Source organism: Lissotriton helveticus, chromosome 3_1 (assembly GCF_964261635.1).
Source record: "Lissotriton helveticus chromosome 3_1, aLisHel1.1, whole genome shotgun sequence".
In the NCBI taxonomy this organism is placed as follows: Eukaryota; Metazoa; Chordata; class Amphibia; order Caudata; family Salamandridae; genus Lissotriton; species Lissotriton helveticus.
In genome coordinates, this window is record NC_136061.1 from 1,932,646,585 (window position 1) to 1,932,934,942 (window position 288,358).

The 288,358-nt window shown below is 46.1% G+C and overlaps 1 protein-coding gene across 9 annotated transcripts; it reads left to right on the forward strand.

The window, feature by feature from the left end:
- The first annotated feature begins 54,191 nt into the window (after positions 1 to 54,191).
- MORF4L1 (mortality factor 4 like 1) lies at positions 54,192 to 209,715 on the forward strand. 9 transcript variants are annotated; one of them, XM_078682976.1, is made up of 13 exons: positions 54,192 to 54,418; positions 69,243 to 69,342; positions 70,945 to 70,991; positions 71,712 to 71,779; positions 74,788 to 74,874; positions 75,746 to 75,823; positions 94,424 to 94,449; positions 95,328 to 95,416; positions 98,866 to 98,967; positions 129,974 to 130,062; positions 153,904 to 154,076; positions 193,528 to 193,612; positions 208,991 to 209,715. In XM_078682976.1, exons 6-13 carry the CDS (start codon positions 75,768 to 75,770, stop codon positions 209,073 to 209,075), a joined length of 705 nt encoding a protein of 234 aa, XP_078539102.1. In that variant the 5' UTR covers positions 54,192 to 54,418; positions 69,243 to 69,342; positions 70,945 to 70,991; positions 71,712 to 71,779; positions 74,788 to 74,874; positions 75,746 to 75,767; the 3' UTR covers positions 209,076 to 209,715. The 9 variants fall into 9 exon arrangements, with proteins under 9 accessions (XP_078539102.1, XP_078539099.1, XP_078539100.1 ...); XM_078682977.1 differs by lacking the exon at positions 54,192 to 54,418 and adding an exon at positions 54,559 to 54,630; XM_078682970.1 differs by lacking the exon at positions 54,192 to 54,418 and adding an exon at positions 61,062 to 61,184.
- The last annotated feature ends 78,643 nt before the right edge of the window (positions 209,716 to 288,358 follow it).

Consider the following 288,358-nt stretch of genomic DNA (forward strand, 5'->3'; position numbering starts at 1 on the left):
GGTACAAACTGAACCTTTCTAAAACACAGCTTATTTTGGACTTTAAATCACCCTCTTCGATGATAGGTGTGGCAGAGACAGCAATATATCTTGGCATACATCTGAGCAGTCATGTGTAAAATGTCATTGCACTTAACTATGAACCTCTTCTGAAAACAGTAATTGTGAAACTGCGGGAATGGCATAGTCTTCCCTTGAGTATTCTACGCTGATGCACTATTATTAAAATGAATATATTGACAAAGTTTCTTTACCTGTCCCATAAATACCACTGTGAGTTCCCGACTCGTTCTTTAAATGCCTTGAATGGGCAGTTAGTCATTTTATATGGGGCTATAGGAGGGCTAGGAGCGCTATCCATTTCTTGAAATAACCCTATATACAGGGTGGATTCAAGTTACCGGATTTTAAGCTATATTTTTGGGCATCATGCATTGGCCAAATTCAAAGCTCATTGACTGAAAGCAAATCCGTGCTGACTTCACTCTGGTATTAATTAGCATTAGGTTCTGGTATTACATACTAGTTGCATGGATTACTGGACCCTAACTACTTGAAGAGGGTTAGGTTTAAGGTAATTAGAGATATAGTTCATTCTTATAATCCATCATTACCTGACATATTTCACGTTAACGTTGGGCATCTCTGGGGTCAACTGGTTGTATATAACTTGGGGCATTTGGTATGATATTCAGGGGTTCTGGACATTCATTACACTACGGGATGTATATGGGATCCTGCAAAGCTACTTCTTTAAATATCTACAGGTGAGAGACTAGATCCAAAATAAGCTCGAATTTAGTAATGATCGAGGAAATCCGAAATCCTCACCTGTTATTACCAGCCCGCTTGGGAGACAACTTCCATCAATATAAGCACGGTGTAACAGAAATACATGTTTTATGCTCTAGACGATACAATACAACTTGCTTTAAAATAGAGTCTCCGCCTTGTAACTGTAATTACGGCAGCAGAGATGCAAGATGCACTAGCATTGTTAGATCAGGCAATTAACTTAGTCAGCCTTAAATTACAGCAATTTAAGACAATTTGTGTGCTATAACATGCACAAAATCATATTTCGAAGTGGCCAGCGGTTGGAGCCACGGCATTCACATTGCCCAAAGTGTTGCCTTTATGCGGCCTATATATTGTACATATGCTTGTTGACTGTCCTGAGCTTAAAGGGTATTGGGATAGTTTATTTAAACTAATTTCAGCACACTTGGGATTTGAAATTAATTTGCGTTATAAGGAAATTATGTTGGGTTATAAACCTGGGTTGGGTCCCAGCTTCAATTTGCTTGTTCTGATTATAATAGTCAGTGCTCGTCTATGTATTGCCAGGGTATTGGTAGAACCCAAGTCACCCACATTATTTGAATTCTGGGAAATGTTGCATCAAATTTATGAATGTAAGATTGCAGTTTCAAAGGCAAGGGCTCCCCAGTCAACCAAAAGAGTTGAAAAGATATGGTTACACTGGCATTGCTCTTAGCTGGCTTTCTCTTGTATGAATTAATTTTACCACAACTCGAGATTTCGGTCTCCTCTTTCTCCCTTCTCTATCTTATTTCTCTGTTTTTGTTGTTTTTACAATTTATTGTATTGACTGTTTTGACTCTTGGTGAAATCAAATACAAATTATTTTAAAAAAAGCAATGTGTGACATGTATCAAACATATGCACACTATCCGCATTACATCTTAACATCTGGGTCATTGTGAGTTTATGCAACAATTCCATTAGTGCAACCTAATAGGAGTATAATATAACATATGAACTGTGTTGTTGTAATAACACATTTGTGGCACATGAATATATATAGCCCAATTCAAAACTACACAAAATAGCATTAGGCATGACATTAATGTTCATGCTTCTAGACCATTTTTGTGATAATATATCGTTGTGATCAATTATCTGAACATTGAATAACATATAGTACAATATACAATTAGATAGGGATCCCATCCATCAATATGAGCTTGGGGATTGTGGACATTGATCAATTGGTAGAGCTGCGCAATTTAGAACAGGAATGTTGGACAGTGTTTCTTACATGTAAAGTCAGACCTTGATTGGATTGGAGATTGCTACAAGATTGAATGTCGATAGGTAGATAAATAAAGATAGCGACTTGCATATCAAATCAACCTTTATCCCTAACTTACCAGATGACAATATAGATGCCTTACAAATGGTGGTGGCAGATGATTTAAGAACAATACAGAAATATAAAGCTGTCTGTAAGTAGAATGACAAAGAGAATAATGTTATTAAATGTATTTTCATTGACAAATCAATTGTACTGAAACCATCCGATAAGGGGGGTAATGTTGTTCTTTTTGGACAAACAAACGTACATTGATGAAGCCAAGAGCTAGTTAAGGGACATGGGATGTCATGTTAAAATCAGTAGGGAGGCATATCATTGTATAATACAAAGGTACAAGAAGAAACATTTGGATTAGAAAGATAAAAGATTGATAGGAACACCCTACTTTGCCCACTATCTATTTCCTACCTAAGATACATAAGAAAATGAACAAATCCTCAGAGAGGCCATTTGTTTCCTCTAATGACAGCTTGCTAGAGAACTGTTCCATTTACATTGATCACTCCATTTCCCCATTTGCTCAAGGCTTGGTCTCATATAAGGGAAACAATGGATTTCTTGGCAAAGATTGGGGATATTTCGTGGTGTGAAACTTATTGCTTGATAACCATTGACATCATTTCTTTGTATGCTTCAATTGAACATCACTCTTAAAAGCGTATAATCACTACTTGAGAATGAGGTTAATTCATTATTATGAACAAACTAAAATGTTGATTGACATGTTCCAATTCTGTTTGACCAACAATATTTTTGTGTTCCAAGATGAGATATATAGACAGACATGGGGAACATGTATGAACACCTGCTTTGCCCCTAGCTTTGCAAATGTATTTATGATCTGGTGGGAGGAGCTGGTGGTCTAGTCTGAGGACAGGTTGTGGTATGCCAAGGACATAGTATTGTGGCTTTCGTATATCACCAACATTTTTGTTAGCTGGAATGGTGGTGTGTAAGCAAAGTCAAAGACTTTATACAAGAGTTAAACAAAGAATGATTTGAGTTTAAAGTTGCAAGCTGAGCTAGACAGACATTTTGTAACATTCTTGAATGTCACTGTGAAGGTCATAGACAGGGTTGGACTGGGAACCACAACCGGCCCTGGCAAAGTGCTCGGCCGGCCCCCCCTCCCCACTCGAGGAGGGGGGGGATTGGAGGTACCGCCGAGCTCTTTGCCGGGGCCGGTTTTCGCCCGATTTTGGTACATGGTCGATTTTGCACGGCCCTGTAACAAAAATGGCCCCCAGGGCCCAAAAATCGGTCCCCACCCGTGCGGCGCACCGGGGTATTGCCCGGTGCCCGCTATGGCCAGTCCGGCCCTGGTCATAGATGCTGCTCTAACAACAAGACTATTTCGGTAGCTAACAGCAGGAAATAGTTTGTTACATGCTAAGACTTGTCATCCTAGTAACACCAAATGGAATCTCCCATACAGAGATTCCATTTGGTTTAAAATAGAGTCTGCGCCTTGTAACTGTAGTTACGGCAGCCGAGATGCAAGATGCATTGTTATATCAGGCAATTAACTCAGTCAGCCTTAAATTACAGCAATTTAAGACAATTTGTGTGCTATAACATGCACAAAATCATATTTCGAAGTGGCCAATGGTTGGCGCCACGGGCATTCACATTGCCCCAAGTGTTGCCTTTATGCGGCCGATATAGTACATATGCTGGTTGACTGTCCTGAGCTTAAAGGGTATTGGGATAGTTTATTTAAACTGATTTCAGCACACTTGGGTTTTGAAATTAATTTGCGTTATAAGCAAATTATGTTGGGTTATAAACCTGGGTTGGGTCCCAGCTTCAGTTTGCTTGTTCTGATTATAATAGTCAGTGCTCGTCTATGTATTGCCAGGGTATGGATAGAACCCAAGTCACCCACATTATTTGAATTCTGGGAAATGTTGCATCAAATTAATGAATGTGAGATTGCAGTTTCAAAGGCAAGGGCTCCCCAATCAACAAAAAAGTTGAAAAGATATGGTTACACTGGAATTGCTCGTATCTGGCTTTCTCTTGTATGAATTAATTTTGCCACAACTCGAGATTTCTGTCTCCTCTTTCTCCCTACTCTATCTCATTTCTCTGTTTCTGTTGTTTTTACAATTTAATTGTATTGACTGTTCTGACGCTTGGTGAAATCAAATAAAAATAATTTTTAAAAAAGCAATGTGTGACATGTATCAAACATATGCACACTATCCGCATTACATCTTAACATCTGGGTCATTGTGAGTTTATGCAGCAATTCCATTAGTGCAGCCTAATAGGAGTATAATATAACATATGAACTGTGTTGTTGTAATAACACATTCGTCACAATTGTAGCTTGAATGAGGATTTTGAATGTTAGCAGGAGGCCATCTTAATGAGATTTAGAGATAGAGGCTATCCAGCACATGTAATAATGGAAGCAAAACGAAAAATGAAGCAAATTAAAAGAGAAGAACTGTTGATCCCTAAAATTAGAAGGAAGGACTCACTATTGGTCAGACTTATCACCAAATACAGCTCACAGGCAGCTAATTTGAAAAATAGTTTACGAAGGGATTGGGGACCACTCCATTCAGATACTAAGGGGTCTATTATAATGTCGCTCGCATGGCGGTGGCGATCCGCCCGACAATACCGTCCGCCGCTGTTCCGCCCTGTCATCGAGTTGACCGGGCGGAAAAGGGTTGAATATGGTGGCGGTTTCCTCAGTTGGTGGCCCGTTGCGGGCCCCCAGGATGTTGGTGGGGTGGCACATGGGAGGTTCCATCATTTGCATGTATGACGTGGCAGGCACCGCGCGGTGCCTGCCACATTGTGCATGCAAAAGCACAGTGTGCAGCCCCAGCATTGTGGCGGGTGGTGCTGTGTGCACTGCCCGCCACAATGATGTGGACGAGGGATGCCACGCCACCGTGGCGGTGGCATCCTAATTGCTGGTGCAGGACCGCCGCACCACTGGCGGCCGGTCCCAGCACCGCTAGGGCATCCACCCGCCATCCTAATAGGCCCCTAAGTTATCAGAGGTTATTGGGCCCCTACTAACTGTAACAAAAAAAAGAGCAAGTATACTTAAGGGTACCTTGGTACAGAGCTATCTCACTCTTGAGAAAGTTAGAGTATCCATGTCTGACTTTAAAGGCTTTAGAATATGTAGATCTTGTAAGGCTTATAGAAATGGAAGAGACAATGAACATTAGGTGGTACCTGATACTAAAGAAAGTCAAAAGATAAGAGACATTAATCACTTGCAAAAATATCATAAGTAGTTTACCTTCTGGAATGTCCTTGTTGAAAATAGTATATAGGAAGCAGGGTATTTTCAGCTAAGAAAAGAATCTTAAATCATAAAAGATATATACAACACAGAGACAAGAAGTATCCTGTGGCTGGACACTTTCCACTGGTTCATGGTTCCAGTTGTGAAGAATTATTTTAGAGGAGAAAACTATAAGCACAGATTAAGACAACTGGAGTCCTGGTATATAATAGATCTAGGTACCTGCGGAAAGAAATGTTTGAACACTGAAGGACAGTGTACTTGAAATGATTTTAATTTCATTGACTGCAGGAAGAGGTGTGGTGCAGCGGCGCAGCGGCCAGAGCGGCTGACTCCGGAGCGCGAAGAACATGGTTCGATCGCCGGCAGCAGCTCAGCTTAGCATCATGTTACTCTGGGAAATAGCTCACTTAATCTCCCTGATGGCTCCCTGCGCCTTGAAACATTAAGGTGTGATATGTTCGCGCTCTACAAATATGGATTAAATATGGATTATTTTATGCATAATCAGGTGATGTTTGTACAGCAATTAATGCATATGGATTCCGGTTTTTTTTAAATAATCTTTTTTTCTTTTTTTCAGATTCATTACAATTTTGGATATTTACTTCTGTGAATGAAATTAAGAAACCACTAGTGCTAAATAACAACAGAAACAGAATTGAGTGAAGTTTATTCAGAGGGATTACCCATTGAGTATGCCGAAAAAAGTATATTCTGTATCATTATGTTTCCCAAGTATATATATAACTTTTTCTTTTACCTGATTATAAGAAATGTACTTGATGACCAATCAGTATGATCAGCCTATTGGGGTTTAATGTTATTTTGACCACTGCATTACAATTACAAGTATTGATGAAGTTTTGTAACCAATTGACTCTTTATTGACCTTTTTTGAAAATCTTTATGGTTTGAGGTGGGGACCTCAGTGACACGATCAGCGGCATCAGCAGCATTGTCTCTTATTTAACATGTGTTTGAAAGTAGGGGCCACTTGCCAGGAAATTAATTCACGCAGGAAGCATGTTCTTTGTGAAACGATACTCTGATTCAGGACAAGCCACTTGGCGTTGACATGTTTTGCTTTTGTTCATTTAATTTGTCCATTCTGACTAATGTTGGCATCATTTGCATTCTAATTGTTGTGTTTAAATGTTATGCATTTAAGCCATTTGACTGCATCATATTGTTGTTATGTATATATATATGACTTTGAATACTCATTGGACATATTGCAGTAAATCGTTTACACTGTTGCTTTAAAAACCGAGTCACTTTGAGTTTGGAAAAATCCACAATGTTTACTACATATGTGAAATTTGTGCTGCTAACATTATGAATTGATTGCATAATTATTTGTGTCTTTTTGATGAATGGAATGTCACAACAAATGTTGTTTGTAACAGACTGACAGTGAAATATACAATGTGCATTGCTATTCGGTAACAGACATAGTATGTCTTCTATGTCTTTCATGCTGTCAAACTGTTTTTTAGAGGTGATTGGGCCCTCATGTAACCATTATTTGGCCTTGATGAAGACCTGGCTGGGTCGAAACATGTAGGCGATTAAACTTTGCATGTTGAAATATTTGTGGGAGTGTGAGTTTTCTGTGCTGACGGAACGTGACATGGTATTTATGGAATATATCTATAAATATATATTTCCTTGAAGTGGAGAGAAGTGTATGTATGTGTAAATATATATGTAAATATATATATATATATATATATATATATATCTCCAAAGATGCCCCGTAATTGGCTAAAAGACTTATTTTAATATGCTGTCATTGAGGCAGAAATCACGGAACCCACTGGAGGGTGAGAATTATTTTGCACATACTTTAAATCCCAGCATGCAGCACCAGCGCAAATCAAGAGAGAAACCCACCTGAGGGTAAACCCACCTGGGGGTAATGAACTATTTAAAATGCAGAGGGAAAGAGAGGGTGTGTGAAGCATTCGTGAACTGCCAGCATGCCTTTGAGAAAGGAGCAAGCTGCTCTGAAACGCGTCAGGCCACAAGATTTATTGGGATGAAAAATGCCGGTTTTTAGGTCTCGGCCTATTCCCATTCCGCAGGAATGGAATAGGACGAGTCTATAGCAGTGAAACCAAGACTTAAACTAAGGTCACCCAAAAAGAGGTTTTCCACGAGTGCATGTGCACATGCACGAGCCTCCTAGGCAATCTGCTTCTCCGCCCCCCTGCTGTTTCTGGCTTGCTCTTCAAAGGCTCCCCATACCATTTGCTCCTGCCTCCCCGCCCACTGCTTCACACTTCACGCGCATTTCTGCCCAGCCCCCCTCCCAGCGCTGCCTTGTTTTTTTTTTCGGTCTCAGTATCCAGCTGTCTTTTGCAAAGTCCTACCTATCTGATTGCCTCTTCTATGCCTCACACTCTGCCATGCCTCATACTTTACAGTCAATTTCATGTTGTTCCTTCGTAGATATTTAATGTTATAGCTGTTTTCCTTTACGTTTTCCAAATCACTCTTCAAAGTGTTTGTGCCATCATTCAATTTATGGCGATTTTCTCCCTCTTGCAGGCTAGATTTAAGGAAAGCATGATGACATCAGTAAGACAGGATTTGGAGGAAGTAATGCAATGTTGACAACTTTTTGGTGATTTTATTTTTTCCTAAAGTTACATGCTAAACACATTGCTCAGGTAACATGATAAACACATTGCTCAGGTAACGTATGTGCGCGCATGCGGGAGTGCGACCGCACGTGCGCGTGATTTAAGTGGTTTACAATATTAAACATGCTGAGCAACTTGGAAAGCAGAATTGCTAAAGCGCGAGACGGATCACTTAGCCTCGGGCCTCCATGGCACACTTGTATATGTGTGCATCAGTAATGCAGGCGATGCTCTTGCAGAGGCTTCCCTGACAAATAGCCCCAGGCAAGGCAATTTTTTTTAACAAGGATGAAACCTGAAAGCCGCCGCTTGGCTTGCGCGTGCTACCAGCTCCCACCATCAGGCAGAAATGTATAGCAATTTAGAACGGAAGCCGTTTTAAGCATATCTCTGTCACACTCATTTAGTTCAGGGTGAAGGTACATAATAAGGTTAATGAGAAAAGAAATAACACAAATTTGTTTTCCAACTTGGAGCAGAACTAAATCATGGCGAGTGGGAAACAGATGTTCTGGACTCCTGCCGAGGAGCTGTTGATTACCTATTAATGAGAGGTTTCTTCTGCAGTGCGCTGGTGTAACACTACAGGCTGCATTCAGCGTGAAGCCTCCATGCATGTGAATCACTGGGCTGATCACATCCCCCCAGTGCCCAGAGGGCTGTCATGCACCAGTGCTCTCTTATCTGGCTATGTTAATGAGACTGGATGTTTCCCTGTAAGTAAATATGTACAGTATTTAATTAAACTCACACGCTGAGATTAGTTGTCTGTTTTGATTTGTATGCAGTTTCTGCTTCCAGCGAGAGCCTCTTGTCGCAGCTGACTCCAGGCCTTGGCATGCAGCTGAAACAAGTCAGGAGGCACTGACAGCAGTACCACAATGGCACCGACTTCAGTTAACACTTTGTGCATGCCTGCAGACTGAATGTATAATAGCTACAATATTAACAGTCATAACATTGGCATTCTTGCTATTGCGTCTACAGCTCATGTCAAGTTAATGATATGGAAAGGAACTCATGTCGGATGTGGGTGTGCATGTTTGTCGTGCTTACAGAACTCAGTGATACCATCCCTTTCAAACTTCATTGCTCTCACTCTCCATCTGACACACGCACTAACCAGGCAGCCCACCCCCTCCCTCTACCACATCAAAGGCAGCCCAGCCTCCTTCCCCCAGCGTGCGCTCTGCCTCAGGCCAGCATCTCTCCTCCCATAATTATTCACTGCAGGGCCTGCGTCTCATCACCCTTCCTCCCAGTCCCCACAAGCAGGCTTCTCCAGTGGCTGCATGCAAATCTGAGCCCCAACCTCTCTGACATCGCATCTCTCTTTCCATTTGTCTTCCCCAGCCTCTATCTTTCTTTCTGACTATTTTTTTTCCTTTCTAGTAGCAGCTCTGCCTTTCTCCTTCTCTCTCTGATGTATTAGGTTCGCACCTATCTGCAAATCTTTACTGCTTGTTTTTTTTTTCGTCTATCTTTTTTCTCTCTCCTTCGATTGGCCTCTGCCCGCCTGCGCCCCTGTGCCTTTCAGCCTCGTGGGGGTTATCTAAGCAGCTGTCAGTTTCCACTGCTTCCACTTCGCTGCAGCTATCGGTGTGTATTTGTCAGGCACTCGGTTCCTGTTGCTTTCTGTTTGTGGTCCACCGCTGACTGACGATCACTCTCTGCCCCTGTGCTGATATGCCTGCCAGTATCTTCCTCAGTTTATTGGCGTCGGTCTTTCCTCTACTCCTTCTGTCCTGGCATTTAATTTCACTTCTGAGACATATTTTGGGTAAACAGGGCTCTGTGACACCCTCAGCCTCATACTTAAACTACCACTGAATGTGCTCACCCCTCAGCCTGGCCGCCATGTTAGCCCTCACTCTACCGCCCTCACTCTACCGCCCTCATTCTACCGCCCTCACTCTACCGCCCTCACTCTACCACTCTACTGCCCTCACTCGACCGTCCTCTACCACCCTCACTCTACCACCCTCACTCTACCACTCTACCGCCCTCACTCTACCACTCTATCGCCCTCATTCTACCACTCGACCGCCCTCACACTCCAAATACCACTCAGTGCCACATAATTACACGCCACATAATTACACTGCACTCAATGCAACGCACTCCAAATACCACTCAGTGCCACATAATTATAAGCCACATAATTACACTGCACTCAATGCAACATAGACTCCAAATACCACTCAGTGCCACATAATTACACAGCACTCAATGCAACATACACTCCAAATACCACTCAGTGCCACATAATTACACACCACATAATTACACTGCACTCAATGCAACATACATTCTAAATACCACTCAGTGACACATAATTTCATGCCACATAATTACACTGCACTCAATGCAACATACACTCCAAATACCACTCAATGCCACATAATTACACACCACATAATTACACTGCACTCAATGCAACATACACTCCAAATACCACTCAGTGCCACATAATTACAAGCCACATAATTACACTGCACTCAATGCAACACACACTCCAAATACCACTCCGTGACACATAATTTCATGCCACATAATTATACTGCACTCAATTCAACATACACCCCAAATACAACTAGGTGCCACATGATTACACGCAACATAATTACACTCTACTCAATGCCACATAAATACACTTAATCTGTCGAGCGAACTATCGCCCTCACTCTGTCTATCTATCTATCACACTCTATCCACTCTCCCCTCCCTCTCTCAAATCCCACTCTCTCCTCACTCACTCCTCTCTCCCCTCTCCTCACTCACCCCTCTCCTCTCCCCATCTCCCCTTTCACCACTCAACACTCTACCCTCTCACCACTCACCACTACACTCCCTCTCCAATCCCTCTCTCTCTCCTCACTCACCTCTCTCTCGCCTCTCTCCCCTCTCCCCTCTCCTCACTCACCCCTCTCCTCACTCTCTCCAGGCCTGACTCTCTCCTCCCCTCTCACCACTCTCCCCACCACTCTCCCCTCTCAACACCACTCTCCTCACCACTCTCCCCTCTCCTAATTGCATTTTTTCACGGCCGCCAGGCCGTGACACCACATCAAAGGGCTTCTCCTCCCCTAATTATTTTTTTACGGCCGGCCATCCGTACTTTAAGTTTCACGCCCGCCATACAACATACAACCACACATACAACCACACGCACAACCACACTGTCAGTGCACAGTTTCACCAGGCACAGACACCATCAGTCGTCAGTGCATGCTTTCACCGGGCACAAACACCACCAGCTGTCAGTGCACACTTTCACCGGGCACAAACACCACCAGCCGTCAGTGCACGCTTCCCCCAGGCACACACCACCAGCCGTCAGTGCACGCTTTCACCAGGCACACACACCACCACCAGCCATCAGTGCACGCTTTCACCAGCCACACACACACACCACCAGCCATCAGTGCACGCTTTCACCAGCCACACACACACCACCAGCCATCAGTGCACGCTTTCGCAGGGCACAAACACCACCAGCTGTTAGTGCACACTTCCACCAGGCACACACCACCAGACGTCAGTGCACGCTTTCACCAGGCACACACACACCACCAGCCATCAGTGCACGCTTTCACCAGTCACACACACACCACCAGCGTCAGTGCACGCTTTCACCAGGCACACACACCACCAGTCGTCAGTGCACGCTTCCACCAGGCACACACCACCTGCCGGCAGTGCACACTTCCACCACAGCACCACCACAGCACCACTCAGCACCACTACAGCATCACTCAGGGGCACCACAACATCACTATGCGCTACAACAGCATCACTGAACGCCACAGCATCACTTGTCCCCAAAACAACATCACTCAACGCCACCACAGCATCAATCTGTGCAACCATTCAACAACAACTGGTTCAAATATTTTCTGTCAATGTTTCAAGCTTTATTACAAATGTCATAAAAAGATGTTAAATGTTTTCAATTCTGTTCTTGTTAAAACATTGTGATTTGTCAGATCAATACATGTAAGACAGGGGAAAACTAAACATGTACCTTTACTAATGCTATAGATGTAACATTTGCTAACTTTATAACTATTGGCATTTCTAATAACAAAATAATACTTTAAAATTTTGAAAAACAAACAAAAATTATTATTTTTTTACATTTTACACACCAAAAGCTCAAACTTTTCTATTGCGAGACCTATTGCATTGCAAATGCTTGTTGAAATTAAAGTTCATGCTGAACACATCTACTGTGAGTGCGTCTTCAATTACGGGGCATCTTTGGAGATATATATATATTTATATATATAATTTAATGGTGGAAGTAAGTGGCTTACATAGGATTTCTATTACATTTATCATACCCAAATGTAATCTTGTTTGCAAGTATTTGAAAAATTCACTTGTGACCAAATGATAGTCGTTATGAAGCATGTCACATGTATGGGTGGAATTTGATTTATACAGTACTCCCAAATGTGTGACACCACTCTGACCCCTAATATGACAAATATCATTAACAAAATATTGGGTATTTAAGAATCCAGTAGAATTTGACCCCAAACATAATTTGTATATATTAATTGATCATCTGTACCAGTGTTTATCAATGATGATATTCCCTTACTATAGCAACCCAGCAATAAAATAGAAAATCTGGGAATGCTGAGCCACATTGGATTTTGAGAAAATAATATCTCAATGTACTTTTTATATTCCTAAAATGAATGCTGCTATAGCAGATTCCAGTTGTTTAAAATATGTATGAGAAACATATATACGAATAGAGCAAAATAAATATAAATATTAGGGCCAATGCTACATTTGCCAATTAACAAAATCAGAGGCCTATGCCAGTGACGCATAAGGGCCATGGAATGCTTTAATATTTGAGGAAATATAAATACAGAGATACTTTTCCACTATGTAAGGTTTAGATTTTGGATGAGGGGTCAATTAATTAATAGGTATCTCAGTCTTTGGGGTGTTAAGGGCATATCCAAAGACCGTTCCAAATTGTGCAGCTTTAGCTTCAACAGCTGGTATAGCTTCTTCAACATGCAGTGAGATGATGGCCATATCATCAACATATGCAGCAATTTTTAGCTGATAAGAATTAGGCCTCACTGGTGATATCTTAGAATTTGCCTTCAATCTTAATATGTATAGTTCTATATGTAAAGCAAACAATAGTGTTGATAACGGACATCCCTACCATATATTACTTTACATTTAAATACCAGCGAACACTTTATCCATGATTGTAATTCTTACAGTGGGATTAGAATATAATGTTTTCACCGTTGACATATATATTCTGGTCAAACACATCATGGCTAATAACACCCACCAATATTGCCTGGACATGCAATCAAGCGCCTTTCGAGTGTCAAGGAGGATCATATCAGTACGTACTGATGTTATATTGGCAGCATCAACCCCACCAGTAGAAGACCTGATCAAAATATGTAGATCAGTGAAATCAGGCTCCCCACGGGACCCAGCATCACCTAAGCGGCTGGGGGACAGCTTGACGACACTAGAACCATACATTAGGCATCTGTTGGATGTCTCCTTCAGGTCCAGCACTATGCCTAGGGAATGGAAACAAGCTGTGGTGCTCCCCCTCCGCAAGAAGCCTAATATCAGCTTCGAAAAGCTGGAGAATCTGCGTCCCATCTCTCTTCTACCCTACTTCTCTAAAGTGGCGGAGAAGGTGGCCAATTTGCAGTTAATGCAATTTGTGGAAGATACCAATCTTCTACATCCCACCCAGTTTGGGTTCTGGCCTCGACACTCGACGGAGTCAGCGCTCCTCATGGCATCCGAAACCATCAGGCAGGGTGCCGACGAGGGCCATACTATGGCCTTGATCCTTCTGGACCTTAGCGCTGCGTTCGACACTGTAGCACATTCCATCTTGCTACAGTGTCTGAACAAAGGAGGGGTAGGAGGTGCAGCGCTAAAATGGATCCAGTCGTTTCTATCTGGCCGAGGTTTCCAAGTCAGGCAGGGTGACTGCTACTCCGAGCGAGTAGCCTTGGACCAGTGGGTGCCGCAGGGCTCGTCCCTGAGTCCAACTCTTTTCAATCTGTACGTTGCCTGGTTGCCACCATAGTGGAGAGTCACGGTTTGCGCATGGTGTCGTACGCCGACGACACACAGCTGGTCATCTCCCTATCGCGTGCACCCGGTCTTGCGGCAGACATGCAAGACCTAGCTGCCTGGATGTCTGCCAACTGCCTTAAGCTCAACGGAGGCAAGACTGAGGTGGTGGGGGGAGACTGAGCGGCTTGGACGTCGGCGTGGTGGCCACCTTGCCTGGGACCAGCACCAATTCCCTGCCAGGAGGCGAGGAATCTAGGTGTCTGGTTCGATTCCAACCTAACTTTCGGACCCCAGGTCAATCGGGTGGTTGGTACCTGTTTCGGGATCCTCAAGACCCTCAGGAAGGTTCTGGAGCTCCTTCCTATCAAAGCCCGCCAAATACTAGTGCATGCACTAGTCACGTCCAAGATGGACTATGGCAACCTGCTCTACCTGGGGACTCTCGAGAAGAATCTGAGCCGCCTGCAGGTTTTACAAAATGCCGCAGCCCGGTTGGTTCTCAGACTGCCCAGAAGATCAGCTTCTAAAGCCGCGCTCCAGGACCTGCACTGGCTTCCGGTGAGAAGCAGGGTGGCATTTAAAGCATTATGCACCTGTCATCGGATCGTCAACGGCAGGGCACCTCTTCCCCTACAGGGTCTGCTGACACAATACGAGCCCTCTCGTTCCCTCAGATCCTCTGGCTCGGGGCGCCTGTCCATTCCTAAGGTGTCCAAAGCAAGGATGGGCGGCAGATCCTTCAGGTATCTGGCTGCATCTAGCTGGAACAAACTTCCTGTGGCGTTGCGCCTGGAACCCTCAGAGCCCATTTTCAGAACCAAGCTAAAAACATTTCTATATGCCCGGTAGTGGGTTCCCACCTTAGTACCTTCTCCTGCTAGCGCTCGCATCATAGCGCGGGGACACGCCGTTGTGCGTCACCAAGCACTTTACAAGACCCCCTATTATTATTATTATTTATCAAACATAGTAATGACTCTATTAATATATAGTTTGATATCTTGCCTTGCTATAAAACCATGTTGTTTGTTAGAAATCAGATCCATTATTATACCAAAAGTTCAACTAGCTAGATCTTTATAATATATTTTAGCACCCACATTAACCCATGAAATGGGTCTGAATGATCCTCTCTGTTCTGGTTATTGATGTATATTTCCAAGTACTGTGAACCGGACTGCCTAGATGTAGACTGTCCATATACAAAGTAAGCATTTGATATAGAAACTCCTTATAAAATTCAGCTGGCATTGAGTTTCTCCTCATTAGCTTATTCATTCTACAATGCTTGTATAGCCAAAATAATCCCAGCACTTGTTACTGGCATTTCTAAAGACTGAGAATCTACTGGGCAGAATTGTTAGTCTCCTAAATTCAAATAACTATCAGTCCTCACATCTGCATAATTGCCCTTAGTGGTTGTACAGTTGCTGATAAAAATATCATATATTTGATATCTGTATAGAATGTTTTTCCTCAGTCTTGTACGCCAGTTTATGACCTACAGATATGGTTTATTCATTTGTGGAAGTGCAATATTGTAAGTATACCTGAGCATTTTTATCTCTCATCCATTAGATAATCTGATTCCCAACCTAAAGTGTATCCAAACAAATGTAAATGCTTGCCAACAAATGATTGCTAATAGCATAAAAGAGATCAGTTTCTTGTTGGGCAATTGTATCTGGTAAATAAACAAACCCTTCGATTTTCTTATTTCTTCTTAATATTATAATATATAATACTATAACTACTAGCACCATATATTGGGGCCTATATAGCATCATAGATGAAGATAAATGGATATTAAAGAAAATAAATTATTGTATAGTATTGAGATATACCTCCTGTTTCTTCATCTAATAATAATGTTCTGGCAAAAGCCCACCTGTAATTATTGTTGAAGCATTCAATGTCACGATTCGCTCCCTGTGTTCTCGTGTCCACCACCAGGGGGCAGAACTGTGGGACTCTCCAGTATTCTAATATGCTTCCTGACACTCCCCTGCATGCATATCTTGACTTCCAGCCATTTGGACACTATTTGGGAATTGACATCCATTCCCAATCCATGCCGGGTTTTGTGAAAGCCAGCCTGCTTAGACTTAAAGCCAGCCTACTCATGCCTGAAACTCCATTACCCAGAATTCCCTGCTCACTGCTTTGACTCCACCCTTGCAGGCCAAGGATGGGTGGAGGAATTCAGCTCACCTGTGGCTGGCTGCTGCTAGCCTGCTCACACCAGCTGCATGCGATTACTGTGAGCTCTTTTAAGCCCCAGCTCCCTTCAGGCAAAGGTTGGTCATTGTAGCTGTTTACCGGTGAGACCAATCCTTGTTTCCAGAGTTCCCTGAGCTTTTGCTATTCTTGTTTCCAGTGTTTCCTGAGCTTTAATTATGCCTTGTTCCTGACCTGCTGCTGTTTTCCCTGTTCCTGAATTAGCACTGCCTGCAGTGCTACCCTGACCCCATAGCCTTAATATTCTTTGTTCCTGAACTGCAGCAGTTTCCCTTCTCCTGAATTAGCACTGCTTGCAGTGCTACCTTGTTTCTTGAGTTCCCGAGCTATAGCCATTTCCTGTACCTGAATTAGCACTGCCTGCAGTGCTACCTTGTTTCCTGAGTTCCTGAGCTATAGTTATTCTTTGTTCCTGGGCTTAGCTATTTCTTGTTCCTGATTTGCACTGCTCGCAGTGCTCTCTTGACTCCTTGTTTCCTGAGCTGTAGCTATGTCCTGTTTCCTTGAACCAGTATTGCCTGCAGTGCTACCTTGACTCCTGAGCGCTAGTAATTTCCCTGTTCCTGAACTAGCATTGCCTGCAGTGCTACCTTGACTCCTGAAGCTTTGGTAGTTCCCTGTTCCTGAATCAGCACTGTCTGCAGTGCTGCCTTGACTCCTGAGCCTTAGCTCACTTCTTGTTCCTGCCCCAGCTCTGCCTTCTATGATACTTTGTTTTCTTGATTCCTTAACCTGCACTATTCTAGTATTCCCTTGTAGCCTCCCCTTCTGTATATCCGTTTCCAGTCCCTGCCTTGCTTCCCATTTCCTTGATTCCAGTTCTAGCTTGCTGCCTTTCTATTCTGCTGTCTTACTTCTGTTACCTTGTATGTTTGTTACCTGCTTTCTGCCAAGTGTGCCCTGTCATTTCCTTCCTTTCATGTTAAGCACTCCTCCTTGCTAGCTCCTGGTCTATTGTGCTTGTTTAGTTCTACCTCTTTGCTGTTACTGCCTTGCGCTTTCCTGTTTGATCGCCAGGATCCGCGGGCTCAGCTGACTACCTAGGTGGTGTTTCTTGTTCACTGTGAGTTTTGTCTTTGAGTTACATTTAGAACATCACTATAGGTATAAGCTCCACAGACCCTGCCTTTGCATGCATATCCTACATGTGGGTATTTGCAGTCAGTATCTGTAACGGCAATTGCGGGTAAGAAACTTACTGAGCTTCAGTCTTACCATGTGGAGCTCCTGAGTGCTTTACCCCACACCCCATTTATTGTTAATGTTGTATTATATATATATGTCTTGCACGTCCGTCCTGGGTGTAGTTAGTCTGATTGCTAAATTGCCTTGCGAGTGCCCTTCCTTTATGAGTCTTACCCATCTTGTTCACTTGTACAGGCTTCCCCTTTGGATCCCTTTTTCTCCTCCGACTCCCTGTATGATCCTGGGCAGCACTGTACTCCTCCTTTCTGTGTACGTCTTCTACCCAGTTCCCAGTCCTTGTCCAAGTCCCTGACTGTCTTCTCCACATAGTCCTGGACAGTCCCTGACATTCAACTATTGATAAAACTAATGGATTATAATTGGAACTAATTCTATACTCCCTCAAAGTATTACAAGATGATGATTGATTGGTACTAGTGGATCTTACTTCACTAGAACATAGAAAATAATCAATTCTATACTACTGACACTGTGGATATGAATAATATGTAAACCCAGCCCTGTTGATTTGGTAAGCAAGCCAAACATGAGTTAAACACTGAGCTCTTATCTGGTTCTTCAGTGCTGCTGTCACTTAGGGTTGCTTTCATGTGGTGAGGGGTTAGTAACCTCTAATACATGGTCTATCGTATAATTTAAATCACCAAAAATAATGTATGGTCATTGACAACTAGCAAGTTCTAGGGTGAGAAAATTAATTAAAAAACTGAAAATATGGTGTAGGGATGATTAGCTCACTCTAGTTGAGCAATTGCCCAGCTGCCACTATTATTTGTCAAAGTTCTAATTATATTAAAACTTCTAGCAGATGTACAGATAAATACACCTTGCAGGATTAATGTCTGGTATGTATGGACCAATGGACCCTTTTGCTTAAATCGGAACCTGATCTATATAGAATATATGTGTTTCTTGTTGGCTGACTATGGTAATTTGATGTACCTCCAACTCTCATTTAATAGCCTGTAACTTCTGCTGTCTGTTAAAATAATCATTAACATTCTAAGAATTCTTAATACTGCTCTGTAACAATATATAACTAAAAAAATGTTTCATGCTCCTTTATCATACTCATTAGTCTTAATTAATTCTACCTTCGCATGTTTTTCTTTTTCTGCCCTCTCCAATTATCATCCCCCAACCCATCACACCTTCCATACAGAAATCTCCTCCAACACCTATTGTATACTCCCTCCCCGTGCTATAGGAACTGGTTGAGTACAACCTTTCTTTTAATGGATGCCTTGGTAGGCATCCTGTAAGTAGAAAGCAGGTGTAGTTGTCTGGTCCTCTGCTGAAGTTCCTATCAACTTTATTGAAAAACTGTCCTATTTAGACTTTCTAGTGTCTTTCATTCTGGAGACATATTTCTGTACCTTGTCAACTTCATGAGCCAATGTAAATTGTATCATTGCCATAAATAAAAATATATATTTTATTGTTGTACAATCTGGGCCTGCCCCCTAGTGCTTTCATCTTGGGGATTACGATCCTGATCTACTATTTACACTGTGCAGTTTCAAAAGCCATACCTGGATAAATGCTAAATGTGAAACCAATCTTGTTTTTCAAATTGCGTACAGTTCTGGCTGTAGCAAGTATTTTTCCCTTTATTAAATAATCAAAAAGCCAGAACTTCGTGGGTCGAATACTATTGGGTTTTTGCTGAAAGGGAACTTAGTGAGCTTTAATTATTGTAAAATAGTGATTAACTTCATTTGCCAGAACAGCTTCATTAATCATGTCGTCGAGTCTTTTTTTTTTTTTTTATTATACCAGGCGTAAGAAAACAGGATACATTTACAATAATACAGTAATGTTACAAAATATAAAACAAATCAGATAATACAGCAGTACTAATAAATCACAGGTTTTTCAGATTCAAAGAATGATTCCAGGAAACAAAGAAGATAACATCAAAAAATAAGGTTGTAACGCAATGCAAATAAACCCAAAAAATCGTTTGTAGGTATTTCCAACGATCAACCAATACCACTGGGGATAATACAATTTTTCCATTCAGTTATTGGTCGCCAAAGTGTATCTCCACGTAGCTTAGATTGTATCCCTCTTGTTTCAAATATTGCAATTTCATATCTATAAACTGCCAAAAAGCGTGCTAGCCACATCTGGAAGCTTGGAGGATCTGCGTCTTTCCATCTTGCGGATAGAAGTATCCTAAATACAGCCATGCCAATAAAAACTAATCTTTCTTCAGTTTTCTTCAAATTTAAAGTATGGTCATGGCCAAGTAAAAATAAAGTTTCCGATTCTGGTATTTTGTGGCTAAAAATTTCTTCCCAAAAGGAGTTTATCATGTTTTTAACTAAGGTCAAATCAGGACAAGTGTAAAACATGTGGGTGAGAGTTGCCGGCCCTTGAGTGCACCTAGGACATAAGTCATTCTCGCGTTTACCCCATGCAAATAATTTAGCTGGGGTAAAATATAGGTCAAAAACAGTCTTGTAAAGTTGTGCTTTAAGATTACTCGCCATCAGTAGCTTTTGACTCATGTTTAATACTTTGTTGATATCTACATTCGGATTATTCAATTTTAGTGCCCACTTTCTTTCTGTTTTATCAAGATCATCATTCTTCATACTTAAAAGAATATTATATAAAGTTCCAATTCTAGTGTTTGATCTAGATATTGCATCCATAATTTCAAGTTTATATAAGCAAATTAATGATTCTTTAGCTTTTAGTGTAGCAAATATCTGTGCAAACTTCAGAAAATCTCCGTTAGGTAAATTGTATTTGGCTTTTAAAGCTAGGAAGGTTGTATCATAGTCATTTATTAGAAAGTCACCTATTGTCCTAATTCCTAGTTTTGCCCATTGTTTTAAAAAGCCAGCTAAATCCTGTCCCTGAATAGCATTAGAGTGCAAAAGTGGTGTATATCGATTAATTTTCTCAATTTGGGTATATTTAGCAATTTTATTCCAAGTTATCCAAGCATTCATCATAGTTTCTCCTTTAAAATCTTTATAATTTCTTGTCTCGGTCTTTCGCAGTAGTAAACCTTTTGCCTCCTGACCTACCAAAAGTTCATATATTGAGGGCATTTCAGCAGAGTCCTCTACATTCTCTACATTATATCCTTTAATCATAGGCGTAAGTTGTTTTATCTGTGCTGCCCAGTAATATAATATCATGTTGGGTATGGTAAGACCACCTTTATCAACAGGAAGAGATAATAACTCCAGAGATCTTCTAATCTTTCCATTCTGCCACACAAACTTAGATATAAGTGAGTTGATCAGCATTAATATTTCTTGTTTAATAGCTAATGGTATTGCTTGAAGCAGGTAGAGGCATCTAGGTAACGTATTCATTTTAACATAATTGACTCTCCCTATAATGGAAAGATGAAGGCTATTGACCCTTTCAAAATCCTTCTTAATTTTTTTTAATAATGGGTCAAAGTTGATTTTTGGGATTAGCTTAGTATTTGCACAAATTTCAATGCCCAGATATGTGGCTTTTTCAGTTCTTCGTGGGTCCATGCAAACTGTGTTAGCTGTGCTTATAATAATCGTCTTTCCCTTATTGAGAGAATATCCGGAATAAGGCCCAAATTCTGAAGTAATTTCCTCTATTTCACAGATAGCTTCTGTCGGTTCAGATGTGATAATCGCGATGTCATCAGCGTAAGCCAGCATTTTTGTTTCGAAGTGATGGCTAACAACGGGTTTAATATTAGTGCTTTCTAGTAGTTTCAAAATGAGAGGATTAATGTATAATGCAAATAGTAAGGGCGAGCATGGGCAGCCTTGTCTAGTACCTCTAGTTATGTTGATATATCCAGAAAAAAGTCCGGCCGCCAAGACTTTTGCTTTGGGACGGTGATACATTGATTTAATTGAATTAATAAATTTGGGGCCAAAATTATTCCGCATCATAACTTCCCAGAGAAAATTCCAGGTAACACGATCAAAAGCCTTCTCCGCATCAAGTAGGATCATCGACATTCGTTCCCCCCTGGCAGTCATGGCATCGAATAAGGCAATTGCCCTGCGGATGTGATCTGTAGTTCCCTTCCCAGGAATGAAGCCATGCTGCCAAGGGGAAGCGAGCTGTTCAATGACCCCACTGAGTCTGAGCGCTAAGATTTTTGCATATAATTTAGAGTCCGAATTGATAAGAGATATGGGACGATACGAGGTAAGCTGTTCAGGAGATTTTCCCTTTTTAGGAAAGACGATTATATTAGCTTCCTCCCAAGACATTGGAGGTATACCATTAAATTGTATCCCAAGAAACAAATCATGTAAAATAGGTGTTAATTGATGACTAAGTAGCTTAAATAAGTCAATCGGTATCTTATCGGGACCTGCTGCTTTGCCAGATGCCAGTAATGATAATGCGGCGCTGACTTCCGTGAGTGTGATTTCTTTTTCAAGATCCTCCTTTGTATCGTCATCTAATAATTTCGTGGCCTCGGGATTACTAAGAAAGTTATTTAAGTAAATTTTTGTATCCTCCTCAGAACTTATAGTATCCTCAGTATACAACTTCTGATAATACCTCTGAAACTGAGAATTAATTTTGGTTGCCTGAGTAAAGGTCTGCCCGTTTTCTACTATATTAACGATATCTCTCCTTGCAGTTTTTTGCCGTGTATTAAGTGCCAGTTGTCTGCCCACTTTCTCTCCACTTTCATATACTTGTTTTCTATGTGACTGATATGTCTGGGCAGCTTTCTGGCTGAGTTTGGAATTCAACTCTGATTTCAGTATTGCTACCTGCATCATCACATGGCTAGTATCTTGTCTTTGCCTAATTTTGAGGATATGTTCTTCCTCAGCTTTAGCTAAAGCTGCTATTTTTGTTTCATATTCTTTTTTTTTTCCCTATTCCTAATTTTAGATTGGTAACTAATAGTTTCCCCCCTTAAAGCAGCTTTATAAGTATCCCAAACAATGTTTCTTGATGCACTGAATCGATTCATATTGAAAAACTCCTCAGTCCAAACCTTGATATGATCAATGTATTCTTTGTTGCATAATAGTTTCCTATCAAAGGACCATGTTGTTTTTTTAATACAATTAGTATCATAATCAATTAGCAGTATTAAGGAATTATGATCTGATATTGTTTTTGGGAGTTTGTTTATACACGAAGAAGATGTTAAATCTTTAGAAATAAAGATGTAATCTATTCGTACATATTTTTGGTGGGGATGCGAGTAGTATGTATAGCCAGGGTCTATTGGATTGTTCTGCACCCAAATATCGGTTAGCCCAAGGCTGCTTATTAGGCTATTAATAGCGCGATAAACCTTCGGTTTCCGGCCTATATACTTAGGTTTAGTTGTATATGGTAACAAGGGTGGCATTAAGGAGATGTTAAAATCGCCACAAAAAATTAGCGGACCTTGCCACATGGCTAGTTCTGTTTCCAAAGTTTCAAAAATTATGGGGTCGTCCTGATTTGATCCGTAAACAGTGCATATCGTAATTCCATTTGCCAGTTTGGCGATTGCCCACCTTCCATGTGCATCAGATGAAAAACGTGTTCCTTGCCCATGACAATTCTTAACCAATATTGCAACCCCCCTAATATTTGTTGTTTGAGATGATGTCACTATTAGATTATACCCTTTAAATCTTAGTAGCGCTCTTTTACTCCAGGGGATATGAGTCTCTTGCAGGCACAGAATGTCTACAGGATATAGTTTAAGTAATTCCTCCAATCGTGACCGTTTATCTCTAGCCAATAGACCTCCTATATTCCAAGTTTGTATACTAAGCTTACCCATTGTTAATGTAGTGGTTTTGACTATTAACATTGCTCAAATAGTGCTCCATATGCATGTACTGCTGTATCTTTTCCACAATTGATTTTGTTCCTGTTATTACACCTGTTTTTTTCCATTTTCTGCTTCCCCCCCTTCTTCCTGCCCCCCCTCCCTCTTCGTTGTCCCTCCCTCTGACCCACCCACTTTCCCACCCCTTCTCCCTTTCCCCCCCCCTTGCAGAGGCATTCAGACTCAACCAGAGTCTGTGTGATGAGGTAGCTGCACTTCTACTGAGCTACCTTACCATAAATAAAGAAAGAGAATCACAGAAAAGAAAAAGAAAGGATTCTACATCACATATCATATCATATCATGACATATATCATAACTATATTCATCCTATCGTAGTACATCTCTAATCTATGCCTAGGCACACTAATCAGTCTTCAGTTAAATCGAACAAAACACATTCTTAAAGCATCAAGAGAAATGGTAGGAAATAAAAACATATCTGATCCTATCCTTCAGCTGCGCCCTCATAGTTCTTGTAGAATGTAAGTTATTATTGTGGTCATCATCAAAACTTATGTCCCAAATGAAGGAGATTCTATCTAAGATATTTCATCCAGATATGCTTTTGCTTTTATCTCCGACTGAAAAAACTTTGTATGACCTCGATGGACAATCTTAAGGCTAGCAGGGTTATTCAAAAACGCCAAAGCACCCTTCTCTTGAAAAGATTTGATCATCATTCGCAACCTCCAGCGTCTTTCAACGGTTGCATGACAAAAGTCAGGTCTTGAGAAGAAGGAAAATCCATTGCAAGTTATTTTGCGATCTGGTCTCGCTTTCTCTGCCACCGCTTGTCTAAGTAGAAAATTGCCAAAATATACTAAGATAGCACGTGGATATATACCTGGTTTCGGTGGTGGATTAAAGGGGACTCGATGAGCCCGTTGGATTTCAACTTCCCAGTTCCAGTTCTGTATTTCAGGCATAGCCTCATTGAAAAGTTTAATAATGAAAGCTCGCATATTCTCCCCCTCAGCTTTCTCTGGTACCCCCAGGATGCGAAGATTATTACGACGCTGCCTATTTTCAAAATTTTCAAGCTTCCATTTGATATCCGTCAATTCTGTTTCCTGAAGCTTAATTTTCTCATGATTTTCGGAAGAGTCTTTCTCTGCTGCCATCACCCTTAGTTCCATTTCATTTACTCGTTCACCAATATGTGTACATGTCTTAGATAGTTTTTTAACAACCCCCTGCATTTTACGCATAGCTGCGCGAGATCTTCTGCTATCCTGGGCCGTCTCTTCCCTATGGGCTGCTATAGCTTGTAGAATAGTTTCCACTGCGGTGGGGGTTAGCTCTGAGTTATCAGGTATGTCTGAGGTAGTGCCTTGATTATATTCAAGATGATCTTTAGCTATTTTCTTCTGTGTGGTTCTAGCACTACTTTTAGGCTTAGTCTTTACAGTATTAGGCTTCTGTCTCCCCTCACCATAACTGTCTTCTGAAGAATATATGTGTGTTTCTGATTCCTCGTCCTCATCCTCACACTCCGTGGATTCGAAACTCTCAGACCACTCCCCTACTACTTCTACTTCGACCTCTCCGGTTTCGTCAGAAAAGGAGTAGAACTCAGTGAGGTCTTTTTCCCCCTCTGGTTGTTGTCCAGTTTGTTCAGTTTGTAGTAAGACAATACTTGGTAGCGAGTCATTAACCCCCTCGCTTGTTGCAATTTGCTTAGAAATTACTGGTGACCCTGGTGCCTCCTCCGAGGCTGTTGAGTCTACTAAACCTGGGGTTGGTGCAGGTGTTCTAGGCTCATTCTGATTGGTGACCGACGTGGGTGGCGTTGCTTCTGATATAGGATTAGTCTGATCGTCTTGTACGCCCAATATATTGCCCCCAGGGCCCGAAAAAGACATTGCCCGGCCCTCCTCGAATTGCATCTCCTCATTCCCCACTCTCCCTGTTGGCACATCAGTTAGTCCAATTTTTAAGACCTCGACAGTTGTAGTGCTATTAATATTGGAGGTTCTCACATTTGGAACTTCAGCTGCAATCATTGAGTTATCAGGGACAATAAGGGGGTCAAACACCCTCTCCTCTAAGTCTAGAGTTTTATTTAATTGTTCCACAGTTAAGCTATTCTGTTCAGCATTCATTATGGGGGTAGATACAGGCTCAGGCTGTAGATTAATTTGATTTGGGGTTTTTTTAAGCAGTAAATCAAGCACAGTCCTCCCCCCTGCACTGCTTAACCTTCTTCGAGATGCTAAGACTTCCTGCCTTGAGGTGCCAATGGGGGGCGCAGTTGCAATTGCTTGCTTCTTAGCTCTTGCTGACGCTGCTTTTACCTGTAGTTGATCTTCACCGTCCATTAAACCTTCACGTTGTTGTCTCTCTGCTTCCTTGCGAAGTACCCTTGCTGCCTCCGCAATCCTGGCTCTAGTAGCAGCAGCCGAGGCGCTCTTTGGTGGCATTGCTGTTCTGTTTTCTCTCTTCGGCGCTTCCCTTCTCAGAATTTGCTCTGCTCGCCAAACAAACCCACAAACCGAGGAGCCAGCGTTTTGCCGCGCGATTTTTCGTGACTGAGACGCCCCGGTTAGCGCTGCTGATTGTGCTGATCCTGTTTCCTTGGAAACGCCGTGCGGGGAAGCCGGATTCCACCAAAGCGTAAGTGTATCCAAGCGTCGAAGGATTTTTAGAAGATTATAGCAGTATCGCATTGTCTCAGCCAAGGGATCTGCTGCTGTATCTCATGTCGGGAAAGAGATGTCAGTTGCAAAGGAGAGCCGCGAAGTCGTAGTCACTCGCATTCAGTGCTTCCCTGGTGCCGCTGGATGTCAGCGTGTCTCCCCGAAGATTCCGGGCTCCGGGCCAAACGATCAAAGTTTCTCTCTGTCACTCTTCGTATTTTATTTTATGAGCTTTCTGTGTTCTACATTTCACAGCGCCAAAGACGTAGTTTGCAAATTTCACTTTTCAAAAGTAGAATCCGCTCAAAAAGTCAGTCCGGTATTTCATTCCTTCGGAGCTCAGTAGAGTGCTGCAATCGGCCTAACGTTCAGGCCGCCATCTTGCCTCCCTCGTCGCTTCCACAGTATCATGTCGTTGAGTCTCATGGAGAGGGAGTTTGAGACCTTAAGTCCTTTTGGAATGCTGATATCCCTCAAATTGCTATGACGTGAGTAGTTTTCAAGATCTTCTTTTTTCAATTTAAGTTTATTCATAGCTATTGTAGTCTCATCATTTTGATTCTTACCTGTGGAAATGGTGTGGTTTACCTTTTCTCTTGATTTATCCAACTGTTTAGAGAAGGCAGCCATTTTATAGTTAGAATCGTTTAATTTATCATGTATATGGTGAATTTCCTTGCACAAATGAAGTTCACCATCTAATGTCTTGTGTGGTTTTAAATATTTGCCATAACAAAGAATTCTTGTCATGTGTTAATTAAATCTGATGACCAGCACATGCTCCATTATCTTTCCAGTTTTTTTCTTAAATACGTGGCCATTCATTAGATTCATCCGGTGACCTGGAACTAATCTTGAAACCTACAGACAACCCTTCAGTCTGAGAATCCAATGGTCAATCAAGTAATTTAAGTGAGGGGTAGACCTATCAGAAGTGGATAAAGCTGCTGGCTGTAGAGTTTTGAGAATAGAATCAGAAGTTTACTTTTGTGTGTATTCCTTCCTCCCTGCTAGTTTATGAAAATCATCACCCTCAGGATCAAGCAGTTCTATTGGTGAGAACATATTCTGGAGTATGTGGTGTTTTATATACCAGTTGTCTGTGTTACAGTTACTATGTATGGGAGCATTCTAGAATACATAGATGGGAATGTCATTCTCACCGAGGGAGTTAGTTACTGCACACGTTACTGCTTGCTCTCCAATAAACCCTTGAATAATACTACACTGTATCCTGTGTTATCCCTACAAATTAGTGAAGATTTATGGTACTTACCTGACTGTAGCAACGCAGTCCGGAGTATGAGATTATCAGCGCTGCACACGTGCACTTCTTCAATTATCTGGTTCGACAGTTCCTGGTAGAGGCCCTATGTCATTTCATCGGCATAAGGATCTATGAGGATTACATTATTTAATTATTACCTTGCGGGAGAATTTTGGGAAGTGTTGACTATTTTATAATGAGGGGAGAGCAAGCGGCTGTTATTATTTATGGTGCGTCCCGGCACAAGACTGCAGCAGCGCTAACCAAAGCGTGAGAGAGAGCGTGTGTGACAATTGCGTGCCGGGAATATTAAAGGGTGCGCACGTTAAATTCTGATGTAGCGCTGTCATGATGCAAGGAACCACTGAGGCAATGCAGTTCCTATTGCAGGCGCACGTAGTGTGTGCGAGTGGCTGACGTTGTGTTGCGGTTAATGTAGAGTTGTTAAGGGGAGCGAGAAACAATACTTCAAGGCTCCAGAGAGCATACCCAATGTGCAAAGGAAGAGCGTGTGTTAGACAGTAGGAGCGACTCTCCGCGAAAGAAATATCAGCATTTCGGCATACCCTGTGAATTGTGACATGCACACCTCAGCATCAGTATCAACCACGCATTGAAGGAAACGTCAGGCGTCAGTCTTAATGTGTCTGCATACATTTGGAATCGTGACACACACACTTCAGCACCAGTTCTAACAGCACATTATTAGCGTTGTTCAGGAGCAAGACTTCAAAATACGATGACAAGCACACCTGGAAATTGTGTTTACAGTGAGTCAGATGTAATTGTTTATCATGCGGTGATACGCACACCTCAATCATGTGTCACGCTAATTCCTTATTATATGCTCATAGCACTGTGACAATTACTGTACTGTGAAAGTAGTAGAAATACTTTTTAATAATTCACAATTCTGTATTTAAGGAGTGTGTGAAGCTGGCTCTGTATATACTATACCAAAATTAGTCCAGTGGAACCACAAAGGTAGGCAGAGGTAAAAGTAGATAGCACCTTACTCTCCATTTGTGGTAGTGTGGGCGAGCAGTAAGGCTTAATCAGAGGGTAGTGGTAAGCATTTGTTGTACACACACAATCAGCAAATGATGTCACACACTCAAAGACTGAACTGATATTATATAGTTGTATTTATTTTCTACAACCAAGCAAGCCTGGCACAGGTCAGTGTAAATGTTACTTTTCAATGCAGGTTGAACAATACAAGCAAGCTGAATGAAAATGTCTTTGTTACTAACCCTGGGCACTGAACTCCGCTCCGCTGGCGGAGTTTGCGGAATTTTGCATACTCCGCGTTCTGCAGAAACGCAAACTTTCTGCAAAACTCAGCCAGGATCCTCCCGCCTCCCACCACCGCAATAAATACATATTTTCAAAATTCAATCTTCAAATAATGTAAAATAAAACCGCACTTACCTTATCACGGCATCCCGGGCTGCCCTCCTCCTTGCTGTAATCGCCTACGTTGGTCATACGTAATGGTAGGACAGTGCATGCGCGCGCATGTGCAGTCCTACCATGGATTAGAGGAGGAGGGCAGCGCGGGACGCCTAGATAACGTAAGTGCGGTTTTATTTGACATTATTTGAAGATTGAATTTAGAAAATATTTATTGCTGGGGGTGGGAGGCACGTAGCGGAGCTCCACTGAGTTTTTGGCCAACTCTGTGGTGTCTGAAAATAAAAAGGAAAGCGTCCTCTGGGGTTTCTTTATAAACACTATTATACACAACCAACCGAGCTATATGCACACTACAACCATTTGAAAAAGTCACCCCAAACCTGGTGGTTACAATATACTGGCACAAAAAATCCACTAAAGGTCAATCAATGTTTGCGGTCTCCTGACACAATTTATTATCATTTTTTTTTAAACAGAGAAAAATACACTAAAAACTTTTGTATTCAGAGATAATCACAGGCATCATATTTCATAATGAACACAATAAATCACATAGGCAACAATTTTAAAACAAATTATAAATGAAAACAAGAGGGATAAAACCTTATAGTTATATTTGTCATTAGTGGCCACAACCAAGAAAGACAATCATATAAACATGCCCTGATCTCTTGTGGACCATCAACATCTAGGGCGATGTCCGTGCAGCTGGGTTTATGGCAACAAAAGGCGTCGGAGTGTTTCGAAAACTTTATCTTATTCCACCTTCTTTATCAAGACTCAAATTTATTAAACCTCCCGTTCTTTGTGAATTTTTCCGTGGAGACATAATGTCTCAATCTCTAGCATGGAATATCATGATAGAAGGACATTGTTGTCAGTAAAAACAGTCCAATAGAAACCCTCTAACTGAAACCGGGACGGATTGAGAGACCGCTGGATTAAAACAAACTAAAAGAGCTGAAATTGAATATGCTCTGAGGAGAAGCGGAAATAAGGAATAGGACTCCTATTAAGAAAAATTATTTCCGACAACAGATATACAGCAAAGGCTGGGAGACAAACTTGTTTTTAAATAAGAAATCTGAATCCATAGAATTGGGCAACGGAACCCTAAAGACTGGAAAGGGGGTCATGTCATAACGATATTTTTCGTCCCCAAAAAGTATTGCGCAACAAAATCTATTGAACGGTTTTTACTGACAACTATATCATGACATTCCATGCTAGAGATTGAGACATCGTGCCTATGATTATCTCTGAATACAAATGTTTTATCAGCTAGATTCATGAAGCAAAATTGCGATCGCAATAGCTGTGAATTAGCTATTGCGATCGCAATTCCAAATAAAGGGATTCATGATAGTAAAAAATCCAAAATAGCGAATTCGCAACATAAATTTAGCGAGTCCGCAAATAAATTCGCAGAATCCAGGAACAAGCCCATTTGCGAATCTGAAATACCGAAAAACCATGGATTCTGCGAATTAATTTGCGAATTCGCAAAATATTTGCAATCGGCATTCATGGAAAATCGCATTTTGCGACGCGCAATTTAAGGAGAACCCAAACCAGGTGGTAACCAGTAAGAAAAAAAAGATTTAAAAAAACGTTAGCAAATTACAAACAGGTGCAGGCCTGACCAAACACACTTAAGGACATGCAGCTGGAGCCTGAGGACTCTCACAATGCAGGACTCTACATGGTGGTCAGGCGGCGAAGGCTACAGCGAGCAGCACGGAACAGACGTAGGATCCAGGAGCGGATATTCCGTGAGCGGGTCACCCTTCTGGGCCAAACCAGGGAGCAAATTTACGCGAAGTACCGCTTAAATGGGGCAATGATCATCAAGCTGATCCAGGACCTAGACCCCCTGATGCAGCATCCAACAAGGAGTACCAATGCCGTTCCCACCCATGTGCAGGTATTGTGCAGTCTGCACCTACTGGCCTCCGGAAGCTTCCAGGGGATAGTCGCTGTCGCATGGGGGATATCCCAGCCCACCATGTCCCGCTGCCTAAGGAGTTTCCTGGAGGCCATGCTGACCCGGCTACATCTCATTCCCCACCAGCCAACAGGATTTGAATGACACCAAGCTGCAATTTTACAATGTAGCCCAATTCCCTCATATAATAGGATGCATTGACTGTACCCACATCCACATCTGCCCACCAGCACAAACGGAATACATTTATCGCAACCGCAAGTCATAACACTCCCTCAATATCCAGATGGTGGGCAATGCAAAGACAATAATCACGGACATAGTGGCACAGTACCCGGGGAGCACACATGACTCCTTCATAATCCGGCACAGTGGCATTCACACACGACTGGCCAGGGGAGACTTTGGTGAAGGACACCTACTGGGTAAGTATACATGCCCCACAATATTACACTGTGATAATGTAGCTGCGCCGCACAGGCACTCACCCTCTGCTCCTATCATTCTGGTGACAGCGGATACGCTCTCCGTGAGTACCTCCTCACACCATACCTCAACCCTGCAACACCACAGCAACGGCGTTACAATGCAGCACACATATGCACAAGAAATTGCATTGAGAGGACATTTGGCCTTTTGAAAAGCAGATTCCGCATACTGCACAAGACTGGTGGGCCATCAAATACGAGCCAGAGGTCTGCTGCCGCATCATGGCCGTGTGTGCAATCCTCCACAACATTGCAACCAAGCGCAGGATACCTGTTGACATCTCTGGCAGTGAGTCTGAAGGGGACAACCGACCACCTGCACATGTGCGTCACGCACGCGGCGAGAATCCTGCAGAAGGACACATGCGGCGCAACCAAATCTGTATGAACTATTTCTAGTGCACCCACTCCCCACACCCATTACCTAACTCATGCATGACAATATTAATAATGATATGAGTCAGATTAAGTTAGTCAGAATTTTTGTAATTGTTACAGCACAATAAACTTGGCATTCTGCTAACTGGTAAATGAATGACATATTGCGTCATATGTCTGTCCTTCAGGAGGGCATGCTTGTAGCAGCAGCATGGCCCCTCATGTCAATGATAATGTTCAATGCCGCCTCCGGGCAGATGCTCCCAGCCTCCTTTCCCCATCCTCCTCCTGATTAGGCCGTGAGGCAGCAGAGGGCCTGCTGCTGCGGCGGGGTGCTACCACCGGTGGAATGGACTGGCTGCTATGGCTGGATGTAGCCTCACTTGTGTCGTCAGCCCCCCCCGGCCATGGTCTGCAGCCTGCATGCCCTGGACTGCAGTAGACACATGCTCCAGAGCTCTTGCGACGTCCTGGCAGCACTGGACCATTTGGACCTGCATGGCCAAGGAGCGTCGCGAGAGCAGGGAGGTAGCGTTCCCTATTATGTAGTTCGACAGCGTGTACGCTGACAGGCAGGTCAGCAGTTGGCAGTGTCTGCGGCGATTGAGATCCCGCTGCCTGTTGATGGCCTGTGTGTTGGCCTCCATAGCAGCTGTCATCCTCTCCATGCGCTCTGACATTACTGCAACATTTTGGGCGGTCTTGTCCAGTTGCAGGTGTATAACCCCGAGATGACAGGCCTGCGTCTGATGCACATGTAGCATCCGGCGCTCGATGGAGAGCCCACCTGCTTGCACATTTTGTCCCCTACCAGCACGGGAATTGGTCGTGCGCTGACCCCTCACCAGTCGGCTGGACTGGCTCTTCACAGCCGCAGGGCGGCGGGTTGGTTGGCGAACTGGAGCTGGTGTTGCATGCCCCACTGGGGATTGTGTGACGGGCAGTGCTACTGCAGCGTGTGCTGGCACATGGGTGGCACTGGCCACAGGGGCAGGGGGTGTGATGACCGCTGGTGCGGCAGCTTGCACAGATGGTCCGGGCTGAGGGGATAGATTTGTGTCTCTCTGTGTCCTCCAAGATGTCCATGACCAGGCCATCGCTGTCTGTGCTGGGGACTTCTACGCCACCTGTGATGTAAAGTGGACGTTGATTAGTGACATGTTTCTTACACATTTATGCTTCCTACATGCATGCAGACTACCATTCCCTGAGTCGCTGCAGGATTGACTCTCAATAAACATGTCTGGCTTAATGGGGCAAGATGGTAATTGTGGTCAGACTACATGTCCCACAATGCAATGGCGCTTTAGTGGTGTGCTTTGGCTGCATGACTGGGGTTTGATATGGGAGGCTCTGGAGTCATGGACATTGTTAGGGGACAGGGGGTCGCAGTCGCATGGCACTTACCTGGTGTGTCTTGGGTGGGTCGGGAGGAGTCAAGCTGTGTCACACCCACGCATGATTTATGGTGTCCTCCACTCGGTCCTCCAGTGGTGTATTCGGTGGGACAGTGGGCTCCCCTCCACCTGTCGCCACACGCTCCCCCAGCCTCTCCGCTATCTTCTCCTTTGACCTCCCTCTGAGGTCATACCAGCGTTTTTTAAGTTCGTCCACGGAGCGCTGGGTCACCCCCACAGAGTTAACTTTAGCGCGGATGCGCAACCATAGCCACCTTTTATCAGCCTCGGGCACCCTTCTCGAATCTTTCCCGAAGAGCCGATTGTAGTCCTTGCAGACTCCTTCTATTAAAAATTCGAGCTCTTGCTCAGAAAATTTAATTTTTCTTTTCCTTCCACTGGCAGATCCAGCTGCAGCTTCCTCAGACATGCTTGCCACTGGGGTGTCTCCTGTAAAACTCCTGGAGGCACACATCAGGGGACCTCTGATGGTGATGCTTCCTGTTCAGGCTCTCACTGCTGAATGAGGGTGGAACCTGCCTTCTTCCTGGTTGTGATGTCATCACTGTGCTCAGGATGAGACTTCCCGTTTTGCGATCTCGCAGTTAGCGAGATCGCAATTTGCGATATCGCTAATAGCGAAATCGCAATTTCAATACGGGTATCGGCCGAATAAGCGATTATTTACCGATTTTCGGGGAGTCGCAATCGCCGATTGCGATTAGTTTTTTTTTTTACCGCAAATATTCATGAATGCCAATCTGCGATTTCTTAATTGCAATTCGCTTTTTCTCGCAATTTAGGAATCGCAGATTGGGACATTGATGAATCTAGCTGTTTGTGTATTTTTCTCTGGGTTTTTTATTATAATAAATTGTGTCAGGAGACCACAAACATTGATTGACCTTAAGTGGATTTTTTGTGCCAGTATATTGTAACCACCAGGTTGGCGGTGACTTTTTCGAATGGTTGTGGTGTGCATGTAGCTCGGTTGGTTGTGTATAATAGTGTTTATAAAGTACCCCCGAGGACACTTTCCTTTTTATTTTCAGGCTAATCCTAGTCATTTGGGTGACCAAGGGTTCCTCTCTTTTATTGAAACTCAGTGGTGCTCCGCATAGAGCATTTCCACCCGCTACGCCCAGGCTACTCAGTGTGATATGCCTAGATATCACACTGGGACATTTCCTAGAGAAGAGGTAAGTAAAACAGTTTTTTATTTGTGTTTTTTCAAGTTCTCATACAAAACCGACTCCACACTTTTTTTTGGACAAACAGTCAATGTATTCCTAAGGAGAAAAATTAAGTTAACGGTTTGCAGGTAAGTACTTGTTTGTGGGAGTTGGTATTTTGGAGTTAGAACCAGGGTTTCCGCAGGGTTAAGGATGCACTCTTAAAGCACCCTCAGTGGCACCAGCACTTCCGGGTGCAGCGTGGTGGGGCCCAATGTTATCCAATGGGGGAAAGAGGGCCTCCAGTTGGTGGCTGCTCACAAGCATGCCACAGGGTTGTGGGTGCAAAGCTCCTGGTGTTAGGCTCAGGGAAAAGCGGGATCCGAGTTAGCACCCAAAGTACAACTGCAGCGGCGCAAGGGTTGCTGGGTGCAGGGTGCTGTTTTAGTGTTCAGCGACAAAGACTGCAGCCTCAGGGAGGAAGATCTTCTGGAGGTGACCACCGGTTGGAGAGGTAAGTTGGGATGCTTTGACACTGTCGGTTGGGCCACCCAAGGCTGTGGGACATCGGGTGCAGGGGTGTCTTTCGGTGTCAGGTTTTCCTTACCAGCTTCGGTCGCGGTTGGGGGTATCCTCCAGAAAGAGACTGCAGGCTTCGCTTGGAGATTCGAGGCAGGTCAGAGAACACCATATCTCAGGTCCGGATTGGCCAGGAGACCTCCTCGTGGTGTTGGGCCACTCGAACTTGGGCCGTAGGTGTCAGGTGCAGACTTGTGTATTTGGCCAGAGTCTGTGGGTGAGCAGATCCGGTACTCACAGGAGACAAAGTCTTTGGTTTGGAAGGCAGGGCATGTGCTTCTGGTTCTTGAGCCTGCTGGCTGCAGGACATACCGGGATTTCGCTTTTGCAGTTTCGAGGTGGGAACAGGCCGGTAGGGCTAGGGCCAAGTCAGTGAATGTCCTCCCCTTTTTAGCTTTAGCACAGCTTCTTTGGTCCTTCATCTTCTTCTCTTCTTGGTCGGTTCTTGACTGAGGAGGCAAGGTTTAGGGGTGCCCCTAAGTACTAAATCTAGGGGTGTCCCATATAAGTAAAAGGTTGGGACCAATGGGTCCTTGGTGTGGGTACACCCCCTATTATGCTACCCTCCTGTGGGGGGGGGGAACATATGCCTCACTCTTGTTGGCTGGGTCCCCCATTTGCAAAATGGCGGGGACTGAGAGTTGCGCTTCACCTCGCCTCCCCCACCTGAAGGGTAGGGTTGGCAAAGGTGGGCACACCTCCCTTCCTCACTTGGTTATCCCACCAATACTCCCACCCAAACTGAAGGTCAGAACTGGTGGGGGGCAGTTGCTTTAAGCAGCAAATGCCTGGGGAAGCTCACAAAGGCGGCAAGCCTTTGAAGCTTCACCTTCGTGGACCCTGCCCATCTTGGGGGAGGAGGTTTGGCACCTCGTCCCAGGATGTGCATTGTTTCATACCCCCAAAAGCACCAGTCTCTCGACCCAGGGGTCCAGAAACAAGTCTGGTGTTGACAGCTGGCGAGCAGCCACTCAGCTTGGACACTAGTGTTAGGTCATTTTTCAGGAGGCATCTCTAAGATGCCCTCTGAGTGCCTTTTTCATTAAATCCCACACTTGCATCAGCTTCACCACTGGTATAGTGCACCCAGCTAGAGGGGTGGCTGACCTATACCAGGGCACTAAGTTGTAGACATGGCACACATCTGGGGATACTCTTCCCACTTAGTGCAACAGATGCAAAAGAAACAATTGATGGACGGAATGCTGGACAATGCAAACATTCACCCCCAGTCACAAGGATCTGGATTTAATCCATCCTTCTTTTGCTCACCACACCACCACAGTCTTGACCCCGTTCCTTGTGGGAAGAGTCCAGAGTTAACTGCCAAGCCAGGTCCTCCATGTACCGGAAACAAGCATCCTGGGACCAGTTTCAGGGCATCACCCTTCATCAGCCAGGCTAGCTTGAATCTAGTGGTGTAGAGAGCACGGGACCCACGACTGGGTATATACTTCCCACACAAGTGAAGTACCATTTTTATCAGGAGTCTTTGGGGAACTGCGGGGTTGGTGAAATTCTTTGGATCCACACAGATTCCAGAACATTACATCACAGAAATGTGGGGAAAATGTTTTTTTTTACACAGTTTGAGGTTTGCAAGGGGTTCTGGGTAACAGAACCTGGGAAAAGCCTCAAAAGTCACCCCATTCTGGAGTCCCCTTGGTGTCTAGTTTTAAAAGTGTAGAGGTTTGCTAGATTTCCCTGGGTGCCGGCCGAGCTAGGGTAAAATATCCACAGCTAAGCACTTTGAACAAAAAAAGGTCAGTTTTCACTGTAAAAATGTGGTGTGTCCATGTTGTTTTTTTGCCCATTTCGTGTCACGGGCACTAGGCCTACCAACACAAGTGAGGTACCATTTTTATTGGGAGACTTTGGGAAATGCGGGTTGGGTGAAATTTTGTTGATCCATGCAGGTTCCGGAACTTTCCATCACAGAAATGTGAGGAAATGTGGTTTTATTTTACACAGTGAGGTTTGCAAGGAATTCTGGGTAACAGAACCTGGTAAAAGCCTTAAAAGTCACCCTATTCTGGAGTCCCCATGGTGTCTAGTTTTAATTTTTTTTAGAGGTTTGCTAGGTTCCCCTGGGTGCCGGCAGAGCTAGGGTAAAATATCCACAGCTAAGCACTTTGTACAAAAAAGGTCAGTTTTCACTGTAAAAATGTGGTTTCTATGTTGCGTTTTTACCCGTTTCGTGTCATGGGCACTAGGCCTACCCACACACGTGAGGTACCATTTTTATTGGGAGACTTTGGGAAATGCGGGGTCGGTGAAATTTTGTTGATCCATGCAGATTCCGGAAGTTTCCATCGCAGAAATGTGAGGAAAATGTATTTTTATTTTACACAGTTTGCAAGGAATTCTAGGTAAGAGAACCTTGTGAGAGCCACTCAAGTCACCCCATTCTTGATTCCCCTGGGTGTCTTGTTTTCAAAAATGTAAAGGTTTGCTAGTATTCCCTATGTGCCAGCTGAGCTCGGGTTCAAAACTCACAGCTAGGCACTTTGCAAAAAAAAGAGCCTGTTTTCACTGTAAAAAATGGTGTGTCCACGTTGCATTTTGGGCCGTTTCTTGTCGCGGAGACTAGGCCAACCCACACATGTGAAGTACCATTTTTATCGGGAGACTTTGGGAAATGTGGGGTGGGTAGAAGTTTGTGGATCCATGCAGGCTCCACAACTTTCCATAACAGAAAAGTGAGGGAAATGTTGAGATTTGCAAAGGATTCTGGGTAACGCAACCTAGGAGAGCCACACAAGTCACCCCATCCTGTCTTCCCAAGAGTGTCTAGTTTTCAAAAATGTATTGGTTGGCAGGGCAGCGCTATTCAAGATGATGGCGCTGCCCCGTTTCCTCTGTCCTGGAAAATACACCGGCGATGGTCCCAGCACAATTCTTCAGACAAGTCTCTAATCAACTATCGGCCTGTTATGGGGGAACAAACCAGCGAGAGTGGCGCATTTAAAATTGATCAGGGATTGGTACAGTGGAGGGATAGCCCTCCCGGACCTGGAGCTGTACTACTGGGCAGCACAACTTAAGATAATTAACCGATGGTTATATGGCCCGCAGGACGACCCGGCGTTGATGGCGGATAGAAAGCAACTAGGCACAGCCACCCTTCTGGCCCCACTCTATGATAAAGGGTTACTTAGGAAACTGGTAGGGCCCACTAGACACACTGACACTGTGGCATAAAGCTCAAACACGACTGAAATGGGAGGGTGTGATCACACGCATGACACTGTTATGGGACTCCAAGGCCTTGGGTAGTCTACGACACAGCAAGGGATTTGACCAATGGGACACCATAGGGATTTCAACGGTTGGGGACCTATGGGCGGGAGGAGGAGTGGTACCGTTTGAAACACTCAGGGAACAATACGACATGAGGGTAACTGAAACTTACCGCTACATACAGATCCGCCACGCGTTGATGACAGCATTAGAACCTGATACTACGGTACCGGAGTCGGCTCCCCTGGAAGACCGACTATTGACAGACTACATAGAGAATAAAGCTACTTCCCTCACTTACCGTAAAATAATAAACAACTTACCAGACCCATTACAGAAACTGAAAGACACATGGGAGGAAGAGATTGGGGAGTTAGATGTAGATAGTTGGAATGCCGCACTAGCATCCCCCAGGGAGGCCGGAATATCGACAAGATTTAGACTGGTGCAGTTTAAGATACTGCACAGAGTCTACTATACACGTACTATGCTTCACAAAATACATAGAGCTGAACATCCGTACTGCCTGCACCGATGCGGAGCACAGGGCACCCTGTTCCATACTCTTTGGGAGTGCCCACAAATCATGCTATACTGGCAGAGAATAGCACGCACTATGGCTCAAACTCTACACCTACCCATTACACCGGACCCCAGGCTTTGCCTACTCAACATATGGGGCCCAAATGATTTGACGACATGGGGGAGGCGATGGGTGGGAGTCGGTATGATGTTGGCGAAGCGCGACATAGCGCAAAAGTGGGGAGCAGCGGAAACACCTACCCTGACCCAATGGTGTAAGAACATGGACATAACTATGGTGACGGAGAGGGCGGTGTATGAACAAAGGTCTAACCCACGCAAGTGGAATAAATTATGGCTACCCTGGAACACCTATAGGGGGATATATGCGCGCCGCTACCAGAGGAAACAGACATAGATAGTTCGGGAGAGGATGAAGATGAGGAATAAGGTGGGGGGGAAGAAGATAGGGTACAAACAATGGGTAAGCCACAACACTCTTGTTCACCGGAAGGGGCTACAGTTCATAAGAATCATAGCACGTTCAGCCTATACTACTGCTTAGCTAATAAACAATGTAATGATGAGTGTAAGAACTGATGCCAAGTATCCATGCAACAGCGTTTTTAGTTCTTAGTTATACTGACAGAAAATGTAAGTTGCAGTAATGATTGATTATGGCTGAATGTTGAAGCCACACTATTACATGTCGAGACATATAAAAATGGATATTGCACTGCAACAATAAAAATATTTTTTTAAAAAAAATAAAAAAAAATAGAAAAATGTATTGGTTAGCTAGGTTTCCCTAGGTGCCGGCTGAGTTAGGGTTCAAAATCTACAGCTAGACACTTGGCCTACCCACAAAAGTGAGGTAGAATTTTTCTTGTGAGACTTAGGGGAACACAGAATAGTAGAATAAATGTTATTACCATTGACTTTCTTTCCATTTCTGCCTTCCAAATGTAAGACAATTTGTAAAAAAAAAAAGAAGTCATTTTGAAAAATGAGCTTTTATTCACATGCCTGTATGGGTACCCACAATTTTGGAGATGTGCAAAAAACCACTGCTTATTAAACTCTACATTTTGTTCCAGTTTCGGAAATATATTGGTTTCCTTAGTACCTATTTTTTACTCTGTATATTTTACCGAATGAATTGCGATAATCCTGGTAGACAATAAAAAACCATTGCAAGACACAGCTCAGTTATTGCCTCTGGGTTCTTCGGGTTCTTGGTGAACCTACAAGTCCTATATATCCCCACAACCTGAATGGTCCGTGGATGTAATAGTACATTGCTTTAAAAAAATCTGTCATACTTAGAAAAAGTGACAGGTGAAAACTGCACATGTGGTGGGTTTTTTCAACTCAATTTCAATATTTTCTATTTTCAACTGTTAGTTTCAATTAAAAAAAAAACCTTGAAGGATTTACACAAATGACTCCTTGCTGATTTCAGAATGTTGTTTAGTTTTCAGAAATGTATAGCTTTCTGGGGTCCATTATTTGTTTCACACCTATTTCTACCACTAACTGGAAGGAGGTTGAAAGCACAACATATAGGAAAAATAGGCTACGTCCCTGTAAAATACCAAAACTGTATAGAAAATGTTGGTTTTCTGACAAAAGTCTACCTGTCCCTGAAAGCTGAGAGGATGGTGATTTCAGCCCCACAAAGCCTTTATTGATGCCTGTTGGGTTTCTCATGATGTTTTCTTCTCCTCGTGACTCTAGGAACGCTCAGTGCGTGGAGTTCCAGTTCTAGGGTCAGAGAATGTCAGTTAGATTTTCCGTTGTGCAGCTGAGCCTTTGGTACAGATGTCCGTTGCTCTGTCTTGGTGACAATAAATAAATCTCTAGAAAACTTACCTGAGACTTGCTGTGGACTTCCTTTCACTGGCGACGATCTTCCTGTCACCAAGACGTCCACGCGTGCTCATCAAGTAAGAAGCTGTTTACTTGTTTCCTGTAGACGAAGATTAACTTGAGCAACGGACCGTCTCCATCGTCTACGGAAACCACACTAAAAAAACGGATCTTCCTCTGAGGTTGTGGTGAGAACTTATTACATTTTCACCATTTTCGTGCAAGTTTAAAAGTAATTACATCACGCTGCATTCGCCGCGTTCTGCCTGCCTCTTCTGTGATGTCTGAACTGCACGTTTGTCTGCACGTTTGCCTGGACATGACGTATTCTACTCTGCGTCTCTACGCTCATGCCTCCATTTTAGTTTCCATGACAACGTACAGTTGTGTATAAGCCGTAACCCTGCGCACATCTCTTATCGCTGATGCGCACAGCTTTGGGTGATTAAAATTATTACCTTTGCATACAGTTTAAATGCTGATATGCACAGCCGTTCTCTACCTCACATCTCTGCGCACACTGCTTTCTTTTTGCTGATGCGCACAGCTTTGAGACTGCATTAATTATTCAACCATATTTTATACCATTGCACTCAGTTCATTTAAATGCTGATGCGCACAGCTGTGCACGAAAATATCACATTGCGCACAGTTTCATTCCAACGATGATGCACACAGCTTCCTGGTCTAAACAGTTTATTAAAACGCAGATGCGCACAGCTGTTCACGAAAAGTTCACATTGCGCACATTTTTATTCTAATATGCACAGCTGTTTAGTCTAATAACTGATATAGCGCTTAATTTTAGAAACGTCATATACATTCTATTATCCCTTGTACCAAAATATTCACATAAAATGTAATTTGACATTCAGTATCTTGTGCCTCTTTAATTTGGTTGACATACTTACCTTTTATGACTGATTATCAACTCAGCATGCAACAATCATTACAACCTCCTCCAGCATTTTCACCAAATCCTTCTCCTGAACTTGATTGGGAGAAGTGGAAGGAAAGTTTTTAAGCGTACCCAGATGCCCTTGATGGTGACTTCTTCACTCACAAGAATATTAAGGCATTGTTTAGGCACAGAAGGTCGTAGCATTTTAAAACATATTCCCAAGGTTTTGGTTTTAGTTGTTGAAGGTGAAGGTGATGGACTTGAAGATGAATATGCTACGGCCGTCAAATCTTTGGACACTAGATTCAAAGCATGCAAAATGTCACTCTGGAGAGACATACATTTTACAAGAGAGCACAACTTTCAGGAGAGACTGCATCTAGCTTTGTCTGCGCTTTACACATTTTAGCAGCTTTGTGCGATTATAAAGATTTTGAGGAAGAAATGATCAGAGATCAATTAGTAGAGAAAACTAACAATAAAGAAATTCAAGAAGCACTCTTTTCCAAACCTAATTTAACTTTACAAAAAGCTTTGGAGATAACCACAAGAATTGAAAAAAACACTTCTTATTTGGAACAAATGTCAATCTCCAATCCTAACTCTTGAACACAAAATGTCATGGCCGTAAAGAGTAAATATAAAGTTTCAAAAGAAAAACCTTGTCAAGAAGTATCCGGAGATCACTTAATAACTGGTATCAAAAACGTTAGTAAACGTTGGGAGTGTTATCGCAATTTTCAACTTGGAAATGCCAGATTTTGTCTTGCTCGTGACAAAATTGGTGAAAAATGTTTTTAAAAAAGGACATTTTGCCTATGTTTGTAGATCTAGAAACAAACTACCTGGAAATTCTGGTTCATCATCCAAGAAAATTCTCAAAGTTGATCAACTTTCAGAAAAATCTTCCACAAGTGATGAAGATCAAATCTGTTTAATAACAGAATCACAATCTACATATGTCATTTCCACCATTAATGTAGAAATGAAACAACCTGTTTGCACCTTAATCATAAATGTAACTAATGTAAAAGTGTTAGCAGATTCGGGATCCCCATTCACCCTAATTAGCGACAAAATTTGGGAAGAACTTTTTCAACCTCAAGGACTCACTCTAAAACATGGGTACTCACAAACTTTCTCTCGGGCGCCGAATTTACAGTGTGGTTTGTGGCTGAGGGCCGCACCGGTGGAGGCCGGGTCAATGGGGGGAGTAGGGAGGGGCTAGTGAAAAAAAAACTGTGACCATGAGGTTAAACACAGGCCCCTGCAGCGGACCCTGCAACAGACCCGGCATACACACATCAATCTCTCTCTCTCTCCCTCTCTCTATCTCTCCCTCCCTCTCTCTGTCTGCCTACCTCTCTGTCTCCCTCCCTCTATCTCTCTCTCTCATGCCCTCCTTCCCTCTCTCTGTCTCACTCTGTCTCCCTCTGTCTCACTCACTCTGTCTCCCTCTCTGTCTCCCTCTCTTTCTCTGTCTCCCTCCCTCGCTTTCCTTCCCTCTCTCACTCTGTCCGTCTCCCTCTGTCTGTCTCCCTCTGTCCCCCTCTGTCACCATCTGTCTCCCTCTCTCTTCCTCCTTCTGTCTCCCTCTCTCTCTCCCTCTGCCTGTCACTCTCTGTCTGTCACCCTCTGTCTCTCCCTGACTTGCTCCCTCTGCCTCCCTCCCTCCAACTCCTTCTCTCTCCTTCTGTCTCCCTCCCTGTTTCCCTCCCTCTATCTCCCTCCCTCTATCTCTTTCCCTCCCTACTTCTGTCTCCCTCCCTCTCCCTGACTCGCTCCCTCTGCCTCCCTCCCACTGTCTCCCTCCCACTGTCTCCCTCCCTCTCGCTCTGTCTCCCTCTCTCTCTGTCACCCTCTGTCTGTCTCCCTCTCCCTCACTCGGTCTCCCACTGACTTCCTCCGTCCCCCTCTCTCTGTCTCCCTCGCTCTCCATCCCCCTCCCTCTGTCTCCCTTTCCCTCCCTATGTCTCCCTGTCTGTCTCCCTCCCTCGGTCTCCCTCCCTCTGTCTCCCTCCCTCTGTCTTTCTCCCTCCCTGTTTCCCTCCCGATGTCTGTCTCCCTACTTCTGTCTGTCTCCCTCCCTCTGTCTGTCTCCCCGTGACTCGCTCCCTCTGCCTCCCTACTTCTGATTCCCTCTCTCTCTGTCTCCCTCGGTCTCCCTCCCTCTCGGTCTCCCTCTCTCTCCGTCTCCCTCTCCCTCACTCCTTCTACCCCTGACTCCCTTCGTCTCCCTCTCTCTCTGTCTGCATCTCTGTCTCCCTCCCCCTCCCTCCCTTTGTCTCCCTTTCTCTCCCTCTCCCTCCCCTCGTCTCCCTGTCTCTATCTGTCTGTTCCTGTCCCTGCCTCGATCTGTCTCTGTCTCTCTGCCTCTGTCTCCCTCTCCACCTCTTTCTGTCTGTGTCTCTGGCTGTCTCTGTCTCTATCTCTGCCTCTGTCTGTCTCTCTCTCTCTCTCTCTCTATCGCTGTCTGTCTCTACCACTATCTGTCTCTGCCTCTATCTGTCCCTGTCTCTGACCAGATCTAGCTCTGTCTTCCCCTGTCTCTGCCTCCATCTCACTCGGTCTGTATATGTCTTTATCTGTCTCTATCTCCATCTGTCTCACCTCACCGGGCTCTCACTCCCTGATGCCCTCCCACCTTATCCAGGCTCTCACTCCCTGCTGCCCTCCCACCACACCCGGGCTCTCACTCCCTGCTGCTGTCCCACCTCTCACCCCTGATGTCCTCCCACCTCACTGGGCTCTCAGTCCCTGCTGTCCTCTGTCACCACACTCGCTGTCCGTCCCCCCAACCCCCCTCCACCCCCACGTGTGTGTCAGCCCGGGTTGACACAGCCGCACCCCAATACTTCACAGATCTTTAAAAGACCATTTACATGTTAATAAGGCTTTGTTCTTAGCGCCCTTGCAGCTCCATTCTGACTGTGGCTGGAATCGCCCGGCCCCCACAGAGCAGTACAAGGATAGTACATGGGAATCTATGTATCCTGATATTTTTAATAACAAGTTAGGTTTATTCAAGGGTTTTAAGCACAAAATCAGATTAGCCAACAATGCAATACCTATTGTACACAAAGTTCGCAACGTTCCTCTAGCCTTACGTGATGCACTTAAGAAAGAATTACATAAGCTGTGTTCCAGTGATGTGATAGAACCCATTGAATCCTCCGACTGTGTTTCACCCATTGTTTTAGCACGTAAGGCCAATGGTGCGTTGCGCATGTGTGTTGATCTTCGAGATCTGAACCGTTTCATTTGGGTCGACCAACACCCGTTACCCAACATTACTGAGATGACATCTACATAGAAGGGCGGCAAGTGTTTCAGTCTGCTCAATATGACTTCAGCATATCATCAGATTGATTTACACCCTGATTCCAGACACTATAGGGCGTTTATTACTCCTGAAGGCCTATATTAGTACAAGTGCATGCCTTTCGGACTTGCTTCTGCGTCTGAAGTTTTTCAAAGGATTGTAGAAAGCATGTTCAAAGACATTCCAGGAGTAATGGCTTTTCAAGACGACGTTTTAGTGTATGGATCTTGCCAGGATCAACAAGATGAAGGATTGTGCAAAGTCTTTTCAAGTTTACAAGAAAAAGGTGTCACTTTAAGTCTCGAGAAATGCAAAATCAATGTAACCTCTGTAGACTACTTTAGGATATAAAATATCAGAAAAAGGTGTTGTAGTGACCAGGTTTTTGGCTCTATTTCTGAGTGATGGTGACTTTAAGCTTGCTACCATCCTGGATCCCTATTCTTAGCTTGTGTTGGTCCTTTTCAGGCCTTTTTCCAGACCTAGAAGCATAAACTAGAGGATAGCTGCTTTATATGATGATAGATCCCTTATTCTTGACTCTAATCCATCTATTGCCTATTGGCTTTGACATAACTATGTGTCCTTTCATCATCCTACCTATAGTAGAGGGTGGATCCTGTAGTCCTGACTTTATATTACATATTGGTATGATTTGTGTATGTATTCTGATAGTCAAGTCCTTTTCTGGCCTACAAGGCCCAGAACCAGAGAGACTCCATTTTGCTTTCTGTCCCTGCAGACTGAGATGCTTGCAGGGTAAAGGTGATGTTTTAGTTATGAGGTGTTGTTCGCTCTTTGCAAACTAGAGCGTACCGGCCAGAGCTGAATCTTATCAAGAAGTGTCCCTGGGCTCAAGTCTCTAGACGAAACAAGCAGCTGATCACTGTGAGGGCGTCTGGAGCAGGGAGCCTGGTGCATGGACCTGATGGGAGGAGGCTACTGGCTGGAACTTTCCACTAGAGGAGAGCATTCTATATTAACGAAGTGCAGAAGAGGAGGAGTGTCAGTCGGTTCTTGAAGAGAGAGAAGTCAGATGGTGTTTGGAACAGACAGCGGTCAGTTGGTCTTTGGAACAGTACAGTTCAGTTGATTTTTGCAATGGAGAGAGAAGGCAGATGATTGCTGGAGCTGGAGAGAGCAGTCAGATGAATCTTGGAATGAAGTTGGAACTGTCAGCTGGAGCAGTTGAGTCAGTGGAGTGAAGCCGTGGTGACGGAGGGAGAGAGAGAGCCCTGATTCCACCAGAGAGAGAGAGAGAGAGAGAAACATTCCTTTCTAATAGGGTGAGGTATTCTAAACTAGTTTGCTTTACACTTAAACATTAATCTTGTCTTTTATTTCCCAGGCTAGATTCCCTACTGTATTGCTAATCCTTTTTCTTTCAGCGGTGTGCAGTCTGTTATAATCCAGTTCCCTTTTTAGCTATCTACAGTTATGTGTTAGTAATAAAGCGTTCCATTATAATAAAGAGACCCCGCAGATCTGTGTATGTGTCTATTCCCCTTTTACTTTCAGGCTATGTCTAGATCGCTAATTATTGTGATGTTATAATTTGATATTGTGTAATAAAAGGGACCCCAGGTTCATAGTGGACCAATGTGTACGAGTTGTTTTATCCACAAAGACTAACCTTTTCTTCTAGCTGAATGCTACTTTGTGGACGGAGGCCTATCCCGTCCGGGTAAGTGGTGCGCGGACAAATAGGAAGTAGGGAGAGTTTGAGTTGTTTAACAATTCTTATACACCATTGTAACTTATTATTCATAATAAAGTTAACCTTTCTTCTAGTCAGATGCTGTTATGTGAACGGATGCGACTCCAGTCCAGGTAAATGGTAACTGAGCAAGGGAGTAGAGGAGCACTTGTATTTGATAATAACCTTTGCATATTGTGATTTGGCCATTCTTGTGTACCACATAAAATATAACAATTACATCCCCAGTAGATATTAGATGTATGAGAGAAACTTCCCAACAGAGAGAGAGAGAGTGCTGAAGGTATTCATAGGAAAGTGATCGTCGTTGTAAAGCGGTGTTAATGAGAGCATTGATTGTAGTCAATGTGTATACCCACAAGATTGTGGCTTGTGTATGTATGAAATAGTGAGAGCACTGGGAGGACACACTGTGTATACCCACAGGATTGTGGCTTGTGTATGTATGAAATAGTGAGAGCACTGGGAGGACACAGTGTGTATACCCACAGGATTGTGGCTTGAGAGAGCACTGATTGTGGTCAGTGTGTAATGGTAAGTTATTGGAACTGCCTCAGGGAAGTCTAGTCTGGGCCCCTGTTGCCGCGAGACTATAAGGTATGAGTGTGGTGTAGAGCATGGACGTCCTTAGTAATCAGTGAGTATTCCTAGTAATCCTATAGATTTAGCGGTGTTTTTGATGATATGAGCTTGTATATTGCTAATTCCCCATCCTCAGGTAGGTACCCAGGTGCCTGGATAAATGGGTCCTGAGGAGGGAGATGGTTACGTTTCGGCTGGATTGATGGTGTTTTGTGAGCTGATTCTATCTGGTCCGAAAATCCGGTCGTTACAGGTGTTGAACCTAAAGCTAGTCTGGTTAAAGCCATCGAAGATTTTTGTACACCTAACGACAAGGATCAGTTAAGGTCTTTCATGGGACTCATTGAATTCTATGTTAGGTTTGTAACCAATTGCTCTGCCAAAATATTTCATATGAGAAGTCTCCTTAAAAAGAATGCTATTTTTAGATGGAGTATAGAATGTGATGAAGAATTTAAATTAATCAAGAATGAAATTGCTCATACAATTCCCTTCAAATCCTTCGGCATTAATGATCACACCATTATCATAACTGATGCCAGTCAGAAGGGCCTGGGCGCCGTATTAATGCAACATAGGAATGGAAAGGATGAAGTTGTAGCCTTTGTCTCCAGAAGTTTAAAGGGTGCTGAAATTACTTATTCAGTAATTGAACGTGAAGCATCAGCTTACTGGTGGGGAATTGTTCACTTTAAGCAATATTTATGGGGTTCAAAATTTACTGTAAGAGTAAATCACAACCCCATTTGGCATCTAATCAGTTTGATTCTAATAATTGTGTTCCTGGTGCTAAATGCCAAGATTCCAATAGCTGTGTTCCTTCTTGCAGAACATCTAAATTGACTAAAAAGTTTCATGATTACGTAATGTATTAACATGCACTTTTTTATTTGCTTCTGTTATATTATTTATATTAATGTTTTGTTATGTATTTGTTTTATCATTGTTCATTTTCTTGTTTTCCTCATTTTCAAATATATATATAAAGGGGAAGATGTGTTGGGTTTCTCATGATGTTTTCTTCTCCTCGGACTCTAGGAACGCTCACTCCGTGGAGTTCCAGTTCTAGTGTCCGAGAATGTCAGTTAGATTTTCTGTTGTGCTGCTGAGCCTTCGGTCCAGCTGTCCGTTGCTCTGCCTTGGTGACAATAAATAAATCTCTAGAAAACTTACCTGAGACTTGATGTGGACTTCCTTTCAATGCCCTTTGCAGGGGAAAAACTGAAGCTTTCTTCTGCAGCAATTTTTCCCCATTTAAAAAAAAAAAAGCTGTATTTTGGCTAATTCCTGTGTCCCCTCCAGGGGAATCCACAAACCCTGGGTACATTTAGAATCCTGAGGGCGTTGGAAAAAAGGGGTGCAAATTTGACACGGATACCCTATGTGGACAAAAAGTTGCAGGGGCCTAAGCGCGAAGTACCCCAAATAGCCAAAACTAGGCTTAGCAAAAAGGAGGGGGGGGGGGGCTAGAAGCGAAGGGATTAAAAAAAATTGGGTATTTTGAAAAATGTTGTGTCTAATAGGCACTGCCCCTAAATCCCCTCCCCCATGCCTTGCTTGATTGTTGGGAAATCTGAAATTCGCTAACCCCCTCCCTCCCCACCCCTCCAATTTTACTGACCAAACTACACCCGCCCCTTTACTACCTCCACCTTTTTAAGGCTGCATAGTACCTCAACCACTTGACAGCCATATACACCTTTATACATTCCGCTTACTGCATTTTTTAACGTTTTTTTATACATTGTTTTATGTAATATTTTGCCTTGTTTTTTATTTTCAATTTTTGTCATTACTTATAGTTGTAGTGTCTATTGTTGTAAATAAGTTTCTCCAATCAGAAGTAAGAAATAAAGAGATTTATTCAAGAGCTCAGCAGAAAGGTACCCAGCGCCTGCTGACCAGTCAACCAACTGTCCAAGCAGAACCTGGAGACACAAAGCTAACATACTAATTCTAGAATGAAAGAAAGAGCATAGAGTAGAACTAGAATCATAGAGAAACCATGGAAAAACAAGGCAATAAGTTTTCAACACATCTTCCATCTTTATAAACAAAAAAACCCAACAAATCAATTGCAAAAAATAATCATTAAGATAAGCAGGTGGTTTACGATACCTTGAAACTTTAGGACTGGGAAGAGGGGAAGATAAAGGAGGAGAAGAAGAATGAATGATGGTGCTTCGAAAACTAGGAAAACCAGAATCCGAGACATCACCACCACCATCACAAATCCTGTCAGAAGGAGAAGAAAAGGGAACATTTTCTTGAGACACAAGCATATAACCACTACCCCTCTCTTCATGAGAAACACCAACAAAATGTTCATGAGAAACATCAGTAGAATTATCACACACGAATTAAGAAGACATTTGAACATTTTTCTGATAGAGAGCAACCCTCCCAAGTTCCATTTCTCACCATTTGTAAGGAGAACATAGTTAGGGAACACCTTCTTAACAATAAAGGGTCCCCTAAACGTTGTTAAACCCTTAGCAAATCTTCTGGGTTTAACCTTAACAAGGTCACCTTTTGAGATGCTTCTACCCTTACTCACAGAAGGAGAAGCTGTTTCTGTCAAAACACCATCACTTCTTGACAGAAGACCTTTAACTCAAGAAGGAACAAGCTTGGTTCCAGGAACCCTACCTCGCATGATTTCAAAGGGAGATTTATTGCTACTACCATGAATAGTAGTCCGATGAGCACATAACATTTCCTGAACAAGTTCAGACACATTGCAACCTTTGGATAAAGCCAATTGAATTGTTCCCTTCACCAACCTATTAGCCCTCTCACAGATGCCATTCCCCTGTGGATTATACAGTGAGGTTCTATGATGAGACACACCACAGTGAGACAAAAAGGAGCTCATACTCTGGGAAACTAATTGTGTCCCATTGTCCGTGACAATAACACTAGGAAAACCCTCACACTGAAAAAGAGATTTTAAAAAGTTTATAGTAGTCTCAGTAGTGATGTCCTTCACAAATTCAACATTGATCCATTTTGAGAAGACATCAACACACACAATAGCAAATTGTTGATGCACACTAAGCTCAGACATGGGTCCAATAAAATCCATGCATATAGTATGCCAAGGCACACCAGAACAGAAAATTTCACCCATGGAAGAACCAACCGCAACCTTGAACCTCTTCTCACCCTCCTTACAAGTACCACACTGTTCAACCCACAACGCAACCTGAGCATCCACCCCAGGCCACCAAAAATTAAATTTAAGTCTCTGTTGAGTCATGCACTGTCCAAGGTGCCCCTCATGAGCAATGTTAAAAAGTTTGTGTCCGAGTCCACAAGGCGGAATAAACTTGTCATTGCGCAGTAAAATATCCTCACCACAGGTAGATAACTCATCCAATATCTTGACAAAAGGACGAACAGGAACCTGCAAACAACTCTCTCTCCTTGAACCTTCCCTAATCATCTTAATGACTTCCTTCAACACATCATCACCTCTCATGGCATCAATCCATTCCTGATGCGAGAAAGAACCCTCACCAAAGCAAACCACATCCTGTACCCAAGCAACACTCTCATCCAACAAATCTTCATACATACCTCCGTCATCAGACTTGATAGGCAATCTTGAAAAACAATCAGCTTGGAGATTCCTCCACCCCTGAATGTGCTGAACCTCAAACTGAAAATCCTGTAGCTTAGCTGCCAATCTCGCCAATCTAAGCGATCCTCTAATAGCACCACCAGGAGCCAAAATCCTGACTAGAGGCTTATGGTCCGTTTTAATTACAAAATTGACTCCCCATAAATAAGTGCGAAAATAGTGCGCATCCCAAACAGCCGCCAAAGCCTCTTTTTCAATGACACTGTAATTCCTCTCAGCATCGGTCAAACTTTTGGACGCAAAGGCAATAGGACGCTCACTCTGACCATGTCTTTGAAGGAGAACAGCACCCAAACCAGACGCACTCGCGTCAACCATGAGAATCGGAAGAAGTCTGGTGTCAAAGGGTGCTAAAACACCGGCTTGACAAATTTCCTCCTTCACTAGATTGAAAGCTGACTCCTGTTCTGGCCCCCATACAAACTTGCACCCCTTCTTAAGCAAGGCCCTTAAACCTAAAGTTTTCTCTGAAAAAATTCTGACAAATTTGGAGTAATACTCTATAAGCCCCATAAAAGATCAAAGTTGATCCTTATCAACAGGGTGAGGAGCCAACTTTATAGCCAACAACAAATCCTTCTTTGGTTTAATACCAGAGACCGAAATCTCGTGTCCTAAATATTCAATCTATTGCACTAAGAAAGCACATTTCTCTTTGCGCAATGAGAGTCCTGCATCACTAATACTGTGCAACACTTGTCTGAGAATCTGATTGTGTTCGCACACTGAACCACCAAACACAAGGAGGTCATCCTGAAAATAGACCACTTTTTTCAACCCTTTAAATAACTCATCAACCATGCGTTGGAAAACGCTAGCTGCCGAAATCAGCCCAAATGGTAAACGTGTAAACTGAAAGTTACCCTCAGTAGTAATAAGTGATATGCTTGCAGCTTTAATGTAATCTCACCTGAAGGTATGCACTCTTGAGGTCGAGTTTTGAAAAATATTTCGCACCCTCAAGAGTGGACACTAACTCACCAATGTTGGGAAGGGGAAACGTGTCAGCAATCACACACTTATTGACAGACCTGAGGTCAACACAGAAACGCAACTTGCCATCAGATTTCTTCGAAATCACCACCGGAGAAACCCATGGAGACCCTTCCACAGGTTCAATAACCCCACTCTGCAACATTTCTTCCAACAAATCTTTCACATCACTCCTGATGGCAAGTGGAATCCTCCTCAACTTGTGTTGTATCGGTAAACATCCATCTTTCATTTTTATCATGTGAGAATACCCCTTTAGCTCACCCAACTCATTCCTAAAAACAGAATCAAACTCGCTCAAAATTAAATCAATAGAATTATCCTCCAACACCATGACTTGGTCAGGGGCCCTTGGATTTATGATGATGTACAAATCATATTGGTGAACCCATCCCAAAATGGGTGGACCATCAATAGAAACATACATTTTCCCCACTGTGGATCTGTTTTTAAACACAATATTGGACTCAAAATATCCCACAATGTCTATAGTCTCTCCCTGAAACCCCTTTGGAGAAATATCACTTTTGAGTAAAGACTTGTCCACCCACAACATTTTAAATGTCGACCGAGGAATGATTGTGTAACGGGATCCAGTATCCACCATAAGTGAAACCTCACGCCCGTCTATATCAAACATAGCAGTAGGTCTCTTCTGTCTACGATCCTCAACACTTCCAACCTCATTGTCATTTACTACCAACAATCTGTTTCTCCCAGATGAATTGTCACAAGAGTAATCTTCCACAACAGCAACCTTTTGCTTGTTCTTCGCTTTGCACATCTTCGAAAAATGTCCAATCCTTCCACATTTCAAGCATTCTTTATTTGCTGGGAAACCAAATCTCGCCTCGGAGGAGTGCGAGTTGCTACCACATCTGTTGCAAACTTTGCTGGAAGGAAAATTCTTCTTAACATTCAACCTGAATTTATTTTTGATGACTGCAACAGATTCATCTATTGAACATTCAGAATCAAATTCCCCACTTTTATCCGAAACTTCTGACACTTCTTGCTCAAAATGCTTCTTTTTAGAATTCTCAATAACCTTGATGCACTTCTCTGACTCTTCGATGACTTGTGCAAGTTCAATAGCAGCTTTAAGTGTAGGAGCCTTTCTTGAATCTTGCGATTACTACACTGTACTATTAGCTGATCACGTATAAGCTCCTCTGACATTGCCCCAAACTTACATTTTATGGACAATTCCCTCAAACGAGTAACGAAGTCATCAATTGTTTCCTCAGATCTTTGCTTTTGAGTGTAGAATTTATATCGGTGCATGACAAGATTCTCCTCTTTGGCAAACCTAAACTCCAACCTTGATATTGCCTCTTTAAACTCATCAGGCATCGCTTGATCATTAGCCTGTAGAGCAATGGGCAAAAACCTAAAAATTATTTGTCCTTCTTTGCCCAATGTACTTAACAAGATCGCCTTCTTCCTCTTCGAAGAAAACTCTTGTCCATCAAGTGCCTCTAAATAATTATCGAACATGATGAACCAGTCTTCCCATTGAACAGAGGGATTGCCAGGTTCACTCAAGAACGGTGGAGGAAGTGTCACATTAATGTTTTGAGCCATGTCTAAATAATAATTAAAAGAGTCAAAAGGCAAAGGAAAACTATAAATGTGAAGCAATAAATACCTTGAAGAATGAGAACAAGTCACAAGAAGCACATTAGCTTTCACTCCCCAAATTAAGTAAAAATCGGCAATAACGGAGTTACTCACTTCGCGGCATGAAAACAAGGCTTGAATGAGATTCCTTATGCGAAAGTGAGGCTTGAGATAACGCTGTAGGCACTACCAATGATTCCTTTTACTCAAAATGGCCGTCATATGAAAGCGAGGCTTTACCAGCATGTTGCACGCAAACGTGAAACGTCATACGTCCGCTCACACTTGTTCCAGGAACAAAGAAAATGGATCCCGATTGAACACAGGCTTGTTGCTAAGTAGCAAGAAGCACGTACTCACAGGTAAGCCGTTGGACGCTTTCCTTTTCTTAAGGTACGTGAAAATGCTTCGGAGTACGCCGAGTTTATTTCCGATGCCTCAACCTTCATCCACAAACTTTGAGAGGCATCACTGGGTTCGATGTAGCCGGGTCCAACTGCTGAAAACGCTGCTCTCCCAGCAGACCGGTCGTAGGCCCGTAGATAACAGCAGAACTCACCAATCAGCAGGCTAAAGTCACCAAAATGTTGTAAATAAGTTTCTTCAATCAGAAGTAAGAAATAAGGATATTTATTCAAGAGCACAGCAGAAAGGTACCCAGCGCCTGCTGACCAGTCAACCAACTGTCCAAGCAGAACCTGGAGACACAAAGCTAACATACAAATTCTAGAATGAAAGAAAGAGCATAGAGTAGAACAAGAATCATAGAGAAACCATGGAAAAACAAGGCAATAAGTTTACAACATCCATCTTAAAAAATATATAACTTATATAGGCTAAATATGTAGGCTAAATTGTGACTAGGGCACAGGCTCACTGAGTGAGAAAGGTCATGGCTTATAGTGGATCGCCTGTAAGGAAATTGGAGATTGTCTAATAAACAGTGGACTCGTTCCCTTCATAAAAAAATTAGTGCAGAGTGCGTTTTTGGGATCTGGGATGCCAACAGGATACAGTATGCTATCGCCACGCTTTGGGCAGCACGAAAACACTACGACCATACTCACACACTATCTGGCACGAGTGGATGGAGTGGGCGGGGCCTCTTGTCGCGCAGGCGCTGACTCAATGTTTGACGCCAGACGTAGGTGGGGCCGAGAGGCAGCGTTGTTTGAGGGTGCGCAGCTTTCCACAGTGGTCGCTTCGCCATGACGTGTCGCGGGCGGTGGCGGCGGCTGGGGCGGGCGCGCGGTGATTAGATGTGGCGGGGCCGGGAGCGGAGGCCCGGGGAGGAGCGGGCAGTATAAATGGCGCCGAAGCAGGAGCCCAGGCCCAAATTTACCGAAGGTTAGTGAGGGGCGGGGCGCTGAAATGGACCGAAGATAGGAGGGAATGTGGTTATGGGGATAAGCCCTATTGCAGAAGGGGGCGGGGGCAGTTGGTGGGGGAGGGGCGCCAAATCCTGGGGATTGCGGAATTCTTGGTACTGGTCGAGCATACCTGCTGCAGAGAGCACGGGGCCACTGGAGGGGTGTAGATTGATCCATTTACTAAGTTAGGTGAGTGCATGTTTAGAACGAACTAGGTGAGTGTACGTTTTGTAGGAACTGTTAAGCGTTGAGTACTTTTGCGCCTCTTTCGGTATTTCCCAATAAGTATGTGGTGTTTCATAACCCCTCCTCAGTTTTCTGTCCCTCCTCCCCACTGTCCCATCCTCCTCTCCTTCTCTCTCTCCTCTATATTGGCTGTTTAAGCTCCTCCCACATCCTCCTGTGGAATGCGTCTTTTCTTCTTATTTTCCTTTTGGTATTTGTCATTCAGTTTCCCAGCCGCCTCTTACTAAAACGGTTTGGGTTTTCGGCGATTAAAGTAGATTTCGGCTTCGTTCAAGGTATTCATCCATTTATTCTGCGTCCGAGTTGTTTCCTCCTTCCTAAATCTCCGCTTCTGTTGCACTTTCCGCCCGTTCTTCTCTTTGTTGCACCTAATTACCGTAGCTATTCATAAATCTAAGATAACGCGGACTGTACTTGGTCTTGACTGACCCTTTTGATCAAACTAAGTTCATTTTCTGTTCCTACATTCATTTTAAGCGATTGTGAAAATGCCGATGTCCTTATTACAACTTAACATTCTCCCCTTTTAACGATTTATTGAAGAAGAAAAAAACAGTGAATACCGTCCGGTTACCCCAGCATTAGCATAGTTACCGCTATGTAGAGGGTTGGATTGGTAGGCGGGCGATGGACCGGTATCGGAGTTGAAGCTGTGGGCCTCTGGCTGTGTTTGTGCTGTTAAAATGCACCCAGCGCGGACCTGAGCGCCCTTTCCAGAGGCCGACGGGACTCTATTACCTCGCTTTTACCAGCAGGGCGTCAGTAGGTGTCAATCAGCCTCTCGCTGGGCCGTCCTGCAAATGTATTCAGATTGAGCTGGGTCCCTAGGCGCGTATACTCGGGTGTGATTCACCAGTGTGAACTCATCCGTGTACAAAGAGCCCAGGTAATATCTGCATTTTAATTCTCCGTGGAGTTAACGAAACATGCCTCTTTTAGAGACCCCCCCCCTTCGTAATATTTAAAACAAAAACATTGTTTTGCAAATCGCAAATGTGAGCCGCTTTTTTAAAAAAATATTTATATTGCCCATGCCTATTTTTGATTCCAACCCTGTCCTGTAGGGTCTAGGCTGTCCATCCTAGTGTTGTACAAGGACTTTAATTTATCCCTGTGTTAGTTCACTTACGGTCTAAATTTTCAGCAACATCATAACTGTTGTACTTTATTCACTCCAATGACCCACGTTTTATAGTGCCCATGCCTATTTTGGTTCCAACCCTGCCATGTAGGGTCTAGGCTGTCCATCCTAGTGTTGTACAAGGACTTTAATTTATCCCTGTGTTAGTTTACTTACGGTCTAAATTTTCAGCAACATCATAACTGTTGTACTTTATTCACTCTAATGACCCACGATTTATATTTCTTCGTTGAAGGTGATTTTTTTGTGAAGTAACCAAGAAAGGTGAACTGTTTTTGTTATTTCGAAAACCATGGCAGGACTTAAAACGTTCCAGCTGCCTGGTTTGCTAAATACATCTCCACGGCATTCAGAAAGCTTCCCTGGGATTGTGTTCTGCTCATTCGTGGCCATTGGCGTTGTGGTTTGTAACTCACATTTTTTGGCTTTCTATTTGATGGCTTTATTTATTTTAGGCTGTCCAAAGTGAGTTTGTCTCCCCCAAGGAGCACAGCCTTTTCACACTACCGCCTTGTGAATATATGATGTTACCACGAATACAAGTTCCACGCATGGCAATACCACGCGAATTTTAGTTCGCAAGTGGCTTTACCACGCTGGAATTTGCAACGAAGGATTATACCACGCATTTTAACCTTCGTTTAAACACAAATAATAAAGAATATTTTCTTACCTGACACCTTCCCGTCTTTCACGAGCAGCCCGTACTTCCATCCACCATCGAAACAAGCGTCAAAAACACGTCTGCCAAAATTAAAAAAGGACTACTATTTTGACGTAACGGCACGTCTTTGGGGGAGGCACTTTCCTTTTACCTCGGTGGTACTGAAGTGCGTTTTTTTTAAATTTAATTAACCCGCTCCTTTGTTTATTTTTGGGGGGGAGACCCCCCCAGGCCCCCCCAGCCCCTCCCCCAGCCGACCCCCGCCAACCCCCCAATCCCACGCTGAACGACTGGAAGGAATTCCACGCCTCCCCCTAGCCAGAACGTATATGCGTGGTAAAGACTGTCGTTGAAGGCATACGCGTGGAAAAGACGTTTGCGAGGTAAGTGCCTCGTAGTAAACGTCACGCGTAGAAAAACCATTGTTCCACACGTGCTCTTTTCTGTAAACAGGCCTTCAAATCTTGTTCTTATCTTGCATCGTTTTCTGTTCTTTAAAAGACCAAGGTAAAACTTCACGCTCTCTTTGAGTGAGATTGTTGGTTACTTTTTCTCTCTCTGACTTCAGAGTGAGATGATTTATGTGACAATCTTGCTGGATACTGGGGGTGGTAATTCTTTTTCTAGCACACATTTAAATTAACTGTGTAAGTATTTGTAAACGTTATCTTTTTCTTAGTAAAACTAGATGTCTGTGCAAATGTAATGGTCATTTCAATTTTAAATGTGTTGTCTGTAATAGTCACGGGCTAACCACACCATGCATACTCTACGCCACTCTGCACAACTGTATGCTATTGCACTCTACTATGCAGCACTCTAATCTACAACACTGTATTCTGTCCCGCTGCACCCTAAGCCACTGCACTATACGCCTCTATACTTTGCAACACTATGCCTATGAATTTTACACCAGTCCACGCAACTAAATGCCACTCCACTTCATTCTTTGCCATACCACTCTGACACTCCATGCCACTCTCCTCTGCACCACTAACGTCTATTCATACTGAATAGCAGACACATTGGTATACAACATGGCTAAAACACATTGGCAAAGCCAGTAGCTCTTACATTGGCGGGACCATTGGCTTTGCCAGTGCTTGTCAAATTAGTTTTATCCAAAGTACAAGCATCTGTGCTACTGTACAGCATGGCACCAAAACATTGATAATAGCTGTCATAGGTGAGCCCTGTTGACTTTGCCAGTGCCTGTCTTCCCATGTTAACACTACCTCTGCAAAGGTTTTACCTCAGTACCACGTTAACCACACAAATACAGTAATGAGCCACTGAAAAATGACCAGTCTGCCTTTGTCGTCTTTCTGCGTGGCAGCACGTTTTATTTTTCTTAGAAACTATTCATCCTTTGATCTAGAAAAAAAAATTCTTTGTTAAAATCTGCAAATGATGCCACTGATGAGGTCTGCAAATCCATAATTATGCGTAAAACTCTGCAGAATTGCTTAGTTCCAGTGTCCATAGCAATACTATAGATTTTCAGACTGCCGGCTATGTGGCTCTGTAAAGAGTTGGCCTTTTGAGTAGCCGTGTCAATTTATATTCCCTTTTCTTTTTGACTACCTTAATCCTATTTTACTTTAACCAAATATTAGGCACTTTTGCTCCTGTCTTAAACTAAAATAACTTACAACCACACCAAGGTCATCAGTGAAAATAGAAACCATCGAGATGAAGTGAAGTTAATCTTTTTATCAAAGATACTCTAGCAATATTAAACTGTTGAAAGCCAACAAAGTGATTCCATTGTTTTAGTTTGCATACTAAACTGTTGCAGTTAGCCAACATCCACAGGGCGAACAGTGTTTAATCTAGGTTATCAGCAGGACTAGTAAAAATTTATTTTTTTGCTTGTGGCTGTTCATAGATTAAAATTACCACTATTCAGGAGGCAATGCATGTACATCTTTTGTATCTTATCTCTGTGATCCAGCAGATCACAACTAAGGATCATCTATCTCCCTTTGGTTTGGTCCATCATTTTGTAGTTTGATTCAATAATGTTTCTAGAGCCAGACATCCCCAGTTTCTGTACTAGATCAAAACTGGAGACCTCTTAAATTAAAGCCATTAGCCCTTTATATTGGGTCTGGTTATTTAGCAATGAAAGAGTTGCAGCACTTCTTTTGACGAACAACATTTATCTATGTATGTAGTCTGTTTTGACTGGTGCCTTAAAACAAATCCTGTTTAGATAGAAACTATCCTGGTGTTAGTTATTCAGATATTATAGGGCCCAAAATGGCAGTAATTTGACTGTACAGTACAATGGACCCGCGAGATCTCTGACCAAAATTAGGGAGGGATCCTTTTCGTACTTGCACACTGAAGGATCCGACAGTACTTTTTCTTGCCTGGTAGCTTGCCTTCATCTGTGTCAGATTCGTTGTATTTCAGTCTGCCCTGCTAAAACATACAATACTTCTTTCTCAGTCTGCCTCGTGGTTTTGAACGGTGCTTTTATGCTGTCACTTTAAAATTTAACTCTTGCACTGATCTCGTAGACATGGATTGGTGCCCTTTGAGACTGCACTACTGGCTTCACCAAGTTCTGCAGTTCATTTAGCAAGGTTGTCCTAGACTTGCCTTGCAGGGTTATTGAGTGTAGGCAATTCTGATTTAATGTACTTGTTATAAGCAATGATAGGTTGAAACATGCTCTGCAAACAAAACCTTTTTAGGTTATTAATAAAGCATATATTAACATTAAATTAATTGATCCTGTATCCTTTAAAGGACGTTTTTTGAGTTTCAGCCGCAAGGACATCACTATTTAGAGTCATGTACATCACTCATTAATGCCTTTTAACAGACCTGGTTGCTGGTTGTCACAGTATGCTGTAGCTGTATGCTCACATGCCTCTAGAAAGTGACTACATATCTGGACCTAACTATATTCTACTCTAGACGATAGAACACTTTCTGCGTTAAGTCCTTCCAGTATCTGTATACCTCCTCTATCTAGAATGTTTTTAGGTTTTGCCTTGGCAATGCGTACGAAGTGCGCATGCGCTAGCAAAATCTTATGTTTTGCTCTGTGGGGTCGGGTATCCGCCCCCTCCTCGCCCCCTCCTCCCATTGGCTAGCTCCATAAATGGAGGCTAGCCATTGGGAGCCGGATCTGTCCGTCAAGGCCGGACCAGATTCGGGGGCGTTCCCGAGAATTTTTCCCTTTCTGCTCACGTCATGAAGACTTGTTCACTGTGGGCGTGTACTTTTTTTTTTCTATTCATGGCTGTTTTCCCTCATTTCTTCGATGGTCCTGGTCTTGCATGGTTGTATCCCGCTGTCCGTGTCTTTGTTCGCACCCCCCCCCCCCCCACCCCCCCTGACTCCCGCGTCGGGCCTCGCGCTTCCTTTTCCTGGCTGGCTGTGGACGAGGCATCGGGAACGTAAGGGCGCTTTTATTACTTTTATGCTGACCGTCGTCAGACCATGCTATCCAGGTCACTGAGTCTCTTTGGTAAATTTAAATGGCTTCTGGATGTTGGCTCATCCCACCCTCGTGGTCAAAGTTTGTTTCGAAGATGTCTACTGATTCCTAGGGTAAGCTATCCAAGCAGGGAAGAGCCCGGGGGCTGTTCGTGTTGCTGAAGAAGCCCCTCACAAGCCTCTGTACTCGCTCGTGCATTTAAGGGTCATGGGGCGCGGGCCCCGTATGAAGTTGCAGGCCAGGGTGTGTTTCCAGGTGCCTTGGTGGCGGTGTTTGGCTCTGGAAGGCTCCGTGCCCGCTCAGGGGGTCGGGGCACACCTGTCTGTTGCAGTCAGTCCAGGGCACCGCTGGCCCGGCGCGAAGACTTGTGCAGAGTCAAGGATGCGCTGCTCCGGCCTCAAGGCGCTCGTGGTGCCATGCACGTGGGACTCACGAACGGGGTGACCGCCTCTATGCCTCAGGGTGCACTGCTGGGGGTCATCCAAGGAAGGAGATATGATGGATGGTGTAATGACGTGAAAGACACTACAGATGGTCTATCGGAGACGGCCCGTTGCGGGACCCCGGGAGTGAAAAGCCAGTCTTCAAAGAGCCCAAAAGTCTCTGGAGCGCTGGGCCGGCGCGCGTTGTCCCGGGAGTCGCGAGGACCGGAGGTGAGGGACGGGGTCCGCGCAGGGGCTTCTGTCCCTCCGTGCGCAGCAATAATCACGGGCGCTACTCTCACAGCGCGCACAAGCAGCAACAGCAGCTCCCGGAGGTGGAGTTAGTGGGATAAAGTCACAGAGGATTACTCTTATTTCTGGAGACAGGGCTGAGCCCGCCCAATGGCTGGGCAGCCTGCGAGGGCAGCCGCCTTATAAGGGGGAGCGAGAGGGTGGGGTGCCTCTGGGAAGCGCGGCGGTACACGCGATCCTGGCACTTTATTGGGCTCGGGGCCCCTTGTACCCAGCAGGATACATGGCCTTAAACATCCTGGGCTCTAGCTAGCTCCGTGGGTAAATGCGCCTGCTGCAGAGACCTCAGGGTCATCGCTGGATTTGATCCCCAAAGTGATGATTTAGTAATTCCATTCCTCGGGAAATTGATAACATGTTCACAATTTATGTAGGTACAAATTGCGCCTGTCATCGATGCACAGAAAGACACGTTTGGAGGAATGTTGTTTGTGCATTTGGTATGAATTAAGGAACGGCAGAGCTGAAGAACTAAGAAAGTTATACAAATGCAGGACATTTTTGGTAAATATTATTTCTTATTCTCTAAAAATGACCGGGAGTAATACCCTCTTTATTCAGAGGACAGGTTCTGGTGCTTTAGATTAGCCAGATTCACAAAGCTATTTGCGCACACAAGTTAAAAAGTTAGGTGACCCGAAGGCTGTTTTGCAAGTATAGATAACCATTTCAGAGTGGGTTACTCCATGGAGAATATTTTCCCCGCAGTAACTATTCTCTGAAGATACTTGCATCCGAGAGTTGTCTCTCTTGCTTGCCCCAGCGCAGCGTGTGGGGGGGGGGCTCTGTGTGGGTGTGTGAGGGGGGGCTCTGTGTGGGTGTGTGTGGGGGGGGCTCTAGGTGTGTGTGGGGTGGGCTCTGTGTGTGTGTGGGGGCTCTCTGTGGGTGTGTGTGTGTGTGGCATTTGCGAGAGATTAAGCTATTGGCATTGTAAATGACAATGCCATTTATTTATCTGTTTTCCAAACCAACACATAAATAAAAATTTTGTCATTTACAATGCAAATAGCTCTAACTTTTGCAAAGGCGAAACCGTTGCATTGTAAATGCTTGTTTCATCATATAGTCCGTGGGATAGTAGTTGTCTTATTCAGTTATCCTGTATGGGTGTAAATACTCCTAGCTGACCTTGATCCAACCTTTTCCCATCCATTGATGCGTTATATGCTCCAGTATATGGCCCTTGTTGTGTTCTGTGCACCATCTGACTGGGCAGTTGTCTGGGGCCCCCTTAATATAGGTTTGGTTTAATTTGTTTACACCTGTGATCTAGGTTTAGTACTCAACAACTTGGACAGTAAAAATTCAAGCATCCTATTAATCCTTCTACTAGCATAGAGCAGGGGCCCATTGGGTTATTTGAGAGTGGACTTTGAAAGTGTTGTTAATATTTTCATTAAGTGCATTTGCCATTGCCTCTTATTCAAGTATGCAGTTGTATGTGCTGTAGAGCTGTTATGGTAACCCATTACTAGTCTAACTGTGGAGATATAGATGATCCTGAAAATGCTATTTATGTACCTTTTACAGTTCTTAACGTTAAATAATTTTACAATATCTACATCAAACGTTATACTGCAATTGGACGTGTAACTTAGTCAACTTAAATTTAACCAGTATCTCGTCCCTGAGCACTCCTGCAACATAATCTCCAGTGAACTCAGAAATTTCTAGTCTCTTGCGTTCCACTTTACTTAAGATGCTGCTGTTTGAAGACGCGCTGGTCATATATCCTTTCACCAAATGCAAACACTGATAAATAACTTTGTTTTACTTTGTCCTCTTCCAGCTTGCTCGTGTTCTGCTGTACTCTGAAGTAGCAGCCTACATCACTCATTCCTCCTCTTCAACCAAGGCATTGTTTGTGGTTGTCGCCTGGCAATCTGCATTGTAGAAATAACATTTTGGTGGACGGAAATCACACTATGCCATGTGTTAAGTCTGTGGAAATTCAGTTATACCATTTCATCATTATTCTGTCCTGCCCGCTTTCGTTTGAACAATAACAATATGAAGGTCTTCAATAGACATTCTGAAGAATGATACAACGCAATTGTCTTTGTAGTTAACACCCTCTGCCCTCTTCTTTGCACGTTTGCACTGATACCCTGAAGCTCATCCATAGTTCCCTTAACAGTTTGATTCTCATATACCCCTTTTTTTTTTTTTTTTACAGCACTTTTTTTTGCACATAACAGAATATATTTGGTGTCCCTAGGGGATTGTAAATGCTTTTTATTCAGGCACATAAATACATCCTTTCCTCTGCTGAGGTAACGGGTTTTTAGGAACCCGTTTGGTGCCAGGGGATAACACCCGAAGACCTCTGAGTTCTCCCTGTTCCGGACCACAGAAACACGGAGTCTTCTAGTAGAGTCAGAGATCAAGTTTTATTGACAGCTACCAAGTAACAGGTGTCCTAGAAGCACGACAAACACGGGTCATGTGTTCTCAGGAGACTGTTCGTTTTTACAGAACCAGCCTTCTCCTTATATACAAAAATAATAGCTGCAAGCAAGAATTCTTGAGTTTATGATATGGCTATACACATATTTCTACAATAATACAAAAGAGCGAAGTCATGTAGGCAAGCCCGTATTTTAGATGTCCAATTCGTGATAGATTACCTAGCCAGGCCCCGAACTCCCATCAGATATCGGTGAAGCCCCAATAAAAGAAGGCACCTCCTAGTCATAAAACTGGCCATAAACAGGGAGCGTGGACAGGTGTGTGTGTGTAGAAAACATGATCTGTACGCGGTGAATGGTTTGTGGTATGTTGTGCATTGATGCTATCGTGTTTGGCCACTGGGCGAGGAGCTGCCCAAACAGGTTTGGCTGGAGGCAAGGGAGTCAGTTGGGACAGGTCAGGGGGGAGTCAGGGAAGGTGGACGTGTCCTTTTAGATCAAGCTCGACCTTTAATTGACTTATCATGAGGGCAAGACACAAGATGGATACCGTTTACAAAATGGAGTCTGAGGGGTCGGGACGGAAACTACGATTCAGGGGTGTTAGCATGCCTCGATCATGATGCAAATGCATAGGAATGATGACCTAATCATTATCGGTTCGTCAACACCAAATTCGTCATGGTACGTTGATGTTTCGGGACACGGGTATTGGACCTCGATACCGGGACAACGGTAGGGTCCAGAATTTCAGAACCACACCACATTTCCCTCAGATCACTTGTTACACCTAATGTATTATCTTTGTAAATGTTAGTACGAAACCCTCGTTTGCACTTGTGCATTTCCATTATCGCCTCTTTAACCAAGGCCTCCACAGTCAGTGAAGTTGCCATATACACTTTTTGGCTCCTTGCCTTAAATCACTGGCCTACAAGACATTCTTCTAGGCAATTGTTGTATACATCGCTTCATAAGGACTTGCAACAGTAATGTTGCAAGTTTGCCTCATTCACCTCACAATCTTTTTTATGTTCTTGCTTTGCTGACAGGATGTAAAACAATCTTACTAGTTAAATGTGTTCACATAATTCCTCATGCACTCCCTTGCTGAAATTAAGAACCATTGATCACGACTCGGCACCTTTTTAAATTACTGAGTAGATCAGTCCTGAAAATGGTTGCCTTATCCAGGAGCTTCCCACTTATACCATCATTACTGTCCTTTGGATAGTCCACTAAATTAATGGACCATTCCCGGTACCTCTGTCCCTTCTCATCAAGGGATACTCGGCACCTTCTAGTTCTTCAGCAGATGAAATATAGATCAAGGTGGATGGACTGCTCCTTTTTTGCAGCTGGGTCATAATGATATATAATCAGCCGCTGAAAATGAGTAGGAACTACATTTCTTCATTCCCGTTTACATACTGTAAAGTCAGTTGTACAGTGTAACCACTCCGTGTGCTGTGGACCTGTATTGAGCTCGTTAGAGCTAGCTGGCCAGGAACTAAATGGATAATTGATAGGACACTGGATACCTCTTGGTCCATGCATGGCTCCATCCATCGGTCCTCTAAAAGAGAAGCTGCAACTAAAATAAAGTCAAAATTGTTATTGAACACAGGAAATCACAATTTTCTGCATTCACGATTTTCTGCATTCCAAATGTTCTTAAACATATTTTCCCTCTCTCTTTGAAACTGAAAACAGACTGTCTTAGAAAACCAAACATCCTATTTTGTAACATTGTCCTCACTCACTGAACATACATATAAATCTAAACTGCGGCACGTTTATATATTTTCTTCTAACTAACCAAGCCTAACTCTAAACCGAAGGAAACCTCAACTTAGAAGAAAAATCTATCAGGACCATGAGTTCTGTATGTTACCACTTCATCCCAGTTCATTTTTCTGTTCCTCTGTTGCCTAGTCAGTTCAGTCTCTGGCATTTGTCTGGGGATACTGTCCTGTGTTTTATAAAAGTAGTCATTCAATGGGATCTGGGACAGAAAAGGTGATTGTACCATTTTATACTAGTCATAGTCTGCCTTTAATAATTTCATATCTTCCTCAAACTTCACCAGTGGATCTCATCATTCTATTACTGTAACTAACTGCTTTGATCTGATCTGCATTCTGACTTGCCTTTGGAGATGCTGGTAGCCAAGTCTTCCAATGATGGTATTCAATTCTTCATCTAGAAGGATTTTTTTCCTTCACATGCAATTTCATGTGCCAATGGTCAGTGCCAATTTCAAATGAGTATTTTACTTTTGCGTTTGCAATTCACTTTGCTGTGCAGGTAAAAAGCTGGTCTCCGCTAGTTGGGAACGCTATAACACTGATTGTAAGCTGGGCAGAACAAGTCCACATCACATGGTCTTTCAGTACTAGGCATTGGCTCCCCATTCTGGACAGTGTTATTTTCCAGGGGCATGACCATGGTCCATTGAGCCGTCTACTTTAAAACATCTGATATTTGCTTCTAAAGTCAGCCCCTCGTGACTGCTTATCAGCCCAACTGATCCAACCCACAAAAGTGGTATTTAGCCCAGAGGCCAAATTGAAAAATATAAATTGAAGTTTAGAACACTTCTGCCAGTCTGTGTTTCTTATGACTGAATGTTCCATTGATCTGAAAATCAATAATATTGGTTTCTTTAGTTTCATTGACAAAGCTCCTTTAATATTCAATAGAAAACGTGTGCAAACACTGTCTTCACAAAGGCGCTCTTGCAAATTATGAAATTGTGATGTATAATTACAGTAGATATTAGTTCAGTCAAATGTTTATAAATGTAGCCTTCCCGCTCACGTCACATGGATGGATACATTACTCTTTGGTAGAATGCGTTATATGTTGTCCCCATGCTGTAATAAAACTGACTAGAATACATACTCTGTTATATTTGGCTATGAGCAATACCTCAATAAGTTGGAAATCTTATCCTCTGGCAAACCGAACTGATATTCCAGTTTGTCGCCTAAAATAATTTCTAAACTTATACATTTATGGGTGGGGTCTCCATTACAAAATGAGTGAGTCTATTGAGGATATCAGTTTGGTAGAATACTAAACATTGTTTATAAAATGGGGGGGGGGGAAATCAAATCTGCTGAGGAGTAGTGGACACCACTTCCTTAGTTTACCCTGATTATTATTACAGTGGGTCAGTATTGGGTGTAGACAAGCTTTTACATTTTGAGTCTTGTTTCCGTAATTTCCCGTTATCTGAATCATTGTCACTGTGGATAGAAATGACCAGCCTATGTGAAAAGTATGTGGGAATAGTGGACCTGCTGGACAAAATGCAAGACTAGAGTAAAGCAACTCTACCACAACACATCGTTCTCAGCCAGCCTAGGAGATATTCCGCATGACTGATCTGTTTTTTGCCCAAGCTGAATAGGAGTCCTAGGAAGGAATACAAGAAGCAGTTTCTAACCTAAACATTTCAGGATTGTTTAGTGAACTAAAGGCTCCCTTCCTTAACAAGTGCATTGCTTGTGTGTGTGTTTAGCTAGTAATTCAATTAATGGGCGTCCTTGTTTTGGAGAGGGATGGATGAGCTTGGCTAAGTGAAGCAGTTTACTTTTTGGCTTTTGAGTCTTGTATTAACTAGGTTACAAATATTGGTCTCTTACATGCATGTGTGCCCTTCCTTGTATTTGTATGGGACTTAGGATGCCAGTGAGCACCTTACACTAGTATGGGTTTCCTGATTGCATAGACTTGTTTTCTGTATGCGAACGTTCTTGCACAGTAGATATTTTTCGTTGACTCCGTAAATGAAGGTTCCTAGAGCTGATAGCCGAGATGTATTGTGCAAGCTTAATGTCTTATGGAAATAATAATGTAGCTTCATTTTGTTGGGGGTTGTGTTTTAGACTTAAAAGGCAAATGAGCTTCTCACCCTGCTTAAGAGTGGAGCTCTAGTGTTCTAAGAAGAGGATGGAGCATCCATGCTGTGATGTTTGTGCGATGCTTTCCCCTACTTGAGAAAGACTGCTCTTAGTAATTTCTTAGTGTATTCTGACCTCTGGCGCACAGGCTGTAAATCAAAATTATAGGTTATTGCATTAGTATGCACAAACAGCACCCGCCACCCAAAGCCTGTCCATGGGACCTGCAACTTCTCGCATCCATAGTAAACAGGGCACCGACTTGGGCATATTTAGTAGCAGTGGGAATTTGTTCTAAACACACACCTGTCTATTGTTAAAGACATACTGTTAACAGCGCTAATACATGAAGCCTTCTATGGGGCAGCGATTGCTTATCATTAGTTGTATCTTTCTGCCTATGTCTTTGGAACTAATTTTCTGCGTGTCTCTTGCTTTCTCTCCCAAATACCTCTTACCCCTCACGGCCGTTCATTCGTATTCTCTCCCCCCTCGCCCCCTCCCTCCATCCGCCAGCCCCCTTATGCCAGGCAACTGCAATTTGCTGTTGGGCAGTCCCATGTTACAAAAGAGCACTTTTGCACACTTTTTATAATTCGTAAATTGGTTCTTAAAGATGTCCATCTGCCATATTTGAATGGTTAATTACAAATGGCCCACCCAAGTATCATGATGAATGCACACGGTGTCTTGTTTATCCATGACTCCGATGAAATGATATGCATATTAAGGGCGTCGCCACACCCTCCTCCATGTGCATCTAGTTCATCACTTTTTTTTTCTTTTTTTGGGGGGGAGAACAGCATCTACAGCATTGGCAAAAGCCAAAGAGTGCTGTTAGCTTTGTCAATGCCTGTTTTGTTTTTCTCTCTAGCCATTGGAGCAAACTGGTTTGGTTTGGGTGAGCTTTCATGGATGCAAGGGGCATTTGCAGTGGGGATGTTTTAACTAATTAATGTTTTAGGAGTCTCTGTATTATAGTCTTGCATGACCAGTTCATAGCACAGACTGACACTTCGCTTATCTAGGGCCTAATTTAGATCTCTGTGAACGCATCAAAATAGTGACTGATATCCCATCTGCTGAAATATAAATCCCATAGGATATAATGGGATTTATATTTCCGCAGATGGGGTATCCGTCACCGTTGTGATGGGGTATCCCGTCCGCCGAGAAATAAATAAGGTCCTAAGTTTCTTCCCTTGCTTGAACGAGAAAGTGTTTGAAATTAGATCAACAGCCTGTAAACCCTGTTTAACTGTTGTAAGGTGTCATCATCTTTTCTGTTCACTTTGAAGAGTCCAATATGTTTCTGTTTTGAGAGGTAGATAAAATAGCTACCTTTCGTCATTGAGTTAGGTTTGGCAGTATGCACTGCATCCTGGGCAGATTTGTGGTGGATGCAAAATAGGCAAGGTCCTTGGTAATAAAACTTTGAATCTAGGTGGCTCTGGTTACCACATAAGTAGGTACGTTATTGATTAAAGAATTTCTTACCTGTTAAGATTGGCTACTGGGGATATTGAACTTTATGTATGTTTGTCTTCCTGAAGGCTAAGTGAGCACTATTTTGGTTTAGTTCACTTTGCTTTTGCCACATTAACACTTGCTATTTCTGGAGTTTCCTCGAATCTCTGATTGTGTCTTGGTAGTTGTGCACAATGCCTGTTAGGTGTACTCTATGCAAAGAATATGTCTGTGATATGTATCTTTGCTCTTGCAGCAAATGCCTGTTTGTCCTTTAATGCCCGACCAATATTTTTGCTTTTAGTCTGTTTTTTTAAACCAAGACCCCCTCTGTTTTTAATATTTTATAATTGCACAGTCCTTATATTTTTGTTCAACGTTGACTGTTCATTCCCCCAGTACTTGGGTTGTGCTCTCCAGCGTTTTTTACCGTTTGTGCCAACCATTGTTGGACTGTTTTCTTAGAGTACTTTGCAGCCTTTAATCTGTGAACGCTGTTCACTGAGAGGGCAGGTTTTGTGCCTATTGGAGTTTTTCGAAATTTTGATTATTTGCTGTTTAAGTGTGACTAAAACGGTTTATTGCATCGGGTGAGGGGCAGCAGTAAGTAACCTGTGTATCTGTATGCAATTATTCAGTGCAATTCTTTTGGTGCAGTGTTGAATGGATCCCAGTGCAGATTGCGCTTTAATTCATACTTCTCAACTCTTGTAGATGTGTTGTGAGAATCCGGAGTTTGCAGTCTCAGAATGTCCCTGACTGTTTTTGTTTTCTCGCAGGTAAATAAAAAAGCACACCGCCTGCTTTTGAAGGACAGTTGCATCAGTGCAAGGTTTTTTAGTAAGGAGACTCCAGATTTATCACTGCTTGAGTTGAGAAGTATGTTATTTTTCTTTTTCTAAATTTATAGGGGCTCTCAGATTGGAACATGTAAAGAGGGTTAAGAATTGGACTATTGTGGTGGGGGGTTGGTTCTAGAGGGAGCAATACTAATCTTGCTCTAGCATTTACAATTGAATCACTAATGCAGAAGAATTTTATTGTTGTTTTTCAACCTGTGAAATTGGGTGGGACACTGGGTTGTTGAAGATTTACGCCCCCTCAAAAAAATATTTTGAAAAGTCTATTCACCACCCTTTTGAATCTACTGACCACTCTGGATATCACATTATCAAGGATGTTATTCATGTATTCTTTGCTATTGGTTAAGTGGGTAGTTCTAAGGCTATAAAGTAAGATCTTTCATTGTCCTCTCCGCTCCATTGTCAAATACATTTTTTCTTTTTGCATGCTACAGTTTTTAAATCCACAAGTCTAGCCAAGTTCTTAGTACAGATGATTGAAAGGAGCCCCCCCCCCCTCTCTCCGCTGATGGCTAGCAGTAATAACCTTACTGTAGACCTCGTTTATTCATGTGAAAGAATGTTAAATTAATCTCTTGAATGCATGTTTGAGTGCGGGGTAATCTTTGTGCTTCACGGCAGTTCTTCCTTCGGTTGAAGGGCAGGCTAACATGCATGCAGTATTTTGTGTTCTCTCGGCTTTTGTCTTCAGTGTCTTGGGCTGCTCGTGGACTGAGAATGGGAGTGCGGACATGCTTGTAGTGTTCTAAAGCTCTCATGCAGTGGATGAAACAGTTCTAGTTTAAAATACAGCGTAGAATACAAACCTAATGAGTGATTAGTAGGAAGGTTATGGGTTTGCCTTGAATTTAAAGATTATGCATATGCCTTTTTGTCCCAAGTAAAGTATTTCTATTCTGGAGTAAAGTTTTGTAGCAGCAACCCACTTATTAATGCTGTTAAATGTTCTGGCTTTTTGCTTTCATGTTTGAATGATGCATGACTTAAGTAGATAACCTGAGTAATCGTTGCTGTACAACAATACTTGTTAACTTATTACTTTAGCTAATGCTCATTTTATGGAGCTTCTTACTCTGACAAAAAGGATACTTAAAGGCTTAAATGTTAATATTTGAGACTAAAGTATGGTGAAGGCTAGTCATCCGTGTAGGGCTCCTGTTGTATACTTGCACATCTAGATGGTGCAAAGGATGAAGTACACTACCTCAGTGCTTTGGTAACCAGTTTCGGCGGCTTTGTTTTTGTGAAAAGTATGGTACAATGTTCTAAAAGGCCATTTGCCAAAGCAACACTTATTGGTTACAATTGTTAGATTTGTGATTTTTATTTTCATCTGTTCTGTATACTCTGCTATGATTGGTCTCGTATGTAAGTGCCTATCTTGTATGAGGTTCTCCAGCGCCTTTTCACATGGTGGCTCGATAAGGCACCGCATAAACAGTTTTAACTTGTAAAGCAGTGTACTTTTGGTGTGGCGTCTAGATTTTTGGTAAGACATGATCTGCAAGGAGGTAGGGTGTATGTCTTTTTCAGCCGTTACTGTTGGGGATTCGGATGTCAGATGCATGTAATGTCTCATTTTTAATGCCTGACTAACCCTCCGCTCCTTGTTTCGTAGGGGAGCGTGTTTTGTGTTTCCACGGACCTCTCCTTTATGAAGCCAAGGTATGTGTGTCTTTTTTTTGGATGACCTTAAAAATGACCTGCATTACAAAGTACCTTGTTTACCCCTTGTGTCATCCTTTCTTTTCTCTTTGGCCCGCCTCCACTTGCAATACTTGTATGTTTTTATGAACTGAGGCTGTATTGTGAGAATTGAACCCCATTGTGTAAAGACGGAAAGAAAGCATCTATTTTGTGTGCAGCTGAGAAACGTGCCCATTTTGATACTTTACATTCAGCACATTCACAACTACCTTTGCAAAGTTAATAAGTCGGCGACCCAATAATGTTTGGGGACTTGGAGAATGTTGGTCATTTGGCATTCACCATGATGGCAAGTACCAGAGATCAGACTGTTATATTGCAGTTGGTCCTGAAATGCAGCGTTGGAGGATGCTGTGCTTTAGTTGAAAGCAATAGCTAACAAAATCAGTAGAATGGCAAATTGTCTCTGCCTCTTCTTTGTAGCAAGTATAGATGGACAAGCAATTGGGACTACAGTATGAGGAGCTAAGCAGTTAACTAATCCAGCTTCAAGTGTTTAAGCGATTAGACGTTCGGTACACAAGAGACAAAACTGCACAGCTACCTAGCAGTTCTTGCTTGCATTTGTTAATGGATATCATTGTGGATTTGTTCATTCTATTTTTCGTAGTAAATGGCCATTATATTAAGTGTCAGTTCAACTTGAACATGTGACGATTTCTCAATGCTTTTTTTCAGTGTGTGAAGGTTTCCATAAAGGAGAAACAAGTGAAATACTTTATACATTACAGCGGTTGGAATAAGAAGTAAGTACTCAATGACTCATAAGACTTGCATGTTGTAACCTGATCATTGGGCCTTTTCTACTTCAGTCAATGATGGGCTTTACTAAACTGTGTGTGAGCAACTGGCTTTTCTTCCATTTTCTGTACATCCATATTCTGCCCCTCTGATACCAAGAACTTAATCCGTGTGAAAGCATATTACTGGGAAGGAGGACCATGAGTAGCTTCCTAGTAGTAAATCAAGCTCTCATGAATATTTCCAGTTTGAAATTGCTGCAAGATCTGAAGCACATGGGGACTAATACAACACATGTTCTTTTATTTAAATCTTCTACGGCAGCACTGGGCATAGTTTTTTTCCCCCGTTGGTTTTGGGTTAATATGTATTCCTTTTTAGGTCGCAGCCTACCAGACAGCGCAGCTGTCGAGTTTGCTAAAGACATCTTGGAGACTTTCAGAAAGTTGACCTAGGATTGCATTCCGCCGTTAATTACCATTGGCTTTGTGGTTTGTAACTCACATTTTCTGACTTTTTATTTTCTTTAGGCTCTCCAGGTTCAGTTTGTGCCTCCAGTTGCCTAAAGTGTATTTACTGTATTCTTCCACAAACTCCCTTTCTGTAAGGAGGCCTTTAAATCTTGTTCATATCTTGTCATATTTGCTGTGCATTCAAAGACCGAGGTCAAATGTCAGTCAGTCTTCTGAAGGTGATTGTTTACTTTTCCCTGACTCGAAAGTGAGAGGATTTATGTGATCATTTTGCTTGATATTCATTTAAATGAACTGTGTATATATTTCAGACTGTATCCGAACTAGGACACCCATGAAGCACATTTTTGTTATTTCTGATGTGTGCTGGAAACAAATACTTTAATATGATCAAAACAAATGATTGCAGTAGGTGATGCAATTTCAACACATTCTCGTTTGAGTACTGTATAATTTTATTCGTAAACTCTGTGCAAATGTAACGGTCAATTCAATTGAAAATGCATGGTCTGTAATGGGAGTGCACTATCATAGCATGCATACTGCCCTTTTGCATTACTCCACTGCACTCTGCACTGCTCCACTCTATTCTACTTTGCTCTGCCACTTCACCCCTCTAACGTGTACCACTCTATGCCAATGCACTCTTTGCCACTCTACACCACACCAATATGCAGTCTTTGCACTGCACTCTACAACAGTCCAGACTAGGTCACACCAATCTACTCTGAACAACATCCACTCTGCGCCATTGCACTTTATGCCAGTATGCTCTACTACAATGCATTTCACTTTAACGCCCCACTCTATGCCAGTCTACAGCCACTCTAATCTACTCTGTACCACTGTACGCCATTACACTATGCCACTCTACCCTGCACCACTCCATGCCACTTGACTCCACTCGACTCCTCTGAAACAATCTACTCTATGCCACTCTACTCCACGCTGTGCCACACCCCTTCATGCCACTCTACTCTTCACCACTGCACTCTATGCCAAAGCACTACACAACTGCATTCTGTCATTGCACTCTATGCCACTTCTGTCTACTCTGTATCACTGTACTCTATGCCACTATACTACATTCTACACCACTGCACTCTGACACTACTCTGGAAAATTGCATTGTCCTCCACTAAACTTTTCCACTCTACTCTGCGCTGCTCCACTCTACGGCACTGTACTATCCTCACACCACTCTCTTGTTATTCTGTGCCACTGCCCTCTACTACATGCCGCTGCATTCTGCGACGCTGCATTCAATGCCACTGCACTCTATGCTACTATACTCTGCAACACTACGGCAATGCACTGTACACCAGTCCACTCCACTCTACCACTCCAGTGTATTCTAATCTATACGACTCTAAACTATGCCACTTCAATTCACGACACTCTGCCAATCTAACAGTACTCCACTCTTTGCCATTTCACTTTGACACTCCACGCACCTCTCCTTTACGCCACTAACATTTAGCTATGATGAACAGCCAAAAGCTATTGCATAGGCGAGACCGATTGGGTTTGCTAATGCTCGTTTAATTGTTGTTGCTGATTTGAGTGTTATTCTACTTTTGGAATATTAATCTATGTGAACATTTTAATAATGAGCAATTTGAGAATAAAATAAACCTAAGTTCTTGCAATCATAGGAGGTCGAACACTGGCTGCATGAAATTCAGAGTATTCTAAGGAGCAAAAGTCCTTTGCATTAAACTTTTTAAAATGCATTTGTTTTTCCAATCCCTAAATATTTGGTTTAGTGTGCCAGATAATTTTGGTAATCTCTTGCTGTATTTCCAAATTCACTCTCAATAGCAGAAAACTCATATGTAAAGTTAAGTTCCCTCTTTAATGGTTGCCCATCCTGAAAAGAGCTGCAGTCTCCTTAATTGAAATTTCTAGAGTGTCTTGTAGTATGTTCCATCATCACGAAGGGTCTTAATCCAAGAAATCTTAGTTGTCTTCCAGTTAGTTGTCTTGTGTAGGTATGATATATATATATATATATATATATATATATATATATATATATATATATATATATATATATATATATATATATGGATTTCTACAGGTGCCCTTTGTGAAATATGAATTGGTTGTGGTTGAACTGCCTTTAATAAATATAATGTTTTAGCTTAACCAGCTGCCTCATTCTGGTCTTGCTTCAGTCCACATATATCTATGGCACTAGTGTTGCTGCACCAGCTTCCAGTGACCTAGAAGCTGTGAAGAAAAGGGAGATAATATAACCACCCTTTAGGAAAAAGCCCTTACATTTACCTCCTCCCCAAGAATTGATTGGGTGTAATTACCATGATAAACACCCTATGCATCCTGCCGGGTTTTCTGAAACAAATTTACCAAAATCTAATTCTTTTCCTACCATGACATTCCATCAGCCCCTTTAGCATGAGATGAGTTGTTGTGGAGTACTTGACCATTAGTATTTTGGGAAACTGAGGCAGTTGGTCTCTTCCTCTTTGTTTTGTCCAATCCAGGGATTTGTTACTTGATATGTTTTTTTTCATCAGCTGGGATGAGTGGGTGCCAGAGAGCAGAGTACTCAAATACGTCGAAACCAACCTGCAGAAGCAGAAGGAACTTCAGAAGGCTAATCAGTAAGTATATGTTGCCACTGTCCAGCACCTTGCATGCATCTCCTTGGGCAGGAGTGATACCTAGATGGTTACTGCAGATACATTGGCTTTTCTCCCTGATGTCAACCTTGTTCAAGACATTGAGGGAGGGTGCATCTTACAGTCAGCATTTGCGAAGACAGTAGATCGTGCTTTAATTGGCTAATGCCTAAGCACATGAAAGCAAGACAAGAAAGGAAAAGCAGAACACATTAAAGTCCCTCTTGTATTCAGTACAGTCTTGTTTGTTTTTTTCGAATAGAGAGGATTGCTGTAAAGTAGTCCGTCGTGCAGTTCACTGGAAGCACTTGAGTGGAAATCCTACATCCCAATTGTCAATAGCACGTCTTATCGGCAAACTCAGTGGCTGAAAGAGGCTGGTTGAAAGGGCTGTTCCCAAAACACTTTTCTCTGTGTATTGTAAGCAGTAGGCCTATTTGACAATTTCTCTGTCAAAACCCACATTGGTGTCTCGGATCCTTGTTAGTTGTGTTAAGCCACCTTGGGAGTAAGTGCAATATAGGCACTACACTACTGTTTGACAGACCTGTAGCATTTGTGCACCTTTGAAATGTTGACCTTTGTGCGCGTACAGGTCTCGCTGATAGTATTTATGCATGTATTTTTTATGTTTGACTAGTTTCAATTTGCATGATGATTCTATAAACTTTTGCTTATCTGCGTTCTGGTTTTACAACCCAGTCTTGCCAGCCACCTTGCTCTACATAAATATTTTACCATGCCGAATGCTAAAGAGCACATATATGCTATATTTCTATTGGAACTGCTTAATCTAGTTTGTCTCTTGAGGGTTAACGCAGTGTGATCAATTTAACTTCACTTTTTGTTATAGGGAGCAGTATGCAGAGGGGAAAATGAGAGGTGCAGCACCAAAGAAGGCCGGGGGTCCGCAGCAGAAGAATGTGGAAGTGTAAGAACCCACTTTCCTTTTATGCTTCCTTGTCTGTCTAAGGCTGTGAGTCATTCCTTTCAGCAAGATTGTGCTGATGTTGGCTTCAGAGAAAACTAGCATTTGCAATGCAATAGGTCTTGCGTTTACGCGAGTTTGAGCTATTTGCATTGTAAATGACAATGCCTTTTTTTTAATGTTTTTTGGTTTTTAAAACGCATTGTCATTTAAAATGCCAATAGCTTAAACTCTCGTAAATGCGAGACCGATTAAATTGCAAATGCTTGATGGGGACTGGCACTGTGTTGATCATCAAACATTTATCATGAGACAAAAAACACGAAGTGGAAAGACCGTCTCAAATGGAGGAAGCAGGAAGGTGCAGGAGTGAAAACATTGGGCAGAGAGTGTTTGGTAGGGAGCTTCAAGACCAACCAGCCTTGGTAACTGGTGCGCCAGCATTAAATATCAGTGGGTCCCGGTCTTCAAAACAGAGCTTTGGCACCTGCACTCTGGACTAATTACTCTGACCTATCCGCCTTATTTCAAGTGCATTATATCCTGGCACTGTTAATAAGACATACAAGATATCCGCCGCTTTTGTGATCCACCCGTCAGACTTCTAATCCTGCCTGAGCCTGCGTAGTGCTTGTAGCACTTTGATCTGTAGCCCTTACTGTGATGTCGCCAGGGTGCCAATTTGCCCAAATGCAAACAAGGGCATTCAGCTTAACATAACACCAGCTATTTACAGGAACAAATGACATAAATAGATAACTGAAGCGCGCAAACTGCACAAAAGAAACCTACAAATGCCATATGAGACGAGCCACCACGTTAGCAGCAGAAGTGGTAGCTTTCAGATGCTTTTTACACATAACAAGACTTACCCTGTTAGTCTGGAGAGATCTGAACATGCACCAAAGTCTGGCAGAAACCAGCATAAGCGGGAAGGAAGAGTTGGGGGAGGGGGGTGCTTTGAAACAAGCGCACACGCAAGTCTTCCTGAGCTACAAATATTAGAGTTGTAACTGCAACCATATCAGATAAGATTACATTAGTGGCCACTAATTACAAAATTAACAACAGTTGTCACTTTAGTGTAGCAGGCAGGATTGGCCAACAGTAACGGAAGTCTATTAATTTGGAATGCCTTTAGCTGCAATGCTTCTTGCGTTGAGAGAAAAATCTCAGTAGGAAGTCTCTCTAATTACTTGTGACTTGTCACCCAAATATCCACTTTAAATATATACTGGAAACTCAACTATTCTCAAAACATAGGGTTTTGTTTGGAAGTTCTCAAAATACACATCTTCGCCCTATATGCATATTTTTAAGTTTGGTTTGCATATATAACCAAGAACTAGCTTCTTACACAGTAGTGTCAGTTACACCAAGAAAGCAACTTTTTAAGGTAGCTAGAGAACTACCAGTAGCTCACGAGCTATTCGTTGGAGAAGACTGCCCTAGAGGATATCTGCTTGTACCTAAATCTTCCAGCCGCCCCACCCTTACAGCTAGCTCAAACGGTCCATCAGACTCTTATCCATTTCAAAAGCTCTCCGGTGTCAAGTGTACTCTAATTCTGATCGAGGCATTGAATGTAGCCTTAGGACTCCATAGGAGATTCTTGGTTTGGAAAGGGTTTGTTTGCCTCAAGTCAGTGTTTAGTGTGAGGCAAAGAAAGCAATTGGTGTTTGCAGCATTTGCCGTATTTGAGTATCAACAGAGTAAAATCCATGGCTGCCGTGCAACGCTCCACGTGCAGTAGGATGCCACAGTTTGATCTATTGGTAGAAGTGTACTCATTTAGTCATGTAGCCAGATGATCATGCCACCAAGTTTTCAAATCCCACACAGTTAGAGGCTTTGTCACCCTTCACGCCATTACATAGTTTGTATTTCGATCCGGTTGCGCACTATTATCAAAACTAATTTGGCTAAATGTCTTGTGATATGAAAGCTATGCAGCTGTTGAGATTTAGTCCATAAGGTTGTGTTTTTCTCACAAATAGCCAGCTTTTCTAAGCTATGTTTTTTTAAATAATGTTTTTATTGGTATTCAAGAGAAAAAATACATCAAAAAGGCTTTTGTCAGTAATCATAAACAAAACAGACCAAACCGCTACTGCATTTATCGTCCAAACGAAAATACAACAGTAATATACATTTGACGCTTGTGCACAGTCGTCGTATCAATAAAGGTGGCAATTGAGTGGAATAGTAGATTACGAAGTGCTTTTTAGTAGACAGCACAACTACTTAGGTAGTCCGTTAAATACATCCAGTAGTCCTTAGGTCTAGACCTAGAAGGCAGTTCTTCCTCAAATGTTCTTAGCGTGTCCTGGCAGTACGGACAAAGGCTAGAAGGGTTTCCAGAAATTTCAGAAAATGGCGCTCTGCCTGGAGTATACGCTGGACAGTATGTGGAGATGAGTTCTTGAGTGTGGCGCGTAAAGAGCGAACGGATTAACCCAAAAACCGTTCTAAGACAATCAAAGATTACCCAAACTGTAACACAGCAATGCTCTCGCAGCCACAAAAACAGTGTAAAATTATTTGAAAAACGACAATTAGTAGCAATAAAAATGAAAGAAAGCAGCAGATCTTTCTGTTCAGGTTCTTTTTCAATGATGTTTTAATTGGATCCAAGCTCAGCCGACACGTGTTTCATCGTGTTAAAGTGGAGTCAACACGACTCTTCAGGGCTGATGAAAGTAAATAAAACATATGTATAGTACATTTCAGTAGGTCACAATTTGTACATGGATTCATGACATGTATGTGCATGAAAGTGATAGTGACGGATTGTTACGTGCCTTCGTGGTCGTTTTCGTGATAAATAAACCATGCACAACCACAAGCTCATCCTGGTAACGGTGGTGAATTGTGAATAGTGTCAAAATTATATTTAGCCAGATGGCGTTTCCGTATATTATTGGATAGAGTACATAAACTCTTATAAGGTCGCATCAATTGATATCTCATGCTCACTAGAAATCCGCGTTTGTGGGGTGTCAGGGTGTATGAGTGTTCAAACGCTCTAAGCAATAGGCATGCCAGTGAATATCTCATGCTGTGAGTTGGTGATATGTATCTAAAGAAAGTGGCAGTTAATGCATACCTAGTGGATAGCTTCAGGCATCCACGGTTAGATGCGTGATATTCAGCGCGGTAGATGGCGTGTCTACGTTTAGAATGAAGAAAAATGTACACATGAATATGTATACATATTACACGGGAGAAAAAATAATAAGTGCGGGCAATTCGTGCTTTTCGCAGGGTGCACAAATGTGGAGATTGCAAAGGCTCACCCTGATAAGATATTGGCGAGTCTGCCAATATAACTAATCGATCAAAAACCTGGTTCCGGGTTCAGGAGTATGTATGACAGGTAATTATGAAGTAAGCACACAAATTGTTGCACGTCTGCATTCGACGATGACTGCATGAAAAAGAAAGAAAAAGAAAGAAAAACGGGCTGTTTTTCAACTAGGGCACAAACACCTTACCCGATCATGGGAGAGTAAGCAAAATATACAAAGTGTAAGAAAAGAACCGCATGGTACATACCTATGCACGAGTGCGTGAATAGCTGTACCGGGAGGGGACCCGACTGTTGGAGTTGCGAGTTCTAATTGTAGGTATAGGATTCTTCACGGGTAGCTTTAGGCTGAGTATTAGAAAAATAACATAAAAGGACTTTAGCTTAGGGTCGTCTTCGTATACAGAAACCTTAAGAATCAAAGGGAAACGCAGGTATGCAGAGTGTTGCATCTTTACCTGACAGTCGGTGTCCCTCCTCCGTTGGTTCCCGGTCGCCGTGTTCCAAGAACGGACACGTGACCGGAAGTCGGAGGGCTTGAAATAGTCTTCGCAAATCATTGCCTAGACTGCAATGATCATATCTCGTGTCCCAACGAGACCGCCATCTTGGGTGTGTTAATGACGGTAGTCTAGAGCCTCAAAGCCAGCAAAAAAGGGCGCACAGATTAATGTAATAACCGAAAAAAGTTTGTAGAAGTGGGGGTATACTGGATTTATCATTCCGGGCAAAAGATGTAAAATACTAGTAGAAGCGCAAACCAGAAACTATAGTGGTTTACCTTTAATTACGCAACAATGCTAGCGTGAAGATCATAACGATGATCCCGTGTGTCATAGAAGACTAAGTGAGAGTAAGTGGCAAAAGGCACTAGTAACCAAGTATATTTAATTGAGTCGTGTCACCGTTCTCAGATACTCATCACTCATAAATCGGTCAAATTTAAGAAAGGAAATTGAACTCAGTGTTTAAGTCCATTCAAGGATCTCAAACACGAGAGCTTGCCCTTTATAATCCATAAGCGCTTAACGTGAATGAGTCATTACATGAAGTGATAAAAAATAACTGTAAAAAGATAGAAAAAAAGGGGAACAATATTTATAACCCAAAAGGTGGTCGTGACAAAATGGTGACCTATGGCTTGAGCACCCTTGAATGACAGACACACAATCCATGCTGTGACTCGTGACATTAAAATTCATGGGTAAAATCACGTCATTATGTCTGTCAGGTAGTCAGGTATAAATATAAGGGTTGATGAGGCTTCAGTTAGGAATTACTTCATAGATGCCAAAATTACAAACATTCACAACGTAATTATAGAACACAAGAAAAGAGAAAACAGCAGTTAAAACCAAAGTAAGTTCATGTGGACATATTTACAATGAAATCGTTCATGCAGTGCCCATTGAGTCAGACGATTCCATCTCCTTACTACTGTTAAGTTTTCATATAACAAAGGTTGTCAATCACAGGCAACAATCTGTACATACAGTGGGACGGTTAGTTCCCTAGGAAGAACTGAAGCTCCGGGTCATAGTTAAGCCCGTGTCCCACGCATTGCAAACGCATGATCCACGTGGCCTCCCTACGCCTCAAAGTCAGTTCTCTGTTCCCACCCCTAATATTTGGGGGGATGACGTCAATCCCAAAGAAACGCACCTTTACTTCATCCTCCAATGGTTGGCAAGCTGCCACATGCAGCGCAACCGGGTATTTGGGATCCCTTTTCTGGATAGCCCGTATGTGTTCCGCTAACCTCTCCTTAAGGGGTCTGATAGTGCTGCCCACGTATATCAAGCCACACTGGCATTCAATAATATATACAACGTACCTGGTTATGCATGTGATATTGTGTCTGATTGAATATGTAAAACCATCATGGCCTTTGAATGTCTTGGTACCATGTTTACACCACACACATAACGAGCAGAAACCACATTTGTAAAAACCCAGACTACGTGTAGTGAGCCAGTTTGTGGCCAGAGTGTTGTGTGGAACGGTAGGGCTGAGTTTGTTCTTCAGTGTACACCCTTTCTTGTACGTAATGGCTGGTCTGTCTGGTAGCCATTCTCTTAATGTCGTGTCTTCCATTAACATTTTCCAATGTCTATTAAAACTCCTGGAGATTGTTTGATGTAATGCATTAAACTCAGTAATGAGTCTAATTTTTTGTGGAGAGGAATCATTATTGGTACGTTTCTTTAAACAATCTGGTCTCGAGGCACGGCGAACCCTTGTCTCTGCAGAATTCAGAGTCCGGAGGGGATAGCCTCTATTTAAAAATCTGTTTTTCATGTTGGTTAGACAATCGTCAAATTCTCTAGGCTCGCTACAATTGCGTTTGGCTCTTAAGTACTCACCATAAGGTATGGCCTGTATCTGGTGTGTAGGATGGGAGCTGCAGGCATGGAGAATTGAGTTACAGGAAGTGGGTTTCCTATAGAGTCTGCTGTGGAGTTTACTGTCTTTAATGTAAAATTCCAAATCTAAGAATTCCATCTTTTCTTTGCTGAATTGCATAGTGAACTGTATACCCCAAGTGTTTCCATTGAGATAACTAAAGAAAGAGTTCAAAGAGTCTATTGTACCAGACCAAAGAAGAAAGCAATCATCAATGTAGCGTCCCCAAAATAAAATGGAGTCGATATGTTCAGCACCTTTAGGGCCCCAAATGAGATCAGATTCAAGGGCCCCCATGAATAAATTTGCAAAGGAGGGAGAAAATTTCGAACCCATAGCTACCCCCTTTGTCTGTCTAAACCATTTGCGGTCAAAGATAAAGTCGTTATTGTCAAGAATGATTTCCATCATCCGTAGTAACATCTTCGTGTGAGCCCACAGCGAAGCTGGACGGTTGGAGAGAATTCTCTCAATTGCCTGCATCCCTAGTTCAGGATTGATGCTGGTGTACAAAGACACCACATCCATTGTAACTATTATAGTTTCAGGTTGCCAGTCAATATCCGACATCATTTCTAAGATATGTTTCGAGTCCTGGATATAGGATGGTAAGTTTTTCACTAACGGACCTATAAAAAGGTCCACGTATTCCGCTAGTCTCTCTGTGGGACCCCCAATGCCTGAGACAATAGGTCTACCAGGCGGGAACGCTAAGTTTTTGTGTATTTTCGGAAGGGTATATAGCCAAGGATAGGTTGGTCTAAAGACTTTCAGATACAAGTATTCGTCATCGTCCAAGAGGCCAGATTGTTTCCATTCAAGCAACAGTTGATTGATTAGAATAGTCAGAGGACCCATAGGGTTCTGAGAAAGTGGTTCATAGCAAGAGGTGTCACTCAGTTGCGTATAAATCTCCTTATTGTAATCCGCCAGATTCATCACAACAACATTGCCCCCCTTATCCGCCTCCCTAATAATAATGTCCGAATTGTCACTAAGGATAGAGAGTGCAAGACGTTCGCCTTTTGTTAAGTTATCCTTATATTTGAATTTGTCGTTTAAGCTCTTCATATTCAGTTTATCAATGTCTTCCACAACACGTTTATGAAAATTGTCTATGACATTACCCCCAGATAGAGTAGGGGTCCACCTGGATTTATTTTTTAGACCACTGGTCTGACCGTAGTCTGTTTCGATATCTAGTTCTTCTAAAAGCCTCTCCATGTCATATGGACTATCTTCTCTGTCTGTTAATGAAAGAAGCAGATGGGTTGCTTGAATATCTTTAATAGTCAACATTTCTTTGTCACATACAGTAGGAGAAGGTCTAGAATCACCAGTAGCCTTAGATTTACAAGAAAAATACTTTTTCAATTTCAATTTTCGTATGAACTTGAAAATGTCAATTTTGCTCTGACAGACATCCCCAGTACTATATGGATTAAAGTTTAAACCTTTCCCAAGTAAAGAGATCATGTCAGGTGTCAAAGGAAAGGATGAAAGGTTGATTACTTGAACAGTGTCATCAGGGTCAACTAGTTCCTCTGTGTGCCTGATCTGAGTTTTTTTCGATATTCCTCGTTTGAGGCTGCGCCTACCCCTGTGGGTTTTGGGTCTGCGGCGCCCCTGGTGAGTGTTGACCTGTTGCCCTTCCTGATGCGTTCCATCTCAAAAAAAAAAAGGGCATATTAATGAGATCGGGGTTCTCTGTTCTTTCATTCTCTGATTCTACCAATCCTACAGAATTAAGTGAAGACGTGCTCGAAGTTACTGAGCTGGCTGCAGTGGATCTACCCATTTGGGAGCCTTGTCTGGGTTTAGGAATCAGTGAATCATATTTTTGATCATAAGTATACACCCTCCCATTCTTGTAGTCAGACTCGTCCCTTTTAATTTGTCGAGCCTTCCTGGTTTTTACTTGTGACTTGTCACCCAAATATCCACTTTAAATATATACTGGAAACTCAACTATTCTCAAAACATAGGGTTTTGTTTGGAAGTTCTCAAAATACACATCTTCGCCCTATATGCATATTTTTAAGTTTGGTTTGCATATATAACCAAGAACTAGCTTCTTACACAGTAGTGTCAGTTACACCAAGAAAGCAACTTTTTAAGGTAGCTAGAGAACTACCAGTAGCTCACGAGCTATTCGTTGGAGAAGACTGCCCTAGAGGATATCTGCTTGTACCTAAATCTTCCAGCCGCCCCACCCTTACAGCTAGCTCAAACGGTCCATCAGACTCTTATCCATTTCAAAAGCTCTCCGGTGTCAAGTGTACTCTAATTCTGATCGAGGCATTGAATGTAGCCTTAGGACTCCATAGGAGATTCTTGGTTTGGAAAGGGTTTGTTTGCCTCAAGTCAGTGTTTAGTGTGAGGCAAAGAAAGCAATTGGTGTTTGCAGCATTTGCCGTATTTGAGTATCAACAGAGTAAAATCCATGGCTGCCGTGCAACGCTCCACGTGCAGTAGGATGCCACAGTTTGATCTATTGGTAGAAGTGTACTCATTTAGTCATGTAGCCAGATGATCATGCCACCAAGTTTTCAAATCCCACACAGTTAGAGGCTTTGTCACCCTTCACGCCATTACATAGTTTGTATTTCGATCCGGTTGCGCACTATTATCAAAACTAATTTGGCTAAATGTCTTGTGATATGAAAGCTATGCAGCTGTTGAGATTTAGTCCAGAAGGTTGTGTTTTTCTCACAAATAGCCAGCTTTTCTAAGCTATGTTTTTTTTAATAATGTTTTTATTGGTATTCAAGAGAAAAAATACATCAAAAAGGCTTTTGTCAGTAATCATAAACAAAACAGACCAAACCGCTACTGCATTTATCGTCCAAACGAAAATACAACAGTAATATACATTTGACGCTTGTGCACAGTCGTCGTATCAATAAAGGTGGCAATTGAGTGGAATAGTAGATTACGAAGTGCTTTTTAGTAGACAGCACAACTACTTAGGTAGTCCGTTAAATACATCCAGTAGTCCTTAGGTCTAGACCTAGAAGGCAGTTCTTCCTCAAATGTTCTTAGCGTGTCCTGGCAGTACGCCATGTCTCTTAACCACTGTTTGATCAACGGTGTATTCTTACTGTCCCAACACATACAGACTCTGCGCTTGGCCAAGAGCAGGGCCACCGCGCAGAACTTACGCTTTGCAGCCTTTACCCCCATTAGTACCCCAGTAGGCACACACGAATAGTACAGTCAATGACCAAGCCCACCATTTCAGACAGCGTAGAGAGGACATCCCCCCCCAGTACTCATGTATTTTTGCACAGTGCCATGCTAAGTGAATGAAGTCCGCTTGGTCAAAGCCACATCTTTAACATCTTGCCTCTGCACGCAACCCATATTTGTGTAATTGCATAGGTGTGTAGTATACTTAGTGCAAATATTTAAAATGTATGATCCGCAAATTGCCATTGGGTGTGAGCATTTTAGTCCGTGCCCAGGCAGTCTCCCAGTCTAATTCCGTGAGCGGAGATTCCAGCACCATATTCCATCTCTCCTGTGCTTTGGTAGCCTTGCAATCAATTTCAACTTGTGACATCGTATAGAGCCGTGATACCAATTGAGTGGTGTTGTGTGACGTCAGGATGAGTTGCAGTGTGTTCAGTGATGGTGGTTCCTCTGGGAAGTCGGGGTATAGTTGTTTTATCGCATCCCGTAATCTATGGAAAGTAAATTTGAACAATAAAGTTGGATTTTGTATGTATGCTAAGTCTAGTTCTGTAAGGAATACTCCATTATAATACAAATCTCCCATCGTCACAAGTCCCTCTTGACGCAGGAGCCCCATACCTACATCTTCGCTCGTCACCGATAAACGGGGGTGGTGGTGCAGTGGCAAGGCTGGTGCATATAATGGTAGTTTATGTGCTAATTGACCTTATTTTCGCCACGCTGCATTGGTAGCATCAATAGTGTTTTTGTCTCTGTTGTGAAGTGGTGGCCTATTATGCGTGATAATGGCGTCCAAGGGCACTGGCCGAGCATCACCCTCCTCGACAGCTGCGTGGGTCAGATACGGAATTGTATGGTACCAGAAGGCTGCAAATTGGGCCTGGACACATAGGTAGTATAGCCTGAAGTCTGGTACTCCCCACCCTCCCCTAGAGTAAGGCAATGTCAGTGTAGCTAGATTAATTCGGGCCTGTTTACCCGCCCATATCCGCTTCAGGACCATTGTTATACGCTTGAAAACATCTCTGGGTGGCTCAATGGGAATGTTATTGAACAGGTATAAGAGCTTGGGAAGTATCACCATTTTAACTATCACTATCCGGTCGGCCAGCGATAATGGGAGCTGTATCCATCGGTCAATTTTGCATTCCAGGGCGCCGATGACTCTGCCGTAGTTCGTTCGTATGACTACTTTGGGGTCCCTGTGGAACCAGATCCCCAAGTAGCGTATGGGGTCCGTCTGCCACTCCAATGGGTATTCCATCGCATGTGGCATAGTGGTGTCTGTCAGGGGGAAGATGGATGATTTTTCCCAGTTTATCTGAAGTCCCGAGTGTCCTCCAAATTTAATGTAATCTCGTAACAGTGGATCAAGATTACGCTCAGAGTCACGAACATAGAGCAACATGTCGTCAGCATAAAGTGAAATATGCAGGGGTCTACTCGGGAACTGGAGTGCTAAGTGGTGGTGGTTTTGCCTCACTAAGCACGCCAACGGTTCCAAGGCCAGGGCGAATAACAAGGGGGACAGCAGGCAGCCCTGCCGTGTCCCACGTTCTATGTGAAACGTCTCTGAAACATATCCGTTAATTTTCACTCTCGCTAGGGGTTGCGTGTATAGTAACTGTACCCATTGAATAAATCGTAAGGGGAAGCCCATCCTATGAAGTATTGTGGTTAGGTAGGACCATTCCTTGGAATCAAAGGCCTTTGCGGCATCCAACATGATCGCCACCATCTTCTTATTCGGTATCAAGTAGTGAGAGACCGCAAATAGTGTCCTGGTGTTATGTGCAGTAGACCTGGATGGTATAAAACCTGATTGGTCCGGGAGGACCAGGTTCGTCAAAAGCGGTTACAGCCACGTAGCTAGTATTTTAGAAAAGATCTTTGAATCCACATTCAACAGAGACAGGGGACGGTATGAGTTGCAGCTCTCTGGATCTTTTTCGGGTTTTAGAAGCGCAATAATCACTGCTTCGCGCAATGTGGGCGGCAGTATTTGCTCATCGTACGCCGCGCCGAGCATTCCTACAATGTGGGGCGCCAATATGTCTTTGTAAGTTTTGTAGAACTCACACGTGAGCCCATCCGGGCCCGGAGCCTTGCCATTTTGTAATGATTGGATCACTTCAGTAACTTCCTCTACAGTGATCGGGAGCGATAGATAGGTCCTTTGGTTGTCGGACAGCCATGCGATTGTAACGTCGTCCAGGTAGCGGAGTGTTTCCGCCGGTGTAGAAACCGGCCGTGACCTATATAAATAGCTATAATTTCTGACAAAGCTCTGCATAACACCCATTGGGTCCGTGTGTGTAGTTCCATCCTCATCTCGGATCTGTACTACAGTTTGGGTTTTGCGGCCTTCACATATTCTGTTTGCTAATGCTCGTCCTGGGCATCCTCCCTCTCCGTATGCTCTAACCATAGGGCGCTTATTGAGGTATTTAATCTCATCTTGAGCAAATGATTGATGCTCCGTCAGTGTTTGCCTGATTTCACTAATTAGAGATGGGTCCTGTGTCCTCTCGTATTGTCGTTCTAATGTACTAAGCTTAGACTCGCAACGGTGCAACTGCTCTCTAATGTCACGCAGGATACCTACTGACGTACTTATGCAGACTACGCGTATTGTAGCTTTAAACGCCTCCCATAAGAGACCTGCATCTTCTGTGGACTGTTCATTCAGACTAAAATACTCTACAATTGCCTTCCTTATGGTGTCTGCATAAACCGAGTCAGTGAGGGCGGTTGCGTTAAACCTCCAGCTAAAGGGTGGTGGCATGTAATGAGGAATTTGAAGGGATAATTTAATGGGATTGTGGTCCGAGAGAGTTTTAGGCATGTATTGTATGTCTCGAGTCCACAATAGCATTGTCTCCGATCCTAGCCAATAGTCAATGCGCGACCAACTACCATGCGCCACCGATGTGTGTGTGTGTTGCTTCACGCACGGTCGGGTTGCGTGCTCTCCATATATCTAATAGTCGCATTTCAGACATAATATCCCGTAACTTCGCTCGTGCTTGTTTATGTGGCTCTGTCGCGTTACCCGAGCGATCCAGGTCATCGTCAATGAACCTTAATTTGGTTTTCTGTCTCAATGCCACATCACAAGCTTTTTTTGTCTTTGGACCTCTGGTGCTAATAGCTCTATGGTTTCTTTACTGTTGTTCCTGCTCAGAGTGCAGAGATTTCAGAAAACTGAAAAGTAATTTATCCTAAATAAACTCGTATAGTTGAGTAAAAAGCATTTAAAGCACTGCAGAAATAGTTTGGGCTTCACCTGTTAAGTGCCTTCTGATTTTTATTCTCTCCCCCCCCCCACATTTCCTGCTTTTCGTCTGCTGTTCACTTCGAATTGTATTAGAATTCAGCTGATCACTATGGCGACTACATCTATTTGTGAGCACTTTGAGTCTTTGTCTTGATTCAAATCAGCAATGGAAGATTGTACTCCTACACAGATAAATACCAATCCGTTTGTAACTAGTGTGAACACATCTTTATATGTTTACTCGCCCCTTGTGAAGTATGTCTTCACTAGCCTTTGTAAATTCCGCTTCAGTCATACACGCTGGTTAGCAGCCTATTGTACTTTCTTAAACCAAGGTTTCTTGCAGATAAACTCCTATATTCGAGAACACTGAGGTTGATTGTACCTTGATGCACAGGACTATCTTCCACAGAAAGGTTGCAATCAAAAATGGTGGTGTATCCACTGTCACATTTCAGTGGTTGGCAGTTTCTACCAGTTTCTACATTAGTCTTGACTGTCACAATGGTAAAGGTTTTGCCTTTAAGAAAATAGATTTTCCAATTTCTTTTTAATAATACTGGGAAATGTATGCACAGAAGATGGCCTTCTGACATTCTTAGTGGTGGTTCACTTGCAGCCCCCGTTCTAAATCATCCTTTGTGCCCGCTAAATGTAAGACTTGATCTCCATGTAGCTACTTTACAGTTCTTAATTAAAAAAAAAAGCATTTCATTTCATTCCCAACTATACATATCTCATATTTTTTTTCTCCCCAATCTGTATCCAGCTACTAGAGTGTGTAGCACTCTGCTGCATTCATGGTTAAGTCTGCTTTTTACAAGTCTGGCTAATTAACAAAATATAAATCATTATTAGGCTTACTGTAGCTGCTTTTCTCATCATGGTTAGAGCTTTTTGTTCTCTTTGCAGGGGTTAAGCGTTTTAGTAAAGGTGTTCTGTGTGAAACATCCCTCTTGCATAGGACTGCCTGGATGCTAGTATGGATGAGCCCACAGCTTACCAACAGTTGTCTTCAGTTTCCTCTTAAATCTATTTAATAGCACAGGCTTCTTAATATCAAAAGCATAGTCTTCGAGTTGAAGGAATGCTCTCCCCACCATAAAATGTTTCTAGTGATTGTAAACTTCTGGGTATGAGCCCCAAAATAGGCTTGTCCCTGTGGGCTTTATTGCAGACCTGGAGTTGTTTTACATCAGCCTCTAACTAACACCTGTGACCAGATCCCTTTCACTTAACAGAGTATAGTAAAGTACCCAGGACTACACCTTTGACTTTACTGTGCGAGAACCAGGAAGTTTTGGGCTCTTTTGTTTGAACTTCTTTAGTGCTGGATGAGCCTGCTGAATTGTCAAGCCTCGTAGCCAGATATATCATAATGAAGTTTCTAGAGTGTTAACTTTTTTTGCCTGGCTCTTTTGCTCCATTAACTAAAACATGAAGTAACCTACAGATCTTTTAGAAAAAGATCACTCTGGTTGACTCTGACATAGTCCTTAAGATGCACTTAATTTATGGTTCTTCATCAGAGGCTAGTGCCAGTTAGCAATAACTATTCCTCAAGTTATCTTTGTTTCAGCAAATGCTAACACCTACTTTTAAATAAAAACATATTGTGCATCCTAATTTTTAATGCTTTTTCCCTCCCTGTGATATGGATTCAGTATTATGGCATGGTGCAGCTATAGATCTTGAAGTGGAATCCTGCTTTGTCATAGTGGCTCCATTTCATTTTTCAACAGGACCACTATAGTATGGGTGGCAACATGAACTCTGAGAAGTCGCAATACCTACTTGTGATACTGCTCTGTAACGTCTCTTCCCTATAGAGCCCCTAGAGATGGCACAGGGATGCGTTTTAGGCTCCACTCTGCATGAGGTAACTGGATCCTATTATGATGTTAGAACAGAGGTTCAAGATAGCCTGCCTGATGCTCAGAGCGCTTCATTCTAACACCCAGGTTTACCTGGCTAAAAAACTCGAACTATGTGGTTTAAGTCTGACCCTAAGCAACTCTAACACGCTCCTGCTGAAACCTCCCAAATTCAAAAAGAAAAGAACCTACAACCGTACTTTCTCTGGTCTTTCACCAAGAACATAGAACGCTCTTCCTCCTGCGATCAGATCTAACCCCTCGACCTCCTCATTCAAAAAATAAGTCAAATGGTTACTCCTGAATAACCACTTACAGCAATAGTCTTGAAGCCACCATAACTAACTTGTATTTCTTATTGACTTCTTTGATCTCTCATTCTGCTTTGCAATTTCTGTCACTCTACAGACACCATAAAATTGGTTGCTCTTTTTTTACTTTACATGAACCACAAGGTGGGGTGCTCTTAAGTATTTTGTGCTTGTGCAGGTGAATGGGAAAGTGCGCTTTGCAGATGTGGCGCACATTTTAAATTGATTTCCAAGGAAGAAAGTGACGTATATAATTAGTTTTTGAATGAGCGGGTGGAGGTGGTTTTGTAAGAACTGTCCTCCTGCATTGCTGACTTATTGTAAAAGACAAACAGAGAAAAACGGACTACGTAGGGTATAATGACTGGTGCACTCTGAGGGAAAATTCACTAAATTATTCTCTTAAATCGCACATCTACCAGCTACTAGGGCACCGCCCAACCCTACACTGACCAATCAAAATTCAAAAGAATGAGCTGGGAGTGCTAAATCTATAGAAAATACAATTTAATTACATTCAGCATAACAAAATTCAATTTGAATCAACAAAAAATATTTTAACAGTTCTTCAATTTAACAATATTTCTTATTCTTTGGTTCGTGATGTATTTCTTAAGCTTTTCACAGCCGACGCGTTTCGTCCCGGAGATGGGACGTCATCAGGGCTGTAAATATAAGACAAGATGTATACATTCATAAGTACACATTTTACATCCCAATATATTTTACCACACAATTCTATCTCTTTTAGCCAAACATAAATATACTGTGTTATTATCACACTGTTCAACCTGGTACCATATGGTAATTGAAAATGTTGATTAACATTAATATAACGTTTACTAGCAACCAAAGTGATGATCTGTGGGATTCTTTTCATACAGTAATACTTATACAATCAGTGCCAATTATTCTTCTATAATTTACACACTGGGATATAATACGGGCAACCTGGTCACTGTTTGCAGAAAATAATTTAGTATTCGCCTTAAGTTTACTACATTCTTAATTAAAAGGTAGGCTCACCTTAAATCACACTTCTAGTTCAGTACTTCCCCATCTGCGATATTATCAATTCTAAAAAGTAGGAGGCTCCGCAGGATAATTGTAGACCTTCATAAATCTAAAAGCATAACATCAAAATCTATTAATAATGAATATTAATTGTCCATATGAAGACTTTCTTCTCCTCGAATTTAGACTAAGAGTACCATAACCTTGTCATTGAAGAGTCCCCCAAGTAAAATCCCACTGACTTGTGTAGTCACCCAATGTTGTCACTAATTAAATTTATCCTAGCCACTGCCATTGGATTACTGTGGTCTTCCTATTAGTTTATTTTATACCAATGTCAGATGTACCTGTAATCAAGGCTTCCGATGTTCTTAACACCCAATTTATCCTTTCGTAGTGTATAAAATTCTTCGGAAATATATCTCACAACATCACACCTATTATAATCAAAGAAAACATTTTGCCTTGAAATACCCCATTCACTTATGAGTTTTCGACCAAAGATCATGGCACTACTAGCTGCAAAGAACTCATATTGCAAAAGTTAATTAACTCACCCTAACATCCAATGAAACAATTCTCCCTTTCCTCATCAATCCACGTTCCAAAGTCCTATTTTCTTCACTCTCAAAGTCAGTATTCTAATTGGGGCACAAGAGACAAACGAAGCAAGACGTTAGTCTTACTCCACATTATCCTTAAACTATTTCTCTCCACACCCCTGAATTTACAAGCACTCACCGTTAAACTAGGAGCCTCGTTCCTTCGTCTGCCATCCGGGTTCGATAAATCCCGTAAGCAACTTCTCTAAAACTAATCCTCAAGTTATAAAGTATCAAATATCCAATCAGAAAACAACTAAAATCCCGCGAAAACCCTAACGTGAAACACCTGTGTCACCTGACATGTTTCCAATGTGGTCCGACATCAGAATTACATCCGGTATATATTCATTCGTTTCCGTCACTCTGTTTATCCCATATAATTCTATTAAACCTGCTCCCAATCCGGTCCGTCAAGTCTACTATATCCGGTACCAGCCCTACCATTTCCGGTTTCCGCTGAGCCCGTGTAATGAATCACCGTGCATTCAGAGAAATCAGCCGTCCACATTGTGAGAGCAGGAATCTGATTCGCTGTTCGTGTATGTGTCTCCCTTACTGATAGGACAATATTGTTCCCTTTCCTTATATGTCCCGTTTGCTCATTCTCTAAAGTAAATAAACTACGCAGTATCCTAATCCAATGTTAGATGTCGAATCACTCGTAAAAATAACTGTTTATAAGATGATCTTATTAATATTTCGACTAAGGCGACATGTTCACGTTCACCAATGAGTTACAATTACTATATATAATTATATTAGCTGGTCTCCTAATTTCTATGCCCGGCCAATATGGAACCAGTTGCCCTTCTATTATACCCAGTATGTGTACAGCACAATCTATACATAATGCAAATATTTTAACGACATTTACAATGAGTCTCGCACAAGTTAACTAAGGGTTATTTGACAATCACATCAAATTTTAGTGGGTTTTCCCCAAAATCCTATTTAGATACCCAAAAACATGACCAGTCTTCCTATCACATTTCTTATGTCATGCATTATGACAAAAAATGATGTAGCTCGGTATCAATATTAAGACCTTGTTTTTTTGTCCGACATTTGATTATCCAACGTGCTTCCGCCTGTCGGATTCGTAGCTCCCAATCACCTCCTCTAATGTGTTGTTGTATCTTTTGAATGCCATGGAATTGGAAGTTTCTATTTGAACCATGATCCCTCATCATGAGTACATATAATGGTGATTTAACATCACCATTAATGATTGCCCGCCTATGTTCCTGAATCCTTGTTTTCAGGGGCCTTTTAGTACTACCAATGTATACTTTAGTACAACTACAGATAATGGCATATATAACCCCAGTACTATTACAATTTATGAACTCATTGATCCAATATTGTCTATTGCTATTGTACTTGAAAGTTTTAATCTTGTTGATACCATGTGTACATATTATACATGATCCGCACACATAAAAGCCTTTAGGCTGTGGGGGAAACCAATCCTGTGTCTTTATGGTCGTGGGACGAATAGAACTACTAGAAATTCTGTCCCTGATAGTTGGACATTTTTTAAAAATCAATTGAGGTTTATCATCTAACTGAGTTACCAGTCCTGGTACACCTTTCAATAAGTCCCAATTTCTGCCTAAAGCCTGTCTAATTTCGTCTTTCTGTATACAATAGGTAGTAACAAAGGACAGACCCCGTTTAACCACCTGTCTCTTCTTTTGACTCAGAGTTGTCTTCCTGTCAATTTTCGATACCATATCCCTGGCTCGTGTTAAATCTTTTTTGGCATAACCTCTCCTGCTCAGTCTTTCTTGTAAATTGTTCAGTTCATTAATGTAGTCTTCCTCCCGACTACAGTTCCTTCTTACCCGGACCATTTCACCGTATGGTATACCTGAGATAACTGCTCTTGGGTGAAAACTATCTGCCCTTAGAATAGAATTGGTAGCCGTTTCCTTTCTAAACAATCTACTTTTGATGTTTTCCCCTTCCACCATTAATGTCACATCTAAGTATTCTATGCTTGATGTCCTATGGTTCATCGTTAGTCTTACGTTGAAATCATTATTGTTTAGATAGTTCAGATAATTTACCAGTTCATCGGAAGTGCCTCTCCATATCAACAAAATGTCATTGATGAACCTGGCCCAAAATACCACCAGGTCCATCCATTCGCCAGCTCTGCGGCTCCTAGTAAACGTTATATTAATGTTAATCAACATTTTCAATTACCATATGGTACCAGGTTGAACAGTGTGATAATAACACAGTATATTTATGTTTGGCTAAAAGAAATAGAATTGTGTGGTAAAATATATTGGGATGTAAAATGTGTACTTATGAATGTATACATCTTGTCTTATATTTACAGCCCTGATGACGTCCCATCTCCGGGACGAAACGCGTCGGCTGTGAAAAGCTTAAGAAATACATCACGAACCAAAGAATAAGAAATATTGTTAAATTGAAGAACTGTTAAAATATTTATTGTAAAAGACGTAGCTGCTAGAGCTGTTAACCCTTCATACCCAACATCTTGTTTACCCATGCATCTCACTTGAACACTTTGAACAACAGTGCTGCATACATGACCAACTCAAGTTTCGCTCAGTAATTGTGTACACTGTTTTTTTTCTTACAGAAAAACGAAGAAAAATAAACAGAAAGGTAAGTCTTATTTTTTTTTTCATACACACCCAAAGAGCAAGCTATTATTAAGGTGCAGGACATACAGTTGGCATGTTTTGCAAGTCTCTTCACGCACATGGATTCAGCAAGTCATTAGTCGCTAATATGTCCACCTGGTGTAAACCACTGGCCTTTAGTTAGACTGGTATGAGACTGGTCTTCGCATTTTAGCCTTCGAATACACGAACTCTGAGCTCCGGTGATCCTTTACAACTTGAATATCCGTTAGGCTTCCGCAATCTGCTTCCCTAATCGGAAGACTGGCTACTGGCCTTTTACGACATTCACCCCCTACATTGTTTGAAGACTTTCATGCACTTATACACTCTAATACAACACAGGGTACTGTTAAAGAGACTGCTGCCCTTATGAAACCCAATTCTAAAGCTCCCATTCTCTGACCAATATCCTTGTGACTACACAATGCACTTGTGATCAAGGAAGTAATTTCAGCACCCACAATTGAGTCTCATACCTCACACATCCTACTCCTTCTATATTTTAATACCAGGCAGTTTCACAACTCCATAACCTTTCTGAAAAGTGCTCTTGTCCCAACACTCCTCCCTGACCTTTATTACCAAGCTACATACACTATTGATTCCTATTTAATGATCAAGTTACTTTTAGCTAAACATTGCTGCTATTTGGAAACAAACCCTGCACATACCTTAGTGACAGGTTAGGGGGGGGGGGGCACATGTTTGAGCTAACCTATGGATAGTATAAAATACAATGTGCGGTTTGTGCCTTATTAAAAAGTGAAAGGCAATCTGGTTATCTATGGGTTGTGCTTGCCTTTTGTTTACAAGTTATAAGCATAGAGCTGTGTTACTGGATTTCATTTTTGTCTGCAGCTCCAGGGGCTGGAGAAGGCAGTAGTACGAGTGAAGTTCCTCAACCACCACGTAAGAAGAGAGCTCGTGTAGACCCCAGCGTGGAAAATGTACGTGCAGCAGTGATCTATGGCTTGGTAATGGTATGAGTAGGCGGAGGTGTTGGTGTGATCCGTGTTAAATCCACTAAAACAACTGATGCCTGTGATTATTAAAATTGTTAGGAAAAAGTGGTGGAGAGAATTGATTTGGGAAGAGCAATGCCTCGCTAAAAAGAAACGAACTAGGACAGTGCTATGACTAGAGTCCTCACCTAGTTTAGAGAAAGTATGCTATCCTTCTCCTGTAGACCCTGAAGTGCTGAGACTTTTCGTCCCTATGCGGAGCCCTTTTTAGGTCCAGCGTACCAGACGGCGCAGCCAGTCTGTACCCTCCCAGCCCAACCCTGTCGCAAATTAATCTTGGATAAGTCAATTAAACAAAGATACAATTAGAAGTAAACCCTTGCTGCCGAACTTTATTGTGGATGTTTGAGTGCCGAAAAGAAGTAACTTGGTTATCTAATTGTAACGGAGCCGTGCTTGCAAGCCTGGAACTTGAGTGGTAAACTGGAGTAACTACCTCCGATATTGCCCAGTGACCTTTGATTGCCACATGCCCCTTTAAAATCAATTAGTCAATTGGGACACATCTGAAGGTAGGCAGTGAAGGTTTGCTTTCCGCTATAATCGATCTAGGCTTACTGTGTAGCTTATTGACTGTAATGCTGAAACAATTACTGTTGCAGCTCTGTCATTAAACACACCGGAAACAAGCTTTCATCTGACAATCTTAATTGAATTAGTAGTTCTTTTTGATTCTTCATTACATGCACCCTTTTATTTTGACTGACATGGCATAAACTAGTAGCACAGATTGTATTTCAGGGTCCAACAATTTGATAACTTCTAATTCCTCACTTTTTGCTTTTACGACTGGCGCAGTTGGAATAGACTGTTTAATCCAGCAAAATATGCTTGGGATGAACAGTTGAACTGCAAATTCACTACAGGTGAATCTAATATATAAACATGAATCTTCACTTAATACTGGTCCTCTCTGCCTCTCCTAATATACTTCTTTGTAATCTGGAGCGGTTTCTGCCTGTAATTGCAAGGCAGCATAGTTTACGTTTATTTTCTTACCGTCACTCTTATTTTGCATAAAGGCATTAGAAGTCCGAAAAAGATGTACAGAAACTCCAGATTGTCTTGCAGCCTCATTAGTATTGACTTCTTTAAAGGAGAAGGTGAGGAGTAACTATGGTTTCCACATGTTTTTTAGGACGTTAATGTGTCCGATTATAGGTTTCCCATGCAATGGAAATACCACACCTTTGCAGCTGGTACTTCTGTACTGTTCCCTTTGAGCAGTGTTTTGGCCAATCAATTCCCCGCAGGTATCGCTGGAAACAAAACACAATTTGCAGAGAAGCTGTGATTCCAAATATAGCAGAAACTATTTACAGATGAGATGAGGATGACCAGTTATATCACACATGTGTAACCTCTTTGAGCTGGATCTAGTCAGGCTTAAATAAGGATGCAATGGATAGGTGCTGCAAAATTTGAGGTTAGTAGATTATACGCAACATTGATCCCTTTGTTCATCGCCTGTAATTAATGCTACATGGGTGTTTGGCAGGAAATTGTATATGCGGATGTAATGTCAGTCAGTACCACCCTCTATGGTTTGGTCTTTATGTGAAGTAGACCTAGCTGGGCAGCAGCAGAGTAATGTACTTTAATGTCTGGGTGAAGATGCAAGATTGTTTTTCAATTGGTGGTTCAGAGCTTTAAATTAGGCCATAACATTAGAGATGGGGGAGCGAACAAATTAACAGAGCCAAGTCGGAGCTGAGCCATTAAATGTTTTCCATGCCGGTCATGCAGCAAACGTGTAAAAATATGATCGTCTCTTCAAAATCCAAATGGTGCCTTAACATATGGAAGTCTTTCATCTTATTAAATCAATAACCACAGGAGACTGTCCTTTTATCACCCGGCCCGGGCGCTCAGATCTGAATCACAGTTTCTGGCTGTTGTGCCGCGCGTCCAGAAAGCTCGTATCGGAGGCCGCTCCTTTGGTCTGCGCGCCCCCCAGTTGTGGAACGCCTTGCCGCTGTCACTTCGTGGTGCTACTAGTCTGTTGGCCTTCAGGAAGGGTCTCAAGACGTGGCTGTTTACTTTATAGGTCCCCTTTTGGTTTATTTTATTTCTTGCTGTTTTATTGTCGTGTTGTGTTACTTTCTGTAGGTCTCGCTGTGAAAGCGCCAGGATACTCTTTTTGAGTCGCTGCGCGCTATATAAAAAAAATAGTAACATAACATAACATTGAGACACATTTATTAATAAATTGAAAATATTCCTGCCCCACCTTAACGACAATGCCACTTGTGAACTAAGAGGCAAGTCATTTGGCATGAGTGCCTTTGATTCTTACTATATGTTGTGTTCAGTACAGAAACCAAGTTTGATTTAATGAGTTCTAATGTTGCTAATCTTGTAATCCCATATTTGAAGTTGTCGTGTGATAAAGAAAAAGGAGTATTGGTGACCTAAACCAAACTTATTCTAGGCAAATATTTTATCGGGGAAGCTGGATGGATTCCAGGTTTCCTTGTTTCACATTATACAATTCACACACTAAATGGTTATCTTTTGTTTTAAAGGTTAATGTTTTTTATTCTGACCCTTGACCTTACAGCACGAGTGGCAAGCAGAAGCCACATAAAAGCGTGGCTCGGTTTGGGATTAGGTGTGTTTCAAGAGGAACTTGAGCAGAGCCAGGCATTTGGTCTGAGGCTTTAGTGCCTCACCCACCTCTAAATAACATTGCATAGATTGAGTACCTTTCATGCATTTTTTACCTTAAATGTTTTCAGCATGCACACGCACAGAATTACACTAGTTAGATCACAGCGGGTGCCCAGATGAAAACGCAGGTCTATAGGACTCAAATCTGCATTCTAGGCGCTGGATCACTTTCATTACCCCTGTTGTATGCTCCTTGTTTGCCATATTCTGTTATGCAACAGTGTTTGCACCTGTGCAGTTACTTTGATTTGTGCTGAAAACATAACATTTAAGTGACCAAGCAGGAGTTAAGTGTTAACTGATGAATGGTGAATACCCCTATTCTGATGCTTATATGACATGCTGTGGCTAGAATATGGTTGTCCGTTGAATTAAAACAGATGTTCCCCATCTTTGGACCCAAGACATTTTCAAAAGATAGTGCCTATTAAAGTAAAATGGCAGGATCAGTCCTTAATGTATCACTTTTTTGTATTTTTTTAGCTCCTTTGGCTCTTCAGTTATTTTTAAAAGCTTCCTGTAAGCCCCCGCCCCCCCCCAACAATGGTATTGATGGGGTGTTTTTGATGAATTGTTCATGATGTATTTAAAGTTATCTGCTCTTATTACTGTAATTTTGACAACCAGTGCCGCATCTGCTGCTACCTCTAAAAGTTCGCCTCCTTTGTCCAGCTATTTGACGTATTAAAATCTTTATGCCTCAGGAGGAAACGTTTATGAACAGAGTTGAAGTGAAAGTAAAGATTCCAGAGGAGCTCAAACCGTGGCTGGTTGATGACTGGGACTTGATCACTAGGCAAAAGCAGGTAAGATTGTTAGCATTGTAGACCTATAATAACTTCAAGTGTACAGGAGGCACCGACATTAAACATTTTGTTTCAGCACTAATTGTGGTTGTGTTAGCATTTGGAGGGGATCAGAGCAGCGGGGGCAGGCATGACCCTGCTGAGGCAGACTCTAGTTGGGAACTAATCCACAGAAAGACAAAGCAACAACATCGGCTTTTAAAGGTCTGGAGCGCAAGGTAGAACAAATAGAGAATTGTTCTAGAAGAAAACAGTATTTAGATGTACAGGAGAGTATGTATTGAACAGAGGGACCATTTTTAATAACCTGGATAGCCAAACCTATTAAAAGATGTTCTGATCAGAAAGCTGCCACTTTGGGTCTATTCATTGCTAAATCTCATTAGATACATTTTGCAGCATCGAAATTTGGGGCTTGACAAAAGACTATTTTATTACAGAAAAGGTAGGAGGCCACTCTGATTCAAAGCTGTTTTCTTCTACTTTGTGTTCCTAGACTTTTCTTACCGCTATATAGAAGGGCTTTCCTACATCTATTGTGGCAATCACTGGCTTAAATCCCCAGGAAAGGAGAAGTTCTATATTGCATTAGGCGGAGATCATTCGATTTTCATTTACACAAAAATAATCATTAACTTAGGGGTTGTTAAAGTCTGAACTTGGGAGTTATGGCTGCAGAAATGTAGAGACGTTTCCAGGAATGCTGACATTTGCAATAGTTTCACTATGGAGGGTGGGTCTCTGCATGTACTATAACTTGCCACACCAAAATCTTAAATTAATCTCTTTGGGCTCCCCACCTCCCTTTTTAGGTCTCGCGTGGCGTACTGCGCAGTCGAGCTCGTGAGATTTTATGTTTCAGAGTGTACTTTACTAGCGAGGGTTAAGCCCCGCCCCTATTCTCCATTGACTGGCCTCCTAAACGGTGGCCGGCCATTGGAGAAGAGGTCCTAGTGACGTTCTTCTTTCTCTTTTAGCCCCGTCCTTTTTAGATTGGGTTCCTTGACTTCCTGCTGGCGTAAAAGGTTTCTTATCTTCTTTATGGGCCGACAGATGGCCCCATAAAGAAGATAAGAAACCTTTTACGCCAGCAGGAAGTTAAGGAGCCTAGTCTGAAAAGGACGTCATGGCGAGCGCTTGTCTTTTAGGTTGCTATGTGCTTATCTGTACAGTAAATTATTTATTGACATGACCAATGTGGTGGATGTGTCTAGCGCTCCGTTTCTTCATGGACGAGAGTGCTTTATGTATAGAAGCAGGGCAGCGGCGGGTCTTATGGTAAAAGGTACGTATACTGGATTATTGCGGTGACGTGACCTGGGAGACCCGAACAGCAGCCCCGCGGACTCATCTTTTCAAGAGTTAATGCTTTGTCTGGGTCGGCGGGAGGGCTATTTTTGGACTCTATAAGCTCGTCTGCTTCACTCCACCCCACCCTTCGTTCGGTGCAGATGTGAGCCTCTCACCTCCCCCATTCCCCAGAGCCTCTAACCACTTCCCTCCCTGGAAGCGCTTCGCCCCAGCGTTCTGAGCTCAGGTGCAAGCTGTGTGCTCTCCTCGTCCCAGTCGCATCTATGACGACACACACTGTTCTTTCACCCCCCCCCCCCCCACCACCTCGCCCCCCAACACACACACCACCCTGCAGGCTGAGTAGATGTACAGGCGGCTAGCGCATCTAGTGCTTCCAACGGATTCCATAACATGAGGCACACCAGCACTTTGTGTTTGGGCACATTATTCAGTTGTTCTTCTGGAAACGGTAGGGGCACAAGTGTCGGCAATGTTAAAAGGCAGAAACTAACCTTATCGACAAGAAACGTTTTTGGCAGCTAGAATATCTCCTGCAGCCCACGCCCAGAGAGCCAAGTCTGCTTACAGGCAGTGCCGAGTGTAGGTACAGGCAGGGGTGAATACAGGTACAGGCAGGGGTGAATACAGGTACAGGCAGTGCTGAGTGCAGGCAGGGGCAGGGCATCTAACCCCGCCAGGCTGAGGTTCACAGATGTAGGAAGCAATCTCCCCGTACCTAGCTACAGGCACATAGTGTAACACTACCACACAGGGATGTAGCGCAGGCTCTTCAGGGGATTGGGGTGGGGTTGCAATACTTCAGGGGCCCACTTCAACCCCAGGCTAGTGAATATCTGTGAGATACGTGAGGCTCGGAACCCCTCTTCGCATTCGTGGTGGTGGTAGGGGTGGCACATCATTTTGTGTCACGCCCTCCTCTCCCAGTACTGGGCAGGGATGCAGGCAGATAACTGCCCCTTACCCCCTCTTCTGTACCCAGTGAAAGCCCGGGTGCATGGAGTTGGCCGCAGACGTCTTGTGAGTGGAGATGGCTCCCCCATCAGTCTGATGGTGCTGCGCCCAGAGGCCGAGAGAGGGTGTGGCCTAACTGCCGAAGCTCGGACTGGGGATCCTCCACGTTCCATTTCAGTCGTGCGCTCAACATCCTGTGATTCTAGGGGAATCGCCTAATCTTCCCGTGCCTAAAAAAATCTGACCTTTTTATAGCGTATCCAGGAGGACGAGCCACGTACCATAGCGAGGTCCAAGGTCCGAGTTTCCGACTTGCGGGCTGCGTGTTGCTTCTGCTATTCTCTGCCATTCTCTGCTGCCACCGTCGTCGTTCCTCGGAGCGAGCAGAGTAGCGCCGGATCCGCGGAGTTTTGACCCGCCGTTCGAACGCACTGACCGCGGTCAGTCAGCGGGCATTCTTCGGCAAGACAGAGAACTGGGAAGGCGTCGCTTGAACGCGACCGGAGCCGCTGGACACTTTCATTGCGGTCAGTGCCGGTGCCGCCGAGCAGTGTGGACGCGGCCGGCTGGGGCTTTACTGGGACTCTGCGGAACGCGGTTGGAGCCGCTAAAACTTTTCTCTTTGCGGCCGGAGCCGCTAAACAGTTTGAGTGCGTGTGGAGTGCTGCTGCTGCTGTGACAGGGTCAAGGGGCTCTCAGCATCAATCCCATATCAACCGCCACCGCCGCCACTGTCAGCAAGCCATTGATATCGCCTGCCCCCCCCCCATTCGCCTGCCCTTCTGTGCTGTGCCCTGCTCGTGCTCCGGTGGGTCCGGCCGGTCCGGGTCCGGTCTGCCCTGTTCTGCACTGTGGTGCGGTCCTGAGTTACGGCGGAGGCACAGCGGAGCTGAAGTGGAATGGCAGTCAACAGCAGGGGGAGCATAAAGTGGGCAACGGATAGCGAGAGAGACGGGCCATAGGTGAGCCCGCTGGAGAAGCTGCAGGAGATTCCACCCCTGCCTATGAGCCGGTGAGCTAGCTGGGAAACGCTGTTCCCCTCGGAGCTGAGAAAAAAGGAGCTGCAAAAGGAGCAAGTAAGGGGGTAAACGTTAGACTGGAGAGGAGGCTGTGGGGGTAGTTGTGGCTGTGAGCGCGGATCCAGGTCCCGTGTAGGTTAGTGGGTTACGCCGCCCCACCCTTTGCAACCAGACATTGGGGTCTTTGTTGGCCTCAGCCCTCCTCCTCCGCATTAAAGGGAAGCGCAATAATTGCAAAGAAAAATCGCTTCAGGACCTATCTACGGGTTCCGGCTCCTGTTCCTCGAATAAAGGTCCTGGTTAAGCCCTCAATAAGAGGTGCTCCTGCCGCCCCTGCTGGTGACTAATTACAATTAAGTGTGCTGAGCACAAGCGTGCCTGACAGTTGGTCCTACCCTTTCGCTATGAGACGTTCCGCCGGCAGCAAAGGACAGGGGGTACTGCCTGGATTTTATATACTGCCAACTGAGTTTGGATTACGGCAAGGAGCTACCAGGTGCACCAGTTTGGTTCCGCAATGAGGTCTGGTAAAGTGAGGAAGGCATCAGGCGATAAGATACCAGCCTCAAGAGGTGTACTTAAAAGGAAAAGACTGGATAAAATGAATGCAAATAAGGCAAACAGTCCATTGCAAAATCCCTTTATCACCAATTGCCTCCCTTTTTGAAAAGTCCATCCTAAATAAAAACTCGTCAATCTCACTGTTCCAGTTTTTGAAAGACCCCGGGGCAGCGTTGTTTTCTTCAACGGAGGGAGTCTTGGGCTTATCATCTCCAATTGCCCCTAATGTCACGACTTCCCCCGGACACGCGGCCGCCTTAGTTAAGACGGATGAAGCCTTTTTAACATCTGCATCTGCATTTGCATCTGCCCCGGGGAACCAAACTCCTCAAACAATCAAAATCCGTGACCCTATTAAGCAAACAGAACACCTGGAAAATACCGACAATACAAAAGGTCTTTGGGGGACAAAATGTGGAATAACAGCAGCAATAGTACACATTACCCCCGAGGACACCTCCGTCTTCTCCACAATACCGCAGTTTCTAACAACCTCCACAATAGACAATCTAAAGTCAGAAAATTTGGATCATGATAGTACGGTTCCAATTGAATCGAGCTTTGATGAGTTGGCTCTATCTCACCCAAACCCAAGCCAATTAATTAACAAAAGTAAAGGGAAGGATGTATTGGCAGAGTTTTACCCAGGCAACGAAGATGTAGCTGCAGAAGCCGCAAAGGGGTGTATTAAAGAGGCTGAGCAAGTGGGCAGTGCGTGTCTCATTGAGCATTTACACAGCCCAACGGGCTCCAGTGAGGTCAGATTACCAGCAGTTAATACAAGTCATAATGACCAGTCAAAAGATGAACTTATAACCAACGGCCTTAAGGATGCGGCATCTGTGAATCTGGTTGCGCCTCTTTTAAAAGCTTTGCAAACGTCAACAACAACTTTGATAATGCAATCAGATAAGTTGGATATTCTAATCGATTTAATGAATATTATCGCTTCCTACATTGCAGGGATACATACAAAGTTGGACAATTTAAATAGTTTAATACTTGGAGCACAAGCTCATACATACCAACCTCAATCGTCCTGCACTTGTGGACCAGTCCTGGACGAATTAAATTCACTTCCTATTATTCTGGAACAGATTCTCACTTTAAATCAAAGATTTATCAATACGGATCTGAAGTCGGATGGTGCGAACAGTTCCAAACCCGACCAAAACGCATTGGCTGATAAAAATCCCTCACCTGATTTAACCACGAAAGAAGTTAACCTGGCACTTGGAAAGACTAAAACGAATGATGACACCAATGCATCAGCTGAAATAGAGTCAAGTAATGAAGAGCCATTAAAGCAAATTCTAACAAAGAGACTAAAGAAAAAAGAGCGGAAAGCCAGAAATAAAAAAAGCGAAGCAAACCCAATTTTAGGTTATGGAATATATTCCATCTTTTCAAACCCAAACCAAGGAACCCCTAAAAATGCTTGCACCAGTGAAAGACACTCTGATATGATAGTAAATAATGACATGTCTAAAAAGGAGAGTTGATGTCAAAAAAAGTCCCGCAAGGCGCACAATTATCAGGCACTGTGATTAGTCCTTCATATACCGCAAAAAACCAGCAAACTGAGATATTAAGTACTAATCACCTGTCCTTTCCATCACATGATAAAAATTGCAATATAAGTGGCAAACAAGGTACGCAAATAGCAGTTAATTATAAGAACAAGTCTTTGGAAGATTTAGCCCAAGACGCGGATAATGATAACAAGGAGGGGCGATTGCAATCAAGTGGCATTATAATGAAATCAGCACCCCCAACATCGCAAGTTGAAGACCACCCAGTAGGTAAAAATGCTGTTCTCGATAACAAAATCAGCCATCCACGAAAATCATTGTGCAGTGAAGACGGGGCAAAGGCTTTTATAGTCTCTTCAGCCCAAACAATATCAGATCCAGACGTCCAAGTAATCATGGATAATGCTCGCTGTGAGCGCAAAGGATTGACCACAGAAACACCAAGTACTCCGTCTCAGGGAATTTTAAGATTCTGTGTAAGGAATATAGATGTGATTCAAACAAAGGAGGAAGGAGGCATCGAGTCGTGTACAAATAATTCTAAAATCGGCAAAGAACTATACCAAATTATTTGGTCTCCTGAGTACAAGTCACAGGGAAGCCACAATATATTAAATAGGAGTAATATCCTGAAACTCATGGCTGGACTTGAGGACTTAAAAGATATTAAATCAACCGACCTGGAACGGGTATTATTTCTTAAAGGCCATAATAAATGAACAAACCTTGACAACTTGGAAAACGCTCGCCATAGTAAAAGCAATTTTGGGGAGATCAGATCTTTTTCAAAGTTGGGGCATTCAAATATCACAGCCCACTTCCCCACGCTTTCCGTCTCCACTGAAGAAGCCGGACAGTGTTCAACTTTATCAGGAAAATCTCTGACGCACACTCAAGCCTACGAAACCCAGTCTACTCAGTTTTATACAATGCGAAGGGCAGAAGTGAAGCCCCTCTTTCTTGGGCAGGAACGAACCGGATAAATTGGGGGACACTCAACATTTTAAGGATATCTGGAAATGGCTGCCCAGTACCCTAAATGATAAACAGAAGATTTGACCGTTTAGTGTTAAACTGAAACAAACTGCTAGTAAAGACATTCATGTGTTATCTTGGAACATTGCAGGCGCAAAAAGATAACTGGAGGGAGGATTGCCATTGGATGAATGGGGTGGATGTGACATAATCGCGCTACAGGAAATATGGCTACAAGAAGAAATTGCACTTGTTGGTTATATACTCTTTAGTGTAGCAGCAGAAAAATGTAAGACCTATGGCCGTGCCATCGGAGGCCTTTCAGTATTTGTCAACATCTCTAAAAATTAATTCTGAACAACCAAAATCCCCCGATCCAAGCATTCAAGTAATCAAATTAACAGATCAAAATGTTACAAATATAAAGTCAACTTTCTTGATCAATATACGTAACCTAAATTTCAGGCGAAAAAGATAAAGAATGCAATATTGTGTAACGTAATAACGGACCTACGCACTAGAGAACCACTGTCTAACATCATAATAACTGGTGACTTCAATTCTAACCTGATATTAGCTCCAGAGGAAGATGACATATTGACAGCTGATAACATCCACTGGGGTGTTCCTCTACAGACAGATGGTGGACTGGGGACTCTGAAGGATCATCTAGCAACCCAATTAGTGTCTGAACTAGAGTTTCTCGGTATGCGTGTCCTGAACGGGAGGACAGCTGAAGACCAACCCCCAAGAAAAACTTATCATGGTCCACGTGCTCAATCGACTTTGGACTTTACAATTGTCAGTCTTTCACTAATTCCGTTAGTGATCACTTTTTATATTGAATACACCCCGATGAGTGATCATGCAATGCAACATATTAAATTTAACCTTAATATGGAAAGAATGCAACCTTTGTATATATTAGAGGGTCATCTATGCTCAGCTAATCTAAAACGTATAAACTGGTCCAACTCAAATGAAATTGATTGGTTCAGGACAATAAAGGATACGTTGAATTGTCTAGGGAATGCTCCAATGAATATGATTCAAGCTTGGTCTCACTTTTTGGAGAAATTAAAATTAAAAATGAAGTTACCCGTAATGACAACAAATACGGACGACTCGAAGAGAGAACTTTCGAAAGAACTTCAAGAGCTACGAAGGATTCTGCGAAGAACCCGCAAGAAGTTGCAGTCAGTAGACAATGGAGCATGTCAGCTGGTCATCTTTCGTGCGCAAAGGAATATATACAAAAATAAGGTCTGGGAATTTAAAAAGATGATTAACGAGAGCTTTTAGTCCAAACTGCTTTTTAGTTCAAAACTCCAGAACTCAAATTCATTTTGGAAAATAATAAATCAGTTAATAAGACCCTGTAACGCACTTACATCGAATGTTCAGGAATCTGAGTGGTCCACGTTTCTTGCGACAAAATTCACTGATACCTCCACAAAAATTCCAGGTATTGATCCTCATCTAGAAAATCATATTACAATACCCATAGTTAATGAACAAGGGAGTCAGCCCCCTACCAGTAATCTTTGCAATGCATTAAGAACAGAGGGCAAGATGGCCGCGGACCGATCCGCTGAGTGAGAGGCTGATATCTCTCCTCTCTCCTCTCTCCAGTATAAGAAAATAGATGCGAGCAGATGCGAGCAGAAAAGACGTAGTTACACATGCCCATGCAGCTAAAGGAGAGGAACCACGGTGGCATTACACTAAAACTGTTATTGCTGAAGCAAAGGATTCTTCAACGTGTAGAGTTAGTGACCCGGCTGGTAAAGGGCATAGCTTTACTCCTGGGGCTTGAAGAGGCGGCAAAAAACATAAAAAGGCCGATATACGGAGCACGAGAGCAGAACAATCTGGAAAGGATGCTCCCACAGATTGCAACGAGAAATCAGGCTGCCAGGTCCAAGAAACCGGACTTGGAAGCAGACATGGATTCAGTCGCAAAAAAGAGAGAGCTGAGGCGAAAGGAGAGGGAGCGCGAGGCCGAACTTAGAGCGGAGCAGAAGGCTGAGCGCCGGGCAATGGCAGCGGCAGCAAGCATTGGACGTGCAGAGAAGAAAGCGTTAAGAGCGGAGATGGCAGCGAAAGAAATCACCCCCAGAGTCAGCAGAGGGGGATTAAGACAGCCTACCTTGGCGGAATCCTTCGGTGGAGGGAATAACAGCAGAGAAGCTTCAATGGATCGTAGCAGAGGGCGAGTACAGGCTGATGCTGAGGACACCATGACGCCGCCGCCACGAGAACCTGCTCCAGCTCCAGTTTCAGGGGGCGCGGTGGAAGCAGTGGCAGAGCCAGAACAAGTCGAAGGAATGGGAGCACCGGTGGAAGACGAGACCTGTACGGAGGAACAAGGGCCGGCAGGAGTTACAGAGCAGGGTCCAGGAGAGCTGTTAACTGTGCCCAGCGCCGTATTGGAGGTATGTGCAGTAAGCGGGGAAGCAGGACTGGAGAACATGGCAACACTCGAGGGGGAAAACTCAGGCGATATATCTGGAGCAATGGAGGGGGAAATAAAAGACAGTGCTCAGGACAATGTATGTGCAGCAAGCGGAAATGCAGGACTGGAGGGGGGGGGACCTGCATCATTATTACTAGAAAACATGGCAACACCCGAGGGAAACAAAGCGGGCGATACATCTGGAGCATTCGAGGGGGGGGGGGGAAAGAACTGTGCCAAGGAGAATGGCAACAGCAACGTTAGTGCTGCTAACAACCAGGGGAGCAGCAGCAACCAGAGTAATAGCTGCTCTGCAATCTGCCCTGAAGTGAGTGTGACAGGGGCAGGGGCATCAGTAGAAAAGGCAACTACTGTCTGCCCCACAATGAGGGTAATTGTGTCTCGGAAAACACCGCCAGTCAAAACGTGACGGAAGCACTCACTCTGGTCGACCCTTTACGTCCAGGACCTCAAGGCATACCAGCAGAGTGGGTAATAAGGGCGGGGTAGACAATAGTGTTGATAAGTCTATGGGGAAGAGTGCCAACGCCAATGTCACCGCAAGAGACTCAAACTTGAATAAAAGTAAGGCACATTCGGGACATGCACCGGCGCTGTCAGGGGGGCTCACTGCTCCAGTTCTAGCTGGGGCAGCTGGTCTATTGCCAGGCCCGCTACCAGGGACCCCAGGGGAAGACATTTTTTACTCAGTAATTGATGAGACCGACGAGACAGATGAGACCTCGGGCGTACACAAAAACAAGGAAATACCCCCTGAGACTGAAACAGATGACTCTGATGCGAACCTTGAAGAAACGGAAGTATCTACTTCGGAACTGGACACTGAGTCGGACCCACAGTCCGAGACGGGCCTGACCCAATCTTCCCTGGATGACAGTACTCAGAGGCAAACGGTTGTAAGAAAGAAACAACAAAACATTAGGAAACAGCAAAGAAGGTCTAGCCCTAGGCATAGGGAGAGGCCTAGTAAACTGGTCTGGGATTACTCAGCAACCTCTAAGCTGTATCACGACGAAGGAGGGAGTAGGTCCCAGCATAATAATGACTCTTCAGGTCCGCAGACACAAGGACAGGGCCCTACAATAGAGATGCTTTATAATACTCTAAGGCAAATGCAGGGAGAAGGTAGAGCTGAAGCCAAGAGGGCGAAGAAAGCAAGCAAGAAAATTGAGAGGTCACTGAGTAAAGTGAACAAGATGTATGCGGAGATGGCTGGCCGTATGGCAGAAGTGGAGGAAAGAACAGGCCAATTGGAGGACGAAGTCTCTCAGTGGAAGGAGTTCAAGTCGGCGCAGGAAAAATTCAACGAGGATTTACAATGGAAGGCAGAAGATGCGGAAAACAGGCAGAGGAGGAATAATATTAGGTTACTGGGGATTCCAGAGGGAGTCGAGGAACAGAACCCTAGGGCCTTTGTGGTTACCTTGTTAAGAGAATCATTCCCGGAGATCACAGCCTGGAACTGGGACGTTGAGGTACAACGGGCCCACAGATTTCCCCTGACAATGAAGAAATCATATGGCGCTCCTCAGAATGAGAGACCAAGAGCTATGCTCATATACATTGGGAATTTTCTGGCCAGACAGGAGATTATGGACAAGGCTAGGCCACAAGATCGCCGGGCCTTTAAAGGAAATTCCTTCTTCGCTCGACCGGACTTTTGTCACGCTACGGTGGAGAGGAGATGGAGATTACGACAAATGATAGATCCGTTTCAAAAAGCTGGATGTGAGGCCTACCTCCTGTTTCCTGCAAGGCTGAAAGTAATATTAGAGGGGCGCACTAGAATGTTCTTCTCGGAAATTAAAGCACAGAGCTTTTTGACTGAACTAAGTGGAAAAAAGAGAAAATAGAAGAAAAACAGAATTAGATAACAAAGGAAGAGATACTAACTGACCAGATGGGAAAGGACACAATGCGGTGATGGACTATAGTATTCTGTATATACACAGAGGGAATGGCTCTGGGGAGACACAATGTAGGGGGCAAGGAATACTTAGAAGGGGCTTATTTAAAAGTCATACTATTTTCTTTTGTATTCGTGGCTAATAAAGGAGCATAAAGGTAGGGAGAGGGGAGGGTACAGCATCACTCAAGGGGGTTGGGAACCAGTCATACGTAGGTCAGGATTGACCTAGTTGCCTGTGGAAAGGGAGGTCGGGGGGGAGGGTTAGGGGGGGGAAGCACCAGAAAGAGAGAGACAGGGGGGGTATGGGCAGGTTGTGGGCAAAGAAGGGAAACAAGATCTCAGTTCACAGTGGGGGAAGAGAAAGAAACTGATGAAACCGAGGAGAGGCAACAAAAATAAGAGCTGCGCAGGACACTGGGGTATAGGAGTAGGGCTAAGAGATGGGCAGTCCAGAATGTTGGAAGATCTGAAAATTTTCCTATGAGCACAAACATTAAAATCGTGACTATGAACGTATGCGGGCTGAACGATAGAATAAAAAGGCAGCGGGTATCTCTATTACTGAAAAACACCGGGGCGGATTTTTTTTGCTTACAGGAAACACATGTCGAAGGGAATAGGTCATTTTTGTTGGAGCAAATGGGATTTAGGTTACTAGCTAACTCCAAACAGGGGGCCAGAATTAGAGGGGTTGCTATCCTGACAAAACACTCAAATATAAGAACGAGGAAGAAATTCGAGGACCAGTGGGGGAGATGTGCTTTGATAGTGTTTCATAGGGGAAGAATGGGTCACTATAGGCTCTATCTATGGGTCAACAGAGGACGATCCAGAGTTGTTTGAATTTCTAGACATCGAACTACCTGCGTGGGCACCAAGAGCTATCTTGGCAGGAGATTTTAATATTGATGGAGCTAGGGGATTGGGGCTAGATTCTATGGGACAATACCAGGGAAGGAAAAAGAGGGTATGTAGGGCAATACAGAATCTAGCCAGAAATAATGCATTGATGGATGTGTGGGGGGCCAAGAAACCTTCTGATCCTGGCTATACATTTTTTTCGGCTCCGCATCGGAAATGCGTTAGATTAGATTATTTTTTTTTATCTAGGACACTATTAGGTACTTCAGCGATAGATAGGATGCCAAGGATATTGTCAGACCATAATCCCCTTAAGTTAACAATAGAAGGAAGCGGGTTCAAGAGAGTGACAGGATCATGGACATTTGAAAGGGGATTATTAAAAGATGACGACTACATTACACATATGCACTTGTGGATTAGGGATTTTTGGGACATTAATAGGGGGAGCACCACCATTGTGAATGACTGGGACACATTCAAGGCAGGGGTAAGAGGCGAAACATTGAGCTACTCTATTGCCAAACGAAGGAAGGAAAAAATAGAGGTTGAACGGGTAAATAATGCCCTGAGAATAGCGGAAGCAAGATTGGAACAAGCCACATTAGATCAGAACGAATACAATGAGCGGGTATTGGAAGCAACGATAGCAAGAGCAGAAGCTGTAGAGGGGGTGGCAATTAAGGCTGCTAGATTATATGATACACAGAGAGAAAGGTGCTACGAATTTAGTGAAAAGATAGGACATACCTTAGCAGCACGTACAAGACAAAGGGTGGCCAAGGGAGAGATTAAGGAAATAAAAGACAACACTGGGCGTTTAATCACGGATGAGAAGGGGATAGCAGAGGTATTTAGGGAGTTTTACAGCATGCTATACAAGGAAGATCAAGTACGGGACAGGGGGGAAATATCGGACTACCTACAGAATATCCCGGGCAAGGTTTTAAATAGGGAGGATAGAGAGTTTCTTGATGCTGACCTGAGACGAGGAGATTAATGAGGCTATATTGGGTTTACCAAAGGGGAAAGCAGCAGGTCCAGACTTGATACCAGGAGAGTTTTATAAGGTATTCCTGCACTCAATATTTAAAGATTTAGCAAGAACATTTAGGGGGGTGCAACATGGCCAGGCAATACCGGCAAGTTGGGCCGGGGCGGACATCGTAATAATACTTAAAAAAGGAAAGGATGCAACAGAACCAGGGTCGTACCGCCCCATAACATTAATTAACGCAGACACCAAAATATTCTCGAAAATACAGGCAGATAGATTCGCTAAGATAATAACCCAATTAGTTAGCACTAATCAACATGGCTTTATACCACAAAGGGGCACTACACTTCATATCAGGAAAATGATAACACTCTTTGATGTTCAGGAAGTAGAAGGGAAACCTATAGCGGCCATGTTATTGGACGCAGAAAAAGCCTTTGACAGGGTGGCATGGGAGTACCTGTGGGCGGTTTTAAGAAGGGGAGGGGTAGGTGAGGTTTTTGTCAAAGTCATTCAATCACTCTATACGAACCCTACTGCCTGTGTTAGGGTGAACTCTGGCCGTACTAGACCCCTGGATATTACAAGGGGCACTCGGCAAGGATGCCCTTGTTCGCCCCTATTATTTGCTATGTACATTGACCCCTTGATATTGAGGTTAGAGCAGAACGATCAAATTAATCCAATAAACACTAGCAGGGGAGACATTAAGGTTCTAGCATATGCAGATGACATTGCGGTCATTACACCGAGCCCAATAGATGCAATAAGGGAAATAGAATTAGAGGCAGATCGGTTCGGAAGAATAGCAGGGTATGCTCTGAACAAAAGCAAGTCACAAATCATAAAGAACGTTTACACAATATGTACAAATGCACGGGTGGTTGATGAGGGGATGTATTTAGGTGTTACGATCACGGCTGAACTGGAAAAATTGGTGGAAATTAACATTAATCCCATTATTACAAAAGCAAAGAAAGATCTGGATAGGGTAAATAATTTACATATGTCCATAGTAGGTAGAGTAAACTACGTAAAAATGAACTTGTTGCCGAAATTTCTGTATTTATTTAGAACAATTCCGCTGTTTTTTAGTATGAGTTGGTTTAATAAGCTGGAGATTATGGTAAATCGATTTGTTTGGTCCCAGGGGAAGACGAGAAGAGCATTGAAGTACATGTCATTACCACGAGACAGGGGGGGATGGGCGTTGCCAGATTTCAAAATGTATTACTGGGCGGCAGCATTACAGCAGATGACGGGTTTATTGGGAGGTGCGGAGGGGGAAATTGAGATTCCTACGGGGTCAACAGAGGTGTATGGGATAATACTTGGCGGGGAGACAAACAATGCTTTCCTTAGATACTCGGAGCCAAGCTATTTTAAGCGGACCAGGTTCAAGACACTAGAAGCTGCTGGTAAAATATGGAAAGCATTCAAGAAAAGTTTTGGCTTGGGAAGACTTCATGCACACACTAGATTATTGGAGGATCCAATGCTGCCCACAGAAATATTTGCGGATGCTATATTTAAGGAATGGGTTCGTTTGGGAATTAAGAATTTGGGGGATCTAATAGGGGAGGCAGGGGTAAGGCAATTCACAGAAATCCAGCAGGAATTTGGTGTTAGCAATAGGACTTTTTTTTAAATATTTACAACTAAGAAGCTTTCTAGGTAATAAACGAGGAGGACCAATGGGTTTTAAAGCAAATCCGATAATACAGATGGTTGAGGGGGGCCAATCTTGCTCAATTAAAAGGTTGTATGCTGAACTAATAGAACATCGAGGGGATGACCTTGAAAAATATGAGACCAAATGGAGGGAAGCAATAGGAGCAACAGAGGGCGTATTCTTAAGGTCACTAAGATTAGGACGGGAAACCCTGTGTTCAGCGGCATTGCAGGCACAACACTATAAGACGCTATACAAACTCTACTACACACCAGTTAGAATTGCCCAGTGGGGAGGAACACAGGGGGTTAGGTGCCCTAGGTGCGATAGTACGGAGGCAGATATAGTGCATATGTTTGCGGGGTGCCCAAACCTTTCTCCGCTAATAAAAAGTATTGAAACATTTTTTGATAACTCCTTGGCATTTAAATTGAAGCTGACACCAGAAGTAATACTACTAGGACTAGAGGGGAGTAACTCACAGCAAAATCAAAATGGGGGGGTTTTTGTTTGTGGCCACGGCTGTTCTGCGCCTATGTATAGCAGCTGCCTGGAAAGATAAGATACCACCTCCGTTCCAGCACTGGTTGGCTAGGTTACTGCATATGTATAATCTGGAGAAAGCTATCTATGCCAGAAGGGGGAAAAAGGGTAGAGCGCTGGGATTACAGCTGTGGAAGCCCATTGCAGAATGGAAAAGTAGGATGGCAAGTGTCTAGGGGTGTGAATAGCTGGATGTGATAAAATATATATACGCCTTATATATGCCTCTTGGGGGTATCTTCTGTCCCCTTTACATTTCCCTTTAACTGCGTTTTATTAATGTTCCTTTATCTATTGTGTTCTTCTTTTTCTTCCCCAACTTGTTTTGCTTTGTTTTGTTATAAGATGTATATATTATGGAAGTATGCAAGTATGCAATGGAATTGTTTTATGTGATTATTTAGAAACTTGCCTGTTGTTGAAAGATATTGACTGGTGCGGGGGGGGGGGGGGGGGGGGGGGTAAAAAAAATTGCTGTAAACCTTGTCAATAAAAATATTTAAAAAAAACAGATCTTTCGATATCTCTTCTGCTGTATATGGATTAATCGAAATAATTAAAAAGGGCAAATCTAACGCGGCCCCAGGCCCAAATGGCATCCCACATCATAATTGTGCTCTGCTTTCTTTAATTGAAATTGTAATTGTGCCAGATTAATAGCGTAACGCTATTTAGCATAGCCCACATTGCGTGCATTTTAAATTGTGCCTACCTAACCTCGTAGCGCTATAGTACAAGGTGCGCATTGATTGCTAATTCATTTTTTGCCTGATTGTGCCGGTGCCTCTGCCCACATAATAGCGATAGTCCTGCTTGAGCCCCAATCTCGTCCTGTTTTCACTTTTGTTTTGCTGCCATCTTGTTGTTGTCCCCCAGCCCGCCTCTCCACCTCGCTCCTGCCTCCCAGCTGACCCTCCCTCGCTCCGCCCCCCCACTATCCACTTATGTCAGAACAGCTGACGCGCAGCGTTTATGCGCAGCGAACGCGCCCCATGCGCGCCGAAGGTGCGCCAAAGGTAAGCCCGTCTACGCCCGTCCGCGCCTGGACCACGCCCAGCGCCAAACCCCCTGGCCCCCGCGATATCCCCTCCACCCGCATTACGTTCGACACCGCTACCCTCTCAGCACTCAACCCCGGCCGTCTCCCAGACTGCTACCAAGCCGCCCCAGGGCACACCCATGGACCCTTCGCCTGCCACTCCTGCAAGTTCGACGGCATTAGTATTCACAACAAATCCACAAACTCCAAACAGAGCTCCGGCGCTAATCACCTGAAGTGTATCCTGCTCAACACCCGCTCTGTCCACAAACACGCCGTTGAACTATGGAACCTACTAGACACCACAACACCGGACGTCGCCTTTCTTACAGAAACCTGGATGAACGCCTCCTCAGCGCCCGACATCGCCATAGCCATCCCGGAAGGCTACAAGATCATCCGAAAGGACCGCATCAACCAAACAGGAGGAGGCTTCGCCATCGTCCATAAGAACACCATCCGCATCACGACCGGTTCTGATGACATCCTCGCAGCTGCAGAACACCTTCACTTCCAAATTCACATCAACCCCAAGTCCACTCTCAGAGGCACCTTCATCTACATACCACCTGGCCCCCGCACACAATTCAGCGAAGACATCACTGACTTCATCAGTCACACGCCCTCCCCTCCAAGGACTACATTCTACTAGGTGACCTCAACTTCCACCTGGAAAAGAACAACGACAGCAACACCAGCACCCTTCTGGACAACCTCGCCAATCTTGGACTCAAACAACTTGTAGACACCCCCACCCACCACGCCGGGCACACGCTCGACCCAATCTTCTCCTCCAGCAAGCACATCTCCTTCAACCACGCCACAGGACTCCATTGGACGGACCACAGCTGCGTTCACTTCAACTACAAAAAGACCACGACCCACAACCACCCACAACGAATCCCCCGCAGAAACTGGAATAAAATTACCACCGACCAGCTCCTCACATCGCTTCACCAAAACCCCCCTACCAAATCACTGGACCCAAACCAAGCAGCCATCAACCTCTCAAAATGGATCACCCACAGCGCTGACTAATTAGCACCCTTGCAAAACAATCAAATCATACTAGGTAGCAAAAAAAAACCCTGGTTCAATGATGACCTTAAGAAATCCAAGAAGTTCTGTCGCACCCTCGAACGCATGGCGAAAAAACACAACCATTGACAACTTGACCACCTTCAAGAACGCCACCCGCAAACACCACCAACTGATCAAAACCACCAAAAAATCAGTACTCCAGGATCGACTCGACAACGCCCACAACAGCAAGGAACTATTCAACATCGTCAAAGAGTTTACCGACCCCACTGCCTGCACCAACGACGTCACTCCCTCTCAAGATCTCTGCGACTCTCTAGCCTCGTTCTTCCACAACAATATCGCTGACATACATAACCGCTTTGGCGACCAGTCCACCCCACCCACCCCCGAACAAAAACCCCCCACCAACAACCTATGCGCCTGGAACCCAATCACCACCGAAGACACCATCCGACTGATGAACTCCATCCACTCAGGATCGCCAACCGACCCATGTCCCCACCACATTTTCAACAAAGCAGACTCCATTATCGCACCCCATCTCCGAGATGTCATCAACTGCTCCCTCAACTCCGCTACCTTCCCGGAAATCTGGAAACATGCCGAACTCAGCGCCCTCCTGAAGAAACCCACAGCAGAACCCACTGAACTTAAAAACTACCGCCCCATTTCGCTCCTCCCATTCCCTGCCAAAGTCATTGAGAAAGCAGTCAACAGTCAGCTCGCCGCCTTCCTCGAATCCACCGGCTCCCTCGACCCATCACAGTCCGGCTTCCGAGCCAAACACAGCACCGAGACCGCCCTCATCGCAGCAACAGACGACATTCGAACTCTACTGGACAACGGAGAAACAGCTGCCCTCATCCTACTTGACCTCTCCGCAGCCTTCGAGACAGTCTGTCATAACACCCTCATACAACGCCTCAGCAACGTCGGAATACAAGGAAAAGCATTGGACTGGATCATCTCGTTCCTCGCTGGAAGAACCCAGAGAATCCGCCTCCCCCCTTTCAAATCGGAAGCCACTGAAGTCATCTGCGGTGTTCCACAAGGATCATCACTCAGTCCCACCCTCTTCAACGTATACATGAGTCCCCTCGCATCCATCGCGCGCCAACACAACCTCAACATCATCTCCTACGCAGACGACACCCAGCTGATCCTCTCCCTCACCAAAGACACAAACTCCGCCAAAACCAACCTACACGATGGGATGAAAGAAGTGGCTGAATGGATGAAGAACAGCCGTCTAAAACTGAACTCAGACAAAACGGAAGTCCTCATCTTAGGATCATCCCCCTCCGCTTGGGATGACTCATGGTGGCCACCGGCCCTGGGAAACGCACCCAAACCAACGGACCACGCACGTAACCTGGGCTTCATCCTGGACTCCTCCCTCTCGATGACCAGACAAGTCAACGCCGTCATCATCATGCTTCAACATCCTACGCATGCTCAAAAAAATCTTCCGCTGGATCCCCACCGAAACAAGAAAGACGGTCACCCATGCACTAGTCACAAGCCGACTGGACTACGGAAACACCCTTTACGCCGGAACCACAGCCAAACTACAGAAAAAACTCAAACGCATCCAGAACGCATCAGCCAGACTCATCCTAAACATCCCCCGCCAAGCTCACATTTCCGGTCACCTGAAAGACCTCCACTGGCTCCCCGTCAACAAGATAATAACGTTCCGTCTCCTCACCCATGCACACAAAGCCCTTTACGACCTAGGACCCGAATACCTCAACACGCGCCTGACCTTTTACACCCCCACCCGCCAACTACGATCGTCCAATCAAGCCCTCGCCGCGATTGCACGCATCCAAAGATCCACCATGGGGGGAAGATCCTTCTCCTACTTAGCGGCCAAAACCTGGAATTCTCTCCCCACCCACCTCCGCCTTACACAGAACCACCTCTCCTTCAGAAAGCAACTAAAAACCTGGATATTCGATAAGTAAATCCCCCCCCCCCCCTCCCTCAAGCGCCTTGAGACCCTCTGGGTGAGTAGTGCGCTATACAAATTTTGAACTTTAACTTAACAGTGCCCATCCTGGGCGAGGTGCTAGGTATCCTCCCCCAGGATGGGCAAGGGGAAGCTTCAAAGGCATTCCGCCTCTGAGCTTCTCCAGAACATTTGCTGTACCCAGCAACTGGCCCCCACCCGTCCTGACCCCCACTCTGGAGGGAAGACTGGTGGGAAAAACTACGTCAGGAAGGGTGGGCCAGCCTGTGCCAACCCCACCCCTCAGGTGGAGGAGACGAGGTGAAGCACAACCCTGGGCTCCGGCCATCTTTAAGATGGGGAGCCCTGCCCAATCATAGCTATGGTCCTGCCCCCCTCCCACAGGAGAGGAGCAGGCTAGGGGGTGTACCCACCCCAGGACAGGGACTTATTGGTCCCTGCCCTTGCCCTGCCTGTAATGCCCCTAAATTCAGTATTTAGGGGCTCCCTGAACCTTCCTTCCTTAGATCACGATAAGAAAAGAAGAAAGAATATCAAGAGGAAGAAGACCCGCCGTGCAGCTGCTAACAGGACGACAACAACTGACTTGGCCCCAGCCATACCGGCCTTTCGATCCTGGAACCTGCTCCTGCCTAATCCCGGCGACTCCTGCGGACAGCAACCTTGGGACACCCAGAGGACCTGCCTACCTTGATCCTCTTAAAGCCTGGGACTCCCTTCAGCAGAGGCTCTGCTGCAACAACATCCCTGGTGCCTGCCAGGAAGCTCCGGACCAACCCACTCTGCACGCGCCCGGCCCGTGCCCAAGGGATCCAGGACCACGAGGACGTCTCCCCTGCGACTGGGACCCGAAGTCCAGTGCCCAAAGACCCTCCTCGATGACGACACCTGCATCCTCAGGACAGAGGACCCCTCCGACTGCGACCAGCAGGGGGTAAGATTTCCCGACCTCAAGACACCCCGGCGCCCCACGGCCCCCTGTGCCCAACTCCTGGGTGCCTACCTATCCTACAAGACCCCAACTTACCCCTCGAAGTGTTGGTCGCTCAAGAAGATCCTTCGTCCCCGAGCCTGCAGCCTTTGTTCCCTTTTCAAGTTCCTCATTGAATAACATTGAGCGCCCGACGGCTCAAAAGCACCCTGCACCCAGCCGCCCAAGTGCCCTTGGCAGTGCAACCTGTAGCCTATCCTACTTCCCCATTTGCCCTGAGCAAGTGACCAGGAGCCCAGCTCCCACAGCCGCGTGGCCTGCTAGCCAGCAGCCACCAACCGGAGGCCCCCTTTCCCTCATTGGATATCATTGGGTCTAACTACCTCTGCACCCGGCCGCCCCTGTGCCGCTGGGGGTGAACCAACTGTACTTACCTGACCCTGGGGGACCCCTGAGTCTATGCCCAGAACCCTAACTTCACCCGCCAAGTATTCACCTGGAAACCGATAACTCACTTACCTGCCATTGGATAACATTGACTAGTTTGACTTGAAAATTCTTCTAAGTGTGAAGTTGTGCAAACTACAAATATTCATATAAAATCACCCAAATTCCGAAGTACTCACCTGTGATCAGGGGAGAAGCCAGTACTGTACCTTGTAGCCCAGTACTGAACTGCAAAAGTAATCCTTATATTTTCTCCATAGGAATCCATTGTCTGCTTTTCTATGAAATTTCTTCTAAGTGTCTACTTTTGAAAACTAGAAATATTCTTTAAAAATCATACGAAATACTGAAACGTAATTACTTACCTGTTTTGAGTTGAGACTCCTGTGCTGGCCCCAGGAGGCAAGTACTGGATCGTACTTTACCTGCAACCTGAATTTACTCCCATTGGATAACATTGCCAGATTCCTGTTGAAAAGTTTCTAAGTGTGAACTTTTAAAATAGCTTTTTATTCCTGAAAAATCACTACAATACCTAAAAGTTTTTGCTGAACTGTTTTCAGCTTCGACCCCAGGACTGAATCTAGGAGCCAGTCCTGAATTACCAAAGTAATCTACAAAGTAATCATCTGTGTTTTTATATTAGGAAATCCATTGAGCTCCATGCTAAATTGTGTAGAATTGTGTTGCCTACTGCAAACCCTGTACCTGTGAGGCGCTGTGTGTGTGTGAGGCGCTGTGTGTGTGTGTGTGTGTGTGTGTGTGTGAGGCGCTGTGTGAGGTGCTGTGTGTGTGAGGTGCTGTGTGTGTGAGGCGCTGTGTGTGTGAGGCGCTGTGTGTGTGAGGCGCTGTGTGTGTGAGGCGCTGTGTGTGTGAGGCGCTGTGTGTGTGAGGCGCTGTGTGTGTGAGGCGCTGTGTGTGTGAGGCGCTGTGTGTGTGAGGCGCTGTGTGTGTGAGGCGCTGTGTGTGTGAGGCGCTGTGTGTGTGAGGCGCTGTGTGTGTGAGGCGCTGTGTGTGTGAGGCGCTGTGTGTGTGAGGCGCTGTGTGTGTGAGGCGCTGTGTGTGTGAGGCGCTGTGTGTGTGAGGCGCTGTGTGTGTGAGGCGCTGTGTGTGTGAGGCGCTGTGTGTGTGAGGCGCTGTGTGTGTGAGGCGCTGTGTGTGTGAGGCGCTGTGTGTGTGAGGCGCTGTGTGTGTGAGGCGCTGTGTGTGTGAGGCGCTGTGTGTGTGAGGCGCTGTGTGTGTGAGGCGCTGTGTGTGTGAGGCGCTGTGTGTGTGAGGCGCTGTGTGTGTGAGGCGCTGTGTGTGTGAGGCGCTGTGTGTGTGTGTGTGTGGCGCTGTGTGTGTGTGTGTGTGAGGCGCTGTGTGTGTGTGTGTGTGAGGCGCTGTGTGTGTGTGTGTGTGAGGCGCTGTGTGTGTGTGTGTGTGAGGCGCTGTGTGTGTGTGTGTGTGAGGCGCTGTGTGTGTGTGAGGCGCTGTGTGTGTGTGAGGCGCTGTGTGTGTGTGAGGCGCTGTGTGTGTGTGAGGCGCTGTGTGTGTGTGAGGCGCGCTGTGTGTGTGTGTGTGAGGCGCGCTGTGTGTGTGTGTGTGAGGCGCGCTGTGTGTGTGTGAGGCGCACTGTGTGTGTGTGTGTGTGAGGCGCGCTGTGTGTGTGTGTGTGTGAGGCGTGCTGTGTGTGTGTGTGTGTGAGGCGCGCTGTGTGTGTGTGTGTGTGAGGCGTGCTGTGTGTGTGTGTGTGTGAGGCGCTGTGTGTGTGTGAGGCGCTGTGTGTGTGAGGCGCTGTGTGTGTGAGGCGCTGTGTGTGTGGCGCTGTGTGTGTGGCGCTGTGTGTGTGGCGCTGTGTGTGTGGCGCTGTGTGTGTGGCGCTGTGTGTGTGGCGCTGTGTGTGTGGCGCTGTGTGTGTGGCGCTGTGTGTGTGGCGCTGTGTGTGTGGCGCTGTGTGTGTGGCGCTGTGTGTGTGTGTGTGTGAGGCGCGCTGTGTGTGTGTGTGTGTGAGGCGCGCTGTGTGTGTGTGTGTGTGTGAGGCGCGCTGTGTGTGTGTGTGTGTGTGTGAGGCGCGCTGTGTGTGTGTGTGTGTGTGTGAGGCGCGCTGTGTGTGTGAGGCGCGCTGTGTGTGTGAGGCGCGCTGTGTGTGTGAGGCGCGCTGTGTGTGTGAGGCGCGCTGTGTGTGTGTGTGTGAGGCGCGCTGTGTGTGTGTGGGTGAAGCTGTGTGGCATTTGCGAGAGATTAAGCTATTGGCACTAAATGACAATTTATCTGATTTCAAAACCAACACAAATAAAAGAATTGTCATTTACAATGCCAATAGCTCTAACTTTTGCAAAGACGAGACCGTTGCATTGTAAATGCTTGTTTTTTTGTCATTCTGGTCTTATTTTACTCTTAACAATTTATTTTAGAATTGGTTGTGGAGTTGCTTGGCTTTTTCTGCCTTGCATTCACTGGTTAAATACTTTATACCCTGCCTTTGATTTCGGCCTGATTGTTTTATGTTCCTTTACCCGGGATTGAGCACAGGTTTATTTATTTTATGACCTCTGGCAGGATCTTTGATGTGGGCACAACCATCACGAATCATAGTCCACTTCCTACAAAAAATATTTTTAAAAGCAAACTTTTTGAGTTGGTACGATCCTATTACCATTTGTTATTTGGAAACCTTGTTTAGATCGTTTTGGTTGACTAGAGTTTACTGTTGCTTTTTTGTCAGTCTAAAGTACAGTGACTCTTGAATCGATCTTTAGAATTCCCCTCGTGCAAACCGGTCATCCAGTGTGGTGCACTGTGAGTGTGTGGGAGAACTGTAAATTTGTGTAAGATTGTTTTAGTCAAGTTATGTGGATGGCAGTAGAAATCGTTGTTCTTCTGGTTGCCCAAGCGTAAATTGATCATGCATTATGATTTGTTCTCGTGGGGATATTGGATTATTTACATAGTATCGGTGTAAATTTTATTTCCACTTATAAGCATTCAGAGGACGTTTCTTGAGACTTGGCATTTGGTAAACGTTTATTGCACAGCTGCTTCTCAGCCCCATGTCTGGTCTAATCTCTCTAGGTTTATGATGGAGAAGCCTTATAGGACCAGCATGTCTAATATTGGGTGTGAGGAATTGTCCATCCATTTTCTGTGAAGAATATCAAATTGCAAGTTCTGTTAACTGAAAACTTCAGCTATTCCTAGGTTGTATTTTGCTGCCGAGCTACAGTTGTGGAGGAATCATTTACACTTGGATTGTTGCTTCACGCATTTTGGAGTGCTAGTATTTATTTTAATCGTGTTCTTGTTTCTGTGGCTCCTCTTGAAGCCACTTGTAAGGATTGGATTCTACCCTGGCTCTGTCCCATTTACTAGTCCGTCATGTTCATGAACTTCCATGACTTATTTCGAGAGCGGCTCATCAATAGCATGGCTTTAAGTGGCCTGGACTTTTACTAATGGTTCCTGTTAGACGGGGACCTGGAGGGTCGGCCGAGCACAGTGATCGCACAGACAGGTAACTTCCCCCCCCACAGATGGACACCACACAAAGATCAGGGTAACACCTTTTATAGGCACTTCTGGTAGTAGAGTGGTACGATACAAGGCGATCAGGACACGATGATCCTCTCAATTCTAGTCTCTAGTAAGGGAAGGGGGTAGCGGGACAGTCTTGGTACCCACGGGTACTGAGGTGTAACGGTGATAGCTCACAATCCTCGAGCTCGGTGTTCGGATGGGTCAGACCGCGGCAGCGCCGGCAGGTCCCGAAGAGGTCGTAGGTGGCAACGGGCCGCGGCAGCGCCAGCAGGTCCCAACGAGGATGAAGGTTGCAGAGGGCCGCGGCAGCGCCAGCAGGTCCCACGAGGATGAAGGTTGCAGAGGGCCGCGGCAGCGCCAGCAGGTCCCACGAGGATGAAGGTTGCAGAGGGCCGCGGCAGCGCCAGCAGGCAGGACAATAGTTCACAAGGCAGGGCTGAGGCAGCGCCAGCAGTCCGTCAAGGATGAGTTTGTCGCGGTGTCTCTCGACTCCAGGATACAACTGCCTTCCTGTCCTGGGGCGGCCTCAGTTATAGGTCTGGCGCCCTTTGATGTCCGGACCCTCGCTCTTGGAGGTCGGGAGGTCTGGGATGAGGGAGTCCAGACACCCAGCAGGGGGGTGGAGCCAGCGCCCGAGGAGGCTGGGGGTGCTCGGCACCTGGCGGGGGAGAGCCATCGACACTTCTTACTCCCATTGACCTGCCAAGTGGTCCGTTCACCTCCTGGGTGGAGGGTGGTGCCGGGCTGTCGGGGCCTGGCCAGGCCCAGGGTTGGGGTCGGGCTGAGGCCGCGCGGCCGCGTGGTGCCGTGTCCAAGATGGCGGCTGGGCCGGGCAATGGTGCTGACGGCGGCCCGGGCCCTGTCCTGCGGGGAGGGAGCGAGCCCTTCATGTGGCCTGTCCAACATGCGTCCCCCCCAGCTGAAGGCGGGGAGAGTCACCCATCTTCTTGGGGACTTTCCTCGTCGAGGCGGAAAAAGCGGGACAGGCCATCCGCGTTGGCGTGGTCTTGGCCAGGGCGATGTTCCACAGTGAAGTCCATCCCCTGCAGGGAGATGGACCATCGCAATAGTTTGGGGTTCTCCCCCCGCATCTGCATGAGCCATTGCAGGGGCCGATGATCTGTCTGTACCCGGAAATGGGTTCCGAAGAGGTACGGCCGGAGCTTCTTGAGGGCCCATACCACTGTGAAGGCCTCTCGCTCAATGGTGCTCCAGCGCTGTTCTCGGGGCAGTAGGCGTCTGCTGATGAAGGCCACGGGTTGGTCCACTCCTTCGGGGTTCAGTTGGGAGAGGACGGCCCCAATACCATGGTCGGAGGCATCGGTCTGCACGATGAACTCGTGGCTGTAGTCGGGGGCCTGGAGCACCGGAGCGGTGCACATGGCGGCCTTCAGCGTCTCGAAGGCCGCGTGACAGTCGGGAGTCCAGTTGACTCGTTTTGGGTTGTTCTTAGACGTGAGTTCCGTGAGGGGCCCCACAATGCTGCCATAGTCCCTCACAAACCGCCGGTAGTATCCGGTGAGCCCCAGGAAGGCTCGGACCTCTGTTTGTGTTTCGGGGGGTTGCCAGGACTGGATGGCAGCTACCTTGAGTTGGAGGGGGGCCACCAGACCGCTCCCCACTTGGTGTCCGAGGTAGGTCACGGACCCCTGGCCGATTTGGCACTTGCTGGCCTTTATGGTGAGGCCGGCCTGTTGGAGGGCCTGCAGGACCGCTCTGAGGTGGTGGAGGTGGTCTGCCCAGTGGCGGCTGTATACCGCGATGTCGTCCAGGTAGGCGGCGCTGAATTCTTCGAGGCCCGCCAATACCTGGTTCACCAGTCTTTGAAAGGTGGCTGGAGCGTTCTTCATGCCGAAGGGCATCACTCTGAAATGGTAGTGCCCATCCGGGGTGGAGAAAGCGGAACGTTCTTGGGCCCTGGGGGTGAGGCCGATCTGCCAGTAGCCCGCTGTCAGGTCAAAGATGCTTAGGTAGCGGGCTGCCCCCATGCGGTCGACTAGTTCATCTGCTCGGGGGATAGGGTGAGCGTCGGTTCGGGTGACCGCGTTCAGCCCCCGATAGTCGATGCAGAATCGGAGCTCCGGCGTGGTGCCCGGTGCCGCGGCCTTGGGGACCAGGACGACCGGGCTGGCCCAGGGACTGTCCGAAGGCTCGATGACCCCGAGGGCGAGCATCTTGGAGACTTCTTCTTGGATGCATGTACGTACCCGATCCGGTACTCGGTACGCCCGGTGTCGGACAGGAGGACTGTCCCCTGTGTCCACGTCGTGCAGGCACCAGGAGGTGACTCCGGGTGCGAGGGAGAACAGGTTTGCGAACGGCAGCAGGAGGGCCCGGCAATCTTGACGCTGCTCTGGGGTCAGGGCCTCGGAGAGTCGGACCCCGTCCACCGAGCCATCTCTTTCCCGAGTCCTCAGTAGGTCAGGGAGGGGCTCGGAGTCTCCTTCTGTGCCACTGTCGGTCGCCATCAGCAGGCTGAGCTCTGAGCGCATGAAGTGGGGTTTGAGCCTGTTGGCGTGGAGGACCCGGAGGGGGTTCCGGGGGGACTCCAGGTCGATGAGATAGGTGACGGGACTCCTGCGCTCGATCACCTTGAAGGGCCCCGTCCATTTGTCTTGCAAGGCACACGGTTCGATGGGGGACATCACCCATACCTGCTGACCCGGTTCAAACTCGATGGAGGAGGCATGTTGGTCGTACCACTTCTTCATGTCCTCTTGACTGGCCTCCAGATTGGCTTTAGCGATCTCCCTGAATTTCCGGGTCTGATTTCGGAGGGTCAGGAGGTATTTGTAGACGTCCGGAGGGGTCTTTAGGGGGGCCATTTCCCATTCCTCCTTCACTAGGCTGAGAGGCCCGCGAACGGGGTGTCCGTACAGGAGTTCGAAGGGGCTGAAGCCGAGGGACTTCTGGGGGACTTCTCGGTAGGCGAAGAGGAGGCACGGTAGTAGCACGTCCCACTGGCGGCGTAGGGGTTCTTCCAGCCCCATGATCATTCCCTTGAGGGTGCGGTTGAACCGCTCGACCAGTCCGTTCCCCTGGGGGTGATAGGGGGTGGTGAAGCGGTAAGTGACTCCGCACTGCTGCCAGAGGGATTTCATATACTTTGAAATAAAGTTCGTACCCCTGTCGCTGACGACTTCCCGGGGGAAGCCCACTCGAGAGAAGATCCCCATCAAGGCTCGACCCACTACTGGGGCTGTTATAGTACGAAGGGGGACCGCCTCAGGATAGCGGGTGGCGTGGTCCACCAGGATGAAGCGATGCCCCTGTGCTGTTCGGGGGTCCAGGGGCCCCACAATGTCTATTCCCACCTTTTCGAACGGGGTGGTCACCACGGGCAATGGTTGTAGGGGTGCCTTGAGTTTGCGGCCGCTCTTCCCGCTGGCCTGGCAGGTCGGGCAGGACCGGCAATGGTTGGAGACGTCATTTCTCATTTTGGGCCAAAAAAAGTGAGTCACCAGGCGGTGGTAGGTCTTGTCTTGGCCCAGGTGCCCGGCCAGGGGGACATCATGGGCTAGGTTCAACAGGAAGTCTCTGAAGTGGAGGGGCACCACCAGCACTCGTCCGGCCCCCAGTTCTGCGATTTTCTGCTCGCTGTACAAGAGATCATTGTCCCAATAAACCCAGTGGGCCCCGGTGGTGTCTCCTTGGCTCTGGGCGAGCGCTTGCTGTCGCAATCCCTCGAGGGAGGGGCAGGTCTTTTGCTCCTGCCGGAATTGTTCCTGGGTGGGCCCCCCTTCTTGACGCCACTGAGCCAGGTCGGGAAGCTCGGGGGGCTGTGTGGACCCCTCTGTGGTGGGGTCCGGGTGGTCGGTCTGGAGGAAGTCTTCTTCTGGAGTGATAGAGGGCGGAGGTGCTGCCCATTCTGGTTCTTCTGGTCTAGGGATGGTGCGGGTGGCCATGGACCGGGTGGTTACGCACGCCCAGTCCGGGAGACCCAACATCCCCAGATGCTCTCTTCTTTCCACAGCGGCCCACGGGGAGCTCTCGAGATCGTTCCCCAGGAGGCAGTCCACGGGGCATCGTCGCGGACAGTTACTTTCAGCATGCCGGACACTCCTCCCCATTCGAAGGGGACGCAGGCCATCCGACACAGGCTCTCCGAGTTATCTGCCGATCGGACGGGGCAAAGTACGTTTGGTAGGATTTGTTCTGGGGTCACCAGGTGACAACGGACGGCCGTCACACTGGCCCCGGTGTCACGCAGGGCCTCGGCCTTGCGCCCATTGATGCTCACCCATTGGCTGTACTTCCGAGTGTTGGCGGGCAGGGGAGTCCGCGGGACCATGTCTCTTCCTCCCAGGCATGCCAGGGTCATGGCGGCGGGTTCCCACTCGAACTGCTCCGACTCATAGGTCTCCGTGTCTTCGGAGACTTGTTCTTCTCCCAGGGCGGCGGCCGCCATCTGGCGGGGCCCGGGGACCTGGTTCTTCGGGCAGGTCGGGTCACTGGCATAGTGGCCGACTCGCTGGCATCGATGACACGTCACGTTAGCTCGGAACCCCGGGCGCATCGGGGGGTTTCCCCGGCCTGCTGGGGCCGGGGTGGCGTTAGTGGGCGCGGCCGGGACGGCGTCTCGGCCCCGGCCCGGGCCTCCTCCTCCTCCTCCTCCTCGGGGACGATGATGACCTTGGTTGGTTCTGTTCTGCTCATTCGGCCCACTCCGGGCCACTCGGGTGCTCTCCCACCGGTCAGCCTCGGTGGCGAGCTGCCGGGGTTCAGTCAATTTACTGTCGAGGAGGTGCTGCCTGAGCTCGACGAAGCAGTTGTTGGAGAGGTGCTCCCACACAATGAGATTGAAGAGTTGTTCGTAAGTGGTTACGTTGTTACCCTTGATCCACCCCTCGAAGGCTCGGCTGAAATAGTTCACGTATTCCAACCACGTCGTACCTGGGATCCGGGTGCAGTTGCGGAACCTCTGGCGATACATTTCGGGTGTAAGCCCATATCGACTGAGGAGGGCGGCCTTCATGTGGTCATAGGACGTCATTTGATGGTCCGGAAGCTGCAGCAGGGCATCACGACCCTCGTTGACGAATCTCCCCCATAGACCGGCTCCCCAGTCACTTCGAGCGACCCGGTGGGCGGTCATGGCAATCTCATAGGCCTTGAACCACTGCTGTATGTCGTCGTTCCGGTGATATTCTCGGACCACATCCTTGGGGATGTGGACCTTCTGCTCGGTAGGACCCGGGGAGTGCAGTTGCTCGGGCACCCCTAGGTTTTTGTTCAGTTTGCGTATTTCTATCTCCGCTAGTTTGCACTCGTGCTCGTATGCCAGTCTTTTTTCTTCGAGGTCTCTCTGTCTCTGTTTTTCCTCTCGCTCTTCTCTGAGCCGTAAGTGTTCGAAGTTTATTTTTTGTTCCGCCAGTTTCAATTCTCCGTCTAATCTGAGTCGTGCCAAGTCTAACTCATGTAATCTATTTTTTTCCCGCTCTTGGATCTCTTCACGGGAAGGGCCTGTTCTCCGTTCTTCCGTCCGGGTGGTGTTGACTTCCGGGGCTGCGGGGTCCCGGGGGGTTGCGGTATTTGTCTCTGTCCAGGCCTCTAGGGCGTTTTTGAAGTCTTCTTTTGTGCTTAGCCCGGTGGTAGCAATGCCTAAGTCCATGCAAAATTGTTTGAGCTCTCGGTGGTTGTATTCTTCCAGCTTTTACATCTGGAACTTCTCCGCCGATCCGCTCTCTTTGGTCGTCATTGTGGTTTTAGTTGTAAGGTGAGTTACTGTCTGTACGGTACGCGTTGGTTCGGATCGCGCCGCTAGCCACCAATGTTAGACGGGGACCTGGAGGGTCGGCCGAGCACAGTGATCGCACAGACAGGTAACTTCCCCCCCACAGATGGACACCACACAAAGATCAGGGTAACACCTTTTATAGGCACTTCTGGTAGTAGAGTGGTACAATACAAGGCGATCAGGACACGATGATCCTCTCAATTCTAGTCTCTAGTAAGGGAAGGGGGTAGCGGGACAGTCTTGGTACCCACGGGTACTGAGGTGTAACGGTGATAGCTCACAATCCTCGAGCTCGGTGTTCGGATGGGTCAGACCGCGGCAGCGCCGGCAGGTCCCGAAGAGGTCGTAGGTGGCAACGGGCCGCGGCAGCGCCAGCAGGTCCCAACGAGGATGAAGGTTACAACGGGCCGCGGCAGCGCCAGCAGGTCCCACGAGAATGCAGGTTGCAACGGGCCGCGGCAGCGCCAGCAGGTCCCACGAGGATGAAGGTTGCAGAGGGCCGCGGCAGCGCCAGCAGGTCCCACGAGGATGAAGGTTGCAGAGGGCCGCGGCAGCGCCAGCAGGTCCCACGAGGATGAAGGTTTCAGAGGGCCGCGGCAGCGCCAGCAGGTCCCACGAGGATGAAGGTTGCAGAGGGCCGCGGCAGCGCCAGCAGGCAGGACAATAGTTCACATGGCAGGGCTGAGGCAGCGCCAGCAGTCCGTCAAGGATGAGTTCGTCGCGGTGTCTCTCGACTCCAGGATACAACTGCCTTCCTGTCCTGGGGCGGCCTCAGTTATAGGTCTGGCGCCCTTTGATGTCCGGACCCTCGCTCTTGGAGGTCGGGAGGTCTGGGATGAGGGAGTCCAGACACCCAGCAGGGGGGTGGAGCCAGCGCCCGAGGAGGCTGGGGGTGCTCGGCACCTGGCGGGGGAGAGCCATCGACACTTCTTACTCCCATTGACCTGCCAAGTGGTCCGTTCACCTCCTGGGTGGAGGGTGGTGCCGGGCTGTCGGGGCCTGGCCAGGCCCAGGGTTGGGGTCGGGCTGAGGCCGCGCGGCCGCGTGGTGCCGTGTCCAAGATGGCGGCTGGGCCGGGCAATGGTGCTGACGGCGGCCCGGGCCCTGTCCTGCGGGGAGGGAGCGAGCCCTTCATGTGGCCTGTCCAACAGTTCCTTTATTGGGCTTGGGAGTTCTTGGAAGGGGTTGGTGTTTGATTGCACGCTTCAAGAATGTAAGGTTTTCTGTGATTAAGTTTAGAGTCTGAAACTCCATTGTGGAGTTGAGGATGTTGGAAGGTGGGGCCGGTCAGCATATATAAACCCACTTTCATGATAAGTTTTAGTGTGTGGATTTTCATATTGTGAATGTTTAGTGTTAGGAGAGTAATGTTGGCTGGTGTCAAGGCTCTTAGTTGAGTGAAAAACAAAATATTGTCAGTAGAACTCCTTCTCATGCTATAAAGCAAGACCACCATTATACCACGTAAATTCATCTTTTTAATTCATGTCATTGTTCTTGTCCACCACAGCTCTTCTATCTCCCTGCTAAAAAAAGTGTTGATGCCATTTTGGAGGATTATGCAAATTACAAGAAATCGCGAGGCAACACAGACAACAAGTAAGTTAAAACACTGTTATCCATTGGTAAGTTTCTTTTTGGCATCGCTCTTGTGTGTGAAATTTTGTAAAAAATGTTGTGTGGTGCTGTACAAATGTTTGAGAAATGTATATCTACAACCACACTTGCGCTGCATACTTCTCATATCTAGTGTTAGTCCCGGATGTGTGCAAGTTCTTTCTCTTAGATGTGCTTGCAGTCACAAGGTAGTGTGTGTGAGAATGTGCCTCTCTTGACATGGTAGCCCCCACTTTTTGCCTGATATTTGATTTGATTTCAGTAGTGGTGTACAGGGTTCCTGCCAACCAGGTCCCCCAGTGTAAGTGCTTCTTCCTCAAAAATGTTCCACGATTGGCCTTTCAGGCCCCTGTAAGTCCCTAGTAAATGGTACCTGAGTACCTAGGGCATTGATACTAAAGTTCATCTAGGGACCACTCACCTAGGCGATTCAGCATGCATGGCCTGGTGCAGACAAAACGACCAAGGCAACATGGCACACTGCCTGTGTGCCATGCCAACTAGCACTGCCTAAAATCTAGGTAAGTCACCTCTCTAGCAGGCCTTCCAGCCCTAAGGCAGGGTGCACTATACCACAGGTGTGGGCATATGTGTATTAGCAGATATGCCCAGACTATATTTAAGTCTACTCCTTTTTTTTTTTTATGTTTGTTTTTTCCATTTCACAATTGTTGAGATTACGAAAAAAGAACAAACTTTTCAGCCATCCCACCCCTTCTCATGCATTTGTCATAGAAGCCGCCCCCTTTCCCTCGAAATCCCTAGTTTTTCAGGCTCCATTTTCCGCACAGGTAATATTGCTAGTACCTTTCCCCTGTATCTGAGTCCTCTGTTTGGAGCACCTCCCTATTCGGGTCTGGAGTCCACTGGATCTCGCCCTCCCATTGCAGTCTCCACTCACTATGGCCTCCCTCCATGTTGTCGGATCCTCTTCTGCGTTTTCATCCACCCTTCACCCCTGTAGCTTGACTTACTCGATCATCACCCATTCTTTGACATATTTCTCCCGTCTGCTTGTTAGGACCATCAGTGCCCAGCCATACTATGGCTACTTGTCTTTTTGCCAGTACTAGTGCAAATTGTACAAATCTCCACTGCATTTTGCTGCTCTTGCATTGTTTCAGTGTCCCCAGCAGAGATGTAGTAGATTGTGGATTGTTGGGCAGTGCAGGGCTAAGTGTATGAAGGATGCTGGGGCAGTGTTGCATCTGGGGCATGTGTCTAGTTTTGTTGGGTTTATGCGGTGCAGCCAAACCGGAGTGGCGTGTGTGCGGCGCAAGTAATTAAAGTGAACCAGTTTAAACCTCTCATTAAATGAGGCCTTCTTCACCAGATTACAGGCCTCCTTCCATCTTGTGTTTATCCGCATACCAAAGTCCTCCTGCTAGGCTACTCTTGCTCATGACTCTGTTCTGGGCATATCTGTAATCATGGCTTTGTATAACTGGGTTATCAAATGTTGCTGTACTCCTCTCTCCCCCCCCCCCCTCCCCCCCCCCAACTCCTGTAGTGGCCTGAATGAGGCTAAGGAGTCAGGAGCTTCCGGGCATGTGGGCCAAATGTCCCGGACTATGGTAGTGGATGCTACATACAGAAGGAATTGACCGCCCCCCCACCCCCCCCCACCCCTCACCACCTCAAAGTTTTCCTGTGCCATCTCGTAAGTGATCAATGTGTCTATGGGGAATAGGTCTGCTAATGTTGTGTTACCTCCCTCCTTCCAACCAGTGACATCCATCTCTGTTAGGTGCAGGAAAGTTGGGAGGTCCCGTTAAACTCTCTTGCAAAGGGGGCGTGCTTCACGACCACCCTCCCTGCCCTTTCCCACTGTGTTGCTGTGTTGGATCAAATATTGATCCACTCCGTGCCCCCTCGCACTTTTACCCCCAAATCCCCTCCATTGGTAGCTGCCGTATCTCTCAGCTTAGTTTGTTCTTGCCATTCGCCCACATTAATTTTAATAGCAAGGAGTGAAGTCTTTTGAACACTACCTCTGTAAAGTGTCTAGTGAGTGCTGAACGGCGAAAAAGCATCTAGGCAGGATCACCATTTTGGCCACCGCTAGGCGCCACATGAGGGATAAGGTGAGCATGTTCCAGACTGATCGAGCCAATCCCCCTGTCACCCGATCTGTTACATTGCTTCCATTTTTGTATGGTGTGGGTGACCACAACCCCTAAATATCTGAATTAATCGGTCTCACAGCGCAGAGGCATATGGGGGAGCACAGTGGGGTCCCGACCTAGCAGGGCATCCATTGGGTAAATCTGGTATTTAGTCATGTTGATTTTGTAGTCGGAAGACTTCAAAATATTGCAACAGGCATGGGAACAAAACTGCCAGTGTCGTCAGATAAAATTGGCATATAAGGAAAGCAGGTGCGCCCTGTCCCTGAGCTGCATGCCAAAAGTGCCCGATGTCTCTCCTGATTATGACACCCAGGGGTTCCAGTGCGAATAATAAAGGCGATAATGGGTACGCCTGCCTGGTGCTCCTCTAGATCTCCAAGGGATCCGAGATCACACCTCCCACCCCCTGCCGCAATGTGATCAGTATTGGTTATCCTTTGAAGATTTGGACTTGCCATCTCCTCCCAAGCAGTGCAAGAAGATAGACAAGGCTACTAGCCCTTTGCCCTTGTTTTCTCCCCCACCTCTCCCCTCTACACAGCGTTCATCTTCGCTGCATGCCTCCCCAGGTGTACCCCATCCTCACCCACCTCAGAGGTCTCCTCATTCAGACCTAGAGGGAGGGGTATATACTCTTATTACACCTCTATAGGGGGATACTTGGAATCCCTGTGAGGCTGATTCACCAGGAAACACATATCGATTAATTCCCTGCATGCCCCTCCACCTCTCCTTACACCCCCACATCCCTCCAAGCACATAGCTGATTCCACCTCGTACCACTAGCTGATTTGTAGGGCAGCTTCATTCCATATGGTAGATCACTATACTGAGCCTTTGGAGGAGAACTTCCTTTTTCGAAACACTTTCCTTCACTCATTACTGCACTCAGTACCTTCCCATGCTCCCACTGGGTATTAGAATATACAAGTGATAAGCGAGATTGCCATTTCAACTGGAGAGCTCGTGAGAGAGGCTGCGAAAACAAAGGGTGTAGAAAAGTCTTGTAAAGACAAGAAGTCACACCTTTAAGATTTCCCCACAACTGTAGATAAGACAAAATAGGAGATACGGATAAAAAGTCAGGTGGGGGACCTAAATGTTTCGTGATAGCTTGTTGAAGCTGAATATATTTCCAGGATTGTGAGGGTGGTAAATGGAATTTCTCAGTAAGGTGAGAAAAGGATTTAAAAATGTCACCAAGAAACAGTTGATCTATAGTGTGAATACCAGCTTCCTGCCATGTAGGCCAGGACAAGGTGCGACCTCTAATACGAATAGCAGAATTAGGCCATAAAGGGGCCTTAATATGAATGCGCGAATAAAATGCGGTGACTCCTTTGCCAGAATTTATACATTGCGGATAATATAGGGTTTTTTGGATCGGAAGGACTGGTACCCTTGCCATACAAAAGGGACAAGCCGGGTCCAAGAGCCAGCAAATGACGCTCAAGAGGGACCCATTGAGGTATGTCTTTGGATGTAGGCATAAAAAAAGTAAGTTGTGAAAGATGAAGAGCAAGCGAGTAGTGTTCGATAGAGGGAAGACCCAACCCCCCCTGCAGTTGATGAGATTTAAGTTTGGCCAAGGTAAGACGCGGCTTAGCCGTACCCCAGATAAAAAGTTTAATTTTGGAGTCAATAGATCGATGAGTACCTAGAGGAATATGAAGAGGGAGCATCCCCAAAACGTAATGAAATCGAGGGAGGGAAACCATCTTGACCGCCTGAACCCGTCCCCATAAAGATAGACCCAGAACCTTCCATTTATCGAAGTCTCTTTGCATTTGCGTGATTAAGGGAGTCAAATTGTCTGTAACTATATTATCCAATCCTCTATTAATTAAAATCCCTAAATATTTAAGCCGGGATGACTGCCAATGAAAAGTAAAACCAGAAATTGCTGCTTTGGTAGTGCCAATGGACATGGGTAATGCTTCGCTTTTATCCCAATTGATCTTGTAACCGGAAAAGGAAGAGAAGTCATTGATGATATTAAGGAGGGCAGGAAGAGAACGGGGAAGATCAGTAAGTGTGAGAAGAATATCCTCTGCATATAAATACATTTTAGAATGACCAATTGGAAGAGGGACGCCCACCACTGCCGTAGATTGACGGATTGCAGCAGCTAAAGGTTCCATTGCGAGAAGGAATAGAGGGGAAAGTGGATATCCTTGGCGAGTACCTCGTCTAATGGCCTTATTGGAAAGAGAACCGAGAGAAGACTCCCCCACTGCTTCCCCAAACGCAGCATGTAAAGTGTCAATCATACTCTGACCAGTCCACTTAAAAAAATTCAGGAGGGAATCCATCATCACCCGGAGCTTTATGATACGGCAAAGCAGTTATAGCCAAGGATATTTCATCTTTCGTAATGACACCATCAAGTAGAGCTCTACCTTCATCAGAGTCGTGGGAGATGTACCGCATCTAAAAATTTGGACATTTTAAGTATAGCTATGAGTGCTTGGGGAGTAAAGAAATCTATAAAATGAGGCAAATTCTTCAACAATTTCTTGAGGCCGAGTAAGGATATCACCACGACTTGATTTTAGAGTTGGAATTGCCGTAGCGGCTGCCCTCTGGCGCAATTGCGCAGCCAATAACCGACCAGCCTTTTACCCCTGTTCATAATGACGTCCTTTCATCTTTTGCCTTGGAGGTAAAAAGACTATTAAGGGACATACGTGCCTGTTCTAACAATTTACGGTTCCGAAGAGTTGGTTTGGAAACATAAGATTGAGAAAGTCGGCGAATATCTTTCTCCCAATCGGCCTGCTTAATAGCATTTTTCTTGTTATGAAGAGCAGCATCCCTCATGAGTTGACCCCTTATGGTCGCTTTAGCAGCTGCCCAAACCGTTCTCTGAGAGGAAATTGAGTCTTTGTTAATAACAAGGTAATCCTGAAGGTGAGATTGTAAAAGAAGTTTACCTGCTGGAGTTTTATATTTGTTTACATTCAAGCGCCATGGCTTGCGTCCCGGACTGGAGAGACCCAAATCGAGAGAAAAGAAAACAGGAGAATGATCAGATATGGCTGCGTCCAATATCTGCGACTGTGTAACCAATTGGACTGCTCGTTGCGAAAGAAGAAAATAATCGAGACGTGAGTGTGCCGTGTGTGGAGGAATACAATGTATATTCTTTATCCTGGGGGTGACTGAGTCTCCAATGATCCACAAGACCACTGTCAGCAAGGATATCCCGTAGAATGGCTCTATCGGAAGCATTGGCGGTGTCAAGGCAACCTGTTCTGTCAAGGGTAGGGTCTGGGGCCAGATTTCAGTCTCCTCCAATAAGAAATTGAGAAGCATTTATTTCTGTGAGAAGGCGATTTAGACGAAGAAAAAAATGTTTTTTGGGGCCTAGTGGTGCATAAACAGACCTAAGACAGATAAAGAGTTCCCAATTTTCAGCTTAACAAACCGTCTGGATCAAACCATGTTTTGGAGATTGTGAAGGGGAGTGACTTCCGAAAAAGGATGGCTACCCCACACTTACGGACAGGGTTAGGGTTTGCGGGATCAGGCTTGGAAATACTACTATGAACAACTTTACCAACCCAGTCTCTGCTGAGTTTACTAGATTCAACATCATCCAAATGTGTTTCCTGTAATAAAGCCAAGTCTACATGTTTAGAGTGCAAATATGAAAGAACTCTCTTGCGCTTTCTATAATGAGTAAGGCCATGAACATTCCAGGAAACCACTGACAACGGATGAGTAGAAGACATGATAAGAAGAGTCAACAAGAGGATAAAAAGGAAGAAAAGAAAGAAATAGACAAAGAGAAGAATAAAGATGTCACTCTGGGAAATAGAAGACAGTGTGTAGAAGTTAAAGTTGATAAAAGAAGAAAAGAAAGAGAAGGGAAAAAAGGAAAATATGAAAATAATTTAGAAAGGCAGAGTGAATATCTGAAATATATAGAGTAGGTAGAAATAGAGGGAAGCAAGTATTACAGATGAAAATAGAACAAAAGGAGAAAAGAAAACCTAGACTGTTAACTGCGGGTCTGGGTGCACTGAAAGCAGCACCAAGGGGGTGGGACCCCCTCCGAGGATAGAAAAATGAGGATCTAGGAGACAAAGGACAGTATGGAATATATGAATCACAATAGATTAAAATTACATTGTCAAAATCGTAAGGAATTACAAAATAACATCGTGGGACATAGCCCGGAAATATAAAAAAAAAATATGAAAATGTATTGCAATAACCACACGATACAAGAATAATATGATGATAGGAAACGAACCCCCCTCCCCCCCCCCCCCCCAGGGAGCGAGATGTATAAAAAACATGGTATATAACAGAAGAAAAGTGATAGATAAAATTGAAAGAGGAAAACGAGATATAAAAGGAAACCTATTCAAAACTGGGAATGAAAGGAGAGGAAAAAAGGCAGAGAAGAAAAGGAGGAGAGGGTGAACATATACATTAGTGCATGAGAGAGAACATAGAAAAAATAAGTGAGATGTACCGTGTGAAGCTTAACAGCATTAACAACATCATAGGGAAGGGAATGAACAGAAGAAAGAAATCCTCCCCCATGCAAATAGCAATATCTTAGTAACCCGTGGTAAGCAAGATCTGAAAGTGGCTAAACATCCTTTGAAAATAATGCAAAATCTCTAAGAATACAAAATAACAATAAGATATGAATAATAATGTAAAACATGGATAAAAAAATTACGACATAATATAACGCAGTGCCTCTACAAACAGCTAAGCGAATATCAGAAATATCACTCATAGAAAAATAGTCAAGAAATATAAAAGATAAAGCACGAGAAGAAACAAATCCTACATTGCTATGTAAAAGGAAGAAAAGAAATAGGAAGTAGAAGGGGAAACACAGAAAATAATGTAGAAGAAAAACAATAGAAAATGACGAAGCTTAATCTAAACGCATGAAACAATGAAGCAAATAGACAGCATGCAAGAACGTGATAACTAAGGAATGAAGTATACAGTAACAAGCGTAACGACAACAACAGCATAGGGAGGGAAATGAACAGAAAGGAAGAAAAGCCCCTCCCCCTTAGAAATGGTAGAATTCATGGAAAATATAGTAAGCAGAACGTGGAGATGGATAAATATCTTCAAGACTGAAGATACAGTACAATGAGGAAATACAAAATAACAGGAAAGCAATGAGCACAACAAAAACCAAATTATGCAATGCAGGAATCCCAGCTGGCGATTTAAAACAACAAAAACCTCTCCAACAGCAAGAACTGCTATAGCTTATAAGATAAGAAAAAGAAACATTAGAGCATGGAAAAGGAGTTTAGTCAGCATCAGAAGGATTCTTGAGAGGCGATCGAGACTTGTCTCTGTGCTGTTTGTTAGTGAGAGAGGAGACCGAATGTAGAGCTGAATCCCTATCATCCTGAGAGCGAGGCAGACGGATGATGTCCCTGCCACGTTGCCTGGAATCATTAGAGGTGTTACAATGAGACATCGGCAGATTTGTAGATGAGGTCTTGGAGGGAGAAGGTTGAGCAGAGGAAGAAGATTGTCTCCATATCATCGGACTTAATATCATCCAGATACTGCTGAAGAAGTGTAGGGTCGTAGAAGTCTTTGGAGTTGCCGTTTCTAGTGATTCGAAACCGTGCAGGCTCAAACAATCCATACTTGATATCCATTTGACGCAGTTGGGGTCATAGGGCAAGAAACGCCTTCCGCCGTTCATTGGTTTCCTTAGAGAAGTCTGCGGCCATATGGCTGGTATGGCCTTGAATTAGAAAGGAGCCGCGTGATCGAGCCATTGATAAGATCTGTCGAGTTTGTTCATGCCGAAGAAAACAGGCAATGATTGGTCTGGGTCTTGCAGAGGCACCAGAGCGTGGGGACTCAGTCTGTGAGCACGTTGGATCTCAAGAGGAGGAGCAAATGAGCTACCAGTTAAGCTAGGAAGGGTATCACAGAGAAAGGTCTTCATATCTTGCTTTTCAATATTTTCTGGAAATAAAAAAAAACGGATGTTTGTCTCTACGACTGCGATCTTCCAAATCGATGATCTTACCTTGTTGGAAGAGTAGGTCTTGATCTGAACCCTTAACAGAGTCCAGTCGGCTTTCCATATCCGTTATTTTAGAGTGAATGGCTTCAATCCGCGTATGAAAAGTAGTGAGTTCTGCCCTAATAGACTAAGTTTCTGCAGCCAATGACGTCATAGTAATATCCAGACACTCCAAATGACGGTTAACCCCAGAAAGTTCTTGTAAAATGCGTTGCATAGTGTCTGACAAAGACTTGTCGCTCTGAAGTGAAGCAGCTTGCGATGAGGGAGGTGACGCCGAGCCATTACCTTTAATTGTCGAAGTGGAGGGCTGTTTTACTACTTCAGTGAGAAGCGTCTGCTTAGGGCCACGACCACCATTTCTAGCATTAGACATTGCAGTGCACCGTGGTAGTGGTGGTCTACAATAGTGAATTGAGGATATATTGGAATAGGAGACAATGATGAAATCAATGGTAAGTCAAATATACAGTTAATACTGGAAGTTAGACACTACAAAATTGTCACAAACCACAAATATTGTTTCACCAAACCATTGTAATATTGGAGTAGTAGATTTTGCATACCATAACTAGCTCAAAAACAAAGCATGTGAATGCGGTGAAGGAGAGTGACAACAGAGCATATTATGGGACCCAATCGTAAAAAAGCATTAAGGTCTGAACACCGTGAGAAAGTACATCTCTAAACAGGAAGACAGTACAGTAGAGTAAAACCCCCGGGTCCACTCGCAAAGAGGCAATTGGGAGAAAACATGAGCCTAAAGCATTGGCATGGGAAATCGTGACGCTGAAGAAATTCCAGACCGTCTCCAAGGTGATACGTGCTATAAGGCTACATTGAGAAAGACAGCCTTGAATAGTAAAACATCAAAAATTCAATGAAGGTAAACGGTATTGCACCAAATGTCTCGTGTAACAGCAAAAAAATACAGCGACAAAATCCAATGAAAGGGTTAATTAAGGGCAGAACTAGGAAGTATATAAATCTCATTTGAGGATATTCAGGAACCAAAATAAGGCAGAACAAAAATTTGCTGTGGAGAAAATGTCAAATAGCCTCCAGGAAATTAAACTTATTGTGCGGAACTGTTCTCAGGGAATTCCACTACTAAATGCCAAATAAATCCCCTAGTAAGTACATGAAAAAAGAATTCCCTGTGATAAGAATACACACAATGTACGCCATATCATGTTCACTGGCAGCTGGGAAGCACGGCCTCGTCGTCTGAGGGGGGTGCGGCCTAATAAATGCAAAAGCCCGGCCCTTGAGTTGGAGGAGGCGCGGCTTACCCTGAGGAGAGGCGCGGCGTTATTAGCACGCAGTCCACGTTGCGCTCACCAAAGCAGACTGGCGCCTCGTCAACATGTCGGGTAACGGAGGAAAACCGCGCTGCCACACAATGAAGACCGCCGCTGCACTCAGCCGAATTCCCGCTCTCAGTGGAGCACAGAAGGCAGGATCCGGACCATCCGGTGAGGGCAGAAAGCTCGTCAGGGGTCTGTCCCTCGGCAGAGCTCTCCCCTCAGGCGGCCATCTTCCTGCGTGGCCAGATCACGCCCCCACCCAAACTGTTTATTTCTGATCATTTCACCCCAATTTCTTTTGTGGAGCTTGAAATCAACCTCCCCTGGTGCCTCCATGACCTACCAGTGTCCGTATCGCTATTGGTCCTCTCCCTGGGGTTACTTCGAAAGTTCCTGTGGGGTAGGGGCAAGAACTTCAGAGGCAGAAATAAGTCTCTCCCAAAGTAGCTACTGTATGTATCCATCCACCTCCTCTACTGCTTGGCAGAACGTCTCCACCGACCAGTGGGTGAAGGATATTATCCAGCATGGTTGTCTGGAGTTAACTTCCATACCTCCCAACGTTCCACCTTGCAAACACAAACTCTCTGCACAACACGAAAGGCTATTGGGAGAGGTCCAAGCGCGCCTTCTTGAAGGGTCCATATTAACTGCCACCCATCCTCAACCGGGTGCAGAAGTATACTCTCTATACTTCCTTATACCCAACAAGGACGAGTACCTCAGACCAATTCTGGACCTCAGACCCCTAAACGAATACATTTTCTTAGAGCACTTCCTCATGGTTACTCTTCAATATGTCATCCCGCTACTACAGCAAGGTGACTTATCTGAAAGAAAAACGTTAGTTATAGATTCCTTACCTTAGAATTACTCCCTTGCATCAGACTGGATCCGGAAAGATTTTTCGTCAGCAATACCTCTGCGGGTCGGAAGGTGGCGTTGGTCGGCTCCGTGTCCGTCGTCGGCAATTTGGTCACCGGGATGACGTTGCGGCAGCTACTTAACCGCTGACGTCCGTTCTTTCTTTTTCTGCGCCAGCCAGCGCAGATTCGGGAAGAGCGGTACCTCAGTAATTTTTTTACTAACCTTTGCTCTACTTTAGTTGACTTCTTTTCTCGCGTCTTCGACTCTGTAAGGTGCACGAGGGATGCCCGGTTTCAAAGCCTGCCGTTCCTGTCAACGCCTGTGACGGATCCGCACCGCGTGTCTTTTTTGCCTGGAGCGCGACCACGACCCCAAGTCGTGCTCCAACTACCAGTTGTTGACCCCGAAGGCTTTGCCGGAGCGGTCCAGAAAGCTGCTTGAACACTGGCAGTCGGCTCCGTGCCGTTCAAGGTCCCGGTTGAGAGGGAGGTCGAGGGACCGGTCGCCTAGCCATTGCTATTCCGGCTTAAAAGTCTTCACACTCTGGGTCGGGTAAGTCGAAGCATAAGCAGTCGAAGTGGCATCGTCGCTCTTCGACTTCTCCTGGTCAGTCGGCTGATCCTACGGGGCGCTCAGGTGGTGTCTTCCCCCCCCTCCCAGCGTGCCACGGAGCCTGAAGCGTTGACTCCAAGCTTCCCTCCCTTTCCAGGACCAGGAGCAACTCCTGCCCAGCTTCGTACGTTTTAAGAGGCGATGCACGCCATGTTTGGGCGGACCGACCCCCGCCGGCGTGCCTTTGGCCCCTGTGAAATCAGTTGGGGGGGGGGGGCCTAGGTCTTTACTGCCGGCGGCTCCGGCGCCACAGGCCCACCTTGGATCCGGGACTGGATCCGGATCGGGGCTGGTAGACCTTACCACCGGTGCCGCTTCTGACAGCACCACTACCATGCCCAACGCCGGTCGGCCCCATGGCCAGCGTCGAACCCCCCTCCCCCCGCCCCCCCCAGTCCCCTTCCCGACATGGACCGGCATCGACTGACGCCGGACCCGGTGCCGGGTGGGTATTTCATGCCCCTGTTCACACCTGGGGACCCTTTCCAACCACAGTGGCACCCAGAGAAAGATTAGGTCTGGGAGGGGTCAGGTCACCTTTTAACTGACCAGTTTGAGCCTGAACAGGACTGTACGCAGGAACTGGGAGATTCCAGTGGTTTGACACTTCACCCGACCATGACATGTTCTCTCCTCCTACCGTGGCTACGGAGGAGGGAGCGTCGTACGCTGTGCTGTTGCTTAGGGTGGCCGAGGCTCTCAACCTCTAACTTCCTACGGTGGAGGTGAGGACTAACCTCCTGACTGAGGTGCTTCAACCGGCAGCGAGCTCTTCAGAGCCCCTGCTTCAGTTTTTAATGAGGCCCTCACTGACGTCCTTTTGAGCACCTGGTCCAGGCCCTACACGAGGCTCCCGTGGACAGCATGATCGCCTGACGCTGCCTCCGGGCGACCCACTTTCCTCTCCCAACACCCCACCCCGGAGAGCTTGGTGGTCCAAGCCGCCACCTCCAAAAGCACCTTCCCTACCGATCCACCGGAAGGAGCATGCAAAAAGCTGGACCATCTTGGGAAGAAAATGTTCTCTTCCGCCAGCTTAGGGCTTCGGTCCATAAACACAGCATGTCTCTTGGGCTGTTATTTGCACTCAGTAGGGGAATACGGTGGTGCAAGTGCTGCCTCCGTGTCTAGAGGAGGCCTGGATAGTGCTCTCCCATCGCCGCCGGGAGAGATGCAACCAAGTTTAGTTCTGGGCTGGACACCGCCGATGGCCCCCCCCGTTTGGCGCAGTCTGCTTTTCACCCCTTTCGTGGCTACGGAAGGGGTGCCTACTATGCAGCAAGTTACCCAACCTTCATGCGGCTGGAGACGTGGGAACCATCGTGGTTTTGTGGGCCAAGGGCCAGGCCGGTCCACCAACCCCCTCCTCCCCCCAGCAGCCTCCAAACCCTCCTAGTCCGACCTTTCATGCCCATGAAACTCCAGTGGGCGGAAGGATTCACCATCACCTCCCCCAATGGCGCACCATCATTTCGGACAGGTGGGTTTTGCAAATAGTCCAAAGGGGTTACTCCCTACCCTTCGAGACTACCCCTCCAGCCATGCCACCGCATGTCGGAGGATCATCTGGCCCATCTCCAACAGGAAGTTACAGCTCTCTTGGCCAAGGGAGCCATTGAGCGCGTTCCTGTCCCAGAAGTAGGTCGTGGTTGTTACTCCCACTACATTCTGGTTCCCAAGAAGGGCAAGGGTTTGCGACCTATCTTGGACCTCAGGCACGTCAAGCGCTTCCTCCGGAAGGAGAAGTTCAAGATGTTGACGCTTGCTCAGGTTTAGTCTGCCCTCGACCCGCACAACTGGATGGTAGCGTTGGACTTGCAGGATGCTTATTTTCATTTCCCTGTCCTGCCGGCCCACCGGCGTTACCTGCGGTTCACACTAGGCCATGAGCACTCTCAGTTCACCGTGCTCCACTTTGGCCTTACCAGGGCCTCTCGGGTGTTCACGAAAGTGATGGCGTTGGTCGCAGCTCATCTGCGCAGATCAGGGGTTTCAGTCTGTTCGAGGCATGTGGGCTGCTGAATTCATATCTATAGCATAGATCGCTGCCTAGTGTTGGGTCCGGATGATTGCACACTGTTGTCCTGGAAGAGTCTTCGAAGTATCACGAGATAGGTGGCTCCTCCCCTGGACTACAGTGCGCATGGGCATCGACTCCATCCCCAGATTGTTTTTTTCCGCCATTGGGTTCGGATGTACTTTCGTTCTCTCAGTTCAGAATCGACAATATTCTCGAGGCCAAAAGGCCTTTTTTGTCTCTTATCGTCTGTATTGTTTGCGTTCGGTGCCCGGTTCTGTTCGGACTCGCCTTCCGAGTTCAACATCCAGGGAGTTGCGTGACTCTTTGGAGCTCGAGGCCCAGTCGACGCAGCAAGACCCTCGACGACGCGACATGGAACGGAGCCCGTTCAAGAAGTGTCCCGTGTGCGGATCGAAGTACCCGCACATTGACGTCCACCCGGTGTGCAACAAGTGCCTATCGCCGGACCACGATGAACCCAACTGTATGGCTTGTTCCAGGTTTCGTTAGAAGAAAACGATTCGGCTTCGGCGCGTGGCGCGCATGGAGGCCCGGCAGTCGGCCCCGGCACCGGTGGACATCTTCGACAGCGAGGAAGCAGACGAACACGGCGTTCAGCTTCAGATTTCACCTCCAGCGGAAGAAGTCGACTATGACTATCAAGTGGATGTCGAAGGCCTACCCGTACAAGAAGTCGTCGACAAGGTAGGAGACGACGATGAGGCCTATGGGGCCATGGAAGATAGCTCAGAGGACGAGCTATGCCCCATTCGAACACTTACAAAGGCTCAGGTCGAGGGATCGCCTATCGGCCTTACCCAAGACCTTCTACCAAAATCCACGGGCCCGCCTTCCGGAGCCGCCATTACAGAAAACGAAACCGAAAGTGAAACCTTCGGTGTCCGCACTGCCTAAAGTGGTTCAGACGCATTCGAAACCTTCTGCTCCACCGTCGACGCCCTCGTCTTCCGAGGTGTCGGGACAGCCCAAACCGAAAAAGACTGTCGACCCGGCCAAGACTGTCGACCCGGCCAAGACGGTGAAATCCGTCCAGCCGAAGCAGACTAAAGGCGTCGAGCAGAAGCCCAAGAAGACCGTCCAGACTCCGTCAAGCAAGGGCGTCGAGCCGAAGTCCGGGTGTCGTGCCGGAGACAGGCAAGGGCGCGGAGCCGAGGGCCGCAAAGGGCGTCGAGCCGAAGGTTGGTGCCCCTAAATCGGTTGCCCAGGACACCAGCACGGTCAAGCCTCGGACCGACCAGCCCAAGTCATCGACGCTCGAGTCTTCCCACGTTGCTGGACCGAGGTCGTCTGTTGTATCAGCGAAGCCGTCTGCTTCCTTCACAAAGCAGGTCTCGGACTCCCTCAAGCGTATCAGGGACAAGGCCTCAGCAGAAGACCCCAAAACACCTTCCGCACCGAAGCAGTCGGTTCCCACCTCCAAGTCATCGACGCCACTCCTCTTCACATTGACGCCGAAGGTGGCACCGAAGGCCTTCGCACCACGGGCGGCGCCCAAAGCGAAAACGCACAGTACTCAGGGGTCGACGCCTACTCTCCCGGCCACCATTACTGGAGGAACAGTCAGATCGTTATATCGATGCCGACACTGGGAAGCTTACGCTTTACAAGCGAAAAATCACGGCAACGACGCCTTTGGAGTCTTATACCATTCCTTTGAAGCGCAAAAGGCCTGCTTCTGATTCACCGGTCTTGGTCGAACCACTGACTCCTCGGACTCAAAGAGTTGCCACGCCCTCGCCAACTTATTCCGAGGATGCTGGGGATCAAGATGAGGAATACAGCTTCCCGGCCCACACAGATCCTGATGTACAACAGGACGCATGGGTGGACACAGGTGACCAGGGGGATCAGCAACCCGCCCTCGACCCTTAGATATACAATATCAAAACGTCTCCCACTGACGATTCTGCGGCATTCAATGCCTTGATTGACAGGGCGGCTAAAAACCACGATGTTGAGCTCCATGCTGACCCTGTGGAGGTGGACTTTCTCTTTGACACTTTTTCAACAGCTGAAAAGACTGTGAAAACCCTCCCAATGCTGAAACATGCTGCGGACATTTTCAAAGAGCCCACACGGGCAAGGGTGGTCAACCCTAGAATTGAGAAGAAATACCGGCCGGCACCTGGCGATCCCACCTACATCAAGGGCCAGTTGCCATTGGACTCCCTGGTCGTTTCTAATGCCCGCAAGAGGGCGAATTCGCAAACCACTGGTGAAGCTCCTCCCCCGGACAAAGAGTCCAAAGTGCTAGAAGCATCGGGAAAGAGGGTAGCAGCTCAGGCGGCCAATATCTGGCATATCTCTAACACGCAGGCGCTCTTGGCACGCTACGACAGGGCACACTCCGACACACTAGAGACCCTGTTGCAACATCTCCCAGACCAATATAAGGAGGCTGCGGAGATACTTATACAAGAAGGGAAGCTCATCTCCAACGCTTCAATAAAGTGTGCACTAGACGTTGCAGATACTGCAGCCAGGGCAATTAACACCAGTGTGATGTTAAGCATGGCTCAGGATCTCTGGATTTAAGCCTGAGATCCAAACTACCATCCTCAACCAGCCAGTTAACCCTGACAGATTATTTGGTCCTGAGGTGGATACCACCTTGGAAAAAATAAAGATACCGAAACTGCCAAGTCCATGGGAGCTCTCCAATCCCAACAGTTTCGGGGGAGCACTTTTCGTCGCTCAGGCAATAGGGGTGTTTCCAGAGGCCAAATGTTCCAGCAAACACAATTCAATAAAGGTGGGGCGCAATCCTCTTACCCCAAACAAAATAGAGGAGGTTATCGGGGCAACAACGCCAAGGGCAGAGGCAAGGGCAACAACTACTCCCGTTCCTCCGCCTCCAACAAACAGTGACGCACTGTCACTGCCCCCCGACCATTCCACTCCTGTCGGGGGGAGACTCCAGCAGTTCCTGCCAGTCTGGAAATCCATCACCACAGACAGGTGGGTCAGGAAACTTATCCAGTTCGGTTATTGTTTGGAGCTCACATCCACTCCACCCAACATACCATCAAAACACCGTCCTATGTCTACAGAGCATTTGCACTTATTGCAGCAGGAGGTTCTTGTCATGCTGCAAAAGGGCGCTATAGAGCTCGTGCCAGTGGAGGAGGAAGGCACAGGGGTGTACTCCCTGTACTTCTTGATCCCAAAGAAGGACGGGTCCCTCAGGCCTATTCTGGACCTCAGACCCCTAAACCAGTACATTCTCTCAGAACACTTCCACATGCTAACGCTGCAGCAGGTTCTTTCCGCTCCTCAATCAGGGGGACTTCCTCGCAACCTTGGACCTCAAGGATGCTTACTTCCACATTCCCCTCCATCCATCACACAAAAAATACCTCAGATTCACCATTCAAAATCGGCATTATTAATTCACGGTCCTTCCTTTCGGAGTGACCACGGCCCCCAGAGTGTTCACCAAATGTCTAGCGACAGTGGCGGCGCACCTCAGGAGACAACACATCCATGTCTACCGTTATCTGGACGACTGGCTGGTTCAGGCAAAGTCGGCCCAGCAGTGCGCCGCCGACATGTCCCACACCATTCACCTTCTTCACAGTCTGGGGTTCTCCCTGAACTATCCAAAGTCGCACCTTCAGCCAGCCCATGTGCGGCAATATCTAGGTGCAACAATCCATACTCTGGCAGCCACGGCTCAGCCGACTTCTGCGCGGATCAACAACATCCAGTCGCTAATCCAACAGTTCCAACCGCAACACTCGCTTCCTGCGAGAGTGTTCATGCAGTTGATAGGCATGATGGCCTCCTACATTTTCATAGTCCCGCACGCGAGGTTACATATGCGTCCGCTCCAGGAATGCTTAGCGCATCAGTGGAACCAGGCTCAGGGACAGTTGAAAGACCTAGTGTTGGTCACCGGTCGGGCATACAGCTCTCTGTATTGGTGGAATCCACACAACCTTTGCAAGGGCCGACCGTTCCAAGAGCCTGTCCCACAGATCATCCTGACGGCGGACGCGTCTCTCCAGGAATGGGGAGCTCATGTACTCCACTACACAGTGCAGGGACTATGGACAATACAGCAAAAGAAGATGCACATCAACTACCTAGAACTGATGGCAATCTTCATGGCACTAAAAGCATTCAAAGTACATCTGTGCAACAAAGTTGTGTTGATCCGGACGGACAACATGACGGCCATGTACTACATCCAGAAGCAGGGAGGTACGCACTCTCCACAGTTGTCTCATCTGGCTCAGAGCATGTGGAAGTGGGCCATTCAGAGGAACATCTTCCTCATGGCGGAACACCTCCCAGGCAAGGACAATCAAATGGCGGACCTGCTCAGCAGGTACAGCCACCAGATGCACGAGTGGGAGATACATCCATCAGTACTCCGCCCGTACTTCCAAAAGTGGGGTCATCCACAGATAGACCTGTTCGCCACAAGGGAAAACGCAAAATGCCAAAGCTTTGCCGCCAGGTTCCCTCACCCACAGTCGCACGGCAATGCGATATGGATGAACTGGTCAGGCAGATTTGCGTACGCTTTTCCCCCAGCACCTCTCATACCGCTGGTGGCAAGAAAACTAAAGCAACACTCGATGACTCTCATCCTGGTTGCTCCAACGTGGGCACGCCAGCCATGGTACACCACGTTTCTAGAACTCTCCGTGGTACCGCATCAAAGGCTACACCTCACGCCCAAGCTTTTGACGCAGAGCCATGGCGACATTCAGCATCCAGATCCGCACAGCTCAACCTGGCGATCTGGCTCCTGAGGTCTTAGAGTTTGGCTACCTTGACTTGCCTCCTGAATGCATGGCTATCATACGGGAGGCTAGAAGGCCCACCACCCGAGCCTGCTATGCAGCAAAATGGAAGCGGTTTGTCATTTACTGTACTACACACATCAACCCGCTAGATGCATCCACTCCCAACATCATCTGCTATTTGTTACATCTTTACAAATGCAATCTAGCATACGCTTCCATCAGGATACACTTATCCGCCATAGCGGCTTATCTCCAGAACAGGCAGCATCTCTCCGTCTTCAGAGTGCCTGCCATTAAAGCCTTCCTAGAAGGCCTGAAGCGGGTCATCCCTCCCAGGACCCCGCCAGCTCCTGTATGGAACCTCAATGTGGTACTCACCAGGTTGATGGGCCCACCTTTTGAGCCTCTCCATTCATGTGAGATTCAGTTCTTGACATGGAAAGTGGCTTTTCTCATTGCCATTACGTCTCTTCGACGTGTTAGTGAGCTACAGGCGCTCACTGTACAAGAGCCATTCATTCAAATTCACTCCAACAGGGTGGTGCTGCGCACTAACCCTAAATTTCTTCCTAAAGTGGTTTCGCAGTTCCATGTCAATCAGACCATTGAACTGCCCGCATTCTTTCAAAACCCAGAAACTGTTGCCGAAAGAATGCTTCACACTCTTGATGTCAAACGAGCCTTGATGTACTACATCGATAGGACCAAAAACTTTAGGAAAACACAACTCTTTGTTGCCTTCTCAGCCCAGCACAAAGGTAACCCCATTTCCAAAGCAGGTATAGCCAGGTAGATCGTTAAGTGCATTCAGATTTGCTATCACAAGGCTAAGCGCACTTTAACGGTCCCTCCAAGAGCCCACTCCACCCGAAAGTTGGGGGCCTCTATGGCTTTCCTTGGTAAGATCCCTTTGGAAGATATTTGTAGAGCAGCCACATGGTCTACACCACACACATTTACTAAACATTACTGTGTAGATGTGCACTCCAAGCAGCAGGCAGCTGTAGGGCAGGCTGTTCTTAAAACACTTTTTCAGACTTCTGCAGCTGGCACAGGCGGCCGCCGTTAATGGAGGGACTACTATGTATTCTATGCTATAGATATGAATTCAGCAGCCCACATGCCTCGAACTGAATATGCTACTTACCAGTATGCATCTGTTCTTGGCATGTAGGGCTGCTGACATTCATATCGCCCGCCCTCCTCCCCGGCGCCTGTAGCGGCTGCAGACTTTTTAACACTTACTCTTAGCATGGCCATCGTTTACACTATTACACTCCATCTTTGCCACAATGGCTAAAAACAATCTGGGGATGGAGTTGATGCCCATGCGCACTGTAGTCCAGGGGAGGAGCCACCTATCTCGTGATACTTCGAAGACTCTTCCAGGACAACAATGTGCAATCATCCAGACCCAACACTAGGCGGCGATCTATGCTATAGATATGAATGTCAGCAGCCCTACATGCCAAGAACAGATGCATACTGGTAAGTAGCATATTCATTCCCTATCTCGACGACTGGTTGTTGAAGGCGAGCTCGCCCCAGGCAGTCTTCTCCCACCTCCAGACTATGGCCGACCTTCTGCATATGCTGGGGTTCTCATCAATGTGCTGAAATCGCACCTGATTCCCTCTCAGAAGCTCTTTTTCATCTGAGTCGTTCTGGACATGACAGTTTTAGGGCTATGATTCGGATCTTTCAGCCTCTGTCCCAGGCTTCGGTCAGAATGACCCTGAGGCTGCTGGGCTCATGGCCTCCTGCATCCTGCTGATCGATCATGCCAGAGGGCATATTCAGGCTCCTTAGTGGGACCTGAAGTTCCACTGGGCGCAGCATCAGGGGAATCTGTCCGATTGCGTCCAGATCTCGGAGGGCACTGCTCGACCACTGCAGTGGTGGCTTACGAACCAGGATTGGGTAAATGGCAGATCCCACTCCCTTCCACCCACCAGACCACATTGTGGAGACGGGATGCCTCCCTTCTGGGAGTTGGCGGCCATATGGGAAAGGTGGAGATCAGAGGCCTCTGGTCTCCGGTGGAGTCCGGGCTTCATATCCACCTTCTGGAGCTCCGGGCGATTCTTGCACTGAAGTCATTCCTTCCCTCTGTCCGGGGAAGAGTAGTTCAGGTGTTCACGGACAACACCGCCATGTGGTATTGCAACATACAGGGCGGGGTCATGAACCCTATGTCAGGAGGCCCTTTGCCTTTGGACATGGCTGAAACATCAAGGCATTTCCTTGGTGGTTCAACACCTGGTAAGTTCTCTGAACGCCAGGGCGGAAGAACTCCGCCGCAGATGCATGATGGATCACGAATGGCGTCTTCACTCTGAGGTGGTGCAAGGTCTCTTTCAACAGTGGGGAGAGCCTTGGTTAGATCTATTCGCCACCGAAGAGAACGCGCAATGTCAGCAATTCTGCACGTTGTAATTTCCAAAGCGGCTCTCGCTCTGCAATGCTTTTCGTCGCGAGTGGAGTTGCGGTCTGTTGTACACCTTTCTGCCTATACCACTTCTGCCCTGGGTGCTGAAGAAGATTAGGTGTGACCGGGCCCACATCCTTCATGTGACTCCGGACTGGGCACAAAGAGTCTGGATCCCAAACTGCTCAACGTGGCCATCGATCCGACTGCCTCTTCGGGAGGATCTTTTGTCGCAGCAGCAGGGACGGTCCTCCTCCCGAACCTGTCCAGTCTCCACCTACTTGCGTGGAGATTGAGCGGTGACAGTTGACGTCTTTCGACCTGCCTCCTGAATTTGTGACGTAATCTTGGCAGCCAAGCTTGCCTCCACAAAGAGGGTAAAAGTCTGCAGGTGGAACAAATTTGTGGCGTGGTGCACAGCAAAGGCTGTGGATCCCCTTTCTGCCCCTCTTTCAGAAGTACTCTTGTTCCTTCTCTCTTTAGCCAAGCAGGGCTCTGCTCTGGGCACTATCAAGGGCTACCTTTCTGCCATTTCGGGTCCAGATCAGCCTTCTCTTTTCAAGTCTCCGGTAGTTAAGTTTCTTGAAAGGCTTAACGTATCTTTTATCCTCCAATTCCATTCGTTATACCTCAGTGGGACTTGAATCTTGTATTAACTTATTTGATGTGCGCTCCCTTTGAGCCTCTTCAGAACTGCCTTTTACCTCTCAACTCTTAAGACTGCTTTCCTGGTAGCCATCACTTCCACTAGTAGGGTGAGTGAGCTCCAGGCTCTTTCTTCCAAACCTCTTTGCTTGTCTGTTCATCCGGACAAGGTGGTTCTCAGGACCCGTCCATCCTTTCTTCCTAAGGTGTTCACTGCATTCCACATCGGGCCTACCATTACTTTGCCAGTCTCCGCATCCTTCAAAGGAAGAAGAGAGGCTCCACCGACTGGACCCAAAGCGTGCGCTCTCCTTCTATCTGGATTGCACAAAACAGTTCCGGGTGGATGATCAACTTTTTTGTTGCCTACGTGGGTGCAAAGAAGGGTCGGGCCGTACACAAACGTACCATTTCTCGATGGGTCGTGTTGTGTATTAAGGCTTGTTACTCTGGCTAAAAAGGAGCCTCCAGTCTGGCTACCTGCTCATTTCACCAGGCGACTGCAGCCACTTCTGCTTTGGAAAGAGGAGTGCCTCTGAACGACATCTGTTAGTCGGCCATGTGGGCATCGCAGCACACGTTCATCAATCACTACTGCCTGGACAACCAAGTCCGAAGAGACTGCTTCTTAGGCCGTTCTGTTGTCCAGGACTTTCTGGTGTGATCTTGGCTCGCAGACCCACCATCGGGGTTGGTAATGCTGGGGTATCTATTCTAAGGTATGGAATCTATAACTAACGTGTTTCTTTCAGATGCACAAGTTACTTACCTTCAGTAACGATATATCTGTAAGAAATATTAGTTCGCTATAGATTCCTTAACGCCCCACCCATCCTCCCCATTCTGCAAACTGATTTCTAGGGTTAAGGACATCCTTTCAGGGTTCTAGTTTTGTGCAGCAATGGTCAGTGTCTTGCATCGCTCTTCGTTTCTAGCACGGAAAGTAGTGTACAGAACTGACGTCTGAGCGCGAGGGCGGTGTCTACGTAGTTGCCGCGACGTCATCCATCGACCTTGACGACTGACTCTGAGCTGACCGATGCCACATTCCGACGTGCAGAGGTACTGCTGACAAAATCTTTCCGGATCCAGTCTGACGCCTGGGGGTAATTCTAAGGTAAGGAATCTATAACTAACGTTTATTACAGATCTATTGTTACCGAAGGTAAGTAACTTTCGCCTTTGGTCTTGACCTGTCTGATTCCTGTTTCCACAGTCCAGTCCATCTGGTACCTCAGATTTGTAGTCCGCAGATGGTATTACCAATTCAAGATGCTCCCCTTTAGAGTCACCAGGCATCCAGGGTGTTCACCAAATCCCTTGCGGTAGTGTCCGCTTACCTGCGTAGGTAAGGGCGTGTACTGCCTTTCCACCCCTATTTGGACAAATGGCTGGTCAAGAGTGCAACCCGTCAAATGCTGTGAACACACAGGTCAACATCACCCTACTTCACAAACTAGGTTTTACGATCGGCGCCACAATTTCCAGCTCAAACTCCTCTAAATCTATCCCTACCTGAGGGAGGGCAATTCTCAACTCAGAAGTAGGTATGTCATATCCAAATGCTGCAAGAATGGTCTCTTCAGACACTTCTTCCTTTCTTCCAACCAAACCGAGAAGTCTTGGTCAGGACACTAATACGCCTCAACGAGATGGCCTGCTGTATTGCCGTAGTACCCCATGCCGGATTACATTTGTGTCAGTTATAGGAGTGCTTAATGCACCAGTGGTCTCTAGCGATGGCTCATTGGGACTATCTTATATTGATTGGCTGTTGCTCTCTACAGTGGTGGAACACCAACAACCTACTGCAGGAATGGCCTTTTTCCGACCCAGTTCTGCAGAGGACCATTAAAACTGACGTCTTCTTTACGGGATGGGGTGTGCACTTACAGGATCTGACTGTGGAAGACCAGTGGGAACCCAACCACTACATCAATTACCTTGGATTACCAGCTGTTCACCTTGTATTGAAAGTGTTCCTTCCTCACTTGATTAGCAAATTGGCCTCACCATGAGGTACAGCATGACTGCCATGTATCATCCATCCTCCTGCGCCCAGTTTCGGTCGAAGAAAACCATACGGATCCGACGGGCCGCCAGGCAAGAAATGCAGTGACGGGCACCGGAACCGGACAACATCTTCGATGATGACCAAAAACTACCGGAAGCTCCAGATTCGGACCTAGAGATCGTCACCGTCGAGGACTACTCGGACTCCGATGACGAGATCCCACCAGGGCAAATCGTGAGTACACTGCCCCGACACCAATTAGCCCGTTACCAAAGGCTCCGGTCGAGGCATCGCCAAAAGGCCATAGCCAAGATCCTAAAAAAGTTTCGCCAGCCCCGCCATCCGGCTAGGCTCTGAATTCGAAACCGAAACCTTCAGAAACCCCCGGGCCCAGTACCATCATCCCGAAGAAGGTTCCAGAGCCAAAAAAGGTAATCGACCAGAAGGGCGGCGAACCGAAAAAGGCCATACAGCCCAAAAGCGTCGAGCCAAAGAAGAATGTCGCCCACAAAAAGGCCGCTCCCCCAAAAACTGCCAAACCTTGATTCAATCAACTTACTGTAAGGTTGTGCAGGTAGGCGCTAATTCAGAACCTGAGTAGTAACCAAATTGAGCTCTAGAAATTTGAATAAGTATTTGGACAATTTGTTTTTTAAATGATTGAACCATTGATGTTAGCATTTAATGTTTTTATTGTGCTACGGAATCCGTTTTTTAAACTCCTGTTATTATATTGTGATGTTTTTCTTTAACCCCCACGCCATAAAATATTAATTTCTATTTAATGATAAGTAATTGATTGGTTTTATACTCGCGGTAAGAGCTGGTAAGCTGACAATGGGTCTTTCGCAACCAAGCAGCTTGAGCTGTCTGGTAGACTTAACCTAATGACTCCCTCCCCGGCTCCTCCCTCCCCCCGGCTTTCAATCGTGATTTACAGATTATGTAGGCCTTTGTATTTATGCAGTGTATTAACTTATATTTTCTTGTTTCAGGGAGTATGCAGTGAACGAAGTGGTCGCTGGAATTAAGGAATACTTTAACGTGATGCTCGGCACACAGCTTCTTTACAAGTTTGAGAGGCCACAGTATGCAGAAATTCTGGCTGATCATCCAGATGCACAGATGTCGCACGTCTATGGAGCACCTCACCTTTTAAGACTGTTTGGTGAGTCATTAGTCCATGCTCCCTGAGATATGAGTAGTACAAATGTATCGTCCTCCAGAAAATCAAATTTGATATCTCACTGACAAGCTAGAACGTATCAAACAAAAAATGGAAGGAAAGTAAAGAAAGAAGCACGGAGAAAGTAAATTGTATGCAAAAAATTATTTTATATTGAGTGTCAAAGCATCTTATGGGGAGATACACAAAAAGCAAATAAAGCAAAATAGTTGTCAACAGAGGTACGGATTGCATCAACTCATTAGTTCACAACTGAAACATCAACTCCTGGTGGATATCACAGACAACCAAATTCTATAATCAATAATGGTCGTGTGTTGGTGCCAGCGCGACGGTTCTGGAGATGATGGAAGTGTCGACGTTTCGGTCTATTGTGCAGTCGTCAAGAAGACCATCATCAGGACAATAATAGTTTGTTGCTGGGACAACCCCCTGTAACTGAAGAAATTGGTTCTCAGCGTCGTTTTGAGAATGCAGACACCGTTTAAAATCAGCTGAATCAGAATAACCTGTTGTGTAACAATTGAGGGTTTGAAGATGGGATCTCTAATTATAAAGTTCTCCACGTCGTTGTGGGAATCTTGTTAGCACTTCAATTAGTTGAGGCAATGTAACTTGAAAATCACCGTGAGCAAGGCAGCGTTGAACCATCGGCGGGTACGGTCATTAAATGACAGGTTATTCTGATTCAGCTGATTTTAAACGGTGTCTGCATTCTCAAAAGAACGCTGAGAACCAATGTCTTCAGTTACAGGGGGTTGTCCCAGCAACAAACTATTATTGTCCTGATGAGGGTCTTCTTGACGACTGCACAATAGACCGAAACGTCGACACTTCCATCATCTCCAGAAGCGTTGCGCTGGCACCAACACACGACCATTATTGATTATAGAATTTGGTTGTCTGTGATATCCACCAGGAGTTGATGTTTCAGTTGTGAACTAATGAGTTGATGCAATCTGTACCTCTGTTCACAACTATTTTGCTTTATTTGCTTTTTGTGTATCTCCCCGTAAGATGCTTTGACACTCAATATAAAATAATTTTTTGCATATAATTTACTTTCTCCGTGCTTCTTTCTTTACTTTCCTTCCATTTTTTGCTTGATACGTTCTAGCTTGTCAGTGAGATATCAAATTTGATTTACTGGAGGACGATACATTTGTACTACTCCTAATTGAAATCCATTGTTACTTTGAATTAAGTCCTTTGTAGCACACAGTGACCTCAAAACGTCTAGTGCCCAAGCCTACAGGGGTATATTGGGTTCCCCTGTTCATATCTCCCTGAGATATGAAGCAGTTGTTTATAGTAAAATCTTTAGCAAAGTCCTTCCTTTCAACACACTTGTTCCTTAAAGCAATAAAACCTGGGTGCAAGGCATGTGCTCTGCAGATGCACATGCTTTGCATACACCTGCCGTCTGGTGTGGGGTCCAGATGTTTGCAAGTTGTTGTTCTTCGAAGAAGTATTTTCCAATCACGAGGTAAGGTGACTCTTCCTTTCGGTGACAGTGCACATGGCCATCGACTCCATTGTTATTGTTTTTTTCCGCCTTTGCGTTTGACGTGTATTGCTGCACTCCGATTCGAAACAGTCAATCCGGAACCCTTAGGTTCGCAATTCACTCTACCCTCGTCTGTAGTGTTTGATCTTGTTACCATCTTCTGCGTGTTGAAGAATTTTGAAACTTTCATTTTTCATAAACTGTCCGCGGCCTTCGGGCCTAGATATTCTCCAGGTTTCTCGCAAATATCCTGCATCCAATCTTCTACCAATAGAACGGACAAATTCCAATTCTGTCATAGGTGCCATTCTAAATACCTGCGCACTGATATTCATAAAGTCTTTAACCTTTTTCTCTCCTGGAAGCTTAAAGAGGAAGACTGCGACACATGTAGGTCGTTCCGCTTGGAAAAACTCTGTCGTGCTCAATCCCAAACAGAAGACAGTCCACATTACACCTAAAACTTGACCAGTGATACCACATCCAACAAGCATTTGCAATGCAATAGGTCTCGCAATTGCGAGAGTTTGTGCTATTGGCATTGTACATGACATTGCCTCTTATTTAGGTTTTAAAACCATTGCCTCTTATTTAGGTTTTAAAACCTGCAAGCGTACATAGTCCTTGTTTTCAGGAAGAAAGGCTGGCAGTAAAAGAGGCGCAGTTACTGCCAGCCTTGCTTCTCGGAAGTAACGACTATAAGTAAAAAGTGCGTGTTTGCAAACCGCTTGCAGGTTTTCAAAATGGATAAATAAAAGGCATTGTTATTTACAATGGCAATAGCTTAAACTCTCGCAAATGCGAGAGCTATTGCACCGAAAATGCTTGGTTTTTTTCCCCTTCCCACCTTCAATCTCTATATTCATCCTCTGCCCACTGCTAATCCACCACGTGCCCACCTGGGCCTCATTTTTGCTTAGAGCAGCGGCCAGGCAAGGCATGTTGCCAAGAGAACTGTACACTCGTAATGCATTCTGGGAGTAGTAGTCTTAGTTTGCTTCATTTTATCTAACTAAACGGACACTCATGGGCCCAATAACTAAAAAGTACAAGATGATTACACTGCATCCTTGGTGACGTGGCGTCATCTGATTACCTTACCAATGAAGTGAGTGTGTAATATTGTGACAGGTAAATGACGTCCCGGGTAATATCTTCAGCCAGTCCTGGCGTTCTGTCTAGTCACAAACCAAATTCGGCCCCCTCAGGTGCCTCGGATGTTCAATCACTGACCGATCACTACCTTGACTCTATGAATACAATAGTCAATGAAGTCGCCCCACTGCAACTGAAGAGTCTCCACCAAAATTTCTAACCCTTGGTATGACGATAGACTCAATGACGACAGGCGTTCTATGCGAATGGCAGAGCGCACCTGGAGATCGGACCCTTCAACACTGCACCTCAAAAGGCTTAAGAGCAAGAGAAATGCCTACTTCAGGAAAATAAAGCGCACAAAGTCGGACTTCTTTAGCCGTCAGTTGGACCAAGCAAAAAACAGGCCAAGAAAGCTGTTCGAGCTAATCAAGACCCAAACAAAGACACAACCCTCACAATCAAACAGCACAACAAGCGACACCCCACACTGTGAAGCCTTCTCTGCTTTCTTTAAGCAAAAGACTGACAATATAAGAAATGACCTCATCATGGATGTGAGCCGACTCCCCAACCACACCAGAATATCAAACACTCAACCTAAAAACAAGGCATCCTGGCTGTACTTCGATACCTACTCGGAAGAAGCAATACACAAACTACTCTGCACCGTGAAGCCCTCTAATCACCTCACAGACCCTCTACCTGCTAATGCTGTAAAAGACTTCATCCCCTTGCTCCTCCCTCTCTGGACCAAAATCATCAACAGTTCCCTACAACAAGGCCTCATTCCAGACTCCCTCAAGGTGGGGCAAGTCACACCTATACTCAAGAAACCTACAGCAGATCCATCTGACCTAAACAATTACCGGCCCATCACCAATATCCCCACCCTGGCCAAACTGCTGGAGAAATGTGTCCAACTCCAGCTAACAAAACACATTGACCAATTTGACCTCCTCAATCCTCATCAATCAGGCTTCCGAGCGAAACATAGCACGGAAACAGCTGTGACACACATAATTAATGACGCCCTCCAAATTCTTGATCGCAATGAGTCCTGCCTCCTCATCCTTCTTGACCTCTCATCAGCATTTGACACGGTCAAACATGAGAACTTGCTGGAGCTGCTAAGCACTAGAATGGGTCTATCGGGAACTGTTCTCAAATGGTTCTCGTCCTTCCTTCACAACCGGTCTCAGAACTTCAAGATCGACAATGTGCTATCTACACCTGTGCCTGCAGATCTAGGTGTTCCACAAGGATCCTCCCTCTCCCCCACACTGTTCAACCTCATCATGGAACCGCTCGCCACCTTGCTCCAAGCTTCCAATGTCCAATTCCATATGTACGCTGACGACACACAACTTTACCTAAAACTACAATCCCCGGAAGATATCAAACACCTGAATTCCACGCTTATTAACACTCAATCTTGGTTGGCCGATAACCACCTCAAACTAAATGCTCTGAAAACTGAGTTCCTACTCATCTCACCCCCGGCGAAAATTTCCACCACCCAAACCTGGCTCAATAACCTAACAGCATTCAACGTCCAACCTACCATCGTGGATTCGGCGAAATCCCTAGGCATCACACTCGACGCCAAGCTCAACATGCAGCAGCACGTTAGCAAAGCCACAAAAGGAGCTAATTTCCAAATCAACACACTGAGGAAAATTAAACCCTTCCTCCCTTCCGAACTGCCGTACAAGCCTTAGTCATCCCCAGAATCGACTACGGGATTGTGGCCCTCAGCGGACTCCCGCTATCCACAACAGCACCCTTAAGAGCCTCCCTGAACGCTGCCGCGAGACTCATTACTGGCTCAAGAAAACATTCGCATATTTCCCCAGACCTAAAGTCTCTAAAATGGCTGCCATTTGAAGCCAGAATACAACTAAAAATTGCAGTTATGACACACGCGGCCGTGCACCACAATGCACCCAACTACCTCGCGCAAAAGTTGTCTATATCAGGAGGTTCTAGAGTCAATAGAAGTACAAAAAAATCTACTCCTGAAACCTTGTAGATTTCGGAAAGAGAAAACATACAAGCGCTCCTTCTCAGGAATGGCACCCAGGATCTGGAATGCGCTCCCTCCTGAAACTAGGCTTATCTCCTCCACTGCACTCTTCAAAAAAGAGGTGAAAACCTTCCTTCTGGCCAAGATCTCCTGAACATTATAGGTACTGGATCAGAGACTCTGCATTGTTTTGTATCACTGTTCACCTGTCCACTGGCTCTATACTTCTACTGGATGGGGACACCCCTATGCTACTCTCTTACTACAGACCAATATATGATTCACTGTGGTTTACTGACTCGCTCTCCCGATGCCCCCACTCAGTGTTCTCTCTATACTACGACATTGGTGTGAACCATCCACACACCCAGGGTGTACCTGAACACCTCTGTTGTGGTATCAATGACTTGTGCCTTCTTATATTACTTGTTTACCTGATTGTATATTGATATGTTCTATGTATGTTATTATTATTATCTTACCATGGTAGTGACTATTATACTGCTCCCATTTTCTCTGTTCTTTCCTACTGCCCCTACACTGTCTCTGTGAAGCGCTCTGATATCTGTAAGGATCTTGTTCGCGCTATATAAAACTTTGAATAAATGAATAAATAAATAAATAAAATAACGTGTCTGCCATGAGAGAGTTGGACAGTTGCCCCATGTGGAAAAAAAAAAACATTAGGCAGAGTGGCGTTTTTTTACCAGGTGCAGTAAACCACTCTTATTCCGAGTACATTACATGCTGAATGTATACGTTCCTCTTCAGACGCCACTTGTATCCCAATATTCGAGCATTCCTCTTCTGTAAATGTCGCCAAGTTTGAGCAACTCAAACGCACCTGAAGAAAATACATGGAGTGCTGTGTTTGCTTATATGCCTGGTATTTAGCTCCGTACTCCGAATCAGTCCCATAGTGAGGGGAAATTCTGGATCTACACACTCTTCACGGGACTCAGATGCCCCTCGTTTGACGGTCTGGCTTCATTCACTAAGTGCCGGCAGACACATTGTACTCTTACATTTGATTTGGAAAAGCATTTCACTATCCGAGGAATCTCGCAACTTTGACAGGCTGAGAGCGATGCCCCCGAAAATTCTGGTGGTGGTTGTTGAGTGTGTAGGGTTCATACGGAGTGAAAACTGGGCAACAAGCAGTGGCCAACATCACTGGTTTTATTGGTGTCTGGAACACACAAAACCTCTAAACAGTCGCTTAGGCCAGGGCAAAAACACCCTATCACATTTTACTGCACTCTAGTTCTCAGAGATCATCCCTTACCCCCTCTCCGCGTTCACATTCAAGGAATCTTTTATTGTGGCTTGTACGGCTTCACGCTGTCACTTCAATTCCCACAATGCACTCTAGCATGAGTTTTAAGCAAAGGTTACAAGGTATGTTTTTCAGAAGTGGACTGAAGTGGAAACAGCGATGTTTTAGTACAAGAAAGGAGGGGCGCTGTATGGGGAGCAGGACGCTTTCTACTTTACAGAGGAGAAAGGGGGTCTGCTGAAAAGGTACCCTGTGAGCACCGACCGTTCTGTGCTGCTTGCACATCTTTGCCATTCCCAGTCTTTCCATTATAATTAATTATAAAAGACTTTGTAAACGCACGTCAACTGTCCAAGGACTACAACTCCCAGAATGTATGGACTAGATTACAAGACGCACCGGACTGGTGAATCACCAGTGCTGATGTGAAGTCACAGGCAACCTTACCCATTCAGACACATTTTGTTCTCTTGTAGGGTTGCGGGGCCTGCCTGTATGTTTGTACATCCTGTCAGGCCCATTGGGTCAGGGCCCCTTTAAGGGTGCTGGGTTATAAATACAGGCCGGGGAGGGCGGGACTCACCTTAGCTCTGGCAGAATGGCATCAGCTGAGCTTGTGAGAGCATGTCAGTAGAGTGGGCCTGTCTTCCCACCCCATGAACGAGGGCCCTTAATGATTTGTATACCATTGGTGTTCGTATAGTGCTTACTACCGGAGACTAGGCGCTGACTGCCAGCCCCCAACTGTGGCAGAACTGTGGCTGTCTTCTACCCTAACTCTGCGAGTAGCACCCACCAAACACCCTTTTTCTCTCCTTTGAGGGTGGCTTGTCTCTCCTAACTCCACCCCTTGTGACCCTGCACATGTGTAGTGCCGGAGATGTGCACGCGTACGGAGTGCTCATCTGTCCATACGCGTGCCTTCGCCTGTCCCCCTTCAGAGGAGACGCCAGAGAGGAGACGCCATGCGCGTGCACATTGCCTGTCCGTGTGCGCACATGTTTTGCCTCCCTTCGCGCATCAAACAGACCGCAATAGTCTCGCCAAGGCGAAGCAGCGCAGCTGCGTTCATTAGGCGAGACCTAAAAAGGAAGATGGACACAGAGTATAGAATACCTCTGAAGAAGAAAAAGAACATAGCAACTAGTCCCATTAATATTCCTCCACCCTCTCCACCACTACTGATACGACTCCTGTGTTGTCCAATCCTTGTCTTTATCTTTTGAGTCGTTTGGCCGATGTATAATTTGTGACAAGGGCAGTGGATTAGGTAAATCACGTTACAGGTATTAGAAAGCACGACAGTGAACCGTGATGTTGTTAAAAGTGAAACTTTTGCCTTCAATCGTAAATGTTCCTTCATTACAACCACCACATTTAGAGTGTCCCAAAATTGGAGTCAGGCCCCATGCAGAGTCGAGAGCTGCATGGTGGAAGGGGGCGGCAGGGCTGCTCTGACTAGGTGGTCTTTCAGATTTCTACTCTTGCGGAAAGCAAGCAAAGGTCTCTCGATATTAAGAATATCTGACTCTGCATGGGGCTTGACCCCAATTTTGGGACACTCTAAATGTGGTGATTGCAATGTATGTACATTTACGATTGAAGGCTAAAGTTTCACTTTTAACAGCATCACGGTCGTGCTTTCTCGAATTGCAATACCTGTAACATGATTTACCGAATACACTGCCCTTGTCACAAATTATACATTGGCCAAACGACTCCAAAGATAAAGACAAGGAATGGACAACACAGGAGTCGTATCAGATGTAAGACACCGCACGCCCCACTGGTGGATCATTTCACCGAGGCCAACCATGATGAGGATGACATCCGCTGGACAATTTTGAAAGTACTGAAACACTCACAAAGAGGAGGCAATATGGCCCAGCTACTCAATCGTGAAGAACTGAAATCAATAATTCTCTCTTGACACTATAAGAAATGGCCTAAACAGAACTGAAGACTGGACTACTCTGTTATGAACTATGATTTGTTTTGAACTATAAGCAACCCTAACTACACAGTATGCTTGTAAGGGGCCCCTGGCAAGTTACAGCCAAAAAGACCATTGGCTTGCACTATGTGGTTATTTGTGCCTCCTGTGAATACTAGTCTTAAGCAGTTCACCAACGGCAATTTCTGAACACTTTCTGAAAAGACTTGAGTTTGTAGAGGCTGTACTCTCGAAGTAATCAACTTATGAAAATAACACGTTGTAATTCATTCATTTATTGCAATTTGTAATTGTTGATGAAATTACACGGCAAACTTAGGTTTACAAATCGGCTCACTCGGCCCTAATTCACTTTATGAGCACCCTCGAGGAATTTAAGCTTTTCTCGCACCTCTTTTCTCTTTCCTCGGTTTCCCTCACCTATCCAACATGGTGCCGCCCAGAGCGACTATAGCACAGTAGTCATTTTTCTGTTTCTACCCACTTAATTCAAAATGGCCACCGCTCTCACATGGATAAAACAACCCCAGCCCCGCAATCCGGTGTTCCTGCCACTGTGCCTTGGACCGGATATGCACATTGCTGCATTCTCCACACGAGACTCCTTAGAGGTAGGCAAATTGTCACTGAAGTGAGCTCGCCCCCGTGCTCTCCCTAACACGGTAACACGGCGTGATGTACCCCCTACCTCCTTACATCCCGCTCAGCAATTTACTAGACTTCCCTTCCCCAGCTCCCTCAGCGAGGAACCGCTAATTTAGCGCTGCAACCCTGACCCTGCTCTCAATTTTGGCACTGCGGACACACGTGTACGCAGCGACGGACCCTGGAACACCATCCAAGTACCGGACTAAGAGACAGAAAGGTATTGGCTCTCCGCCACACACTTCCCACCATATTGCCACCCCTTGTCTGCTAGCTCCGATACCCAATCTTTTCTTTCAACAATATTGACCCTCTGCCCGAACCATCGGGTTGTCTAACTATACTCTCACGGAAGTATGAACACCACCATCTGTTTCATGGTAAGGCTGCCTAGCCCCCCAGCTTTCCGCACACACTTCCTTCACCCAACCTCACTTCCGTGCACTCACCTTAAATTCACTTCGCCTCCATCTTTTAAACCGGCCACATTTTTTCGCCACCAGTAACCCGACTTCAAGTACTCACCTGGTTGCCCAGGAATTAACTTTACTCCGTCCTTCCTCTCTCAACCTAATTAACAACAAGGGGTGGTGATGGACAGAGTCTCTGAATTAAGCAGAAAACTCTCACCCAGTCAAGAGATCAGGGCTAGATCCAACACCGTTTTTTAGCTCACTGCATCATCCCAGTTTCAGAACCTGGCTGTATGCAAATTAGTCTGTTCCTGTCCCAGTGCATGATGGGAACAGGGCAAACCAAACTACAAAGCCAATTCTTACACTGGAAAGGAAACAAGCTACCGGGGACCGGTTTCTGGCATTTCAGCCTCTTCGGCCCGGCTTGCTTGAATCCTGATGGTGCAGTGAGCAAGGGACTCATGTCTGAGCATACCCTTCCACACTTAGGGTGGACAAAATAATTAACAACAAGGGGTGGTGATGGACAGAGTCTCTGAATTAAGCAGAAAACTCTCACCCAGTCAAGAGATCAGGGCTAGATCCAACACCGTTTTTTAGCTCACTGCATCATCCCAGTTTCAGAACCTGGCTGTATGCAAATTAGTCTGTTCCTGTCCCAGTGCATGATGGGAACAGGGCAAACCAAACTACAAAGCCAATTCTTACACTGGAAAGGAAACAAGCTTCCTCTCTCAACCGGCATAATTTTCGCAACCGGTATCATCCGTTTGAACCACTCGCTCAGAAATGCATTATCCTCATTCCCTTGATAATTCACAAGTAAGCACCAAGTTTCACATAGCACCACTATAAATATAACTCCAGGTAGCACTTCCTTCTAGATTCCTCTATGCACAAGTCCGCTGTATCTAGTAGCGCTTCCCTTCTAGGGTGCCACACCAACTTACCATTAGTCACCGAGCTATATTTTCGTCTATTCAAGTGATGTTCGCCTGAAATCATTTAAGCACTTGATCCTTGCATTAGCTGTTGACCTGCTGAAATCAAACTATTACAGTGATTCTGACTGGTCGCTGTTTCCCTTTTCTCCCTGTTCTTTATCCAAACAGGCTTCAATGATATACACCAGGCAATTGTATAAATATTAGTCCTGATGATGATCCTCTTATTCTAGGAGCTTGGGATCGAAACGTCGTCAACATTTCAAAACAGTACCACAAACTGTCCATTGTGTGTAATTATTGTGGATACTGTTTGGTAGAGCTTGCTTGACTATACATTTAAGTGCAAGCCACCATAGCTCTAAAGTTACTGCCTGTTATTTTGTTTGTTTACACTGGTTTTTTCTCCTTTTTACCATCACTTCCTTCCTAATGTTGGGTACAGGACTGTGCCCCGCTGTAAATGTCTATGCGTACATTCTTGTTTCTATTTAAACATTGTTCAAATAAAAATCCATGTCCGGCTGGACATTGGAAATATATATAGCACCCATCAAGGTCTAAATTAATTTTTCTTAATATCCCTTGTTTGCTCAGGACCATTGTTCTTTGAAATAATAATTGATGCCAGTGGTCCGCAGCTACTCTTCGGGTTCCCTTGTTTGTAAATTATGCCAGACCAGGAGGTGGCAGAAGGCAGGGAAGGGTAAAGATAATACAATTTTGCTGTTTCTGCCATCAGGAAGTGCATGTTATACTTAAACAAGCTGGCTCCGTGGAGCCGACGGGGGGCCTCCGGGAACAGGAGATGTGCACGCGTACGGAGTGCACATCTCCTGTCTGCGCGTGCCACCTCCTGTCTCCCTTCGGGACAGAAAGCGGCAGCAATAGTCTCACAAGCGAATCAGCGTGCTGCGTTCGCTAGCGAGACCTAAAAAGGACACAGAAGTGGCAAAATCAACGGGTGCCCTTTAGTCTCCATCAAATAGAGGTTCTTTTTGTTGCTCCTTCTACAGAGGGGACTCCAAAATTACCGCAGGCACATTCTCCTTCCTCTAGAAGATTTTTTATGTGTGGAGACAGAGGTTACCACTTCAAAGACAGAGGTACACCATGATGTACCCCACCCGGTAAGAACAGTGACTTGATATCATCCCCCTCACCCCTGAACAATCATCACCTGTAGACGAAAGACTGCATCTGTTTCTACCAATTTGGCAGTCAATAAAAACAGACAAATGGGTGTTGGACATTATCCAACATGGTTACTGCCTGAAACTCACAAGCAACCTTCCCAATATCCCCCCTCATGTTCACAAACTGTCTTTAGAACACTAACATCTACTCAAACAGGAAGTACAAGCTCTTATAACAAAAGGAGCTATAGAACTCTTCCCATTACAACAAGGAACAGTAGTATATTCACTATATTGCCTAATTCCCCCCAAAAAACGGTTCCTTAAGACCAATATTGGATCTAAGACCTTAAGACCAGTATTGGATCTAAGACCGCTAAACTTATACACATTGTCAGAACACTTCCACATGGCCACTCTGCGACAAGTACTTCCACTTTTCCAACAAGGCGACATTGTCAACACTAGACATAAAGAACGCATACTTTTAAATACCCTTTAACTCAGCACATCACAAATGCCTCACATTTGTGATCGTGCAAAATCATTATCAGTTCAAAATGCTTTCGTTTGGAGTAACCACTGCACCCAGAGTGTTCACCAAGTGTCCATCAGTAGTTGCGGCACATCTGAGACGACAGCACATGCATGTATTTTCATACTTAGGAGATTGGCTCATAAAAGCCATCTTTCCTCTCCAATGTGTGCATCACACTCCGAATACCATAAATCTTTTACATCAGTTGGGATTGACAGTCAATATACAGGAATCCCATTTTCAACCCAATCAGACACAGCCATATCTAGGAGCTATTCTAAACACTCACATGGCTCTAGCATACCCCACTCCAGCCAGGATTCAGAATTTACAGACCCAGTTTCAAGTCAACCAGTGTTTCTCAGCCAGAACATTCATGCAGTTGCAAGGGATTGTGGCATCATGCATCACAATAGTGCTTAGCACGTCAGTGTAATCAAGCGCAGGGTCAGCTGAGAGATCTTGTGTTGGTATAAAGCCGCACTCATCGAGTGCTGTACATCAACCCTATTCCACAAGACGTGCTCGCAACAGACTCCTCTCACAGGGTGCGAAGCACACTTAAAACAGTTGACAGTTCAGGGTCTTTGGAACTCCAAACCGCAGAACTATCACATCAACTGCAAGCAGTTCAACGGGCGCTGAAAGCTTTTTCTACCTCACCTGGTAAAGAAAGTTGTCTTAATCCGGACCAGCGATATGACAACAATGTACTATATACAAAAACAGGGGGAAGACGCACTCTCTACAGCGGTCATGCCTCTCAGACCATTTAGCGTTGGGCAATTCATCACAAAATCCATCTACTAGCAGTGCATCTTCCAGGCAGAGAACGTTTTTTTGCCGATCTCCTCTGCAGAAAGAAACCACAAATAGACAAATGGGAACTTCACCCATACTTTTAAAAATGAAGATTTCCACAAATAGACCTCTTTGCCACAGCATAGAACTTAAAATACCCAGACTTCGCCTTCAGGTTCCCACACCCTCTATCCAAAGGCAATGCCCTATGGATGAACTTCTCAGGGATATTTGCTAATGCTTTTCCACCTCTCCCTCCTTCCGTTTCTAGTTAGGAAACTCAGGCAGACATCTCACACTGATTCTCGTAACTCCCACGTGGGCTTGTCTACCATGGTTCACCACACTGTGGGAACCGTCTGATTCCACATCAGAAGCTTCACACAACATCAAATGTTCTCACACAGAACCGTGGAAGAATCAGACACCCAAAGACCTCAACCTTGCGATTTGGCTCCTTAAGTCAGTTTGGTTATCTAAACCTACCACCAGAGTGTATGACAATTCTTAAAGAAGCAAAACCACCTACCACTAGAGCATGTTATAAAGCAAAGTGGAAAAGATTTGTTATATTGTAATAATTCAGTTGATCCGCTAGATGAATCTATACAAAACATTTTTTGTTATCTTTTGAATCTACAATGTGCAGTTTTAGCCTACACATCTATTCGACTACTCTTTGCAGCTGTACCTGCATATGTTCAGTGCAGGCAACTTTTATCTTTATTTAAAGTACCTGTGATCAAAGCCTTCATGGAAGGCCTTGAAAGAATAATACCACCCAGAGTACCACCTGCACCTGTCTCGAACCTTATAAGAATACCACCCGAGGTACGACCTGCACCTGTCTCGAACCGTAACATTGTGTTCGAAGCATATGAGCTGCAGGTTGTACATTTAGCAATAGATCGCCACCTGGTGTTGGGCTCAGATGATTGCAGGTTGTTGTTGTCTTCTTGGAAGAAGTCTTTGTAGTCACGAGATAGGTGACTCCTCCCTTGGACAATACTGCGCATGGTCATCGACTCCATCCTCAGATTGTTTTTTTCCGCCACTGGGTTCGGATGAAAGTTTTCCGCTCCGGCTAGAAAAGACTTTTTCGGCATTTTCGAAGCGTAAAACTTTAGACCAACAACTTTCGACATCGAAGACACTTTTCGACATCACCAGCTACATCCCGGTGCATCGACTCGGGCCGTTGGGCCCATCGGCGCCGTACGGCCTACGCCTCATGGAAAGAACTCCATTCAAGAGATGCCCGGTATGTCGAGCAAAATTCCCTCATAGCGACCATCACGAGGTTTGCAACCTCTGTCTCTCGCCAGAACACGACAAGTCAACCTGCACAGCCTGTGCCTCCTTCCGATCGAAAAAAAACATTCGGGATCGGAGGGCCCGTCGACACGAGATGAGGAGATCAGCACCAGCACCGGAGCCCATCTTTGAAAAGGAGATCGTGGAACAGGACGTCTCCGAGGTCGAGAACCCAATCAAAGATATCTCCGAGGATGAGGCTCCACTCGTCGCCGAGGAAGACTCGCCTGGTCTCCAGATCATATCGGGAGCAGAGGACTCTGACGATTCGATTCCATCTCGACAACCCGTGAGTACCTCTGCCCCTGCACCACACACTGCCCAAACCAAAGGCAACCGTCCGCACTCCGCCCATGGGGCCCAGTCGAGACCGAAATCTACCCTCTAGCATTCGGGCTCGGCTCCGAGGAAAAAGACTACGCCTTCCGGTGCCTTGGCACCGAAAAAACAACATATGCCAATTCCACCTCCTCCATTGGCACCGAAAAACCCTTCGACACCGAAGGACTCTTCGGCACCGAAGCTACCACACCCTTCGGCGCCCAAAGACTCTTCGGCACACAAACCTAAACAGGCATCGGTGCCGAAACCAATAACTGAACCGAAAGCTTCCACTCCGAAACCATCCGGCTCCAAAAACAAAGACGGGAAGATAGACCCCGGCGCAACAGGACCAACAAAACCTGTCTCCACGCCGAAATCTTCGATAACGGTACCAAATACCACAAGGCCTGATACACACAAGCCTAAGGAATCTTCGGAACCGAGGAAATTGCCACAGGACTCAAACTCCTCCTAAGGCAAAAAACGCTAAAGAACCACTATCGACACCGAAACAATCGGCGCCGAAGAGGACTATACAAGAGGAAGAACTATTTAGACCAGATCCAAAGCAGAAAAAGGTCTATATCAATCCAAAAACTGGACATGTGGAAGCAATTCCACACAAGAAAAGGCCAGCAGACACACCACTTCCAACTATGGCTCCTGCCAAAAAGGATTGTGCAACATCTCCAATGCACCCTTCCTCTCCTTCACCTTCTTCCTCTCCTATCACTCCATATATTGAGCCTATAACTTCTCCTGCTCAATCTCCTGCATCATCACACCACACTGACGAGGAGTATGATTTAGGTGGGGGGGATGATGTACCAGATACACACACATATCCCTTACATGAGGATGAAGAGGTCAACCCAGATTATACCAAGGAGGATGATGCATATAATTTCCAACCAAATAATGCACCAGACATACCTGATCCTCAGTATTACCGAACAAAACCTTCCCCTCCAGGGTTTAATCATCTACTGAACAGAGCTGCACTTTACCATGGAGTTCCAATGCACTCTGATGCCATTGAGGAGGATTTCCTATTAGACCCTTTTGAGCAATCACAGAGATCTACTCAAACACTACCTATGATCAAGGGGGTCATTAAACATGCCCCAGATATTTTTAAAGACCCAGTAAGGTGTAGGGTACTAAACCCAAGAATAGAAAAAAGTATAGGCCAGCACCATCAGATCCTACCTACATTAGGGACACCTACCATTGGACTCTTTAGTTGTGTCAAATGCACATAAGAGTCAATTCCCACACTTCTGGGGACACCCCCGACAAAGAATCAAAAATCATTGATGCGTCAGGGAAGCGGATTGCTGCACAAGCAACAAACATTTGGCGCATAGCAAACACACAAGCCTTACTCTCACGCTATGATAGGGCTCACTACGACCAACTAGAAAAGTTAATGGACCATCTGCCAGATCAATACAAATCGCGCAGCAGAGGTCTTACAGGAAGGCAAACTAATATCAAATGCCTCCATTAAATGCGCACTAGACGTAGCTGACACAGCATCTAGGGCAGGTAACACTAGTGTTATCCTCAGGCGTCATGCATGGCTACGCATTTCCGGTTTCAAACCAGAGGTGCAAACTACCATCCTCAACCAGCCCTTCATCAGGACCAATTGTTTGGGCCAGAGGTAGATAATACGCTTGAAAAAATGAAGGACACAGACACTGCTAAGTCTATGGGTGCATTACAATCTACCCAGACTAGAGGTTCTTTTCGTCGCTCCTCTTATTGAGGAAGCTCCAAGCTGACCGGTGCAGATAACACGTCGCCTTTTTTTTAAACACAAACCCCCTCTAATAAGGGTTACTATAGAGGAGGGTACAGAGGCAACAACAATAAGGGAAGAGGTAGAGGTAACAACAACCGCTCCTCTTCCACTCCCAAACAGTGACTTCCCTCTTCCTCCCCTACAACATTCCACACCAGTAGGGGGCAGAGTATCACAGTTCCTACCTGTCTGGGATTCCATCACAACAGACAGGTGGGTAAGACAAATTATCCAACATGGCTGCTGCCTAGAACTCACAGCAACCCCCCAAACATACCACCCAGGCAGCGTCCAATGTCCACAGAACACTTAACACTGCTTCAACAGGAAGTTCTAGCACTTCTACAAAAAGATGCTATTCAAGAGGTCCCCTTACAGGAACAAGGAACAGGAGTCTACTCCCTGTATTTCCTAATACCCAAAAAGGACGGGACATTAAGACCGATCCTCGACCTCAGGCCCCTAAACCACTACATTCAATCAGATCATTTTCACATGATCACTTTACAACAAGTACTCCCATTACTACAACAGGGAGACTTTCTGACAACACTAGTTCTGTAGTAGGGGATCTCTGTGTATAGTCATAATCTAGAATAGTCCGGCCCATGTGCTTGGACCCCGGAGCAATCAAAAATAATCTCAGTGTCGAAAAAATGCAGAACTGCACAGACACTTAAGAGAATTTAAAGACAGATAATGCAGCCTATAAAAGGCTACACTGTCCAGTACTTCAACTAGAAATTCCACCACAAAATCCACAAAACAGCAAAGCCTGTACAGATTTCCCTTGCTTTAACAGCAAACACCCTTTGGAATGATAGAGAGGAGGACCTGGACAGACAAGCCCCATAGGCTGCCATTATGTGGCTCCGAACAGGATACTGTGCCTTTAAGAGAACTTTCCAGAACCTCACAGTATCCCAGAATGCCCTGCAGGTCCCATTTACTTTCAGTTCTTTTTTCCGGCTCCTGCAAGCAGGACCCTGGAGCATTGAGCTCTCCCTTTTCAAGGGTTTATTGGTGATTTTTCACTATTAATTTCGTTTTGAGTGCTTCTAAAGTACTTTAGTGCTGTTCTTCTTGGTTTTTGCTCCCTTTTGATGTCAAATATGCCTGCATTATTTGACAAATGCCCGGAGTGCTCCAGGAAGAAGGCCAAATCGGATTCCCATGAGGTGTGTATCCTCTGCCTTCCATCTTCCCATGTCCCAGAGGAGTGTGAGATTTGTCAGGGCTTCTCTGGCAGGACCCTGAAGGAAAGAAAGAAGATCAGGCTTCAGGGACTCGAGGAAAGAAGGCTGAAGGCACAAGGTGGGTCTGGAGAGACTCCTTCTACCCATGCTGAGGCCTCTGGGGGGCTCCCCAGGGGCAGGAAGACCAGCAAACGTGCCCACTCTCCGTCTGGGTCGATTGCTGAGACCACGACGTCGAGAGGAATGACTGCGGTCTGTTCCCCGTCCCCCCAGGGCTCTGGGGCGAAGCGCCGTCGACGCTCGACGTCGAGGGATGTGCACAGGCCGCCGTCTCCAGTGACTATTTCGTCGTCATCCTCGTCGGTCTCGACGTCGACTGATCGACGTGGAAGGGCCCGGCTTCGGCGCTCCCCGTCGAAGCGACACCGCCGTTCGCCGTCGGCGAAGAGGAGGAGAACATCGAAGTCGAGGGGATCCTGGTCGTCGAAGAGGTCGCCGTCGAGGCGGAAGAGGTCGCCGTCGAGGAGGTCGACGTCGAGGCGCAAGAGGTCGCCGTCGAGGCGCAAGAGATCGCCTTCGAGACACAAGAGGTCGTCGTCGAGACATGAGAGATTGACGTCGAAGCATTCGAAGTCAATGTCGAGGCGTGGACGTCGGTCGAGGAAGAGACGCTCGACGTTGAGGGGCCGACGCTCACCGTCTGGTCACCGTTCTTCGTCGAAGAAACGGGAGAGGAGGCCTGATGCCATGGGAAGCTCCCCGACGTCCCAGGCTGGTGGTGGATCACCGTGCTCGGTGTATTCCGACGTGTGTACGCCTTTGCGAGTTACGCCTCCGCCTCCATTGCCGAGGGGTCTCCCTCCGAGAGCTCCTACCCCTCCTTCTTTGCCTCCGCTTCCGCAACCTGTACCTCGACCTCGGGTGGAGAAGCCTCCTCCGGTGCCTCAGAGGTCGTTTTCGTTACCCAGGTTTCCGACACCTCCCAAGGGGAGTCCGAAGCTGCAGGCCCCCGCCAAACCTAAGACGCCCGCGCCGGTGGAACCGGCGGATCGCCCGAGGCCTAGGAAGTCCAGATCGTGCTCCGGACAGAGAGGAAGATCTAGGAGTCGGCGCAGATCCTCCACTAGATCTAGGCGCCGCCATAGGAGGCGAGGGTCCAGGTCACGCACGGACTCCTCGAGGATGCGCTCCTATTCGCCGACCTTGTCTGATTCCCCGGGGACAAGGGTGTCTCCGGTGGACGAGGGGGGCTACGAAGTTGGGCATCACGGTGACGGCTCCTACACCTACGACGTCCGTGATATTCGAGACACTTCACAAGAAGCATCTGTCTCGCCCTCTGCTGCCATTGGTGCCGGGGCTGGTCGAACCTGCGGAGCAGCTGTTTCTTAAGCCTGCGGTGGTGAAGGCCGCTCCCTCCCGACTTCTGAAGAAGTACAGAGCACCGGATTCGGACCCGGCCTTCCTGCGGATGGACCCAGTGCCCGACTCAGTTATAGTGACGGCGGCCAGGAAGTTACACTCTACCTCCCCGTCCTCCACCGTGCCGCCTGATAAGGAAAGCCGATGGATTGATTCGGCTGGGCGTAAGGCTTGTGAAACTTCTTCCACGACCATGAAAGCTTCCAGCGATTCGGCTTTGCTGGGGCGGTACAGCCGTGCCCTGTGGGACTCCCTGGAACAGTTCGCGGACCTTTTGCCACGTGACAAGGAGGACTTCCTAGAGATACTTAAGGAAGGGATGCTGGTTTCAAACCAGGTCATTAGCGCGGCTGCGGATATCTCGCTGTTGCCTGCCCATGGTTACTGTCACGGGATCAACCAGCGCCGCCATGCTTGGCTCAGGCTCACGTCACTCAAGCCGGAGGCCCAGCAGCGGGTGGCCAATCTGCCCTTTTCCGGAGAGACACTGTTCGGAAAACACGCCGATGATGAGATGGCCCGCATGAAGGCGGAGGCGGAGACCCTAACGGCTGTGGGCTTGGAGAAGCCCAAAGAAAAGAAGTCCTACCGCCCGTTCCAGAGACGGTTCGGTGCACAGGGAAAAGGACGAGGACAGTCTTCGGGACAGCAGCAGCAACAACAGCAGCAGTTCCGGCGACGCTTCCAAAAGCGCCAGAGGGGTAGAGGTGGACAACAGTCCTCTACCGCTACCAAAGGCCCGGCCGGGTCTCGACCCTGAGCGGTTACTTCCCCTTCATCCGTTACCCACTCCGGTGGGGGGGGAAGCGTTCAACACTTTCTGGCAGAGTGGAGAAAAATTACTCCGGACAAGTGGGTGCTGAATATTGTTTGCAATGGATACAGTCTTCGGTTCATCAGCCCTCCTCCATCGATTCCTCCGGTCAGCTCACAATATCAACTGCGCGAGCTCCAGGCGGAGGCCGATATCCTGTTAAGGAAAAGGGCGATAGAAGACGTACCTCTGTGTCAAAGAGGAAGAGGTCTGTACTCCCGGTTCTTTCTGGTCCGCAAGAAGGACAAGAACGAGTTCAGGCCCATTCTGGACTTGCGACAGGCGAACAAATGGATTCGCAGAGAAGTTTCGCATGCTGTCGTTGCATCAGATTTATCCTGAGTTGCAACAGGGAGACTGGCTATGTGCAATAGACCTAAAGGATGCGTACTTCCATATGCCCATTGCACACAAACACAGGAAGTTCCTGCGATTTCAAGTCGGCACCAATCATTATCCGTACACAGTACTTCCGTTCGGGCTGAAGTCTGCGCCCAGAACTTTCTCGAAGTGCATGGCAGTGGTAGCAGCACACCTGAGGAAGAACAAGGTGTTTGTCTACCCGTACCTGGACGATTGGTTGATCAAGGCCTCCTCCTTCTCGAAAGCTCAAGCGCACTTCCAGAAGACGTGCGTTCTCTTGAACAAGCTGGGGTTGCACATCATGTCCAAGTCTGTCCCGACTCCGGTCCAGTGCATTCAGTACTTGGGGGCCACCATCGATACGAGGTCAGCAAGCGTGTCTCCTTCGGAGGAGCGACGATTATCGCTTCGTCGGAAGGCTCAGGCTCTTCTGACCACTCCTTCTACAACAGTGAGGACGGTGTCTTCTCTGCTGGGATCGATGGCCTCTTGTATCTTCCTGACGCCACATGCGCGGCTGCACATGAGACCGCTGCAGGAGTGCTTGGAGGATCAGTGGGACCGAAGGAGAGGATCTTGGGACGACAAGATACGACTGTCTCTGCATGCTCTTCAGTCTCTGAAGTGGTGGTGTTCAGCGGAGAATCTCCTCAAGGGGGTTCCCTTCCACAAGGACATTCCCACTCAGACTATCGTGACGGATGCGTCTCTCCAGGGCTGGGGAGCGCACTCTGGAGACTTACAGATTCAAGGGACGTGGTCCCCGACGGAGTCCACGTACCACATCAATTTCCTGGAACTCAGAGCTGTCCACTTGGCACTGAAGGCCTTTCACCCGTCCTTCCAGAACGACTCTTTGCTTGTACAGACGGACAATACGACTACGATGTATTACCTCAACAAGCAGGGGGGCTCGAGATCACGCACCCTGTCGCAGGAGGCGCAGGCGATCTGGCACTGGCTTCAGGCAGACACACTGAGCAGACTGATTCAGGAAAACCACGACTGGGTCATAAACGACGAAGTACTAGGAGAAATCTTCGCATGGTGGGGAACTCCAGACGTAGATCTGTTCGCCACCGCAGAAAACAGCAAATACCGAGACTTCGCCTCCAGGTACTACCAGCCGGGGACGCTGGGGAATGCGTTATGAATCAACTGGTCGAACAGCTTTCTGTACGCTTTTCCACCCATTCCCCTGATTCCGACGGTTCTCATCAAGCTGTCCCAGTCCAGGGCGCGGATGATACTGATTGCCCCGGAATGGCCCAGGCAGTGGTGGTTCACGGACCTGCTTCACCGGTCTCTCCTTCCTCACATGAAGTTGCCGTGCAGGCCGGACCTTCTCACGAAGTTCGGGGGGCTGATGTTGCACCCCAACCTCTCGTCTTTGAGTTTGGCAGCATGGGTCCTGAGATAGTGCAATATGGCCATCTTAATCTCCCAGAAGATTGCATGGACATACTGAAGGAGGCTAAGCGCCCTTCCACTAGGACTTCTTATGCTTACAAGTGGAAGAGGTTTTGTATCTGGTGCAAGTCCAAGAACTATGACCCCACGACATGTAAGGAAGATGTTATCCTTCCATACCTTCTGCATCTGGCGCAGTCTGGCCTTAATGTCCATTCCATTAGGGTCCATCTGGCTGCATTGACTGCCTACAGGAAATGCCCTTCACAGACTTCCTTCTTCCAGATCCCTGCGATCAAAGACTTTTTGGAAGGCTTGAAGAAAGTGTTTCCTCCTGTCAGGCTTCCTTCGCCTTCATGGGAACTGAATGTGGTGCTGTCCAGGTTGATGAAGGAGCCTTTTGAACCTATTCATAAGGCTTCGTTGCAGCACCTGTCCTGGAAGGCGGCGTTACTCGTGGCCATTACATCGGCCCGCAGGGTGAGTGAAATTCAGGCGTTGTGTTGCCAAGAACCTTATACTGTATTTCATGCTGCTAAGGTTATGCGTACTCACCCTAAGTTTCTTCCCAAGGTTATTTCTGATTTTCATGTCAACCAGACTATAACTTTGCCTACATTTTTTCAGAATCCTTCATCTTCAGCGGAAAGGTCTTTACATTCCCTGGATGTTCGGAGGGTGTTGAAATTTTATCTGGATAAAACCAAAGATATTCGTAGGTCGGACCAATTGTTTATCAATTATGGATCGGTCAGGACAGGTCTTGCTACCTCCAAGCAGTCCATCTCAAGGTGGATTGTGTCCTGCATACAATTGTGTTACCAAAAAGCTAATAAGACCTTAGGGGGTAAACCTAAGGCTCATTCCACCAGGGGCAAAGCTGCCACGACTGCTTTGCTCCGTAATGTGCCAATTGCAGAAATCTGCAAGGCGGCCACTTGGAAGTCGGTTCATACTTTTGATAAGCATTACTGCCTGGACACTGATGCCAGGGCAGACGCTCAGGTTGGGCAGGCTTCGCTGCGAAATCTGTTCGCACAATAGTGGTGTTATGTCTCTTTTCTCCACCGCCGCTTTGGTGTGGGGATGGGCTTGCCATTCTATTCACTAGATTATGACTATACACAGAGATCCCCTACTACAGAAGGAGTAGTTTCTGTCCTGTAACTCCAGTTCTGTAGTAGGGGTATCTCTGTTATAGTCATAAGCGCCCGCCCTCCTCCCCGGTGGAGAGAGATATTCATGTCAGGAATGCTACAGGTCTGGCGTTTTACGCCTTCAAAAAGAACTGAAAGTAAATGGAACCTGCAGGGCATTCTGGGATACTGTGAAGTTCTGGAAAGTTCTCTTAAAGGCACAGTATCCTGTTCTGAGCCACATAATGGCAGCCTATGGGGCTTGTCTGTCCAGGTCCTCCTCTCTATCATTCCAGAGGGTGTTTGCTGTTAAAGCAAGGGAAATCTGTACAGGCTTTGCTGTTTTGTGGATTTTGTGGTGGAATTTCTAGTTGAAGTACTGGACAGTGTAGCCTTTTATAGGCTGCATTATCTGTCTTTAAATTCTCTCTTAAGTGTCTGTGCAGTTCTGCATTTTTTCGACACTTTAAGAGATTATTTTTGATTGCTCCGGGGTCCACGCACATGGGCGGGACTATTCTAGATTTATGACTATAACAGAGATACCCCTACTACAGAACTGGAGTTAAAGGACGCCTATTTTCATATTCCTATACATCCTGCGCACAGGAAGTATCTAAGATTTGTCATACAAGGACAACACTATCAGTTCAAAGTCCTTCCATTCGGGGTCACAACAGCACCACGAGTGTTTACAAAGTGCTTAGCAGTAGTAGCAGCACATCTCAGGAGACAACAGATACATGTCTTCCCTTACCTCGACGACTGGCTCATAAAAGCAAGATCGTTCAACCAGTGTGTACAACACACCAAACAAACAATTCAGACATTACACGACTTAGAGTTTACGATAAACTACACCAAGTCGCACCTAGAGCCTTCGCACATTCACCAATATCTAGGAGCTACCATAGACACATCAGTAGCTCTAGCCTATCCCAGTCAAGCCAGAATTCAAAGCATTCAGAGCTTGGTCTCCCTTTTTCAATGCCAACACTCTTCAGGCCAGAGCGTTCATGAAACTAATAGGCATGACGGCATCTTGAATCTTCATAGTCCCTCACGCAAGACTGCAAATGCGCCCACTACAAGAATGTCTAGCACAACAGTGGAATCAGGCTCAAGGTCAGCTTACAGACCTGGTGTTGGTAGACAGCCGTACATATCGCTCTCTGCAATGGTGGAACACCAAAAACTTGACAAAGGGACGGCCGTTCCTTGACCCTGTTCCACAAATAGTGCTCACAGCAGATGCATCCCTCACAGGATGGGGAGCCCATCTCCTGCACTATACCTCTCAAGGCCAATGGAACAGCCAACAAAAACTGCTCCATATCAATCATTTGGAACTGCTAGCAATTTACCTAGCACTCAAAACTTTTCAACTCCAAGTACAGAACAAAGCTGTTCTAATCCGGACGGACAATATGACAGCTATGTATTACATACAAAAACAGGGGGGGGACACACACTCTGCAACTGTCCCAGCTTGCACAGAACATTTGGAGATGGGCCATCCCTCAAAACATACACCTGACCGTAGAACACCTTCCTGGAATTCACAATCCGATAGCAGATCTGCTGAGTCGTCAATCACAACAGATTCACAAATGTGAGTTGCACCCACAAGTCCTACAACCATTCTTCCAAATGTGGGGGCATAGATCTGTTTGCCACCCACGAAAACACAAAATGCCCAACCTTCGCCGCCAGGTTCCCACACCCGCGGTCGGAGGGGAATGCAATATGGATGAACTGGTCAGGCAGATTTGCGTATGCTTTTCCGCCTCTCCCACTCATTCCACTAGTAGTACTCAAGCTCAGACAACAGTCCCTCAAACTAATACTAGTGGCCCCCACATGGGCACGCCAGCCGTGGTTCACCACACTACTAGACCTCTCACTGGTTCCACATCAGAAATTACGGCTCACGCCATCCCTGTTAACACAGAACCATGGAGAAATAAGGCACCCAGAACCAAGCCAGCTGAATTTGGCAATCTGGCTCCTGAGGTCTTAGAGTTTGGCTACTTAAATTTACCATCAGAATGTATGAACATAATTAAAGAAGCTAGAAGACCCACCACTAGAGCATGTTATGCTGCTAAGTGGAAAAGATTTGCTATATATTGTAACAACAATGATATCGATCCATTGGATGTTTCCATCCAGAATATTATTTGTTACCTTCTACACCTACAAAGGTCCAACTTGGCTTACTCTTCCATACGACTGCATCTAGCAGCAATTGCAGCCTATTTACAGAATAGATAGCTCCTATCTCTCTTTAGAGTACCTGCGATAAAAGCATTTATGGAAGGATTAAAACTAATAATCCCACCTAGGTTACCACCTGCACCAGTATGGAACCTGAACATTGTCCTTACAAGACTCATGGGACCCCCGTGTGAGCCTTTACACAAGTGTGAATTGCAATTCCTAACATGGAAAACTGCATTCCTTGTTGCCATCACCTCTCTCCGAAGAGTTAGTGAGATACAAGCATTCACAATAGAAGAACCATTTTTTAAGATACACCCAAACAAAGTGGTTCTTAGACCTAACCCAAAATTCCTGCCAAAGGTGATTACTCCTTTTCACCTTAACCAATCAGTAGAGTTACCAGTGTTTTTCCAAAAAACAGACTCTCTTGCAGAAAGAGCCCTACACACCCTAGATGTTACAAGAGCTCTTTTATACTACACAGACCGGACTAAATCCTTCAGAAAGTCAAAACAACTATTTGTATCTTTCTGTTCACCACACAAAGGCAATCCCATATCTAAAGGAGGAATTGCCAGATGGATTGTAAAGTGTATTCTATCTAAAGGCAAAACGTACACTAACCGTTCCTCCTAGAGTGCACTCCACTCGCAAACTAGGAGCCTCTATGGCTTTCTTAGGAAACATACCACTAGAGGACATATGTAAGGCAGCAACATGGTCTACCATACACACCTTCAGTAAACACTATTGTGTTGACGTGCAAGCCATGCAGCAAGCTGCAGTAGGCCAAGCTGTCCATAAAACACTATTTCAGTATGCTGCAACAGATACAAGCGACTACCGCTAGGGGAGACACTGCTGCACAATTGTTGCTAAATGTACAACCTGCAGCTCATATGCCTCGAACGGAATATGCAACTTACCAGTATGCATCTGTTCTTGGCATGTAGAGCTGCAGAGTTGTACATGCTCTCCCGCCTCCCCGGGACTTGTATCCATTCCAGTACTCATCTTACTTAGATGCACACGCATGGACATCCTTTCTCTTTACTTCTACTAACTCCATCATTTCCCATCATGGCGAAAAACAATCTGTGGATGGAGTCAATGACCATGCGCAGTATTGTCCAAGGGAGGAGTCACCTATCTCGTGACTACAAAGACTTCTTCCAAGAAGACAAAAACAACCTGCAATCATCCGAGCCCAACACCAGGTGGCGATCTATTGCTAAATGTACAACTCTGCAGCTCTACATGCCAAGAACAGATGCATACTGGTAAGTAGCATATTCCTTCTACAAGACTTATGGGCCCACTGTTTGTACTATTACACAATTGTTCACTACAATTTCTTTCCTGGAAAGTTGCCTTCTTAATAGCTTTTACTTCACTAATACAATTTAGTGAGATACAGGCATTGGGAAGAACCCTTCTTTCAACTGCATAAAAATTGGGTTGTTCATACAAATCCAAAAGTTGACTCTCCTTTTCACATCAACCAATCAGTTGAGTTACCTGTATTCTTTCCTCAATCGTATTCTGTAGCAGAGAGAGCATCTATGGCCTTTTTAGGTAACATTCCCATAGCTGACTTATGTAAGGCAGCTCCATGGTCTACAGCACACACGTTTACAAAACATTATTGTGTGGATGTGTTAGCATGTCAACAGGCGAATGACGGACAGGCAGTGCTAAAAACACACTTTCAAACAACTGCAACACCCACTGGTCAGCCACCACTAGGGCTATACAGTCTATGCAAAGCATGTGTATCTACAGCACACATGCCTTGAACGGATTATTTGTACTTACCCTATACGCATCTGTTCTTGGCATGTAGAGCTGTAGATTCATATGCGCCCTCCTTCCTCAACGGACATCTATGGCTGTTGCAGTTCTTGTTCACTTAATATACGCATGAACATCTCTATACTGCACTTACTCCATTCTCACCCTATTGCGGGAAAACAATCGAACAATTGAGGTGATGTCCATGCACACTATCACCGAAATGAGGAGTTGCCTTACCTCGTGACTAGGAAAGACTTCTTCGAAGAAAAACAACTTGTAAACTATCCGACCCAACACTAGAAGGCAGGAGTTTGCAAACCATGTGAATATACAGCTGTACATGCCAAGAACAGATGCTTACAGGGTAAGTAACATAATCCTTATTTTGCCTTCCCTAGTTTTTTTCTCATTTTAGCACCGGGTCATTTTGGTTGTGGTCAGTGTGCTCTAGAACTGATATTATTCATTTCACCACGTTAACATTAATCGTTTTGTGATGCACCCTGCTACTGGTAGCATGCCAAAAACGAATCTGTTTAGGGAAAAGGCATTGGCAATGCCATGCTAGAATTGATTAATCTGTTAGGTGGTTTCAAGGCAGATAAATGGTATGCAAAGTAGTTTTCATACCCTAGCTACATTTCCTCCTAAAACTCACCCTGTCTCTGTTTTACCGCCAAGACCCTTGACTAATCATGCACGTCCCACTGGTAGAGGCACATAACAATAGCCAGTGGCTAGCAACACCTGTGTCAGCCCTTCTTGCCTGGGATTTTTTTAGGTCTTTTGTGCAATTAATTATGTTGAGCTCCGATTTATTTTAACAATCAACATAGGGCCCAAGCATGCCTTGCGTATGTGATCCAGGTACACATCAGACGCCTACAATGAATTTTTTTTTGTTGGAAATTAACTTTATTTTTACAGTTTTTGCAACACATGTAACAGATGTACAACCAGTGTCCGCATTCTTTAAAGAATATAATGATGTGTACATTCGACATTGAACTTAGCCCCGACAATTGAATGGGCAATTTCGTGAGCATCTGCTTATCCGTACATGACATCTAGTCCATATCCCCCTCTGAGCCCTTGCAACTGCCCATTCCTGTTTGACTCTGAACTGAGCTTAGACCCACCCCTCATCCAAAAATTCATAGCGGAGTTCCCTACATGGCCTTAGATCCTCGGACACCTAAAATTTAAGTAGACCCCTACTAGAATGTGAGTTGCAGTAACAATGTCTCCATGTGCAAAATTCAAATTATTGAAACTTAATAGCTGCATAGTGGTGGAAACTCCCAACATCAAAACTGGCGTAAAACAATAATATGGTGTTTTATTTAGTGATTTCAGATGGCACACTAATCATATGCAACTTTTTTCAAAGCTTTTGGATTTTTTTTCTGTGTAATAGGTTTTTATTGGGTTTCAATAACACTCAACCAAACATGACAATCTGACAGGTGGCAGTAGCAACATTGACAGTATTTGCGTTGAATTACCTGATGCAAAGGAAGATGGCAATCGTACAAAGTTTTGTAATTACGTGTTACTTCTAGGGGTCAAAGAGCGAGAGTGTGATGCCCAAGAGCGTGAGTGTGATGCCCTCACAACCCTTAAATCCTCCTGTACTTGTTTGTGCAGCCCCTCCATTTATGAACCAGTGCCTCAGTTTTGGCTCAGAAATTCATGCCCCTAGACCACTCCTTAAGCAAGGGAGGGGGCATTCTGTATTTCCAGTGACGTGCAATGTCTCGTATGGCAATCCAGTCCTATTCCCAACATAACACAGGTTGATCTGGGATGACTCTCTTGTGCTCCAAAAGGGTGGGCATCCCCAGGACTGTGCTGAGTGTGGTATGTAACAGACTTCAAATTACTGGATTCTCTGGGCAGTCCTTTATGGTGCGATAGAACGTGCCTGTGTCTATTTCACATCAGAGGTAGTACTGGTTGGGAGCGTTGCCTATACTTCACATCCTCTCATAGTAGGGCCTGTGGAAGTAATTACATTGGTTTAGTCTGAGTTTGCTTCTCTACGTAAGGCAGCAGGTCTTCAGCATCCAGTGACATCTTGTCTTAATGAGATTCCATTGGGAAGTTGTATCTTATCAGGGCATCCCTCCTACTCCACTCAGCTAGCTGCTCCATGGTCAGGGCGAATAGCAAAGAAGGGAAAAGGGAAACCTTGACATGTACCTCCCGTTATAGGAAATGGGTTGGTCAGCAATTGGTGTAACTGCAGATTAGTCCCAATTTTCTTAAATGCGTTTCTGTTATATGATGCACGTGGATCTAGGAGCAGAGTATTTTGAGCAAGCATGAGTTCATGGCCTTCTTGAAGTCTAATAGGACCAAAGCAGCTAGCCTCCTCAGATTGGTTGCCCTATCCTTTGCCACCTGCCAAGGTTTAAAGCATTGTTAGTTGCTCCTGTCTGTCATGAAACCATTTTGGACATTGTGTATCAAGTAGCTTATCACCTTCACCTGTCACCTGTCTGTTGGTGTGGATTTTCGCTAGGATTTTACTTTCTGAAAAAAAAAATGCACAATAAGCACACTAGTTTACTGGGCTTAAAGGAGCCATATCGTTGTGCCTCTGAGATTGAGGCTTTCAAAGCATCCTCGCTCCCCTGCAATCAAACATCACCTGCAGGTATGACATGATGTGGGAGGTGTACTCCTTAAAAAATAAATAATACATTTGAGTGGGAAGCAATGAGGGTCTGGTGTTTTGCCATGATGGATCTCATCAACTGTAATAGGAAGGTCTAATTCTGACTGATCGGAAGGTAGTAGAGATCTCACAGGGAGACAAGTTGCGATTGGGTGTAGTGATACTCTTTATGGTGGCTAGAAAGCTTGGTAGAGGTTATGAAAGAAGTCTGTTTCCGGGAAGCTTGCGACTTGCTTTTCAGACTGCTGTCCTTCTATATAGATGTAATGATTCTAAGGACTGCCTCTGTATTAGCAAGCCTGTACAGGAACTTGTTACGGAGTTCGTAGACCTTCTACTGAGACCAGGTCCACACGAGCTTTGCCATATAAAGTAAGCTTGGTTGAGCTCAAGCTGAGCATGTGTGTTAGTTACACACCACAGGTAATCGGCTTTCTAGCTTATCCATTTGTTTTTCCAAGGAAATAATGTTGCACTTGGCCCCAAACCCTTCTTCTTACCCAGATCTTTGGCCTTTCCCTAAATTTCCACCTTAGTGACACCTAGAGATTAACTCAGGTTGTAACAGTTTAAATTGAGCCAGAAGTATTCCTTTGTAGCACCACCCTCAAGTAGTCTGCCCACATTTAATCCTTTCACCACAATTCATTTAGGTGCCATACACCTGCATTCTCTCTCTGGGCCATTAATCTGCTTCATGCTAGTATCTGGATGTCCGTTGTCATGCCTAGTTCAGCTGTGAGGGCAAACGAGTAGTCCAGCTGCCAGAAACTGGTGGGCGATGGAGTGATGGGTATATGGTCTGGCATTAGGGTGCCACTTTTTCCATGCATCACAGAAGCCCATAGTCTGCCCTCTTCATAGTTTGGATATCGTGGTTCGGAGAAGTGCTCTCCACATCCACTGAAGAGTTAATCATTGTGTTAAAGTCCCCTCAGACCACCACCATGCCTATGTTGACTCTAGAAGCTTTTCAGTTACTCCTTGAAGGGTGCTGGTAATCCGACTGGGGGAGCCTACACATGGAGAATGAACTACATAAAGCCCTCCATTGTCCCTGTTATCATAAAAACCCTGCCTAGGTCATCTGTGTAGGCCTTTGGTGCTCTTACTGGGAAGGGTTTATGTAGGAGTATAGCCACATCTCTGAAACTCATGGTAAAGCCTGTGTCTGGACACCCTGTAGTATCTTCAGATCATATGACATTGACAAAACGTGGAGTAACATGGTACATAAGTGATCCAGTACAAGATTATCACAGTTCCAAGGTTGAAAGTGCCGGTCATGGGAAATATACAGCGACATGTTGGCATCCAAGCAACATTGTGAAACAGAAGCACAAATAGTTTGGGCCGGTTTAATAGTCTTAAATGACATACATTGAATCCGACCGGCCGGTGCTCTGATACATGCCCATGACTATTTGATATGCTTTGTGACTTGCTCCCTTGACTTGCTTTGTTTGTTATATGGTGTCTTCGAAATCGCTCACTTCTCATGTCCGTGTATTTGGGTATTTTGCCTGTTCTCCTTCCCTCTCTATCTTCACACTCTCCCTTGGCATAATCTGCTATTGCCGTCTGTGCTACATATCTCACTTCTCCTGTTTATATTGCCCTGCAAATCCCCTGCACAACACACACTATGGTTTGGATCCACTCTTTTGCCTCCTAACTTGCACACTTTTGGGTCTGCTGATTCTTACTTTTGGTTTGTCACTGAATGTATTTCATGATGTATAGCCCTGAGGTAGCCCAAGGCCAGATGGCCAATGTAAAGGGGCGAAGCACATGTTGGCTATAAATGTTCTCATCTTGTCACAAAATACAACAAAATAAATTGGAATTGATTCCAGGGAATAGTTGATTTAGTCTACTCGTTCAGATACTTTCATACGTATTTTAACACTAATGGGGAAGGGGTTTCCCATTGTCCCGAACGAGTAAACCTCGCCAGATTAGCTCTATTACTATGGGTTCGCTGAGGTCTCGGACCCTTTACCCCTGTCCCCTACAAGAATGTCTAGCGAGTCAGTGGAATCAATAGCAGTCCATTAACCAATCTAGTGTTGATCAGGGGCCGCACCCATTGCTCCCTGCAGTGTTTGAACCCACAAAACTTATCAAAAGGACGGCCCTTCCTAGACCCTATTTCACAGACTGTTCTAACAGCAGACACATCTCTCACTGGTTGGGGTACCCATCTCCAAACGTACACAATCCAGGGTCTGTGGAGCGACAATTATAAAAGTCTCCACATCGACTACCCTGGACTGGCGGTGTTTTTAGCACTCCAAGCTTTTCATATTCCCCTTATAGGCAAAGCTGTCCTAGAGAGCACAGACCGCAATGTACTATTTACAAAAACAAGGAGGGACACACACACTCCAACTGTCACGCCTCTCACAAAACATTTGGAACTGGGCAATTCATCACAACATTGATCTCTTGGCGGAACACCTTCCAATAGTAGACCATCAAATTGCTGAACTCCTCAGCAGACAGAGGCAGCAAGTTTGTGAGTGGGAACTTCATTCCCAAGTTCTTCTTCCCTACTTCCACCAGTGAGGATTTCCACAAATGGATCTGTTCGCCACAGTCGACTACGCAAAATGCCCAAACTTCGCATCCAGTTTCCTACACCCTCTATCCAAAGGCAATGCTCTCTAGATGAATTGGTCAGGGATATTTGTCTACGCCTTTCTGCTTCTCCCACTACTTACATTGCAATTTCGGAAGCTCAGGCAAACCTCCCTCACACTGATCCTAGTAGCCCCCACATGGGCTATTCAATCTTGGTACACCATCCTGTTAGAACGGTCAGTGGTCCACATCAAAAACTACAACTCAGCTCCAGTTTCCTCACTCAGAGCCATGAAGAAGTCAGACATCAAAATCCAAAGGAGCTCAACCTAGCGATTTGGCTCCTGAAGTCATAATTTGGTTATTTAAAACTACCACCACAAGAAGCAAGAAAGCCTACTACCAGAGCTTGCTATATACTGCAAAATGGAAAGGATTTATTATCTATTGTAACAATATCAATCCTCTAGACGTTGCTACACAATATTATCAGGTTACCTGTTGCATTTGCAGCAAACGGGGTTGGCTTACACATCTATTCATGTACCCTTGTAGCAGTGGCTGCGTATTTGCAAAACAGATAACATTTATCTCTCTTCAAAATTCCAGCAATCAAAGCTTTCATGGAAGGTTTGAAAAGAGTTATACCACCAGAGTTCTGCACCAGTGTGAAATCTTAATATTGACCTTGCAAGACTTGTGTGTCCACCCTTTGAACCCTTTATACATAAATGTCCTCTAAAGTTTCTCTTATGGAAAGTTGCTTTCCTCATTGCTATCACTTAATTGAGGATAGTTGGTGAGCTACAGGCTTTAACCCTGGAAGAACCTTTCTTTTAACTCCATAAAGAGTTCTTTACACCAATCCAAAACTCCTTTTTAGGTCGAGCAGACGGAGTGTCTGCTCGACTACTATTGTTGCCCATTAATGGGAATGTGGACACCGATGTGGACGAGCGTTTCCTTCGCGGGAGCGCGCGTCTCACCCGCGCATGCGCAGAGTAACTCAGCCCCGAACCGAATCAGGTATCAGAGCGCTTCACATATAGGCAGCCCCCACCCCCCACCCCTCTGCATGCGCACACACAGGCGAGCGCATGCACACGGCAGACACTCGCTCTCACACACCCCCCTCCCCCACAGTCACACACACGCACTCCAGACACATACACACACGCACACACACATACACAGCCCCCCCCCCCGCACTCGCGCGCACACATGCTCTCCCCCCCCGCTCAGCAACCCACTCACCGGCTTCATTCCTGCGGCGGCTCTCCTCAGCTGCAGGGCCCGGCAGCAGGACTCTTCTTCCCTTCTTCGGCACCCGCAGGGTAGGCTCCTGCCAGCTCCGGTGCTTGAAACGCGGCTCCCATCGCGGCTCTTCCGTTGGAGGCGGGGTAGGCTCCCGCCCTCCTACTTCCTGTTGTCGCGCCGGCCTGCCTGACTTCCTGGTTCCTGGGAGCTGCCCCGCGGACCAAATACGATATCGCAAATAGAAGGTAGGGCTCCCGCGTGATTTTAATGAATTGCAGACCTGTAAGCCAGAGATACTCGTGTCTGCTCTTGCAGGCGGAAAACATACTCGGGGAGCTATTTATAGCACAGGGTCGAGTTACGGCCACCCCCACGGTGCCACCTCTGGCCCTCTGCGTTTGGAAAAGCCTCCGAACGCGGAAGCCGGTCCGCAGACTGGGCGTCCAAAAGCCATGTCCTTTGTACCCTATTATTTCATATTGGCTTTTGTGCATTTCTAACTGCTACATTTGTTGTGAAAAATAAGTGAACTGACGTATGGCGAGGTGAATTGATTTGTCCAAGATCACATGATTAACAGAGGTGAAGCCAGAATTAGAAGTCCAGTTTCATTGTTCAACAATCGATGTAAACTCTAGACCCCCGACTCCTCCTCAGTGGAGTCGCTGCAGATCAGAGAGAAGCCTCGGATCACGAGCTCTCCGCGTGGAGCTGTGGCCGCCAGTCGAGAGCAGCGGGCAGCGGTCCCGGAAGGGAGCAGGTGACTCGGTGCCCTGCGCAGGCCCGATCCGTATCGGGTCAAGTGGGTGCGAGTAACTGGAGCTGGGGAGCCAGGCAGGTATATTTAAAACTCTGAACGGGGGAGGGTAAGGAGATCACCCGATCCATTTATTATGAGGGGGTGGAGAGGGCCGTCTAAACGCGCACACCGTGCACGAGGGCGGGCCGTGGAGAGCAGTTCTAGTATGCAAGGAGGGGTGAGTGCCAGGATCAAATTGGAATCGGAAGGAAGGGTAGATGATCTGTTCATAGTGTTTGAGATGTGCTCAAAGGGAGGCATTGATGATTCTCTTTCCAAATGTGACAGCACTATAGAAACTAGTTGGTATTCCAGTCCACCACAAAAATGCCTGATGCAGCTTAGCTCTACTGTATTATATTGCAGTTCCGGTTTTATGCTTGTTATAGCCCAAAACTGTAGTTTGTTGTTATTGTTGTTTCCTGTAGTCGATTTAAGCAAGCCAGGGTGAATTTTTTTTCTAGTTGTCCAATGTCTGTAATTCTCAGACCAGAGTATTCATAGTTGTAAGTAGACAGTGACTTCACAGCATACCAACTAGAACAGTAGCGTGCTACTCGCCAGAAAAGCTCTTCAACACCCCATGAGGGGTACAAGCGCTATATAAATACAAAACTTTTTTTCCTCTTCTATCCTTCCGCTATCCTTCCAAATCCAAATAACTGACTAACCTATCCACCACTTTAATATTTCACTATACTAATTCAACACTAATCCTTTATGGGTCTCGGAGTAGCGTGCTACTCGCAAGAAAAGCTCTTCAACACACCATGAGGGGTACAAGCGCTATATAAATATAAACCTTTTTTTTCCTCTTCTAACCTTCCGCTATCCTTCCAAATCCAAATAACCGACTAACCTATCCACCACTTTAATTACTTTCATATTTCACTATACTAATTCAACACTTATCCTTTATGGGTCTCGGAGTAGCGTGCTACTCGCCAAAAAAAGCACTTAGACGCCTTGTCTGGGGTAGTAAGCGCTATATCATTACAATACATGAGTGAAACCCTACACGTGGGCATTAAGAGGTATTAAATACTTGCTTTACATCCTAAAGATGGATTGCGGTCTGACAGGCCCAGTGCACGGAACATCACCAGAGCAGTCAGCATACAGCCAAGGGGAGGTTTTGAGCACAGAATGCCTAGCCCAGGCCAAACTAATGATTGAAGTGTTAAGAACAGTCCTTAAGCACACAGTCCTCAAATCAGATGACTGCCTCTCTGTGGCACAAGTAGCAGGGAAACGGGCTACCATCCCATACAGCTCCTACTGAGGACTTGGGGAATGGAGGTGTGCATGAGATTGGACTGCGGGTTAGGGGCGTACCTGCCTACCAGGGTGCCATTACCTGCATCAGTATAACACTTCTGCCCAGCCCTATTTCTTTCAGTCATTCATCACCCACTTGACTTAAACCTCATTCCGTCTCTAGTTTACTTCTCAGCCCCAACCCATGTCTTCAACATCTTCTCAGGACCAGCTATCAACATGATCACTCTGCCCTGTGAGATGCTAGAGAAGGCATTGATCAGCAAAATCCTTCCTCGGTATCTTTATCATGTACCCTCCTGGTCCCTCTTCCACTCTCCCTTCTCTACTTCAGCGCTTTGAGGAAAACTTCGGGAAGGATTAGGAACTATACAACGAGGGACTATCAGATACATAATATCAATGAAGAAACTTCTTCTACACACAGGACATATATAGCAAAAAACGGTTACAACCAATCTATGCAATATTGCCTTCCTCCTGAAGGCAGTATATGGAGGTACAGGTTGTAACGTGTTTTGAAATTACAGAAGAGCGACATGAGGGCTGTATAATAAATACATTATCAGGCTGGCTATATATATATATATATATATATATATATATATATATATATATATATATATATATATATATATATATATATATATATATATATCCCCTGTCATACAGTATAAGGATATTCCAAGTCCCTGGAAGTTTCGTAACCATATAGAGGAACGAGGTCAGAGGTAAAGTTTATTGCCTTGAGACCCTCACAGGTGAGTAGCTGCGCTTTACCAACGCCGATTGATACAGTCCAGGAACACCATTTATTATTAGATATATTTTTGACTTAGCACGGGGGAGTGGAGGCAGGAGCAGTGGTAAATACTTCATTAAAAAAATAAAAATGCCATAGACCTCCCTCCTCTTCCCTTGCAATCCCCATAGGAACAGTCTCATGTGTAATTTGTGGGCCCACAGGCACGATATACTGTTTCCTCTTCCTGGTCTTATGTGCATCTTGAACTTTGCTTGCCTTTGTTAGTGGTGTGGCGATGTCTGCATACAGCTCTTAGTTTGTATTCTTATATTTTGTATACAAACAGTTCCCATTGATATTTCCAATGTCGCTATCTCTGTGATATTTTGTAGTCAAGTGGATTATGCCAGGCCTCTGCCTGATTGATACTGTAAAATCTCAATAAAATAGGTTTAAGAAAACAAAAATGCACTGCAAGCCAAATCATGTGAAGAACATCCCAATCAAATATAGAGGTTTTTAATTAACCTATAGCACAATATACATTTTTGTTTTATAAAAGGAGTTGAACTTCACTGCGATATCGTGCTTGAGGTAGGTTTTATTAATTGCAATGTTCAGAATAACCTCTCCCCCTCTTTGAGTAGGATAAGTCAAACTGTGACAACATGAAATATTTGAGAATGCAGGCTTCCTCTCTGTGGAGCCTAGCTGTGACAAGTTAAGCGCACACACATTCAATGGTGTCACAGGTGGAATGTCTTAACTCCCCTTTAAAGAAAAGCGGAGGGAAATTCGTTTGCAGCTTGCCTGCCACAGTCGTATTCCATTTAATCAAGCCAGACAAGTATTACCCACATAGTTATATCTTCAGAGGCAGAGTTTCGGTAGCTAAGGGTTGTCCACAGAGGAAGCAGATTTTGTTTTGCGGAGAATTTTTGCAGCGTTTGACAAATGTGTATGAAAGGAGAAGGAGAGAGGGGGGGGGGGAAACCAAGCATTTGCAATGCAATAGGTCTCGAAATTGCGAAACTTTGAGCTATTGGTACTGTAAATGACAATGCCTTTTATTTATATGTTTAAACAAGCATTTGCAATGCAATAGGTCTCGCATTTACAAGAGTTGGAGCTATTTGCATTGTGTAAATGACAATGCCTTTTGTTAATTTGTTTTTAAAACCTGCACTCGGTGCATAAACACGCACTTTGAACATATAGTCTTTGCTTTCGAAAAGTAAGGCTAGCAGTAAAAGAGACCGTCAGCCTTGCTTCTCATAAGCATGGACTATAAGTACAAAGTGCTTTTTTACGCACAGCTTGCAGGTTTTCAAACGCATAAATAAAAGGCATTGTCATTTACAATGCCAATAGCTCAAACTTTCGCAAATGCGAGACCTATTGCATTGCAAATGCTTGTTAAAGTGGTTTCTACTTTTCATATTAACCAATCGGATGAGTTGCCTGTCTTTCTTTTTTTCCTCAACATCATTCAGTGGCAGAAAAAGCTCTCCACACGCTAGACGTTAGAAGGGCTTTATTGTATTACATGGAAAGGACCAAACACTTTTGTTAAAACCAAACCACTATTTGTTGCATTTGCTCCTCCTCACAAAGGCAACCCCATCTCTAAATCAGGCATTTCAAGATGATTGTTGAATGCATTCAGATATGTTATGCTAAAGTCAAAAGAACTTTATCCATACCCCCTAGAGCGCTTTCTACCAGCAAGATCGGGCTATCATGGCCTTTTTTAGCACCTTGACTGCTCAAGATATTCCTCTGCTGTGCTGGGCCATAATGTAAATGGGTGTGGTCATGACGAGCTCAGCTCGTCATGAGCACCCTAGAGTTATACCTCATGATGAGCTGAGCTTGAGCTCGTCATGAGCATCGAAGAGGTTAGGCAACACTACTCTAGCTGAGCTATGTAGAGCAGCTCCATGGTCTACACCACACACATTTACTAAGCACTACTTTGTAAAAATGTGTTAGCTAGACAACAAGCTAATGTACAGTAACACCTACAGGTTAGCCACCGCTTGGGGAGCATGCTGCTTTATAGTCTATGCAAAGCATGTGTATCTATAGCACACATGCCTCAAACGAATAATGTTACTTACCCTGTAAGCATCTGTTCTTGGCATGTAGATCTGTAGATTCACATGCACCCACCTTCATCCCCGGACACCGATAGTTGTTGCAATATTTCCTACTTACAACCGCATGGCATCTCCTAGTATAAACTGGAGCGCAGCAATACACGTCCGAACCCGATGGCAGAAAAAAAACAATCTCAATGGAGTCGATGACCATGCACACTATAACTGAAAGGAGGAGTCACCATACTTCATGACTGGAAAAACTTCTTCGAAGACAAAAACAACTTGCAAACATCCGACGCAACACTAGATGGCAGGAGTATGCAAAGTATGTGAATCTACAGTTCTACATGCCAAGAACGGATGTTAACTGGGTAAGTAACATTATCCTTCTCTCCCAAGCCCCACTCTATGCTTCTCACTGAGAAGCTTCTGTTGCCCTATGTAAGATACTAAGTTAGAACTCCTAAATTTGCTTGAACCTAGAAAAGAAAGTGAGGTGGTTCCTGTTGCAACCTCAACCCTGTTTACACCCTTATGCAAAGCTACATGATCTATTAAACCAAAGATGCAAGTTTAATATCGGACATCCCACTGTGGGCCATCTGCACCAGCGAAGGATGCTAAACAGACCAGCTGCAACGACTCTTACAGGAACATTAGCTTTGCTGCCCCCATGGGAGGAGTCCGGTCCTAGGGTTGGAATGTCTAGTTTAGGTCCGTTGTTGCTGCCCACTCTGAGTCTGTGAAATTACAGAAGTGTCAAACTGATGGGACTCAGTGATGGGTCGCCCACTAGGTCCAGCCTAGATGGAGATCTAGGGCACTTTCTACAATTGCGCATGCAGCCTCCAGGAGAAGCGAAACCCAAGGGTATTGGTGTCTGGTGCCCCATTAACACAGAGGCACCCGGTATGGGGGTCTTGCACTGTGCCCTTAGGGGGACCAATGATCTTGGTGTACTTGTCTATTGTCCCTGTTCTTGGGAAGGGGCGCATTCAATTTAGCCATGTGGAAATCAAAGGCTCGGGCGGTCACTAGACTCCCAAACTACTTGGTCTCTCTACAGGAACAAGTGAGTGGGGCTAAGCAATAGGGTGGCCGTTCAAACCTTTTACTGTTCGAAGAGGAATGGCATCCCGGGAGCTCTGAGCCGCCCCACCATCCAGGCCCCAGCTGCTGAACGCTCTGCCGCCTCTAAGGCCTGCACTTTGAAGGTGTCTCACCACTGCTGCCCTGTTGGAACCCACTATTAAAGGGGAGGGAGTGTCTCCAGTGCGTGCAGGGCTCCAGGTAAGCTGTGCCGTAACCTGATCCTGGGGTGTGTAGCATGCAGCCACCATTCCGACTGTGGGAGTTCGAAAAGCAGGGCCGATAGGGGTTGGATATGCAGGATCTTTAAATCATTTTGAGTGTGGAAATGTTAAGGAAAGGCAGAACACCCTCCTTCCCCTCAATCTTGCACTGCTGGCAGAACCTTGGTTTCTGATCACTTTAAACAAATTACAATTACCCAGTACGATGGATGACCGGTATAAGAAGCCTACAGTTCTAAAAGTACTTCTAATTAAGGTTGCAAATGAACCATTAAGTTGATATTGTAAAATGTACGTTATTGACAGTAGCCACTGGTGAGGGTGTTCAGTTGGAGGATAGGGCTACTAGTGAACTGTACACTTTTCTGTTGTGTAATTAAATGCAGTCATCCTATTTTATTGAAGTACTCATTAACTACGTTTGTGGCTACGTGAGCTGTTGTCAGTCTTAGGTGAACATATATTATGCCTCTACTTGGGCAGGTGCCTAGTAATGACATATCTTTTTATGTGTTATTCATATTCTCTCTTGCAGTCCGTATTGGTGCAATGCTTGCCTACACACCTCTGGATGAGAAGAGTCTGGCTTTATTATTGAACTATTTGCATGATTTTCTGAAGTAAGTGATCTTCTTTGGGTGAAGGGAGCAAAATGTTCTTTCTAGGTATTCACTATTACATGTTCAGTTAGAATAGCACAGACATTGTCCCCAGTTCTGCCACAATATGTTGTCTGGTTTTGCTGTGAAATTCACTACTAAATTGTGTTTCTCTTGACAGTTTTTGATCTAATGATCAGACTCTTGATGAAGAATACCTTTAAAATAACACTCAATGGTGCATTTTTGTCATTCCTTAGTACTGTAAGTAAGTTATTACCCAGTTAAATGATGTTTTATATACTTTTGAAGCAGCGGAGTTGGCGCTGCTGAGATTTTAAAGTTTAACTACGAGCATTCCGCTCATTGAGCCAACTGTAAGCGTAACAATGGCCTGAGATATTTATTTATTTTATTTTGAAAGTTTTATATAGCGTGAACAAGATCTTTGCAGATATCAGAGCGCTTTACAAAGCCGGGAATACCAACAAGAGTTGAATTAAACATATTAAGTGGGGAGGGTAGGTACGTGAGGGATCAAAGTAGTACAACACATCAATAATACAGATATTACAGTTGAATGCGTACATAGTCAGCGATAATCATACAGGTGAAATACATAGTCATAGAGTTCTGTGTAGTCTTTCCAGCTCCATGCTAATACGTCAAGTGTATTTGGCCATAAGAATAGCTTTTACTTCTTTCTTAAAAAGTGTGATGGAGGAGATGAGCCTGGTTTCAGGAGGGAGTGAGTTCCAGATCCTGGGTGCCATTCCTGAGAGAGCGTTTATAAGTTTTTTCCTTCCGGAATCTTCGAGGTTTTAGCAGAAGATTGTTTGTGCCTCTAGTGTTTCTGGAGCCGCCAGAGATTGACAGCTTCTGAGTGAGGTATCCGGGAGAGCTCAGATGTAGGGCCTTGTGTGTCATGCAGGCGATTTTCAAATGTATTCTGGCTTCAAAAGGCAGCCAGTCCAGTGTTTTCAGGTCAGGGGTGATGTGCGAGTTTTTTTGATCCAGTGATGAGTCTGGCTGCAGCGTTTAGAGAGGCTCTTAGGGGTGCAGTGGTGGTTAGCGGGAGACCGCAGAGGGCGGTGCTGCTGTATTCAATTCGTGGGATTACTAGTGCTTGTACTGCAGTTTGGAAGTCTTTGGCTGGTAGGAAGGGTTTCAATATCCTCAGGGTATTTATTTTGAAGTTCTCTCCCTTAGTAGCTTTGTTGATATGATGCTGCATGTTGAGGTTGGAGTCGAGAGTTATGCCTAGGGATTTCGCTGAGTCCACTATGATGGGTTGGACATTGAGTGCAGTTAACTGTTTAAGCCAGGTTTGCGTGGTGGAGATCTTCGCTGGAGGTGAGATCAGCAGGAATTCTGTTTTCAGAGCATTGAGATGATTATCAGCAAGCCAGGATTGGGTGCTTCTGATCGTTGAGTTCAGTAGTAAGATGTCATTGGGGGATTGTAGTTTGAGATATAGTTGGGTGTCATCTGCGTACATGTGAAAAAGTACATTGGATGCTTGAAGCAAGGTGGTGAGAGGTTCCATAACTAGGTTGAACAAAGTTGGTGATAGGGACGATCCTTGGGGGACGCCTAACGAAACAGGTATTGGAGAGGACATCAGGTTGTTACTCTTGAATTTCTGCGACCTGTTGTGTAAAAAGGAAGTGAACCACTTGAGAACAGTCCCAGAAAGACCCATTCTTGTGCTCAAAAGATCGAGTAACTTCTCATGTTTAACAGTGTCGAATGCTGAAGAGAGATCAAGAAGGATGAGGAGGCAGGTGTCACCTCGATCTAGGATTTGAAGGGCGTCGTCAATTATGTGAGTCATAGCAGTTTCAGTGCTGTGTCCTGCTCGGAAGCCTGATTGATGAGGGTTGAGGAGATCAAACAGATCAATGTGTTTAGTCAGTTGTAGTTGTGCACATTTTTCCAGTAATTTGGCGAGAGTGGGTATGTTGGTAATGGGACGGTAGTTGTTTAGGTCAGATGGGTCGGCAGTAGGTTTCTTTAGCAAAGGTGTGACTTGTCCAACTTTGAGGGAGTCAGGGATGGTTCCTTCTTGGAGCGAGCTGTTGATGATTTTAGTCCAGAGAGGAAGGAGCAGTGGGGTGAAGTCTTTGACAGCGTTAGCAGGGAGGGGATCCGTGAGGTGATTGGAAGGTTTCAAAGTGCTGAGCAGTTTGCCTATTTCTTCTTCGGAGTAGGTTTCAAAGGTTGACCATATTGCATTGTTTTTAGGTTCGGTGGGTGTTATGCAGTTGTGTGTTGTGGAGTCTTGCGTCAGCGCGGAGATCTTTCTTTATGTTGTCAGTTTTTTGGGTAAAGAAAGCGGCGAAGTCTTCACAGGAGGGTGCTTCGTGCAAAGTACTGAGAGGTTGGAGTTGTTCCTTGGCTTGTGTTCTGATTAACTCAGTTTTCTAGGGCGATTTTTTGCTTGGTCGAGCTGGAGGCTGAAGAAGTTTGCTTTTGAGCGCTTTATTTTCCTGAAGTAGGCGTTTCTCTTTTTCTTCAGGGTTTTCAGGTGCAGTGCAGAGGGAGCTGCCCTCCAGGTGCGCTCTGCCATTCGCATGGCTCGTCTATCTTCATTGAGACTCCCGTCGTACCATGGATTGGAGCTTTTAGTGGAGACTCTTTTTAGCTGCATGGGCGCCGCCTCATTAATTATTGAGGTCACGGCGTTAAGATAGTGGCCAGTCCGGGATTGGACATCTGTAATGCCCGTAGGCGGGAGTAGGAGGTCGCGACTGTTCGGGGGTATGGAGGATGGGTTGAATTTTTTCAGGTCTCTTTTCCAGACTTTAGGTCTGGGGGGTTGAACCGAGTTGGGTTTGACTTTTTCATTGATGTGGAATGTGACAATATGGTGTTCTGACCAGTCACATGGTTGAATAGACTCAAGTTGAGTAGCGTCCTCTTTGGCGATGATAAGGTCGAGGATAGAGCCTTTCTCGTGGGTCGGGCTGTTGCATAATTGTGTGAGGTCCAGGGCGCTGAGGAAGCTTTTAAGACTATTTACCACCGCATCATTGAGGTCGTTCCAATGGAGGTTGAAGTCACCCAGGTATATTTGGGTGAGCTGTCGTCCGGCGTTGGTTGAAATCAAGTCCATCATGTGTTGGGCGAAGATGAGGTGGTCTCTGGGAGGGTGGTAAATGCTATGAAGAGAGCATATCGGTTTGCCATCACTGATGATATCGAGGCAGATGTATTCGTAGGAAGTTGGAAAGGGTGGGTATTGTTGCGTTAATTCATTCTAACTGTACTATTTGCGTGTAGACATTGGGGGCTTTCAATCAGATGGAGAATCCTTCAGCCCTGATGGGTTTTTTTGGTCTGAATTGTGACCACTCACCTATTGGAATGCATTTGTGAACTGTGCACGAGACTGGTCGTTTCCAACTGATAAAAAAAAGAATATGTTTGCAGTTTGTGAATGGTGTATTTGGAATGCTGAGTTCATGATGGACTAGTGCATCATTGACAAAGCTATAATGAATGGACATTCATGATTTAACAGTCTTTGTGTGGGGCGGAGAGCAAGGTGACTGAATTAGAGGCAGAAAAGGAAGTTTTCTCTCCTGAGAACTTGAGCGATCTAATCATGAACCTTAAATAAGTGTCCTATTAAAGAGATCCCAGAACCCTTATTAGAGCACCCCCTCCCCTTATGGCGCTAAAGCTCGTATTGGAAAAAACAAGCATTGGAAATGCAATAGGTCTCGCAATAGAATAGTTAGACTTTTTTCTTTTTGCAAATGGAAGAGTGGCGTTGCGTGGATGAGTGGCGTTGCGTGGATGAGTGGCGTTGCGTGGATGAGTGGCGTTGCGTGGATGAGTGGCGTTGCGTGGATGAGTGGCGTTGCGTGGATGAGTGGCGTTGCGTGGATGAGTGGCGTTGCGTGGATGAGTGGCGTTGCGTGGATGAGTGGCGTTGCGTGGATGAGTGGCGTTGCGTGGATGAGTGGCGTTGCGTGGATGAGTGGCGTTGCGTGGATGAGTGGCGTTGCGTGGATGAGTGGCGTTGCGTGGATGAGTGGCGTTGCGTGGATGAGTGGCGTTGCGTGGATGAGTGGCGTTGCGTGGATGAGTGGCGTTGCGTGGATGAGTGGCGTGGATGAGTGGCGTGGATGAGTGGCGTGGATGAGTGGCGTGGATGAGTGGCGTGGATGAGTGGCGTGGATGAGTGGCGTGGATGAGTGGCGTGGATGAGTGGCGTGGATGAGTGGGGTTGGAATGCAATAAGTATAGCATTAGAAAAGTTGTAGTTATTGGTGAGGGTGAGGGTGATTGAGGGTAAGGGGGTGAGGGTGATTGAGGGTAAGGGGGTGAGGGTGAGGGGTTTAGGGTGAGTGAGGGTGAGGTGTTGAGTGGGGGTGAGTGAGGGTGAGGGAGGGTGAGTGAGGGAGAGGTGTTGAGGGTGGGTGAGGGGTTGAGGGTGAGAGGGTGAGTGAGGGTAAGGGTGAGGAGTTGAGTGTGAGTGAGGGTGAGGGTGATTGAGTGTGAGGTGTTGAGGGAGGGTGAGGGTGAGGTGTTGAGGGTGAGTGAGGGTGAGGAGTTGAGGGTGAGTGTTAGTGAGTGTGAGGGGTTGAGTGTGAGTGTGAGTGAGGGTGAGGGGTTGAGGGTGAGTGAGGGTGAGGCTGAGAGGTTGAGGGTAAGTGAGGGTGAGTGATGGTGAGGCAGAGGGGGTGAGGGTAAGTGAGGGTGAGTGAGAGTGAGGGTGAGTGAGGGGTTGAGGGTGAACGGTTGAGGGTGAGTGAGGGTGAGGGTGAAGTGTTGAGGGTGAGTGAGGGTGAGGGGTTGAGAGTGAGTGAGGGTGAGGCGTTGAGGGTAAGTGAGGGTGAGTGAGAGTGAGGGTGAGTGAGGGGTTGAGGGTGAACGGTTGAGGGTGAGTGAGGGTGAGGGTGAAGTGTTGAGGGTGAGTGAGGGTGAGGGGTTGAGGGTGAGGCGTTGAGGGTGAGTGAGGGTGAGGGTGAGTGTGGGTGAGGGTGAGTGAGGGTGGATGAGGGTGAGTGAGGGTGAGTGAGGGTGAGGGGTTGAGGGTGAGTGAGGGTGAAGGGTTGAGAGTGATTGAGGATGAGGATTTGAGGGTGAGTGGGGGGTTGAGGCTGAGTGAGGGTGAGGCTGAGAGGTTGAGGGTAAGTGAGGGTGAGTGATGGTGAGGCAGAGGGGGTGAGGGTGAGTGAGAGTGAGGGTGAGTGAGGGGTTGAGGGTGAACGGTTGAGGGTGAGTGAGGGTGAGGGTGAAGTGTTGAGGGTGAGTGAGGGTGAGGGGTTGAGAGTGAGTGAGGGTGAGGCGTTGAGGGTGAGTGAGGGTGAGTGTGGGTGAGTGAGGGTGGGTGAGGGTGAGTGAGGGTGAGGGGTTGAGGGTGAGTGAGGGTGAAGGGTTGAGAGTGATTGAGGATGAGGATTTGAGGGTGAGTGGGGGGTTGAGGCTGAGTGAGGGTGAGGGTGATTGAGGGTAAGGGTTTGAGGCTGAGTGAGGGTGAGTGGTTGAGTGTGAGTGAGGGTGAGGTGTTGAGGGTGAGTGAGAGTGAGTGAGGGTGAGTGAGGGTGAGGGCTTGAGGGTGAGTGAGTGTGAATGAGGGTGAGTGAGGGTGATTGAGGGTGAGTGAGGGTGAGTGAGGGTGAGGGTGAGTGAGGGTAAGTGAGGGTGAGGGTGAGTGAGGGTGAGTGATGGTGATGTGTTGAGGGTGATAGAGAGTTATAGAGGGTGAGGGGTTGATGTTTAAAAAAAATTTTGTTAATAAAATGTCTGACGGAAATCGCCACCTGAACGCTACCTACATTTACCAGGTTAGCGTTCTAGTTTTTTTTTTTCTTTTCCCTACCGTTACGTTTTTTTTTTGATGGACATTTTTTTTTAGCCAATCGGAGCGCGACGTTTTTGACGTCGCGTTCCGATTAGCATACGTAATCGGTGGAATTCTCCAGAACATGGAGAATAGCCGGATGCGGAAGGCGTGTTCCTGTAAGTGTGCTGTTGGTGCGTCGTAGGATAGGTAAGAGATTCCCTCGACGTGTTTTTTGAATATAATGTAAAGTAGTATTGATAGTATGCATAAAATAGTTAATAATTACGAGTGTATTTATATAAATAGTGACATATTTTGTTAGCGATTGTAATTATTTTAGTTATTTATGTAATTTATATGCAATTAAGTGTTTTATTTACTACATATAGTATATTTAAGTTAACGAATGAATAGGAGTGTATTTTTAATACTGTTGACATTGTATTTTTTTGTTTGTAATATTTCGAAATGATTATTATGTCGTGTAATTAAAGTCTTGTTTTTATTAATCGATATGTAATGTATTAATTTTCTTAAAGTGTTATGTAATGTATTATTAGCAGTTGTTTGTAATTTGACGTACAAGAGCTGTTCATTGAGTTTCTAAGTACTCTTTTCGCCATGAATATTGTACACTTAAAATGTATTAATTGTATTACGATTTCTTTTGTGAAGCTAAGAGACATATGTAATGTTTATTGATTATTTTTTGCGCTGAATCCAAGTTGCGTAATATGTTTTTAATACTTGATGTAATTCCGTGTGATGAAGTGCTATTGTTATATGCCTACGGCTTTTTGTGTAACTCATGACAATTGTGTTTAATCCGTCCGATTTACGGGATGAATAGTGCTTGTTTATTACCCAAGTTAAAAATAGGCTGTTTTACTTTTGTGTTAGTACATCCTAGTCCTCGCATCCTGACTGATAATTCTTCGTTCTTTTGTTGGTGTTATTTTGTCCTAATAATTGTTGGTTTGGTGACCTGAAGCTTGATAAACATCATTGCGCGTATTTTTACTTTGGTTGTTATTTTCTAGGATGTCTTTCTGTTGCGTATCTTGAGTATGTATTTGTAGGGTGAATTAGGCTGTTAGTTTATTAGGGTGAATTAGGACTCAGGATTTCTATCTTGGAGTTAGAGTGTGGATTAGGATAGTTTATTTCTATTATTCCTTTTGTTGTTGTATGTGTGTGTGTGTGAGGGTGAGTGAGGGTGTGTGAAGCTGAGGGTGTGTGACGGTGTGTGAGGGAAGCTTGCACTGCTGCTGTCGGTGCTGTACCTGTTCCATGTGTAAGGGAAGCTTGCACTGCTGTTGCCTGTGCTGTACCTGCTCCGTGTGTGAGGGAAGCTTGCACTGCTGCCGCCTGTGCTGTACCTGATCTATGTGTGAGGGAAGCTTGCACTGCTGCCGCCTGTGCTGTACCTGATCTATGTGTGAGGGAAGCTTGCACTGCTGCTGCCTATGCTGTACCTGATCTATGTCTGAGGGAAGCTTGCACTGCTGCTGTCGGTGCTGTACCTGTTCCATGTGTAAGTGAAGCTTGCACTGCTGCCGCCTGTGCTGTACCTGATGTATGTGTGAGGGAAGCTTGCACTGCTGCCGCCTGTGCTGTACCTGATCTATGTTTGAGGGAAGCTTGCACTGCTGCCGCCTGTGCTGTACCTGATCTATGTCTGAGGGAAGCTTGCACTGCTGCTGTCGGTGCTGTACCTGTTCCATGTGTAAGGGAAGCTTGCACTGCTGCCGCCTGTGCTGTACCTGATGTATGTGTGAGGGAAGCTTGCACTGCTGCCGCCTGTGCTGTACCTGATCTATGTGTGAGGGAAGGTTGCACTGTTGCTGCCTGTGCTGTACCTGCTCTGTGTGTGAGGGAAGCTTGCACTGTTGCTGCCTGTGCTGTACCTGCTCCGTGTTTGAGGGAAGCTTGCATTGCTGTTGCCTGTGCTGTACCTGCTCCGTGTGTGATGGAAGCTTGCACTGTTGCTGCCTGTGCTGTACCTGCTCTGTGTGTGAGGGAAGCTTGGACTGTTGCTGCCTGTGCCTCACCAAGATTTGTCTAAGTAAATGGAGAGGGGGGAGAGAGTTGGAAGAGAGAGTGAAAGAGGCAGAAACGTGTAGAGGAATAGAAAGAGAGAAGGGATCTGTAACCTGAGAGATGTGGCATAACAGAACGCTCGCTAGTGCGGGCACTGCTGCTCGGGGTATCGGCGCGATTTGTGTAAGTGGGTGACTGAAGCAGAGTGGGTGAATATATATGTCTGATGATAGTGGATGTCTGATGATTGCATGTCTGCTGGGGTGCAGGGTCAGTACAAGTCAAGCTGTAAGTTGGTGTGTGTCAGAACTGGTTGCCTCGGGGCCAACGAAGTCTGTTGCGAGGAGTGGGGGGCAGCCTTTGATGTGCGAGAGAGCTGCCGTGAAAGGCATGTAATTAGGGGGGAGGAGAAGTGGCGCTGGGGTGAATGGAGGGAAGGCAGAGAAGGGGAGGGGGGATGAATGTGACCCGGCGGGCAGGGGAGGGGGTGAGCGGGGAGAGCGGCATGAAGGTGTGAAAGCAGCAGGGGCCTGGAGTGGGGCTAAGATAACTGAGACGGCGGGCAGGGGAGGGGGTGAGCGGGGAGAGCGGCATGAGGGTGTGAAAGCAGCAGGGGCCTGGAGTGGGGCTAAGATAACTGAGACGGCGGGCAGGGGAGGGGGTGAGCTGGGAGAGCGGCATGAGGGTGTGAAAGCAGCAGGGGCCTGGAATGGGGCTAAGATACCTGAAGCCACTCGACACGGCAGGCAGGGGAGGGGGCGTAGCGGGGGTGTGGGAGGAGTGCGTCTGAGGGATGTTAGCGCTGAATCCAACTTGCGTAATATGTTTTCTATATTTGATGTAAATCCGTGTGATGAACTGCTATTGTTATATGCCTACGGCTTTGTGTGTAACTCGTGACAATTGTGTTTAATCCGTCCCATTTACCGGATGAATAGTGCTTGTTTATTACCCAAGTTAAAAATAGGCTGTTTTACTTTTGGGTTTGTACATCCTCGTCCTCGCATCCTGACCGAGATTTCTTCGTTCTTTTGTTGGTGTTCTGTTGTCCTAATAACTGTTAGTTTGGTGACCTGAAGCTTGAAAAACATCATTGCGCGTATTTTTACTTAGGTTGTTATTTTCTAGGATGTCTTTCTGTTGCGTATCTTGAGGGTGTATTTGTAGGGTGAATTAGGCTGTTAGTTTATTATGGTGAATTAGGACTCAGGATTTAAATCTAGGAGTTAGAGTGTGGATTAGGATAGTTTATTTCTATTCTTCTTTTTGTTGTTGTATGTGTGTGTGTGTGTGTGTGTGTGAGGGTGAGTGAGGGTGTGTGAAGCTGAGGGTGTGTGACGGTGTGTGAGGGAAGCTTGCACTGCTGCTGTCGGTGGTGTACCTGTTCCATGTGTAAGGGAAGCTTGCACTGCTGCCGCCTGTGCTGTACCTGATCTATGTGTGAGGGAAGATTGCACTGCTGTTGGCTGTGCTGTACCTGTTCCGTGTTTGAGTGAAGCTTGCATTGCCGTTGCCTGTGCTGTACCTGCTCCATGTGTGATGGAAGCTTGCACTGCTGCCGCCTGTGCTGTACCTGATCTATGTGTGAGGGAAGCTTGCACTGCTGCTGTCGGTGCTGTACCTGTTCCATGTGTAAGGGAAGCTTGCACTGCTGTTGCCTGTGCTGTACCTGCTCCGTGTTTGAGTGAAGCTTGCATTGCCGTTGCCTGTGCTATACCTGCTCTGTGTGTGATGGAAGCTTGCACTGCTGCTGTCGGTGCTGTACCTGTTCCATGTGTAAGGGAAGCTTGCACTGCTGTTGGCTGTGCTGTACCTGCTCCGTGTGTGAGGGAAGCTTGCACTGCTGCCACCTGTGCTGTACCTGATCTATGTGTGAGGGAAGCTTGCACTGCTGCTGTCGGTGCTGTACCTGTTCCATGTGTAAGGGAAGCTTGCACTGCTGTTGGCTGTGCTGTACCTGCTCCGTGTTTGAGTGAAGCTTGCATTGCCGTTGCCTGTGCTGTACCTGCTCCGTGTGTGATGGAAGCTTGCACTGCTGCCGCCTGTGCTGTACCTGATCTATGTGTGAGGGAAGCTTGCACTGCTGCTGTCGGTGCTGTACCTGTTCCATGTGTAAGGGAAGCTTGCACTGCTGTTGCCTGTGCTGTACCTGCTCCGTGTGTGATGGAAGCTTGCACTGTTGCTGCCTGTGCTGTACCTGATCTATGTGTGAGGGAAGATTGCACTGCTGCTGTCGGTGCTGTACCTGTTCCATGTGTAAGGGAAGCTTGCACTTGGAACTGTTGCCTGTGCTGTACCTGCTCCGTGTTTGAGTGAAGCTTGCATTGCCGTTGCCTGTGCTGTACCAGCTCCGTGTGTGATGGAAGATTGCGAGATCTGGCATAACGGAAGGATTGGTAGTGCGTGCACCGCTGCTTGGGGTATCTGCGAGATTTGTGTAAGTAAATGGAGAGGGGGGTGAGAGTTGGAAGAGAGAGTGAACCAGGCAGAAACGTGGAGAGTTAAAAGAAAGAGGGAATGAATCTAAGCTGCGAGATGTGGCATAACAGAAGGATTTGTAGTGCGTGCACCGCTGCTTGGGGTACGACAAACAGGAGATGGTGACTAAAGTTTCAACAATGAGGTTGGAAGGCAGAAACGTGGAGAGTTAAAAGAAAGAGGGAATGAATCTAAGCTGCGAGATGTGGCATAACAGAAGGATTGGTAGTGCGTGCACCGCTGCTTGGGGTATCTGCGAGATTTGTGTAAGTAAATGGAGAGGGGGGTGAGAGTTGGAAGAGAGAGTGAAACAGGCAGAAACGTGGAGAGTTAAAAGAAAGAGGGAATGAATCTAAGCTGCGAGATGTGGCATAACAGAAGGATTTGTAGTGCGTGCACCGCTGCTTGGGGTACGACAAACAGGAGATGGTGACTAAAGTTTCAACCATGAGGTTGGAAGGCAGTGAAGTGAAATGTGAGGAGGCCCCTCTTCAAATTGTAAAACAGACGGAGGGCATTGCTGTGGGGAGGGGGTGTAGGAGAAATGCACATGGCGGGCAGGGGAGGGGGCGGAGCGGGGAGAGCGGCATGTGGGTGTGAAGAAGCCGGGGCCTTTGGTAGAGAAGCTAAGCTTCACTTCAAAAGGTGTCGGAGGAATGCGGCAGAGGGAACAGACGGCGATTGCGGCTGAGGGAACTGATGTGCACGAGCTTTTAAGCTCAATGCACATGCGCATTGAGCTTAAAAGTCACGGGCACTGCAAGGAATCGCCAGGATTCCTTGCTTCTTAGTTAAAGCTTGTTTAAGCCGCAATAGGCTCGCAAGCTCGATGCGCATGCGCATCGACAGGCGAGACCTAATAAAGTACAGAAAGGAGAGAAATTAACTCTGGAAAAGGAATGTTTTCAATTTCTTTCCAAAAAGATGGGAAGAGAAACCTGCTTGAGGGGCATCCTGTTCGTTCCATAGCTTGTTAACAAGTACTGAGAAGGCTTTCCCTTCGTAGGTGGCTTTATTGAATTTAACATTAAAAAATATTTACACGAAGGCCTGAGTTAGCGCTGAGATGTTTTGTTCGCCAAGCATTCTCAAATCCATGCTGAAGAGCCAAAAAGACAGTGCCAAAGGAAAATAACTTTTTCATATGATTTTATTTCTTACTATGAGCCAGTGAAGCTTATACAGCATTGGCTTGGCAGTCTTAAAATGTGAGAAACTGTCCCTGTCCTTTTCTTTTTTTTTTTTCGTCTTGGGATTAGCCTGAAGTTTGTTCATTTGGTTCTTTGCAGTGCCAAAATCGAGCATTGCATTAATCCATTCTGGAGCTAATGATGGTGGCCACAGCAGCCGCTCTACTGGCTTCTTAAAGAAAAGCAACAATCTGTTGTAGTTAAGAGGACTTTAATGTTCACTTTAAACCTGTCATGTTTGCAGCATCTTTTTACAGTGGGCTTTCGGTTACAGAAAATGGCCTAAGTTAAGTGGCCATTGAACAGCTTAGTGTCATCCAAATACATTTTCAGCTAACTGCTGCCCACTCATCTGACTGAAAATTTAAGTTTGGCGAAACATAAGTTATGCTACCTGTACAGTTGTAGAATTTATATTCAAACCCTCTGATTAATTTAGACCAAAGCTGGCTGTAGATGTTAAACATGCTAAAAAAAAGCACAGACCTTTTGGAACTTCAGAAGTGAGGAAACAGACCCGCAAAAGAAGGTGTTGAGCATGAGTATGAAATATATTTTAAAAGTCTGGTGCTGTTATGGATACAATGTAGTGGTCAGGCGATCTAATGGCACATAGGTTAGTGTAAAACACTGAAGGAAGAAATAAAAAGATGGGAAGCATGTTTCCTTGCTTCCTCTCTGCAGCTGAGTCGACCAGAATAAACCTAGCGGAACAGTTTTTTTTTCTCCTTCCTGAAAAGGGAAGTATCAAGTGAATAGTAACAGATTGAATTTCCCTCATCCCTCTTTGTTGAGACGTTAGTTCATCTTAGTCCTTGGTGTTTATCAAATAGGTCATTGAACTGCAGTTCAGTTAGGATGTAAACAGCTGCTTTGTAAGAGACTTGCTGTATAGAGGAAGTGTTCACCTTATCCACAAAAAGCAAATTGCACACTTGGAAAAGTGAACACTTCACTTACCTGGAGTCAGCATACACCAGTTACAGGGACACTAATTCAAATGTATCCTACTCCCCTCTTTTACTTGCATCTTTGGGCAGAGGAAATTTGTTTAAAATGGGCCATAACAAGACCATGCTTACCTTGAGTTTGATCAGTGACAGCCTGGACTCCATCCTCCCCAGTTCTGCAAAAGATAGTCTGCTTCAAGTATTGCATGGTGCATTTACCAAAATTATTAAGTGTTAAGCTCCACTAACCTTGCAAGGAATACATATCTGGCTCTTAGGTGACCCTCAAAGGGGCAGAGGATCAGGATTTCATTGAAGTTGTGAAAGACTACCTTACTCATAACCATACAGATGATTGGTGCCTCCACAGAAGGTGGCAGAACTATTACCAGACCTAAACTTAATGCTCAGCATAAGGAAATAAACAGTCCTTTTTGAGGAAGTTCTGTATTGCACAGCGATTAACTAGGTGCATAGGGTGACAGAGTGAGGCTGTGGGGGCAGGAACTTTTGTAGCACCAAAATTAGTAGCTTCCTTTGACCCCGCCCCCAAGCTGGGAACCATCTGGACAGTCTCTTCCCCTTTGCTTTTACTAAAGCGCGGAACAGTGCACATAAATGTTGAGTCAGATAATTTCTTTTTGTTCTATTGTTAACTTCACTTTTGATTTATCAGGCCAATATCTGCCAAGGTATTTCATAGTCAATCCAAGGGTTAACTTATAGCAATTACTCTGTGAAAGAGAAAGTTATGAGGCTGCATCTGCCTCATCCACAATCATTTTCCTTTAACATCACCTTCTTAACTGCCTTATTAAAATCTATTTAATCTCTATGGAAAAAGCTGGCGATCCTATCTTCCTCGCTGTATTATTGAGCACCCCATTTTTCTTCCTTCTAATAACCTACACTTGCTGGTGGAAGAGATAAGAAGGATGTTAGATGTTGGTCCTGGAAGAAGGCAGACTTAGCCTAACGTTGTAGCTTTCTTATTAAGCCACAGTCTCCTTTTCTCATCCTTCTAGTTTGAAGAGAATGGAATATTTGTCTGAAATCTGTTTTACCAATTCCACCAACAGGGAACCGATGATGGCTAGCTTAGGTCCCTGCCCTTTAAATATTTTAGAATATATATATGTCCCTTTTCTCTTCGTCAGCTTTCTCAAGTCCTACGTGTTCATTTGGATCTTCTCCTCAAGCCTATGACTTGTGCGAGTGACTCGGGGGAATAACTTCTCTATCCATCTTAAATATTGAGAATGTTTACCCTAAGATCCTACAAATACAAATGAAAGGAATGTTTGTTTCATTTGTGCCTAAATAAGGGAAGCAAAGTCCTCCATACAGCAAGAAAAGCACAAAGCGTTGGTCAGCACGTCACCTTTGGCAAAAGGACACCTTTGTTGCTGTATCCTTTTAGATGAAAGGCAGTTTCTGTTAAAAAAAAAAAAAAAAATCTATTGACACATGGCCCATTAATTACGATGTTCTGTTAGCTCAGAGGGCTACTGTGATTTCTCAGTCTAAAATATTATTGAACCTTTGCCGGAGTGTCTAGAGGACCAGTAGAGTGTGCGCCTCAAAGTGGGAAGATATGGTGGGATGTTTTTGCTAAATTTTTTCCTCTGCTGAACAAAAGATGACCTGGTACAAACAAATCCTTTCAAGCGGAGACCAGAGAGATAAAGGTGTATGAATGGGTGGACCAGCTGGGATGAAAAGGTCTCTTTAGTAACTTCGCTACTACGCGTACAAGCCAGGAAGTATAAAAGTGGGCCCGCTCACTGAAAATTCCTTCCAAATTGCTGGCTCATTGCCATAAATTGCCCTCAAACCAAATCTACCTGCCAGATGTGAAGAACAATCAAGTAATTGTTTGTAATCCAGTCTTAACCAGTCTTCAACTAGTTATCTGACTACATTATGGGCAAGTCTTGGTCTCTTAGACTATTGAGCCTTTTTCTGTGGCCAAAAACGCAGAATGTGTAGTCTCTCAATTCAAGCTGTCCATACAGATTGTTATGCTGCCCAGAACTCGAGGCAGCATCCTGTACCACTGTGTCGATTAAGGACTAGCCCACATTGTTCCTCAATCTATTTAGTACAGATATTTAACACTTGGTGAAATAAAAAAAACGCTTTTCGCCAGATGGCTATACATGTCACGTTTTGGGAGTATTGTTTCAACTATTCTCTCACATTCCCTCGACTACCCTGTCAATAACTTGCCAGAAAGCAAGATGTTAATATTGCAAGCATAATTAGAATCTGCCACTGTATGCTTTCTGTTGTAAATGAGAGAATTGGTTGGAGTGTATTGTCATTTATCATATCCACCACCCGCAGTGTTAGCTGAGATTTAGCTGACTGTCCATTTCTTTTTCACTGTGTTGATTCGGGTGTTGCTCAATATGAGCCTGCTATGCTATACATGGTTCGTTAATGTAGGTAAATGAAGGAGAAGAAATTTATTTCTAATCCCGATTTCCTGCTCGCAAGAATTTGCACTGGCAGCCAAGATGGTAGTCTGAACTCCCTATAGGAGATTAAAAATCAACTGCCACATCGTATGTCCAATTTGGAGGCCAGCCCATGGATTAAAAATACATTGCAGCTCTTTCTTGTGCTGCCATCTGCCAACTTTATTTTTTAATTAAAAAGATTTTGCTTCAGATGATACTGCCTCATAGCACTTAAATAAAAATGGTAACCAGTTCATGCAGTTTTTTCATAATCTGTGCATAGGCAGAGTTAGCCTGTGTTTGATGGTTATCAGGGATTACACACAGGTAATTGTTCCTTTGTGATGGGTTTAGTGAAAGGTTTATTTAAGTTGGGCTTGTATGACTGCATACAGATGGAGCTATTCTGGTGCAAAGTTTGATGGGAAACCTGTTGTGTGAAAATGCTGGCTTCTGATCTTTTCTTTTTGTTCCCGCTTAAGGTACCTTGCAAAGAATGCTCCAGTGTTGTTCAGCACCAGTGACTATGAAGTTGCACCTCCTGAATATCATCGGAAGGCAGTGTAGCTTTGCCTCGTGGATACTACCAGAGACTACTACTGGAAGACATGGCTCTTGACACACTCTACATTTAATTAGGAGAAAGCCACTCTAAACTAGATTCTTTCAACAGACTTTATGAACAGGAATCAGTTGTACTGCTGGCATTTGAGTTGGGTCAACATCCTGATCTTGTCTGTGTTCCCAGAGTTGACTGGGACCTGCAGACATTTGGTGCTGCTTCTGTCCTTTACCATGGCAGGAGCAGGAAAGCTATGGACCAAATGGTATGAAAGCCACATATGCTGGACTCCAGCAAAGGCTCTAAACTGGACTGTGTTCTGCAGCGTGGCACTGAACGTTATTCTTTACCCACTGGGCCACAAACATTTTCTGACACTAGAGGATTTCAAAGACATTCCTTTCCCTTCCAGGACATTTTCTCTATTTATGGAAGGAAAGATGAGCTTGAGTCTTCTACCTTGTGAATTTCCTCCCTCCTTACCAAAGCTCCTAAGAGTGGGTTTGCAAAGCCGCCTAATTTTGCCCAGATTTTATGTGCATGCTTTGTCACATTAGGAGCAGTGTGTCTTTCACTCTTATAAAAGGGTGGATCTTTCTGGATCTTGTCTGCAAGTATCGGAAATAAAATGTCTGTTTTGTATTGCGAGTGGAGTCACTGGCAGCTCAGCTTCAAATATCTAAAGCTACTTGGAGTATTGTGGTGTTAAACATTTCCTGGTAAGATCGCCAGTGAATTGCCAACATTGCAATATCCCCCAGAGTAGCCGTGTGGCCACTGGAACACCTATGCCCCTCCTCAATGCTCCAACTGCTCACTGTTTGTGTTGTTTGGATGTCCTGGCAGCTCCCTTGTGTAGAACTGCTCCGCTTTCTGAAATTTTCTTTTGCCCAAGTGACTAATTTTGATTATATTCCATTCCAAGTGGTTTGCACTGTTGGACAGCTATATACAATGGGGCCAGTGTCATTCAGTAGGTGTGTGGGTGCATTGACACACATACATGCGTCCTCACACGCTTGCGCCTGCTAAATGACGCTGGTGTTATTGGCATCATGCTGTGTCAATTGTTTGGCAGGTGATGTCCAGCAAAAGCCATTACAAAAGTGAGACCTATTGACCTTGCAAATGCTTGTATTCCATCTAATTTAATTTGCTGGTATTGCATTTGTCAGTTGGATGGGGTACAGTTGTCTAGGTTAGAATGATGCATGTTTGAAGCTGAATTGGATGGAGTCTTTGGAGGGAGTTTTTTTGCTTAAGTTAGTGCAACACTTTTCAAATCCTTGGCCCCTCACAACTAAAGTGTCCCAAGGTTGTGGGAACATCTGTTATATAATTTCAGGAGAAGTGCAGCCCAGCAGAATATCTCCTTAATGTTAGTCCATTGAAACACAAAGTGCTGTTTTTAGTGCTTAGGGCGCACATATGCCAGTGAGTAATATACCCATGAACAGACATTGAGAGCCTTGTACTTCACATGCAGGGAAGAACTCTCAGCTGATGTCAAATTGTGTACGAAATGTGGCATTAATGTTCATTGATAAACAGCAGCCGCTTATTTGCAAGTTCTACATCAGGAAAATTCCTGTTATCAAAGCATTCAAGGAGGGGCTCAATCATTTTAACTTGACCTTTGGGTCTATCTTTTGAACCATTCCACTCACTAACCTGAGTTAGTTTTTTTAATCATACAAAGATGTGATTGCCAAGTAAGTAAATTTTGGGCACTGACTGTAGGAAAGCATGTTGTCTTCATTTTTCTTTTACAATGAATTGTAGAAAGCAGTCCTAATTCTCTTATGAGTAGAGGAGAGATACAGATAGTATGCAATACAAAATAATCCTTTAAAATCTACACCTCCAACTCACTTTCTACCCCTCCAAAAGAACAGACTCCTGTCTGGACCTCACTAGACCATATGAGGAGGGAAGGATGAGTTGCTTCACCAATGTAGGGAGTTACAACTCTGGGTTATCCAGTATTATGGGTGTCTTTCATAGATTCACATTCCTGAATCATTCCCCGTCGTCGAGACGGGAGCCTCCGAATTATTCCCCGTCGTCGAGACGGGAGCCTCCGGTACATAAAAAAGTAATGTCCTATAGACATACATAGAGAAAATAGGCCTAAGGGTCTCCCCTTAGTAGCCTTTCTTTGTCCTTATGCAAAAAGGACCAAACTCTCACAGTCAGCCAATCAGCTCCGACCTCCCTCTAGAACCTTCCTGGGAGGAGCCTCAGTCCCTCAGATTTTCTACCGCACGTTGTGCTAGGGAGTCTCCAGCCTGAGCTCTTCTCAGGATTCCTTAAAAATCATCTACTTTCCTTTGAAAGTGAATCTTCACTCTACAATCTTCAAGGATAACTTCAGTAACACTTTGAGGCAGTAAGTGTTTTCTTTCCACTGCTTTCTTCGATGTCTGAATCCCAGAAGAAAGCCCTTTTGAGGGCCTGCTCTTCATGTGGGAAGAAAAGGCTCCATGTGGATGATAAGCATACCTTATGCTTATATTGCCTTTATCCTGACCACGTCCCTGCAGACTGCAAAATATGTAGGTCTTTCCCTAAAAAGACCGTGAGAGACAGGGAAGGTCGCCTTCTCATCTGGCTCGACAGGCTTAAGGACAGAGACACTCTGGAATCTTCCGAGGGTAGTGTCTCTAAGGTCTCAGAAGTCTCTCAAAAGAGGACAAGGGTAACTTCCCCTGGCCCCTCAGACACTCCTCCTAGGAAGACAGCCAAGAAGTCTTCAGAGGCAAGATCTACGACATCTTCTGTGTCTGTTAAGGATAATCAGACTTTTAAGAAGCCTGCTCAGTCATCTAGCAGACCTGCCCAGAGGACTACCTCAGTAACTATCACTGTGTCAACGATGTCAGCGTTGTCTCCTTCACCGTCGACGATGACATCTCCATCATCGTCATCGACAGGTAGACCTATTTCCTCTGTTTTACTGCTGAAATCGTCGTCGACGACAAAGACCCTGTCGACGTCGAAGACTACGCCGTCGACGAAAACTACGCCGTCGACGACGGCATCCTCTCGAACGAGCCTATTGTCGTCGACGACCCCACCGTCGACAGCCCCGACGACTAAGGCATCGACGAGGGCATCGACGTCGATGGCGAAAACGTCGACGAGAACGGCGTCGACGACGGGCTCGCCGTCGACGAGTGCACCGACGACGTCGCGGTAGTCGTCGACGACCAAGTTGCCGTCTACCGAGATTCCATCGACGAAGACCTTACCGTCGCCGAAGGACTCGTCGTCGACGAAGTTAAAGACGCCGTCGACGGAGGACTCGTCGTCGTCGAAGGCGCTTTCAGAAACTTGGAAGAAATCCAAGCTCGTGGAGGTGTCATCCCTCACGCTACCACCGTCGACGACGCCGTCGGCGGCTTCCACCTCCAGTCCTGCGTTGGGCAAGACTACCAAACCGCATATTACGCCGGAAACCACGTCTCCAAGCAAAGTGGAGATGCAGCCGCCTCACGAAATCTTCCAGAGTGAAGACTCAGAAGAGGATGACCACCTGGGCCCCGCTACTTCCATCTCGGACCTACATGTCAAATGCCAAAGCACTGACGAGGAGATAGAGGAAATCTCTTACCAGGAGCACTCCGTCCACACTAATGTCAGCACGGAGGTTACCCCCATGATATGCCTGCCAGCTGCTCTGGTGAACGACCTGAAAGTCCTTGTACAGTATTACAAACAACGCTTCCCGGACGCTGACAGTAGAGATCAGTCGCCTATCGTTCATAAACCAGCGGCAGCCCCAAAACAGTCTCGACCTCTCCCTCAAGCCCACCATGAGAGGATCCAACCTCAGGAGGTAGTGTCATCAGACGAGGATGAGGAGGAAGGAGAGGTCCAGGAGGCCCACTCTACCCATGATGAGGAGGATGAGTATGTGGCGTCTTCCCCAGCTTCGCCCCAACCGCGCCAAGCGGACTCGCCGCCGGTAGACATCGGCGGCTTCCATAAAATCGTTGAAAGAGCGGCAAAGAGATTCCATATGGCTATCGAATCCACAGAAACTGAATGCTTCCTGCACGATTTTAAGGAGCAGACTCAAAAGACGACTAAATCTATTCCAATAATAGAATTTCTGTGGGAACAAGGCAAGAAACTGGTGCTGACGCCCGCTTCTGTGTCTGCGGTTGTTCCACGCCTGGACAAGAAATACAAAGCCCCACTGACTGCAGCGGTTTGCCTAAATGGGCACCCTAAACCTGATTCAGTGGTCACACAGGCGGCCCGAAGCACTCCCGCAACCCTTCCTCCCCGCTGTCCGCTCCTCCGGACAAAGAAGGCAGGAAGCTGTACACAATCGGAAAACGGTTCACGACAACTTCGGCCATGACCGTCAAGGTGGCCAACTCCATTGCCCTGTTGGGGCGTTATAATCGCCAACTCTGGGAAGACATAGCCCCATATTTGTCAGACCTGCCTGACACAGTCCAAGGTGAAGTCAAGGCTCTGCTAGTGGAGGGTCAAACTTCAGCAGCCGAAATAATAGACTGTGCTATTGATGCTGCCATGACTGGCTTTCGTCAACTTGCTGGAGCTGCGGTCCTACGCCGTCAAGGATGGCTTAAGGCGACGTCGTTCCGCCAGGAGGTGCAATCCAAGGTCTTAGACATGCCCTTCGATGGCCAGCACCTTTTTGGGGACAAGATCGATGAGGCATTGCAAACCATAAAGGACACTGATACGGCCAGGGCTCTGGGGACCTTACAGTCCCGAACCCAGTCCTTTCGAGGCAACAGATCCAGAGGGCAGTCCTCGTATCGAGGTTCCTATCAGAATAGGTCCTCGTACTCCTATACTAACAAAGGTCAATACCAACACAAGCAACCTCAAGGCCGTCAATCGTCCTACGGACGATCGAACTTCAGAGGCAAGAATGCGAAGAGGGGCACTGGCGGCCGCCAGTGACTGGCTACTCCAGCCAGTCCAGACACCCTATCCCTCCTTACAACTTGGAGGAAAATTGACCCATTTCCTCAACAATTGGCAACTCATAACCACGGACCGGTGGGTTCTCCAAATTATACGTTTTGGCCATTCCCTCGAATTCACCACCATCCCTCCCAGAACTCCTCCACGCAGACGGGCGCACAAAAACCTACGCCTGCTTCTCCAGGAAATTTCTGTAATGCTGAAGAAAGGAGCTATCGAGCGCGTTCCAGCACCCCTGAAGGGGAAGGGCTTTTACTCCCACTTCTTTCTTGGACGCCAGAAAGAGGACAAGTGGAGGCCCATTCTGGACCTCAGAGCGCTCAACGTCTTCCTACGGAGCCAATCGTTCAGGATGGTGACGATTCAAGAAATACTAGGCATTCTAGAAAAAGGAGATTTCATGACATCCTTGGATCTCCAGGATGCCTACTACCACATCCCCATCCTCAAGTGTCACAGAAAATTCCTGAGGTTCGAGGTTGCAGGGCAACATTATCAATTCAAGGTACTACCGTTCGGCCTCAAATCCGCGCCGCGGATTTTCACGAAGTGCCTTGCACCGGTGGCAGCTTTCCTGCGGCAAATGGGTCACCAGGTCTTCCCCTACCTAGACGACTGGCTGGTGAAAGCACCCTCGGCAAAAGACGCAGCTGAATCCTCCAGCGCCTGCACAAATCTTTTTCAGAGGCTGGGATTAACTCTCAATCTCAAGAAATCTTGTGTCATCCCTACGACAAAAATTACCTTCCTCGGAGCAACCTTGGACACAGAGTGCGCAAGAGCCTTCCCCTCGAAGGAAAGGACAGACAAGATATTGTCCCAGGCCATGGCTGTGGCGCACAGGACACAACTGAAGGTCCGGACCTATACATCCCTCCTGGGCATGATGTCCTCCTGTATACTCCTCGTCCCTCACTGCAGACTCAGGATGCGCCCATTGCAGGAGGCGCTCGCGAGCCAATGGACTCGAAGTACTGGCTCTTTCGAGGACACTGTATGGATAACACCCAAAATGACCAAGAGTCTAACCTGGTGGAGGCGTCGCAAAAATCTGACCGTAGGACTGTCATTTCTCCTTCCGGCAACACCTCTGGTGATCACCATGGACGCTTCCCTGGAGGGATGGGGCGCTGTCCTTCAGGACCTTCGGATCAGCGGCAAATGGGACACTCAGGAAAAACAGCTTCATATAAACCTTTTGGAGCTGAGAGCCGTGTATTTGGCACTACAGGCCTTTCTACCACGCATCCAGCACTCCCCAGTGCTCGTCAAAACGGACAACACCACGACGATGCACTATCTCAACAAACAGGGAGGAACGCGTTCGCTCTCTCTATCACGCGAATCGCAGAAGATCTGGAACTGGCTAGTGCTGCATGGAATCACACTCAAAGCCGACTATGTGCCAGGCAAGGACAATACCATCGCCGACGCCCTAAGCAGGCAAAGATCCCTCTCCCACGAGTGGGAACTGAGCGACAGCGCGCTGACTCACATCTTCTCTCAGTGGGGAGTCCCAGGAATCGACCTGTTTGCCACCAAGGGGAACGCCAAATGCCCAAGCTACGCAAGCTGGCATCCCCAACAGGGATCACTGGGGAATGCCTTTTCCATCGGTTGGTTCAGCGTGTTTGCGTACGCTTTTCCTCCGTTTCCCATGATCCCGAGGCTCCTCAGGAAGATGAAGGCGGAGCCCTGTACCCTAATCCTGATTGCCCCGTCCTGGCCGAGACAACACTGGTTCTCTGATCTACTTCGGCTCTCTATCAAGACACCGATTCGTCTGCGACAACACCCGAACCTCCTGACGATGTCCAAGGGGCAGGTGCAACACCCGAACCTGCAATCGCTCAGGTTATCGGCCTGGCTCCTGAGCACAGAGAGTTCGGTGGCCTGAATATCCCGCAGGACTGCAGAGATATACTGGCAAAAGCGAGAGCAGACAGTACCAACAAAACCTACTCTCTCAAATGGAAAAGATTCTGCATTTGGTGTTCGGACCAGGGCCTGCAACCACTGTACGTCACACCTGAACAGCTATTGCCATACCTACTGCACTTGGCACAATCAGGACTGGCACATGCATCCATAAAAGTCCACCTGGCAGCTATATCGAGGTTCACCAGAACTTTCACGGGACCTTCCCTGTGGTCCAGTAGACTGGTCAAACAATTCCTGAAGGGGCTTTATAGATCCTTTCCGAGGCCTCGGAAAGTCCCCCCGACGTGGCATCTGAACCTAGTTCTCAACCAACTCATGAGGCATCCCTTTGAACCCATTCATCGGGCATCCATCAAATACATCTCATGGAAAACTGCGCTCTTGCTCGCTTTAACATCGGCCAGGAGAGTAAGCGAACTTCAAGCTCTGTCCATTCAGGATCCATACATGCAATTCAGACAGGACAGAGTGATGTTAAGACCGAACCCTAAGTTCATACCGAAAGTGCCTTCGGACTTTCATCTCAATGAACCAATAGTCCTTAGGTCTTTCTTTGCAAACCCTTCCACCGCAGCCGAAAGAGCACTCCATTCTTTAGATCTCAAGAGATGTCTAAAGTTCTATCTGGATAAAACCAAAGCCTTCAGAAAATCTTCACAACTATTCGTGGCATACAGCAATCCAAGAATGGGCCTGCCTCTCACGAAGCAAAGCATCTCGAGATGGATTTCCTCAGCGATTGCATTCTGTCATACCAAGGCCGGACGGCCTTTGACTGATCATGTCACTGCACATTCCACCAGGGCGATGTCCACCTCAGCAGCACTTTTCGCTGGAGTGCCGATCCTGGACATATGCAGAGCGGCGACCTGGAAGTCACCGCACACTTTCTCCAGACACTACTGCCTGGATATCGAACTTCAGAAGCATGCAGCAGTGGACCAGGCGGTGCTACGCCATCTCTTTCAGTGAGGTGAGCCTTCCCTCATCCCGCCATCCAGGTATGCACATTCTCTGCTATTGTGATGCTCTGTTTATGCTGTCTTTTTACATGCTATAGGACAATGTGTGCATTGTCTAACATGCCTGCAGGACACCTTTCCATCACGAATGTGCATGTCTAATTGCTAGCTACTCTGATTCAGGCATGTGAATCTATGAAAGACACCCCTAATACTGGATAAGAACTGCGTTACTTACCTGTAACAGCAGTTATCCAGTATTGGTGTCTTTCATAGATTCACATGCAACCCTCCCGCCTCCCCTGGGAAGTCTCACATCCCTCTCTAACAATATTACGCCTAACTAGCTGAGTACGTACGAAAATCTGAGAGACTGAGGCTCCTCCCAGGAAGGTTCTAGAGGGAGGTCGGAGCTGATTGGCTGACTGTGAGAGTTTGGTCCTTTTTGCATAAGGACAAAGAAAGGCTACTAAGGGGAGACCCTTAGGCCTATTTTCTCTATGTATGTCTATAGGACATTACTTTTTTATGTACCGAAGGCTCCCGTCTCGACGACGGGGAATGATTCGGAGGCTCCCGTCTCGACGACGGGGAATGATTCAGGCATGTGAATCTATGAAAGACACCAATACTGGATAACTGCTGTTACAGGTAAGTAACGCAGTTCTTCTCTGGAGAATGACAATTTATAGAGGAAAAGCCTTCCATGGTTTTCTGGAAATGGCTAAATGCAAAAAGGATTCAATGCTCTAGTTTAGTGAAATATTCTATTAGTGGACTCTGTTAAATATACAGCTCTGCTGAGATATATTAGGAACATGTAGAGCATTATATATGTCAAATTTTATTAAACCTATAGCATGGAGCAGGATGCTAAGCAGCCCCCAGCACATGTAAGAGCCCCCACCCTCAAAGTGTCATTACTGAATTGTATAGTGTGGTGATTGTTGGGTCTGCAGGAACAGGAGACCCTAAGACGCACCTGACCACCAAACACCTTGAGATTTTGGGAAAATGCGATGTACCAGTAGTCCAATAACTTGTATGCTGACTTTTTTTTTTAATTAGTTGTTTTAAATATGGGGAATATTTCTGTATACCTTGGGGGATGTCTTGTTCCTGCCAGTCCTTATCTGTGACATTTTCCCAGATCCCCCTCCTACCTATGTTGGTTCTTTATTGTTTTATTTATATATGTTCGAGGCATATGAGCTGTAGATGGTATACTTGTGCATACATAGCCATCTGGTGTTGGGCTTGGATGTTTGCAGTTTGTTTTTGTCTTGGAAGACGCCTTTTGTAGTCATGAGGTAGGTGACCCCTCCTTAGGACGATAGTGCCCATGGGCATCGACTCCATCTCGTTTTTTTCCGCCATTGGGTTCGGATGTGATTTGCTGCGCTCCGGGTCGGTTTCGAACCTCCCTATGCGCAATCCCTCTACACTCTACGGTATTGTTTCGATTGCGTTTCCCTTTCAACGTGCCCCGGTGTGGTGCTAAGTTTCCACACATGGTCTTGCACGAGGTTTGTAACCTCTGCCTCTCCCTGGAGCACAAAGACCAGAACCGCAAGGCCTGTTATGTTATGTTATTATGGTTCTTCTATAGCGCAACAGCTACTCCAGAAGGAGTGTCCCGGCGCTTTGGCGAAGGAAGCCCTCAAGACGACAACACGACACAACAGCTAGGGAAAGTGGCAAGCCTATCAGGTAAAGAGCCAAGTTTTTAAGGCCTTTCTAAAGGACAGAAGACAAGAAGTCTGTCTAAGAAAAAGCGGAAGCTCATTCCAAGCACGAGGGGCCAAGTGATGAAAAGAGCGACCGCCCTGTCTAGCTCGTTTAATGGCCGGGACTACCATTTTAGACAGGGAGGCGGACCGTAGAGCTCTGTTGGGTTTGTACAGAGCCAGACGTTTCCTAATGTATCTGGGACCGATGGCATGAAGGGCTTTAAAGGTCAACGTCAGGCTCTTAAACTGAACTCTCTTGGCTATGGGAAGCCAATGCAGCTCTCTAAGCAGAGCAGAGGCACTTGCACGTCTGGGAAGCCCGTAGATGGCACGGGCAGCTGAATTTTGGACTACTTGAAGCCGCCTCACCAGGTATTTGGGGAGCCCTAGATAGAGGGCGTTCGCGTAGTCCAATCTGGACCCTACAAGTGCCTGAACAATGATCCTTCTGTGTTTGATGGATATCAAGGGCAAACATTTTCTAAGCATCCGGAGGATGCCGAAACATTCCCCGAAAGGCTAGATATTTGGGGCCCATAAGAAAGATCATTATCGATAATGATTCCCAAATTTTTGGCTTTAACGCTTGCCTTAGCAGGTGGAAACAGATCCTGCGGCCACCAGCTTTTCCAAACTGGCTCAGAAGCATATCCAAAAAATAGCAGCTCCGATTTATCGGAGTTGCATTTTAGACCATGCTCCCTGAACCAGCCGAAAACCGCCTCTAAGCAGCTTCTGATGCGGCTCCCATCGAACACCTCGTTCTTGTTATGGGTAAACAAGAGTTGGGTGTCGTCAGCGTAGGACACGATCCGGGCGCCAAAAGACTCCGCCACCTCTGCAAGGGGGGCCAAGAAGATGTTAAAAAGCAGGGGGCTAAGAATAGACCCCTGAGGGACCCCTACTTCCAGAGGTGCCATAACGGCGGAGTGAGGAGGCGCCCAGATCGTTTGTCGGCGGTCGGCTAAAAAGGATTTGAGCCAGTTCCACACCGTCCCCCGAATACCACATTCCCAGAGTCGTATTAGGAGGGTTTCATGGGGAACGGTGTCGAACGCCGCCGACAGGTCCAACATGACCAACATGGCCTTTCCTCCCGCATCTAACACCTCTCTGATGGCGACAGTGACTTCCAGCAACGCGGTCTCCGTGCTGTAATTTGCACGAAAACCGGATTGGGTGTTGTGCAACAGATCGTTTTCTTCGATGAAGTCTGAGATCGATCTGTGCACATGTCTTTCTGCCACCTTCGCCAAGGCGGGAAGGAGAGATATAGGCCGATAATTGGCATGAACGGTGGAATCTAAGGCTGGTTTTTTTAGGAGTGGAAGAATAAGCGCACACTTCCACGCCGGGGGAACCACACCAGAAGACAGAGAGGAATTAAGAATGGAGTTAATGGGACCATTTATCTTTCAGGTCGAAGAAAACCATCCGTGATCGTCTGGCTCCACGTCCTGAAATGTCTTGCGGAAACAGCTCGGTTCTGGACATCTTTGGAGAAGATCCCAATGTCCAGCCGGAGCAACAAGGTGATGATGAAGACCTCTCTGTCTCAGAGGCCGACGACTTCGAAGAGGAGACGCTCAGCGGTCCATGAGTACCAAAACCCCTCTCCCAAAAAACAAATCTAAGGCTCCTGTAACACCCTCACCCTCGGGTCGACACTGGCAACATGTCTCAGACTCCCCGCCCTCAGGCCCGGCTATGAAACCTAAAGAGAAGCCTTCCGGATCTGGCTCAGCCAACCGCATTCCGGTGCCAAAAAGTCACCTTCGGCACCGAAGCACAAGACCAAAGATGTGCCGCGGCCTTCTTCGTCGGCACCGAAGACAGCCGAAACATACCAAGGACAAACATTCGGAACAGAAAAAATCTAAGGTGCTGAAAGCGGCTTCGGAGCCGAAAAATGTCTCGGACTCTCAAACTCCTATAGCAAAACCCAAGGCGACCGAAACCCCACAGAAAGCCTCAAACTCGGTCCAAAGAACATTATGATTCAAAATCTTCGACACCGAAAAAAGACACTTTGCCCAAACAGGTACCTGATCCTGATTTTTCCGATCCAAAACAAAATACTTTTTATTGACCCAGAGCCTGGCAAAGACGTTGCCAAGCCTCCAAAAAAGAGGAAACTGGACACTTCAGAGGAGTCTGAAAGACATTTGAAGCAGAGGAGTACTAACATCTCCCCTCCTCCTTCTCCACCAGTTGATCCAAATCTTCTGATTTCCCAACCTCACTCCCCACAACAAACCTTTTCACCTCAAACATCGGATACTGAGGATGATCATACTGACGGGAGAGAATATAGATCCACATGCGTATGATGATGCACATACCGTCCCACATGAAGTAGACCCTTGGGATGACTACAACACAGATCCCGACCCACACAATGACCTGGACCTCTATCCATCTAGGCCATCATGACCAGATTACCATATTGGGTTCGTCCAATTAATAAATAAGGCTGCCCAATACCACGGGGTACAATTACATTCTGATTCCTTAGAGGAAGACTTTTTACTTGAAACCTTTGCACCCTCGCAAAAGTCCACACACACACCCTGCCAATGTGAAAAGTAATGCTTAAACATGCCCTGTCAGTGTCTGGATTCTCGTCACCAGACTAGATAAAAATATAAGGCACCTCCCAATTTACATTAAAGGTCAAATCCCTTTGGATTCTCTTGTGGTGCCTAATGCACTCAAAAGGGCAAACTCACAGAGTACAGGTGACACCCCCCAGGTGACCAGTACAAACAAAAGGCCAACAACCTTATTCAAGAGGGGAAATGGATAACAAACACCTCAATTAAATATGCGCTTGACTCGGCTGATAACGCATCCTGTGTCATTAACACTAGCGCTTTGTGGCCCAGGCACGCTTGGCTCTGGGTTTCCGAATTCAAACAGGAGGTACAATCTGCTATCCTAAATCAGCCCTTTGATCAAGGGCATCTTTTCCGGCCTTCAAATGACACATCTTTAGAAAATGTGAAAGATACAGAAACTGCTGAGTCCATGGGGGCCATAAAATTCCCTTCACCAAGAGGCTCTTTTCGCCGCTCCTTTTATAGAGCTGGCTCTAAGACAATTGGTTCAGAACATTCTTCTTCTTCCTACAAGAGCTCCACTCCAACGTCCTCCAAAGGATACTTTCGTGGAGGCTACAGAGGTAACAATGGTAAAGGAAGTGGTCGCAGCAACAATAACTGCCCGATCATCCCACTCCTGTCGGGGGACATCTCTCACAGTTCCTACCTGTTTGAAATTCAATCACAACAGACAGGTGGGTAAGACAAATTATCCAGTATGGTTACTGCCTGGAACTCACCTCTACCCCCCCCAAAATATTCCTCCCAGACAACATCCAATGTCCTCTGAACATCTGGCACTTCTCGAACAAGAGGTTCTCTCTCTATTACAAAAATATGCAATAGAACCAGTCCCCTTGCCTCACCAAGGCTTGGGGGTTTACTCCCTCTATTTCCTAATTCCAAAAAAGGACTGATCTCTCAGACCCATATTGGACCTCAGACAGCTAAACCTCTACATTCAGTCTGATCACTTCCACATGGTCACCCTCCAACAGGTGTTCCCACTACTTCAACAAGGTGACTTTCTCTCCACTCTCTATTTAATGGACACCTATTTTCATATTACCATTCACCCCGCACACAGAAAATATCTCAGGTTCGTGGTAGATTGTCAACACTACCAATTCAAAGTGCTCCCATTCGGGGTGACTACAGCACCCAGAGTCTTCAAATGCCTTGCAGTAATTGCAGCCCTCTTAAGGAGACAACACGTTCATGTCTTCCCTTATCTGGACGACTGGCTCATAAAAGCCAAGTCACACAGCAGCTGTGTGCAACACACAAAACAATACAACTGCTTCACACATTGGGATTCACTGTAAACCTTACCAAATCTCATCTCCAACCATACAACGGGACCTTGGGGCTACAATAGATACCTTAAAAGCGCTAGCATACCCCCAACTCAGTCAGGATAAGCACCATACAAGTTCTAATAGCAAAATTTCAACCTCAACACTCTACTAGCGCAATCGGGATGATGGCCTCTTGCATTCTCATCGTCCCTCATGCAAGACTCAAAATGCGTCCCTTACAGGCTTGTTTGGCTCGTTAGTGGAACCAGGCTCAAGGTCAGCTAACATCTGGTTTTGGTAGACGACCTCACCCATCGCTCTGTGCAGTGATGGAACACACAAAACCTTTCTAAAGGGCGGCCGTTCCTCGACCCGGTTCCACAAATAGTGCTAACAGACTCGTTGCTCACCGGTAGGGGAAGCTCATCTTCAAACCCATACTATTCAGGGCATATGGACCCCTCAACAGAAACAATTCCACATAAATTACCTGGAATTGTTGGCGATCTTCTTAGGGTTGAAATCTTTTCAATTCCACCTCTTAAGCAAAGCTGTCTTAGTCAGTACAGACATGACCGCAATGTATTGTATACAAAAACAGGGGGGGCACTCCCTCCAATTTTCACACCTAGCTCAAAGCATATAGAGATGGGCCATTCCTCAAAACATATCTCCTTGCAGAACACCAACCAGGAGTACACAATCAAATTGCGAATCTACTCAGTCGACAAAAACATTAGATCCTGAATGGGAAATTCATCCAAGTTCTGCTTCCATTCTTTCAGATGTAGCCCCACCAGAAATAGACCTGTTTGCCACAGACCAAAACGCAAAATGCCCAAGCTTCGCATCCAGGTATCCACCCCCATTGTCCAAAGGCAATGTGCTATGGATGAACTGGTCAGGCAAATTTGCTTACGCTTTTCCGCCTCTCCCACACATTCCGCTAGAGGTTCGGAAACTCAAACAGCATTCCCTCACAATGATCCTAATTGCTCCAACATGGGCCAAACAACCATTGTTCACAACCCTCTTGGAACTATCAGTAGTTACTCATCAAAAACTACGCCTGTCACCCAAGCTTCTCACTGAGAACCATGGAGAGAAAAGGCATCCAGATCCCAATCAACTCAACCTTGCGATCTGGCACCTGAAGTCTTAGAGTTTGGCTACCTTAATCTCCCGCCAAACTGCATGAACATCATTAAAGAGGCTAGACGTCCTACCACTAGAGCTTGCTATACGGCAAAGTGGAAAAGATATGTAATTTACTGTACAAATAACAAAATCAACTCACTGGATGCTTCCATTCAAAACATCTGTTACCTTTTGCATCTACAACAATGTAACCTACGTATACATCCATTAGACTACATCTTACGGCAATAGCAGCCAATCTCCAAAACAGACATTGGTCTTTGTTTAGGGTACCAGCTATCAAGGTATTTATGGAGGGACTTAAAAGAATAATTCCTCCTAGAGTTTCACCGTCTCCAGTATGAAACCTAAATGTGGTACTTACCAGGCTAATGGGTCCCCCATTTGAACCTATGCATAAATGGGAATTAACATTTCTCGCCTGGAAAGTAGCTTTCCTGGTTGCCCTCACCTCTCTCAGAAGAGTCAGTGAACTCCAGGCATTAACCATACAAGAACCATTTCCCCAAATCAATTATGACAAAGTGGTTCTTAGGACTAACCCAAAATTTCTACCTAAATTCGTCTCTGCTTTCCGCCTTAACCAGTCTGTAGAACTACCAGTGTTTTCCCTCTACCAGACTCTGTAGCAGAACGGGCTCTTCACACGCTGGACGTAAAAGGAACAATTTTTTATTTTTTTTTGCAGAGTTTTATATAGCGCCAACTAGACCCGAATCAGGTATCAGAGCGCTTTACATATTTTCCAGTTACGTTACACGAGGACACACTTTCATTTTAGGCACGGGGAGATTAAGTGATTTGCCCAGAATCACAGGAGGTTTTGGCGTTGTTACCGAGACTCGAACCCAGATCCCCAGGTCCGAGCTCGAGCGCCCTAGCCGTTAGGCCAACTCCTCTCCCCGACAATACTTCTGTAGTAGGGGATCTCTGTGTATAGTCATAATCTAGTGAATAGTCCCGCTTATGAGCGTGGACCCCGGAGCAATCAAAAATAGTCTCTTAAACTGTCTAAAAATGCAGTCCTGCAAAGACACTTGAGGGAGAATTTAAAGACATATAATGCAGCCTATATCCACAGGCTACACTGTCCAGTACTTCAACTAGACATTCCGCATTCCACCAAAAACCACAACCAACACAGCCTGCCATGTTTTCCTCACAGAGAAAAACTTCCCCTTTTACCAGTAAAGCCTCAGGAATGATAGAGAGGAAGGGGAGGACAGACAATCCCCATAGGCTGCTATTATGTGGCTCAAAAAGGCATACCGTGCCTTTAAAAGAACTTTCTAGAACTTTCTCAGTATCCCAGGAAGCCCAGCAGGTCCCATTTACTTTCAGTTCTTTTTTCCGGCTCCTGCTAGCAGGAACCTGGAGCATTGAGCTCTCCCTTTTTTGGGTTTATTATAGAATTATTTGCACTTTTATAGTGTGTGTCTCTACACTCGATCAGGCTACTAGGACTGGAAGAAAGAAGGTTGCAGAGTCTAGGTGGGTCTGGACAGGCTGGATCTGCTTCCTCTGCCCATGCTGAGGCCTCTGGGGCGCTCCCCAGCGTCAAGAAGGCCAGAAAGCGTCGCCGTTCTCTGTCAACGTCGATACCATCGACGACGGCGTCGAGAGGCATGACGGCGGTCTGCTCCCCAGGGCTCTGGGTCGAGTCGGTGTTCGGCGTCTAGGGGATTGACGAGGCCGCCGCCGAAGACTGCATCGACGTCGTGAGGATTCCAGGCGTCGGCGCTCGCCATCGAGGCGACACCGCCGTTCGCTCTCGCCGTCGAGGCAGCACCGCCGTTCGCCCTCGCCGTCGAGGCAGCACCGCCGTTCGCCCTCTACGTCCACTCGACGATCAGCGTCGAGAAGGAGGCGTTCGACGTCAAGGTGCAGCACTTCAGCGGCGAGGCGGCTGAGCCCGCCTTCGAGGCATAGGTCGTCGACACCGAGACGGCGTTCGTCGACGTCGAGGAGGCGTTCTTCGACGCCGAAGAGGCGCTCGCCGCCTAAGAGGAAGAGATCATCCTCCAGGAGACGTTCTGGAGCCAGGAGTCCTTCCAGATCCTCACGGGCACGACGGCGACGTCGGTCATCAACAGGGGGCGCTGCCTCTCGATCGCCTACACCGAAGAAGTTGAGGGAGTCACCGGGCTCGGTGTACTCTGTGGTGTATTCTCCCAAGCCGAAGTCACCTCCTCCTCCGCCACTGCCGAAGGAGCTGCCTCCGCGCACTCCTCCTCCACCACCTCCTCCTGTGCCTCCACATGCGCCTCCAAGGTCGGTCTCATTGACGCACTTCCCTACGCCACCTAAGGGGGCACCTCGGCCGAGGTCCCCGGTCAGGCCACCACCGCAGGTTCCGCCGCAAGCACCCGCGGAACGCCCAAAGCCTAGAAGACCCAGATCTCGCTCCAGACGGAGAGGAAGATCAAGGAGTCGCCGGCGCTCCTCGACGAGATGCAGATGACACCGTAGGAAGGGCTGGTCTAAGTACAGCACTAATTCGTCCAGCGCAAGGGATTATTCCCCAACGCTATCAGAATCCCCTCGGATGAGGGTTTCCCCACGTGGTCTCCTTTCAGGAAGTCTTGCTGAGGTGTGCGGCCAAGCTGGGCATCCAACTGACTGTGCCTACGACCTCCGTAATATTTGAAACTCTCCACAAGAAACACCTATCTAGGCCTCTGTTGCCCTTGGTGCCTGGCTTAGTGGGACCCGCCATGGAGCTCTTCCTCACTCCGGCGGTGACAAAAGCAGCCCCCTCCAGGCTACTAAAGAAGTATAAGGCTCCTGAGGCGGACCCGGCTTTCCTCCGTTTGGATCCAACTCCGGATTCCGTAATTGTGACTGCGGCGAGGAAGCAACACGCCACCACCCTGTCCTCCAATGTGCCTCCGGACGAGGAGAGTTGCTGGTAAGATTCAGCGGGCAGGAAGGTGTGCGGGACGGCCGCTACCTCTATGAAGGCTGCCAGTGCATTGGCACTGTTGGGGCGCTATGATCGGGCACTGTGGGAGTCCCTCCAGCAGTTCGCCGACGACCTCCCACCGAAAAGGAGGATTTCATGGAGATCCTGAATGAGGGATTGCTGGTGTCCAACCAGCTGATCAGCGCAGTTGCAGACTCGTCGCTCCTGGCAGCCCACGAGTACTGCCATGGTGTTAATCGGAGGCGCCACGCTTGGCTCAGATTGACGTCACGGAAGACCATCGGAGGGTGGCCAACCTGCCCTTCTCGGGCGAGACCCGATTCGGGAAACACGCCGACGATGAGATGGCCCGCATGAAGGCCAGAAGAACTACCGCCCGTTCCAGAGACGGTACGGGGCAGAGGGCGTGGTCAACAGTCTGGACAGCAGCAGCAATTCCAGAGGAAGCCCTTCCAGAAACGTTAGAGGGGCAGGGGTGGACAGCAGTCTGCCGCCACGACCAAAGGCCCGGCCGGGTCTAGGCCCTGAGCGATTACTTCCCCGTCATCCGTTACCCGCTCCGGTGGGGGGGGGGGGAAGCGTTCAATATTTTCTGGCAGAGTGGAGAAAAATTACTCCGGACAAATGGGTGCTGAATATTGTTTGCAATGGATACAGTCTTCGGTCCATCAGCCCGCCTCCAGCAATACCACCGGTTTGCTCGCAGTTTCAGCAGCGCGAGCTCCAGGCGGAGGCCGATACCCTGTTAAGGAAAAGGGCGATAGAAGACGTCCCTCTGTCCCAAAGGGGAAGGGGTCTGTACTCACGGTTCTTTCTAGTCCGAAAAAAGGACAAGAACGAGTTCAGACCTATTCTGGATTTGCGACCAGCAAACAAGTTGATTCGCAGAGAAAAGTTTAGCATGCTGTCCTTACACCAGATCTACCCTCCACTGCAATGGGGAGACTGGCTGTGCGCGATGGACCTGCAAGATGCATACTTCCACGTGCCCATTGCACAGAAACACCGGAAGTTCCTGCGATTCCAAGTTGGCACCAATCACTATCAATACACAGCGTTACCGTTCGAGCTGAAGTCAGCGCCCAGGACCTTTTCCAAATGAATGGCAGTGGTAGCGGCACACCTGAGAAAGAACAAGCTGTTTGTCTACCCGTACCTGGACGATTGGTTGATCAAGGCATCCTCCTTCGCGCAAGCACACTTCCAGAAGACGTCTGTTCTCTTGAACAAGCTGGGGTTGCACATCAACATGTCCAAGTCGGTCCCGACTCCGGTCCAATGTCTACAGTACTTGGGGAGCATCCATCAATACGCTGTCTGCAACTGTGTCTCCTTCGGCAGAAAGACGTTTATCACTCCTTCGGAAGGCTCAGGAGCGTATGACCGGTCCATCTTCGACAGCGAGGACGGTGTCTTCTCTACTGGGGTCGATGGCCTCCTGTATCTTCCTCACACCATACGCGCGGCTACACATGAGACCGCTGCAGGAGTGTCTGGAGGATCAGTGGGATCAGAGGAGAGGAAACTGGGACGACACGATACGGCTGTCTCTGCATGCTCTGCAGTCTCTGAAATGGTGGTGTTCAGCGGAGAATCTCCTCAAGGGGGTTCCCTTCCACAAGGACATTCCCACTCAGACCATCGTGACGGATGCCTCTCTCCACGGCTGGGGAGCGCATTCCGGAGAGTTACAGATACAAGGGACGTGGTCCCCGACGGAGTCCACGTATCATATCAAATTCCTGGAACTCAGAGCGGTTCACTTGGCACTGAAGGCCTTTCATCCGTCCTTCCAGACCAACTCTCTGCTTGTACAGACGGACAATATGACCACGATGTATTACCTCAACAAGCAGGGGGGCTCGAGATCGCGCACCCTGTCGCAGGAGGCGCAGGCGATCTGGCACTGGCTTCTTGCCAGAGGACTGACGATAACGGCTACTCATCTGCCAGGTGTGCAGAATGTTCAGGCGGACGCACTGAGCAGGCTGATCCAGGAAAACCACGAATGGGTCATAAACGACGAAGTACTCGGAGACGTCTTCGCCAGGTGGGGCACTCCAGACGTGGATCTGTTCGCCACCGCCAAAAACAGCAAATGCCGAAACTTCGCATCCAGGTACTTCCAGCAGGGAACGCTGGGGAATGCGCTATGGATCGACTGGTCGAACAGCTTTCTGTACGCTTTTCCACCCATTCCCCTGATTCTGGCGGTGCTCATCAAACTAGCCCAGTCCAGGGTGAGGATGATCCTTATTGCCCCGGAATGGCCCAGGCAGTGGTGGTTTACGGACCTGCTTCACCGGTCTCTCCTTCCTCCCATTCGGCTGCTGTGCCGGCAGGACCTGCTCACGAAGTTCGGGGGGCAGATGGTGCACCCCAACCTCTCGTCTTTGAGTTTGGCCGCATGGCTCCTGAGATAGTGCAATATGGCCATTTGAATCTTCCTGCAGATTGTATGGACATACTGAAGGAAGCCAAGAGACCTTCCACTAGGACCTCTTGTGCGTACAAGTGGAAGAGATTTTGCATCTGGTGCAAGTCCAAGAACCATGATCCGACGACATGTAAGAAAGAGGTCATCCTTCCATACCTTTTACATTTGGCGCAGGCTGGCCTTAATTGTCATTCCATTAAGGTTCATCACGCCGCGCTTACTGCCTACAGGAAATACCCTTCACAGACCTCCTTCTTACAGATCCCTGTGATCAAAGATTTTTTGGAAGGCTTGAAAAGTGTTTCCTCCTGTCCGGCTTCCTTCACCTTCATGGGAATTGATGGTGGTGCTGTCCAGATTGATGAAGGAACCTTTTGAACCTATTCCTAAGGCTTTGCTGCAGCACCTGTCCTGGAAGGCGTCGTTCCTTGTGGCCATTACATCGGCCCGCAGGGTGAGTGAAATTCAGGCGTTGTGTTGCCAAGAACCTTATACTGTATTTCATGCTGCTAAGGTTGTTATGCGTACTCACCCTAAATTTCTTCCTAAGGTTATTTCTGATTTCCATGTTAACCAGACCATAAGTTTGCCTACGTTTTTTCAGAATCCTTCCTCTCCAGTGGAAAGGTCTCTACATTCCCTGGATGTCAGCAGGGTGTTGAAATTTTATCTGGATAAAACCAAGGATATTCGTAGGTCGGACCAATTGTTTATCAACTATGGGTCCGTCGGGACAGGTCTTGCTACCTCTAAACAGTCCATCTCTAGGTGGATTGTGTCCTGTATTCAATTGTGGTATCAAAAGGCTAATAAGACCTTAGGGGGTAAACCTAAGGCTCATTCCACCAGGGGCAAAGCTGCTACGACGGCTTTGCTACGTAATGTTCCCATTGCAGAAATCTGCAGGGCCGCCACGTGGAAGTCTGTCCATACCTTTGCTAAGCATTACTGTCTGGACTCTGATGACAGGGCAGATGCTCAGGTTGGGCAGGCTTTGCTGCGAAATCTGTTCACACAGTAGTGGTGTTGTACTTTCTCTCCACCGCCGTTTTTGTGTGGGGATAGGCTTGCCATTCTATTCACTAGATTATGACTATACACAGAGATCCCCTACTACAGAAGGAGTAGTTTCTATCCTGTAACTCCAGTTCTGTAGTAGGGGTATCTCTGTTATAGTCATAAGCGCCCGCCCTCCTCCCCGGTGGAGACAAATGTTTATGTTCGGAATGCTATAGGTCTGGCGTTATATGCCTTCAAAAAGAACTGAAAGTAAATGGGGCATTCTGGGATACTGAGAAAGTTCTAGAACGTTTTCTTAAAGGCACGGTATCCCTTTTTGAGCCACATAATAGCAGCCTATGGGGCTTGTCTCTCCTCCCCTTCCTCTCTATCATTCCTGAGGCTTTACTGGTAAAAGGGGAAGTTTTTCTCTGTGAGGAAAACTTGGCAGGCTGTGCTGGTTGTGGTTTTTGGTGGAATGTCTAGTTGAAGTACTGGACAGTGCAGCCTGTGGATATAGGCTGCATTATGTCTTTAAATTCTTTTAAGTGTCTTTGCAGGACTGCATTTTTAGACAGCTTAAGAGATTATTTTTGATTGCTCCGGGGTCCACGCTCATGATCGGGACTATTCACTAGATTATGACTATAACAGAGATACCCCTACTACAGAACTGGAGTTACAGGACAAACTACTCCTTTACTACATTGAAAGAACAAAATCCTTTAGAAACACTAAACCACTTTTTGTGGCTTTCTCCCCACCTCATAAAGGCAATCCTATCTCTGAACATCGGATTGCCAGGTGGATTGTTAAATGCATCCAAATATGCTATGCTAAAACCAAATGCACCTTAACCATTCCCCCTAGAGCTCACTCCACACGTAAACTAGGGGCATTCATGACATTCTTAGGGAACATTCCCCTAGAATATGCAAAGCAGCAACTTGGTCTACACCACTCACGTTCCCAAAAGACTATTGTGTAGATGTGTAAGCAAAGCAACAAGCTAGTGTGGGCCAGGCTGTATTAAGAACACTTTCAAACCCCTGCAACAGATCCAGGTAGCCACAGCTAAGGAGGTAACTGCTGTGCAGTATATACACAAGTATACGATCTACAGCTCATATGCCTCGAACAGAAAATACTACTTACCAGTATGCATCTGTTCTTGGCATGTAGAGCTGTAGATTTGTATACCCCCACCCGCCTCCCTGGATACCTCTATCTGAAAGAAACACAGTGATAGATTCCTTACCCTAGAATTACCCCCGGGCGTCCGACTGGATCTGGAAAGTTTTTGTTAACAGTACCCCTGTGCATCGGAAGGTGGTGTTGTGTGGCTCCGCGTCTGTCGTTTGCGTCGTGGTCGCCGAGATGTCGCAGCAGCTACTTGGACACCGCCCTCTCTCGCTGACGTCAGTTCTTTTTCCGCGCCAGCAAGTGCAGGTCCGGAGAGAGTAGTAATCCCAAGTAATTCTTTGACTGTTTTTGACGTTTTTTGTCCCAGTTTTTGCAAGGCAATCGACTCCTGGTGTCGTAGGGAAGCCCGGTTTCAAGTCTTGCGGGGTCTGTCATCGAATGATGTTCGTGACGGACCCGCACCGCGTGTCTCTATGGCCTGAGGCGCGACTCCGACCCCCAAGTCGTGCCCAGACTGTTGGGCCATGGCGCCAAAAACTTTGCAGGAGCGGTCCTGAAAGTCCGGCAGACTGCTCCGCGCCACTCAAGCTCCCTGTCCCGTGCGAGGTCGAGGGACCGGTCGCGGAGCCATCACCATCGTTCTTCTGGATCAAAGTCTTCGCACTCTGGGTCAGGTAAGGCGGAGCACAAGAAGTCGAAGCGTCGTCGCTCGACGACTTCCCCTCCCCCATTGTGCGTTGCGGCTGAGGGTGCCTCTCCGGCATAGCCTACGGTGCTCGCTGTCAGCCTACCCGCCTTTCTCTGGCCTGTCATTGACTCTGGCCCAGCTGCAGGACTTTCTCAACCATGGCCCGCCTCTTTGGGCCCTGCCGGCGCGCCTTCGGGCCCTGCAGACCTGACAGTCCTCTCTCTTCACTGTCAGCGGCTCCAGCATCACTGTCGGCCCGGCGCTGCAGGGCCGCCAAGGATCCAAGCCTGGATCCCGGTAGACGCTGGTTGACCTTGTTACACCTCTACCGACGTCGACCCCACCGGCATCACCTCCGACGTTTTCTGTGGCACTAGACGACGTCTCCCCCAGTTTCAGCCCCGACATGGGCACGGAGCCGGAACGGCGTCGCATGATTCCGACGCCAATGGGGCCTTTCTACCCCTATGTCCAGCCTCCATATTTTCGGCCTGTTCATCAGCTTGAGGTGAAAGCGGAGGACTGGGAGGGGTCTGAGTACCCTCTCACAGCTCAGTATGACCCAGACTGGGCAGAGGATCACGGGGATGCCAGCAGTCTTAACACCTCTCCTGGCCTTGACATGCTCACTCCAAGTCCAACACTGGCTCCTATGGATAGGAACGCAGCCCAACGCCATCGCCCGGCCCCGGGTCACCCCATTTTCCTCTCCACCCCACCGTTGAGAGCTTGGTTGTCCGCCTCAACGTCCCAGAGCGCATTCCCTACCGCACCCCCGGACAGGGAATCCAAGAGACTGGAACAATTTGGGAAAAATATTTTTTTCTTCCGCCAGTTCAGGGCTGCGGTCTGTGAACACCACATGCCTCTTGGGCCGTTACTCCCACTCTGTGTGGGATACAGTGGCGCAAGTGCTGCCTCAGTGTCCGGAGGAGGCGCGGACAGTGCTCTTGAAGCTATTGCTGAAGAGAGAGATACAGGCAAGTTCACAATACGATGTGGCCTTGACACCGATTCGCTGGGCAGAGCGATTTCCACGACAGTGGCGCTCCGCCGCCACGCCTGGCTGAGGACTACTGGCTTCTCTGGTGATATCCAGAACACCCTGATGGACATGCCCTTCGATGGCATTCGCATTTTTGGCAACAAGGCAGTGCGTTGGAGCATTTTAAGGACTCGCGGGCTATGGCCAAGTCCTTGGGCCTGTCTGCCACTCGCCCTCCTCCACCTTCTGATTGCGCCCCAGCACGTTCGCTTCAGAGCCACAGGCCCCAGCAGCAACAGTCTCAGCGTGGCCGAGGATACCATAGAGGCGGTTCAGGGAGCCAGCGAGCGGGTCAGTCCACTTCCACCCCAGCCACTACTGCCCCAAAACCTTCCTAGACCGGTCTTTCAGGCCCATCAAACGCCAGTGGGCGGCCGGATTCACCATCACCTCCCCCACTGGTGCACCATCACTTCGGACAGGTGGGTTTTAGACATAGTCTATAGGGGGCTACTCCCTCCCCTTCGAGACTATCCCTCCAGCCATGCCACCCCAGTACCACCGCATGTTGGGGGATCACTTGGCACTTCAAAAGGAAGCCCTTTTGGCCAAGTGGGCCATCAAGCGCGTTCATGCGCCAGAAGTAGGATGTGGTTGTTGTTCCCACTACTTTCTTGTGTCCAAGAAGGACAAGGGCCTGCGTCCTGTCTTGGACCTCAGGGACGTCAATTGCTTCCTCCGGAAGGAGAAGTTCAAGATGCTAATTCTGGCTCAGGTCTTGTCTGCTATTGACCCTGGAGACTGGATGGGTGCGTTGGACTTATAGGACTCATATTTCCACATTCCCGTCCTGCCGGCATTACCTGGGGGTCACGGTAGGCCACAAGCATTTTCAGTTTACCGTGCTCCCCTTTGGCCTTAACAGCGCCTTTCGGGTGTTCACGAAAGTGATGGCAGTGATCGCAGCTCATCTGCGCAGTTCAGGGGTTCCAGTCTTCCCCTATCTCGACGACTGGCTGTTGAAGGCCGGCTCGCCCCAGGCAGTTGTTTCCCACCTCCAGACTACAGCCGACCTCCTGCATTTCCTGGGGTTCTCCATCAATGTGCTGAAGTGGCACCTAATTCCCTCTCAGAAGCTCTTCTTCATCGAAGCGGTTCCGGACACGACACAGTTTCGGGCCTATCCTCCCGAACGGTGAGTCCAGGATATTCAGGCTATGATTCCAATCTTTCAGCCTCTATGCTGGGTTTCGGTCAGGATGACCCTGTGGCTGCTGGGCCTCATGGCCTCCTGCATCCTGCTGGCCACTCATGCCAGATGGCATATGCGGGCTCTGCAGTGGGTCCTGAAGTTCCAGTGGGCGCAGCATCAGGGGAACCTGTCCGATTATGTCCAGATCTCGGAGGGCACTGCACAGCAGTTGGAGTGGTGGCTCATAAACCAACATTGGGTCCAGGGCAGATCCCTCTCCCTTCCCCAACCTGAGCACACAGTGATGATGCACATGTCCCTCCTGGGATGGGGGTGGGCACATGGGAGAGGCGGAGATCAGAGGCCTCTGGAAAGTGTTGCAGGTGTTCAGACAACACCACCCCCTTGTGGTACTGCAACAAACAGGGCGGAGTGGGGTCGTGGACCCTATGTCTGGAGGCTCTCTACCTCTGGACATGGCTGTAACAGCAGGGCATTTCCCTGGTGGTTCAACACCGCAGGTGCATGATGGATCACGAATGGCATCCTCACTCAGATGTGGCGCAAGGTCTCTGGCAACAGTGGGGAGAGCCTTGGTTGGATCCATTGGCCACCGAAGAGAACGTGCAATGTCAGCAGTTCTGGAATTTCCAAGGCGGCACTCGCTATGCTAAGCTTTTTGTCACAAGTGGAGTTGCGGTCTATTGTATGCCTTTCCATCTATACCATTTCTACCCAGAGTGCTGAAGAAGATCAGGCGCAACCGGGCCCAAGTCATTCGTGTGGCTCCGGACTAGGCTAGAGAGTATGGTATCCTGAGCTACTCAGTATGACCATCGATTCCCCTGATCCGACTGCCTCTTCGGGAGGATCTTCTGTTGCAGCAGCAGGGGATGGTCCTCCACCCGAACATGTCCAGCCTCCACTTCTTTGTGTGGAGATTGAGCGGCGGCAGTTGATTTCTTTTGACTTGCCTCCTGAAGTCTGTGATGTCATTCTGACAGCCAGGCGTCGCTCCACTAAGTTGGTATACGCCTGCAGGTGGAACAAATTTGTGGCATGGTGCACAGCAAAGGCTGTGGATCCCCTTTCTGCCCCTCTTTCAGGAGTTATTCGGTTTCTTCTTTCCTTGGCCAAGCAGGGCTCTGCTCTGGGCACTATCAAGGGCCACCTTTCTGCTATTTTGGCCTTTCTCAAACTCCCTGATCAGTCCTCTCTTTTCAAGTCCCCTGTTGTAAATAGATTTCTCAAAGGCATTACTCATCTTTTCCCTCCTATTCCTTTTGTAATGGCACACTGGGACTTGAATCTAGTTCTTACATTTCTAATGTGCGCTCCCTGTGAGCCTCTGCACAATTGTCCTCTTCGTCTGCTGACCTTGAAGACTGTTTTCCTGGTTGCCGTCACCTCTACCAGGAGAGTGAGTGAGCTCCAGGCTCTTTCTTGTAAACCTCCTCTTCGACCTGTCCTTCCGGACAAGGTGGGGGCTCAGGACACGTCCATCTTTTCTGCCAAAGGTTGTCACTACCTTTAACATTAAACAGACCATCACTTTGCCCACCTTCTTTCCGCCTCTGCATGCTTCCAGAGAGGCTTCACCGTCTGGACCCAAAACGTGTGCTCTCGTTTTACTTGAACTGCACACAACAGTTCCGGGTGGATGACCAGCTCTTTGTTGGCGTCAAAAAAGGTTGGGCCGTACACAAGTAGACTGTCTCCTGGTGGGTCGTCTTGTATATTAAAGCCTGTTATTCTCTGGCTAAAAAGGAAGTTCCGTTGGGGCTGCGCACCCATTCCACCAGGGTGACTGCAGCCACTACAGCATTGGGACGTGGTGTCCCCCTGCAAGACATCTGTCAGGCAGCTACGTGGGCCTCGCGGCACACTTTTACTAAGCACTACTGCTTGGACAGCCAAGTCCGGAAAGACTGCTTCCTTCTGTTCTCCGAGACGTCCTAGTGCGATTTTGGTTCCCAGACCTACCACCGGGGTTGGTATTGCTGCGGTATCCATTTTAAGGTAAGGACTCTATCACTGTGTTTCTTTTAGATGAACAAGTTACTTACCTTGGGTAACGATATATCTGTAAGAAATATTAGTAGTGATAGAATCCTTACCGCCCTACCCATCCTCCCCGTTCTGCAAACTGATTTCTAGTGTTAAGGTCATCCCTTTCAGGGCCCTAGTTTTAAGGCACCAGTGGTCAGTATCTTGCATGGTTCTGTGATTTCTGACGCAGGAAGTCGTGTGCAGAACTGACGTCAGCGCGCTAGATCGGCGTCTAAGTAACTGCTGCAACGTCATCTCGGCGACCACAACGACAGACGTCGAGCCTCACAATGCCACCTTCCGACGGGCAGGGGTACTGCTGATAAACTTTCCAGATCCAGTCTGATGCTTGGGGGTAATTCGAAGGTAAGGAATCTATCACTACTTATGTTTCTTACAGGTATATTGTTACCGAAAGTAAGTAAATTGTTCATCTGTTCCAGTACTATGTTACTTAGTAAGAAACAGAAAAGGATGTCCATGTTTAATGTATCTTACTCCATCATAACCCTCCATGGCAGAAACAATCTAGAGATGGAGTCTATGCCCATGTGCACGATCGTCCTAAGGAGGAGTCACCTACCTCATGACTACAAAAGACTTCTTCCAAGACAAAAATTAAGTGCAAACATCCGAGCCCAACACTAGATGGCGATCTATGCACAAGTATACAAATCTACAGCTCTACATGCCAAGAATAGATGAATACTGGTAAGTAGCATTTTCCTTTTTTTGCAATACTATGGGTGTGTGTGTATGTATATAGGTGTGTGTATGTATATACGTTTGAGGCATGTGAGCTGTAGATCACATTCTTTGCATATTCTTGCCATCTAGTGTTTGGTCCGGATGTTTGCAAATTGTTTTTATTCGAAGAATTCTTTCCAGTCGCGAGGTAGGTGACTCCTCCTTTCGGTGATAGTGTGCATGGGCATCAACTCCATTGTTTTTTTCCGCCAACTGGTTCGAACTGGTATTCCTGCGCTCCTCTTTGGAATCGATCCTCTGGTTCCCCCTCGGTGCGTACTCTTTACCTCAACGGTATTGTTTTCGTACGCGTTTTCTCTTTCCGCGGTTCGATTCCAATTTGAAGAAATTTTGACCAGAAGATCTGTGGGCGTCCTTCCGGCCCATCCGCATCCGTTTGACTCCTCATCGATGGAATGGACTGCATTTAAATTCAGTCCCCTTTGCTACTCGAAATAGTCGCATACGGACTCTCATCCGGTGTGTAATTTTGTGCTTGTCCCCTGAGCGCAAAGAGCAAGACAGCGACTCGTGCCGATCCTTTAGGTCAAAGCAAATTCTCTGTGATAGTCTGGCTCGATGTCGAGAGATGCAGCGGTTGGATGTCACACCGGACCTCTTCGGCGAAGACGCCAAACATGAAGAGGTATCAGCAGCAGGAGGAGATGGCTTCAGCTGCGTCTGACTCTGGGTCAGACTTGCAGATCGACCTCGAGGACGATGATGTGCCGCTAGGACAAGGGGATGGGAGTATCGAAGACTCCTCCCCCTCCCACGGTCTCTAAGAAATCTAAGGCTTTGGCTCCGCGCCAAGGTCGACACTGAAGACGTTTCCAGCCCTCCGCCTCATGGCTCTGCACCAAAACTGTCTGTAAAGCCTTCTAGCTCAGGACTGAGTTGGCCAAAGCCCCAATTCCGAGCCGAAATCTTCTAGCTCAATCTAAGACGTTCCGGCTCGACTCCGAAAGCTTTGGTGCTGAGAAGCAAAGACTTGCCTACAACACAACCGGATCCAAACATACATTGTACCTCCTAAACTGGATCCAAAACAGAAAATACTACATATTCACCCTGGCACAGGGCATATCCACGTTAAACCTCCATCTAAGCACAAGTTTTCTGAGTATGATAGCCCATGCAAAATTCCTCTGAAGTAAAGTGTAGGCACTAGTCCTTTCCAAACACTCCCATCTCCTCCTCCTCCCTCTCCACTACAGCTTGATCCATTTCAGATTACACAGTCAGTCTTCTCTACCTCATTTTCACACAGATGACACTTACGATGCTTGACCAGATCCTTGGACAGACAACACAACTGATCCTCCACAGGGCACAGACCCAGATCTTTATCCTGCCAGGCCATCTCCACCTGATGACAATCTGTCTTATCAATAGTTTATTGCTAGAGTAGCAGAATACCATGGGGTGGAGATGCATAAAGAGTCTTTAGAGGAAAATATTCTCTGACACTCTAGGATACCATAAGTCCAGTCAGACACTGCCTATGCTCAAGGGTATGTTAAGGCACACAGACTATATTTTTTAAGATTCTGTCCAAGCCAGAATCCTTACTCCCAGAGTAGATAAAAAATACAAATGTTCCCCCTCACCTCCTATTTTTTTTTTTAAGGGTCAGTTACCACTGGACTAGTGGTATCAAATGCTACAAAGAGGGCTAACTCTTAAGCATCTGGGGATGCCCCTCACCCAGATAAAGAATCTAAGCCTATCAATGCTTTGGGTAAACAGGTGGCTGCACAAGCAGCTAACCAATGGCTCATCTCTAATACGTAGGGCTTATTAGCAAGATACGATATAGCCCACTGGGTCGAAATGGAACAATTACTTCAGTTTATCCCAGAGGAGCATACGGCAAAGGCTCAGGATTTAGCCCAGGAAGGCAAACTAATGTCTAATGCCTCTCAGATGCGCTCTAGATGCAGCTGACAGCGCAGTTATAGAAGTAAATAATAGCATCTTACTATGACGACACACATGGTTGTGGATATCAGGATTCAAAGCTGAAGTCCCAACAATTCATCCTGGCTATATCCTTTGATTAAAAAAAAAAAAATCATCTTTTTGGCCCTAAAGTCGATCTAGTACCCCAAAAAAATGAAAAAGGACACCAATGTAGCAAAATCAATGGGAGCGCTTCAATCTCCCTCAAATAGAGATTCATTTTGGTGCTCTTATTATAGGGGAGGGTCAAAGTCCACAGGCACTGACGAGCACTTTTCTACAAAAGCAATTCCCAATCACAGTTTCCCTTCCTCAAGCAAACCGTGACTTCCCAACACTTCCCTCCGACTATTCCACACCTGTCGAAGGAAGACTTCAAGACGTTCTCCCCGTTTGGAAATCAACAGACAAATGGGTTTTTGGAATTATCCTACATGGTTATTGCCTGGAGCTTATCAACCATCCTCCAAACATTCCTCCTCGATATTCACAAAATATCACCAGACCACCAGCACTTGCTTCAATAAGAAGTGTACTCTTTATTACACAAAGGGACTATAGAACCAGTCCCACTTCAGTATCAAGGGCCAGGGGGTTATTCCCTTTACTTTCTAATTCCCAAAAAGGACGGCTCCTTGAGACCTATTCTAGACCTCAGAGTTAAACAAATACATATTGTCAGATCACTTTCACGTGGTAATTCTTCAACAAGTACTTCCTCTTGCAGCAGGTCGACTTTGTCCACTCTAGATCTAAAGGGCGACTTCTTTTATATTCCAATTCATCCTGCTCATCGCAAATACCTGTTTTGTGATAGCAGGCAAACATTACCAGTTCAAAGCACTTCCATTTGACGTCACCACAGCCCCCAGAGTGCTCACCAAATGTCTCACAGTGGAAGCGGCTCATCTCAGAAGACAATGTATACAGGTCTTCCCTTACCTGGACAACTGGCTTATCAAAGCCGGCACTTACCAGAACTGTATACTACACACACATAGCAGTGCACCTACTTCACCGGTTAGGTTTTACAATAAATGCACAAAAGTCTCACTTGCGTCCGGCACAAGTGCAGTATTATTTGGGAGCTTCCCTCAACACTCAAAGCTCTTGCCACTCCCAATGTAGCCAGAATTCACAATCTTCAGGCAACACTATTACAATTCCAACCCAGCCAATCATTACCTTCCAAAGTCTTCATGCAACTGCTGGGAATGATGGCTCCCTGCATTGCAATCGTACCTCATGCAAGGCTTCAAATACGTCCTCTGCAAGAATGTCTAGTGCGTCTGGAATCAGTCACAGGGTCTATTAACTGATCTAGTGTTGGTAGAAAGCCGCACTCCTCGCTCTCTGCAGTGGTGGAACCCTCCAAACTTGGCAAAAGGGCGGCCTTTCATAGACCTGATTCCACAGACTATACTGACAACAGACACATTGTTAACCGGTCGGGTTGCCCATCTTCAACATTACACAGTACAGAGACTGTGATCGGACAATCACAAACGACTTCACATCAACTACCTGGAACTTCTAGCACTGTTCCTAGCACTCAAAGCTTTTCTCACCCAACTTGTAGGCAAGACTTTCTTAGTTCGCACAGACAACATGAAAGCAATGTACTACCTACAGAAACGGGGAGGGACTCACTGCCAATCAGTCAGGGTTTTTTTTTTATAAAGCACGCTACTCACCCGTGAGGGTCTCAAGGCGCTAGGAAGGGAAAGGGGGTCAGTTCCCTTCAGCTGACCAGCCGGGTCTTCTTTACCTTCCTGAAGGTGTTCAGGGAGGGGGCACGTCTGATGTCGGTCGAGAGCTCGTTCCATGCCTTGGTAGCCATGTATGAGAGGATCTCCCCCCCTCGCCCTGGCTCTGTGGATGCGTGGGGTTTCGGCGAGGAAGAGGTTGGTGGATTGGAGGTTTCTTTTGGGTATGTGGAGGTTGATTCTGTTGTTGAGGTATTTGGGTCCGGTGTTATGTAGGCATGGGTGAGTATCTTGAAAGTGACTCTCTTCTCAATTGGGAGCCAGTAGGGCTTCCGTAGGTGTTGGCTGATGTGATTGTGTCGAGGGATACCGAGGACAAGTCTGGCGGCGGTGTTCTGTATCGTCGGGAGCTTTCGGAGACTGGTTTATGGCAGTTTAGGGGTCATTTCTATAGTCCAGCCTGCTTGTGATGAGGGTGTGGGTGACTGTCTTCCTTGACTCAGGGGGGATCCACTTGAAGGTTTTGCAGAGGATGTGAAGGGTGTTGAAGCAGCTGGAAGCAACAGCGTTGACCTGTCTGTTCATGGAGAGAGAGGAGTCTAGTATGATGCGAGGTTTCTAGCGTAGTCTGTGGGGATTGGGGGAGTGCTGAGGGCAGCGGGACACCAGGAGTAGTCCCATGCTGATGGGGTGGTTCTGAGAATGAGGACTTCTGTCTTCTTCGAGTTGAGCTTCAGGCAGCTGGTACTCATCCAGGCTGCAACGTCCTGCATTCCTTTCTGGAAATTGAGTCTGGTGGTGGTGGGGTTCTTGGTGAGGGAGAGGATGAACTGGGTGTCGTCGGCACAGGACACTATGTTGTGGCCGCGCTGTCGGACGATGGCGGCAAGGGCCATGTAGATGTTGAAGAGGGTTGGGCTGAGTGATGATCCCTGTGGGACCCCACTGTTGATTTCCGTGGGTTCGGAGAGGAAGAGTGGCAGTCTGATACTTTGGCTTCTGCCGGTGAGGAATGATCGGATCCAGTCGAGGGCGGTTCCTTGTATGCATGCATTGTGTAGTCTGGCTGCTAGTGTGCGGTGGGAGACTCTGGAATGCTGCTGACAGTTTGAGTAGAATCAGAGCTGCGATGTGGCCTTGGTCGAGGAGGGTGCGGATGTCATCTGTGGCGGCGAATAGGGCAGTCTCTGTGCTGCTGTTGCAGCGGAAACCAGATTGAGAGGGGTCGATGGCGTGGTCTTCGATGAACTCTGTCAGTTCTGTGTTGACTGTCTTCTCAGCGACTTTCGCCACAAAGGGGCAGTAGTTTTTGAGGTCTGTCTGGTCTGCTGAGGGTTTCTTGAGCAGTGGCCTGACTTCTGCACGTTTCCAATCGTCGGGGAAGGAGACAGTTTTGAAGGTGGTCTTGATGGTGTGTTGCAGTATGGGTGCGATGGTGGCGGCTCTGTGGTAGATGTGGGGGGGCCCTCAAGTGGATGCTTTTCATGGTCGAGGCGATCTTTTCAGTCGTGATCGGTGTCCAGGAGGCGATGGTGGGCTGGCCAGCGTTGCGGCGTATGGTTGTTGAAGTTGTCGTAGAGGTTTTTGATCTTCAGGTGGAGGTAGGCTCTGAGTTTGTCGCGGAGGTCCTAGGAGGGAGCGATGTCCGTGGCTTCGTTGATGGGCTTGGTGAATTCTTGGATGGCGCTGAAGAGTTCCTTGGGGTTGCTGGAGTTGGCGTGGATTTTGTTGTGGATGAAGCTTCTTTTGGTGGTTCTGATTTGTTGATTGTATTCTGTCATGGTATCCTTGTAGGTGGTGTAGCTTTCAGGTATCTTGCTGTTTCTCCAGTTCTTTTCCAGGCGTCTGCAGGTGCGTCTGGCTTCTAGGAGGTCGGTAGTGAACCGGGGTGCTGTTTGTTGGGGTTGCGTAGCGGGGCGAGTATGTCTGCGCAGTTGGAGGTCCACATGCGGAATTCACTGGCTGCGAGGTTGGTGTCGATTGCGGTGGTTAGGGTGTTGCGGTTCAGGGTGGAGTTGAATTGTTCCTCGGTGACTGTAAGAAAGTGGCTCTGTATATACTGGACCAAAGTAAGGTACAGTGTGCACAGAGTCCACAGTGCCCAGAGATATGGCAGAGGCTGAAGTTAGATGTAACCTTACTCAAAGGTGGTAGCTTGGTCGAGCAGTAAGGCAGTATCAGAGGACCATGTAAAGCATTTGTTGTACACGCTCAGTCAGCAAATGGCCTCACACACTCAAGAACTGAACTCTAGGCCAATTGTTTTGTATATAAAAATATATAGTTACTTTATTTTAGAACCCCAGTAGGTATCATACATACTTTCTCAGAATGAGATGTTGCAATTGAATACTTTCAAATAGCAGTTGACTTTTAAATGCAATAGTTAGTTGTTGCAATATGCAACACAAGATAACATTGAGATCAATGGGTAGTTTTAAGTAAATGCAATAAAATCACTTTCCAAATGTTTTTCTTACTCCGGGCTGGATCCTGGATTCAGCCACGTCTTTAGATGAGCAAGGCAGGCAGGTCCTCTGGGGTTTTCGAGGTTGCTGTCCGCTGGAGACGCTGGGGTTTAGCAGGCGCAGGTTCAAGGATCAACTGGCCAGTAGGGCTGGGGCCAAGTCAGTTGGTGTCGACTTTTTGTTAGCAGCTGCACGGCCGGTTTTCTTTCTTCTTGTTCTTATTCGAAAATCGGGACCTGAGGAAGGAAGGTTCAGGGTGCCCCTAAATACTAAATTTAGGGGCATTACAGGTAGGGCAAGGGCATAGACCAATGAGTCCCTGTCCTGGGGTGAGTAAACCCCCTATCCTGTTCCTCTCCTGTGGGAGGGGGCAGGAGCCTGTCTCTGATTCGGTAGGGCTCCCCATCCTCAAGATGGGAGCCCGGAGTTATGCTTCACCTTGCCTCTCCCACCTGAGGGGTGGGGTTGGCAGAGGCTGGCACACCCATTTTCCTCACGTAGGGTTTTCCGCCGGTCTTCCCGCCAGAGTGGGGGTCAGAACCGGTGGGGGCCAGTTGCTAAGTACAGCAATTGGCCTGGGGAAGCTCACAAAAGGCGGCATGCTTTTGAAGCTTCCCCTGCCCATCCTCGGGGAGGAGGCTTGACACCTCGTCCCAGGATGTGCATTGTTTCAGGCCCCCGAGAGCGGCAAGCTCTCGACCCAGGGGTCCAGAAACATGTCTGGTGGTGGCAGCCTCGGTAGCCACGCAGTGGACGCTGGGATTTGGTTAGGTTTCAGGGGGCATCTATAAGATGCCCTCTGTATTGTATTTTACATTAAATCCCGCACTGGCATCAGTGTGGGTTTAGTGTGCAGAGTAGTGCACACTAAGTCTTCAGTGTAACCATTATGGTGCTGTGGAGTTCGTAATGACAAACTCCCAGCACCATATACTCTTAATGGCATCACTGCACTTACAGTGCCCAGGAATGGCCCTGGGCACTGTAGGGTCACATGCACCTGTGCCCACACCACTGGCATAGTGCACCCAGCTGGAGGGGTGACTGAGGTATGCCCGGGCAGTGTGTTTATGGGCATAGCACACATGGATGTGTGCCATGTCGACTCTGTTTAGTTCTGCACCAAGACACAACCTGCAAAGGCAGTGTGTGTGTGTCAGGATACAGTGCCCCAAAGCGTGCTGCAGCCCTGAGGGGTCTTGTCTGGTCACAGTGCCCTGGGTACCATTTGCCAGGGGCTTACCTGTGGGCAGATATGCCAATTGGGATTCGGTTTCAATACAGTTATAGGGAAGGAACACAGGTCCTGGGTACCTGATTGGCAGGAGCCCAGGACACACTCAGTCAAAGTACAATAGCAATTCAGCAAAATGCGGGGGCATACCATGTAAGAAAGATGGCACTTTCTCACAGTATAAAGTAAATGATGCCAGCAAGGGACTTTGTTTCAAATAATTACTTTTCAGTATATGATTCTATGTTCAAATAATCACAGAATCTTATCTGACCAATCAGACACTGCAACAATTTGCCTTCAATTTAAATGAAAGGAACATAGCATTAAATCAACCTAAATAGGTAAACACTCAAACAAAATAGAGATGTGAAAGACACGGAGTAGTAAATCTTTTGATTAAAAATTTTTTGGTTTATATATTGCTTATTGAGTCAAAAGGGTACAAATCAACAATTTATGGTTGAAACACAGTGCTAGACAAATGAATAAGGATTTGTAAAATCAACCTATAATTCATTTGAGAAAAGTCCAATCCTGTATAAATCCAAAGGATGACATCTATTCCTTCACAATAAGATAATCATCAGTGCAATTTAGTCATAAAGAAGGACTATATGGTCGACGTTTCGGTCTTCAGTTGAATTAATCCTTTAGACCTTCTTCAGGACAGTAAAGTATGTAAACAGTTGTGACCCTTCACAATAAAGTCCAAGTGTGACTTTGCAGGTCTCCACCTATACAAAGGTGATTTCCTAAGGTGGTCCTAGATGTTTCTGCTTTTAGATTGCCAAGCTACTTTAAGGCTGTTCGTATTGTTCAATCGTCCCGTTGTACTGAACTTTGTCTGTATGGTTCTTCAAATTTCCAAACATTGACCTCCATCCCAAACTGTCTGGGCTCACGGTACGCGGCATTCAGAATAACCTCACAGTGACTGCTCCAGTTTCTTCCTGGGGAGTGCGGAGTGGGTTTGGGCTGCTTGTGTTTGTTGACGAAGTGTACGCAGTGGTGGTTGGTCCAAGGGGGTTTTGTGGTGTGACTGAAGAGGATGCTGTTGCCTCCAGCGAAGCTGGGATCGAGGGTGTGTCCTGCCTTTTGGGATGGAGTTGTGATGGGTTGTTTTAGTCCGATGTTGGGGAGGTTGTCGCTGCGGAGTTGGGGTTGTTGAAGTGGAAGTTCAGGTCTACGATGAGTATGTAGTCCAAGGTGGCGATGTTGTGGGTGCGATTAGGTCGGTGATGGTGTCGGCGAAGAGTGGCCTGGGGGGGTCTGTAGGCGACGGTGCTGCGGAGTGTGGAGTTGGGGCTGGTCTGGACCCGGAAGTGCATGTGTTCTGCGGCAGGGAAGGGTTTGCTGTAGGTGGTGAGGCGGAGGGTGTTTTCGAGGGCGAGGCCACCTTCTGGCTGGTTGAGGCGGTCATTCCTCTGGATCTTTTATCCGTCCGGGATGGCGATATCAAGGGCCGAGGAGGCATTGAACCAGGTTTCTGTAAAAAAGGCGCCGTAGGGTGAGAGTGAGGTTCCAGATCTCCACGGCGTGTCTGTGTATGAAGTGCACGTTGAGGAGGATGCACCTTAAGGAGTCGGTGGTGTTGATGGCCAGGGCGGTGTTGAAGGTCTTTTTGCTAAACTGCTGATGTGCTTTGACTGAGTGTGCCCTGGGCTCCTGCCAATCAGGTACCCAGGGCCTATGTTCTTTCCCTAAAACTGCATTGGAGACCAAACCCATTTCATTTCATGAAGCTTTATTCGGTTCATATTATACAAATGACCATAAAAGCATACAGGCAAAAACATATTATTAGGTGACGGCATACAATTAAAAGCGAGATGCAAGGTTTAAAATATCATACTTTTCCTAAAATGAATAGATTTACATATAAAAGTAGCAGTAAAAAAACATTTATCCGACGAGCTCACGTTATAGATCAACTTCATAGCCTTATCAACACTATAAATTCCATATTTTATAAACATTGGTATGAGGTAGGCCACCCTGAGATTTGAGAATAGGGTACAGATTAACATAAAGTGCAATGTGCTTTGTTTCGAATGCCCATCACATGGACAAGGGCCAACAGGATGCTTCTTAGGGTTGGGAAAGGCCACCAAAACGTGAGCCAAACCAAATCTAAGTCTTGTGAGAACAAACCTGTGGGCTGGTCTGGTTACCTGGCTCGGGTATAGTTTAAGGCCTTCACAATCGATATATTTGTTGTAGAGGTTATCTGTAGTCAGGTGGGCATTGGTAACTAGACGCTTTTGGGCTCTAAACAACATATATTTGTTTTTCATTTCCTGCTTAGGAATATCTCCTGCAGCACACGGATCCACTATTACATTGAGACCATAAATAGCCTGAAAACTGTCCACGATTTACTTTAGCCAGGGGATCTTGGTATAGTTAACCAGGTCAAGACAATCCTTGATAACGTGTTGGTTGAAAACTGTCTCTTCCTTGTGCCAAATGGCACGCCATATCATTAAAGGCCTTAGTGAGACAAGGTCACATAAATAGGCAGCCCCCACTTCCCTATGGATCAAATTGGTTGGGGCAGAGGTAGGTAGGCAGAGGAGTTTTTTTAATAAAGACATTTTCTTCCATTTGCGAACTGCCTACGTTGGAATAGCCCCACAACCCGGCCCCATATAATGCAATCGAGACACTCCTTGCCTTATAAATCTGTATCATATCACCGATTCGTCTATCGCCGATTTTAGAGGCAAATTTAAATATTCCATAGGCACTTTTTGCCATTTTTGACCTTACATTTACGAGCTCCTGGGACCAACTACCATCCTTCGAAAAGGTCACACCCAGGTAACAAAATTTTTCGACTTGTTGCACCTTAACACCTTCTATAAAAAATGTATGGTTTTTATTAGTCCTAGCACCACAGATCATCGTATGGGTTTTGCTCTTATGAATTAATAATTTCCTTTCTTTTATAAAAACAGAAAACCGGTCCACCAGGCGCTGGAGACCTATGGGGGTCCGTGATAAAAGCACAGCATCATCTGCATAAAGCAGTACTGGCACTCCTGACCCATTTACCTGAGGCGCATCCGCTTTAACTGTTTTTAAAATTGAGTCAACAGCATTTACAAAAAGAGTGAATAGCAGAGGGGCGAGAACAAAACCCTGTCTTATTCCATGCTTTACATTAAAATTAGGGGTACACTCCCCGCTTACCCCGTAGCTCACACAGGCTTGCATCTTTTCGTAGAGTCGAGCTAAAAAGAAAACAATTGCCTCTGGTGCACCGAGTTCTAGCAGAGCTGGCCATAAAATAGAGTGGTCGACCAGATCGAATGCACTGCTTGAATTGGCAAAGCAAAGATATAAGGTGCCGTGCTTGGCCTTGGTGTATTTGCCAATTAATAATTCTGGATTTAAGCATTGGTCTAATGTACCACGGCCCTTCCTAAAACCATACTGCGAGGTCGCCAGAATCCCCTTCTCGTCAGCCCACTCTTCCAACCTGGTCAGCAACACTCTGCTCATGATTTTCACTGATGAGTGGAGTAGGCTGATTGGGCGGTAGTTACATGCTGCTGACTTGTCCCCCTTCTTATGGATAGGGACAATAATAGTCTCCCCATGTTGGCGGAATCATGGTAGTTACTGCTGCATTAAGAACCAAAGTAAGAATAGGGCCCCATAACAGCGGGAGAGTCCTATAAACGTCAATAGGAACCCCGTCCGCTCCCTGGGCCTTACCCCCCTTGCTGGCCCTAATACTGCATTCCACCTCGGCTAGAGTAATGTCCAATGGGACTATAGGCCATGATCTTTGTTTTACACCATTTTGGCCGACAGCTTGAAATATAGCTGAAAAGTGAGTAACCCAGGCCTCACTACTGACATTGGACGCGAGATGAGGGGCTTTATCATCCTTAAGAAAGGGGGAGTTAATCATGGCCCAAAACAGGCAACAATCGGAGGTATCCGCTGCCTGCGCTAAATTGTCCCAGGCTTCTTGCTGCAACTCCCTCTTCCTTTTGGAAAGAACTGTTTTATAATCATGTCTCAAAAGTGTTACTTTATTCTTGTCCCTAGGTCTAAAAGCTAAAGCCTGTTTCAATTGAGAAAGAAGGGCTGGGCTGTACAAGCACGATCAAACGATCCATTTTTTATGGGCGGTTTTCCCTTTCCTGGTCCCTGTAAATATGGTATCTATAGTCTTATTAATATTGATAAAATTATCTAGAATAAAAGCTAAAGCACTCCTTGGTGTCAGGATACCATTGATATCTGCCATAGATTTAGATATAATTATGCTCATTACCTTCGCAGATTTTTTCCCCGTTCCACCTTAACCTTGTCCTGTTAGATCTATGTGGTTCAACGTTAGCTACAATTCTGGACGTCCGCAGTGTACTACGTTTCCAGATCTCGGTTCTCATTAAAATACAGTTGTGGTCACTTAGGGTGGATTCCTCGATAACCGGGGTGAAACAATATGACACAATGCTTGATGAAACCCTAACATGGTCAATTTGAGAATTACTGTTCCTGCCTGTATAGGTAGGAATTGTTTGGCCCTTGGCATCTTTAGCAGGCTGTAAGAGCTCTAAATCATAAGTTGACATTAAATTATGTATTGCCTCACCATACTCATTATGTGGGAAATGTGGTGTATTATCACCTCTGTTGTTTAGTACTCTACATGCCCTGGAAAACGACATTAGGCAGATCGAAGAGTTAAAATCACCTAACCAAATAAAATCAAAAGTAGTTTTTGCCTCTAATACAAGCTTCAGTAGGGCACTTTCTAATTCGCCTATAACTTTGTGCCGTGTTTTGTCGAAAATATTGTTATAAAAATTAATTAAAAGCACATCTTGACCTTCCTTCTCACGTATCCATAGGATTAGCGAATGTGTCCCTACAGTTAGATGTTTAACAACGGTCAGCATTAAATTCAAAAATAGTAGAATAAGCAAACCACCCATAGCTCTACCATGCCGCGACTTTGATGCTTCTAAATGGTAGCATACAAACCCATCAAAACTCGTCTTTGTAGAACACCAGGTTTCTTGAAAACACAGGATGTTATGTGATCTAATCAAATCGGCCCACCCCAGCGTTTTTTCCTTAGATGCCCAGCCGGCTATATTCCAGTTAACAATTGATATTCCCCTCGTATTGCAACAATTGGACTGGTCTGGAGCAGTGAAACAATTAATACCATCCCCTCTGAGCTCCACCACGTCTAAACCAGCATTTATATTATCTACACCTGTGAATCCTTGGTCGTTTGCCACCCTCTCTATAGTAAAGACAAGTTTGTGCCCACTGCCGTTAATCATATCTAGATCGGCCTTCGGGGTTAGCTCCGAGTCTATGCATTTTTCACTTAATTCGTTCACCTGGTTATTAAGAATCACACACATAGGAGACCCACAATCCTGTGTATTTCAATCATTTGAATCCAGGGAGCTCAGGGCTTGATATCTATTCTGTACCGGGACCTCGAAGGTTGGGCGATGAGTAGGTGTAAAAGGCCTACTTCTATTGTTAATAGGGGGTGCTTTAATAAGATGACTGTAGAAATAGCCAAGTGGGCGCACACATACACTGTTCTCATCATAAGTTAGGGAGGCCGCTCTTAACAAGACAGTTGCGACGTGTTGGGGATGTTTAAAGTTAACAATGACACAATCGCCCCTGCAAGTCTTACTTGAATTGCCAATCCAATTTACCCTTCTGGTAGTAAGTATTTGATCAGAATAGGTAATTGGGAACCCGCATTGCTTATGCAACCATGAAACAGTCTTATTTTTTAGGGATTCGTGTGATTCCTGCTGAGGCTGGGTCAGATTTAAATCAGAAGATGGTACGTTAGTTAGAACGACTACATGAGGTGCACAATCTGGTGGGAGATTGATAAAACGGCTTATCTTTACTGCTACTGCCCCCGTCTTAGTTTCTGGTACTATTATTGCCTGTTCTTTCTGACGTACTATTGGCAGGGGGTCAGTTGTAGCTTCTTTAATTATACTTAACCTCCCATTGTGTGACTTTGATGCATCATTACTAACTTCAGGGCCCTTATCAACAGCCCTACATCTTTCAGCCATACCAATGTGGGCATCCAGAAGTCCACCTAATCTTAACACTTCTGCTGAAATCAGATCAAGTTTATCTACTAAGGGTTTAATGATCTTTTCTAGCTTGGTCTCTATACTACTGACTAAAGAATTAAACTGCTCAATGTTCATATTAACTGTACCATTTTTGTCCTTTAATTCCACATCGCATGCGGTACTTTTGGGTAATATTTCAACTCAGTTATGATTCACCCCACGTTTAGGTTGCGCCGCTTTCCTACATGTCCTCAGTGCTCTAGGGGCTGGGGAGCACTGTACTGCAGTGTCATGAGATGTATCCAATATATCCTGATTGGGAGCTGGTAGAACTGGCACTTCCGTTAATGAGTCATCAGGGTCACATCTATCATCCAATGGTAATGCGATCATTGAAGTAGGAAGTGTGGGAGATAAGGCAGTAGGGCTCCCCCGACCTAGTGATTTTCGCCGTTCATTATTAATTTTATTAACTACTTTCACTAAATAGTTATCCAGCGTGGCTTTCTGTTTGGACATAGTTGACACTAGCGGCAAATCCCAAGTCTTTAACTATAAAGGGCTAAGGCTGCTGGATACAGTAAAGGTATGGTTTATATCACCTTATAAAGACCAATAGTGGTGCAAATCAATTAGTCAAATAGTCAAAGAGCACTGTGAAATAAATCATAAGTCTCACTTGGCATGTGTAGGTGATCTGTCTGGCAACGACAAGGTGCCAGGCCCAGCCCAGCCTCGTCCTGCCCCGGACTGCCACATACTGTCCCTTCCTTGTCCCGGGCTTCTTCTGGCGCGCTTCCGCGATGCGGGTACTGACGCGATGATTTATGTGCCTCCTGGCGCGCTTCCCCTATGTGCGGCTTCCGGCCGCTAAAGCTGCTGGGAGTAGTAGTCCGCTGTGCCACACGCTCTCCCCCTCACAGCGGCCGCTCTGGTGTTGCGGAAACGCGGCGGCGGGGGATGAGCGGGCAGAGTGACACAGGGCATCGGGACCGGCAAAGGATTCGGCCTCAGCAACAAGTACCCCAAAATTGCAGGTAGGGTCACAAGGGTTCGCCAACGGAATTCAAAAGAGCCCCCGCTCCACCGCTACTGGCGCGATGATTTATGCGCCGCCTGGCGCGCTTCCCCCGTGTGCGGCTTCCGGCAGCTAAGGCTGCTGGGAGTAGTAGTCCGCTGTGCCACACGCTCTCCCCCTCACAGCGGCCGCTCTGGTGTTGCGAGAACGTGGCGGCGGGGGGTGAGCAGGCAGAGTGACACAGGGCAACGGGACCGGCAAAGGATTCGGCCTCAGCAACAAGTACCCCAAAATTGCAGGTAGGGTCACAAGGGTACGCCACGGAATTCAACAGAGCCCAAACCCAATCGGCACTCTCTGGCCACAGGTCAGTCCCTCGTAAATGGTACCACTGGTACCCAGGGCACTGTGACCAGGGAAGGTCTCTAAGGGCTGCAGTACATATTGTGCTACCCTTAGAGGCCCTGTACCTTTACACTCATACACTGCCTTTGCAAGGTGCGTGTTTTGGTGCAGAACAAAGTGAAGAGTCGACATGGCACACATTCCGGTGTGCCATGCCTACAACCCACTTCCCTGGCATAGATCAGTCACCCCTCTAGCTGGGTGCACTATACCAGTGGTGGGGGTACAGGTGCATGAGCCCTGTACCCCTACAGTGTCTAAGTCAATTCTTATACATTGCAAGTCCGCATCCCTCGTCACATTGGCTGACGGATGGTGAGAATTCGAAGATGCTTCTTCTTGTTCTTCGACTTGCCAGATCCCGAGTGCGAAGACTTGGAAGAAGAATGATGGTGGCTCCACGACCGGTCCGTCGACCTCCTACACAACTGGGACCTCGAGTGGCGCGGAGCAGACTGCCGGGCCTCGAAGCTTTCGTGACTGCTTCCATAAAGACTTCGGATTCATGGTCCGGCAGTCGGGGCATTACTTTGGGTTGTGGTCGCGCCCCAGGCAGAAGAGGCACAAATGGGGCGGATCCATTACCAACATCAGTCGGTTACAGGAACTGCAAGCCTTGAAGCTGGGCATCCCTCGTGCACCACGAGTCGATGGACTCGAAAATGATGTTGAGAAAAAGCCAGTCTTTCCGGATTTGCCCCAGCTGGCACGGGAAAAGAAAGAACTGACATCAGTGCACGAGGGCGGCGTCTATGTAGCTACCCAACGTCATCCCAGCGACCACGACGCCGAACATGGCGTCGACCGACGCCACCTTCCGACATGCCTGGGTACTGCCGACTAAAAACTTTCCGGATCCAGTCTAACGCCTGGGGGTAATTATAAAGTAAGGAATCTATAACTAACCTATGTTTCTTACAGATATAATGTTACCGAAGGTAAGTAACTTGTACATTAAGAATATATGGTGCTGGGAGTTTGTCATCACGAACTCCACAGTACCATAATGGCTGCACTGAAAACTGACGAGTTTGGTATCAAACTTCTCAGCACATTAAACCCACACTGCTGCCAGTATGGGATTTAATGAAAAATGCCCAAGGAGGGCATCTTAGAGATGCCCCAGTGCTGCTGAGGGTGCGCGTTTTGTGCTGGCTTGAACCCCCATTTGCTCTGAGCTTAAGTCCTGTACAATTGGGGGGGTTTTACCCAGACGAAGTCAGAGGGACCTGGGTTGGTTAGTAATATACGGAAGGGGTCCCAATGAGATAAGGGGCACAAAGTAAAACTGAATAAAGACAAAAATCACGTAAACATGAAATTTAACCACATTGTTTTAATCACAATGGGTAAAACATGGTTAATCACAACAATAATCAAACAGTTCGTGAGAGAAGGTGGAGCGAGGCCCCGGAAGGAGGGAAGGGGGGGGGAACGTGTAGTTGTGAGGATACAGTGATAGGAAAGGGTTGGTAAGTGACAGAATAATCAGTGTTTCAAACTAGATACTTTTGATGGTTACACACTATGTACAGGACAAAACTGAAAATAATCCACTTTAAAATCAAGACACATCGTACTCCAGACAGTACAGTATATGAACAGTTGGGGCGTGGAGTCGATGATTAGGAGGGGTAGTTGTCGACGTTTCGACCCTCTGTTAGGCAGGAATACTTATATCCTTGCAATGGGGTCTTCTTCAGGACAGGAAAATAGGGGCGGACCACCTGGTTAATGTATACAAATACTGGCATTATTCAAAATATTTGGACAGGTGGAAACAAATCACCATCATGCGTTGAGAGAAGCACACGAATCTACTATATATAAGAAAGGGAACACATGCATGATTATTCCATTACTATGGATTGACTCCACCGTGGTTGGATTAGAGTTAAAAAGGAATTATAAGTGAAAGAGAGAGCGCTTGAAACGTCAATTAGTTCGTCACCGGAAGGTGTACCAACGGCACGGAGTGTCTAACAGGGTATAACAAGTTCAATAACGTGTAGGAAATTAACATGCGCCACACCGTGATAAATGGTAGTTGGTTCAATGTGGGTGCGCAGTAGGCTGGTAGCCCATCACCCAAAGGTTGTGTGTAGAACCACTAATGCCTCCCGAGGGTTTCTGGTTGGGTACATGACATTACCTTTATGGAGTCACTCAGAAGTGTAGTTACAGTCTAAGGCAGCGAGTCACTTAAAGACATAGTATCAATCAGGGACATCAGGTTGCCATTCCTAAGAAGGGACCGATATAATGTCATTGGAATGCAATACTGCCAATTGTTCTCAATTGGTCATGAGAACGAGGTATAAGGCACTCGGGAAAAACTTACCCCGTCAGAGTGTTCATGCACGAGGGAGCAGGGATAGAATATCGGATAATTCTTCAATTGAGTGTAAGCGATAATCAAGATGAGGATGGTCGGATTGACGTTCCTAAAGCGGGGCCGAAGTCCTAGCGTTAGATTATATTGCTAAACCATGTTATACAATAATCATGAGATCGAGAGGTAAAACGCTCGGGAAAGACTTACCCCGATGGAGTATTCTTTCCACGCGGGAAAAATGAAGCCGGATTGTATGCCGGGTGAATCTTGAATGAATTCTGGGCAGGAAACAAGAAAAAGGATAGTCACGGGGAAGGCCGTTGACACAACGAGGATAGTGAGTGAGCTTAGTATGCCCGCCTGGGCCGCTTACCGGGGACTGAATGAATCAGGCGACGGATCACATTGAATTCGCAATAGCGAAATTCAGTTCCTGCTTGGTTAAGTTGCCAAGGTGACGGCGTCACGTGGTCACCACCACCCCGGTGGAGATGGAAAACAGACTCCGCTGATGTGCGAGAGTTGTGTGTGAATAACAAGGGCTGTTAATAGTTAGATCCCTGCAGATGGCAGGAGAAATAAACGAGGCCACAATAGTTAAAGTGCCAATAGTGGCGATAAATCGTACAAAGGAGTCAGTAACTCACCGCAGGTAGACAGAAGTTAAGAGAATGCAAAGAGTGCCAGACTTACTGATTACAGTTATTACCCCATGCAGTTTTAGTGACCAGAGTGGAAAGCAATATATGTACTTAGTAGGATATTATTAACATCATATTAGCGTTACATTCATAGGGGTTAATAATCACTAATTGTCGTAGTGAATACTGAAACATTTGGTAAGGTCCACAAGTGTGAGATAGAGTGTTCCATAGGGGCCCGTTGTTTAATAGAATGGCGTACCTCTCACATGAGGGTAAAGGCCAATATATCTCAACTGTGAACCACATTAGTCATGAAAAAATATATTCAGTATACATCATGAATGCACAGCAGAATGGCGTACCTCTTCCACAAGGGTAAAGGCCATGGCGTTATGAGTAGGTCAAGATACAGAGTCATTACAATGTTGCCAATTGCGAAAAAGAGAAAAACAAGATAGCTCTTTTTCGCAATTGGCAACATTGTATGACAATTAGTGATTATTAACCCCTATGAATGTAACGCTAATATGATGTTAATAATATCCTACTAAGTACATATATTGATTTCCACTCTGGTCACTAAACCTGCATGGGGTAATAACTGTAATCAGTAAGTCTGGCACTCTTTGAATTCTCTTAACTTCTGTCTACCTGCGGTGAGTTACTGACTCCTTTGTACGATTTATCGCCACTATTGGCACTTTAACTATTGTGGCCTCGTTTATTTCTCCTGCCATCTGCAGGGATCTAACTATTAACAGCCCTTGTTATTCACACACAACTCTCGCACATCAGCGGAGTCTGTTTTCCATCTCCACCGGGGTGGTGGTGACCACGTGACGCCGTCACCTTGGCAACTTAACCAAGCAGGAACTGAATTTCGCTATTGCGAATTCAATGTGATCCGTCGCCTGATTCATTCAGTCCCCGGTAAGCGGCCCAGGCGGGCATACTAAGCTCACTCACTATCCTCGTTGTGTCAACGGCCTTCCCCGTGACTATCCTTTTTCTTGTTTCCTGCCCAGAATTCATTCAAGATTCACCCGGCATACAATCCGGCTTCATTTTTCCCGCGTGGAAAGAATACTCCATCGGGGTAAGTCTTTCCCGAGCGTTTTACCTCTCGATCTCATGATTATTGTATAACATGGTTTAGCAATATAATCTAACGCTAGGACTTCGGCCCCGCTTTAGGAACGTCAATCCGACCATCCTCATCTTGATTATCGCTTACACTCAATTGAAGAATTATCCGATATTCTATCCCTGCTCCCTCGTGCATGAACACTCTGACGGGGCAAGTTTTTCCCGAGTGCCTTATACCTCGTTCTCATGACCAATTGAGAACAATTGGCAGTATTGCATTCTAATGACATTATATCGGTCCCTTCTTAGGAATGGCAACCTGATGTCCCTGATTGATACTATGTCTTTAAGTGACTCGCTGCCTTAGACTGTAACTACACTTCTGAGTGACTCCATAAAGGTAATGTCATGTACCCAACCAGAAACCCTCGGGAGGCATTAGTGGTTCTACACACAACCTTTGGGTGATGGGCTACCAGCCTCCTGCGCACCCACATTGAACCAACTACCATTTATCACGGTGTGGCGCATGTTAATTTCCTACACGTTATTGAACTTGTTATACCCTGTTAGACACTCCGTGCCGTTGGTACACCTTCCGGTGACGAACTAATTGACGTTTCAAGCGCTCTCTCTTTCACTTATAATTCCTTTTTAACTCTAATCCAACCACGGTGGAGTCAATCCATAGTAATGGAATAATCATGCATGTGTTCCCTTTCTTATATATAGTAGATCCGTGTGCTTCTCTCAACGCATGATGGTGATTTGTTTCCACCTGTCCAAATATTTTGAATAATGCCAGTATTTGTATACATTAACCAGGTGGTCCGCCCCTATTTTCCTGTCCTGAAGAAGACCCCATTGCAAGGATATAAGTATTCCTGCCTAACAGAGGGTCGAAACGTCGACAACTACCCCTCCTAATCATCGACTCCACGCCCCAACTGTTCATATACTGTACTGTCTGGAGTACGATGTGTCTTGATTTTAAAGTGGATTATTTTCAGTTTTGTCCTGTACATAGTGTGTAACCATCAAAAGTATCTAGTTTGAAACACTGATTATTCTGTCACTTACCAACCCTTTCCTATCACTGTATCCTCACAACTACACGTTCCCCCCCCCCCTTCCCTCCTTCCGGGGCCTCGCTCCACCTTCTCTCACGAACTATTTGATTATTGTTGTGATTAACCATGTTTTACCCATTGTGATTAAAACAATGTGGTTAAATTTCATGTTTACGTGATTTTTGTCTTTATTCAGTTTTACTTTGTGCCCCTTATCTCATTGGGACCCCTTCCGTATATTACTGAGCTTAAGTCCAGCAGCTTTGGTCCCACAATCCTGTGGCCTGCTCGTAAGCAGCCACCAACTGGAGCCCTCCAATCAACCTTTGGATAACATTGGGCTTCAGCACTCTGCACCCGGCAGCCCTATTGCCGTTGAGGGTGTAACTAGAGTGCATCCTTGACCCTGGGGGACCCCTGAGTCTACACCCAGAATACCAACTCCCACAACTGAATACTTACCTTTGAACCGATAACCCTATTTCCTCCATAGGATAACATTGACTGTTTTTCTGTGAAAGGTTTCCAAGGTTCACCAAAAACGCTTTTACTTACCTGTTTACAGGAAGTGTCCCAGTTCGGTATTCAGGTATACTGCCCTGTGTAAAAAAAGTAATCTACTTGACATTCTACTAAAAAACCAATACAAACTATATGTATTGTATTGTAATTGCATTTGTATAGCTCTTCTTACCCCTGATCGGGTGTTGAAGCGCTTTTTTGGGTGAGTAGCACGCTACGCCGGAAACCCATAAAGGATTTGTGGTGAATTAGTATGGTGAAATATGAAAGTAATTTGAGGGGTGGATATTATTCAGTCATTTGGAGTGAGAAGGATAGCGGAGGGATAGACGGGAAAGAAAGGTTGGCATTCATATAGCGCCTGTTACCCTGATGGGGTGTTGAAGCTCTTTTCTGGCAAATAGCAGGCTTCTTCCGGAACCCATAGAGGATAAGTGTTGAAAATTAGTTTAGTGAAATATGAAGTAAATTGAGTGGTGGATATGTTAGTCAGTTATTTGGATTGAGAATGGTTGGGGAGGGGTGAAAAAGGGAAAAAGATTTGCATTTATGTAGCGTTTGTAACCCTGATGAAGTGTTGAAATGCTTTGTTGGTGAGTAGCACTCTACTCTGGAACCCATAAAGGATTAGTGGTGAATTACTAAAGTGGAATATGGAATTAGCGAAGTGAACATGTTAGTCTGATATTTTGATTGAAAAGGATAGTGGAGGGATCGAAGAGTGAAGGATTTCGTTTTGTTAGGTCATAGCAGTAGGAGGAGGCTTTTGGATGAGTAAAAAGGGTTTCTGGAAGCGAAGAGTCAGAGGGAAGAGTTTAGAAAGGTTTGTTTTGAGGGATCAGTATAGTAATAGAGGTGTTAGATGATGCAAGTAGGAGTAGAGTAGAAGAGGGTCAAGAAAGGGTTATTTTGGGGGAACATAGTAGTGGTATGGGGTTTGGGATAAATGAGAGAGTGGGTGTAGAGGATATAATTATAGATGTATATAGGGTATTGCATTGGAAAGAGTAGTAGAAAGAAGTTTGAGATGAGTCAGAAAGTTGGGATTGAAGATATATTGAGAGAAGTATAGGCTGAGAAATAGGGTAGTGCATTGGAAATGCTAAATTAGAAGAAAGTGATAAATATATAGATCCATAAGTCCATTGAAAGTATATAGCTGCATAAAGGAGGTAAGTATATGCAGATTAAAGATATTGATAGAGGTACAGGATGAGAAATAGGGTAGTGCATTGGATAGGCTTTTTCAGGAGAAAAGTAACAGACACACAGATCCAATTACATGGAGGTACATAGATTTCACAATGGAAGCAAGTACACATAGACCAAACATGATTTTGTTGTTTTTATAACAACATAATTATTCTACGTTTTTACAAAACAATACACATAGATAGGTACATGTCTATAGTGAAAATAAATGCTTATATACAGAGGGACACATGCATAGGGTGGGTATTAATGAATGGGAAAAGTGGCAGAATTTCTGGCCCAGGTCCCGACCAGTCTCGAACAGGCTAAAACAGGCACTCACCCTTGTCCTCTCCACCCTTAGCCTCGATGCCCGGGCTGAGACGCCCTAAGCCTTGGCCGTTTATAGCCCTAGTAGTCAGGTGACCCCTTCAGCCGATGGGAACCCTTGCACTTACACTATCCAATCACAACACTAGCCCTAAAACCTAGAACCAATAGGAGACCAGGAACTTACAGCCAATCTTAGCCCTACTCCAAGCACCCAATCAGTTAAAAAAAACCCTGATCTCTATGTCCAATAGAGGCCCTTGCCCTACCAGTAGTCCCGACCCTAGTCCAAGCAACCAATTGCACAGGAAGCCCTAGTCCCTACTTCCAATAGAAAGCCTAACCTTACTCTTAGTCCCACACCTAGTCCAGCAACTAATAACACCAGAAGCCCTAAATGCTACTTCCAATTAAAGGCCTAACCCTAGTCCCACCCTAGCCCCATTAACCAATAACACAGGAAGCCCTAGTCACTACTTCCAGTAGAAATACTAACCCTAGCCCTAGCCTTACATTGATTGAATCACAGACCCAGAAACCAATCAGAACCCTCAACTACCCAACCAATGAGGACACTAATCCTAATACAATAGAAATATCAGATAAAACCACCAATCAGTGTTCACATGTACCAAACAATATCAGACAATATAAGGTCCCAGCTACCTCAGACAAGGTTTGCTGGCCAGGGAGTTGGAAGCTGCTCCTCTATTCAGAAATCTCATAGGAGATAGGCTCAATCCACACGGACTTCTGCAGGTAAGGCCCTAACAAACTTGGTCTCTAACAACACTATATGTATAAAGCTTTACTCCCTCTCCTGGCCGAAAACTGAATTGCACAGTCTTTATTAAACACAGTTTAAACATTTACAGCAGATTACTGCTGTCTCAGGGGGAAAGTGGGGGCTGGTTTCACTGACTTGTTAACACAAAATGGTCGCTAGGGGTGCACTGCTTAGCATACAGGTCTTAGCACCGAGCAAATGAGACATTTGGAGGGAAAAACTGATAATCATGGGGAACGAGAGGGAAAAACTACAGAGTTTGGACGGCAAATCCCACAATTCAACAGGTTAAATGTAAGCAGTCATGGGCAGGAAAAACCACAAGTTTAAACACAAAAACATGGGATAAATTATGCAGTCATTGGCAGGTTAAAACTACAACTTTACACTGTATCAAAGACAGGTAAAGAAATGTAAAAAGAAAAAAAATAAGATGATGCAATCACAGGTAGGGAAAATAGTTTTTTGAAAACTTTTTGTAGGAGAGAGATAGCACTAGTCTGCCTCCTTACCACTTCCTGGACTCTGCTCACTGCGATCTGGGCACAGGGAGGCTGCAACTCACAAGATGGAGGAGAATGATTTGGGGGTGCACCCAGCAAAACCTTAAAGGGCCTGGGCAGGTGTGAGAGGAGGGCTCAGATTTGCTTGGAGCTGGGGAAAACCAATAGCAGTCCTAGGGCTGCTGGCCAGGGGGTGGGGCTGGGATTGGAGAGCTGCTCTATTCAGAGAACTCCTAGGAGACAGACAGGCTCTATCCACACTTTGGTAAGGCCCTTGCAAACTTGTCCTCTAACAACACCATTTGTATTTAAGCTTTACGTCCTCGTCCCTATTAAACACAGTTTAAACAGATTACAACAGATAACATTTTATGAACATAAATGACCCGGGGAATTAGGAAGGAAAATAAAGTTTAGTATACCTGAACTCAGAATCTAAAGATGCATCTTTTAGTGAAGGTGATTTTTAGGTTTTGCCTCGCCAAAAAGATGCGCTCTGCGCATCTTTTTCGCGCAGGCGAAAACCTGATGAGAACTGTAGTGTGCTTTGGGTCGGCCCTCGTCATTCATTGGCTGGCTCCGTAAATGGAGCCTAGCCATTGGATGAGGGGCCTGTCCGTCAATGCCGGACCAGACACGGGGGCGTTCCTGACATTCTTTGGCTTTTGCCGACGTCACGCGACGCCGGGAACGCCCCCGAGTCTGGTCCGGCATTGCCGGCACTTCTGCGTCTCTCCTCCCCCGTTTCCCGCCCCGTGACTGGCCGGCCGGCCAATCCTAGCGCGGCCGGCCGGAAGTGCCCGCCCCCCGCAGCCCGGGGGAAGAAGGAAGACGGCAAGAAGTATGGCGGCGCCCGCGGGGCTCCCGTGGCCTGGAGGGAACCCCGGGAGATGCGGAGGACGTTGCCGGTCTCCCATGCCGAAGAGGGAGACCGGAGAAGTGCCGCCGTCGCAAGGTGCAGGTGAGTCGATTTTTATTTTTTTTTTTTTCCCCTCCTCTCTTCCCCTGCCTTCCTGCCCCAACCTCTCTCCCCCTGTCTCCTACCTTCACTCGTCGCTCGTCATGTCCTCCCGCAGACCTGACCCCGGCGGCCGTACTTCGGTTTAAGCAGGCTGACTTTAGAGAGCGTTGATTGTCATTGAGCAAGGAGGGGCAGAGGTAAAAGTGAAACTCTATGCTTGCGAGTTGGAGCTTCTGCTTTAAAGTTTTGCAAAGCATGTGCTGGAGTTAATGGAAGCACCCTTTGCATGTTTAGAATGGACATTCCGTCTGTGAAGATTCCTCGTGCTCTTGCTCTCAACAAATCCTTAAGAATTTCTATTCCGGTAGAACCCGCATCAAAAGAACATTATCAATGACATACTTTGTATTTTATTTTATTTTGGTCGCCCAATTACTTTCATTCATTTCCACGACAACACTTTACAAGTGTTTTGCGGGTTACACTCATCCTCTGGTCTTATGTCTCTGTGTGTCCGTTCTATGAATGGTGAGTTGTATGGAAAACGTTGTCAGGACCTGATCACATTATGCAGAGGCAGGCCTTGAAAATTTTCCTTGTCATTGGCAACCAGAATGAAGTCAATGTTGAAACGCTTGCCGTCGTCTTTACTTCACTCAGTTGTCAGTAACTGTGTCCCTTTGAACCTATAGAAAGGCTGCATCCTTGAGAGCACTATTGTTAAAGACCTTCTCCAGACCGTTTGTAGGTGAGTTCATTTAAAGTGCTTGTAAGGAAGTAAATCAGATGTGGACAAACTTCAAGGAAATAAACTGCCAATAAAAGCTTTGGTGTTTTAATTTAGTAATCCGTATTGTTATTTAGTCCACATTTTCCAGTATGATATTGCCATTATCAAACTTTGTATTTATTACATTTAAGACTACCGATGTATAACTTGCCTCTGACATATGTTGGGTAGGGGAGCAGTTAGTTACAACTCTGCTAAGTGGTCCCAAGTCAAGTATGTTACACTCAGAACTGGTTTATAAACCAACATCATTTAACATGTCTTGACTTCAAAGCCTATATTTCTGTCAACAGGCATTGACAAAGCCCGTAGGTCTTGCTTGTGAAATCTGTTGGACTTTGCCAATGGTTTTTTCTCTCTCCCAGATGGATCCGCGATGGCGAGCGCATCCTTGATGGTTATCTTTGAATTAATTTTCTTATGCTTTAAGAAACTCAAAAATGTCCACCACAGATTGGCTGATCCAAAGCGACCATCTGTGCCATTTTAATATGTCTGCTACTGATGGTGCAGGAGGTAGCACTCAAAGCTCGAGGGTGCTGGTGCAATTGGCCACAGGTAAAGGGGGTTCTAATAAATAAAGGGATTGGGAGGACTGAAAAGGTTTATTAAAGCGAAGGGCTGGGGAACTAGGGGCAGTAGGGAAGCACAATAGTTCCTGATATGCACTTCAGTCTGATGTCGGCAGTGGAAGGATACCTTCCATCCAATCTAAACCCTGTGACTCTGAAATGCTTATTTGCAGGACAAACATATGACTAGTGAGGAAAGCCTTGGGAATCAGAAGCACGAAAGGGAGATGGACGATAAAGCCATCCGATCATGAGTGAGTGGCTAAGCCGACTGTTATATAATTCACAGCAGGTTTTTTACACCAGTCAGCTGAAGGTGTTGATAAGCGAGACCTAAAAAAAAAAATAATAAACCTACAAGTCTCAGAAGACAGACCACTGCTGGCTATAAAGCCTGGCCTCGTTGAGTGCGCTACATAACGTGGCACAACATGATAGCATTAGAGTCATCTCTAAGATACGGGCAGACTTGGAGCAAAGTATGTCTTGTATAATTTTATTGGCATTGCAGCAGGATTGAGGATTAGACCAGTGTTTGGCAATCTGTGGGTGGCGACCCATTGGTCGGTTGTGAGCCGAATTTTGGTGGATCGCATAAGTGCAATCAATAAATAAAGGTTCTTTTAGATTCTGTATCCATCTTCCCACATTTGCTGTACCTCAAAGACAGAAGTCAAGTGTCAGGCTGAGTCTTCTGGCAAATTGGTGCTTATTTTGTTTAACATTGGGGTTGATTAACTAAAAATTAGCATAACTGCTGATATATTGGGGTGAAAATAGAGTCCTGTGTCAAACACCATTTTTGCAAACCTGCAACACCTTCCTAAAGAGGTTTAGTCCTCATTGAATGTATGTGATGAAATCAACCTCATTCGCGAGGCAACAAAAAGGTTGACATTAATACACAGGTCCCGTGATGCAAATTGAAGAAGAAAAAAAAAACAGCCCTTCGTCCCATTCACTCCAGACATCTCCATTCGCACCTCTGCATTATCTTCCTAGAGAACAACCACCAGAGACGAGTTGTTCCCAAATAAAACACAGTGACTGCTACTTGAGGCCCTGAAATTAGAAGTGTGCACAATGCAGTTTCCGGGATCGGACATTAGCACAACTGATTTAAATATGCCTCAAGTTGTAACACGTAGAACAAAGATGGAAATTAAAGCCAGTTCACAAGAGAAGCAACATTCCAGTTTTCACTCCACAGCCATCACACAGCTCCACCGATGCACCCACCGCACAGCTCCACCGATGCACCCACCGCACAGCTCCACCGATGCAGCCACCACACAGCTCCACCGATGCAGCCACCACACAGCTCCACCGATGCAGCCACCACACAGCTCCACCGACACAGCTCCACCGATGCACCCACCACCCAGCTCCACCGATGCACCCACCACACAGCTCCACCGACACAGCTCCACCGAGGCACCCACCACACAGCTCCACCGAGGCACCCACCACACAGCTCCACCGAGGCACCCACCACACAGCTCTACCATGCCCCCACCACACAGCTCTACAATGCCCCCACCACACAGCTCCACAGATGCACCCACCACACAGCTCCACTGATGCACCCACCACACAGCTCCACCGACACAGCACCACCGATGCACCCACCACACAGCTCCACTGAGGCACCCACCACACAGCTCCACCGAGGCACCCACCACACAGCCCTACAGATGCACCCACCACAGAGCTCCACCGATGCACCCACCACACAGCTCCACCGATGCACCCACCACCCAGCTCCACCGATGCAGCCACCACACAGCTCCACCGACACAGCTTCACCGATGCAACCACCACACAGCTTCACCGATGCAACCACCACACAGCTCCACCGATGCAGCCACCACACAGCTCCACCGACGCAGCTCCACCGATGCTCCCACCACCCAGCTCCACCGATGCACCCACCACACAGCTCCACCGATGCAGCCACCACACAGCTCCACCGACACAGCTCCACCGATGCACCCACCACCCAGCTCCACCGATGCACCCACCACACAGCTCCACCGACACAGTTCCACCGATGCACCCACCACACAGCTCCACCGATGCACCCACCACACAGCTCCACCGATGCACCCACCACACAGCTCCACCGACACAGCTCCACCGATGCACCCACCACTCAGCTCCACCGATGCACCCACTGCTTGTGCCTCCGTGTGCCCCTATTGCCTGCTTGTGCTGTGTGGGTGTGTGTGGAGGGCTCTGTGTAGCTGTGTGTGTGGGAAGCTTTGTGTGGCTGTGTGTGTGGGAAGCTTTGTGTGGCTGTGTGTGTGGGGGGCTGTGTGGGTGTGTGTGGGGGGGCTCTGTATGGGTGTGTGTGTGGGGGGGCTCTGTGTGTGTTTGTGTGTGTCATTTGCGAGAGATAAAGCTAGTGGCATTGTAAATGGCAATGCCATTTATTTATGTTAAAAAAACATAAATAAATATAATGTCAAGAGCAATGCCAATAGCTCTAACTTTAACAAAGGCAAAACCATTGCATTGTAAATGCTTGTTACATTCTGTGTTTGAAAATACCACTTTTAGAAAGTAGGTATTTTCTTGCTCAGTCATCCCTCTACTGGAATGTGGATTGCCTGTCTGGGTTTTGGATGACAGAAGGCTGGGGAGCAGAAGTGGCTCCAGATAGTCTAGCGGGATCAGGAAAGGGCTGATTAGACCTGTGCTGACATTGGGGAAGGGGGAGGAGATTTCCTTGCACCTCAAAGGGCCTGGTCTGCCTCTGACCATGCTGTCTCCACCTCCTGCCAGGAAGTCACATCAGAGAAGGCAGAACTGGTTCTGGCTGGGCACAGACACTCTCTGCCTAATAGATCAAAGGATTTTGGGATATAAATATTGGGGCCCAGACCCCTGAACTTTAGAACTCTTTTGGATTAAGAAAACTGCCAAGAAGAAGAGCTGGAGAAGCTGTGAGGAGGAACTACCACTTCGCTGTGTGCTCTGCTGTGTTGGCCTGAAGTGGCTGCTTATGTCTTGGGCAGTGAAAGGACTGGACTGAACTTTCTGCAATCTACTTTTGTGAATTTCTCCAAGGGCTTGAGGTAGAGCTTGCCCCCTGTTCAAGAAGTCTCAGGAACAGCAAAGACTTAAAGCTCTTCTGCCCTCAGCACTGGGGAATGTGTGTTTTGTACTGCAACAGAGGAAAAAGCAACCCGACGCCGCTGCCGACTCAGTATCCTGAAGGCACCACAGAGGGCACTGCCGCAATGCGACCCTGGTCTCACCGCCGCCTCCACCGAGCCTCTGATGGCACCACGACCTATGTGCTCCACACCGCCTCCCGACGCCCCGCTCAACGCCGAAATACACGCCACTGCTTGCACCGTGGTTTGAGGGCACCGCTCATAAAGTTACGACACACAGCCGTCATCCCACACCACCGCCTTAGCCTGCCGGCGCCATAGACTTCAGACGACAGCGCTGCAGTAACAATGATGCCGCTGCTTGCACCGCGACCTGCCAGCACCACGACGAGCACCGCATTCACTTCACACCGCGACCCTGGTCTCATCGATGCCACCTGATGCCACCCGAGGGCACCGCACGCGCACTGCTGCGCTTCGCCCCGCAGCACCCGATGCCTGGCGACGCCAGTGCTCCTGACTTCAACAGAGTGGAGTTTAATGTGTAACGCTTGTGGCTTCGAGGGCCCCGACGACTCCTGCACCGACCCCCGGAACCGACGCTGCTGACGCCATGCTTTCGGAAACTCAACGAGAGGTCGCCAATGCCCTGCATTTCTTAAAGGTACTGTTTGCGGGTCTTCCCGACACCGTAGCTGGCATACTACACCGCGGTCAGCCAGAACTGTTTGGATTTGTTTGTTCACAACGCCGTGATAGCCCCGGACGGAGCTATCGACTTTAAGGAACTGTTTTTCAAGGTTATTTTGATAACTGAAGATTTCTTAGTACTGTATTGTGGATTTTTATTGTTTTTGGTCTTGTCTGAAGTATATAAAAATATTGGATATTTTTCTAAACTGGTGTGGTGTCCTTTTGTAGCGTTACACTGTATTACTGCTGGTTATGTGCAAATGCTTTTCACACTGCCTCGAAGATAAGCTTGACTGCTCGTGCCAAGCTACAAAAAGGGTGAGGGGGGGTATTTTAGGAGTGTAACTCCCTCATACTGACTAGAGTGGTGGTTTCTGCCTGACTTTGGCACATGGCCTAGCCTACCAAAAATCTCATTTCTAACACACCCTCAGTGACCACTCGCCACAAACATGCACCCCTGCCTTTGCAGCCTGCATGTTATGGTGCAGGTAAAAGTGCATGAGGCCCAGGACCATCACCCTTAAGGCAGGGTGCACTGTGTGAGAAAGCATTGCATTACTAGTAGCTGTACTGTAATCAAATCTAAGTATATATACAATTGCAATTCAAACTGTATTATTACTGCAAAGTACTTTTCACTTACCTGTGCAAGGCTTGCTTGGTTCTAGGAAATAAACTAAAAGAATATTTTTATACAAAAGCAATTGGTCTGAAGTTCAGTCTTTCAGTGTGTTCAACAAATGCTTAACACTATCCTCTGATAAAGCCTTACTGCTCAACCACACTACCACAAATAGAGAGTAAGGTGCTATCTACTTTTACCTTTGCCTACCTTTGGGGATCCACTGGACTCTGTATTTACTACACCAAAGTAAGGTATAGTGTGGAGAAAGCCAGCTTCCTACTCTCACTGTCTCCAACTGTCACACAATGCACAAAGCATTAGGAATTGGGCGATTCACCACAAAATCTAGCTCCTAGCAGAACACTTTCCAAGAGTAGACAATCAGATTGCAGACCTGCTCAGCAGACACATGTAGCAAGTACACAAGTAGGAACTTCACCCCCAAGTTCTACTTCCCTACTTTAAAAAATTGGGGTTTCCTGGATAAATCTGTTTACCACATTACACAATGCAAAATGCCCAAGCTCCGCATCCATGTTCCCACACCCAGCATCCAAAGGCTATGCTCTATGTATGAACTGGTCAGGGATCTTTGCTTACGCTTTTCCGCCTCTCCCACTAATTCTGTTACTGGTTCGGAAGCTCAGACAAACGTCCCTCACACTGATCTAAGTAGCCCCCACATGGGCTTGTCAACCTTGGGACACCACCCTGTTAGAACTCTCAGTGGTTCCACATCAAAAGCTACATCTCACACTCTGTCTCCTCACTCAGAGCCATGGAGAAATCAGACATCCAAATCCCAGAGAACTCAGCCTAGCGATTTGGCTCCTGAAGTCATGGAGCTTGGTTATTTGCAACTGCCCCCAGACTGTATGGATATTCTCAACGAGGCTCGAAAGCCTACTACTAGAGCATGTTATGCAGCAAAATGAAAACGGGTTGTTGTCTCTTGTAACAACATCAATCCACTGGAAGCTTTTGTACAGAACATCATTTGTTATCTGATGCATTTACTGCAATGTGGACTAGCTTATACATCCATTCGTTTACATCTAGCAGCCATGGCTGCATACTTGCAAAATAGACAACACTTCTCTCTGTTCAAAGTACCAATGATTAAAGCCTTAATGGGTGGATTAAAAAGGGTGATAGCACCAAGAAATCCCCCTGCTCCAGAGTGGAACATCCCTTACAAGGCTAATTGGTCCACCTTTTGAACCAATGCACAAATGTCCGTTATAATTCCTATCATGGAAAGTTGCATTCCTCATAGCGATAGCCTCACTATAAAGGGGAGTTGGTGAACTTCAGACATTAACTATACAAGAGCCTTTCTTTCAACGTCAAAAAGATAGTGGTTCTTTGTACCAATCCTAAATTTTTCCCTAAAGTAGTTTCTGCTTTTCATATCAATCAATTGTTACCTGTGTTCTCTCCTGATTCTGTAGGAGAACGAGCTCTACACACACACACACACACTTGATGTTATACATGATCTACTTTACTGCATAGAAAGAACCAAAGAATTTAGGAAAATAAAGCAACTATTTGTTGTTTTTTCTCCACCTCACAAGGGCAATCCTATATCCAAGTCAGGTATTGCAAGATGGATTGTAAAATGTATCCAAACATATTATGTTAAAGCAAAGAGAACTTTGCTAGTACCCTCTAGAGCGCATTCTACTCGTAAAATAGGGGCTACTATGGCCTTCTTGGGAAATATTCCCTTAGCTAAGATTTGTAAGGCAGCTGCATGGTCTACACCGCACACAATAACCAAACACTATTGTGTAGATGTGTTTGCAAGACAACAGGCAAATGTAGGCCAAGCAGTACTTAAAACTCAGTTCAAACAACTACAACTAATACAGGTTAGCCACTGCTTTGGGACTTTAGTGCCATATAGTATATACAAAGCATGTGATCTACAGCTCACATGCCTTGAACGAATAATGTTCGTAAGTAAGCATCTGTTCTTGGCATTTAGAGCTGTAGATTCACATGTGCCCACCCACCTCCCCAGTCTCATGTAGTTCTAGTTCTTAATTCACATTCATACGCATAGACAGCTCTATTCTACACATACTAACTCCATTCTCACCCTCTGCGGGAAAACAGTCTAACAATGGAGGTGATGCCCATGCACAATATCACCAAAAGGAGGAGTCACCTACCTCGTGACTGGAAAGACTTCATTGAACAAAAACAACTCCAAACATCCGGACCCAACACTAGATGGCAGGAGTATGCAAAGCATGTGAAACTATAGCTCTACATGTCAAGAACAGATACTTACTGGGTATGAAGTAACATTATCCATAGGGGTGTGTGTGTGTGTATGTATGTATGTGTGTATATATAGGGGTGGCGCTAGGTGGTGCATGACCAAGATGGCTGCACACCTGTGAAGCTCTGGCAGCTTGGTGGCATAATCCTCTAATTTTCCTCCTAATAAGTGCAATAATCCTGTCTTTTAAGCCTGCCAACACATTTTCAGTGCAAACCCTACCCCCTGTGCAGAAATTGTGGCTCTTTGACCTCCACAAGCTATTTCTGGACTGAACACTGCTGGGCATGGCGGAGACGGAGTGGTGCTCTTGCAGCCTGGTGCCGCTGCTGCCATCAGGCGAGCCCCGGGGATCCCACGTGGCGCTGGGCCTCAGCTGGGCTTGCGGGGCGGCCGCACTTCTCTGACCAGCCCTACCTTTAATCGGCTGCCCGGTTCCATTTGTTGCTTTGCCCGATTGCCTGCCGTGGTGCCTGCCATCCGCTGTGTGAGGATGAGGTCCAGTGGAGACACTGAGGACCCAAGAAGGTGATCACTGAATCAGCTACCCGGTGGACTGGGGGTGACCGCGCAACCGCAGCCACCCGCTCGCTCTCCCAGTCTCCGGTGGAGCTCGATCTGGTCCTAATAATCCTCTGGAATCCAAGCGGAGTTTAATGTTGCACCCTCCCCTCCCACGCGGCTGCTCCCGGATTACCTCTGCTGGCCGAGCACTTCAACTGCGGGATTCTCTGTCTGTGCGCAGTGAACCCCTGCCCTCTCCATGACAGGACCTCGGGGATTCTCCCTGGAGGTGGCTGGGGAGGAGTTATCTGCCTATAGCCTGGAGGCGCCCCATGGGCCACATGGGAGAACGCCTGCGGACTGCCGAGCACGCCCTGCACTGCATCGCGCTGGAGCCCGCACTTCGCTGGATAACTGGGCACTTCATTGGTGGTTGGCGTTATTCTTCACAGATACCTGAGGCTGCTAGGATGAGAGTAGCCTGTAATTCCCTACCCGCTTTGTTGTCACTGCAATATTGAACTGTGTACAGTGCTGCATACTGCCGCCATACAGTGCTCTGTGCTCCTGCTCGCTCCACTATCCTGCCTGCTGACTCAGACTATTGAGATCCTCTGAGTGCTGATCATCTCACTGTTTGTGCATACACCAGAGAGCCACATCCCCAACGACCTGGACAACAACCCTAGTACCCATTCCTGACCTCCATGGACTAATTTGGCAATGTGCTGTGTATGGGCATCATGCGGACAGAGGGGCACCTGACCCAGTAGGACTGAATTGACTGTATGAGCACTTTCAGGGGCTGATTCTACACGTTTGGACTCATGAATTGCTGCTCACCCACATCCGGCTTAATCCTTAGCGACAACATCGCACTACTAGACGTCAGCGTGTCATGTGGAGCTGAAGTTTATCTCCTCAGCAGTGGAGCTTCGCGGTAGGATATTCCCCAGCTAATCTTGCTGTAACCTACCTGACGCTCGACCGAAGGGTCCCCACAGCGACCATTTGCCGGCCCCGAATTCCACTGATGCGCATCCTCTCTTTCCTCCTGTGGTGCCCACCATGCGTCCGAAGACCCTAAGTCAGCTTACCAACTCTTCTGGTCGTCCCCCGGGGCGTGACGCCCATTGTTGAATTTCCCCCTTATGCTTGTCAGACTGCACCTGTGGTCAGAATGGGGAAGCCCGATGGCTGCCAACCCAAGCTTGTCTTTGACTCAAAAAAATGGCTACATGATTTAACTCAGATGACGCTGGCCAACTGGGCCCGAACAGTCTCAAGCACCACCGTCAACCGCAGAGGATGAGGTAAAAACTCAACTCTTGGCCATGCAACATAGCCTCACTGATATCTCCGGAAAGATGGACACAATGAACAGCCGCCTTGACTTCCTTGTGCAGAAAGTAGACAAACATGGCAAGCAACTTGAAGAGGCTGAGCGACGCATTTCGGACACGGAGACGCTACCTCCCAGATGCAGCGCCAGATGACACACATGGATAAACTATTGAAAGTCATTGTGGCCAAGAATGAAGACCTTGAGGCCTGCAGCCGCCCCAATAATATCCGAGTAGTAGGCATACCAGAAAGCACGAATACTGGCCGCATGGAGGACTTAATTGAACACCTTCTGTCAGACACCTTTGGGGCGGAGACCTTCTCCTCACAGCTTATTGTAGAACAAGCGCATCGCTCCTTGGGGCCACGTCCTCCGCCGGGCATGGCACCATGTCCAATTGTGGCCCGTCCTTTGAACTACCGGGATCGGGATAATGCACTGAGGAAGGCTGGGGAGCAAAAATCGCTGCACTTCGAAGGCATTGAGTTCACCATGCAAAAACAACAGTTGATGGACAGAATGCAGAACAATGTCATACATTCACCCCAGTACAGAGATCTGGGCCTAAATCCATCGTTTTTTTGCACTCCACACCACCCCAGTTCAGACATGACCATATGCAAATCAGCCTTGACCCTGTGCCTCATGGGAACAGTCCAGCCCGAACTGCCAAGCCATGTCTTCCCTGGACCGGAATCAAGCATCCTAGGACTGGTTTCTGGCTATCAGTTATCTTCAGCCAGGATAGCTTGACTCCAGTGGCGTGGAGAGCACGGGACTCACGTCTGAGCATACCCGTCCCACTCGGGTGACAAATGCAAAAACAACAGATGATGGACAGAATGCAGAAACATGTCATACATTCACCCCAGTACAGAGATCTGGGCCTAAATCCATCGTTTTCTTGCTCATCACACCACCCCATTTCAGACATGGCCATATGCAAATCAGCCTTGATCCTGTGCCTCATGGGAACAGTCCAGCCCGAACTGCAAAGCCATATCTTCCCTGGACCGGAATCAAGCATCCTAGGACTGGTTTCTAGCTATCAGCCGTCTTCAGCCAGGATAGCTCGACTCCAGTGACGTGGAGAGCACGGGACTCACATCTGAGCATACCCGTTCCAATCGGGGTGACAAATGCAAAAATAACAGTTGATGGACAGGATGCAGAACAATGTCATACATTCACCCCAGTACAGAGATCTGGGCCTAAATCCATCGTTTTTTTGCTCACCACACCACCCCAGTTCAGACATGGTCATATGCAAATCAGCCTTGACCCTGTGCCTCATGGGAACAGTCCAGCCCGAACTGCCAAGCCATGTCTTCCCTGGACCGGAATCAAGCTTCCTAGGACCGGTTTCTGGCTATCAGCCATCTTCAGCCAGGCTAGCTTGACTCCAGTGGCGTGGAGAGCATGGGGGTGACAAATGCAAAAACAGTTGCTGGACAGAATGCAGAACCCCGATTTCACTGTTGCGGTTCAGGAGGCACGCCGTCAAGCAAAAACTACGCCAAGCTCAAATTGTCTATGCCCACATGGTCCCGGCACACCTGCGGATTACCCATCATGGCAAAACCATGATGTGCCAATCCGCTACAAGCTGAGGACTTTCTCAAGACTCTCCAGCACCAATCACCGTGTCGAGTTTCCAATGACCGTGCTTCCAGATCTCCATCCACTGCGGTGGGCGGACTCGAGAACTAGACACTACTGCTTTGAGATTTGACTTTGACATTATCTACTCTTCTTGCTTCCTGCTACGTCCTGCTCGTTCTCGGATTAAACTGTCACTACTCGTGGCCGCTAGGTGGGACATAACCTGCTTTTCTGATGGTGTCACAATCCTACAGCTAGCCACTGACAGATAAGTCTATCTTGTATGCTACACACTCTATATAACTTAATGGTAGGCCTTTTTGTATTCTTTATAGATTTGTTCTGGACTATGCCAAGCTCCCTCTCTCTCCCTTCCTCATCTCCGTGACACTGGGACACAGCTTCGCAGTTCTGGTTGGGATGCGGGAGTGTTTCGAAGCCAACAGGCGCCCCCCACATGGGCGATTCCCCATATCACTTACTCTTTTGTTGGACTCTCTTGACCAGGATTGATATGTCGAGAGTTATTTGGGGTAAGGGTGGGCAATCGTGCCAGCACGATTGGGGTGTTGTTGTAGGTGGGGGAGGTTTTGTTTCGGGGTGTTCATTACACTGACATCATGGATGGGTTGCTGGGGTGGGTGGGGGGGATGTTTGGGATTGTTGCATTCTCATGTTGCATACTTGTCACATCAGCCGATAGACATGGCAGCACATGCTATACTCTCTATATCCTTACCAAACATGGAGACATCATATCCGAAGTACCAATTTCTTTTAAATGCTTCCACACTCTGAACAATTGCAATTAAAATTACTTACCTGGAACGTCAGGGGTCTCAGCGACCCACGTAAACGTAGAGCAATCCTTACATACCTTGATAGGCATCACATACAGGTTGCATTGCTTCAAGAAACGGACACTGACCCCGTCGCCCTTATTGCCTTGGAAGCAATTGGGCCTCTGACCGTGTGTTTTTTTCCTATTCTACATATTCGCACGGCACAATGATTTTAATTAAGAAGAATACCCCTGTCATTTTGGAGGTAACTTCAGCGACCCCTCAGGTAGGAGTTGCATGCTCTGCGGTACACTGGATACACAGTCAGTTACGCTTGTTTGCTGTTATGAACCGATCACAGACGATCCAGATTACTTCACCACCCTTTAGGGACACATTCTAAAGGTAGGATCCACTCATGTCATATGGGGGGATGATTTTAACACTACTATATTCCCTTCAGCTGTTAGGTCAATCCCCTTTCATATCATAACACCAAAACCCAAGATGCACTATCCCGGCTGTTTCTTGATCATGGGCTCATCGATGTGTGGCGACATGCCAACCCAGATAGGAGGGAAGGCACTTTTCTGCACTTCAGTGCTCTCGTCTTTGTCGCGCCTCGACTACTGGCCCCTGGATCCTTGCAGCTGAACATATGGCTCGGACCTATTCTGATCATGCACCGGTCTGTATGATAATTGCGCCCCCCCCAACTTGATTGCGACTCCACGATGCTGGAGGCTAGTGCCTGAGGCATTGCTGAATGCTGTCTTTAAGGCAGAGCTTGGTGAGGTAATCTCTGATTTTTCTTACTCGTAACAAAGGCTCGGTCACACATGTGGGCACGATCTGCGAAGCATTCAAAGTCACAATGCGCGGCACTTGTATGTAAAAGTTTCGGAGTCCTCCGGGACATCCGACGTAACTTACGATGGCTTGAAGGAGACTTGAGGCAACTTGAGAAAGATCTTTGGAACAAGGCTTCCAGAGCACAGCAGGCAATACTTCGGGAAAAGCTCACTGACTATACCACCACGGCCGAACGTGAAGTCAAAGTCCGTGGCAAATACTTTACGGCCAGATGCTATGGTGAAGGGGAGCAACCCGGTAGGGCCCTGGCAACTGAAATTCGACAACCCCGATTTTCTACGTTCTAGATGTAGTGGATGGGGCTGGGGTGCGCCAAAGAGATAGCCTCGAAATCCTGCGCACATTCACTGAATTCTATACTGACCTATACAGTACTCGCAGAGCTGCTCCCCCAGATTTCTCTCACTATCTTGAGGATGTTGCATTGGGGTGGCTAGATAACAAGAGAGAATTCTTAGCTGCCCCATTTGAGGATAGTGAGATCCGTGAAGCTATTATGCAGATGAAATCAGGAAAAGCCCCATGGTACAATGGGCTCCCCATAGATTTTTTACAAACATACCTTGACCAATTACTCCCTGGAAAGAAAAAAGCCTATCTGGAGACCCAAGAGACTCCGATTCTTCCGGCGACAATGAGGGAGGCACTCATTACCTCGATCCTGAACCCCTGTAATCCCACAGACCGTTGCGACTCCTATAGACCCCTCTCCCTTATCGATACTGACGCAAAAATACTCGCTAAACTATTGGCTAACCGCCTCAGTCTCTTCATGGGGAAACTGGTCTTGCGGACCAGGCCGGGCTAATTCCTGGTAGGGCGATGTTCTATTTCATATTAGTACCCTGATATAGGTCTAGGGAACATTGTGCACTTTCCCTACATTGTTATATGAATGAGCCTTATAAGGACAACTCCAAATAAGGACAGACTGCCTTGCATGGACATAACGCCTCATAAGGACTGTAGCCATTTATGGACTAAACCTTTCACCTAGTTCCATGCAGAGGGTGGGTTTTTCCCAATCGATATTGCTAAGACGTCATCCTTAACACATATGAATAATTTATGTGTACACTCTACAGGAGGTCCACTTCACCTCTCCCATCGACGCACAAGGTTTAATCCCCATCTCATACTAAACAATGGGGAACATACGCACATAGACTGTATAAATACAGCACCTCTTGCTATCAGAAAGCGGGAGGGAACCGAGACTTCAAGGCTGACACACTGACCAGAGATGCTGCAGCCCTGACATGCCATCGCTCCAGCTGACAGTGGTCTGACGATCATTTGCGGGGTGTCCAAGTCCAACTCATGTCCAGGACGAGGTCCAACACTCTCACTATTCAGGTATGGGGGTTCGACTATATCCTTGTGGAATTCTTGGCTCTTAGACTTAGGCTCTTTCGCACCTAATCACATGTTAGGTACACTTAGGTACATCTAGACAGGCATCTTAGGAGTACGCACTTTATTTTATATATGCATTTCATATTCATGTATGTGTTCATGACTATTGCAAAATGGTAGAACAATACTATTTCTTTCTATTCACTGTTCTGCTGGTTCTATATCTCTGTTACTGTATTACAGTTATAGCAGCACACTTATTTTACATGAGAATAACTACAGTACAATAAATTCTTATTGTAAACACGCTCAGCTGTTTCTTATGTGTATCTCTCTGAGAGCAAAACAAGCTAGCACAAGTAACTGGGTGAATAGTAGTATATTATTTCCACGAGTCTGAGGTTATTAGGTTCTGAAGTTGCACAAACTAATCTCTCTGATAACAGGAGATTCTAGTAGCACTGTGAGCTATCTAATGCAAAAACATAAGCTGACATATTCGGTGGGGGTGTACAGAGTCAGTTTGCCACCAAGCCCACAGTATATGTTATCCGTAAACAGCGTAGGTCCTGCCTGAAAGGGTACTACCGGAACTACACTACATGGCACCCAACGTGGTCTAATGGCACCCAAAGTGTCAAACATGATTTGCCCAACTTGGTAAATACATGGCGCACTTACTCAACAGTAGAATCTGAGTAGCTCAGTCATGCTTAATCTCAGAGACCCTACTTACAAAACCCAGAGACGTCTGGTGTAGGTGGGAAAAAAAACTCCGCCACAGCTGAATAGATGAAAAATCCTATGTATTAGCTGTTGGTTAATCAAGCTTGAAGGAATATTCCCAAAATTGCGCATAAAACCTTTGCATAAAACCTTTCATAAAAGCTTCCTTGGAAAGTTAGCCTGCGTTCTAAAGCTCAATGGTTGAACAAGAGGAAGATTTAAACCATCTAGTCCAGGGATTTAATAGGTCTGGTGAGGTAGATGCAATATATATTGCATCCAAAGTAAGAGAAACTCTTACAGTCAAACTACTCAAACATGGGTTACCACCCAGAGGAGGTGTAGTAATATTTGTGATAGAGGCGCACAAAGATTTCAAAATTGAGGCATTCTACTCATGGGTTACATGCCCAGAAGCAGATGCTGTAACAAAAACTTGTCATTATTACACACATGAAGAAGTTCCAGCGGCTTACACTCCGTTTGAGGAGACTGAGATTTCCAGGAACATATTTTCTGGTTTATTGGCGCCCTACCCCACATAAGAACAAGAGCAAGGCTCTGTCCTTTAGGAAGACCAGGAGCAACATGGGCGATATTAGCGACCAATGCACCACATCCAGACATTGACACAATGCCAGGTGATGAACTACTTGTTCAACTTGAAGAGTTGATAAAACTCTACAGTAACATGACACACTTCGTCTTAAGGACACTAGCGGTCCAACCTACAGTAATTAAACCTACTGCAGCTCTGACACAGAGCACTAGTACTAAAATTACTCCACAAACATTTCACGCGGTAATGCGCAAAGTGCCCACAAAATGTGAACACATTTCTTTCTGGGTAGTTCAGAAAATAACCCAGTTAGAAGCAGTATTCTCAAATAACACCATTTGAAAAACACCGAATGTTAACAATCTGCATTGCCTTGGGGATTACACCACAGGTAGAGGATTGCACCTCTTGGGGAACAGTCTTTGCTGTCATATATACCACAAGTCATGGTATTCCTTCATTAGCAGTAATACCAGATGTATTAAGACAAATACAAAATGACTATGGAGCAGAACCTGCCCTAAACTTAGGGATTAAGTTATTAAATAACTACGACCAGGTATCAGCCATAATACTAGCTAATATTAAAGGGGAAGCCGCATCAGTGGCAATCTGCCAAAGCCTAAGGGAGGTCGGCTCGTGAATTCAGGAGGCTGAACTATCCAAAATAATTGAAACTGCATATGCAGAATTAGGCAGAGATAGTTTGGGGGTAAGAGCTTTAAAACCTCAACTACAGGGCAGTCCTGAAAAGGACACTTCTTTTTAGAAGAAGTTGGTGTCTGCTTAGAAGTGGGATAATAAAAAAAGAAAACTCTAAAAACAAGAGATCTCAATCCTGAGGTAGGTCTCCTCCACAGGAGCCCTCTGTAAAGAGGTATAACCTTAGGAAAAGGGATAACATTAGGAAACCTGACAGGTATCAGGATACTGATACGTTCCTCTTGTTCCTTTCAGGGCTCAAAGAAAAGCTCCGAAAGAGAAGGATGGTCAGAAAATAGAGAGGAGCGCACACAGTCCAGAGACAAGCAGGGCCCTCAAAACTTTACTTTAAAAAAAAGAAGATAAGCAAAATCCAAAACCTCAATTTAAGAAGAAGAAAGTTGCTAGTCTAAAAATCAGACAGGCCCAGAATTCTGAGTACACACCTTCTGAACGAGGAATGGGCTCTGACGATGCTAGACAGTGCGGCAGAAGTAACAAAAGCTCGCCTGAACCTGAAGGAATTTCTGGTGACCGTGGAGTTGAATGATTACATCACGGTGGGAACACCAGACACAAGGGTGAGCGTCCCACATAAGTTATATGAAATAACACTCCGATTGGAGGGGGACAAGCCCAGGAAAGTAAAAGGTCTTTTTCTGGAAGAACTTATCATCTGGTTATGAAATCCTGTCAGCAGAACAAGATTGGCCGCCTGCATTTGTAATGGAGTGCCCCAAGGGAGAAAGTATCATTTTTCCTGCATTTTTCAACCACTTTCCCGTTCACCTTAAACATACATATACATATGCACAGGAGTGGGCAGTAGCCCAAGCTCCGGCATTGTACAAAAATCACAGAGGGTGGGATGAGAACTCAACCTGCCACGTGATCCTGTTAAGTTTCACCTATTGCTCAGAGGCAATATCCAATAAAGCAAGAACCTGAAAAAACAGGGCAGGGAGATCTTAAATCAACTTGAATACCAGGGGGTCACTAAAAAATGTACCTCTCCAATGAACAATCCTTTGTTTCCTGTCACTAAACCCGACAATACATATCGTCTAGCTCTAGATTACAGACATTTAAACACATGCACAAAGACATTTGCTGTCCAAAATGCACATAGTGCCGCATTAATGAATAACATTGTGCGCAAAAAATACAAAACCACACTTGACATCTCAAATGGATTTTTCTGTCAAAATACAGCTCCTGTAGGAAGGTATCTGACCACATTCAGTGCGTTAGGGTTCCAACGACAATTCTGTTGTCTAGCACAAGGGTATAAAAACAGCCCGGGTGTATTTTCAGCAAGAGTAACAGAGTAGCTTTAAAAATGTGATGAAGAAGCGTTCTACGTGGATGATATTTATCTGACAGACGACGACTTAGAGAGGCACTTGACCAGGGTAAGCACCAGTATTATTAACCCTGGGCGGTGAACTATGCTCCGCTCGCGGAGCTTGCGAAGTTTCGGTAACTTCGCGGTTCGCGTAGAGCGCGAAGTTGCCGAATACTACGCAATCCACTGCGTAGCGTAGTGTTTTTCTTCCTCTCACGCGCGAACACGTTATTCAGACGCGCGAACACGTTATTCAGACGCGCGAACACGTCATTCAGACGCGCTAACACGTCATTCAGACGCGCTAACACGTCATTCAGACATGCTAACACGTCATTCAGACATGCTAACACGTAATTCGGACGAGCTATCTCCTTCTGGTGGCAGTGTTGGTAAGATCGCGTTCCCGAACATGCCGAAACTACAATCTGGCAAAGAATATCTCTCGATCACGATAAAACCTTCTCGAAAAAGATCATTTTGCTAAAAAAAAACTCCTCAGATTGTGATTTGGCTGTAGTCTTTTGTGCAAGGAGTCCTCTTTTTTTCTACTCTTTTTTTCAAGAGGAAGGAAGTGCCCCTGAGTCTCCAACTTCCTGTTCCTGTCCAGCAGGCTCCCCCCAGTGCTTTGTCCATGTACTGTTCACTTTCATTTGGATTTGGAGCTGGAAGGATCACTTTTTGTGTATGTCTGCTGCATCATATCATTGGATTGGATTTATTGAAGACTTTTGGATTTGAGATTTTATTTTATAAGTAAGTTGGAGAATTGGTGTACATGTTTGTTTGATTGGGGCTTTTTTTTACCTTCAGTTTTGTGGGCTTTTCATCGTTTAAAAAAATTATTGTAGTGGGTGGCCTGTACTTTCAGTAGGGGCCAAGTTGTATTTCTTTGAAATGTCAGCCAGTAGGCCCAGAGGTACCCATGGGTCCAACCATGTGCCTGTTGAATTTCAAGTTTTAAACATCATGGATGGCATTGGATTCAACTGCAAAATGATGTTTTTGGAGTGGAATTTCAGTTTTTGGGTGTGTGTTAATTAAATAAGGGCTTTTCAGCCAATTGGTAACCCTAGGAGTTCATATAGTTTGTGATATAGGCCTGCTTGAGTTCATTGTATGTACTTTCTTTATTGTGGGTGGGCTGGCCATGTGGTGGCGGCCATTTTGTGGGACCAGCCACTGTGCTTTTGCCATAGACCTCCAAGCTTGTGGCCTACTCTGCCAGTAGGCCCAGAGGTACTACTCAGTCATCATGGATGCATGAAAGTTAAACAACTGTTTTGGTGTTGTCTGTAGAATTTTTAACATCATGTATGGCACGGCTTGCTTTGAATTGCAAAATGTGGTTTTGGGGGAGGAATTTCTGTTTTTGGATGTGTGTTACCTAGGAGTTCAGCTCGTGTAGTTTTGGTAACTCTGCACAGCGCGACAACGCAGACTTACCATTTTTGTCTTCTTCGCATGCTCAATCTGCATGTTCGCGCACGCAATAACGACATTTTGTACAGTTCGCGATGCCGCACACGCCGAATTTGCAATCTGGCGAACAATATCTCTCAAGCTGCATAAACCCTTCTCGAAAATGTTGATTTTGTTCATTTTGCTAAAAAAAAACTCCTCAGGTTGTCATTTGATTGTAGTTTTTGGAGCATGGAGTCATTTTTCTGTTTTTAATTTTTTTTTTAAAGAGGAAGGAAGTTCCCTAGAGACTCCAACTTCCAATTCCTAGTCTTTGTATGTAGTCTCTTGTTATTTTGGGTGGGCTGACCATGTGGGTGGCGGCCATTTTATCAAGCCAAGCATTGTGCTTTTGCCATGGGCCTGCATTGTCTGTCTTCTCTTTATTTCATGTTGTTGTGGGTGGCCAGACCATGTGGTGGCGGCCATTTTGTGGGATCATCCACTGTGCTTTTACCATAGGCCTCCAAACTTGTGGCCTATTCTGCCACTAGGCCCAGACTCCCAGAGGTACTCATCAGGGGTGCTTGATGCAACTGTTTCTATGTTGTCTGTTGAATTTAAACATCATTTAGGGCATGGATGGCATTGGATTGAATTCCAAAATTTGGTTTTTGGGGTGTAGTTAACTTTTTGGTTATGTGTTAATAAATGCCTTTGTTGCATGTGTATGTGTTGTTGTTGTGTAACTTTCCAACCTTTTTAGCCATGCAGATTTTCTTTTTTGCATTAAAGTTGTGTTGTGGCACAGGAATCCTTTGTCTGCCCATATAGGGATATAGGCCTGCTTGAGTTCATTGTTTTCCGGGCCTTGTGCCTGAGATGATGAGGGGCCATTTTGTGGTGGTTGTAGTAGTGTGCTGTTTTTGCCACATAGACCTGTGTGTATTTCCATTGCTCTTCTTGGCTTACTGCTTCCATACCCATTGCCAGCTGCAGGTCCCTGATGGTGCATCCATCCCACATGATGCACAAATTAAGGCCAGACAGGTTCCACTTCCACTACATTTGTATTTTTGTTCTTTGCTATTCTCACTCTTCCCGAGTGTACACAGTACACTAGTAGTAATTACATTTAAAGAACAACAAATTCCAAGTTTGACTGATGTTCTTTTGGCTTTTTTGCTTTTAGGTGCACAAAAGACTGAGGAGGTGTCTGTCATCATTGCCTGTTGTACTGCCAGGCAGAAGTCCTGCTGTTGTACGCGATGTGACGTGTGGTGTGACCTGACCAAACATCTCTCTGCAACCTGTGCAACTGAGTGCTGCTGAAATCTGAAGAAGATGGGCCCAAAAGAAAGCAGGTATCAGGTCCTCCAAGACCAAGAAAATTGCTGAGAAGAAGGAAGAACAGAAGAAGGAAGTGACACTTAAGTCTGGTGTTGACCCCAAAACCTTTTTTGGGAAAACAAAAATGATGCCTGCAGCAGCGGAGTCCGGGGGTCAAGCTGGGGGCAGCACCTCCGCATCAGTGGGCCCAACCCAGACCCAAGCAGATGAGTGTGGAAGAGGTAGCCAACCTAAAGGTGGATAGCAGTGATGCTGAGCCTGACCTATCTCAACAAAGTAGTACACAATTAATGCAGGAGGGAACACAGGAGATAAGTGGTGAACAACAATGGCCGCAACCACTGCCCGCAATAGTAGTTGTTGTTCCTCCCGAAGTAGGGGCAGTTCAGGAAATTGAGCCTCATGCAGAGGAAGAAGAGAGGAAGCCACTCATTCAGGAGATCCATTGTCTCCCAAATCCCCAGCAAGGAAAAGGAGGGTTAGTCCATCGAGTTCTTCGCCAAGCATCCCTTATGATGATCTAGATCTCACTTGGGAGCCACAACAATCTGAGCATGAGAGGGAGACACATCCCAAGACCAGTCTAGGGAAAAGGAAGGTTCCAGAAAGCCTTAGACTTATGTAGGTTGATGTAAAACAGCAGGATAATGATGATGATGAGCCAGTCATCACGAAGATCACTCCCGGCCCGAGGACATGGAGACCAACATCATTAACCTATCCAGAATGGCTGCGACTAGTTGGGATGTAGCACGCACACCTCCAACACAGGTAGCACCAACACTACCTCCAGCTTCCATATTTACATTAGCAAAGGGCCAGCAGCGTCCAATATCCAGCACAAGCACCACCTCAGCAGAAGTAGGTAGTGGTACTGCACAGTCAAATTCAACACACACCCTCCAGCTCATTCGGCATTGGAAGTGGCACCTCCAGCAGGAGACAAAAGTTAACCTCCCCAAAGTGGGACTTCTTTACGGTTAGCGTAAAGGAGGAGAACATTGCTATATGCTCAATTTATCATACATCTGTTATTCGTGGTAAGCTTGGTACAAACTATGGTACCGTAGGCCAAATGACCCATCTGAAAAAACACCATGCAATCAACTGGGAGGACCACCTTTGTCGCATAAAAACTGGAACCATTGCTGCTGGAGGGGATAAAGGAGTAGAAGGACCACTCACGGTGGAACAGGAAGTAGAAGAAGAGGGAGACATTCTCTCTGGTAGTGGTACACAAAGTAGCCCTGTCCCCAGCACTGCAGTGGTACCGCCCACATCCTCAGCAACATCTCAGTGGCACCAGAGTCGGAGTCAACCTGAGACACCAAGGAGTACTGCAATGCAAACAAGTGCAGCGTCGAGCCGAACAAAAAGGAATACCACGAAGCGTACCATTTTTAGCATGTTTACTAGGCAGGAGGGACAGTACGAACGCAACCACCCAATAGCACGTTTGTATAATGCAAAGCTGGCTAAAATGTTAGCACTGGACCTTCTCCCTTTTTCTTTTGTTGAAGGGGTGGGTTTTCTGGAATTTGTGACAACCATCCGCCCAATATGGAAGGTTCCCAGCTGCTACTATTTCGTCAGAGTTGCTGTTCCAGCACTAAATCATGACGTGCTGAAATTGCTTGGAAAAGCCTTAAAACAGAGTGCTGTTCAGAGTATCCACCTGACAACAGACATGTGGACCAGTTACATGTGCATCACTGCACACTGGGTCTCTTTTTCGGGTGTTAGAGAAAAGATATCTGGAGGCGTTGACACTGCTGAGGTTTGTAATGACACTCAACTGTAGCCATGTTTGCTATGGAGAAATCTCATACTGCGGCAAACATTTTGGATGAGTTTAACAGCAAGGTTTTTGAGTAGCTGCGACCAAGAGGGCTTAACATGGATTTTGTTGCCATGGACAATGGCAGTAATGTAGTTAAGCCATGAAAGATGGTGGCTATTTCATGGTCCCGTGTTTGGCACACTGCATTAACATTGTTGTTCAAGACTTTCTGAAAAAAGAAAGCACAGTCAGCAACTTACTGACCACCTGCAGAAGAATTTGCACATATTTTAACCATTCTTTTAAAGCCCGGAAGCTGCTGATGGTCATTCAACGTGAGCATAAAATGCCAGTCAAAGCACTCATCCAGGAGGTGCCAATACGTTGGAACTCAACATAGTACATGCTTGATCGTCTGTTTGAGCAGTACATATCACTTAATGCTTCTGTCATGACAAGAAGATTAGTGGATCCTACTGTGAAAGCCATGACCATTGAGATGGGCCAATGGGACCTCGTTAAATGCCTGACAGAGATGCTACTTCCTTTTGAGGTCTTCACACGTGAAGTCAGCAGGGAGGACTGTACTACGGGCCAAGCTATCCCATTGTTGTACATGCTAGAGCAACAGCTGAAGGAGGTGTCTGAAACATACGAATGTGTGGATGACAAAGTAGACGCATGTTATTTGGCGAATGCCTTAGCCTTTCGCTTATCTGGAAAAAACAAGGATTCAAAATAAGATTGTGTCATATCAACATTACATTACTGCCACAATTTTGGATCCACGGTACAAATTATTTCTGAACAGTAATGCATTAATTCCTTTTTTTAGAAGTGGATGTTGCCAAGTACAAAACTTTGATAGCTGATGAAGCCACTGATTTAGAAAAACGAACGGCTCTTAATTAGAGGCCAGCCACCCCAGGACAGAGCAAGTACTACAGGGCATCCAGAGTCAAGTTCTACTTTAGAGCTTGAGAGCAGTGCATTTGCCTCTCAGCAGTTACCAACACTACTAATAATAACATCAACAACAGCACCAACAGGATCATCTGTAGTGTAGTTCCTATATTCCCAATAGGCTCTGCGCATTGGAATAATATATCCTATAGATGTGACATAGGACTTATGTCTACTAGGTCTCTTAATTGTGAGTGCCAGCTAGCTCAGAGGTCACTAGAAACTTTCTCGAGAAGGAATTTCGTTTCTGACAACCGCATAAACATGACAACTTTGTTTCCCCAAGATAAAACTGTTCTTCAGAGTCGTGGAAACAATAGATAGATATTTTACTCAGTCATTCGTGCATGCTTCGTTTCACCAGAGGTGCAGAGACCTAGATAGACGGGCGTTTTTAATAAAAGGATTTATTGAACAGTCTTCTTCCTCAAGCATAAGAAATGAACTGCTATAATTGTAATACTGGCTGCAAAATATAGTGCATACAGTAAAAAGAGTAGAATAAAATAATACTGTAAGAGCATTGTATGGTTCCTAGACAATAGATAAATACATACATAAATAACAGAGGCTAAAAAGTACTCAACTGGTGCTTCTAAAATACACCTACCCCAATGTACCTAACCTAAGTCTAGTACGAGGGAAGAAGTAAGTGAGGTGTAGCATAAATTTAGTATTCTTTGCCAAGAATCTATCCAAGAATTCTCTTGGGGTCTAATCAGCTCCGTACCTTGGTTTAGAATGAAGGAGGTCTGTCTCAGGACTCGATTTCATAACAACCCGCAAGGGTAGCTTGGAAACACTGGAGCTGGATTTCTCGGCAAGAGAAAAGACAGCGTCGCTCTTAGTGCGTCTGCTGGAGGGTCGGCTTCCTTCAGCACTTGCTGTAGCAGGATGCATTGGGCAAGTAGATAGTCGAACTGTTCCAAACCACCGTGTGTTTGCTATGGCAAGTGTGCGCATATTTATACCTTGAAGGTGCCGAGTTTGACGTAAAGGTGGACATAACAACGTCATCAAAGAGTCTCAGTTCTTTGACAACTCCATGAATTCTTGGACAAGTCAGTATTTGAGCAAGGGGAAGTCCCTAGCTGCTGAAGCATAGTTTTCCAAGAAATGTTGTGGATTTTCGGAACTAGTGCAAGTAGCCCTGCCATATTTGGACTGCATGAGCTATGTCTAAATATGGTTATGATTTTTATGCCTGTATAACAATATGGTGATTTATACCTATATAAGGGCATGAATCGGGAAAATTACAGTAGGGTCCTAAAATACTATACAACCCATCATCACCAGCCACATCAAACCAAATGGTAACTAATTGGTTTCTACGGAAAGGAATGGGTAAGTCCATTGCTGATGCAAAGTCAAAAGAAGCCAAGCAAATTGCAGCACCCCTGAACATTGAGCAGATGGTCCAGGCCTATCTGGATGACACAACAGAGGTCTTCATGGAGCAAAGCCCATTGATGTATTGGTATGGGAAAAGAAGTCAATTGCCAGTGCTCAGCAGGCTGGCGATAAAGTATCTGGCTTGCCCTGTCGCTAGTGTCTCTTCTGAGTGTGTTTTCAGTGCTGCTGGTGCCATTGTAACTGTGAAAAGGACCAGTCTCTTGCCCAAAAGCGTGGAGAGGGGTAACCATGATCAAAATGAATCAGCACTTCATACCACCGGAGTACAAAATATGTGAATCACAGCAGGAGGAAGAGGAGAGCAACTCCAAAGAGATAAGTAGAGGGTTACATGACCTACTTCTGTACGAACCACCACAGTTTGAGGACGAGCGCCTCTTCCCTGACAACTAGGCTTTCAAATTGTTACTTTCTTCCTTCCTTTATTTGTGTGTGTATCTGTCTTTCTGGTTCAAATCAAATCACAACAAATCCATCACCACCGTCTCCTATTTTTATTTATCTATTGGAGTTGCACGTCTGTGCATGTAACTGTCCACTCCACTCCTCAGAGTCCTGCTCCATCTTCCCGACTCGCCCTAAATACATTTCCATCAAGCCAGACATTAGATGGAGATGGAGAATAGTACAATAAATGTTGCCTCTAACAGTCCTTCCATAAGAAGCGAAACGTACGTGACTACTATAGCTATCTTCTGTTTTGTACTTTCCAAGCCGAAAGTCTGAAACTCATCACTGTCCTAAGGCTACCGCCTCTGTCTGCAGGCATCCACAAATCTTCACTGTCAGAACTTGAGCAGGCATCCAAAAGTAAACTCATCACTGTCAGAAGGCTCTGTATCTGATCTGATAGCCAAAGAGAAGAGCAAGACGGGTATGATTAATGAATGATGCCATGCATTGCATTGGATGCTTGCTGACTCTGAGCAAATGTGCATGAAGTCGAACTATACTAGTTAATCTACAAAGTAAAAGGGACTCAAGTGACAGTCAATGTTTCCTTGTTGTTTAATAACCACATTATTTGAACTCCTACTACTGCAGGTGCAGTCTGGACTTAATCAGAGTCACTCACTACAGACTGAGTTGGTCTTGGACTACACGTACACGTACCACACCATGATGATGATGACCATACTATCTTTGCAAGTCAGTCAGTTGGATTGGAGATGATTGATGGAATAACTGCGTTTCATGAACTGGCATTACAAGGTAAACACAACAATTCAACAAGAACCGCAGCAGACCTAGGCTACATGTCCGTGTAGTCGAATAGTGGTATGACTGACAGTGGTGCATTGATTTAGTCACTTGATTTGGAAAATGCTAGGTTGCTGTATATGACTTTTGTCTGGCTCTGTCAAAATTTAAGGTAAATGGAGGTTGGGTCACGGGCTGGCCTGGTGCCGTGGGCCTGTTCTGTGCTGGCTCCTGTCCTGTTGTTGTTGTAGCTTAATACTGTGTAAATACTAGAGTAGACACAATGTATCCAAGTCGCCTCAGTCTGAAAGTGTTCTCGCTCAAGAGTATTGTCTTCTTGCACTACACCATAATATCCCTTTTGTTTTTCCATCTACACTTACAGGCCTGCCTTTACCCAGTGCTATTATACTGGGAGCAACAACTCGCACTTACCTTACCAATCCGCCATGAAAGGGAGGACCAAGATTAATGACGAGATGAAACTCCACAATTGGACCTAGATAATACAGTAACATTAGTATCATATTCCTCATTCGTCTTTTAAATAATGATTCCTTTTTTCTCTTCAATCATTATGACTGTGTGATGTTGTATTGTTGTTTGTTTGCTAATTGATCCCTACAACTATGTTTTAATTTTCTTTGCTAGCTTTAAAAGTAAGCCCGGTACAGTCTCTATGACTGCATACAGCAAAGGCAAATTTCAGATAATACTGTTGCCCTGTATTCTCTAATTGTGTAGTAGTAGTTAGTAAGTACTACTCATTAACCATCATGTTATCTTCATCATGCATGCATTTCCTTTTTCTTCCTTTATAGATTTATTGGGTAGTGGATCACAGTTGTCTTCAAAGATTGTGTTTTACTTTTGTTGTGTCCATGCGTACTGTTTTTATTTCTCAAACCTTTCCCCAAACCCCGTTCCCATCCATTCATCAAACCCTAACCCTCTTCCCCCGGGCTGTGTGATTTATATTGAGGTGTGATGTGACTACATTAAATGTACACCATTAATTGATCACATGCTTGCTGGGGCAGATGTGGTAAAAGCAACACTAATTCAATTTCAAGGCGGGGCGAGGATCTTCTCTGCTTGCCCACCCATGCTCAGTCCAGTATGTACAAGCCAATTTTTTAGTTTTTCCAAAGGGACCCA

What these genes read in the sequence shown, in the direction of transcription:
- MORF4L1 (XM_078682970.1), top strand. Translation starts at nt 61,077, where the DNA reads ATGCACAGAAAGACACGTTTGGAGGAATGTTGTTTGTGCATTTGGTAT. An exon ending in ACAAATGCAGGACATTTTTG is followed by an intron (nt 61,185 to 69,242) that starts GTAAATATTATT and finishes GTTTTCTCGCAG; the next exon opens with GTAAATAAAAAAGCACACCG. An exon ending in GAAGAAAAATAAACAGAAAG is followed by an intron (nt 94,450 to 95,327) that starts GTAAGTCTTATT and finishes TTTTGTCTGCAG; the next exon opens with CTCCAGGGGCTGGAGAAGGC.